The sequence below is a fragment of the Rhinopithecus roxellana genome, chromosome 13 (genome assembly GCF_007565055.1).
Source record: "Rhinopithecus roxellana isolate Shanxi Qingling chromosome 13, ASM756505v1, whole genome shotgun sequence".
Lineage (NCBI taxonomy): Eukaryota > Metazoa > Chordata > Mammalia > Primates > Cercopithecidae > Rhinopithecus > Rhinopithecus roxellana.
Window position 1 is genome coordinate 119,538,107 of NC_044561.1, and position 286,140 is coordinate 119,824,246.

General features: G+C 49.0%; 3 protein-coding genes and 2 long non-coding RNA genes across 16 annotated transcripts; 2 read left to right on the forward strand and 3 right to left on the reverse strand.

Moving 5' to 3' along the window:
- Positions 1 to 4,611: 4,611 nt before the first annotated feature.
- Positions 4,612 to 141,356, reverse strand: CDH22 (cadherin 22). Its single transcript, XM_010384183.2, has 12 exons — positions 141,121 to 141,356; positions 82,627 to 83,292; positions 71,920 to 72,214; positions 58,243 to 58,362; positions 47,608 to 47,775; positions 43,763 to 43,956; positions 41,095 to 41,348; positions 30,566 to 30,702; positions 18,028 to 18,149; positions 17,790 to 17,907; positions 8,829 to 9,080; positions 4,612 to 5,953 (listed from the first exon to the last, which is right to left on the reverse strand). The coding sequence occupies exons 2-12, from the start codon at positions 82,891 to 82,893 to the stop codon at positions 5,382 to 5,384; spliced, it is 2,499 nt and encodes an 832-aa protein (XP_010382485.2). The 5' UTR covers positions 82,894 to 83,292; positions 141,121 to 141,356; the 3' UTR covers positions 4,612 to 5,381.
- On the forward strand, positions 103,736 to 178,434 carry LOC115892819. Its single transcript, XR_004052737.1, has 3 exons — positions 103,736 to 103,858; positions 151,840 to 151,902; positions 178,347 to 178,434. It is a non-coding gene; the product is annotated as an uncharacterized LOC115892819 (long non-coding RNA).
- A 3,878-nt stretch (positions 178,435 to 182,312) lies between these two features.
- On the reverse strand, positions 182,313 to 195,832 carry SLC35C2 (solute carrier family 35 member C2). Of its 6 annotated transcripts, none has more exons than XR_004052733.1 (10): positions 195,745 to 195,832; positions 190,775 to 191,151; positions 190,012 to 190,162; positions 188,964 to 189,027; positions 188,166 to 188,238; positions 187,436 to 187,642; positions 187,245 to 187,328; positions 184,556 to 184,731; positions 183,347 to 183,476; positions 182,313 to 183,110 (listed from the first exon to the last, which is right to left on the reverse strand). XR_004052733.1 is itself a non-coding variant. In XM_010384182.2 (10 exons), the coding sequence occupies exons 2-10, from the start codon at positions 190,892 to 190,894 to the stop codon at positions 182,980 to 182,982; spliced, it is 1,035 nt and encodes a 344-aa protein (XP_010382484.1). In that variant the 5' UTR covers positions 190,895 to 191,151; positions 195,745 to 195,832; the 3' UTR covers positions 182,313 to 182,979. The 6 variants fall into 6 exon arrangements, 5 of the variants coding, with proteins under 5 accessions (XP_010382484.1, XP_010382482.1, XP_010382483.1 ...); XM_010384182.2 differs by having other exon boundaries at positions 187,436 to 187,541; XM_010384180.2 differs by having other exon boundaries at positions 187,436 to 187,604.
- Positions 195,833 to 195,938: 106 nt separating this feature from the next.
- On the forward strand, positions 195,939 to 217,217 carry LOC115892818. 3 transcript variants are annotated; one of them, XR_004052735.1, is made up of 6 exons: positions 195,939 to 196,722; positions 202,556 to 202,675; positions 205,490 to 205,586; positions 205,977 to 206,087; positions 211,730 to 212,001; positions 216,563 to 217,217. It is a non-coding gene; the product is annotated as an uncharacterized LOC115892818 (long non-coding RNA). The 3 variants fall into 3 exon arrangements; XR_004052734.1 differs by having other exon boundaries at positions 211,774 to 212,001; XR_004052736.1 differs by lacking the exon at positions 205,490 to 205,586 and having other exon boundaries at positions 211,774 to 212,001.
- On the reverse strand, positions 197,431 to 238,716 carry ELMO2 (engulfment and cell motility 2). Of its 5 annotated transcripts, none has more exons than XM_010384177.2 (21): positions 238,211 to 238,716; positions 226,042 to 226,140; positions 225,684 to 225,724; positions 225,153 to 225,225; positions 224,720 to 224,770; positions 220,162 to 220,343; positions 218,443 to 218,542; positions 217,211 to 217,362; positions 214,534 to 214,612; positions 211,458 to 211,508; positions 206,882 to 207,004; positions 206,450 to 206,584; positions 205,750 to 205,854; positions 205,549 to 205,657; positions 204,619 to 204,755; positions 202,997 to 203,160; positions 202,770 to 202,882; positions 202,543 to 202,650; positions 201,646 to 201,728; positions 200,140 to 200,217; positions 197,431 to 198,943 (listed from the first exon to the last, which is right to left on the reverse strand). In XM_010384177.2, the coding sequence occupies exons 2-21, from the start codon at positions 226,117 to 226,119 to the stop codon at positions 198,743 to 198,745; spliced, it is 2,163 nt and encodes a 720-aa protein (XP_010382479.1). In that variant the 5' UTR covers positions 226,120 to 226,140; positions 238,211 to 238,716; the 3' UTR covers positions 197,431 to 198,742. The 5 variants fall into 5 exon arrangements, with proteins under 5 accessions (XP_010382479.1, XP_010382478.1, XP_010382480.1 ...); XM_010384176.1 differs by having other exon boundaries at positions 226,042 to 226,167; positions 238,211 to 238,292; XM_010384178.2 differs by lacking the exon at positions 225,153 to 225,225 and having other exon boundaries at positions 197,435 to 198,943; positions 226,042 to 226,167; positions 238,211 to 238,288.
- Positions 238,717 to 286,140: the final 47,424 nt, after the last annotated feature.

The window sequence follows — 286,140 nt, forward strand, 5'->3', positions numbered from 1 at the left end:
TACATGCATGTAAGAGAACTTATCTATGGCAGGCATGTGTATGCTCTGAATACAAACATGAGTACACACGAGAGCTTGCCTCCCGTGCATGCATAGCATGCTGGCATGTGTCCACATTTGCAGACCTGCAGGGATATGCTCTGTGTGTATCGCTGTGAACATGTCTGCATTGTGCCCACAGGTGTGAACGTGTCTGTGGGTACGACGTGTGCATTCATGTACTGGCATGCTCATGCACACACTGGAACATGAGCCATCTCGCGTCAGAGTGAGGGCTGACAGGGTTGCATTTTCCAAAGGCTCAGCGACCAGTGACAGAGCTGGCCTGGGAGTGCTTGCTGGCAGGAGGTGAGTGGAGCTGCTGATTTGTGACCTGGGGGTGGGCTGTGATGACGGCTGGCTGACAAATGCAGGCGCTTAGACGCCCTCTATGACAGCAGCCGGCTCTCTGAGCTGCCTGAATCAGGAGGTGGGAGGTTAGTTCTTGACCTGTGCTGCTCAATACTGGCTTCCCACCTCCCTGGTGCTTGTCTACAGCCACGTGAGGACACACACACATTGGTACACACCAGAGACACAGACCCTGGCTTGGACAGTGGTCAGCCAGCCAGGCCCCTCTGTCCCTCTTGCTCCCAGCTCTACCATCCCCCTGGAGTGCCTCTCCTTCTCACCAACATGCTTCTCTGTCCTCCCAGAAACTCGACTCAGAATCAGAGTCATCTAGGCCCTGTGCAGAGCTGTGGCGGGTGGGAGTGTAAAATGATTTCAGGCCTTTAAAGGCTTCGTGCCCTTGGGCAAAGCGTGGTTCATCTGTGAGCCCTGGGTTCCTCATCTCATCCTCATCAAACAGGCCTAATGAAAGCACCTGCTTGAAATCAAACAAGGCAAATTATGTAAAAGCACTAAACACAGTAAACACGGCATCCATTCTCCATGAGATTTACCTATCTTAGTATTAATTACGTACGGTGCTGAGAACAGGGCCTGGCATGCTGCAATGCTATATAAGTGTGCTGTCACCGTCATCACTACTATCATCATTGTTGTCATTAATATCCCTGGTTCTGAAATCCTTGGCCAATTGCACATCAATTCTTGCTCAAGACCCTGAATACTCTTTTATCCCATGATAATGATGGCGACGATGATGATGACAATAAAAGGGGAATATTTTTATTTTCATCTTCCTAGATGCCTTGTAAGGAGGGCAGGCACGGTAAGTGGAAGGCTCTTTATTTTCTAAGCTCCTCGATAGAGCTGGGTTTGCTCATTTGGAGCCTGGAGCTGGCATGGTTGTATTTTCTGCCTAACACAGGGAGAGGATTTGGAACTCTTGGGGAACCTGGTGGGAACCAATGAGACAGATGACCAAAAGCTGTGTGTTCCATAAAACCCTCCTCTGTGACCCCAAGTCATCAGAAAAGCTCACAAATGCTTGGCATGAGTAGACACCTTGTGCAACCCAGTGAAAGGGCAGGATTCACTGGATTTCACTGTGGGCTGGCTCAGCACCCAGTGGAGACAGCAAGCGTGGATGCACGAGCTAGAAGCAAAGGGGATTGAGGGAATGTTACCTTTTCCTCTACACCCCACTCTGGAACTAGCAGAGATCATGGGGAGGCTTGAGGACTTCTACAGGCTGTGGAATGCGGTGGTGGGTAGAGGAACGAGCTCTCCCAGAGCACAGACAGGGACTTTTGGATACACCCAAGACATATGTTTGGGGCTTCCTGTGTGCCGGACACTGTGTATGCCGCTGACGGGGTAGGTTCTGGGGACCAGAGCACCCAGGTGTAAATCTCAGCGTCTCCACTTATTAGTCATTTGATCTTGCACAAGTTACTTAACCTCCTTGTGCTTCAGTTTTCTCACCTGTAAAATGGGGATGCCTCATTGCATTGTTGTGGGATTAAATGCATTGATTTATGTAAAATGCTCAGTAAGTGTTAGCTGTTGCTATTGCATTTTATCCTTATTGCAACCCTATGAAGTAGGTGGTCTGAGCATATGCACTTTATGGATAAGAAAACGGAGGCACACAGAGGATAAATAACTTGTCTGAAGTCACACAATGGCTGGGCGTGATGCCTCATGCTTGTAATCCCAGCACTTTGGGAGGCCAAAGAGGGAGGATCACTTGAGCCTAGGAGTTTGAGACCAGCCTAGGCAGCATAGCAAGACTCCATCGTTACAAAAAATTAGCTAGGTGTGGTGGTGCATGTCTGCAGTCCCAACTACTTGGGGAGCTGAGGTGAGAGGATCGGTTGAGCCCGGTATATTGAGGCTACAGTGAGCCATGATCGTGCCACTGCACTCCAGCTGGGTGACAGAGCAAGACCCTGGAAAGAAGAAAGAAAGAGAGAAAGAAAGAAAGGAAGGAAGGAAGGGAGGGAGGGAGGGAGGGAGGGAAAGAAAGAGAGAGAGAGAGAGAGAGAGAGAGAGACAGAAAGAAAGAAAGAAAGAAAGAAAAGGGGAGGAGGGAGGGAGGGAAAGAGAGAGAGAAAGACAGAGAGAGAAAGAAGAAAGAAAGGAAGGAGAAAGAAAAAGAGAAACAGAGAGAGAGAGAAAGAAAAGAAAGAAAGAAAAAGAAAGAAAGAAGGAAAGAAGGAAGGAAGGAAGGAAGGAAGGAAGGAAGGAAATCATACGGTGGGTAAACAGAGCCAAAGGCTCAGAAGGCAAATCTGGATAAATAATGTTCTTTATTTCTGGCAAGATCTTTGACTCTGTGCAACCTTGGGTAAGTCATTCTCCATGTGTGAGGTTTAGACAGGATGTTCAAGGGACCTATGACTTCATGTCCATGTGTCCCTCTGGACATATACTCTGCCTGTGACCTCCTTCTTGGTGGGGTCAGTATCTGCTAAGGCAACCAGTGCATGTGGAAGGGACAGGCTTGGAGCCAGGGGGACCTGTGCCATCTCTGCTGTGTCCTATACTAGCTGGGAGACCTTGAACCAGCCACTTTATTTCCCTGGGTTTCAGTTTCCCCCCTTCTACAATGGAGCTGGCAACCAACCTCAGAAATGCTGTTGGGCTTCTGTATGTGAGAGCTGGGCACACAGCGGTGAGAGAGGCGGCTGCAGCTCTCCTCAGGGGTCCCCAAGTTAACATGCCCATTTGTAGTATGAGCTATAGGAACCATGGGTTAAGGGTCCCACATGGGATGATTTGGGGGTTCCCAGATTTCCCTCCACTTGGGCTTACCATGCTAGCCCCACATCCCTGCCACTGGCCACTCTCAATGGACTTTAGAAGACATGTTCAAGTTGAGCAAGTTATCAAGTTCCTTAACCTGACCTTCAAGTTCTTTTCACAACTACCTCCAACCAGCCTTCCCTGCCTCATGTCCCACCACTCCTCCACCCTGTGATTCAGTCCCAAGGGCCACACACCCTTCCCGAAGCTGCCACATCCTCTTGCCTTCTCCCCACCCCAGCCTTTGCAGATGCTCTTCGTTCCTCTTGGAACACTCTTGCTCACTTGGCCACCTCACATCCCATACTCATTCTTCAAGACCCAGTTGACGTTACTTCCTTTGGGAAGCCTTCCAGGATTACTCAGTCTTTCTTTAGTGCTTCCAGGATCTTATTCTGTCAATTCGACTACTCTTACCAAACACATTATTTTTGGCTGCTTCAGCTCCCTGATCCACTTCCTTCCTCCAACTTAGGTCTTGAGCTACTGGAAGGGAGGAACTACCTATCATCTGTGTAACCCTCGGCAGTTTACTACTCTCTTAGCCTCAGATTCCTCATCTGTGAACTGGGGCTGACAGTACCTAAATGAGAGAAAATAATGCAGGTAAGGCACTGGGACATACGGGCCATCTCTAGATCTATCACAGTGGACCTTGGCAAATGTGGGAATGAATGAGAGCCCTCTGGGAGGGTAAGAAAAATAAGGCTAATAAGCATTTATTGGGAACTTTCCACATGTCAGGAAGGCACTGAGTTCAGAGTTTAACATCCACTATCTCATTTAAGACTTTTAATAATCCTTTAAGGAAGAGACTATCATTACCCCCATTTTACAGATAAGGCAACTGAGGCTTCATCAGTGGAGGACCTTGATGAAGGATGCCCAGCTAGCAGGAGCTGGAATTCATGTTGGATCAATGTGGAATGAATGAATCACTTGGGTGTGGGGGGAGGTGGGAGGACAGATAACCTGTATCTTATAACCATATGGTTTTAGAGCTGGAAACTCTTCAGGTGACTTAGTCCAGGGGTTCTTAATTTGGGATCCATGAGTGGGGAGACTGATGGGTTCCAAAGCCAGACAGATAAGGCTCTTACCCAGTGGTTTCTGACCCCTCCCAGTGGTTTCTGACCCCTCTGTCTCCTGTCAATCCTTGCATCCACTCAAGTCCTGGAGTCACCCAGCTTGTTCTTGCTTGGCTCCGCTGGTGTTTCAGTGTGGTCTGAGACTCCTGAAGGCTCCACAGTTGCTGGGGGTGTCCTTATCCCCCACGCAGGGCAGGATCAGGAGCTGACAGTTGCAACCTTTTCCTCTCCCCTTGGAGATGTAGGGAAAAGGGGAAGGGCATCTGGAGCAAGGGAGAGAGCTCAGACCTTGGAGGCAGACACACTGGGCTTCTAAGAACCACAAAGATAAGAATAGTAACAAAGGCTAGCATTTATTGAACACCTACTATGTGCCAGGCACTGTCCTAACCACTTGACACATATGAACCCTTTTCAGCCTCACAACTCTTCGAGGTAGGTTCTGTTATTAACCCCATTTGACAGATGAGGAAACTGAGGCCCAGAGAAGTGAAGTGACTTGCCCGAGGCCAGGCAGCTGGCCAGTGCCAGAGGCTCTGCCATTCACTGGCCAGGTGCCTTTGGACGGGTCACAACCACTTCTCTGGGGTCCTTTCCCCTTCTATTCCGTGCAGGACACCACCTCATGGTTTCTCTGACGACTGAGCTGGTTTCTGTACAGCGTCCCAGCACACAGTAGGTGCTTAGTAAATGAACAGCCTTCTTTCCTCTTAACTCTGATGGGGGAAACCTGGGGTGGGGGCATCTCAGCGGCGTGCTCCCTCCAGCATTCTCCCCCAGGCCAGGATTGAGTGACCCGTCCCTTCCCGACTCTGCAACGCCACCCCCATCTCCCATTCTAACCCCAGAGCCACGCAGCGCCCGGTCTCGCCTCAGTTTTAATGCCGTTGGTCAGAATCCCGCACCTCTGGGCTCCCAAGTTGTACCCCTATAGGAGGAGGAGCGGGAGAATCCGCTCCTAGCAAGTCCTCCTCCGTCCGGCCGCCGAGGGAGGGTTGGGGAGGGCAGGGAAGGGGGTCCGCGGGGAAACGCGTTGCCTGGGGGCCCCGGCGTGTGCTGGGCTGGTGAGCAGCCGCGCCCCGACGGCAGGGCGCGGGGCTAGGAGGCCTGAGCCTCGTCGTCCCCGCGGTGGCCGGCGTAGAGCGCGGCCAGGGGCCGGAAGCGCGGACCCCAGCTGCTGAGATAGGCGAAGTCCTGCTCGGAGCCCGACGAGCCGCTGTGCAGCGAGCTGAGCGAGCCGGCCGGTGAGTCCGCGCCCTCGAAGGCGTAGGTCTGGAAGGCGTCGTAGGGCGGCACCGATAGGTCCCCGTCCGCCAACGCCACCTTGCGGCTGATGAAGTCCCTGAACACTGAGAAGTCCGGCTCGGGGCTCGGCGGCCCCTGCGGCAGCGAGTGGCGCTCGGAGGGTAGGTGGGCCTGCGGGGGGCTGCCCGCGCCCCCGCCCGAGCCCCCGCCCGCGCCCCCGCCCGCGCCGCCGCCCCCGTCGCCGCCCTTGAGCTCGCCGAAGTCGTAGAGGCTCCGCAGCGCCGACATGTCGTAGGCTTCGGTGTCCTGCTCGCCGCCGCCTTCGTCGTTGTATTTGATGACGTTGTCCCGCATGTCCTCATCCTCGTCCGAGCTCAGGTGGCTCTTGTGGTGGCGCCTGAGGGTGAGGATCAGCAGCACCAGCACTGCCAGGGGGACAGAGGGGGCGACTGAGGGCCAAGCCCCGCCCACGGCATTAGGAGGACCCTCTACCCCATCTCCTCCCGCTTCCCGCCAGCAGAGTGGGCCCAGTCTCAACGTTGCTACAGATTTCCTGGATTTCTGTTCAAAAAGCCATTCTTACAATCAAAACTGAACTGAGTGTCTGGAGAGGTAGTGAGCTACCCATCTCGGGAGGTATGCAAATCGAGGCTAGATTACTCTGGGGTGGAGGTGGCCAATGGGAGAACAGTGTTAAAGGTTTTCCCGGGTGTTGAGGCCTGAGGTCTCCCTTCTCAGCTCTATGAAGAGATATACTCTCTGAGGACTCTAGGTGCTGGGGGTGTATAGCAGGCAGCTGAGAAACAGATGGAACTGGGGGAGTGGAAGATGTCCTTCACCCTGACCTCTCTTTCACCCTCACCCTCCTCTGCCACACCAGAAGTCTTGAGCTCCTACTCAACCCTTTGGTTCTCAGGTCAAGGCCTGCAGGAACCCTTCCCTGAGAGTTGCAGGCCAGGTTCCGTGCCTTCCCCTCCAAGATTCCCCAGGACGGGGCTCCTTCCTCTATCATACTGATTCTCAAAGTGCAGCCCCTGGGCAACAGCAGCATCCCCCTGGGAGCTTGTTAGAAATGCAGACCCTTGGATCCTGGCACAGATCTTGTGGCAGTGGAGGGGGATCTGTGTTTTAACAAGACCTGCAGACATGAAGAGGCAGCTCAAGTTTGAAAGCCACAGCTCTGTCATAGACCAGACCCTGCTGTTTTACCATGTCTGTCTCCTCCCCAAAACACACACCCTAAGCTACCCTTGAGGACCTAGGAAATGTTCCTCTATCTTGGTGGCTGGCATGCAGTGAGCGCCTGAAGCATGCTTGTTGAATGAATGAATGACTGAAGGAAGAGTTGGATGGAGACATGGGTAAGTGAATGAATGCTTGTCCCCTCTTGGCTTTCTTCACTTGATTTCCAAGACTCCACATTCTCCTCCTCCTCCTCCCACTTCACTGATCACTCATTCTCAATATTCTAAGCAGGCTTCTCCTCGCCTCTCTTAACTCAGATGTCCTAGGATTCAGACCTCAGGTCTGTATCCATGCTTCCTCTCTTGGAGCTCTCCTTTGGTCTCAACGGCTTTAAAAGTTCCATTTAGAAACTGACAATCCCCATATCTCAGCCTCCAGCCTGAACCTCTCCCCTGAAATCTAGATTGTACATTCAATTTCCTACTCAACATGTCCTCTTGTTGACCAAGTGAATCTCAAACTTAACAGGTCCAAAGGTGAAATACTAATCTTTCCCCCTTCCCCACCCCGAGTCTCCCCCACCTCAGTGTTAGCAACCCCGACTTTTCAATTACTCAGGGCTTTTAAGTCTCTTTTGCTGACTGCTAAATCTCAGTGTCTGGCACGTGGGAGGGACTCACTGGTTGGATGTATAGGTAAATGATGATGGGTGGATGGACAGAGAGATGGACAGACATGTACCAGGTACTGTGCTGGGCACTGGACTCTTCTTGCTCCTCCAAACAGCTCCAGTGGCCAGAGCTGGCTGTGAGGGCTATGGGGCAGGGCACCTGCTCACCACCTAACAAGGTGGCCTGTGACAGGGAAGAGCATGAGAGCTGGGGACAGGCCCAGAAGGAGGGCACAGGGAAGGAAGGTGTCAGGAGAGAAGTGGGAAAGATGGATGGATGGCTTTCGGAGCCGAGGCTGGGAGCTATGGAGGGGGATGCCCACGGGAGCAGATGGTGAGGTTTGCGGGCGGCGGGCGACAGATGTGCCAGGCCTGATCAGCGATTCCGCCCGTCACCTTTAGAGCACTGATGTGCACTGTCTTCGTTTGTGGGCAATTAGGCAGAAATTTGTTTGCACTGCCTCGGAAAATGAAACTGCTGTAAAGTGCACCCTCTGGAAAAAGGGTTTCTGAGCCATGGGCTGGGGTGGGGGGAGAAGGGGGGCCTCTCAACTAGAAGAAGCCTGCCCAGGGCCTCTGCTGGGACCTGAGGAGGTACAGCCTGGCCTTGGGCAGGTCCTCAGAGGGTGGACAGAGGCCATGCCAGTGCTCGGCAGCGAAGGCAGGGGGAGGCAGCTGACATCTCCCAGGAAGCACAGCAAGGCTAGAATCTGCACTTGGACCTCCCTTGAGCTCCTCTAGCTTTGGCCTCAGTGCCCTTCTGTACTTGGGTGGCTACAGCTGTGACAGGTGGCATATGGCCACTCAAATCCAGGTTAGCTTCTGAAACTTGACCTCTTCATTGGGGACACTTTGGGGTTCAAATGGCTGCTAGTGGGCTGGAACCAGTGTAGACTTTGCCCCCCTCCCCACCACCAATGACTTGAGATTTTGCTCTCAGTTTAGATTCATAGCAGGTGGTGTAGTTAGAGGAGTAGAGGACACAGGGTGAGAAGACGTAATATCAAATCCGAAGACTATCCGGTACCCTTACGCCAGCCACTTAACCTCTCTGACCCTCAGCGCTTTCATCTGAAAAATGGGATAATACATGCCTGGCCATGTGGTTGTGAGGTTCACAAGAGCCCTTCTTACTAAAAGTCCTACATAGAGACTAAAAAAGGACCATTCACATAAGAGAATTAAAAAAAAAAATGCTAGGGTGAGGTTTAGGCTGTGTAGGGGGTGGGCCATAGTGAGCTCATCCATGGAGTTGGTGGCGGGGCTGCTCTGCACTTAGAAGACTCCTCATGGGGGCTGCATGTTAGAGCTTGGAGATCGTTTGGCCAGCCCATCCTCATGTGGACAGGGAAGCTGAGGCCCCATGGGGGCTGGTTAGGAAGGAAACCCAGGACCCCAGGATGGGGGTCAATCAGGCAGGGCTGGGTGGCTCTCGATGGACTCACCGACCAGTATGAGAACGCAGACCAAGAGGGCAATGAGGGCGCCGGGGCTGAGGGAGGCCGCCATGACAAAGGCCGTGGTGTTGCAGGACTGGATGGTGCCGGAGCTGTCGCAGCCACAGATGCGGATGGTGAGTGTGCCCGTGCTGCTCAGTGTGGGTGGCCCGCTGTCCACTACCAGGATGGGCAGGAAGAACACGTCCTGCTCCTGCCGGTTGAAGCCCACGTGCTGCGTGTGCACTGCAGCAGTGTTGTCTGTTCCAGAAGAAGGGGGTGCGGGGTGACTTGGAGCCGGGGGTCAGCATCCTTGTCCTAGCCACCTCCTGACTGCACTGTGAGATTTGCCTCCCTATGCCCCAAACTACAGCCTTCCAATGGACTCATGGGTCTCTTCCCTGATCTCCCAAAATTCTGTTACAAGATGCCTCCAAATTCTGCCCCATGCTGCCCAAAGATTCTGTCCCCCAAAGTCTGCCCTCAGCTGCCCAAAGATCCTGTCCCCATGTAGCCCACAATTCTGTCTTCAACCATCCCAAGATTCTGTTTTCAGCTATCCTAAGATTTTGTCCTCAGCTTGCCAAGGTCCCCAGCTATTCTAAGATTCTGTCCCCAGCTAGGCCAAGGTCCTCTCCCGGCTATGTCTTTTTTTTTTTTTTTTTTTTTTCCATTTGTCTCAACAGTTTGTTTTTGCTCTAGATTCCACCCCAACTTCCCAGTGTATTCTGACCCTAGGAGTCCTATAGGGTCCTTGAGTTGTGGTTTGTTGGGCCCTGACAAGTCCTGGGTCATCAGAAGGGACCAGGTCATCAGAAGGCAGAAGGCCAGCCAGCATCTGCCTTTGGCTGTGGGATCCTTCTGTCTTTCATACCCCAAGGCTAGTTGAGAGTCCTGGAGCCTGACAAGGAGTCTCTGCCTAAGAGGCTGAGCCTAGAGGGCTGGGGGCGTGGTGAGGGGCCTGATGAGGGCCCCTGGAGCGTCGAGGTCTTCTTCTTCACATCTTTCTTTTTCACACAGGCGGCCAGAGAGGACAGTGAACAAACACAAATGGAACTCATGGCACTGGTTCAGCCTGTCACTGGGGAAGCCAGGCAGGACGCAGGGGGATGGTGGCTGGCCTTGGATCACAGACTGAGGTGACAGGTGGCACCCCCTTCTCCGCCCTTCCTGCCTTCTTCACACCTGTTCTGTAGGAGTCAGGCCACCTGACCCTCTGTCATTTTGATGGCCCCTCTCAGTTCTGCACACGCAGGGGGACGAAGTGCCCAGAGCTCTGAAGGCTGCTGCCCCGCCCTTCACAGCCAACTCTGCCAAAGGGGGCCCTGCCTTCCTGCTGGGGGCCTTCAGTCCTCCTTCTCCCTGCGGACTTCAGTCTGCTCTTTCTAATCTGAGAGCCAGATCTGGGAGCTCTGTTGGCAGCTTGGCAGCCTGGGTTCCTTGCCCTGCTTTGTGGCCCCAGTTAACCCAGCCCCTTCCCCAGACGCCCCCAATTCAGCACCCTAGATCTGGCCTTTCTCATCATGGATGCTATGCAGGAGAAGGAGCCCTGGGAAGATCTGACTTGTGGCCTTTGGCACATCTCAGAATTGGACTGCAGGTCCAGATGCAGCGCAACTGGCCGTGAGTTGGAAGCTGCCCACGAGGTGCCGGGAACATGAGGGTTCATGCCATTAGCCTATCTGCTTTTACACATATTTGAGAATTTCCATTAAAATGTTGAAAAATAATGCAAGTCTATCATTTACTAGCTGGGGAAACCCACTGAGCTTCTCTAGGCTTCAGTTTACCCATCTGTAAACTCAGAAAGGGTATCATGCAGGTGTGAGGATTAAATGGTGTAATTCACACATAACCCTTAGAAAAGTTCCCAGCCCATAGAAAGGCTCAATAATGCTGGTTAATATTTTTTCAGATCCCGCCCCCATCTTCCCTGTGCTGCACCCACTGCTGGCTCCCTGTCTAGGCCGCCCTGCCTTTGCTCATAAAGTTCCCGCTATCTGGAACACCCTTTCACCTTCTTGCCTGGGCAAATTCCTCATCCGTCATGCTCCAGCTAAATGTCACCTCCTTTCTTGTGGCCTCCTTTCTCCGCTTCCCTGGGAAGGAAGGATTTATGGCTCCCCCTCTCCCTGCTCTGACTACACAGGTGCCATGCACAGTTCTGTTACAGCACTTGTCACGTTGTGTTAAGTTAGTGTGTGCCTGTTTCTTCACTGCATGGCCAGCCAGGGCTGGCACGGAGCCAGTCTTGAAGAGCAATCCTTGAATGAACCACAGCTTTTGGGGGAACTGGTGGTCTCCGGTCAGCCCCTCAGGTCACTGCTGCCACCCCGTCCCTGGAGCTTACATGGGGTGGTCACACTGGATGGCAGCTCTGGTGGCCACCTCAGCCAAACAGAAGCAATTAAGGCAGAATCGCAGGCCCCTTGGGTTGGAAAGCCTTGTCAACTTGGCAAGGTTGAGTCAAGTTCGACAGTTCAAACTGGCTACACTCGGGCTTGAACTCTAGCTCTCCCACCAAAGGGTGCATCAACCCCAGCTGGGAAAAATCTGCCTTCTGCAGGGGAAGAAAGGGGGCTGAAGGGCAAGATGGGAGAAAGAGGGAATGGCATCGGACCCATTTGCACTGAATGGATATTTTTTATGCATCAAGGACTGTCTGCATATTTGAAATACATAGTAATGTTTAATCCTCACAACCTATTAAGAGTTGTGGCATTATTCCCATTTTGTATATACAGAAATTGTGGCTCAGAGACAAGTGACTTGCCTGAATTTTTCCAGTGAAAGCACTCTTCCTTCCTTCCATTCATCCAACAAATCTTTTTTTTTTTTTTCTTGAGACAGGGTCTCACTCTGTCACCCAGGCTGGAGTGCAGTGGTGTGACCTCAGCTCACTGTGACCTTGTCCTCCCAGGCTCAAGCAATCCTCCCACCTTAGCTTCCTGAGTACCTAGGGCTTACAGGTGTGCACCACCATGCTCAGCTAATTTTTTTTTTTTAATTTTTAAAGTTTTTTTTGTGTGTGTGTGTACAGATGAGGTCTCATTATATCGTCTGTCTAGGCTGGTCTCGAACTCCTGGGCTCCTCTTGCCTCACCCTCCCAAAGTGGTGGGATTACAGGCATGAGCCACCATGCCTGGCCTCCATCCAACAAATCTTTATTAACTACTATGTGCTAGGTACCACGCTAGTCACTGTGAGAAAACAATAGAGAGCTAAGCCAGCTCACTGCTGGTCCTGGATCAGAGCTCATATTTTCATGTGAGAAACAATGCTAATCAAACAAACCCACAATTTAGTCAACAATTATAAACCATGGTGAGTGCTGTGAAGGAAGAATATAGGAAGAGCACATGACAGAGGACCTGAGCCAGTCTAGGAGGTCGGGGAGAGCTTCTTGGAAGAAGTGATATGATTCCTGAGCCTGAACAATGAGTTTAGGGAGAGGGAACAGCGCATGCAAAGGTCCTGAGGTTGGAAGAAGCGTAACACACTCAGGGACCTGGGACACTGAGAGGACACTCAGTCCTTTGTGGAGGAATGAGGGTAATAGCTACAATGAGTCAAAACGAGGCTGGAGGAGGAGGCAGGCGCTCATTGTGGAAAGCCTGGGAGGCTGTGGTAAGGAATGTGGGTAATTTTCCCTTCCTTCCTTCCTTCCTTCCTTCCTTCCTTCCTTCCTTCCTTCCTCCCTCCGACTGCCCGCCCTACCCCCTCAAGCCCGCCCGCCCCTCGCCCGCCCGCCCCTCCTGGGGGCCGGTTTCTTTCTCTCTGCTCGCGTGTCGTCTTCGGTCTTCTTGCTTCTTCTTGCTTTCTTCGTGGGGCGTCTTTCTTTCCCTTCTTGCCCGTTCTTCCTTTCACTATTCCGGGCTTCCTTCTCCTGGGCTTTCTTGAGTTCTTCTTCTGGCTTTCTTTCTTTCTTTCTCTTTCTGCCGGTCTCCTTCGCCTTCCTTCCTCCTTCCTTCCTCCTTCCCCTTCCTCTCCTTCCTTCTTTCCTCCTTCTTTCTTCCTTTTTCTTCCGTTCCTTCCTCCTTCTTCCTTCTCTCCTTCCTTCCTTCCTTTCCTTCCTTCCTTCCGTCCTCCTTCCTTCCTTCCTCTTCTTCTTCCTCTTCCTTCTTCTCCTTCCTTTTCCTCCTCTTCCTTTCTTCTTTCTCTCTTCTCTCTCTCGCTATTTTTCATTTACTTGATTCCTTCCCTTCCTTCCTTCTTCCTTCCTTACTTCCTTCCTTCCCTTCCTTCCTTCCTTCTTCCTTCCTTCCTTCCTTCTTTCTTTCTTCCTTTCACAGAATCTTGCTCTGTCACCCAAATTGGAGTGCAATGGCGCAATGTTGGCTCAGGGCAACCTCCACCTCCTGGTTCAAGCAATTCTCCTGCTTCAGCCTCCTGAGGAGCTGGGATTACAGGCATCTGCCATCACGCCTGGCTAGTTTTTGTACTTTTTAGTAGAGACGGGGTTTCATGATGTTAGCCAGGCTGGTCTCGAACTCTTGGCCTCAAGTGATCTGCCTGCCTCAGCCTCCCAAAGTGCTGGGATTACAGGCATGAGCCACCACTCCTGGCCAGAATCTGGATAATTTTCTTAAACGCAACAGGAGGCCATTGATTGGTGGGCTTTAAGCAAAGAAGTGACCTAGTGACAAACCCATTCATTCAACAGCAAGTGGGAATTGAGCACTACCTGTCTGTCAGGACTATTGTATCTGTCCTCCCTGGGAATACTGCAATGGACAGGATGGATGCGGTCCCTGTCTTTGCTGGGCCTGTGTTCTAGTTGAAGGAGCTTATCATCTAAAATGCAGGAGTCAATGTGGAAGAACAGCCAGGAAGCTCTCGCGTGTTTTAGGTGTGAGATAATAGTAGTAGTGGAGGCACAGAGAAGTAGGCAGATTTGAGAAATGAGTGGCTGGCTCTGGCTCAGCCTCAGGTTGCCAAGCAAGAACAGGGATGTTTGTCTCTCAGGGTTGCTGTCTTGGGCCACGGGACCATATGTTCTGGGAACTCTGGTCCCCACCACTCCTCCACCCCATGAAGGGGAATCCCCAGGCATCATCCCTGAACGCATCAAGTTTGCCCTCCTGGGCAGCAGCTGGCTTCAGCTGGGGAAGCCACTGGCCACCCCACCCCTACCCCACCCTTCTAGGTGGGATCTGTGCCCAGCGCTGCATGCATCCATCTGGCCTGACATACATCAGTGTCAATCCCTGGCTGCAAAGGCAATATTTATAAATCACGTTTCCAAACTGGCTACACATTTGTACAAAGAAACAGATGGATTGGGGTAGCCGTTTGTCACCTAGGATATTTATACAGTGAGGAGGAGGGGGCTTGGCAAGTAGTGAGAAGGGGCTGAGGGACTGGAGGAGGAGGCCTTCCACGGCTGCTATGACCTCAGCGTGCTGCTGCCACCCAGTCCCCGGAGCTTACACCAGGTGGCACTCTGGATGGCAGCTCTGGTGCCCCCACCCTCCCTCCGCAGCTAAACAAAAGCAATTGAGGCAGAATATCTCGGGCCCCTTGGGTTGTAAAGCCTGGTGAACTTGGCAGAGTTGAGCCAAGGCTAGCTGTGTTTCCTGTGACCAGCTCGGGATACTACTGGAATAATGAGTAGGCAGGGCTGTACTCGTTGTTAAAATATTGAAATACTTCCAAAAAAGGTTTAAATAGCTGTTGACACTGCGCCCCCCAAGTCCCTCCCTGCTGCCTCAGCCTTTTCCCCAGGCAGCCTCCCAACTTTGATACCATCAAGCCACGAAGGAGTTAATGCCTGGCATGGTAGGGTTTCTAGGGTCCTGCTCCAGGTTTTGGTCAGCATCCTTTCTGATTGGTCATCTGAGCTGCACTGGTTGTTAAATCTGTTTATTATTTTTCATTATTTATTTTTAATTATTGATTGACTGAGATAAGGTCTCACTCTGTCTCCCAGGCTGGAGTGCAGTGGTGCGATCATGGCTCAATGGAGCCTCAAACTCCTAGGCTCAAGTGATTCTCCTGCCTTAGCCTCCCGAGTAGTTGGGACTACAGGTATGCACCACCACACCCAACTAATTATTATTATTTTTTTAAAGGATGGGTTTTCACTGTGTTGCCCAGGCTATTCTGAAACTCCTGGTCTCAAGGGATCCTCCTGCCTTGGCCTCCCAGAGTGCTGGGGTTATAAGCATGAGCCTTACATATTTTTAACAGGACTCCCAGAGGTACAGACGGGTCTGGCTTCAGAGACCACTAAGGCCTCTCACATTGGGTGTAAGTGTGTAAAGGCCTTGAGAAGGATCCAAGACCTATTCCAAGGCCAGAAGGAAACCACATGATCTGGCCCCCTTGCCGACCACATCTCCTCCCAGTCCTGTCTCTTACTCACTCTAATCACTCAGGTCTCCTCCATTCCTAATTCACCCCTGTCCTACTCACCGCAGGGCCTTGCTGTTTCTACCACTGGGGTGGTCGCTTTCTCTCATATCCTTTAGGTCCCTTCTCACTATGGATCCCCTTGGAGAGGCATTCCCAGGCCACCCTGTTTAAGAAGATAGCTTCTCCTCTTACCCTGCTTTCCTTTTTTTTTTTTTTTTTTTTGAGGTGGAGTGTTGCTCTTGTTGCCCAGGCTGGAGGGCAATGGTGCCATCTCACCTCACTGTAACCTCCGCCTCCTGGGTTCAAGCAATTCTCCTGCCTCAGCCTCTGGAGTAGCTGGGATTACAGGCGTGCACCACCACACCCTGCTACTTTTTGTATTTTTAGTGAAGATGGAGTTTCACCATGTTGGCCAAGCTGGTCTCGAACTTCTGACCTCAAGTAATCCGCCCACTTCGGCCTCCCAAAGTGCTGAGATTACAGGTGTGAGCCAACATGCCCGGTCCCTGCTTTACTTTTCACTGTTTCATTGAACACATTTTATCAGACACCTGCTATGTGCCAAGCACTGCTCCAGGCACCCAGGGTTGAACAAAGACAAGTCCACACCCTTGTGGAGACTGCATTATTCCTCCACCCCAGCCACTTGTCACCCCCAACATACTTTTTTATTTGTGTAATTTCTGTCTCACCTCACTAGAATATAAACTAGGTTTTGTTGTGTTTGCTATTGCGTTTCCAGGACCCAGAGCAGACCCTGACACAGAGGCTTTGTGTCTCAATAAACGCTCAATAAATAATTGCTGGACACAGGAACTGATATTTCTAGGTATTAACACTATATCTTGGTGGCCCTTATTTTACTGGGGCCACCTAGCCACCCGAGGCAGTAGGCGTTATCTTCCCCATTTTAGACAATGAAACTGAGGCTTAGGAACAGGTGTCCCAGCAGTTTGGGAGGTGGGTGGATCACCTGAGGTCAGGAGTTCGAGACCAGTCTGGCCAACACGATGAAACCTTGTCTCTACTAAAAATACAAAAATTAGCCAGGAGTGGTGGTGCACTCCTGTAACCCCAGCTACTTGGGAGGCTGAGGCAGGAGAATCTTTTGGCCCTGGGAGATGGAGGTTGCAGTAAGCTGAGATCGCACCACTGCACTCCAGCCTGGGCAACAGAATGAGAAGCTATCTCAAACAAACAAACAAAACATACACACACACACACAAAACAACAACAACCACAAAAAACTAGAGAGGAACAGGAGCTTGCCAGGGTGGTATAGCTAAGCCTGGTCCCTTATTTCCAGTTTGGTGACTACTCCCTTCCCCTCAGTCTATTCCTTAAAGGTTCAAACTTCAACATCATGAGGAACTTGTGAGAGCCAGAGGGGAGGAATCTCACAGTGGACTCAGGCAGGGCAGGGCAGTTTGCTTTCCCGGTGGTGTGCTAAGGCAGGAAGCACACTGGACTGGGGATGGGGGTGGGTTGAATCCTACCCACACCACCGACTCCCTATATGACCCTGGGCGGGGCTCTTTCTCTCTTACAGTCTCAGTTTCATCACCTGTAAAATGGGGAGAGGAGTCAGAAAACTACCTCACAAGATAGCTGTGAGGATGCAGAAAGAAATGTGAGTGAGTCTGGCATGGTGTCTTATGCCTGTAATCCCAGCTTTTTGGGAGGCCAAGGTAGGAGAACTGTTTGAGCCTAGGAGCTGGATACCAGCCTGGGCAACACAGCAAGACCCCATTTCTACAAAAAATAAAAAAAAAAATTAGCCAGGGGTGATGGTGTGCACCTGTAGTGCCAGCTACTCGGGAGGCTGACGCAGGACTGCTTGAGCCTAGGAACTCGAGGCTGCAGTGAGCTATGATTGCACCACTGCACTGCTGCCCGGGTGACAAAGCGAGACCTTGTTTCAAGAACAATTCCAAAAACCAAAAAGGGAATGTGAGTGGAACAAAGCAGTTTTTAAACTGCAGGGTGGGCTGGGCACAGTGGCTCACACCTGTAATCCTAGCACTTTGGGAGGCTGAGGCAGGCCGATAGCTTGAGCCTGGGAGGTCAAGACTAGTCTGGGCAATATGGCAAAAATCCCGTCTCTACAAAAAATACGAAAATTAACTGGGCATGGTGGCACACATCTATAGTCCCAGCTACTTGGGAGGCTGAGGTAGGAGGATTGCTTGTGCCTGGAAGGTGGAGGTTGCAACGAGCCACTGCACTCTAGCCTGGCTGACAGAGAGAGACCCTGTCTAAAAAAAAAAAAAATCAAATAAAAAACCAGAAACCTGCAGGGTGGGGAATTTGTGCACGTGGCTTACTTCAGTCTTCACTCAGAACGGGGGCTCTTTCCACCCCGGACTCTGGCACAACCATTCCTCATTTATTCCCTGTCTATATCTTCCCATCTGCCATTTCTTATCCTTGGGACGCCCTCCTCCACTCCACCAACCCACACCCTGCTTGTGTTTGGCCAGTGGGCCCAGACTTTCCATGTGATCTTAGATCCAACATAGGCCCTGTGGGCGCCTCCGTCCCTCTGTCTATAATATGGGAACAGGGCAGAGAGACTGTGCCTCTCCCTTCTTGCATCCTAGGGTTTGGAGGCTCACCTTGGATGTCAAGCAGAGAGAAATGAGGGTTGCTGGGAGCTTCAGGCACCAGGCGGAAATAGAAGCGGTGCCCGCCTTGGGGCTCGTCTCTGTCCACCACGCTGATGGTCTGGATGAGCTGAAGGGTGAGGAGGGGATAGGGGGCTAGTGGTGAGGCTGAGACCACTCTGGGTCCAGGCAGAAGGTGCTGCTGGCCAGTCCTGGAAGCAACCCCCAGTCCCCAACCCCTCAGGGGTACCTGGCCTGGCTTGGCATCCTCGCATACAGCTGCCTCGTAGGGTGTGGCCAGTTCTGGGGGATTGTCGTTCACATCCAGGATTCGGATCCTTAGGGATGCCCGGGATAGCTGGGCATGATTGTCTGTAATGAGAGCACAGGAGCAGGGGAGAGGCAGCAAGTGTGAGATCTAGATAGCCTCCTCTCTACTACAAGGACAACAGTAGGCAGTGGGGTCATGCTGAGAGATTTGTGGGTTAACCAAGCTGGTACAAGGACCAGAATTGGGAACATTTGGGCATAAGTTGAGTAATCATCGCTGTAACCATCACCACCATTACCATCAGCCTTGGCACCAGTGGCATTATCACTACAACCCTCAGCACCACAATCACCAGTAGTACCCACTGGCATCACCAACACCGTCACCACTGTTAGCATCAACACCACTATCACCATCTCCACCATGGCCACCTTTGCCATCACCACCGCTATTACTATTACCATTGTCATCATTAAGCCATTACCAATACCACTATTTGCATTATTATCAGTGCGTCTACCAACATAACTATCAGTACCACCATCACCATCCTTACACTGTTACCATCACCACTGCCATCACCACCACCACCGTCAGGTCATCACCATCACTATCATCACCATTAGAATGAACCACATCCTCTAGTACTACACCCATCATCTCTACCATAAATAATACTAAAGCCATCACCATTACCACCCTCACCACCACCACCAACCCCAACACCATCACCAATACCACCACCATCTCTTCCATAGTCACCACAACCACCACCACCAGCCCACCTATTACTACTATTACCCCCATCATAATCACCAATATCACCATCACATCCCTGATCCCCAACAACACTGCCATCACCACTGCCACCCCTCCCCACACCACAGAGCACACAACATGCACCTGGAGCATCTACATTCATTATTTTAAGTATCCCTGCAGAAATCCTGTGGTTTGGTACAATTTCTATCCCTATATTGCAAAGGGGAAACTAAAACATGGGACACTTTCTACACATGGGTCAGGGGCAACTAAACTCCAAGACTTCTGCTTTCTCAAGACCTGATCCTAAACGGGCCAGACAAGTCCAGGGAGGAAAATCTTGGCCAGCAAAACCATGATGTCCCCACCCCTCCAAGTTGGGATGTCTTCAAGGTCATGGTCCCTGTCTTATTTATCTCTGGGCTACCAGCATTGTGGGATATGGTACAGGTAAATTCTAACATATTAATATTTGCTGAATGAATGAATGAATGAATGAATGAAGCCTGGAAAGACTGAGACTGCAGGAGGCTTGAATTCCAGGCATGGCTATGTCCCTGACCCAGTGTTTGGTCTTGGGTAAGACCCTGCCTTCTCTGACATCAGTTTCCACACCTGGAAAATAAACAGAGCATAGTGATTATGAGCAATGCTGGGTAGTTCTGATTCCAGCTCTGCAGCTTCATGTCTGTGTAATCCGAGCCATGTCACGTGACCTCCCTGTGCCTCAATTTTCTCACCTGCAAAATGGGTCCAATATTGACCCACTTATGCCTAGCGTTCCATTATTGGAATGCTAAGCATGTGAGAGTTATTTATTATCCTAGGTCATCGCCAAGGTCTGATTGCAAAAATTCAAAAAATTACAACCTCAGGCACAAATGGGTTAATAGGTAGGTGAAGAGACAGATTGAGTTAATATCTGCAGGGCATTTAAAACTGTGTGTACTACACATAGCAAGTGCTATATAAGCATTTGTAAATAAACAGACATCCTCGAAGGGTCCTATTAGCAATGACATTAAATAATTCTAGGATGTGGAATACTTTATCCCAGCCTGTCCTGTCTGAGCAGTGCCCTGAGTGTTGGTGCTTTCTAACCCCTCACCAGCCCAGACCTCTGAGTGCTCTCTGGTGCCCCATCCTCTGCTATCTTGGTTACATATTCATTACTGGCATGTTCATTACTGACATGTTCCACCTGCCAGTGACCTCAGGAACATCTCCTGGAGGAGGAAACCACACCTCACTTCCAAGCAGTGACTTGGAAGATGGGGCTTTCTGGCTGGGCTGGCAGGGAGCTCTTTTAGGGGCAGCCTGAAAGCTTCCAGGCATCCAGGCTCCCCATGAGTTTCGGGGGGAGTGGGACTGGTCGGCTGCCTCCTGCTGTGAACTCAGGATCCACTATGTGCTGATGGCAGCTGCTCATGTGTTGATAAAGAGAGAAATAGAGATAGGAAGGCAGGTGCAGCCACCTCCTGCGGGGGGCAGTCAGGAAAAGGAGGGGGCTGAGTTCTTAATTAACTCAGACCCCGGCTTCTCTCTGGAGTTCCCCTTAGCCAGGGGCACATTATCTTCTAAGCTCACCAGATCTGTCATTCCGGTGATTACAGGGGGCTTTTCCAGGGTGAGAGATGGGAGTCGTGACTGGGGATGCCGGGTGAACCGTTATTTTTAAGAGTGCATTGCCGGTGAATTTCAATAGACAGACGGTGGGTGCTTTTGGGAAGAAGGGGGCGAGGCCCACAGCCAGGAACAGGCGCCTCTCTCCCAGCAGAGGCAGGGGAGAGTAGAGGGGGTGGCCAGGGCCTGAGTGCCCTTACAGGGCACTTTCCCCTGCAGTGGAGGGTGGTGGGGGTGTATGGGCTGGAGGGAGAGACAGGGTCCTTGGGCCATGTCGAAGGTAGAGCAGGATGGACTGCTGAGTGGGTGATCCCCTCCTAGATCCTCACTGCGGATGAGACCCCCATTATAGCACCTTTGCTTTGGCTCGGCCTCTCTTATCTCTTCTTTTAAAATGTCATAGGTCACCTTGTGAGAAAGCCCTAATGCCCTTGGCATGAGTTAGAGTCTCAGACCTAAGAGGCGGGGCAGCTGAGTGACCTCTAAATTGCCAAAGTTGCCACCTGCATTTCTTTTTCTAGGAATTCCTGAATTTAGGGCTGGCCTGGAATCCCAGAGCTCATGGACTGGCCCCAGGTCAGCACCCATTGCCACTGTCATTGCCATTGTGGCAGTGGGTCTCCAGCACGGCTGTACATTACAATCACCTGGGAAGCCTTTAGAAAACGCCGATGCCCAAGGCTTGGTCATTTACTTATTTATTTATTTTAACAGCTCCAGAGGATCAGCCTGTAGCAAGGTTTGCAAACCACTACCCTAGGGTGACTGGGAGGTGGGGGAATCCAGCCTGACTGGCTTCCTCCAAACCCCTCCTATCACAATTAGAATCATTTGTAAGAATGGAAAATAATCCTATTTTTGCCACCTTAAATGTTTCTGGGATAAAACAAGGAATCTGTTGATTAATCTTGACCTCTGTGTAGGATTTTCCAGTTCATAACACTCTCTTATTATGACCTCATGTGATCCTTGAAATAACTCTTGAAGAAGGCCTTGTTAAACCCACCTTCTGGATGAGGAAACAGAGGTCCATGGAGGGGCAGGATTTTCCCCACAGCCCTAGGGGAGTCAGCAGCAGACCTGGAGTTGGGTCCGAAGCCTCCCGACTCCAAGTTCAGTGCTTGGTCCTGATACAATATCAGGGTCCCTCCTGATGCATGGGCATTTGTCCACTCAGCGGCAGCTACGGCTTACACCCAGGCCCAAGTGGATCTCACCCAATGGCCAGTGGCAGGTGCCCCCTTCAAGGACTAGGTCCCCCACAGCCCTCCCCTCTTGGCTTTTCAGTTCAGCTGACTGACATGCAAATTAGTTTAATTATTTCTTCTTCTAAAATAAATTATATTTTGCAGTAGCTGCAATATGTTGTGTCAGGCAAAATTACATTCAATATTTTTAAACTAATTGATGCAGCCTTGAGGAAGGCTGATTGACAGCCCGGGGCTGAGCAGGCCTGCAGCCTTAACCGATTCCTAAATTAAAATTAAACGTGCTTTGGCCCGGTGCTTCCTCCTTGAGCTGCCTCACCATTAATCCGGGGAGGTGGCAGGTGAAGCCCCGGGGGTCTGAGGGACCTGAGGAGGCTGGGCAGCTCAGGGTGCCTCGGGGAGAGAACACACTCGGAGCAGGAGAATTGCTGTGCAGTGGGGCAGGTCTGTCACCTTCGCTGGGCCTCAGAGTTTCTTCTGTATAATGGATGGGGGATTGGACTGGACAATCTGGAACTGAAACCTGTGGTTTTTGCTGACAGTTGTGGATCAAGCATCTCCTTTGTACCAAGGACACAGCATGAACAAGACAGCACGGTCTCAGTCTAGTGGCAGGGACAGACATTACTCCAGACTGATAAGAGCTGAGGGAAAAAGTTCAGGAGCTGTGAGAGCTTGGAGCAGGGGGTCTTGCCTGGTGGGATGCAGGATGTTTTTCCTGGAAAAACATGATATTTCTGTTGAGTCCTGGCGAGTCGTGACTGGGAAGTAATTGCATGAGGGGGAAGGGGAAGGAAAGATTGTCTCAGGCAGTGGGATCAGCACATGCAAAGGCCCTGGGGTAGGAGGGGAGGATGTGGATCTCTTCCAAGCAGGATCCCAGCCCCTACTAGAATTCCTCATTTGACATCTGGACCAACCTGAGTGGGCATGGGAATGGGGCTGGGGGCCAATGGGAAGGGCAAAGGAGACGGGGCCTGGCCTGGTGCCCCTGTTAGGGCACTCCTATGAATGTGCTCCTCCCTGGAAGAATGGCAACAAACACATATTAAGCACGTGGCAAGACCAGGGTCTGGACTGCCCCATTTCATCCTGTCAACCACAGTGGGAGGCAGGGACTGAGACTGTTGCTGTTTTACTGATGAGGAAACGGGCTCAGAGGGGTGAGGTGACTTGCCCAAGGTCTCATAGGAGCTGGTACTAGAAACTGGGTCTGGTTTTAAAGGGGAGTTTTTAACCACCACAAGGTGTTGCCTTTCTTGTCTTTAGCTGTCAGAATGTATCTTGCCTTCAAGGCCCTGAACAAATTTCCCTGCTTCCTCCAGGAAGCTTTCCTTGATTGCTCTCGGTTCTGGGCAATCCAAGGATAAGCCCAAGTCTCCCATGCCCACAGGGTCCCCCATGAGCATCCTGCTGTGGCCTTTCCAGCCTCGTCGCTACCCCGCCCTCCCTCTTTCACTCTGCTCCGAGTTTGCTTCTTTACCTCCTTCAGGTCTTGGCCCAGATTTCTTCTCGGAGAGGCCTCCCCTAAAGACCTTATTTCCATGCGTCCTTTGCCATCCTACCAGACACCACTTCCCTGCCTTATTCTTTGTAGCATTTACCCAGCACCCTCTGTTTTTATTGAACTTTCTCATCCTTTCTCTCCTCCCCTAGAATGTAAGCAGAATTTGTGTATATTTTCTTTACTGCTGTATCCCCAGTAACTGTGTGCATGCTACATAGTAGGTGCTTAATAAAGGTGTGTCAGAGGAATCCATTCCACTGTCTGTGGCATCTCTGACCATGGCCACGCTCCAGGAGGGATGCTGAGGAGGTGCAGGGGAGAAACTGAGACCTTCTTGAATGAACTGACTCTGTTGTATTAGGGGTTGCGTCCCCTCCATTTCAGAAGCAGTCTAGTGCTGGGACCCTCTTCCTGCCTCTCCCTTTCTCTGTCTCTTGACCAAGGTTTTCTCATCAGTAAAACAAATGGAGTTGGATTCTGTGGCTCTCCTTGGCTGTCACAGAGAAAGACAGAAGCCTAGACAGAAACAGAGAAGTGAAGCTGCAAGAGTGGGAGTGGGAAGGAGAGTGGGGGGTGGGGTGGGAGGGGGAGAGAGAGAGGAGAGAGATCAGCTCAAAGAAAGCGCCTTCCCTCTCGCTTGCAGTGTTGGGGACTGAGCAGAACTTGGTCCCTCTTCTCCACTGTCCCTCCAGCCCCTCCCTCCTCCTCGAGGGAGTTAAATTGCATCCAAACACCAGGCTCTGATTAGAGCTGGCCAGCTGGGCAGGAAGATTTATCATCCCAATTACAAACCCGCCAAGACAAGCAGGCAGGACAGTGAGGCGTGCGGGGCGAGAAGATGGGAGTGCTCCAGGGAAGGGGTGTCAGGGTAGCCGGCAGCAAACTCCCTGCACTCCCTGCCCTGTCCCCACGCCCCCACAATGGGAGCAGGAGGCTCAGGTGCCCTTCTCTGTCCCTTGGAGGGACTTCGATGATCTATTTGTTTTCCACATTGAGACTGGAAGCTTTGACCTTACTGGGGGGAAGTTTGTTCCTCCAAGGAAAGGGTGGGGGAGGACTTCTGGGTGAAGCAGGGACCCTGAAATCATAACATCCCTGAAACTCAAAGAGGAGATCGGGGAACTTTCCTTCCCCAGGAGCTGAGCTGGTCCCTAATGATCTGGGCTGTCCTACACTCCATGGATATCACAAAATCTTTGTTCCTGTTGGGGTCTGTTAGGTATTCAAGGTGGTACAGGATCCCAGGAGTCATCCAGTCCAAGAGGAGCCCAGGCCTGATTTGCATACCTGTAGTGACAGGGAGCTCACTGTCTCTTGAAGCAGCCCCTTCCATGTACAGCTGTGACATGTCTCTTTCCCCGGGCAGCCTCCCTGGAACTCCCAACCACCTGCCCTGGTCCTGCCCTGGACCCTCCAGCCCAAAGCTGAGCCTGACAGCCTCCCATATGTTCCCCCGACTCCACGTTTGCCCCCTCCAAGCCATCCTTCCCACGAACCCGAGGGAACATTGGGGACCAAACATCTGATCATGCCACTCTTCTGCTCAAAGACCTGCACTGGCTCCCTGTCACCTCCAGGAGATGTCTGGTTCCTCATGAGACACCAAGGCCCTTTCTGTACAGGCCCAGTGAGCTTCTTCACTCACCCCTTGCATCATCTGCTCCGGACACCCTCCAGCCCCAGAGACTGGCCACACCCAGCCTCTCTGTTTTCAAAATGGGCCTCGGACATCCAAGCTCCTAGGCCTTTGCACACAGGGGGCTTTCTGCCGGGAGCACCTGAATCTCCTTTCTGCCCATGGAAAAACTTCCCTGGCCTTTGAAACCCAACTCAGATGTCCTCTCAGCCAGGTGCTGATGCTCATGCCTGTAATCCCAGTGCTTTGGGAGGGCAAGGTGGGAGGATTGCTTGAGCCCAGGAGTTGGACACAAGCCTGGGTAACATAGTGAGAGCCCCCTCTCTACCAAAAACAAAAACCACACACACACACACACACACACACACACACACACACACACACACACACAAAAGAACAAAAAATAGACGTCCCCTCCTCTGAGAAAGGTTTTCTGGCCCTCGCTGGGCGGGCCAGTCTCTCCCTGCTCCTCAGGAATCGCCATGACCCCATGACTTTCACTCTGTATTGTCACTGACTGTCAGTGGGTCTCTCCCCGCCCACCTGTGAACTCTCGGGTCAGTGGCCAAGCCTTGTTCATCACCCGGTCCCAGAGCCCAGTCCAGGCTGGGGTGGGGGATAAGAGGCCCCAGAAAACACTGGCTGCGGGTACATGGCTTGTGGGTGTGTGTGGGGGTCCCTGCAGGAGAAACTAAGCACTCTCTGCTGCTCAGACCCCACTGCGACCTTCACTCCCCATCCCTGCCCCTTCCTCCAGCCTCTTTAGGCCTCCTCTATGGTCCTTCTGAGAGGCACAGACTGGGAGTCAGAAAGCCTCATGGGAGGACTCCCTTTCTTGGCCTCCATCTCTTCAGGTACAAAACAGGATGGGTACAGGGCTGGAGCCCATGATCTCTGACATTCCCTCTCCTCTCAGATTCTCTCTCTGACTTAATAGAGGACCTACTGAGTGTTAGGCACACAGTAGGAACCTGTGCTGGGCACTTGAGGCACATTATTTCTAATCCTTGGGGGATTTATGTTTTACAGAAAGCACTCAGCACAATGCCTGGCATATTGTAAGCTTTAAGTAAATAGAAGCTGCTATTACTATTATTAACTATTTTTTGAGATGGAGTCTTGGTCTGTGTCCTAGACTGGAGTGCAGTGGTGCAATCTCGGCCCACTACAATCTCCACCTCCCAGGTTCAAGCAATTATCCTGCCTCAGGCTCCCACGTAGTTGGAATTACAGGTGCCCACCACCACACCCGGCTAATTTTTGTACTTTTAGTAGAGCTGGGGTTTCACCGTGTTGGCCAGGTTGGTCTTGAACTCCTGACCTCAGGTGATCCACCCGCCTTGGCCTCTCAAAGTGCTAGGATTACAGGTGTGAATCACTGTGCCCAGCTGGAAGCTGCTATTATTAATAGTTACCATTGTCATAGCCATCCAATAAAGTAAGTATGATTATCACCATTTTATAGATGAGAAAACCAAGGTAACAAGATGGGGAGTGGCATATCCAGGCCTATGCAACTGGGAGCCATGCGACTAGAAGCATTTCTTCTCCATCCTGCATTCCTGTTTTTCCAACTGGGCACGCAAGCCCATTCATTCATCCCTTCAGTAAACACACATGCCTACTGTGTGCCTGGCCTATGTGAGTGCTGCAGGTACAGACTGGGCCCTGCCCTCATGGAAGGTACAGTTTCCTGGGGAAGAGTGATCTTCACTGAATACTCACACAGATGCATCTAAAAATCATAACACGTGCTCTGTGGCATGAAGGGAAAAGCAGGGTTCTGTGAGACGTGACTTGGCCAGGGGTGACCCAGATGGGGAAGTTTCTGGTGAGTCTGGTTAACCCTTTGCTGTCCTGGACATCTAGCTATTACTCCTCCAGATCAGCTTAGGGCTGGATGACTCCTGAGAGGGTGACTGGGCACCCCCCTTGGCACTCCCCGCTCCCAGTGTTGGCTTTCCAAGTCTCCCCTAGATCCCCCCAGCCAGTCTCTTTGAAGACTGTCCCTTTACAACTGCCCTTTCCACCGAAGGATTCAGACACAAATTGTACTTTAAATTCAATATCGGTCATTAATATTTCATGATTACAAAACGTTAAAGATAATGTCAGTGGAAGGAGCGTCTGCATGGGCAGAATGGATGACTCAGAAGTTCGGGGAGAGGGGAGCCGGCATACTAAGTGGCTCGGGAGTCTTTGAGGTAATCCAGTATGACAGGCGGCGGCTCCCGGCTGAGTGCAACATTCTCCGAGGTGCTCACCAAGCGCCGCCGCTGTGTGTAAATATTTCCCCTCTGATTCTTGTCACCTCATGTTTGTTATGACTGGGAGCAGGTGGGGCCGCCATGACCCTCTGAGTTTCTCTTCTGTTTTTGAGGAAGCCAAATGGACGCTTTGGCAGAGGGCATGGGGCTGGGTGGGCAGACCCGATGGCCATGCACCTGGGGCTCTGGCTGGCTCCTGTGAGGCGGGAGGTCTTGGGTTGAGCCTGCCTCTGCCTGGACTTGCTCGTGATCTTGGGGCTATCCCTGTTCTTCCCTGAGCCTCTGTTTCCTCATCTGTAAAATGGGGGTAATAAGTTCGTTCTCATCTCATGGAGATGGTGAAAAGGAAGAGTGGGTCAGTTATTTGTGATAGCTTTTTTTTTTTTTTTTTTTGAGACAGAGTCTTGCTCTGTTGCCCAGGCTGGAGCGCAGGGGCATGATCTCAGCTTACTGCAACCTCTGCCTTTGGGTTCAAGTGATTCTAGTGCCTCAGCCTCCCCAGTAGCTGGGATTATAGGCGCACGCCACCACGCCCAGTTAATTTTTGTATTTTTAGTAGACACGGGGTTTCGCCATGCTGGCCAGGCTGGTCTCGAACTCTTGAACTCAAGTGATCCAACCCCCTTGGACTCCCAAAGTACTGGGATTACAGGCGTTAGCTACTGTGCCTGACCTGTGAGAGCTCTTGATTTTGTGCCAGCACCAGGGAAACAGGATTGGAGGGGCAGCTGAGGAGAGCCGAGCTCTGGAGTCAGGCAGGCTGGGGTTGGGAATCTGGACAAATGACTTCGCCTTGCTGAGTCAGTTTCCTCATCCCCACAGTGAAGATGGCAGTAGAATGGACACCCCTTAGGGGTGAAGATTTCATGAGCTCATCACAAGAAAGGGCCTGGAACAGAGTCAAGACTGACAGATACCATCAACTGAGCACTTACTAAGCACCAACCACTAGGCTAAGTTCTTCCCATGAGCTATGCTGTTTGATCCTCCCACCAGTTCTCTGAAGCAAAACAATTCCTTTTCCCATTAATTAATATCCTGGGTGAGGAGTGGGCAGGGACTGGGGATCGCAGCTCAGAGAAGGGGAGTCTCAAGCCCAGTGGCTAGTCTTCTCCTTTCAGAGATACATCTCCTTCCCCACGATCAGTTACTGGGGTGGATGGATGAGATGGGGGTGGGGCTCAGAGAGCGGAGAGTGCCCAGAAAAGGGAGGCCATGCAGCAATGCTGTGGGGACCAAGCACTCCTGGTCCAAATCCCAGCTTTGCCAGTGCACATCTTTGGCAAGCAAGTTTCCTAACTCTCCAAGCCTCAATTTTCCCATCAGGAAAATGGGTGCTAATCATGCTACAGATCATAATTCAATAAAATATGTGCTAGACAGCATCTAGGCCAGGTTATATTTATATATATATATATATATTAAGTAAAAATTGTAAAATGTTTGTGGAGGAGTACCCCTCCCCCGATTCTCTCTCCTGTGAAATGGCAGCCTTACAGGCTTTGTATGCTATTCTAGCTGCTTTCTGAAAGAGACCCACTGGGTAGAAACACAATGCTGAACCCAGGAGGAGACTATTGCTGATGGTGGGACATTGGGCTGGTGATAGGCTGGTGGCGGGGGGTGAGAGGGCGTGTATCTGTGGGTAGGGAGAGGAGGCATCCCTGCCCAGCATCCAGGCCAGTCCTCCCTGGCTCCGTCTGCAGCCCAGAGCCTCAGTTGCTACCCAGGGAGCAGGTTTGAGGAGGCAAGGAGGGGGAGCTCTCTTCCCCCAAGTCCAGCCGCCACTTCCTCTCCAGCCACCTTTGTTATCTCCCTTTCATGCGGTGGAGGAGTGGATTCAAAGGCTCCAGAGCAGCAGGCACTGAGGTCTGAGCCAGCTTTGTATTTCCTTTTAAACTGCAGTTGAAAGAGACGAAGGGAACTTCAGCCTAGGGACTTCCTCGGCCCTAGAATGGGCCAGTGGGGCCTGGGAAATGGGGGGATGGCAGCTAGGGGAGGAGGAAGAGGGCTGGCAGGAGGAGCTTGGGGCAGGAGAGGCCTGGGGGAGAGGGGCCTGGGGTCCTGATGGGCAGAGGCAAGTTTGAATGTTGCCTACCCACCTGCAGCTCAGAGACTCAACCATATTCTTGTTGTCATGATTGCTTACTGGTGGCTCTGTTGATGCCTGAGACCTTTAGGGCTGAGGAGTAGAGAAGCTGGGAGATCAGGTGGAGGCCACGGCAGTGGCAATGTTGCTCTGGGCATGGAGGAAGCCTGAAGGCACTTCCCCTGGCCCCTCTCCCGGTGCTCTCAGCTCCTCACCTCCACAGCCTTACTTACCTGGATGCCATATCTCAGGGTTCTTTCTCTTTCTCTCCCAACTCACATTTCTCCCTAGCTGCACCAAACAGACACACACACACACACACACACACGCAGACACACGCACACACACACACACGCACACGTACTCTTCCAGAAACTCAGGGCAAGCACCCTGGAGTCATCCTTGATACGTCTTCATCTCTCCCCAGGACATCAGCCCATGAGCAGGTCCCACTGGCTCTATCTTCAGCCTGTATCCCAAAGCCAGCCACTTCTCCCCTCCTCCTCACCTCTTCTGTAGCTACTGCCCTGGGCCAGGCCATGGTGCTATCTCCTAAGCACTATTGCTTTCAGCTTCTAGTTAAGCCCCCGTTTTCCCCTCAGGCTCCAGGCTCTTCTCAATGCAGCTGCCAGAGGTACCCTGACCGAGAACATCCCTTCTCTCTCCAAACGCCTCCAATGACTCCAAATTCATTTGGAGTAAAGTCCAAAGACCCTCCAGTGACTCTGGCTGACCATGCTGCCCCTCATCAACCACACTGGCCTCTTTGCTGTTCCTCCAACATGCTTGGCAAATTACACCACAGGGCCTTTGCACTGGCTGTTACCCCTGCTTGGAATGTTCTTCCTCCAGATATCAGCATGACTTTCCCACCTTTTGAGGTCTTTGTTGAAATGTCTTTTCCTCATCTCTTAGATGTCCCCCTAAGAGAAGCAATGCCCCTCCTCCTCCCAGTTCCATTTCCCAGCCTCCTTCTCTCCTTGTTTCTTCTTAGCACTTAGCAACACTTGACATAATATGTCCGTGCTTTCTGCCTGTTTGTTGATAGTCTCGTTCTCCCTATGAGGACAGGACCTTTTCTGTCTTGTTCAAGGCTGGATCCCCAGCCCCTAAAACAGGGCTTGGCATGTAGCAGGTGCTCAATAAATGATGAGAGAAGAAAGCCTAGCTTGAGACTAGCCCTATCCGCTTGACTTGGAACCCCGCTGGATCTTTGCTCTCACCCATCAGCTTTTGCCCTCACCTTCACCCCTGTGAGATCTTTGTCTAGTTTCTCTTTGCCCCGCCCCCAATCCTTGGCCCCTCCCCCGTGGGCTTTGACTGACAGTGCTGCCTCGGCTCTGCCCCCAGCCCTTGGCCCCTCCCCTCAGCTTTTGCTGCTCGGCCCCATATTTGCCCTTGGAGGGGGCGCGGCGCCCAGCTCACCCGCCTCCATGGCCAGCACCGTGATGTTGTGCCAGCCGGCTGTCTCGCGGTCCAGCCCCTTGCCAGTCACGATGGCGCCTGTGTCCGCATCGATATCGAAGATCTGGTCCAAATCTGATTCGCGGTCAATGGCGTACCTGCGGGGGGCAGGGCGGGGCTGATTGAAGGTGCCCCAGTACCAAATGGAGTCCATGCCCTTGTCCCCACACCCAACTCCAAGAGAGGTACCGCCTGCCTGGGACACACACAAGGGGCAGAGAAGCCCCTTGCGACCGAGGAGGAGCGGGAAGCAACTGGGTTTGCATCTTAGTTGCACGGGGAACTGCTGTGACCATGGGCAGCCCTCAACCTTTCTGAGCCTAAGTTTCTTCAATTGGAATAGAGCTAATTGTACCCACAGTTGTCGTGAGGGCTGGAAGCTGGCAAAGTGCCTGGCACAGACTCACTGATGTTTCTTCCTTCCTTCCTTCCTTCCTTCCTTCCTTCCTTCCTTCCTTCCTTCCTTCCTTCCTTTTTTTCCTTCCTTCCTTCTTTCTTTATTTCTTTCCTCTCTTTCCTTATTTTATTTTATTTGAGACGGAGTCTCGCTCTGTCACCCAGGCTGGAGTGCAGTGGCGCGACCTCGGCTCACTGCAAGCTCCGACTCCTGGGTTCACGCCATTCTCCTGCCTCAGCCTCCCGAGAAGCTGGGACTATAGGCGCCTGCCACCTCGCCCAGCTAATTTTTTGTATTTTTAGTAGAGACGGGGTTTCACTGTGTTAGCCAGAATGGTCTCGATCTCCTGACCTCGTGATCCGCCCGCCTCGGCCTCCCAAGGCGCCAGGATTACAGGCATGAGCCACTGCGCCCGGCCCTTTTTCTTTCGTTCTTTAGCCAGGGTCTCACTCTGTTACCCAAGCTGGAGTGCAATGGCGCTATCCTGGCTCACTGCGGCCTCGATCTCCTGGGCTCAAGCCATCCTCCTGACTCACTGAGCCTCCCGAGTAGCTGGGACTGCAGATGCATGCCACCACGCATGGCTAATTTTTTTTTTGTTGTTGTTCAGAGGCAGGGTTTCGCTATGTTGCCCACGCTGGTCTCGAACTCCTGAGGTCAAGTGATCCGCTCGCCTCGGCCTCCCAAAGTGTTGGGTTACAGGCGTGAACCACTGCATCCGGTCAATTCTTATCTTTCCCTAAGAGGTGCCCCTAGAATTGAGCTTGAAGGCAGAGACGGAGAGTGGGGGTGGCATTCTGGGCAGGGGAAACAGAAGGTGCAAAGGCGCTGCGGCTGAGCGTTATCCCAGAAATGGCAAACACTGCAAAATGGCTCGAACCGGGTAGCCGTAAGAGTTCGGCACCAGAACACACCGGTACAGCACGCAGTTGGCGTGTACTGAGGAGCCAACGGGAAATTTTGAGCAGGGGAGAGGGTGTCATTTGTGGCATCAGGGGGCTTCTCGGGAGGCCGCGGCATGGACAAGCCCAGGGACACGCGCTGGGCGAGTGCCGTGGGAGGGGGCCTGTGGACACGGCCGCCGGCTCCTCTCGCGGCTCCTAGCGCGCGAGCTAATCTGCAGCTTTTCAGTTACCGCGTGAAAAAGCCCTTTGTTCCGCCTTCTTCCCGGGCCTTTGTGTGGCGGCTCCAGGCCTTAAAGGCCCGTGTCCAACACATGTCTCGGGCAGCGGCGGCCCAAAGAGGCCCCGCCAGCTCCGACCGCCGCTGCCCCATGCTGATAACGCTGATGGGGGCGCCGCGAGGCTGCGCGCGGACAAAGGCCTCGAATGCCAAGCGAGCGCTCATTGTGCGCCAGGACAAAGCAGCCTGGTAAGGAGGGGGGCCTGCGCAGCCACCCGGCCCCTCCCACAGGCAGGAGGAAAGGGGCCTTTTTGTAGTCTCCCAGAGTGGGGAGGGGAGGACCCCAGAAGCATTGCCTGCTGGGGGCCCAGAGCCCCGAGATGACCCGTCAGTGAGACCTTGGCTGCACTGCCAAACCTCTCTGGGCCTCAACTACCCCATCTCTGAAATGGGGCTATTGACACCCAGTGGAACTTCGTGGCTCTGAAAGCAGTCAGAGCTGGGTTTGAATCCTCTGCCACTGATTCTATCTGTATGACCTTGGGCAAGTCACTCCTTGGCTTCTGTTTGCTCACCTGAAAAAGGGGATGACTCCTACTCACCTCACATTGTGGTGTTAGGGGAGGGGTGGGGCATACAGGACAGCCCTTACGCTTTTCATGTTTACTGTCCTGGAGGTGAATGCCTATGGCAAACTGTAAAGGGCTGTGCCTATGGGTGTAGTGGGCATTATAAGCCAATCTCCCGAATCCCCAATTTAATGCTCCATCCTGTTCCTAAGCTGGTAAACCCGTATTCTTCTTGCCCCTGGTCACCTTGAGTCCCATTGGCCTGGGTGAAAGTACATGGGGAGGTTCAGACCCATGATTATAATTCCTCCCTAGCATGCATTTAACAGTTTGGAGCCTGCTTCTCCCCCGACCATCCCTCCATTCATTCGTTTATGCCCTAAACACTAATTGAGTGCCTTCTCTGTGCTGGTCTGTGCTAGACTCTGGGGATAAAGTGGCAAGTGAGATAGAGAGGCCTCTGCCAGGGATCTTATGAGGCTGACGTGGTCTCCATTTTACAGATGAAGACACTGAGGTCCAGAGAGGAAACTTGCCAAGCTTAGAGCTGCCAAGTAAGGTTGTGCAGGTTGTGTCATGCACAAAGATACCAGGCCGAAGTGGGGAAGCGGGGATGAATTCCAGCGAGCCTTCTGCTTGCCCAGCCACGTGTCCTAGACCAGGAAGTATCAAAGGGGGGCCTGTTTCTTATTTACATAAAGGTGACATGAGCTAGTGATGCCGATGCCCTGCTCAAGGGTACACAGCGACTCTGTCACAGAACTGAAAGTTGAAACCAGATCGGGGATTCCCTCCCAGAGTTCTTTTTAGCCTGACTGACAGTCCATCCAAAGTTGAACCAGCCAAAGCCTGGATGCATGAAGCTTCAGGTCACCTTTGCCCCAGCCTGGCCCTGTCAGATATCTGAGTCCAAAGGAGGTTGAAGGAGGCTCTTGAGCATCAGCTCAGCTGGAAAGAACCTTGGCGACCTCCTCCCATTCTACAGGTGGGAGGATAGAGGCCGGGAGAGGACCAGAGACATGACACAGCCTCGGCTCCTGATCCCTTGTCAGGGCTGGGCGGGAGGCCGGGTTGATGGGAGAATGCCAACTGCTTCTTGTTGTTTCTCCTCCCTTCTGGGCTCACAGCTCTCTCATCTCTCCTCCCTCGATGCTGCTGCTGCTTCTCCTCCTCCTCTTCCTCCTTCTCCTTTTCCCTGTTTTTCTCTTTTGTTCTTTCCTCGAGGGGAAGGGAGGGGCTAGAATCTAAGTGGAGGCAGCTGTTCCCAAGGCCATAGGGCGGGGGCAGCGGGCATCCGCCATTAGCCAGCTAAAGACATGGGGCTGGGGGTCAGTGCAGCTGGCTGAGCCCAGGTGTTTTTGTTCCAGCTCAGGGAGCCAGAGAGTGAGTGGGAGGGAGGGAAGCAGTGAGGGGTGGGAGGAAGCAGTGTGTGGCAGGGACTGTGGCCTGGCAAATGTAGGGGTGGAGGGGTGGGGTGGGGGCGAAGCTTGTGCAGCTCATGTGTAGTGCTCGCATGGGTGGTGTGTTTGGTCTGTGTTGTGGCTGGACAGTGTGTGTTTTGTGTGGCGTCAATATGTGAGTGGTGTTCCTGTGTGTGTGAGATTGTGCATTATATTTGAGCAGCAGCTCAAGAGGCAGCAGCTCAGCCCCGGATCTGGATCCAGGTCTGCGTTGGCCCCAGGCAAGTCACTTCCATCTTTAATTCCTAGCAAAATAGAGATGATAATCCTACTTTGTAAGTTGTCGGGAGAATGAAACGCATGTAAGGTGCCTAGCTGAGTTCCAGGAAAATTACTCCATGAATGGGAACTATTGTCACTCTAATTATTATTCAGAGATGTCTGGCGGGGAGTACACAGGAGTCCCCCGAACCCAGTGTGTGGCTTGCATACCTGGGGGCGGGGAGGTACCATGTAGGGACACAGTAGCCTGAGAAGGACAGGAGACAGCTGTGGGTCTAGAAGGTTCTTAATTTTGCAGTCCTACTTCTCATTTGGTGACAACAACCTGAAGGGCAGCAAGGGGAACTAGAACAGGTGAGGCTGGAGGAACAGGGAGAGAATATGAGTTTGTGGCAGCTCGTGTGTGTGTGTACACCCACATGTGCAAGGGAGACCTGGGAATGGTGCTTAGGGGTGCAGATCTGATGCCCATCTGCCTAGGTTTGAAACCTAGCTGTGTGACCTTGGGCAAGTCACCTAATCTCTCTGTTCTTCAGTTCCCTCCTCTTAAAAATGGAGATAGTAGGCCGGGCATGATGGCTCACACCTGTAATCCTAGCACTTTGGGAGGCTGAGGCGGGAGGATCACGAGGTCAGGAGTTTGAGGCCAGCCTGGCCAACATATTGAAACCCTGTCTCTACTAAAAATACAAAAAATTAGCTGGGTGTGGTGGCACACGCCTGTAATCCCAGCTACTCATGAGACTGAGGCAGGAGAACCGCGTGAATCCAGGAGGCGGAGATTGCAGTGAGCCAAGATCATGCCACTGCACTCCGGCCCAGGTGAGAGTGTGAGACTCTGTCTCAAAAAAGAAAAAAATAAAAGGGGGGATAGTAATACCTACCTCAGAGGCTGGTTGTGAGGTTTGGACAAGTGACTACCAATAAATCAATTAAGATGGTTCTTGGTGTACAGATTAGCTCTTACTTTTATTTGTTGAGCAAGACTTTGTGTCATGAGCTCTTTGAATCCTTTCAGATACTGTCATCACTCTCATTTTACAGAGGAGGAAACTGAGGCTTGGAGAAGCAGCCAGGTATCTTGCCCTAGGTCACACAGGGCTAGTTAGTGGCAGAGCCAAGCTCCCATGTCTGTTCAGAGCCAGATGTCTAAGAGCATCCTCTTAAGGAGCCAGCCAGGTACACCTGCTGGCATTTCCATGTGTTAGCAACAGCACAAAATGCTGCTGTTGTCAAGGTTAGGGTGGAGAAAATGGGGAGGGTGCTGCTTCCTGGCTGGGGGTACACATGTGGTTTTCCTCTACATAAACATGTGCGTATATAATGCATGCAGGCATAATAAATAGAGAAGGCTGCAGGCTTATGCACATACAGGCTTTCTGGTGTGCCTGTGTGTGGGCGCATGAACATACATGCAGCCGACTGAATGATGCAGCTGCCACCCAAGCTGCTTGTGTGTGTGTGTGTGTCGGGGTGTAGTGGGGGAGCCTCTATCCAAAACAAAGCAAACTGCCTCCTGCTCCACTGTCCCAACCAAGGGATTCCTTTCTGCTCACTCTACCCTATCTGTGACTGTTTTCCCCTACTCCCTTTAGGCATATACTGAAAAGCCCACACATGATGCCTGGAAAATTATATGTGGTTAATACTGGTTGCAGAATGAAAGGGAAAAAACAGGTATGCAGACTATCAAGAAAAATGGTAATGACCATTTCCTGAGGGCCTGCTATATCTAAGCACTTAATCTTTCTTCCAACCCTGAGAGCACCAGGCACAGAACTTGGTATGTGGTAGACATTTGATACCTATGAATGAGGCACATACTATTATGATGCCTATTTTAGAGATGGGGAAACCAAGGCTCAGAGGAGGTGCATTGACTTGCCCAAGACTCCACAACTGAGCTGGGATTTGAACCCAGATCTTCTCTGATTCCAAAGCCCTTGCACTTTCTGCTGCACCACACTGCAGAGTGCTGGGTGGAGAAATGAAGTGTTCGCTTCCTCTGCTGTAGTGTGGACTAGCTGTTTTTGATGTTCAAAGGAAACTCACGATGGGGCTAGGTGGTAACATGGCTGGGCTGATAAATGGTCGGTCTGTCTGCAAACCTGCCTAATTGAGAAGTGGGCCCATCTGAGCACTTTTCTCCCTCCTTCTAAAGCCTTCTAAGGCTTCCCACTGCCTACACGATAAAGTCCCACTTCTTCATGTGGCATTCAAGGTCCTTCGCAGCCTATCTCCAAGTGCCCTCTTGGCCCTATCATGAGCTTGTCCAGCTGGTCTCCCTGCTCCCAAACTTAACCTCCTGGCTTCATGATTCTGTCCCTGCCACCTCCCCTCCCCATCACTCCAACCTGGGGCACACTCTCCCCATTCCAAGCCTTGTCCCCTTCGTCCCCCTGCAGGGGCCTCTTGGGGCAAACCTCTGTCACTCCCCTTCCTGGTGCATAAATACTCACCCCTCCTTGGAGCTCCTGAAGCCCCTGCCTCAGCCCAAGCCCACGTGTACCTGGACCTGTCACTGGATTCGTTCACACAGGCCTAGCCTTCCCATTGGCCCATGTCTGAGGCCATCATCTCTGTGGCCAGTGCACAGTGGAGAGCACTGCACAAGTTTAGGAACTGCAGTAACCACAAGGAGATTACGAAGCAGGAGTGAAATGGCAAAAGGCTGGATTCAGGAAGTGGTCAGACATGGGTCAAACCTTGGTGCTTCCCCTTTTGAGCTGGGTGGCCTTGGGAAGTCATTTTCCCTCTCAGTTTCTTCATCTGTCAAATGAGTACAATACCCTCTGAAGGGAAGTGAAGTAACATGAGGCACCTTCTACTATCTCCAGTGCAAAGGCTCAGAAAAATCTCTCTGTACCGTCTGCTTTCCTGTAATTTCCAGGCACTCATTGTGTCCTGCAAACCATGCTAGGCAGAGTCTCCCAGGATGCCACTTCATGTCTTCATTTCCAGGGACGCACCAAGCTTGTTCCTGCCTCAGGGTCATTCTACTTGCTGTTCCCTCTACCTGGAATGATTTCTCTCACATTTTTGCATGGATGACGCCCCATCATTCTGATCTCAGCTCATGTGGCACATCCCTGACCACTCAATTCAAAGTGGCCCTCTGTGGTCCCAATCCCTCCTTATCCTATCACTCTATTTTCTTCATAGTGCTTTCAGCAATTACTCCATTTAATCACTTGCTGTCTGTCTTCCTGCAGGAGAAGGCAAACTCCATGTGGGCAGGGATCCTGTTTTATCATCTCTGCTTCCTCACTGCACAGAACAGTGCCGGGCGTAACTCAATGCCGAGTTGCTGCCTGAGCCTGTGACCCTGAGAACGCAGGTGCTGCCAGAATGGAACCCTTAGAGCAAGCTGGGCTCTGGCAGCACACATGGCCTGCGAGGACCCCTTCTCTGTCTCCCATAGTCCCTCACTGGCCTCCCGTTTCCATTTTTGTACCCCACAGTCTGGAAGCTCCACCCCGGTTCTGTCCTTGGCTGAGTCATATTGGTGTCCTCAGGCCTGGCTCAGGGCCTGGCACGGAGGAGGAGCTGGGTAAATGTTTGTGGTGTTAAATTGGACCAGTCTCAAGCTCCTCACTGCCTCCACATCTGAGGAGCCCCAGGGAAGGGGCCAACAAAGAGAGATGAAAGAAGGTGAGAAGCAGGTTTCAAAGTTGGCCCTTTCAGTGCAGATAAAAGCAGGAGGGAAGGGAGCCAAAGCAGGGAGGAGGGAGAGGACTGAGAGGGGGTGTGGAGAGTGGAATTGGAGAGGAGGGGAGCTGGCAGACGGGAGGACTGACCTGGGGCCAAGGACTCGCCTCCCGCTCCGTGTTCTTACCTCTCTGGGAAAGCCTGCAGAATCCTCCTCCCCTCCCTGGGCCTCAGCTCCCTGACAAACGGGGGTGACAATGCCCTTCCTGGAGAAGTCTGGGCCCAGGCCAGAGGCCAAGGGGGATGTTCACAGACTGTGCCACCAGCCCAGGTGGAAGGGAGTAGAGGAGTTCAGAGGCAGTGGCAGGATGGCATTGGCAGTGAGTGTAGTGAAAGCAGCGTGGGCATTCTTGGCTTCAGGACAGAGTCTGCGCTCCTCGGCCTGCCTCTGAGGCCCTGTTAGACTTCACTTTTGTGCCTCATCTCCCCCAGCCCCCTATAACGATCAAGGTCTGCTCTTCTCTAGGCACACCTACCACTCCTCTGCCTGTATATCTCTGCACAAGCTGTTCCTCTGTCTGGAATGTGCCTCTCCTCATATTTACCCCGTACCCAGATACCTAGCTCAGGTCAATTCCCGCCTCCTTCAGAAGTCTTCCCAGACCCCTGGGGCTATCTCCCAGTCTGAGAGTCCATGAACAGTTAAGCGGGATAGCATCTGTGTGTTTCACCTAGGGCTGCCATGTAAGGTTGCACGGGCTGTGCACTGCACAATCCTGCTAGCACCATTCAGACAGACAATGATGGGGACGTTGCCCTCTGGAGTTACACAATGCAGAAGTCCTCAAATAAACTTTCCCTCCTCCTCTCCTCAATGCCCAGCACAGGGCTAGGCTCATAGTCAGCTCAGGGGTTACTCACTGACTAGGTACAGGGGTTTTGGGAATGAGTCAGGGAGCCCCAATGCCTCCTTCCCATCCCTCTCACACTAGCCATCCCCCCAGCCCCTAACCTCCTCCTCTGGATCAGTTTCTTCTACAGCCTTTCCTCCCTCCTATCTGAACATCTTCCAACCTAGGCTACTGTCAGAGACTCCCCATCGCCTGCAGCTTCAAGACCCTTCCAGGGACCCCAGCTGCCCCATCCCAGCTCCGCCTCTGTCTTGCCTGTGTCTGTGTCTATTTCTTCCCTTTTCCGGCTTCCTCTCCAGGGTGCCCTTCTCTATTTACACATTGCCGGGTCAGTCCCTCTTGTCCTCTTTTTATGGGCTTTTCTTTCTCTCTAGTCTCTTCCTCTCATTGTTGGTCTCTCTACATCTCTGAGTCTGTTTTTCTGCCTCTTTTCTCAGTCATTAGTTTTATTTTTTAGTTTATTGTAATTAATTAATTGATTAATTTATTTTGAGACGGAGTTTTGCTCTTGTCGCCCAGGCTGGAGTGCAATGGCACAATCTTGGCTCACTGCAACCTTTGCCTCCGGGTTCAAGCGATTCTCCTGCCTCAGCCTCCAGAGTAGCTGGGACTACAGGCGTGCGCTACCACACCCTGCTAATTTTGTATTTTTAGTAGAGACGGGGTTTCACCGTGTTGGTCAGGCTGGTCTCAAACTCCTGACCTCGTGTGATCTGCCCACCTCAGCCTCCCAAAGTGCTGAGATTACAGGCATGAGCCACCATGCCTGGCCTCTATTTTTACATATCATTAATTCACCACATATTCTGCATGTATCCACTGAGTATTGAGGCCTGGGCTAGGCCCTGCGGGTACAGCAGTGAACAAATAGATGTAAATCCCTACCCTCAGACAGCTTACCTTTCAGTAGGAGAGACAAACAAGGTAATCAGAAAGGCAGCGTGTCAGATGATGATGAAAGGTAATAAGGAAGCAGCAGAGGAAGACAGGGGATAGGGAGTATCAGGGCTAGGGGTTGGGGTGGAGTTGAAATTTTAGGAAGAGCAGTCAGAGAAGGTCTCACTGAGAAGATGACTTTTGAGCAAAGACCTGGAGGAAGTGAGAGAGCAAACTATGGGGGCTATTAGGGCGAGAACATTCTAGGCCGAGGGATCCGCTGTAGCACAGGCCCAGAGTGCAGGTGAGCTTGGTGTGTTTGCAAGGCTGTGAGGGGGCCAGTGTGGCTGCAGCGGAGTGGACTGGAAAGGAGTGGGAGGTGTGGTCTGAGAGGTTCAGGGAGGCCAGAGCTGTCATTGTCAGGGCTTAGGCTTTTATTCTGAGCCTAGTAGGTGTCTTTGGAGGGCCTGGGCAGAGCAGGGCCAGGCTCTGGCTTGCCTTTGAGCAGGATCAGGCTGGCTCCTGCAACAATTCTAGGTTAAAGAGGGGTGAGGACAGAATCAGGGACACCAGCGAGGAGGCAACTGCAATACTCCAGGCGAGAGAAATGGTGGCCTGGACCGAGGTGGTAGCAGCAGAGGTGGTGAGAAGTGGTCAGATTCTGGATCAATTTTTAAGGTAGAGACAGCAGAATTCGCTAATGGATTGAAGGGAGGCATGAGAGAATGAGAGGAGGCAAGGATGTCTCCAACATTTTTGACCTGAACAACTGGAAGGATAGAGCTGTCATTCCCAAGATGGAGATGATGGCAGGCAAACTGGTGTTTGGGTTTTTTATTTATTTTGGTGGAGAGACCAGGAACCCAGTTCTGAACTTAAGTTTGAGGTGTCTAGCAGAACACCAAGGGAGATGATGAGAGGCAAGTGGGGTGCAGGGAGAAGACTGGGGGAGTCCTGGGCACAGGGATGGCCCAGTCGAGAGACCAGGGAGTAGTGTGGCTGCAGCCAGTCCCGCCAGTGCAGTGCCCGCCTCTGTGTCTGTCCCTCCTCGTTCTCTGCCTCATTGGCTTGGCTCCCCTGCCTCTCTCATTGACTGTTCTCACATCTGCTTCCTTGGCCCTTTCGCTCCGTGCCTGTTTCTCTCCATCCCTGTGCGCCTCTCTCCGCGCCTCCCTCCCCCACGCAGCCCCCTCCTTTGGCCCTCCCCCCCTCTGCCCGCAGTCTGTCTGCGGGGGCGATGGCGGGATAGCAGGCAGCAGGCGTCGGCCCCGGGCGGGGGTCTCACCGGACGGGCCGGTTGGCGGCGTCGGGGTCCCGCGCCGTCACCACGCCGACCAGGGAGCCCACCTGCGCGTCCTCCTGCACCTCCAGGAGGCGGGAGGGTGGCCGGAACTCGGGGGGCTCGTCCACGTCGGTCACGGCCACGCGCACGATCGCCTGGTCGCGGAACGTGCCCAGGTCGGCGAAGCGGGGGTCCACGAACTTGTTGAGGGCCTCCAGGATCACGGTGTGCACGGGCTGGGATTCGAAGTCCAGGCGCTGGGGGAGGGAGCAGAGGGCCGGTTAGTGGGTGGGGTCTGGTGGATACTGAGGCCTTCACGAGGGAGGCCAAGGTCACACGTTGTCTCAGCAGGGGCGGCAGGGATGTTTGGGCTGCATTGCAGAACTGACCCAGACCCACTCGGTGGGTTACAGGTGGAGAAACTGAGGCTCCTGGAGGACAGTCTTGCCTCGGGACGCAGCCACTCCAGGCTACCGCGCTGAGCACCCAAGCTTCCTGCCTTCCAGCGCAGTGTTGGCATATTGCATTAGTTTATTTCACCAACACAAAGCACCTACTGTGTGCCAGTGCTTTAAATATATTAACTCAACTTGACATCAACCCTAAGAGGCTTGTATTCTTATGATCGGATTTAACCATGAGGAAATCCAGGCCCAGAAAGGCTCAGTAACTTGCCCGAGTTACTGAGCAGTGAGTCACTAGCAGAGCCAGGATTCCCTGGTATGCGGGAATTAGGAACTAATGTGAGTTGAGCCCGATAAGCCGGGCTGCCTTAGAGCTTTCCTCTGAGATCTGGTTAAATCCATGCTGAGCCTGTGCTTCTTATCGGGGGGTGCTAATGGGTGACCCTCTGATGAATGAGCTCCGTGGCTGTGTGTTAGCTCTGGCCTTCTACAGACACTGCCTATAGCAAAGAGAAATAGCCATGGTGGAGCTGCAGGGACCTCAGTTGCATGGTGGGGGAGCGATCTGATTGGCAAGAGTGACCTTCCAGGAGACCCACAGCAGGTGCCTGCCCCGTGTATGGGGTCCACTCATTGCTCTCAGAATCCCCCACCCCCAACTTCTCCAGCAGCAAAAACATCCATGTCCTGCCTCCAGCCTGTTGCCTGGGAAATCAGGATGCAGAGAGGCAGGCGGTGGCCTGGCCTAGGAGTGAGTGATGGACTCTGGAGCCAGGCCATCAGTCTGCTCCCTGAGCCATCACTGACTCCGCAGAGACACCCTAGGCGCCACTGATGGAGCAGGCAGCGGGAGGGGGCCTAAGAGCTGGGGGTGGGGGAGATTAAGCAGCCCAGGGGATGAGAGCAAATGCTGTGCTGGAGTCCCCAGGCTAAGTTTGAAGCCTGATTCTGCCGCTCTGTGAAGCTGGGTTTCTCTGGGCCTCTAATTCTCCATCTGTAAAATGGCTTATCTAACAGTTAAGGACAAACGGAGATCAAAAGACTGAAAATCACCAGTGCTTAAAAAAGGGAGATTCTAGAGCTGACCCCCTGGGCCTGTATCCCTACTGAACGATGCTAGATGCGTGGCCTTGGGAAAGTTACCGAACTTCTCGGGGCCTTGGTTTCTCATCTATAAAATGAACGATAACAGTATCTCAGAGGGTTGATGAAGGGATCAAATAAGTTAATATGCGGAAAGTAGTTGAAGGGCGCCTGGCACGTGGCAAGCACGTTATCACAAGTAGTAGCTATTATATTATTATCCTCTGAGAGGGAGTTGAAGGAACTGGGTGTTTTCTCTATCCTCAAGCCCTGAATGCCAGGTAAAGAGTGGGTCATTATGTGCTTGCTGAGTGAAAGAAGGACTGTTGAGGGCAGATATTTCTGGAGGTCCTGGAAGGCAGAGCTCAGGCTGATAGGCACAGATTTAAGGAGACCGATGCTGGCTGAATGGGAGGAAGAAGAGCTGGACAGTGGCAGAAAGTGAGCATTCTGTCCCTGGAGATATACAAACAAAGGCCTATGACCACTTTTGGGCTAGTGCAGGGGACTTAGACCTCCCATGGGAGAGTGGGGTCGGAGTGGGTGGTCTTAATGGACTTTGCAGCCCTGAGTTGCCAAGCCCCTGACCAAGTCCTGGAAGACGGATTTTTGCCTCTTTATTTGACCTCCCTAGGGATTGCTGAGTTTGCAGTTTTAGTTTCTGGTTCCTGGGCCAGCCAGTGGGCAAGGAAGGCTGTTAGACTCAGGAAGGAAAGAGCTTTGGAGTCACCAGACCTGGGTTCAAATCTCTACTATGTACCTTACAGGTGTCACCTTGGGCAAGCCCCTTTAGCTCTCTGAGCCTCTATTTTCTTAGTTGTAAAAATGAGGATAGTGACCTCAGATTCAGAGGGAAACATGAGATTAAAGGGAATGAGGAGTGTGAAGAGCCTGGCAAGGATGTGAAGCACACATCAGAGTGTTTGAGAGTGTGGATTCCCATCTGGATTGAACCCCGGCTCTGACAACCAGCTGTGCAACCTCAGACAGGTCACTTCACCTCTCTGTGCCTGGTTTGCAAAAGGGGAATGATACCATCAGTGTTTTTCCAGGTTGGTCCTGGGCCTCTAGAGAGAACTAATCCATTGAGTGGAGTGAGATGGGTGTATTTGGCTGCCCAGAGGCCTCCCTGATCCTCCCGCCCCTGAGGTCTGCCTCCCCCATCACTCCTGAGGCAGCTGCACCTTCTGCACTACGATGATGGCCTCCTGAGTGTCGCTGTCTGTGGTGACCTTGAACACATCGCCGCCGCTGCCGCTCTCCTCCTTAAGGTGGTAAGTCATGTCCGTGTTCTCTCCCACGTCTGAGTCCTCAGCCTTCACACGTCCCACGGCCGTTCCGATGGGGGCTGACTCCTGGATGCTGAACTGGTACATCTCTGTGGGGGACACGGCCATGAGCAGGGATGAAGGCAGCCCCTACCCCAGCCTCTGCCAGCGGTGGGGGAGGGGACAAGGGGGCCCAGGTGAGCCTCTATGGAGGACAGTGCTTGAAAGGGGCTCTCAGCTTGGCCAAAATGGGGGCTGGGTGAGGCATGTCCCCTGCAGGAGTTTGGGTGGCAGTGCAAAGGGAGGTTTTTAATTCTGACCTTTGGTTTTATTCACTGGTTGATTTGGGAAAATGCCTGCAGTTCTTTGGGCCTCAGTTTCCCTACCTAGCCAGTGACAGGGACAGAGGAGCACAGTGATAAAGGCTAAGGCTCTGGAGTCAGTCCTAGCTGTGTAACCTTGAGCCTCAGTTTCCTCATCTGTAAAATGGAAATAAATAATGATGGTGCCTTCCTAACAGCTGTGTGGTTATGACAACTAACTTAGATGATGACGCCTGTAACATGCTTAGTGCAGTGCCTGGCACTTGGTAGCTACTCAAGAAATAGAATAAATTGTGTTAAAATGATGGGGCTTCATACTGATTTTGCTGTTGATGTTAACAGTAGTTACTCCTTCGTTTCAACGTATACATTGAGCACCTATGATGTCCCCAGACATCATGCAGTTCTAGGGACTATGGTTACAGCAGCAAATAAAATGGACCAAAATTTCAGCTCTTATGTTGCTTTCCTCTTAATAGAAAGGGAAAGACACTAAACAGTCACATCAGTGAAACATACGGTATGTCCAACGGTGATAGGTACTTAGGAGAGAGAGAAAGCAGGGAAGGTGCAGGAGTGCTGATGAGGGTGTCACGCAGTTTTAAATAGGCTGATCGAGAAAGGCCTCTCAGAGAAGATGACATTTCTGCAAAAGTCAGAAGGAGGGGAGGGAGCGAGCCAAGCAGATATTTGGGAAAGAGCTTTCTAGACAGAGGGAGCAGCAGGTGCAAAGGCCCTGAGGTGGGTGCTGTGCCTGGCATGTTGGAAGAATGGCAAGATGGCCGTGTGGCTGGAGGGGAGGAGCAGAGGGGAAACCAGAAGGAATGAGATCAGATGGGATGGAGGCTGCTGCCTGCTCTCCAGCCAGAGCTGAGGTCGAGGGGAGGATGACTTGCTAAGTGATGGGCCAGCCTAGCTGAAGCAGGGACTGTGGGGATGTGTCTCTTGGGGGCTTCACAGGTCTTGGTAACCCTTGCATGGAGTGGCTGCCTCTGATTCATCCTCATACAGCAGCCGAGGTGGGACACTTTCTGAAACACAAGCTGAACATGCCACTCCCCTGCTTTAATCCATTCCATAGCTCCCCATTGCCCTTGGGATGGAGTTATGCAAGCCCCTTGGCCTGCCGTACAAAACGCTGCCTGGCCCCTGCTGGCTTATCCAGCTTCATCCTCCAATCCCCACTCTGTCTCTAGCTTCAGCCTTGCTGAAGTTCTTGTGATTCTGCAACTCTGATTCACTCTCTCTCACCTCCAGGCATCCCCTCTCCCTGTCCTCCTCTCTGCCTTTGCCTTCCCAATTCCCGCTCTGCCTTCTAGTCTCACCAAATGTTACCTCCTCCAGGGAACCCTCCCAGACCTCCAGGCTCTGCTCCTGTGCTCCCTTGGCCTCCAAGCTTATCCTATTGTTAGAATTACTGCTTTTTTACTCTCATTTTCTGTTTATTCTGTCTCTCGGGTATGAGCTCTTGGAAGAAAGGGACCACATCTCTTATTCATCAGGCATTCCCAGTGCCTGGCAGAATGCCAGGCTGTCGCATAAATGAAATGTGTGAGGGACTAGTGAGTGTATGAATGAAAACCAGCATGAGTTACCAGTAGACACCCACCAGATTAACACAAATCAAAGAACGTGACAGTACCAAGAGTCAGTGAGGATGTGGTACAATGGACATGTGCGTTTCCTCATGGGGGAAAAGAGTTTGGCTTTATTTGGTAAAGTTGAAGATGAGTACATCCCATGACCCAGCAATTTCACTCCTCTATATCCATAGAGAACAAGTGCAAATGGGCACCTGGAGACCTGGGGCAACAAGGTTCAAAGCAGTCTCCCTCTCCATAGCCCCAAACTGGAAATAATGCCTGCGTCCACCACCACCAGAATAGACAATTATGGAATACTATACAGCAAAGAAAATGAATAAATTATAGCTACCAGCAACGTAAGTTCATAAACATAATTTTGAGAGGTAAAAAGCAAGACAAAAACAATTCGTATTGTATGGTTCATCCCATTTACATAAGATTAAAAAATGGATGAAATTAGACTTCTGTCTGGTGATGCCTACGTAGATGAACAGACTCAAAAGATGACCATCACAAAAGCAGGTGGTGGGTAACTGGAGGGAGGAGTTGGGGAAGAGGCTCTGATCAGGAAAGGGTATATTAGGGCTTCTGGGATCCTGGCTGGTGGTCACAGGAGTGTCTGCTTTATAATTATTTGCTGAACTGAACATTTATATTTTATGTTCTTTTTGTGTGCCATAGTTCGTGATAAGAAAGACAGAAAGAAAAAGAAAGGAAGGAGGAAAGGAAGGACGAGCAGGAAAGCAAACCTCTGGGGACCCTGGCCTCCTCCTCTCTGCTCTGCCCCACCCCTTCCAGCTCAGAGCTCATTCAAAGCCTGGCACAAACGGGCAGAAGACTGGGTGGGGGTGCGTCCCACCCATCCCACCTATCTGCATGGGCCTTCAAGGTCTGGGGCTGGGCTGGGAGATTGGGCAGTGGGATGGCTTCCATGCCAGGCTCCCTGGCACCGGGAAGCCAGTTGGTGAGCTCAGCCCACTCCGCTCTCTGTCTGAGCTGAGGCTGTAGGCCGCACTGATGCTGCGCTCTCAGCTAAGGGATTGGATTCCCTTATCTCTCGGGGGTCAGTCCCCTGTGGCAGGGCCTAATGTGAGAGCAGCAGACCTTAAGTAATGACTCACCCGATAGGAATCAGCCCAGCTCCCTGCGGCATTTAGTCTCTGCCAGCTTTGGTGGCTTCCCTGTCGTGGCTCTCGGCCTGAGCCTGGGACAGAGGGGCTGGCTGGGCTGATAGGGAGCTGGGAGGCTGGGCCAGAGACATCCTCCAATCCCCGCTGTGCCAGCAGAGGCAGGGGGTGGAAAGGCCTCCTAATTCAGAAGCACAGAGTCCCGCTACCCAGGCTCAGGGGAGGAGGGAAATGCCTGTCACTCAGACTTAGTTTTTCTCTGCACAACCTCCATCTGTCTGGGGGCTGAGCTGCCTCTGCCTAGATCCCTGGGCACCCCCTTTCTCCCCAATACCTTCCCTTTGCAAGCCTAGGTCAGCGGCATGGGATTGTCCAACAAGTGGCTAGGGGAGTGGGCAGGGGCCAGTGAGGGGTTGGAGGATGGACAGAAGGGTGGATGGGTGGGGCTCCCCCTCTGCCGGAAGCAAGAGGAGGTCTGGGAAGGTGATGGCATGTTACTTGGCTCTGTGGGGCATCAACCAGCCCCAGGGTCTTCCTTGGTATGAGGCATGGTTGGAGGAGGGCTGGGGGATAGCTGGTGTCTTGGGAGGACAGACAGACAGACAGACAGGGGGAAGCCCTTCTTTTGGTGGGAAGTCTAAAGGGAAGCTGGGGTTGGCAGTTGGCTTGGATGGGCTAACAGACAGACACACAGACGCTCCTTCCTCTGGGAAGGCCTCACTCACTCTGCGGGAAACGGGGTGGGTTGTCATTGACGTCGGTGACTACGATGGTGACGGTAGTGGAGCCCGAGAGGCCACCCAGCTGACCCGCCATGTCTGTGGCCTGGATCACCACCTCGTAGCGCTCCTGGCTCTCGCGGTCAAGGTCAGGCACAGCCGTCCGGATTACACCTGTAAGTGAGTGAGAGTGAGGCCAGGATGCCCCACACCAGCTGCCCACTGATGTAGAGACCCCTGTACAGGTGGGATTCAGACCCCGTGACTCCTGGGGAAATTCAAGTTCAGGAGGAGAGTGGGCCACACAAGGACATCTATGTGGCCACCATGTGGGACAGGGTTCAGCAGCTTCCACACACTCACACACGTTCATACAGATACAGATACACATGCCCACACAGATATACTCACACATGCTCACACACACGGTCACACAGATAGACTCACACACTTGCTCATACAGATGCAGATACTCACACATGCACACATGCTCACACAGATGCACACACATGCTCATATACTCACATACACTCCTGCAGATACATTCACACAGGCTCACACAGAATAACACACACAGGCTTATGCAGATACATTCACAAACTCATACACACTCCTATAGATACACTCACAAACACTCACAAACACACACTCATATACCCTACAGATCCAGTCACATGCTCACACACACTCACAGACGCATACAGAATTACATACAGGCCTATACAGATAACCCACACACTTACCTGCCCATGCAGAAACACACACGGGCTCAGATACACTCCCACATCCATACAGAAACACGTATACTCACACCTGGACATACAGATGTGTTCTCATAAATAACTCGTACTCACATACACACAAACACACAGATACCCTCTCAAATACACACTCAACGATCCACACACACTCACACATACTCTCAAATACATATCCTCCCACACACACACACACTTTAACATATACACATACACTCTCATACACACTTTAACACATACACACACTGAAATACATATGCTTTTTTTTTTCTTTTTCTTTTTTCTTTCCTTTTTTTTTTTTAAACAGACTCTCACTTTGTTGCCCAGGCTAGAATGAAGTCATGCGATCTCAGCTCACTGCAACCTCTTCCTGGGTTCAAGCAACTCTCCTGCCTCAGCCTCCTGAGTAGCTGGGACTACAGGCATGCACCACTATGACTGGCTAATTCTTGTATTTTTAGTAGAGATAGGGTTTTGCCATGTTGGCCAAGCAGGTCTCGAACTCCTGGCCTCAAGTGATCTGCCTGCCTCGGTCTCCCAAAGTGCTGGGATTACAGGCGTGAGCCACTGCACCTGGCCTCAAATACATACAATTTCAAACATACTTGCTTATATACATTGCACATGCATTGTCTCTCACACAGACACAACACAAAAGCAACAGAATGGACTATTTGGTTTACTAAAAAGAGGACTGCAAGCTAGAACCTGCCATTGTGTGACTCCCCTGGGCAACTAATCCCACTTTTGGGGCCTCAGTTTCCCCACTTGACATTCTATGCATGAACCAGGTCTGTGTCAGTAACGCACAGCCCAGAGCCAGGCATGGAGCAGCAGCTTGGCTGGTGTGAACTGGACTCATGTCCACACTCATGTACACTCACTGTGCTGTCACACTGACCTGTATACACACACGCAATGTAGTTCACACATTTGTAGAGTATGGACATAAGAACACATACAAAGTCCCTTACACACGTGCACACTCACAGCTACCGTCACATACTCTTATTCACACCCTCCTCCCACAACCAAATTATCCCCCAGCCCTAGAGGCCCACCCCCACCCTCTCCAGGCCCTAGATCCTCTGTCCAGGCATCAGCTAATTGCTGAGCAGACAGTCTTTCAAGCTGCTATTGGAAGCGGGGAGGGGAGCAGGCGTGGGGGTGACCGCAAGATTAATTCTGCTGTGGGGAAGACTGGGCTTCTTGTCTCCCTGCCAGTAGAAGAGACAAGGGTAGGGCGGGGGAGTCGATGAGACATTCAGAGCCTCTCCCACCACCCACTCCAACCTGCTGAGCACAGGTGGTGACAGGTGGTGCCTGGGGCCTGTGTGCCAGGTGGAGTCATGCACCAGCAGCCCCATGCTGCGCCCCATAAAACCCAAGCTCCAACACCTGATGTCCCCCAACAGTCCCCAGATTCCCATACAGGCAACAGAACGGAAGGAGAGGCTGTATGTAGTGTGTGTGTGTATGTCTGGTGTTTATGTGTGTATTTCTGCGTGTACCTGTGGTAGGGTAGCCAGAGGTGGGGCGCCTAAGGGGTGGTCCCACTTTCATGGGATCACATGCAGATACGGAATGGGTATTCTATCTAATCAAGGGTCACACAAACCCTCTATCAGTGGCCTTCTCAACGCCTCAGTAGACCCCCTCCTAACCCCTTCTCTGGCACCATTGGTCTTCCCAGGAACAGGGGAGTCTTGGCAGTGGATTGCCTTGGGATAAATTCCAGATCTACCATTTCTTTGGTCATGTGATTTTGAGCAAATCCCTTCACCTCTTTGAACCTCAGTGTCCTTATCTGTAAAATGTGACAACCACCATACTGACTTAAACAACAGGATTTCTCAAACTTGGCACTGCAGACATTTTGAGCAGAATAATTCTCTGTAGTGTGTGTGTGTGTGTGTATGTGTGTGTGTGTGTGTGTGACCTGCACGTTGTAGGATATTTAGTAGCATCCTTGGCCTCCCACCACTAAATGCCAGCAGCACTAACTGTTGCCTTAGTTCCAAAACTGTCTCCAGACATTGTCAAATGGACCCTGGGGCAAGATTGGTTGAGAACCACTCATACAGGATTTCATCTCATGAGACTTACATGTAATAAAAATTATTATTATTATTATTCTAAGCACCTTAGGTGAATTGCCTCATTTAATCCTTTCAATATTCATATGTGGAAGGTGCTGTGATTATACCCATTTTATAGATGAGGAGACAGAGGCACGGAAAGGCTAAGTACCTTGTTGAAGGTCACATGTGTAGAAAGTGCATAGCCAGGACGCTGAGGCTTTGCAGCCCTGGACAGCAGGGGCTGTACAGGGAAGGTGGGGTGTTATATTCTCCACCCTGGGGTGTTGGAAAGAGAGAACAGAAGGCAGACAGAGGGGAGGAAGACAGTGAAGGTGACGGACAGGGAAGAGGAGAGAGAGAAGAAAAGGAGTCCCAGGGAAAGAGAGGCAGGAAGAAACCTAGTGAGAGACAAGAGGAAAGAGACAAAGAAGAAGGGAAGAAAGGAAGGTAGGGGAGGGGAACAGAGAGAGAGGGAGGCTGAAAGAGACAGAAAAAGAGAGAAGAGAAGATGGGGGGGGTTAGATAAACCAGAGAGAAAGTCAGAGATACCCAGAAAGAGACAGTAAGAGAGAAACAGAGACCTGGAGAGAAACAAAGAGGAAGAGAAAGAAAGGAGGGAAGAAAAATGGGCAAAGAACAACTAAGAGAGCGGGAGCAGACATACAGAAAACCGAGAAAGAGACGCAGGAAGGGTGAAGAAAGATGGTGGGGGGTGGGGAGGGGAGGGCAGGCAGGCTTACAGTGCAGCAGCCGCCAGGCCAGGGAGCAGGGGGTCCCAGGTGGAAAGGTGGAGAGGGAGTGACTTTAGCTGAGCACCTGCTGTGTGCTAAGCTTTGTGCTGGTCACTTGCCATCCAGGACCTCAGTGAATGTAGAGGATTCATGGTAGGATCTGGGGTCACTGTGCATCTATGGGCTTGGGCACCAAAGGCTCAGTGTCCCAGATCTGAGTAGGGGTTGGAGCTGGGGTCTGGCTCCACTTCTGTGAGTGAGAGAGGCTCCATGTGGCTGCCCTCTTTGCTGTCCCTGTCACTTCCAGCTCCTGAGGAACTGGGGACACGACACTCTTCTCACTTGGAAAGGTCCTGAAGCCTTATAGCGTGTAGGATACAGGTGCCATCTCTGAGTGTGTATGAGTTGGGTCCCCAGAGGCCACACTGCCCCTGGGCCTTGTTCTCGGGATCCAGGGAACAGGGTTGGTTGCTATGGTGACAGTGCCCAGTGAACCACACCTTCCGGTATCCATGCTCTTGGGTCATTCCCTCCCACATTGACTCTGGCCAATGGGACATCAGCAAGTGTGCGCTGGCCAATAGGACATCAGCAAGTGTGACAAAAGCAGAGGTTTGATAAACTCCTGTATGCTGCGGCTTGTCCTCTTGGAATCCTGAGACCACTGTACTGTGAAGAAGCCCAGGATAAAAGGCCACATGGAGAGGGAGGCCTAGTCATACCAGCTGTCCCAGCGAAGTCACTCCCAGCGACCCGACAGCTGACTGTTGCTGCATGAGTGACCCCAGCAAAAGAACTGCCCAGCTGACACACCAAATTGTGACAAATAATAAATTATCGTTGCTTTAAGCAACCACGCTTTGGGGGTGGGTTTTTTTTTTTTTTTTAACATAGCTCTAGATGACTGATACAGAAATCCAGTTGGCTGGGCCATTCCTCTGCTGATTTTGTCTGGGCTCACTCACACAGCTGAGCCTAAACGGGAGGAGCAGCTGACTGGAAGGTCCAAGATGGCTCATTTACATGTCTGGCAGTTGGTCTTGGCTGTCGGTGGGGACACATTGGTTCTTTCATCCTCCAGTAGGCTGGCTTCCTTACATAGCAGTCTCAGGACTGTGTTCCAGGACAGTAAAAGTGAAAGCTGCGAGGTCTCTTAAGGCCTAATGTCAGAATTTGCATAACATTACTTCTGCCACATTCTATTGGCCAAAGTAGTCCCAGGTGAACCCAGGTTCAAGGGGTGGGGAAACAGACTCCACCTCTTGCCTGGAACAGTGGCAAAGTCACATTACTAAGAGGCTGTGTGCAGGGCAGGGAGGAATTGATAACATATTTTTCTGTCTACTATGTTCTACTCCACTCTCTTCCTCCTGATGCTGGGAGAAGCACGGTGGAGACTATTGCCCTCTGGAAGATCTAGGGGTACAACAATTCCAAATCAGTCCATGAAGTTGCTCTTGAAGCCTTCCAGCTCTTTGACTTCATCCATTCACTCATTCATTTGTTACAGTCTTGCTGAGGGCCTACTACAAATGCCAGGGCTGCACAGAATCAGATAGGCTGCAGTTTTGAAAAGGAGGACTCTGGGGCCAGACAGATATAGGCTCGAGTCTTCTTTCCACCATTTACATGCTAGCTGACCATGGTCGAGTTCCTGGGCCTCTCTTAGCCTCTGTTTCCTCCTATGTAAAATGGGGACACGCACCTGGTAGGGCTGTTGAGAGTACTGAATGAGAGGAAGCTTCCAGCAGCAGGCGTCACATTTTGGAGATGCCTTGCTGATCTCTTTCCTCAAGTTCTGGATTGGATACCTCCATAAGTAAGTTTCACAGAGGCAGAGATCTATGCTGGTCTTGTTCATCTCGTATCTATAGGGCCTGGCACTCAGCAAGTGCTCAAACGACATTTTGACTGGCTGACTCCCAGTGCCCCTCCACTGCCCCTCTCACAACCTGGGTGTCGCTATCTATTTGCTTCTCTGCTAGAGCAGAAGCTCCGTGAAGGCAGAAACCAGGTCTAGTTCCTTATCCTGACCCCAGGATCTGGCATTTAGAAGGTGCTCAACAAATGTTAGTTTCATTCCCTCCCTGTAAAATGGACGACTCTGGCTCAGTTGAGAATTTTCAGCAGAGATCTTGAAATCTCATAGAATATTTCTATTCCTGCTGGGGTGGTGGTGGGCGGGGGCTGGTAATTATAACCTGGCCTCAGCTCCCGCAGCCTTGTCTTCACCCATCGTCCCCAGTTCCAGCTGTTGTCCTGGCCGCCCCTGCCGTCCCCTCCAAATGCTGCAAAAGGGGCCCTGGAGCCCGTGTGATGCCTCATTAGCCCGCAAATGCCATCCCTGTCGGCCCTGTGGGGGGCCTGCTGGCAGGCCTGGCCTTTAAAACACACAAGTTAATTCCTCCTCTGGCATTGGGGCCTCGCGGCGCCCCGCCTCCTCCCTTCCCTCACACCTTCCTCCCAGGCCCCGTTCCGGTTCTGCTCCCTGCTATCTGCACAGCGAGAACAGACTGTACCTCGCAGCAGCTGCTATATATAGACCCGCATCAGCGGAATATTCCTGGCTGGGGAAATGGAGCTGGGGCTGGGAATGGCACCAGGGCAGCTCTTGCCGTGGGGCTGTGGGCAAGGGGAGGCAAAACCTGGTTCTTCCTGGGACGTGCCAGAAAGGACCCTTTCAGACTGAAGAGTTGAGGGACTCTGGAGCAGGGATCCCATTTGAACTCCTTCACCTGCCTTGCCTGCTCCTCACTTTCTGACCTCTTGGGAACTGTTCCTGCTCCCCAGGCCCTGTGGCCTCCCAGTTGTCACCATCTTCTGGGCCCTCTGCAGCGGGGGATGCTGTTTCTTAGAAATTGGCTGTCCTTCTCACTCTCATGTCCTCCCCACTCTCTGGGTCCTTCATCTGCCCAGCCTTGCTACCTCCCAAGACTCAGTCTTGGTCCTTCTCTTATTTCTATGTTCTTTCTTCCCCCCATCTCCCCAAGGTTTATCAACCATAAGGTCCCCACCGCCTCAGGCTGAATGCATGAAGCCTTCCTCATCACCATCACTATCCTTTTGTGCCGGGGCTCAGGCTGAGCACTTTATACACTTCCTGTTCCTTTGGCCTGCATTGTTGGTCCCCAGAAATCTGCATGGCTCATACCTTCACTGCACTTGGTCTCTGCCCCAAGGTCACTTCCCCAGAAAGGCCTGTTGTGATTTCTTTCTTTCTTTCTCTCTTTCTCTCTCTCTTTCTTTTTTTCTTTCTTTCTTTTTTTCTTTTTCTTTCTTTCTTTCTTTCTTTCTTTCTTTCTTTCTTTCTTTCTTTCTTTCTTTCTTTCTTTCTTTCTTTTTCTTTCTCTTCCTTTCTTTTTTTTTTAGATGGAGTCTTGCTCTGTCACTCAGACTGGAGTGCAATGGCATGATCTCAGCTCACTGCAACCTCTGCCTCCTGGGTTCGGGCAATTCTCCTGCCTCAACCTCCCGAGTAGCTGGGATTACAGGCACATGCCACCAAGCCCGGCTAATTTTTGTATTTTAGTAGAGATGGGGTTTCACCATGTTGACCAGGCTGGTGTCGAACTCCTGACCTCAAGTGGTCCACCTGCTTTGGCCTCCCAAAGTGTTGGAATTACAGGCGTGAGCCACGGTGCCCGGCTGTGATGTCTTAATCTAAGTCCTTCCTCTACATTAGGTTTCGTTCTCACACTCGTCACTGCTTGACATTATGTTACATGTGTACATGCTCATCTTCTATATTCTCTACTTCAATAAAAGTGCCATGAATGCAGAGCCTTAGATTTGCCTACTGCTGCATCCCTAGTGCCTAGAACAGAACCAGGCACATAATAGGCACTCAATAAATTGTCGAATGAATGAGTGAACTGTCCCATTGAATTCTCACAACCATCACATGAGATGGGTATGACTCTCCCCTGTGCACATGGGGAAACTGAAGCTTTAAGAGCCCCAACCATTCTTGGAGCTCCACACCTGTATTTCACATGGCCTGCTAGAAATTCTAGATGTTTCTTTCCCTGTTTTCTCTCATCTTAAAGCCAATATGGTTAAAGCTGAATTATTTAGCTCCGCATCAGATTCCAGGGCACATTCACTCATTCCTCTGCTCTAGTAGCTTTCTTAATTTACACTCCTCCTGTTTCTGTTGGTGGTACCCCTTGCCTAGATGAATAAATCCTACTACATGGAAAGAAACTCTGCCTCCTCCCTCAACCTAGTCCTGCAGATTCGTGTTGGCCCCCAAGGTTTGTCCTTTGCAGGATCTTACTGCCACCCCCATTCTCTCTTCTTGGCATCTCAATCAATCCTCCTACGAATTCTTCATCATCCCTGGCCTCCTAGCTAGACAGGTAGGTTAAGGAGTCTGAGTGAGTGTCAAGAAAGGGCACAGGCTTTTGGTTTTTGCCCTTTGGGACTCTATGCTGGGCATCCTGGGCTCTAGGGCCTCCCTGCCTCCAATTCCTGCCTCTGAGATAAGCTCTGTAGCAGCAACCCGAGGGATCTTGTTAAAATGAAAACCAGAGCATGTCATTTCCTTGCTTAGAAGTCATCAATGAACCTGCACTGTCAGTGACGAGGAGGGGAAACTGGCACTCTCACACGTGGCTCGTGGGAGTGTCGTCTGGTACATTTCGGCATTATCTATCGAGATTCCAAATGCATGTGCCCTTTGACCCAGCTTCTCCACTTCCTGAAAATTATCCTGCAGATATACTCACACAAGCACAAAATGATGTATGTGTGAGGTTATTCACTGTAGCATTGTTCGTTGTAGCAAAAGATTGGAAACAGCATAAGTGTCCACCGGTAGGGGACTGGTGAAATAAATTTTAGTGTATCCATAACACCCATTAAATAAGAGAATGAGGAAGCTCTTTATGTACTGATATGGAATAATCTTCAAGATGTACTGTCAAGTGAAAAAGGCAAGCCGTGTGTATAGTGTGTTTATAGCTACCATTCATGTAAAAAAATAAAACAAATACACGTACCTTATTCTCTTGTACATGTACAGAATAGCTCTGGAAGATGCATGAGAAAATTACATTGGCTGCCTTGGGGATACAGACTGGGTGGCTGGGGGACTGGATGGGGTGAAGAATTGCTACTAAATGCCTGTTTGGACTTTTTTGAATTTTGAACCTTGAGATGTATTATCTATTAAACATGACTTAATATTTTTGAGTGAATGAGTCTAAGATCTCATAGGATATATACACCAAGTGGCTACCTTTGGGGCTGCAATTACTGGGGATAGGGAGTGGGAAGCACTTTCTTTTCCTTTCTTTTTAGCATTTCTTTAATGTTTGAATGTTTTCTAAAATGTATTTTGTGGGGAGAAAAAAAATAACGAAGATACTTTGTGTGAGAAAATACAATTATAACTGTGCTCATGGATTGGAATCCTCCCCCTTCTCCCCCTGACAAAAGAAACACACAAAGAAAAACCCAAAACCCAAATCCATCAACTCCCCCCAACCCTACTTCCCAGCTTTGCCCTTAGAATGAAATGCAAGCTCCTTAGCCTGGCTCATACCAGCACAGTCAGGCCCCTGCCACCCTCTCGATGTCACCTCTCAACAAACCTGATTGCCCAAGCCTGAGCTGCTTACAATTCCCCCATGCCCCCAGGCTGTTCTGCTTCTCCCAACTTTGGCCTGCACCATACCCTCTACCTGGAATGCTCTTCTCTGAAATCTTGCTCTGGCAACACCTTCTTACTCCTCCTCCTCCTCCTCCTCCTCCTCCTCCTCCTCCTCCTCCTCCTCTACCTGGAATGCCCTTCTCTGAAATCTTGCTCTGGCAACACCTTCCTCCTCCTCCTCCTCCTCCTCCTCCTCCTCCTCCTTCTTCTTCTTGACAGGATCTTGCTCTGTTGCTCAGGCTGGAGTGTGATGGTGCCATCATAGCTCATTGCAGCATCAACCTCCTGTGCTCAAGCAATCATTCCACCTCAGCCTCCTGAGTAGCTGGGACTATAGGCACCTGTCACTATGCCTAGCTAATTTTTTCTTTTTGTAGAGATGGGGTCTTCTCTGTGTTACCCAGGCTGGTCTCAAACTCCTGAACTCAAGCGATCCTTCCTCCTTGGCCTCCCAAAGTCTTGGGATCACAGGGGTGAGCCACTGCACCCCGCAGACACTTTCTTATCCTTTTTAGATTGCTGCTACTGCATCCAAGAAGTCTTGCATCCAAATCCCCATATATCTGCCTGTCTTCCTGCCCCACAGGGCTGTGAGCCTCACAATGGCATTTGATAAACATTCTGTGCTGTCTGACATCTCATTCCCTGCCTTCACCCAAGCCAGGCCCCTCCTATCCCAGAAGCAGTGAGAGCACCCCGCTGGAATCGGCAGCCACTCCCAGCTGTGTGACCTCAAGTGAGTCATTTCACCTCTCTGGTCTTCAGTCTTCTCATCCTGTCCTCCTCGCACTCCCCCAAGGCTTCTCAGAGATTAGTCAGGTTCTAATGTCACAGTGAGTAAAGTGGGGGACAGCGGGTGGCCGTGCTGCACCATCGTTTGATGATGTTGGGGGGATAAGCAAGAAAGAAGCCACTCTTCCTTAAAGGTCTCTGTGTCTTAAACACCCTTCCTTAAAGATGCCTGTGTTTTTCCATCAGGTCCTTAACAACTGCCACGGGGGCAGAGCTCTTAAAACTGCTGAAACCAGCCATCCTCCCTCCCCTAAACTACACTTGTGACCCCGGAAGAGCTCACACGTCTGCTTCAACTTAGCTCCAAGGACAAGCCGCTTAGTTCGGACCTTTGAGGTCCTTTTAGGACACCCACAGCGGCTGCCTCCTGCCTTTCTGTTGCTCTTCCAGTTTTGGAAGAAACCCCCCATCCCATTCCTTTTCTGTTCCTCAGTCCTTCCCTCTTCCCGCCTGGCTGCCCTTCCCTCTCTGCGACCCTGGACTCCTGCTGTGCACAAGGTGCCCCCTGTTCTCTCCGCAGAGCTGCTGGGACAGAAGGCTCAGAGCAGACGTCTGGGATGGTCCTCGCCCCGCCCCGCCCCGACCCCGCCCCACGGCCCCGCCTCTGGCCCCGCCCCGCCCCTCACCGGTCTTGGGGTCCACGGTGAAGTGGTGCTCGCCGTCCAGCACGCTGTACACCAGCCGAGCGCTGCTGCCGTACGTGGGGTCATCCGCATCCGAGGCCATCACCTGCATCACCGACGTGCCTGGGCCCGGGGGACCAAGCGAGACAGGGGTCATCTGGGGCTGCCGAGCTCGTTCCCCCACTTCGCCTCACCCCAGGGAAGCTGGGAAAGGAGACCTGCGGGAGGCCATCGAAGACAGCCCCTCACGGTCCCCATCCCCACTCTGAGCCCCAACCCTCTTCCTGTTTTGAGCCCTTTCTAGTGGCGCAAATGTGACCATGGAGTCAGATCTGGATTCAAGTCCCCTTGGGGTGGTTCCCAGCTGTAGGACTCTGGCAACGAAAGGCAGCCTCTCTGAGTCTGTTACCTCTTCAGCAAAGCGAGTTGAATCCTAGTGCTTGGTTCATTAGGTTGAGGGGAAGAATTCTAAACTCCCAGCACAGAGCAGTTCAGAGAAGTTTCTCAATATGACAACAATCATTATTGCCAGTTACAGTCATCACAGTCAGTTGGAGCCAGGACTGGAAACCAGGACCTGACTCCCAATGCAGGGGCCATTCTACCCACTCCAGCTCCTACTGATTCTTCAAGGGACTTCTGCGTCCTCTCCCCGCATCATGGTGGTAGGGGACAGCCCAGAGGGACAGACCAGTTCATCGGGGGTCAGAGGCCAGTGTCTCTTGGCCCCTGGCAGGAGAGGGCAGTACCCAGCCTTCCCTTTGGAAAGTCGTTGGCTGCGGGCCCTGGTGCCCTCTTCGCCCCTCCCCCTGGGTGCCCAGACAGCCCACCCACAGACACACACACTTCTCCTCATGCTCTGCACGTAGACTGCTGGGGAGAGTATAAATTGGATAAAAGTCCATCAAACAGCAGCAATTAAGTTATTGATTTTCGACGCTGCCTCATTAAACTGCGAGCTTCTTTCGGTCTGTCCCAGAGATGGCTCTAATTTGACATCATGTTCAATTTGACGAAAGCAGGGCTTGGGACGTGAGGCTAGACCAGGTGGGGGTGGGGGTAAGGGTGGGGGAGGGTCAGGTGGAGGGGCCAATGAAGCCATTGAGTCCACCCAAACCTTTCCAGAAAGAACAGGGTGAGGTGGAAGACTCAAGAGTGAGTCTTGGGGGTTCAGGATATGACCCAAAGGGGAGGAGATGGAGACCCCCACCTCAGGGAGATGCCCTCTGCTGGGTGCCTGCCGGTGGGGCCAGGCAGGCCCCTCTTGGGGCTGGGCTGGGCTCCCTGGGCCAGGAGGGCTGCATGCTGGGAGGTGAGGCCAGTTCACTGCCTGGTTAATGAGTGAGAATCTGGAAGTGCTACTGCAGCAATTCTGCTAAGCCCAGCCCGCCGCCCGCCTCTCCCGCCTCCAGCCCGGGGCCCTCTATCATTCCAGACAGACACATGTATTTATTTTTCACTCTTTTGCATTTCTCATTTCCCTCTGCAGGTTCCCCCTCCCAGCCACAGTCTCCTAAAACGTCCCTGCAATGCGCCTGTCTCTTTGGCCACTCCAGCTCCATGTCAACCATGTCAGAGTTACCCAGAGAAGCTGAGGAAGAGGGGTGGGCAAGTCCTTCCCTCTGGATGCTGGTGCCCAGGGGTCTCCTACTCAGAGAGGACACAGCCCCAGGTGCCTCTTGCTGGTACAGAGAGAAGGGAAAGGAATTATGTCCTATTGAGCACTCATGACACACTGGCTTCACCAGCCACTTAAATCCATCATCTCTAATCCTCATAGCATCTCAGAGATGCAGAGTGGTCCCCCCATCTAATATTATAAAGGAGGAATCAAGTCAGACAGGCGAAAAGATTTCACTGAAGGCACAGAGTAAGGAAGTGGTGGGATTTGAACCCGGGACTCTGGGATGCCAAGTCCCTTCTGGGTGCTGACACCAGTATAGTGACTTTGGGGACAGTGGTCTGGTGCACTGAGTCACAACCAGCGATGGCACTGCCACTTATTAGAAGTTTGACCTTGGATCTGTCATGAACCCATTTGTGCTTCAATCTCCTCATTTTGCGAAACGAGGGTGGTAGTATTACAAATCTCCTGAGATCATTTTGAGAATTCAGTTTCCACGTCCAGCACTGAGGACAGTGCCTGGACCATGCCAAGAGCCCAGTAAGTGCAGGTTACTATTGTCGTCTCAAGAGGCACAGCACGCCAGTACACAATGGCACAATTATGACTCCCTCACAGAGGTGCTGAAATGGGAGAAGATACATAACGCATCAGGCTCATGGTGGGTGCACAATAACTAGTGGCTGTTGTAATTGTTATGAGAGAGGGTCTCCCTGTCACTCCCCCCGCATGTCCCTCCCACTCCCTGGGCAAAGCACAATGCAGGGCTGAGTGACTCCCCAGAGACATAGCTGAGCTCTCTCTCTCCCTGGTTGCATCCCAGAGACTCCCGAGGGGATGATGGAATCATTTCCCCAATCCAGGATTCTTTATTGTAGCCATTACAGTTAATGCCGACACAAGGGAATGGTAAAGGGTCAGTGATTCACCACTGGTTTCCCAGGCCCCAGGGGAATGGCTTCCTTGGGCCACACACGCCCTCCCACCTTCTTTAGAAGTCAGCAGCTCCCCAGAATTGGCCAACAAAAGGGTGCCAGGCTTGTAGCTACTGTGGGACCACCTCGAGGGGGGGTTCCACAGGTTCAGCAGTTTATATTTCACAGTGCCCCATCATGTCCATTCTCTCCTGCAGACTTCACACCAGCTCTGTGATATAGATGCAATGGTTTGTTGGTGAGTCAGCTCTGAGGGGTGAAGGGGTGGGGAGGAGTGCCCTGCTTTGTAATGTTTGCTGATTTCCGTGGTGTAAATATTCTCACCATGGCCCAGTTTCAAGCTACCAACATGATATGAACTGGCCCACAAAACTCCTGAAAATCAAAGTGTGGCTCTCATGAGCTGGTACGAGCTGACTCCAGCACACCCCTGCCCCATTCCTATTTCACAGCTGAGGAGACTGCTATGCACAGTGAAGGGTGCAAACATGAATTAATAATGAAAACCATTATGAATTATGTATCATTATTCAATAACTGATAAAGATAGTTTCCATTTATTAAATAACAACTTTGTACTAGATACTATGATATAAACCTTTTTTGTATATGATAGAATTTACAAAACAAGGCCTTCAGATAAGCTTTTAATATTTTCACTTTAAAGAGGAGGAAATGGAGGCTGAGTGAAGTTAAGTAATGAACCTCTTAGTGTTTCCATTTCCTCATTAGTGAGACGGGTAAGAATACTACCAAACTCGTGGATCACTGTGAGAACTCAGATTTCTATGCTCAGCACCAAGGACAGTACCTTGACAAGTTCACCTGGCGCAGAAGAGAGGCAGGTTTCAAACCCACGTGGATCTGATGTCAAAGCCCACATATATCCTGCCTTAGAGGTAGGAGGAGGGGCTGCTTGGAGTAGAAGTAGATAGGTGGGAGAGAGAGAGAGGGAAGACTCAGACACAGGAGCAGGGGAGGGCAGAGGAGGGGAAGGACAGGAACTGGGTTTAGATTCTCCCTCCCCTACAGCTGGTTCAAGCCCAGACTTCCAGAAGTAGAGCTGGGACTGGTTGACGGGAGCAGGCTGCTGTCCGTGGTGCTGCCGCCCAGCCCTTCTGCTAAGTGGTGGTTAGGGGCCTAGGTCCAGGCTGGAATGGGAAGGGTTGCCCAACTGATTCTTGGCTAAACAGGATCTCAGGGCCCATGGACCCATGTGGAATGTTAGATATAGAAAGGCTGGTCCTTGAGCTTCTCAACTTGGCAGCACATTAGAATCTCTTGAGAACTTTACATAACATTGATGCAGAGCCCCATCCCTGACCAAGTAAATAGGACTCTTGGGGAGGAGCGCAGGCAAAGGTATTTTCACAATCTTCAGAGTGCAACTAAAGTGCTTCTCGGTCTAAAAACTGATGCCCTAGACCCAACCCCTCACTGAACTGATGAGGAAACTGAGTCACAGAGGGGCTCAATGACTTCCCCAGGGACACATCATTAAGTAAGCAGTAGGGAAAGATTCAAACTCAGGTCTGCCTAGCCAGCATGCTGCCCTCCTGGACTGACTGAGCCTGTTCTGAGACTGACACCTGGAAGGAAGCAGGTAGGATGATGTTGCACCAAGTCATCAGAGCTTTTCCCAGCTGAAGTCAGCATGAGAAGTCGGACACTCTTGAGAGGAGATGCCCCTCACATCTCCATGGAGACTGGGTGGGTTTTGGCATCACAGAGTCCTGGTTTCAAGTCCCACCACTTCCTCACTCTACACCCTCAGTCAGATCTTTTACCTTTTCTGATCCATTTCCTCACCTGTAACATTAAGGGGTGCCCATTCTGAGTCTCTGAGCTGCTATGAGGACTAGAGATGATGGATTTAAGGACCCAGTGTGTCGTGGGTGCCTAACAGAAGTTCATTCCTTTCCCTTCTCTCCATATTATCAGAAGGCACCTAGAGCTGTGCCTCCCTGAGTAGGAGACCCCTGGACACCAGCATCAGGAGGGAGGGGGCTTGCCTACTCTTCATCTCTGGGTTGTTCTGACTTGGTTTGTTGTGGAACAAGAATTGGAATGTGTGTCCTGGATCCCAGGCCAGAATTCTTTCTTTTCCTATCCCTTAATCCTTGCTATCTGTGAGGTGCAGTTGAGGCTCCAGATTCAAGTTCCAGAGCCCTCAGGAGGAGCCCCCCAGCTGGTTCTGGGAGCGGATGGTGCTGCATGGAGTGGAGCTCAGGGATTACAGACATAAATTCTCATTCCAGCCCTGTCCTTGGCTTTGTGTGGCTGTGGGAAAATCTTCCCAATCTGATTGGGCCTCAGTTCCCCTTCTGTAAAAATGGAGATAACACTTTATCATTCGTGCCTCCCTGGGTGTGGGAGACCCCTTAATGAGAGAAAGAGATGAAGCACTTTGGAAAAGAACAGAGTTCTCAGCCGAGGTGACCACGTGTCATTATTATGAAGATGTTTGTAATTATTACCATCCTGCCTCTTCCCTACCTCCCTTCGCCACCCCACTGGGCCTGGGGAAACCCTAGGCTCACATTTAGCTTCTCAAACATTTATAAAAAATGAATCCCACCCCTGCTGCTGCCAGCACTGTGCAGAATGCTTTCTATTAAAAATTAAAAACCACTTGTCGAGTCTCTGGGAACGCTCAGATTACACAGGAAACAAGCCCCCTCTCAACATCCACCCCTGCTGCCCTCCTCCCAACTCCCTCTTCTATCATCACTTAGAATACCGGCTGGCTGGGCTGGCCTTGACCCTGCTTCCACCCTCCCAGCCAGGGCAGCCTAATGCAGATGAATGACACACAGGAGATGCAGGAAAGTGGCTGCATGGGAGGAGGCAGGTCCAGAGACAGGTGACAGAGAAAGCGGCACAGAGAGGGGGGGTCAAGAAAGTGGGTAAGAGACAGAGAAAGGAGGGTCAGAGGGACAGAAGTCTGTGGGGCAGAGACAGAGAGAAAGCAGTAGAAACACAGAGGTTAAGTAGGAAACCAGAGGAATCTAGAAACAGACAGAGCAAATAGAACAGAGAGCGGTACATACGGAGCAGGAAGAGGGGGCAGAGCAGGTGGAAGAACTAGGAGAGGAAGGTGAGGTTTGGCCTGGTGGGGTGAGGGACCTCCTGCATTGCAAGCACCTTCCTCTAGAGTCTCCAGGGAACGCGAAACACCCTCCCCTCCTCACCCTTTCTTTCCTTATGGATCCTGGCCATGGACTTGCCCATCCAGGCAACCCCTGAGTGTGTGTGTGTGTGTATCTGCTATGTCCTCCTGAGAGAGAGCACTCTCTTACATCCCAAACTGAGACCCACAAGCTCTTCTGTCCTCTCAACATTTACCAGGCCCTCTGTTAGGCAGTCCCGTGACTTTGCTTGTTTCGGACTGCAACATTTTCAGTATCTGTGATAGCATCCTTCTACCCATGGCAGAAAGCAAACATTTTTGCTTATGATTCAGTTCCATTCATTCTCTCAACATCTACAGAGCACCTGCTATGTGCTAGACCCCGGAGGGCAGGATGGTAGCTCTATCACCTTTGCACCCTAATGCCATGTGGCCACAGGGCCTGGCATACAGAGAGTGCTCATATTTGTTGAATGATTTGTTGATGGAAAAGACGAAAAGAGACAGGGATATATTCCTCCCTGTCCAGATTACCTGGACCACGGGGCCAACTCCTGAGGGCCAGGGCCTCTGCTCCTGTCTGCTGCTTCTCCCCACCAGAAGCCTCCTGTCCCGTTCCCCCCAGCCCGGGTGGTGAAAGCCAGTGCTGTTGCTAGGCAAGGAGATATTGCACATATAGATCTTCCTGGACTTTAATTAAAAACATCTTTAGAAGTTGTCTCTGCAGAGACCAGCGATTGATTCCTGGCTTGGGCCTGCGGGCTGCTGAGCTACACTCTCTCCAGCTATAGATGGGACAATTGGAGGCTCCCAGCCTGCTGCTGCCCTCTCTAAATGATATCCTTGGGGAACACACTCCTTCCTGCCTTCCTCCTTTCCTCTCTGTTCCCCCAAGCACTGAATTTAAGAATCAGATAGTGTGCTCTCGCAGTTTTACTTTCCTTCCCCTCTTGAGCCTCAGTTTCCATAGCTGTAAAATGGGGATGTCAGTACTTAACCCAAGAGAGTCCCTAGGAGGCTGAAATGAGATTAGGGATGTGAAAGTGATTTTCAAGCTGCAAAGTTTTGTGCAAGAAATGGTTGCGACTCTTTCCTCAAAGAAAGCTATGGATGCTGAGCCAAGGAACTCAGGTTCTGGTTTCCGCTTCTGGGTCTAGTTCTGACTTCAGCTCTTACTGTGGAACCTCAGAAAAATCACTGCATTTATTTCTGTATCAGTAACATGAAGACACTAATACCGATCCTGCTTATTCCCCAGGATTGTGAGAATAAAGAGAAATAGCTCTGTGAAAGCAGGGCTTGCTGATAGCTATTATTTAGTAAATATCCAAATAAACGCAGGCTGTACTACCAAACAGTCTTTTCCCATCTATTAAAGATGCTGCTCACAGAGGAATTGAAATACATGGAAAAGTGCCCATTTCCACATTCTGTTGAGCCCTAATCCCATGGTCTGGCAATGTCAATTCTATGGCATGTGCGCTATGACATTCTCCTTCCTTTGCCCATGGCAGACATCACCAATCCATCATGGCATTCTTTTCTGCCAAGGCTGAATGAGATCTTAGACTCCTTCGCAATACAGCCCAATAGTCACTACCAATTGATCTGAGTTAGCACAAGAGATGAAACTGATCTGCTACCACTTTGAGGTGAGGGGTGGTGTCTTGCTCATCTGTGATCTCCACATACCTAGCAAGGTGCTATGTACATAGTAGGCCTAATATGTATTTACTGAATTAAAAGCAACTACTTCTCTATCCTCTGTGGGGCTATGTATAAAATAGGTGCTAATAAATGTTTGCTAAGTTGGGTGACTCATCTTTGCAAGCCCTACAGAACCAAGTACATTGGAGGCCTTGTGTATAATGGGTGCTAATAAACATTTGTGGATTTAATTCAATTACTTATCTTTATATCCCCTGCAGTGCCCAGAATAAAGTAGTGGTTAGTAAATGCACATTGAATTGAATTTATCATTTCTGTCTTTGGTATCTTCAATAGTGCCAGGCATAGTATCTTGCACAAGGTTGACGTGAATAACTAGGAGGAGTTGAGCTGGGTGTGGGAGACCTGTGAAATCCTCTTGCCATCCCATGGTCAGGTTGTGACAGCCTAGGGAAGGGGTGTGGCTCCCTGACACTGAAGGAATGTCTAGTCTAGTTCTTCTCTATTAAAACTTACTCCCTGTTGACATATTCAGCCTCAAGCTGTAAATTCCCTCTCTCTGCTGCTGACTTCCAAAGTTGTATCTTTAGCCTCATCTCTCTCCTGACATCCAGACTCATAGATCCAACTGTCACCTTGACATCTGAACTTGGACATCCAATAGACACCTCAATCTTAACTTGCCCAAGAATGAATTCTTAATTTATTCTGCAAACTTGCTCTTCCTGGAGTAGTCCCCATCTCAGCCACAGTAGCTCCATCCATTCAGTTGCTCAGGCCCAAAACTTCAGCATCATCCTTGTCTCCTCTGCCTTTTACTCCCCACATCCAATCCCTCACAAACCCTGTTGGCTCTACCTTCAATGTACATCCAGAATTCCATCTCGTCTCACCATCCACACTGGTCCAAGTCACTATCACCTCTTGCTGCACCATTGCAATTGCTTTCTCATTGGCCTCCCTACTTCCAACCTTGCCTCCTACAGTGTTTTCAACATGGCGGCCAACAAGTCATTCTTTTAAAATATAAGCTGGATTTGATTACTCCTCTGCTCTCCGTCTCACTCAGAGTACAACCAAAAACCTTTCAATGGCTACTAAGTCCTGCGTGATCCATTGTCTGAGGTATTCAGACTCCAGATATTCTCCCACTTACTTCTCCTCAGCCACAGACCTCCTTGCTATTCCTCAAACATGACAAACATGCTATGCCTCAGGACCCTTGCACTTGTAGTTCTCTCTGTCTGGAACATTCTTCTTGTAGCTTAGTGGTTGTCCAAGTATGGCCTCCACACCAGCAGCATTAGGGAGTTTGTTAGAAATGCAGACATTTCTAACAGCCCAGACCTCCTGAGTCAGAAAGGCTGGGGGAACAAGGGCAACAATTTGTGTTTTAACAAACCCTCCAGGTAATGTGGATGCACAAAAAAGCTTGAAAACCACTTTTTGACCGAGCTCCTTGGTTCCCTTCCTTCAGATCTTTATTCAGAAATGTCCTCTTTCAGAAAGAGAGGCCTTCCCTGACCCCTCTGTCTAAAATAGCACTCCCCCAAATTGCTCCTAACTCCTTTACTCCTTTATTCTGCACAGCACACCATCAGGCATATTAATATTCATTATATATATATATATATATATATATAGAGAGAGAGAGAGAGAGAGAGAGAGAGAGAGAGAGAGACTCGCGCTGTCACTCAGGCTTGAGTGCAGTGGCATGATCTCTGCTATCGGCAACCTCTGCCTCCCTGGCTCAAGAAATTCTCCTGCCTCAGCCTCCCAAGTAGCTGGGACTACAGATGTATGCCACCATGCCTGGCTAATTTTTTTTATATTTTAGTAGAGATGGGGTTTCACCGTGTTGCCCAACTGGTCTTGAACTCCTGAGATCAGGCAATTTGCCTGCCTTGGCCTCCCAAAGTGTGAGGATTACAGGCGTGGGCCACTGCACCTGGCCTATTTTATATTTTTAATTATTTATTTGCATATTACACATTTGCTTATCTCTGTCCTGACTCTCTCCTGCTATAGTGTGTAGGTTTCCTAAGAATCCCCAATGCCTGGAACAGTGCCTGGCACATAGCAGGCGCTCAATAAACATCTGATGCTTAAATGAACCCTCTCTATGCTCAGAAGGGAACTTGGGGTCCAGAGGGGACAGGAAGTCGACCAAGGTCATGCAGGGAGTCAGGCGTCCTGACTATCAACTCAGGACCCACTTGGCTGCATCAGGCTTAACATGACTGGTGTGCCCCCTGCTCAGAAGCGTGGCTCATTGGAGGCCCCCGGCACACTTCCCTTCCCTTTTAAGCTGTGAGTGGTTTAATTTGCAAGCGCTGCTGCCTTTCATGTCCCAAGCTGCGTCCCTGCTCCCTCTGATCTCCGAAGCTGCCTGGACCCTGGTGCTGCTTGTTGGCCCCGCCCTCCGCAGCCGGATCAGGAGGTTGAGTAATTGTGACTGATTTTCAAAGCTGCCTGGAGTCTCTGCAAGCACCCTGGTGTCAGATTTGCTTCCCCTTCAAATAGTTGCTCAAATGAAATAAACTAATTTAATTTCTGCTTCTCCTTTCCCCCTCCTGGGTTCCCAGCTGGTCCAAATTGAGTCCCCCTCCCTCTCGACCTTTTTCCTGAGTGGACTGTGAGAGTCAGTGGGCTGGGAGAGGGAGTCAAGACAGGGCTGGTTCTCCATAGGCTGGTGCTCATAAACTGGGGGCTGCCTCTGCCTCCTACTCTCTGCATGACCTTGCCCTTCTCTTGATTTCAGTTTCCCCACCTGTGAAACAAGGACCCTTGCCATTCCAACAACCTGGGAGCCATGCCCAGCAACTTGCTCTGTCGCTGACTTGCTATGTGACTGTAGATACTTTCTTCTCTCTGAGCCTCAGTGTTCCCATCTGTTCAATGGGGATGCTACCATCAGTCCTGCCACCTCTCAGAGTCGCAGTGAAAGTGAAGTGATCATGGAGGAGCCACCATGGTGGAGATGAGGCTGCTCTTCCCCCAGCACCTCCCCATCCTCAGCCCTTCTCCACAGTGCAGCAGAGGGAATTTTCTAAAATGCAAGTCTTCCCACGTCACTCCCTCGCTCAAGCCTTTCCCAGGCTACCTGCTTTCCTCTAGTCCTTCAGATGGGGCTCCTGCTTCCTTCTCTAGCATCAGCTCTCCCCATCTTTCTGGTCTTTTTTTATGCAGAAATGTGCAGGTCAGTTTTAGGTGAAGGGGGACAGGGCTGTGAGTTTAAGTCAGTAGGTGGGGGCTGCAGGACCTAGAAAGTCAGGGACTTGTTGCATGACCTTGGACATGTCACTGCCTCTCTGAGCCCCAATTTCCCCATTTGCAAGATTAATTGCTAAGTTCTTGCCAGGCTCTGAAATTTCATATGTCTTTGCCATTGATAATATGCAAATTTATCTCTCCAGCCCAGACCTTCTCTGAACCTGGATATTCAACTGTCTTGTTCAAGATCTCCACTCAGCAGCCTAATACGTTTTTCTAACTTAACATACTTCACACCAAACTTCTAATTTCCTCTCATCCCCCAAATCTGTTCCTTCTATCTCAGTAAAGGGAAATCCATCTATTTAATTGCTCAGGTTACAATCCTAAGAGTCATCCTTGAGTTTTCTTTCTCTCACACTCCGTATCCAATCCATTAGCAATTTCCATTATCCAATCCATTATGCTTTCAGAATATATCCAAAAGGAGACCTCTTTTCCACACCTCCACTGGTACCATCTTGTTCCAAGCCACCATCACTTCCTGTTCACAGGCCACCTGCTTCTGCTCTTGCCCTCTTTTCTGCCCATCTATTCTTCATGGAAGAGCTGTGGGGTCCTGATCATGTCATTCTTCTGAGCAAGACCTTCCACTGACTTCTCAGTTTGCTCAGCATAAAAGGCAATGCCCTGGCTATGGTCTACATGGCTGCATGATCTGGTCATCTTGTTTTTTCTTGGCAGAATTCAACCCCAGGACCTTTGCATGTGACATTCCCTCTGCCTGGAATGCTCTTCCCCCAGGGCCATGCTCTCACTTCCTCCAGGTCTTCAGAGAAGCCTTACTGGACCAATGATCTAGTTGTTCACTTGCTTATTGTCTGTCTTCCTTAGGAAGAATGGGCCCTCCATGAGAGTAGGGAATCTTCTGCCTTTTCACTGCCATGTTCCCAGGGCCTAGCACATAGTAGGTACTCAATAAATATTTGTTGAATGAATGAATATACTCATCTAGACACAGCATGTCACATGCACACACAGGCCTTAAAGTGCTTCTTGGCTAGGTGTGTGTGTGTGCACATCTGCATATATATGTGGAACACACATGTACATCAGGCGTGCATGCCTGTGTGTGTACACCAGTCTGCACCCACATCCACAGCCTCACTGTTGCCTATTTCCCCCTCATCCCTTGCCCACCATTCTCTCTGGTTCACCTTCTCCTCTTCCCCTACTGGCTGCTTGCTCATTATCCCAGCAAGCTGCCAGATTTGGCTCAACCTGGGGAAGCTGGGCTGACAGCACTCTCTCCCAAAAGCCCAAGTACTCCTGGCCTCTGACATGCAGCCATACAGCTGGGAGGTCCAGGGAGGCACAGCGTCCAACCTTTGGCCACAGCGAGTCAGCAACGGAGTGTGGCTTAAGACCTAGGGCAGTAGCTTCTTGTCTAGCCTGGCTTGCAGATAACTTCGAGCAACATGGTGGGAAGGAGATGGCGGCTACTGGCTTGTGCCCCTCACCCCATGACCCCAGTTTCTACCAGAGCCCCAGAAGCCCTGAGCTAAGTGATGCCTTGATGGTCAGAAACGGTCTGGGGGTTTCATGATCATGCAGAGTCATGCAGCTTTAGCCTCAGTGTCCTGCTCCTGTGTGCATGGCCCTTTCTGAGTATGGCTGTGTCTGATGTCTACACGGAGATGTATATTGTGTGTGTGCACTTCACTTTCCATGGGCATAATCATGTGTGCAGTGCTCCTGCGTGTGTGCAGTCATACCCAGGTAAGTGCAACTGAATCTGTGTCTAGGGGCTCAGCCATCTCTGTATGAGGCTCTGCCCCTAGCTGGCTGGGATTTTGGTGAGCTGTGGCTTTCTCTGAGCTATAGACAGAGCTGCCTGTCTCATTCATCTGCCTGTGCCCACGCCTGTCTACAGCTGCACACCAGGGAAGCTGGACCCCAGGATGCTCATGTCTGCTTGTGGCTTTTGCCTCTGTGTACATGGCTGAGTCTGTGCAGAAGCGCTATGTGCATAAGGGCCCGTTTCCTGCCTGGTGTTGTGTGTGGCTATATCAGGGTGTGCAGTCGTGGGTCTGAGTGTGTGGTTGGGCCCTGTTTCAGCTGTGTCCCAATCTAGCTGTTCCCAGTGGTGGGTGTGCCTGAAGATGGGACTATGTCTGTGTGGAGGTTGTTGTCAAGGGTGTGCTGTGTCTGTTTATGTGCAGTTGAACTTTTGTGAAGGGCTCTGTCAAGGTGTCCAGGCATGCCTGTGTGTGTGACTCTGTCCAGCTGTGCCTGTGTGTGATTCTGTCCAGCTGTGCCTGTGTGTGTGACTCTGTCCAGCTGTGCCTGTGTGTATGACTCTGTCCAGCTGTGCCTGTGTGTGTGATTCTGTCCAGCTGTGCCTGTGTGTGATTCTGTCCAGCTGTGCCTGTGTGTGTGACTCTGTCCAGCTGTGCCTGTGTGTGTGATTCTGTCCAGCTGTGCCTGTGTGTGATTCTGTCCAGCTGTGCCTGTGTGTGTGACTCTGTCCAGCTGTGCCTGTGTGTGTGACTCCGTCCAGCTGTGCCTGTGTGTGTGACTCTGTCCAGCTGTGCCTGTGTGTGTGACTCTGTCCAGCTGTGCCTGTGTGACTCCGTCCAGCTGTGCCTGTGTGTGTGACTCTGTCCAGCTGTGCCTGTGTGTGTGACTCTGTCCAGCTGTGCCTGTGTTGGGGACTGGATCTATGAATGGGGTTGTATATCACTGTAGTGGTGAGTTGTATGCGGGGCTGGACTTGTGCATGTGGCGTGTCCAGATCTGTGGCTGTGTCTACATATGTGACTGGGTGTGGCTGTATGAGCACGTCTGAGGGCATCACTGTGTCCACATGCAGGTCCACATTCATGGGGGGGCTCTGTCCGTGGAAGTGGCTGAGGTCATGTGTGTGGTTTTGTCCAGGACTATGCTTGACCCCAGGGGGCACTTGAGCTCACATCTGTACCCTGTATCCTGGGTCAGCAGGCTCTTTCCTGTCCCTCCCCAGAGGATCAGCTACTCCCCTTCCCAGCAGGCTCGACTCCCCTTAGGGATCACCTTGATCCCACTCCCCACTCCCAGGGCCCACAGCCCACCTGTGGGTGAGAGTTCGGCCACGCTGCCAATATAGGGGCCGTGCAGGAAGCGGGGCTCACTGTCATTGATGTCCTGCACCTTGATGATGAACTCCGACTCGGGCTCCAGCAGGCGGTTGGTGGCGCGATCCCGAGCCTGGGCCCGCAGCGTGTAGAAGGTTTTCTGCTCGCGGTCCAGGCGCTCCATGGCATGAATGTCGCCTGTCAGCTCGTCGATCAGGAAAATGGTCCCAGCACCCTCGCCTGAGATGGTGTACTTGATGGCCCCGTCACCCTCGTCAGAGTCAGAGTGGATCTGGGGAGGCAGAGAGGAAGGCAAGGTGGAGGCTGAGGAGCAAGTTCCTCGTGGCTTCACTGTCCCATGCCTATTCCTGGGTGCCTATTCCTAAGCCCATCTCTTCTCCAACACATACACATCTTTAGTGAGGACACTGAGGCCCAGCAGCCATGCTCACTTACATCCCGGGCCTGGAGTGTTTCCTCAGTCCTCTGGGGCCCTCCCTGTCCCTGGACTCTACTTTCCCCTCTGCATTCAGAATTATCAGCCTTGGAGGCAGATCTGAACATGGCCTCCCTGCTTACGACCCTCCAGTGGCTTCCCATTGCCTTCACAAAGAAGTCCAGCACCACTTCCACACCTCTCTCCCCTTTAGCAGCACAGCCCTGACGATCCTGCCTTGAGTCCTGTCCTTGTTTCTCTGCCCTTGGAAAGTCTACTCATCTTGCAAAGTGCAATAAAAATGCCACCTCTTTCAGAAAGCTTTTCTGGATCCTCAGTCTCTCCCCACCTCTGGGATCTCTCAGTACATCAAGCCATCGTGATCATGTTCAGCCTTGTAGGATGGCTGTAGCCAACACTTCTCAAACTCTAATGTGCATGCAGTTCACCTGGGGATCTTGTTAAAATGCAGATTCTGACTCAGTAGGTCTGGGGCCAGGCCTCAGACTTTGCATTTCTAACAAACTTCCAGGCTGCTGGTCCATGAGCTCACTGTGAATTACAGGTCCAGCACTCCCTAGACTCTGCACCACAGGAGGTTGGGGTGGCATCTTCCTCATCTTGGTATATGGAGAACCAGGCTCAAGACATGGCACATGGCAGGGAGTGAAGGGAGAGAGGAGGAAGGGATGTCAATTGAAAGAGCACCTTCTATGTGCTAGGCACTGGCTAAGCAATTTATGTACTTTTCTAGTTCAAGATACTTTTTTAAAAAACCTGCTAGAGTAGGTTTTGCTATCTTTATTTTACAGATTTTTTCCCCCATTTCCTAATGAAGATTGGAGAAGTGGGATGGGTTCTTCAAGGTCAGGCCACTGGAAGAGCTGGTCTGACTCCACACTGGGCTTTCCCATTCCATCTAAAGCCTCCGGAGAGGAGTCCAGGGGAGGGGAGAGACAGTGCAACCTGGCCCAGCCTTGGCTCTGACATCTCCCTGTGCGTCCTCACCCATCACTTTGCCTCTCTGGCTCTCAGTTGCTTCATCTGTAACACGGGAATCATATTAGCATCTTCCTCCCAGAGGTACTGGGGGTTTGCTGAGTTGAGAATCCACACAAGGCCCTTAGCAGGTGTTACCAGGTGACATTTACAATATTTAACAGCCAGCATGGTGGGTGCACTGCCCAGGCAGTGGTACTGTAGCAGGATCCCTGCTAGGCCAGGCAGGAACCCTTTGGTTGCTGGATCACAGAGAGGCCCAAGGGGCTGAGAGAGTTGGGGCGAGGGAGAGGAAAGGGACTATTTACTACAAGTATGGAGGTTTTTCATGGTTTTAACAACCAGTACAACTACACCAGTTTGTACTAGCTGAAAATCAGCCCTGTCTGAGACATAATGAGTGCCCAATAAATGGTAGCTATCGTTATTATTATATTATTACTAAATGTTAGCTATATATAACCAGGATTTAATCTAGGCACTATTAGGCTCCAGATTCCAGGCTGTTTTCACTGCCCTGAGATCTCTTGGGTGAGGACCCAGCAAGAAGTCTGTTTTCTTGCAATCAGAAACACCTAAGTCCTTATCTTCCAATGCCCAAATCTCCCAGGCAGCTTCGCACAGAGGAAAATCCATTCCGATGAAGCTAATGGCTTTGGGCAGGTGCCTGCTCCTTTCTAAGCTTCCATGGAGATGGAGTGTGAATGAGAGAATCTCTAAAGTTCCTTTCAGGCTGGGGTGCTGTGAACCCCAGCCCACTCAGCAGAAGAACAGGTGCCCATGAAGTCATCACGAAGGGGGACAAAAGCCCATCCCCTGCCACGCAGGAGGAGCCGGGGTATAAATTCTGCTGGTAGAACTTTGTGTCTGAAAGGTGGATTATAGAAGTGCCATTTGGAAGATTGAATGGCCCATAAACATTTTCATATTTCATTAGCCGATTAATGGGCATCTCTCTCTTTTTGGCGAGTCTGCTGATTCTCAGCAGAAATTGCGGGGACTAAATGGAGGCGTCTGGTGGAACCTTTCCGGGTCCCCATCCTGTTATAGATTGCCCCAATTAATGCCCATCCTGGGCTCCACTGAGAAGCCTTCTTCCTGTCCAGTTACTGTTAATAGATTTCTCATAAGTGGCTGGATTGTAAAAACCTCATAACTCAGTTTAATGCCCCCAATAAAATTATTTCAGGACATCGGCCCTGAATCATTGGCAGTGCTGAGGATGAGGAGACCTGTCTCTCCTGTTTGCTGTTTATACATTTTTTCTACCATTGCCCCAAGGGAGATGGGATGAGAGGGGGTGATTCTGTTCCCTTTTGGGGTGCCTCTACCTGCTTCCCAGTCTGATCTGTTGTCAGCTTATTTCATCAGCAAACACTTCTGAGCAGTGTGATAGAATAAACAGCATTCGAAGAGATGCTTAACAGCTATAATCTTATTAGTCTTCATCATTGCCCTGTGAAACATTATCATTCCCATTTCTCAGGTTAGAAAACTGAGGCACAGAGAGGGGAAGTCATGTGCTGTGTCACGTGGCTAACTGCGGGAAGCACGCTCCTGACTCTACTACTCACTAATGTTGGGACCATGGGTTTGTCAATTTTACCTCTCTGAGCCCCTGTGTTTCCACCTGAGAAATCAGACCGAGCCCTACTTGGCACAGGTGTGGGGAGGATTAGATGAGAGCATGTTTACATTGACCTAAGCACTCTGCTAATGGTTGTTTCCTTCCCTTTCCATCTCCTGGCTCTCCATCACATCTCTGCAGCCCTTGATGTTTTAACTCAGACCCCAGGCAGGGCTCACTTATGAGTGAGGAATGGAGAGGAGGGCGTAGAGCCTAGTGGTGATGTCATCCTCTGTGGAATATGATGCAGAGCTCACCCTGGGGCCTACTGGCTGCTCTCTGGGGACTGCAGAGTCAGACAGGGGCAATCAGCCTGGGCAGGAGCTAAGATCTGGGAGTTACGAATTCAGGCCCAGCTGGGGCTGCCTGCCCTGCCTGCCTGGGTCCCAGCTCCAGAGTGAAGGGGGAATGCCTCTGGCTCTGCCCTAAGAAGATATTTCTCAGGACTCTCAGCTGTGAGTGGAGGATGGAAGATGGTGCTCTCATTTACTGAGCACCCACTATGTGTCAGACATGTGTTGCAGGCCATCTGCAGAAATTGAGCTTGACTTTGTGGGGTTTGCAAATGTATCCCTATTTTCCAGGTGAAGATACTGAGATGGCCGCAGGTCTGTTTGACTCCAAAGTCCAGTTTGGTTTCTCTGCAGTCTCTGGGAATCTGGCTAGTCTGCTTACAATGCCTGTAGCAGAGGATGAGGGAGAAAAGGGGAAGGAGTGGGCTACCGGGTGGCCACTGGGCTGCACAGCTTGGACAGTGGCCTTGACACCAGTCTTTTGCCCTGTGCCCTGCAGGCCACAGTCATCGGTGGCCTCTTCTCTGTAAGCCTCCATTTTACCATTTGGAAAAGAACCTCAAGCCACACATCAGGAAAGATTACGTGCTTTGGAGTCAGAATCAGCTCTGTACCAGCTTCAGCTTTGCCAGCGACCTGTGCACGCCCCTGGGCAAGTGGCTATCCTTCTCTGAGCCTCAGTTTTCTCATCTGTAAATGGGGCTAATATTGCTTCACCATATATATTCTGAAGATTCATAAGATAATATATGGAAGCTCCCTGCACTTAGTAGGTGCTCAATGTAAATTAGTTCCCTCTCCTTTTCCTGTGCTGGTCTCAGGAGGGGTTGAGGGGTCACCTAGTTCATCCTCTATCTCCTGATACAAGAACCACACAGACTCAAATCCTGACCCACTGGAGATCTAGGGGCCATGATCCAATCAATGCCTTCTTGTCTTTCAAACTCAGCTTGTTTCCTCCTCCAGGCAGCCCTCTCAGATGCCCTCTCATTTGGTTGAAGAGACCTCACCTGCTCCGTTCCTGTCCCGTACACAAACCCCTCCACTCCACACCCTCCTGTAACTTCTAGTGTTGCACATCTGTGTCCCCAGCTGTCATGGGCCTCAAGGTATGGACTAAGTTAGGTTTGTCTATGTCAGAACTCTCTGTGCCTGGCACACACTAGGTACCCTGACAATGCCTGCAGAGAAAATACAGGGAGTGGGAAAGTTGAATGTGTGTGTGTGTGTGTGTATGTGTGTGTGTGCACGTGAGTGTGAGTTTGCAAGCTCCTTGAGGGTCAAGCATCTGGCTGTTTATTCCAATTCCCCAGCACCCAGCACGGGGCACAGCATCAAACGTATTGAATACATGAATAATAAAGTATACAACTGTCATCAGACTCCCCCAGTTGTCTTCTGGGATTTCTGGAGAATTCAGCCACTCTTAAATCCCAGGTACACATGGACAATCGCTGGGAACTTAAAACACTCCAGGCACAGTTCTAGACCCTTTACTGCTATCTCATTGATGTCTCGTCTTGTGCATCAGAACTTACTCTCTCCCCATTGTGTAGGTGGGCAAACTGAGGCCCAGAGAGGGTCTAAACCCCACCTAAAGTCACACAGGTAATGACAGACGGCCCCAAAGCCTGACACCACATTCAGAGTTCTTTCTTTTTTTTTTTGAGACGGAGTCTTGCTCTGTCGCCCGGGCTGGAGTGCAGTGGCCGGATCTCAGCTCACTGCAAGCTCCGCCTCCCGGGTTCACGCCATTCTCCTGCCTCAGCCTCCCGAGTAGCTGGGACTACAGGCGCCCGCCACCTCGCCCGGCTAGTTTTTTGTATTTTTTAGTAGAGACGGGGTTTCACCGTGTTAGCCAGGATGGTCTTGATCTCCTGACCTCGTGATCCGCCTGTCTCGGCCTCCCAAAGTGCTGGGATTACAGGCTTGAGCCACCGCGCCCGGCCCAGAGTTCTTTCTACCACATCAAGTGTGGCCAGCCTTGGAGGAGAAATCCCCCTCAAGCCCCATCCCTTGATCATAAACAACACGAAAAACACAAGAGTGATGGTTTCTCATCCCAGGGGGCTGAAAAATGGGATTTATGAAGCCATTAATTACTTCCTCCTAATTAAATCAAAATTAAATGCGAGCAGAGGTACGTTTTCCTTATTAAAGACAATTAAACGGACAGTGCAGCTACGCAAATAAAATGAGTCCAGGATTTAAATGGAAAGCAAATCAAATAAAAAGCCTCCCCGGAATGAGGGGTCTGTTCACAACCGTGCTACTCGTAAACCAGGAGTTCATCAATTTTCTTTAAATATTAGCAACTTAATTAAATCTGCTCTCCTCCCCACTTTAATCCTGCCGTATATCTAAAATAGATCTCACCGCCTACAGGCGTTGGTCATAAGTGCTGACCCCATAATTCTATCTTTTTTTAAAAAAATTAAAAATCCTACAAAATCCACATCCAGCTGACAGAAGCCTCGGGGGAAATTACAGTTCGGAAAAGGGATTAGTCAGAGTACCCAGATTTTATGGAAATGCTGGGAGGTTGCTTTGAGGGTGGGTGTCGTGAGAAGGTCGGGGAGAGGTGCGCCAGGGTTGCCAATGGGGGCAGGGCCGCAGAAGGAGCTGTTCGTGTGGGGCCTGGGTGACAACCGCGGGGCCCAGCAGTTCCTGTGGGTGCTGACAGAAGCCTGGCGGCGAGTGATGGAGGAGGTGGTTGTAAAATAGGTTACCGTTGGGCACCTGGGGTTCACTCTGCGGATGGTGCTGTTGCTAAGCTACCTTTAGAACTCGACAAGGACGGATGCTCCGAGCGGCTCCCTGGGGTGGGGGGAACCAGGAAGCAGTGAATTAACTGAAATCGTGGTGAAGTCCTTTCTTCCTGAAGAGTGAGAGAGCGTGGTATGAGAGTGTGTGTTTGCATTCACGTGCGTGCCCACACAAGCACTCGTACATAAGGGGACAGGTGGCTTTTAAAAGCCCAAGCTCATATTCCTAGGGTGGGGAGCAGTGGGCTAATGACAAACTTCCCCCCACTTAGTGGTAAGAAGCTATAATGTTAAGTTGCCAAAAAGACTTTTTGGGATTTGGGGTGGGAGTTTGTAGTTAGATGGTACACTCAAGATGGTGGAACTCTCAATAATAGTGAGACTTACAAGGTGAGACTTAACAATAATAAAAGTGAATACTTACTGAGCACGTGCCAGGACCCAGCAAGTATTCTAGGTTCTTGATAAATACTAACTCATTGACTCCCCAAGGCCAGCCTTTGAGCTGGGTCCTAGTAATAGCCTCACTTAACAGATAAGGAAACTGAGGCACAGAGAGGGTGAATACAGTCAGCCCTCTGTATCCGTGGGTTCCACATCAGTGAATGCAACCGACCAAGGATCAAAACAAAACACTCAGAAACAAAATTGGGTCTGTACCGAATATGTACAGACGTTTTTCTTGTCCTTCTCTAAACAATATAGTATAACAACTATTTGCATAGTATTTACACTGTATTAGGTATTATCAATACTCTAGAGATGATTTAAAGTGTACGGGAGGATGTGCATAGGTTATGTGCAAATGCTCTGCTATTTTATATTGGGTTTTGGTATTCACGGGAGGTCCTGGAACCAATCCCCCATCGAGAGATACCGAGAGACAACTGTAAAGTGCCCAAAGTTAGAAAGATCATAAGCAGCCGAGCTGGGAATTGAGCCCAGGCAGTACAGCTCCAGGTGGCCCTTTAACCACACACAATGCCACCTCTCATAAGAAAGTGCACATTGGGCAAATATTTGCAAAGAGATGAAACCTCTCCCTCCCTGGATGGAGTGCTTTTCTGGAGATGGCCTTGAGAGTAAGAGAGCAGGGCAGGGGCTCTGGGTGAAGGTGATAGAGGAGGAGGGTGACAAGTCCCAACAGCAGTGGCAATTGTGGAGAGAGGTTGCTGGGGGAAACAGAAAGGGCCCTGGGCCCAGCACAGTGCTTGACTCCTGGCAGTTGCTTAATATGAAGCTCTTGAAGTGAGCATGGAGATTGTGTTAGGAGACCTAGTTTCTTGGGTTAGTTCTGCAGCTATGTTGCTGTATAGCCTTGGCATGATATTCTCTGTCTCTGGGCCTCAGTTTCCCCTCCTTCTAATGAAGGGAGCTACAGGCCCCTCCCCTGCTTACAGACTGTGGTTCCCTGAGATGGGGGTGGGGTCAGTTCATGCTGTTGAGGTGATAAAGGCTAGGTAGGGGCAGATGAAAGCGTGAGTCAGAAGCTGGTTTTCTCATCTTTTCAGGATGTGGGTGGCTGGGGAGGCTTTTGCAGAGCCCTAGCTGCTGGGCGGACAGCGGGGCTGAAGTGCCTGAGATGACCACTTCCTCTTACATTTAGGCAGATGCATCAGTCCTTTCTTGTGTCTCCGAGGTTTTCCTGGACCAAAGGCCTTTTCCCAGGTCTGGGAGTCTCAGAGGGGTCTGGAAAATCAGGCTGGGATTGGCCTCTTCTCTTTCTCTGTTGGGGGCTTAAAAGCTTCAACTCAGGGAGCCAGGCTCGGTGGCTCACGCCTGTACTCCCAGCACTTTGTGAGGCCAAGGCAGGTGGATCACTTGAGGTCAGGAGTTCAAGGCCAGACTGGCCAACATGGTGAAGCCTCATCTCTACTAAAAATACAAACATTAGCTGGGCATGGTATAATCCCAGCTACTTGGGAAGCTGAGGCAGGAGAATCGCTTGAACCCGGCCGTGGAGGTTGCTGTGAACTGAGATCGTGTCACTGCACTCCAGCCTAGGCAACAGAGCAAGTTTCTGTCTCAAAAAACAAAAACAAAAACAAAAACAAAACCACCGCCACCACCACCAGCAACAAACACTTTGACTCACACAGATTCAAATCTTGGCCATGCCAGTCACCCATGACTATGACTTTGCCCTCTGTTACTTCAGTTTCTTTACCTACCAAAGGGAATGATGATTTCTACCTTGCAGTTTAAGGGTTAAGTACTTTATATGGGAATAATAAAAAACAGCAACAACAAACAAGCCACAGGCTGAACACTTTATGTGCTCTGTTTTCTTCTTTAATCTTCAACAACCGACCAGGCGCGGTGGCTCAAGCCTGTAATCCCAGCACTTTGGGAGGCCGAGATGGGCGGATCACGAGGTCAGGAGATCGAGACCATCCTGGCTAACATGGTGAAACCCCGTCTCTACTAAAAAATACAAAAAACTAGCTGGGCGAGGTGGCGGGCGCCTGTAGTCCCAGCTGCTCGGGAGGCTGAGGCAGGAGAATGGCGTGAACCCGGGAGGCAGAGCTTGCAGTGAGCTGAGATCTGGCCACTGCACTCCAGCCTGGGTGACAGAGCGAGACTCCGTCTCAAAAAAAAAAAAAAAAAAAAAAAAAAATCTTCAACAACCTTAGGAAGCCGGCTCTCTGAGCCCCTATTTTTACAGATGAAGAGACTGAGTGTTGGGGCGGCAAAAGAACTTGTTCAAGGTCACACAGTGAAGGGGTTGGCAGAACCAGGCCTCAAACTCAGGTTTGTCTGTCTCCAAAGCCTTCATTCTTAGCGATTTCACCTTTGGCTACTACCTATCATATAGCAGCCTTGGTCACTCCATCCCCAGCCCTCACCCCATTCTACCAGCGCCACCATCTCCCACACCTGACTGGGAGTCAGGAGTCCTAAGCTCTGCCACTAGGTTGCTGGATGATCTTGAGCAAGGCCTTGAACCTATCTGAGCTCTGTCTGTCAAATCCTTGCTCAGCTTAATTCGTGGGAATCATTCATTCATTCATTCAGCCACATGTATGGAAGGGAAAGTAGCTTTGGGCCAGGGATTACTGTGTCTAGACCAGAGAAAATATGAGCTTCCTGCAAGGCAAACCCAAAGGTTTACATCTAGACTTTCCTTCTCTCCTTGTCAAGGATCCTGATCTCTGAGCCTCAGAACTGCCTCCTAGTTCTCAGACTCATTTAAGCACACAGGAAGCTCTGGAGTTGTCTTTACCCACCCACATTGCTGACCAAGACTTCCTGGAAAGCTAATTGGCCTTAACAAAAGCCAGATATTGTCCCGGGGCACCACCCCACTTTCATGCCCTACAATCACCCTCCACTTCAACACCTCAACTGCTGACAAGGCTCTGAGCAAACCAGCTATTTTCAGGCCTCCAAGTCTTTGCATAGGTTACGTCCTCTTTCCCACCAGCCTGATGAACTCCTACACCTACGTCAAAACCCAGTTCAGGTGTTTTCTCCTCCATGAAGCCAGACAAAATATACTATTTAATGATTGCCTACTCAGTGCCCAGTGCTGACTCGTGAAGCTTTTTATGCACCAGGGTGCCTCTGCCACTCTGGGGATCCCCAAACTGGCAGAGGCTGGATCTCACTCGCCTTTTCTCCCCAGCATCACACCCGGGCCCCACAAGGGGCTCAGGAATGGAATGGATGAATAAAAGTCCTTCTCAGCTCCTTATACTCTTGTGGCACAGATCTTCAGCCAGATTTACTAGCATTTACTCAGAGAGTTTGAGAAAGTAGTTTCATTCATTCATTCATTTATTCACTTAATGAACCATTTGCAAGCAATGTCTGTGCTAGGCACTGGGGATTTCATGGCCAGCAAAACAAACATGGTCTAATAGGAAAGACACATTAATTGTACAATCAAATAAACACATGCATAATTAAAGTGTTATGAAGGAAAGATGCTGGGACCTCAATGGGGATGTGACAGCAGATCTGTCCTAGTCTGGTGTGGGCAGGAAGGGTTTCTCTGAGAAAGTGGCATTGGAGCTGTAGTGTGAGTGTCAGGTCATCACTGGAAGGAGCGGGAAAGAGCAGTTCAGCGGGAGAAACAACTTAGGCAAAGGGGCAGTGGCAGGAGTGTGCATGGGGCATTGACTGACTTTCAGAAGCGCAACAGAAGGGCAGTGAGGCTGAAACTCAGAGAGTGTGGCAGGAGATGAGGCTGGAGGAGGAGCCAGATCTTTCTAGTCAATGGATAGAATTTGGGCTAGACCCCAAGTGCATCGGGAGCTGCTGAAGAATTTTAAGCAGAGTGGCTAGAGTATGTGTGTGAGAGGACCAGATTTGCAAACTCGTTCCTAAATCCCGCAAGCATCTAGCTACAGGATGGGATGGGATTGCCTGCTGGGCTCTCTCTAAAATGAGGGGGAGGAGAGGAGGCCATGGGGCAGAGTGGGAGTGGGGCTGTGGACTCCCCTTATCAGTCTTTGGCCAGGGAGCAGAAGGAGGCACATGAAACGTGGATTTAAAAGGAAAGGTGAACTAAGGTTTCTTGTATCTACCAGTGGGTGTCCTCAGGGTCCTGGGATCTGGAGTTGGAGTGGGGCCCCACTTTACCTTGCCCACGTACAGGGGCTCCGTGCCCGTGTACTCCTCCACCACGAAGAACTGGTTCCACACCCAGCCGCGTTTGACGCGGCCGGCTCCCAGCGCGCCCTCCTGCCGAGCTCCAGGCGCTGACGGCGCGGGCGTGCCCGCTGCCCACAGGCGCCCCAGCAGCGTCTGCGGCGGCGGCAGCAGCAGCAGCAGCAGCAGCAGCAGCAGTAGCGCGGGGGACAACGCGGCTCCCGCCCGGAGCCCCCTACCTTCGGGCCTCGGCCTCATGCTTGGCCTGCGCGGGGCCGGGGCCCAGGAGCATGGACGGGAGGCACCAGGGCGCCGGTGCTCGGTCGCACAACGATGCGGCGCCGTGTCACATGGTGGCCTCAGCGCGGCCGCCGGGATGTCGACCCCGACGGGGCACGCGGACAGGCCCGCGGCCCTGAACGCCGCCCAGCCTCGGGGGTGCCCGGCTGGAGGGGGAGGGGGCGCGGCCGCATCCGGGGCATGGACAGCCCCCGGGGTCTCCGCCCGCGCCCCCCTCGCCGCGTCGCGTGCGGATCACCAGGCAGCGCCTGGACAGCTCCAGAGTCGGGGAAGCGCCATGGTTCCTGCGCAGAGAGGATGCGGGTTGAGGCAGGTGGATCCCGCCAGGATTAGGGGCCTTCCCCTTCCATCAGGAGCCTGCAAGAGAAACAAGAAATCATCAGATGGGGCTTCTGTGTAGGGGGGCTGGGCAAGTTGAGTCTATCTTTCCTCTTGTAGGTACTAACTAAACACCTTCTGTATGCCTGGTACTGTGCAGGGTGGGACAGGCACCATAGCGACTCACAGTGGTCCCCTCTTCTTGGAGCCCATAGTCTAGTAGGCGCCCTCTCCCGCACACCGCAGCCTCTCCTTTCACCTGGCATCACACGCCCCTGCTCTCCCAACCTCCTGCGCCTTTCTCACAGCCCCTCCCCAGCTCAGCCTTCATGCCCACACAAGCAGAGACCCTAGTAGGTGGCGCCCCTGACCTGGCTGACAATGTCTCCAGCCCTACTTAGCCCCCCAGAATCCCCCACCCCAGGTGCTTCTAGAAGACATCTTCAAGAGCCCCCAAGACCCAGGCCTCCTCGGTGCACAGAAGTCCAGCACCCAGCCCACTACCCAATACGCCTGCCTTCCTATCCGTCGCGGCAGACAGGTCATTCCATCTGAAACAAGCACCAAGGGAAGGCCCTCTGATGTGCTCCTACCCCCGCACCAGCTTCTAGGGATAGAGCACATGAGTCCCAGAGGGCCTGGCTTGGAGACACCCCCAGTGACTCCAGGCAGGGTCACAACCCCTCTGAGGTTGCCTCTGGTGCCTCCACATTCCCCCAGAAAACATTTCTTTCCCACAGTCCGAGAGACACCTTTCCTCCCCACTCCTGGGCCAGCCTGCCGTCCCCAGATCCATCCATCTCTCCTCCCCTCTCTCCATCAGATCCTGCTTTCAGCAGGAAAGGATCTGAGGGACTAACGCCTACTCAAGCCATAATGATGAATAATGGCTTAATGTGGGTGTTTACAGGGGACAGCGATGCTGCTTAATGGAGGAATTTCAGGCACAGAGAGGAGTGCATGGAGGTGAGGGGCTCAATCCCCACTTGTCCTTCCCCTGAGTCCAGTTCAGCTCAGTGCCACAGCTCAGTTCCACCAAGTTTCAACTTCGTGCCAGGTTAGGCCGGTTGCCAGGGGCAAGGTAAATAAGCTCACAGTTGAGTGGGGTGGAAGGTGAAACCCTTCTTATAACAACCTAAATGCCAGGTGGCATTTGTGTGATCAGGGCTATAAAAGTGTCTGTGTGTGGACAACCTGAGACCTGTGGGGCTCAGGGAAGGGACTGAGCTCGGGTGTTTGGAAAGGGAAGGTAGGTGGGAGACAATCAGGGCTACTTCTTGGAGGAGGTGGCGTCTGAGCAGATGGGAAGAAAAGGGTGGGCATTTCAGGCAGAGGAGCGTGCATGATGGCTGAGTGGTCTGGCCAGTTTGGGGAGTTAGATTGTGAACAGGGGTGTGTGTTTGGGCAGATGGTGTGTAGCGGGGTCAGGGTCGGGGGCTGACCTGGCCCTAGCCAGATCTTCCTGAGAACAAAGGAAGTGGCCTAACTCTAGTGAGGAAGAAATGCAGACCACCTTCTTTAACCCAGCATCACAGTGGGCAATGCCCATCCCTTTAACTCATGGGAATCACAACTCTGAAAGTTGTTTTATGCCTCTTTTGCAGATGCCTAATTCCCCAGTGCTTTTTTTCTAGAATCTGCTCCAGAAAATCTTTATGGAAGGAGTTTCAGGGTGGGGAGTCATTGCTGGAAAGTGAGGGTGATAGTGAGGGGGTTAAACTGTAGTTCTGGGCTATGACAGTGGGAAAATGTCCACACTCCATAGGTAGGAATGGAGGGAGGGGTCTGGAACATGCTGTTCCCTCTTTCCCTATAGGCACAGCCTGAACTCACAGTGGTCCCCTCTTCTTGGAGCCCATAGTCTAGTAGGCGCCCTCTCCCGCACACCGCAGCCTCTCCTTTCACCTGGCATCACACGCCCCTGCCCTCCCAACCTCCTGCGCCTTTCTCACAGCCCCTCCCCAGCTCAGCCTTCATGCCCACACAAGCAGAGACCCTAGTAGGTGGCGCCCCTGACCTGGCTGACAATGTCTCCAGCCCTACTTAGCCCCCAGAATCCCCCACCCCAGGTGCTTCTAGAAGACATCTTCAAGAGCCCCCAAGACCCAGGCCTCCTGGGGTCAGGAGGACCCATGATCCTGCTGTGAACATACCCTGCCTGGGTGTAGAATGACTTCTATGGACCTGGGCACAAGGCTCCCCAACCCTGACAGCTCTGCTCTGCAAGCCCTGCTCTGTGCTGCCGCCTCCAGGGATCTGGCTTTGATTCCCCGCATTATGACCTGGGCTGGTCGTAATGAGGGTGGAGTTGTGGGTGAGAAGGAGGTGCCGCTCCGAAGTCTTCATTTCCTGGAGCGTAAGGCTTCCCTGGGTGCACCATGGGAACTCTTCCCCCAACTCCAACAAGCAGCTCCAGGGCCCATCACAGCCCTGTAGGGATGCAGAGGAGGGGAGAGGCTGAAGGGAGAGAGAATTTGGAGGGAGGTTGCTGCCACTTCTAGAGAGGGCTGTGGAGGTCGATGGAGCGGCATGTCACGGGGAAATCTGCCAGTGTTTGCAGGCACCCAGCTGTTGCTCTCCTTCCCTCCTTTCCTTTATTTCTTTGTTTCTAACATCTTTTACAAGGATGGGAGGCTCTGAGATTCATTCAGTCACCAAACATGAGGGTCTGCTACAAGCAGGGAGACAGAACAGTGTTTTATCTTTTCACTCATTCATTTATTGAACATAAGTTCACAATCGTTTTCTGTTTAAGACAGCAAGATGCAATCAGTTATTCAGCGATCTATCAGCAAAGAGATGCATTTCTTCTGGTTATTCCTTCACTCTTTCCACATATACTTACCAGCACTTCTCTAATACCAGTCCATGTACTGGGCACTGGGGACATAGCAATAAAAAAATGAAGTACTGGCCGAGAGTGGTGGCTTGAGCCTGTAATCCCAGCATGTTGGGAGGCCGAGGCGGGTGGATCACTTTAGGTCAGGAGTTCGAGACCAGCCAGGTCAGCATGGTGAAACCCCATCTCTACTAAAAATACAAAAATTAGCCAGGCATGGCGGTGGGCATCTGTAATCCCAGCTACTCGGGAGGCTCAGACAGGAAAATCACTTGAACCTGGGAGGTGGAGGTTGTAGTGAGCCGAGACCGCGCCACTGCCCTCCAGCTTGGGCGACAAAGTGAAACTCCATCTCAAAAAAAAAAAAAAAAAAAAAAAAAAGAAGTCCTGGCCTTCGTGAACTGACCTTCTGGTGGGGGACACAGATAATAGAGGAATTAATCTACAGTATAATTTCAGGGAGTGGTAAACATTGAGAAGAAAAGTAAAGAAGGAGGAAGTGGAGAGAGAATGATGGAAGGAATGGAGTGAGTGCGTTGTTAAAGATACGATATCAGGGAAGGAGGGCCTCTCAGAGGAGGTGGCATTGGGCCAAGTCTGGAAGGATGAGAAGGAGCTGTGCACAAAATAGTTCCACACAGAGGGAACAGCCTGTGCAAAGGTCCAGAGGGTGGAACGAGCTGAGATGGCATTTGCAGCTAAAGTGCAGGACGCATCTGGACATGTGGAATTTGGGGTGTTGGGGAGGAGAAGGCACTCTTGGTAGAAGGGCTGTCCAAGGCAAAGGCCTGGAGTCAGATCCCCACTTTATATATTTTAAAAATTTTATTTATTTATTTTTGAGATAGAATTTCTTTCTGTCACCCAGGCTGGAGTGCAGTGGCGTGATTTCGGCTCACTGCAACCTCTGCCTCCCCGGCTCAAGCAATTCTCCTGCCTCAGCCTCCCAAGTAGCTGAGATTACAGGGTACATGCCACCACACCTGGCTAATTTTTAAATTTTTAGTAGAGATGGGGTTTCACAGGCTGTTCTTGAACTCCTGACCTCAGGTGATCCACCCACCTCGGCCTCCCAAAGTGCTGGGATTACAGGTGTAAGCCACCGTGCCTGGCCAAGATCCCCACTTTGGAGAGGGGGAAAGTAGAGTCCAGGAGGACTCTATCAAGCCTACTTCGTGACAAAGCGGTGCCTCAAACCTGGCACTTGGACTCCCCAGGCATAAGGCATCTCTGGGGAATGGGAAAAAATGCACCTCTAGGTGACTGAAACCCAGTGTCGGAGTCACAACTGGCAGGGCAAGGCTGCCCCCACTCGTGAGGGCAGTCTGCACTATTATTTGAGGGTGGAGCCCTGGCCCTCCCATCCTCACCTCTCCCTCCCGCTCCTGGCCCTTCATACCTCAGCCTACAGGTCCTCCCTCAGGCATCTTGGCTAGGTGCCCTGGCAGCCTGCCAACTCTTCACTGCTCTGCACAGCCCTGCTAGGGCTGCCACAGACATGTTGGCCTCCTCCCTCCCTTCCTCCTTTCCTCCTTTTCTTGCTCCAGCTGCTTTTCCTGAATGGATGGTGACTACAGGACCCTGTCCTGGCATTCAAAATCGGTCCAGGGAGGCAGCTGTGGAGTCCTGCAGCCGCATTCAGCTCTCCTGGGAACCCCTCCCATGAGACCTGGGGCATGTTGATGGCCTTCCCTGGTCCTCAGGTCTCAGCCTACTGCACAGAGCTGTTTAATCCCAAATGAAATTAAAAACTGAGCCCAGGCCTGGCTCAATTAATTTTGGCTCTGCCCTGTCCACACTTCAGCCTCACCTCCTATAATCTGTCCGTCTGCCCAAGGGTCTACATATATGCCTATGGCTTCTATGTGCATGCGAACATGTGTCTGCAGTCACTTATGTGACTGAGTGTGCATGAGGATTTGATGTATATTCCTTCATTTCACAAATATTTATGAGTTTCCACTCTGTGTTGTTCTAGGCACAGCAAAAAGAAACAGGTACAGTCCTTGCCAGGTGGGGACACGGACAATAAACAAATAACGTGTCAGACAATGGCAAGTGCAGTGGAGAAAGCAAAGCAGAGTAAAGGGCAGGAAGTTCTGGGGATGGTGGGTTTGCTGTTTATCCATCTATCATCATTATTACAAATGATCATTTATGCAGGCTAGCCAGGGAAGGCCTTGTCATTAAGATGAGATTTAAACAGAGATCTGAAGTGAGGGGCAGAGGGGTTGTGCACAAAACTGGGAGAAGAGGGTTTCAAGCTGAGGCAAAAGCAAGTGCAAAGACCCTGAGGTCAGTAGCACGTGTCTAGTGGGAAGGAGGAACATGAGGGGGTCCAGTGTTGCTGAAGTGGAGTGAGTGCAGGGGAAGCAGCAGCCGACGAGGTCAGAGAGGGTGGAGGTGTAGTCAGAGCCTACAGGCTCTCTTGGGTTTTTACTGTGAGTGAGATGAGACCCCTAAGAGGGTTTGAGCAGAGGAGTGACATGATCTGACTTACGTTTTAAAAGATCATTCTGGGCTGGGTGCAGTGGTTCATGCATGTAATCTCAGCACTTTGGGAGGCTGAGGCAGGAAGATTCCTTGGGGCCAGGGGTTCAAGAGCAGCCTGGGCAACATATCAAGATCCTGTCTCTACAAAAAACTATTAAAAATATTAGCCAGGAATGGTGGCATGTGCCTATAGTCCCAGCTACTTGGGAGACTGAGGCAGAAATATTGCTTGAGCCCAGGAATTCAAGGCTGCCGTGAGCTGTGATCACACCACTAACACTCCAGCCTGGGCGACAGAGTGAGACCCTGTCTCTAGAAGAAAAAAGAAAAAAAAAAAAAAGTCCAGGCATGCTGACTCATACCTATAATCCTAGCACTTTGGGAGGCTGAGGCAGCTGGATCATTTGAGCCCAGAAGTTCGAGACCAGCCTGGGCAACATGGCAAAACCCTGTCTCTAAAAAAAAAAAAAAAAAGAAAGAAAAATTAGCTGGGTGTGCTGGCATGTGCCTGTAGTCCCAGCTACTCAAGAGTCTGAGGTGGAAGGATCACCTGAGCCTGGGGAAGTCAAGGCTGCTGTGAGACATGATCACGCCAGGCTAGGTGACAGTGAGGCCTTGTCTCAAGAAAAAACAAATCACGCTGGCTGGCTATTGCGTTAGGATAGGCAGGTGCTGGGATTGGGAGGGGCCCATGGGAATATTTCAATAATCCGGCAGAGGACTAGTTGGGGGCTTTGATCAAGGGGGAGCAGTGGAGATGCTGGGCCACAGAATATGTTGACGGGTCAGAAATGGGGTTCATGGGAAGACAGCAACTGAGTGTGACCATGCCCTCAGCCTGGGTAGAGGCAATGATGGTGTTTCCTTTCATTCAGAGTTGAAGATGGCAGGAAGAGCAGATTTGGGAGGTGGTCAGGAACTGACCTTGATGTGTTACAATCAGTTTTTGGACAGGTTACACCCCAAATCTCTGTTAGACATAAAGCAGAGATGCAGAGCAGGCTTCTGTGCCTATGGCCAGGAGTTCAGGGTGAGGTCCTGCTGCAGGTAGCAATTTGGGAATTTGAGTGGCATGTAAAGTTGAGACTGGGTGAGAGCACCAGGGAGTGACTGTTGATGGAGAAGAGATCTGGGGACTAAATGCTGGGGGACCACAGCTATAGTGATCCAGGAGATGAGGAGGAAACAGCAAGAGACTGACAGAGAGAAGGGGAGGAAAAGGGAGACATCCTGGGAGCCAACAGAAGAAAGTGCTATAGGGAGGGAGTGGTGAACTGTGCCTAATGCTGCCATTGCAGGGTGAGCGTCTGTCCAACTGTGCCTGGGACAGCTCCACGGCATAACTGTTAACAATGTCCCCCAGTTTGGATGATAAATCATGTGATCCTACTGACAGGTCAGATGTGGACTTTGACTTAACCATTGGAGTTAGTGGGGCAGAGGTCATTAGTGACCTTACTGGCAGCAATTTGGTGGAGTGGTGGGTGCACACGCTTGACTGGAACAGGTTCAAGAGAACCGGGAGGAGGGAAGGTGGGGACATGTGTGGGTGGGCGATGGCCCCTCTTGGGATTTGTGAAGGTTCATTTGCCTGCCGCCGCCCCCCAACCTCATCCCAATAGAGATGGCTCAAGACAGAGGCTCAGGACACAAATCAGCATACACATAATGCAACCAGGCAGCTTCAGCTGTGTGGGGAGGGCCAGAAGAGCCCCCTTCTCCCTGCATCCCCTCCTGTACTCTTCCCATCTCTCCTGCCACAGGGCCCAGCCAGACAGGTGAGTCTCTGTCCTTGCCCAGGCTCCCGTGACTTGGCAGATCCTCACTGCTCCTGCCTTGGGCTGGGTTCCTCTAGCAGGTATGGGAAGAGGAGAGCAGCCCCAACCCTGGGTGTGCTCCCTCTCTCCCAGCTCCCCAACAGCCTCGGGGAGAGTCCCACAGCTCCAGTCTCTGGCAGTCACCGAGTACCTGTTGTGCTCTGGGTCCTGTCACTCTGGGGGACACACAGAGGAGGCAGGCACGATGCGAGAAATATTAACAACTTGAGGCAGCATAGACATCAACCACCCCGACTGCAGAGTCCCAAGAGCCAAGGAGAGGGGAGGTCCAGGAGATCCCTGTGGTAGGGGCTAGAATGACAGGGTGAGGTGGTCTTCAGGGGGTTTGGGACAGCGTCTATTTACCAATAGTGATGAAGCATTTCTATACACATTACAGCCATACTACGTGTACTTGACTCCTTTCAGCCCTGGAAATAGGCCAGACGTGATCCCTGCTCTCAAGGCAGTCACAGCCTACGGTAGAGACATCCATTCCTTAATTCATTCATTCCACAAACTCTTACAGAACATTCCCTAGTGAGACAGACAGACCGTTAGGTACTCTTGGGATGATGGAAACCTAGAGACATAATTCTCCCAAAGAGCTCACCATCTAGAGGGTGGCAACAGCCATTCAGCATTTATAGTGCACCTCACGTGTACCATTTTCTCATTTATCCATTCAATGAACACTTATTGAACTATAGGGTACCAGATTCTGTGCTGGGTCCTTGGCAAGTTTCACAAATGAGCCTTAACAGGTTTGTGGCCAAGTTACCAGATTCTAATGAGAGAAATCCCTGGCAGTTGCTCATTTATCAGTGAACTAAAATCTAGTGAAGACCTACTATGTGCCACACCACGTGTAAGTGCTCTGCAAATTAAATGCACGTGCTCGAAGATGAGCAGGAGAGACCAATATTTTTTTAAACCCAAACAAAAAATCCCACAACAAAAAATACAACCAGGAAAATGGAAAGTATAGAAAACTCATGCACAGATGTGAAGGCTCAGAGGAACAGCTCCTATCTCCTTGGGTAACCATGGAGGGCTGCCTGGACGAGGGGGGCATTGGAGCTGATCCTTGAAAGGTGAAGAGGATTTGGACACAGGGAGATGAAGTAGGAAATTACCAGAAGAACGAGCATGAGCAGAGGAAACCTAGGACATGAATGGGATACAGTGAATAGTGTAGTCTGGCTGGGTTTTATGGTGTATAAAAAGAGTAATGATTGGTACCAAAGTTATTAAAAGAAAAAAGAACAAAAATGAAATGAGAAAAAAAGAGTTATGTGAAATACAAAAGACATGGCTGGCTGCAAACAGCCAATTCATCCCTCATCCTTCTTTCTTGTTTCACTTTCATTTCAATATTCGCCCTCAACTCAGCCATGTGCTCAGTCCCTCCTCTGTTAATAGTGACTAGTCTAAACCAACAGGACCCAGACCCCTCTCCCCACCAGCAATTGATTTAGAAAGTATTATGTGACACAATTCTGGTCAGTGAAATATAAAAGTATATCTTCTGTGGGCATCTGGAAAATTTTTATTATTCTTAAAAAAGAGATGCCTTAAGGAGGACCTTTTTGTTTTTTGCATGTGGAAATAGGTGATGGCTGGTGCAATAGCAGCCACTTTTGGATGATGCAGGGAACCACACCAAGAGGCCAAAGAGGCCTACTAAGAAAAGACAGAACAATCTGTGTCCTTGAAGATGTTTTTGAACTACTGAATTAAGCCACCCGGGGTCTTGAATCCACTTCCAGCCTCCACTTCCTCCAGACTCTCTTTCTCTTTTCCCTGAGCACAGCCTGTCTGGCTGTGTCTCCCTTTGGGGTTTGCTGCCAGCTGCAATGGCAAACTTCCGAAAGACAAAGACCACTGCTACTCCTCTTCCATCCCTTCCCCCATTCCCACACACATATCTGGCAGAGCTAAGCACAGAACTGGGGCCTGGGAGGGAGTCAGGAGAGGCTTGCTCCAGACAGACTTCAGAGGCTGGTCGGGTAATATGACTTTCCCTGTCACTGGGGAGTTGCCAGCTGTGGGCATCACTGCTGCTGCCTGTACTTCCGGAGTCTGGCTGGATGGCCAGCATGTCCTTTCTTTATTTCTCAATGCCCTGGCATCGTCACTGCCAAGGCTGTATGACTGCCAGCTTGGTGGCTCCAGGCTCTCCCTTGTCATCTGTCTTTCCCCCTGGGACAGGGGAAGGTATTCTTATCCTACTTGTCATGGGATTTGTGTCCCCTCACTCTGCCAAGACCAAGACGAGGGGCTGCACAGAGCAACCCCCAGACAGAACAAAGTAGAACAGATTTTGTGGTGCTGCCTGGGGCTTTGGCACCCCTGCCTCCTCCCCCAAATTCCTGATAATCTCTTAACATTCAGGGGACCTAAGACCACGAGATCCAAAGTCAGACCACAGTTTGAGTTCCAGTTCCATTATTTTACTCTATGTGTGACCTTGGTAATTTGCTTCATTTCTCTGAGTCTCAGTTTTCTCATCTGAAAAATGGGGATAATAGTACTTACCTCCCAGGGCCAACATAAGGAGTAAGCGAGATGAGGCATGTGAAGGAATCTGTGGTGTTTGGCAATAAATGTTAGTGAATGTCGTCAGAATGACTAGTGTTATTACTATTTCCGGTCCCTGGACAAATACTACTGGACCCTATTATGCACAAAGTATCCTGGCCAGGTAAGGAGAGTTTAGAGAACTTCATCCTCTCAGCCATTTATTTATTCACTCATGTATTTATTTAACAACTGTGCTAATCAGGCTTATAGCGCAGCCTGAGTCAAGAAGAGTGAAGAGTTGCAGAGGGTGTGGGAGTTGCCTCCTGCTCCAGCACCAGACTCAGGCTGGGGGAAAGGGTAGTTCAGGAAGAGGCAGCTCATTCATCTGTTCATTCCTTCACTCACTCAATCCTCGCAGCACACCTGGCTTGTATGTGTCCTCTCTCTACGCCTGCCTGGCTTCCAGGGCTGCCAGTGGGAGCGATGCCTGACAGTCTGGCTCCTGTCTGCCCCCACTGAGTCCCAAGGGCACTGTGCCTGCTGGATCCTGAGCCCAGAGCTCTCTGTGCTTGGCTGCCGTCTTCTCCCTGGGGGAAAATTATTTCTACCAGCTCAGTGCTCTCCTTTTGGGCCAGGATAGCTCCTGGTGTAATGCAGGAGCTACTGAGGCATGGAGGGGTGCTGGGAAGGTCCACTTTGTCTCTGCTCACTCTCAATGCCTCCTACCCCAAGGTATAAGGCACGATGGAGCCACAAATGAAGGAGGCAAACAGTTACTGCCTCAGCGTGCCTGCAATTCACATGAGCATGTGTGTGGCTGAACACACGCATGCATGTGCATCACTGACGTGTGCAGGGGCGGCATGCACATGCACCACATCCCGGCACCAAGGACAGCTCCCTACACACACTAGGTGCTCAGTAAGTGTGGAGCAAGAGACTAAATGGGGGTCTGCTCTTAGTGTGCTGAGCCCAAGGGCTATTTCTGAGGCCTGTGAGTGATGCACGTGTAGTGTTGGGACGGAGGGTGTTTGCATCTCTGAATGTATTTGTGTGTGTGGCAGGGGGGTGTTGGAGTGGGAGCAGGATATGCCAAAGTTTCTGGGCTTGGTAGCTGAACATCACCCAGGGAGGCAAAGGTGGAAGGTCAGGGGAGAGGGGATGGTCAGAGCTGGGGTCTTATGCACCCCATATACACGGTCACCTCATCTGCAAAGGCTGACCCTGGGCCCCTAGTCTTGCCCCTGCCCCAGGCTATATGCCGAACACGCTGCCATACACGTCTTCATGAAGCCCAGCTCAGTCTGGATGGTTCTCCTGTTCCAAACCTTCCTTGCTCCCTTTCCCCTTTAAGATAAAGCCCAGACTCAGGCCTAGCGTTCATTCATTACTGTTTAGATTAACAAAGGTTTTTCATGCTCAATGACTCCACACACAGCCTTTTGAGGTGGATATTGTTATTTGCATCCATTTTTCAGATAAGGAAACTGAGACACAAAGAGTTTATGTGATGGGCCCAAGGTCACACAACTGCTATGTTGTGGAGTCTGGATTTGAACTCTGATCTGCCAGCTCCAAAGCCTGTACCTTTACCCACTACCCACATGGCCCACTCAATGCTCTGCCTGATTGGGACCTGCCTACTCTACATCTTGCCTCTGCCTCTTTTCTCCCTGGGCAGATGGAACCACCTGCTGTTCATGACATTCATGCCTCTGGGCCTTTGCTCCTGCTGTCACCTCTGCCAACAATGCCCCTCTCTCTTGCTGTCCCATGTCCAGCTCTGACTCAACGTTCGGCTCCCAGCCCCACTGCCCTCTTCTCCATGTGATCTCTCAGCCTCCTCCCCCGACTCTGGAGAGCTCACACTTATCTGAGCCTGCGTCTCAGAATCAGGCTTTTCTTTGTCCTGGCCTCAGCACTCTGCCCACTGGCTGTGGATGCTTCATTATTGCTCTCTGTCCTCCAGCTCACACTTCAGTGCTGTGCTCAGAGTTTGCACTACTGAATGTATGAGTGAATCCATGAAGGGATGAGTGGATGGATGGATGAATGGAAGAACACATGGTGGGGTTGCCTGGTTACTGCTGCACCTATCCCTCAGACTGCTCTTCTATGCTTGTTCCACTTACGGATTCATCAAATATTTATTGAGCACCTACTATGTGCCAGGCTAAGGATGCAGCAGTTAGAAAGTCACACAAAGTCCCTGTCCCCATGGCCTTCCATTCTCTGTGTGTGTGTGTGTGTGTGTGTGCGCGCACGCGCGCATGTGTGTGTGTGGGGAGATACATTTATTCATCCAACAACCTCACAAATAAATGCACAATTACCAACTGTGCTAAGATCTGCAAAGAGAAAGTACAAGGAACCCCCACATTTATAGGGGACACTACCTCATTTGGGATGGGTGGGGCAAGTTAGGGAACAGTTCCCTGAGAAGGGGTTTTTTAGCTGAAACCCAAAAGATGAGTGAGATGTACTGAGGCACAGGTGGCAGAATGTGTAGAGCCATATTTAGGGGACTGAAAGGCCATGGGCAAAGCAGAGTATGAGGGGAGAGGCTAGGGAAACAGCTGAAGACGGGCCTGGAGGAGTTGAGATTTTGACTCAACCAGAAGGCACTGAAGAGCTTTTGGCAGAGGAGATGTGTTCAAGGTTGTGTTTTAAAAGAGGTCACTGTGCTTGCTGCTGGAAGAACAACCGCGGATGTACAAGGCTGGAAGTGGGGGACTCGTGAGAAGGTGGTGGTAGCACCTGAGGAAGAGGGTGGTGGTGGCCCGGACCAGGGAGGCCGGCGTGGGTTGGAGAAAAGGTGACAGACTTGGAGTATTTAAAAAGCAAAATGGACCAGAGCTGGTGATGAATCAGACGTAGTGGACGAGGGAGGGAGAGACATCAAGAGTGACTCCCCGGATTTTATTTTTGTTTTAGCTGACGTTTATTGATCACCTACTAAGAGCCAGGCACTGTTCTGGCACTTTATATGCATTAACTTATTTATTCCTCACAATAACCCCATAAAGTCAGTTATCATTATCCCCTTCACAATCTCATTTCACTCCATCAGAAAGCTAGCCAATGGGACACAGTGGGATGTGTCCCAAGCTTTGTTCCTTTGGGGAACAACCTTGGCAGATCAAAGGCACAGGGAAGGAAGAAAGAGAGGCCAGTTGCATACATTGAACTGATTCTGAGTCAGTAAGAATAATGCTAGATAACATTTATAGCACTTTTACTATGTGCCAGGCACGGTGCCATCCAATTAGCTAATAATAAGAGGTAACACTTAGTTTCATGCAGAGCACTTTGTATCAATGATCTGATTGAATCCTCACAATAGCTCTCTTTAAAATTTCTTTTCTTTTTTTTTTTTTGAGACGGAGTCTCGCTCTGTCGCCCAGGCGGGAGTGCAGTGGCCGGATCTCAGCTCACTGCAAGCTCCGTCTCCCGGGTTTACGCCATTCTCCTGCCTCAGCCTCCCGAGTAGCTGGGACTACAGGCACCCGCCACCTCGCCCGGCTAGTTTTTTGTATTTTTTAGTAGAGACGGGGTTTCACCGTGTTAGCCAGCATGGTCTCGATCTCCTGACCTCGTGATCCACCCGTCTCGGCCTCCCAAAGTGCTGGGATTACAGGCTTGAGCCACCGCGCCCGGCCGGCTCTCTTTAAAATTTCTATTACAGAAGCAGGAACAGTGGCTCAGAGAGGTTGAGGGACTTGCCCAAGGTCACACAGCTATTAGTGGAGGATCTGGAATTCAAACAGGCACTGGCTGTGGGAGGGAAATGAGGATGGGCCAGGAGGTGCTCAGTGGCTGCTGGAAAGGACAGGCCTGCATTTGGCTCTCAGCATGAACCATGTCCTTCCCCCACGCTACTTGAGGTGACTTAACCCAGGCCTGCGTCCCTCCTTAAGCCCTTACCTCCTGTGCAAATTATGAACATGTATGAGTGTGCGCGCACACACACACCATGCACACACATGCATACCGTGTGCACACACATACCATACACACACCGTGCACACACACACCATACACACACACCATGCACACACACACCGTGCGCACACACACACACCGTGCACACACACACATACCATGTGCACACACACACCATGCACACACACACACCGTACACACACACACTGTGCACACACACACCCTGCGCGCACACACACACCGTGCACACACACGCACACCATGCACACACACGCACTGCACGCACACACACACACCGTGTACACATGCAGACTCCTTGGCTAGTACTGCTCGCCTGCCCAGGGGCAACCTGTTGGGACCCTCCACCCAGTGCCCCTGGCCTGCACCTGTCTCCCTGCCCTGCCCCCGCCTTGCCCGCGTGCGGGTGCCTCAGGCAGAGCCGCGCTGTACATCATGTTGACAGTAGAAATTACATCCCGAGCTGCTGTTTTACACCGCGCCCTGTCAGAACTCACCGCAGCCCAGTGATCAGGACAAATTGAATACCATCCTGGCCGTGTCAATATTTATTCCATTTTACAAACGCGTCCGGATGGGGGCAGGGCCCTGCTGTGGTGCCAGCCAAGCAGAGTCCCAGGAGGCCCTTCTCCCTCCAAACCGCCTCCTCCTGGCTCTTTCCCCCTCTTCCTCCTCCTCTTTCTCTACTTCTCATAATCAGTTAAAATTGTAAAATTCAGCCTTGATAATGAAAGCTGCACAAATCATAAATGCATAGTTTAATGAAAAGTCATAAAATGAACCCATGAATTCACACTTTGAGCAAAATACTGAAAATAGTCCCCTCCTCAGAAGCTCCTACTGTGTGTCCCTTCTTGACCATAACCCACTGGTTCCTTCCGTCCTGGCTTTTATGATGACTAGTTCCTTGCATTTCCTTATTGTCCCCCGACTATGCATTTCTGACCACCTTAGTTTAGTCTTGCTTGTTTTTGAGCTTGTATGTCATACTGAACGGTCTTTTGCATCTTGCTTCTTTTTCTCAGCGTTATGTTCGTAAGATTTGTCTTTGTTCTTGTATGTGTTCCTTTTCACTGCTGCATAGTACTCCATTGCATGAATACACCATGACTTAGAAATCCATTCATCCATTCTCCTTTTTTTTCTTCTTTCCCCTTTTCTCCCACTTTTCCTTCCCTTCTACCTTCTTCTCTTCTTCTTCTTACTTCTTTTCCTGTTCCACATCCTGGTTGCCTGCCCACTGCTGTTCTATTGTTTCGTCTGCTACATCTGGGGGCTATGCACACATTCACACAGATGCACAGAAACATACATACACACACACATACACACACACACACACACATACACACACACACACATACACACACACATACACACACACACACACACACACACACTCTTGATCCCAGCTCCTCCATCCTACTGAATTACTGGGGAGCCCAGATGAACCCTCTGGGTCTCTCTCTCTCTCCCTACCCAGATTTTGGGTATGTGGCTCCAGCCAGAGGGAGGTTCTCCATGGACCTGAGTCTATTAAAGTTTATCTGTTAAACTGGATTCCTGGGGCAGAGACTGGGGAAATGGTACAGCAGGGTCCTTTGTCCTCACACATCCTGCCTCTACTCTAGCAGCCTTGGGGAGAAGGCCTCTCTTCCCACTCTCACCCACTCTGGGCTGGGATGGGGACTGAGGTGGCCCCAATTGGCCTTGTGTGTAGGATGCACAGCTGTGTGGGGAGAGAGGACTGGAACCTGGGCCATTCAGGGGTCAAGCCTCAACCTCAGCTCTGCTCAATGAAGTTCTCGCAGAGCAACCACCCTGTGCCTGGCATTGTGTCTCACCAAGGCAGAGAAGGACCTGCAGGCTGGTGCAGGGCGGGGGGGGGGGGGGGGGCTCCTAGGAGCCATTACAGAGCAGGTTTGGAGACCCCAGGAGCACGTGTGACACATTTCATCCCAGTCTCTCTTAGTCCCTTCTCTGTCTTGGAGCTGCTTTGATGATGCACATATTCGGGATAGTTAATTTTTATTGCAACCTGAGCAGATGACATTAAAGAATCTGTCCCTTTGTGGTACAGGAGAAAGCTCTCTAGGCTGGAAGGCAAGTGGAGTAGGTTGGAGCTTGGCTTTGATCCCATAACACTGGGTGACCTTGGGCAAGTCCCTGCTCTCGCTGGACTTCTGTACAATGTAAGGTCAAACTGCAGTTCTCAGGGCTCATCAGAGGACTAGGGTCATGCTGGTGTATAACAAGGTGGGGCTTGTTCAAAATCACATTCCCAGGCCTCTGGAGCCTCTGATTCAGTAAGGATAATAATAGTACTAACAGGAATGTCTATAGGGTGCTTTTTTTTTCCTGCCATTTTCCACATGTTCTAATAGGGTGCTTTCTATGTGCCAGAGACCGTGCCTTTGATGAGCAAAAAGAAGAGGCTGTACTTTTTGACCACTCTGCTAAGCACCCTCCATGGGTTACCTTGCTTCATCTGTGCCACATCTGTTTTATTATAATTGTTATGTTACAGATGAAGAAACCGGGTCACAGAGAGGTAAAGCCACTTGTCCAAGATTACAGCCAGAAAGTGGGAGAAGCCAGGACTTGAACTAGGAAAGTCTGGTGCCAGAGACTGTCCTTGGTCTGGGATAGCTTCTAGCAGATTCTGATGTTGGCCTGAGATCCTCTGCAGGTGGTCAGCAAGTTGTGGAACAGAGATCAAGCATTGTACACTAACTGTGTGCCCAGCCGCAAGCCAACTGCTACATGTTTTCACAGTGATTCAACAAGGTATGTGTGAAGGGCTCATTCCCACACACAACCAGTGTGAGCTCTTATTGCTATTATTTTAGGCAATTGTCACACCATCCTCCTGAGATGGGCTTTAGTCTCTCCAGTTACCGATGAACAAAGAGAAGTGTCAAGAAGAGAGGTGGCTTGCTGAGAACCACATGGCTACAGGCCAACTCCAAAGCAGTAGCTTCTGCCCCAGCATGCTCTGCTTCCATTCCCTGACTCAGCTCTGCAGCTGAATGGTCTCCCAACCTCAGTCTTTCCATCTGTGAAATGGAGGAGTTGGACTAGTGGGCTGAGTCCGGAATCCCAGCTTCTGCCCCTGACACCATGTGGGACCTTGGATGAGTTTCTTCCCTTCCTGGACCTCAGTCTTTCCATCTGTAAAATAAGTTGCCAGTATCCTACTCCAATGCTACTTATAAACACTGCTTTGAAACAAATCTCCTGGTGAGGGAAGGCCCTAAGTCCAGCTCTCTGGAAACAGGCCTTGAGCCAGAGCTTTACCTGCGGGAGGTTCACTGCGGGAGAGTTCTCAGGAACACCGTGGCAGGGGTGAGGGAAGCAGGACCACGTGGAGAGAGAAGTTGAACTGCGATGCTGTCTCAGCAGGGGCCTCAGCTTCTCCCACAGGGAACTCTGGAGCTGGGGTGCTCCAAATTGAGCAAGGGGCCAGGCCTTTGAATCCATGTATCTACCACATATTGGACATGGGTTTCTGCCCCCCAACCCGCCTAAAGGCATGACTTGGGGTGAGGCAACTCATTTTGGCTGAGGGCTGTCAGCAGCTACAGGGTCAAAACTGTCCTGGGTGGTGCGATCCACTACATAAAATCTGCTAAAAACTGGGGGCGGACCTCAGCCCTGGAGACAACAGCAGGCAAGACGCGGCCTGAGCCTGGGCTTATCCAGATGGTCCTGGCCCGGCTCTGAGGGTCTGTCGCCTGCTGTGATCACAGCAGGATCAGCGCCCCAGATCTTGCTTAAAGCCTGGCGGCCACCTCCTGCCTCGCAGCTCATCTCCCGCAGCTCCCCGAGGTCCCAGCGATTATGCCACTGAAAATTCTGCTTTCATCTTGTCAACCTCGCAGTAAATTACAGGCCCGGGGAGGCGTGGGCCTCCTCCTTAAACAAGATTCAATTCCACTTAGCTGCCCCCATTCCCACCCCACACACGGGTTCCCTCCCTCCCACCACCCCGGGCTCGGGATTTATGGCCTCTCTTTGCAGGCAGCTGGTAACCATGGCAAGCTCCTTAGGGAGGCTTCAGACTGGAGCCTCCTCAGCCCCAGACTCCAGCACGGCCAGCTGCCTTCTCCTAGAATGGGAGAGCAGAGAGGCCCGAGATGGCAGGAGTGGGCTTCAGAGGCCAAGGCCGAGAGGTCATAGTAACCCCAGCAATCATGAGCACTTCAACACTACCACATCTGACCCTCACAATAGCCATCATCTCCTCCAGTTTATAGACGGATAAACTGGGGCCAGGCAGCATGAGGTCACTGCCAAGGTCACACACCAAGGAAGCAGTTGACTCCGGGGCTGAGGTAGCTGAAGCGCTCTGGCACACTCCTTCTTTCCCCAGCTGCTGCTTTTGGATGTTCAAATCTCTCTTAGATCTCAGCCCCTGCTTACATTCCCCTAGTGATGGGGAAATCACTCCTCTCTGGTGGGCCTGTTATCTCTCTAACGATTAGACATAGTTGCCAAATAATTGATCAGGCCCCTGTGACCCCTCAGAGGGGTTATTTTGACACTGAATGCCCTATGTGATCTGGCTGCTAACTCTCTTCTGCAGACTGATCTTTCATGGTTCACCACCACAGCAGGCTGCCTGTGGTCTCCTTGCTGCTCAGCGTCCCGCTCTGCCCCGGGTCTTTCTTATTCATTCCCATCCTGCTCCAATTACCGGCCCTGTCTCCGTTCCTATCACAGAATATCAAAGCTGGAAATCCATGACTCCGCATTTTGCTGATGGAGACAGGCCCAGAGAGGGGGTGCACTTCTCCAGTGCACAGGGTGAACTGACAGTGTGGGTCCCAAATCTTCTGCCAATAAAATAATAAATAGTACTAAGCATAGCTAACTTTCGTCAAGTGCTGGATAACCACCATTCTAAGCATTCAAGAATGTAATCCATTTACTTCTCACATAACCCTATGAGGCAGATCCTATTTCTATTGCCATGTTGCCATGGAGACAAAATGTAGAGAGGTGACTTGTCCAAGATCACACAGGCAGTCTGACGTCAGAGCCATGCTCCGAGCCTGGGGCTCCCCACATCGTGCACCCTCTCTCCATTCCACGTGGCCTATTGTGGGTGGTTGTGCAGACAGAAGATGCCAAGAGGAGCCAGCCTGCCAGGGACAAGTAAGGGTGCCTGCTGCACCAGTGAAACTGGCCTGTTGCTTTTTTTTTTTTTTTTTTTTTTTTTTGAGACGGAGTCTTGCTCTGCCGCCCAGGCTGGAGTGCAGTGGCCGGCTCTCAGCTCACTGCAAGCTCCGCCTCCCGGGTTCACGCCATTCTCCTGTCTCAGCCTCCCGAGTAGCTGGGACTACAGGCGCCCGCCTCGTCGCCCGGCTAGTTTTTTGTATTTTTTAGTAGAGACGGGGTTTCACCGTATTAGCCAGGATGGTCTCGATCTCCTGACCTCATGATCCGCCCGTCTCGGCCTCCCAAAGTGCTGGGATTACAGGCTTGAGCCACCGCGCCCGGCCTAGGCCTGTTGCTTTTATTCTTGGGCCAGGGGCCTGAGGTCACCATTCTCCCTGCGCCAAGCCTACCCCCTGCGGATTATCACTTCCCATTTCCCCATCCACCTCCTCAGGGACTTCCAGCCTTGTGACTTCTTCCTGCTGGATTGCAACCCTGGACCTCTGGAGGCAGGGGCCGAGGTCTGATTCATCTCCATACCCCAGAGCCTCACCCAGGAACCAGTATGTAGTAGGTGCTCAAAAAAGACTTGCTTTTATCCAAGGGAGTCAGGTAGGCTTGCTGCAGCAGGAGACCTTTGAACCGATCCTTGAAGGATAAGTAGGGGTTCGCCATATAGAGCAAAGGGGAAAGGAATTCCAGGCAGACGGAAGAACCTGAACAAAGTCTTGGAGGAAGGGCTATTCAGAGAGCCTAGGGGAAGAGAGTAGAAAGGGAAGGCACAGCCAGCCTGAGCACCTTGCTACAGGGCTGGATCTTAACTTGGAGATGGGAGCACTCATTCTGACCTGGTGGTGCAGGGAACAGATGGGGAAGGAGAGAGGGAGAGAATATTTCTCACAGGTCCTACATCTCCAGGTCAGGCCTGTTGGGGCTGCAGACTGCAGTGCAGTTTGGCCAAATCATTCACCCCAGACTGTGAGCAGGGCCCCATCTGGGGTGACAGATAGGCAGCACTGAGCCAGGCCTGAGGGGGCTTTTACTTTATCCCCTCTCCTGACAAGCGATAGAACTGGTAGATAAGGCACCTTCTTTCTTAATCTCCAGTCTCGGGCTGGAACAAGAAAGGGGGGTGAGACTGGCACCTTGTTCAAACCTGAATCCTCTTCTTCCTGAGTTTAAAGCTATGGATTCTAGTCATGGATTCTTCATGGGAATCCTTTCTCCCGGAGACACTGCAGGTGTTGAAAGAAATGGAGCTCCCATACAGGGCTATACTGCAGGGGCTACGTGCAGGGGTGGTGAGACCCTAAGTCTGTGTCCATCTTTACCCTGTGGATGGAACAGTCTGGAACTCCAAGGAGAAGTTCAGGCTGGAGATATAAATCTGCAATTCATCATGTAGATGATATTTAATGTCGATGATATTTAAGGCAGGAGCTGGGTTGATTTGGCAGTGGAACCTGGGCTGGACTTCCAGCTTTGTTGCTACCAAATGTGTGACCTTAGGCAGGTCACCTCATCCCTCGGAGCCTCAGTGCCCTGTTCTGTAAAACAGGGAACAGGAATCCCAGGTTCGTTGTGAAGCTCGAATAGATGATGAATATAAAAGTAATCCTCTGGAAAGAGTCAAGTGCTGTAACCAAGTGAGGTTTGATTATTATTCCCTACAGGCAAGAGTGGAGCAGTCATGAGAGTGGAAGATAATGAATAGCAGCTGCTGTTTGTGGAGCCTGTACCACCTGCTGGGACCACCCTGGGCTGAACCCATTGTAAACATCCATTCATCAAAGCCCCATCACAGCCCTCCAAGGTAGGCACTGTTATTATCCCATTTTACAGATGAGGAAACACATCCATGTCCATCCTCTTTTCTTCCTCTTTGCAACAGAGGAAATGGCCCTTTTCTTGTCTGAGCCTATGCAAACCTTCCTGGAATCTGAGAAACCTTATACTATGGATTGTCCCTTCTCCTGCCTTATTACCTTCAACCCTCTCTAAGGGGTTTGTAGGCATCAGCATTTAAACGTGCTCAAGTAGATTCCATCTTTAAAAAACAAAAGCAAGCACATACCTCCCTATACTCCCCAACCCCTTCCCTTAATAGCAAAACCTCTCGGAAAACTGCCTGATCATACTCACTATCTCCTTTACTCACTTCCTACTCTTCTCAACCCACTGCCATCTGGCTTCTACTCCCAACATGCACCGAGATGGCTTACTAAGGTCACCTTGACTGCCATGTTGCTAAATCCAATGGATGTTCTCCAATCTTTATTTTACTTGACTCTCAGCAGCATTTAGAATATAAAACTAAACAACTGGGTTCCCTACTACCTCTCTAATAATGCCTTCTGTATCTCCTTTGCAGGTGTGTCCTTCTCTACCCCACCTGCAAACTCCTCACTCTTTCCCTGGGCAATCTCATCCATGCTGATGGTTTCCATTACTATCAATACTATAATGGCTCCCAAGCTTAGTATCCTCAGTCCTAACCTCTCCTCTGAAGCCCAAGGATAAACATACAGCGGCCCTCTCATGCCTCCACTTAGAGATCTCCAAAAAACTTCAAACTCAACATGTTCCTCCTCCCTAAAACCAACTCTTCTCTGGGGTTTTCCATCTTGGTGAATGATACCCTCATCTGTCAAGTGTTCCAGGCCAGAAGACTGGAAGTCATGCTTGGCATCTCTCATCCCTGCACCCTCAATGGGCAATCTATTAAGTCTGGTCCACTTTTCCTTCTAAATTACTCTCTAAATTGACCATTTCACATCATCCCCATCCCCATTCTAATTCCATCCAGAATTTTAAGATGACTCTTAGGTTTTTGGTTTAACACTGGATGGTGGTGTGATACTTACCACCATAGAGCAAATTTGGGAAGGGAGAGTTGGGGAGGCAGCAAGAGTTCCTTTTTGGATGTGTTATGTTTGAGATGTTCCTGAGACATACATGTTGAGATGTGTCACAGGCAGTGGATGAAACAGTCTGGAACTCCAAGGAGAAATCCAGGCTGGAGATATAAATCTGTAATTCATCAGCAAATAGATGATATTTAATGCTGAGGAAATGAATGAGATCACCTGGAGAAAGAGAACAGGTCCAGAAGTGAGCCCTGGGGCACACCACCATCAGAGATGAAATAAGGGAGGAGAAGGAAGCACGATGACTGAGAAGAAGCTGCCAGCGAGGTTGGAAGCCATCCAAGAGTCTGTCATGGAAACCAAGAGCGGAACTAGAGGTCAGCATGACGAAAGCTGTTGAGTAGCAAAGTAAACTGAGGACACAGAAATGCCTCTACTAGCAGAGATTGTTAGTATCCTTGCTAAGAGTGTTGATGTCTGTCTTCCCTGCTGGGCTGTAAGTCCCATGAAACAAGGGATGTCATTTGTTTGCTCACATTTACTGCCAGTGCTTAGCTCATTATGCATTGTTTTCTGGTGTGTCTGGTTATCTTCGACTGCATGTTGGCCATTGTACTTGAATTTTATTTTAAGGAATAATTTAAAGCCCAGGATAAAGGTATTTGTTTCTAGTGAGCATTTGCATATGGCTGTGGGTGTTACCATTCTGTGATTAAATAAAATTAAAGGCTTGAGGTTCCCTGGCATACCCAAATTGTGTGGATGAGGCTTCCAATCCATGATTTAAGGCTGGGTCATCTCCGGTTCACCCTTACCCCAAGGGTGAATCCTTTGGAGTTCCAGTTTATTTTGGTGACAGTCTCTCATCTGATTTTCCACCTTGTTCAGGCCATGAACTTGGATTTCAATTCTCTTTATGCCATGAGATCATCAAAAAACAAATGCAGATTTTCTAGGATCAGCAAATGCCCTCTGGACAAAAGCAGTTTCTATGCTCTCTAACTTCTCTGGGTTTCTGTTTTTCCCTCAGTTTTGACCTAATAATTCCTGGTAATTCCTTACAAAGAGTTTACTTGTCAGCTCTTTGATGCTTTAATAAGATACCTTTTATATTTTATTTAGCATTCTTAGCCCTTTTTAGCTGAAGGGTTGGCCCCAAAAACCTAGCCTCCTGTTTCTAAACACAGAAATGGCTGATCCCTAGGACTTTAGCACAGTGCATGGCACATCATTAGGGCTCAATAAATATTTGCTGATTAAATGAATGAAGGAAACCCAGGTGTCCAATGTCCCTACTCTTTCTGATGCATTGAACATCACACTCACAGGCCAAGACGCTTACAGAGCACTGTGCTCAGAGCTCCGTGAGCTGTCCAGAGAGGCAGGGCTGTGAGCTCAGAGGAGGGAAAGACCCACGTGGAATGGGGGAGGGACACCAGCAGGGGGTATCAGACAGGTGAGTGCAAGGATGGAACTGCATCTTGGCAGATAAGCCACTGGGTTGGGAAAGGACTTACAGGAAGTGGACATGGTAGTAAAGGCCTGAACTCAAGGCTGGAATGTGTGAGGAATCCAAGAGCTAGGAGTGGGCAGAGAAGCAGGGACCAGCCAGGGAAAGGGGCCAAGGAAGGCCCCAGGGCCCAGTGTGAATGCAGAAGCCAAGCTGGACCGGGGCAGTTCCCTGCAGCCACTAGGAGGAGGGAAGAGCGGGGAGAGAGGAGGCAACAGCTTTTGTTGAAATGCACACATGGTAATTGCTACAGAAGAGTATTTCCCTTAGTTTAAAACGCTTTCTCCTCTGCATTTTCCTTGGTCCTAGTTTCAAAGGAATTTTAATTGCAAAGAAAATTTTGTCATCTCCCTGGGGGGAGAGGGCTCCGCAGTTTCGAACAGTCATGCCTGATGCTGATTCTTCTTTAAACTGGGAATTTTCACGCTTTGGCTGCGTGGAAGCTTTCTGGGGATTGGGCAGCATGGAGGGAGGGGTGGGAATATGACAGGGCTCTCTGCTCCTTTCTGGGGCTGGGAAGGCTGGGTTTGCAGCCAGGGTTTCCCTGGCCTAGGTCCTCAACAAGGGTCTTTGGTGCCGACCCGGACACCATGTACCCAGGTTACAGATGATGGTTCTAACGCCTTTCTCCTTAAACCCAGTGGATTTATTTAATTAATCATATTAATGAAACAATTGGGCCCTTAGCTTCCATCCTTTTTCCACTCTAGATTATTCTCCACATGGCAGTCATTTGGAAAACAGTTTGGTAGTTTCTTTAAAAGTTAAACATAAATTTACTATACGATCCAGCAATTTCATTCCTAGGTATCTACACAAAAGAAATGAAAACATATGTCCACATAAAGGCTCATACGAAAATGTTCATAGCAGCATGATTCAACATAGCCAAAAAGCAGAAAACCCCAAAGCCTCTCAACCAGTGAATGGATAAGCAAATGTGGTATATCCACACAGAGGAGTACTATTAAGCAATAAAAAGGAATGAGCTGCTGACACCTGCTATAACACGGCTGTAGCTCAGAAACATTACACTCAATGAAAGGAGCCAAATGCAGAAAACAAAACAGAAAGCATACATTGTATGCCTTTGTTTATGGGAAATGTCCCGAAAAGGCAAATCTATAGAGACAGAAAGCAAAAGAAATGGTTGCCTAGGGCTGGCAGTGGGGATGGAGATTGACTGCAGATGGGCACAGAGGCTCTTTCTAGGGTGAAAGGAATGTTCTGCAACTGCGTGGTGGTTGCACGACTCTGTAATTTATGAAAACCCATTGAATTGTGTGCTTACAATAGGTGAATTTTAGAGCATGTAAATTATACTTCAATAAATCTTTTGGAAAAAGTGGCCCCCATTTTTCTCAGTACAAAGGCCAGTGTTTCTATAAGGCTCTACATGATCTGCCCCTGTGGCCCCTCTAACCCTGTCTGCTCCCCTCTCCCTGTTCCTCTGCTCCAGCCTTGCTGGCCTGCTGGGTTTTCCTTTCTTGGCAGGCATTCTCCCACCTGATTGCTTTTGCAGTAGCTGTTCCCCAAGTCTCAATGTTCCTTTCCCCATAGCTGTGGGCCTCCCTCCCTTCCATCTGACTATCTTTGTTCAATGAAAAGCAACCCAACCACTCCACCTAAAATCACAGCCCCTCTCCAAGGCTCTGCCAACTCCCCTTTCTCTATTCTCTACTTTCCATGGCTCTTATCACCTTCTAACATATTATGTGATTTACTTATTTATGATGTTTATTTTTGGCCACCCTCTCTCCTCCATAGCACGTACACTTCAAGGGGATAGGAATCTTTGTTGGTTCAATTCACTGATGTATCCTTAGGGCATAGAATAGTACCTGGCACAGAAAGGTGCTCAACAAATATTTGTTGAGTGGTTGAATTAATAAGCGATTCAACAAACGTTGTCTGAACGCCCTCTCTGTGCCAGGAGCTGAGCGTTCAGAAGCACACTGAATGAGCAAGTCTCTCACCCCTAGATGTCTTGCATTTTAGCGGTAGAGACCATAGGTGAAAAACAATTTTAAACCAGTAATAGAGGGAAACCCTCTTAGCCCCATTAGTAAGAAATCACGAGTGAAAGAACTTTACAAAAGGCTGCTATGGGAGCAGGATGAGGGAGGGTCTTCCTGGAGCGTGATCTACTAGATAAGTAGAAATTAGCCAGGTGGGGGTGGGGAGAAGGGGGGGTTCAGGCCAAGGCAACAGCATATATGATGGCCCACAGGTCCGGGAGAAAGTGTGTCATACTGTTTAGGGAAATAGATGTTTGTTCCAGCTGAAATACGAACTGTGAGGGGGACAGAGGAGAGATGCTGGTGAGGTGGCTGCTGGTGTCAGGCTGCAGAAGACCTTGGGCATGTCCAAATATGTAGCAGTGAGCTCAGTGGGGCACCCACCAATCAGAGAAGATGCTGGCCACACACAGCTGGAACTCTTTGACTGAATCTCTGCAGAGCCTGAAGCCAAAGGAGAGACCCTGGACTTGAGACATGTGGTGATCCCTGAAGCGTTTAAACAAGGGAGTGACAGTGATTAGATTCACCTTTTAAAGGATCACTTTAGCTGTCAAGAGCAGAACAGACTGGAGGGGCTGGAGTTGCTTCAGGGAGGCTGGATAGGAGACTGTTTAGCCACTCTGGTTGGGAGAATTGACAGTCGTGGGCAATTGATTGGATGTAGGTGGTCAGCAAAGGGAGGGATAGGGAGGGATCATGGACATTAATAACCATGGCCAGCATTTAGTGAGCAGATACTTGTGCCAGGAAGGGCTACCCGGAGCACCTTCCAGGTTCTATCTCCTTTAATCCACACATCAGCAACTATATCGGGAGGAAGGAACTGCTGTCATCCCCATCTTACAGATGAGGTTCCACAAACATAAGTGGTGTATCCAGCGTGCAGACACAGTCTAATGATGACGTTGGACTTTCAGGGGTGACTCCCAGGTTGCTGGCTGGGGTGAGCAGTGGAGCTATTTGGGGAGATGGGGGTGGGTGGAACCAGATAAAGTGAGACAGTTTTCTGTTTTCCAGGGAAGATGCCAGATCCACAAAGAGTGTGAGCTTCTCCACCTAAGTGGAAATGTCAAATGGACAGTTGATTTTGTGGGTCTGGAATCCAGAGAAGAAATTAAAGCTGGCAAGAAGTGAATCAGGTCTTATCACCACAAAGACCCTACAGGGTGGCTGAGATGGCTGGCTCAAGGCAGTGTGAAGAATAAGAAAAGGCCCAGTGCAATGGCCCACATCTGTAATCCCAGCACTTTAGGAGGCTGAGGGGAGAGGACTGCGTGAGCCCGGGAGTTTGAGAACAGCCTAGGCGACATAGCGAGATCCTGTCTCTAGTGAGACTCCACCTCTAAAGAAAAAAAAAAAAAAAGAAAAGGCCCAGGACAGCACCAAGATTTAAAGAGGGGCACAAGTCCAAATCAGGCTGTTAGAATGGTCCCTTTGGGGTAAATAAACATAATATCAAGACATATATGGTGGTGTATGAACAAAACATCTTTCTAGAAGGCATTAGAAGATAGGGTTTGCAGGGTTTACCTCGGGAGAGCAACAGGCCAGGTGGGGAGGGCACTGTCACTGCCTTGTTCTCTCTGTGTTCTCTCTGTGGACACAGCATGGGCTTATGCAGGTGGCACACACACCACATCTATTTTTGCAAAAAATGAATAAGGGAGTAACTAATAGGTAAGATTTTAAGTCATTTTTGTTTGGCTTTTTTCTCTATAGTTCTTCGTTTTAACTAATAAATGTTGTTAACCAATGAAGGGGTAGGTGGGGGAGGAGATGAAGGTGAGTGAAAATGAGTGGTCAGAGAGGTGGGAGGAATAGCAGAAGAGAGTGGGGTGGAGGAAATCAGAGCGGGGGTGAGTTTGGAAGAGGGCCTGCCCCCCACCGGTCCAGTGCTGATAAGAGACCAAGGGGGAAGGGCCCCTTGAGGTGAGGATCAGGGCATCCTCAGTGACAGCACCAGGAAGGCCGCCAGTGACCTGGTGATGGTTGTAACGAGGAGGGGGCGGGCACCAGATTGGCGTGGGCTGAGCAGTGAGTGGGAGAGTGAAGCGAAGACAATTTGATAAGTTGGGCTTTGAAGGGAAGGAGGGAGGGGGCGGTAGCTGGAGAGGAAGGCAGGGCTGAGGGAGGGCTTTCTTAAAGGAGAGAGTTGGGTGTGCTCAGTGCTAATGAGAGGGGGCGAAAGTGTAGATCCAGGCAGAAGGTAGGGGGCAGGAGGCGTTGGCGGAGGAAGGAAGGATCCTCCGTGATGACAGGTGATGAGGAGGAGGAGGAGGAAAAGGAGGAGGAGCGAAAGGGTGGTCAAGGGGTGGGGGTCCCAGGGAGCTGGGAACAAAAGCCAGGCCTTATTCCCTGGGCTCCTAGGCACTCCCTCTGGGGGACCACCCTCCAATTCTACACTTCTGGGGGCAGTCCCCAGCTTTGCTTCTCGTGCTGGTCACCAGCCCCGGCCTGGGCTTTCAGGTCCTTCAGCTGGCCTCGGGGCCCAGGCAGTCTCCTGGTCCTGAACATCTCTGGTGCGTTGCATGACCTTCAGTGAGTCCTCCCCACCTCTGCCCTAGGCCTCAGTTTCTCCTTAAAGGTTGTTTCAGCTCCAGGAGACTAGAACTCCATGGTTCAATGCCCCTTCCAGTCCTGCCTCTGCCACCCCAGCCGCCAATGTCTGGATTAAGGAAAACTCAGGATGGACCTTCTGACCTAGAGATGGCCTAGATAGACACACCTTTCATATCATCAGAAGGGACCTGCCACTTGGAATTTTGTGGACTTTTTGTTTTGTTTTTATTGTTATTATTATTATTATCTATTTTTTTTTGAGACAGGATCTCACTCTGGCACCCAGGCTGGAGTTCAGTGGCACAATCACAGCTCACTGCAGCCCTGACCTCCCAGGCTGAAGCAATCGTCCCACCTCAGCCTCCCGAGTAGCTGGGACTACAGGTGTGTGCCACCACACCTGGCTAATTTCAACAAATGTTGTGGGGGATAGAGACGGGGTCCCACTATGTTGCTCAGGCTGGTCTTGAACTCCTAGACTCAAGCAGTCCTCTCACCTTGGCCTTCCAAAGTGTTGGGATTACAGTTGTCAGCCCTTGCACCCTGCCATTTTGTGGGTTTCTGGCTCTAGGTCCAGAATGGCCCAGTTAGTTTTTTAAGAGATTCTTGCCCTAAATCTTCAAGAGCAGCAGGAAAGACTGCTGCTGGGGGGAGGGGCTGATCGGGGCTTAGGAAGGCCAAGTTCTGGTCCAGACACTGTTTCAACCCAGCTATGTGGCTCTAAGTGAATCCTGTATCTCTCTGGGTGGGCCTCAGCAGTGTCTTCTGAAAACTGGAGAGAATCTTGACTCCCACGTGGTTTTACTGCAAGGGCTAAATGAGATAATGCCCATACGCTCTTCTAGAACATCGCGAAAGCTCAGTACATGATAACTATTATCATTATTAATAAGCCCCACCCTGGTCCCTTAACGCTGAAAACGCAAAAAAAAACTCATGACTCAGGAGTCGGTGTGAGAGAAATATCAACATATGTAGCAGGAGGTGTGTACACAGATGGTCACATGGCATGGCTGATGGTAAGGGGAAAAGGGAAAACATCTTACGGGTCTATCGCTAAGGGAGTGGACAAATAAAATGGAGTGTATTCATCCGATGGAACACAGCCACTTAAATGGAGTGAACCAGAGCTAAATATGACAACATTGATAGCTTTCAAAAACGTTGTTGGAGAGAAAAAAGCAAATTGCAGAGTGATACATCAGTATGAATCCATTTACATTAAAAATACCACAAAACAATGCTAGTTATTTTCTGTGGGTGCATATAATGTATGCTAAAGTCTAAAAATGGTCTGCAGTGATACATACTAAGCTCATCCTAGGAGCGGGCGCTGAGGAAGTGGGAGGGACCAGATTGGAGGTGGTGGGGAAGGGACCTCGGCTTCATCGACAGTGCCCTGATTTCTAAGAGAATGGATTCAGGTATTTCTTATACAATTAAAATTATTTTTAAAAGAAATTAATCACTTTATTTAAATAATTTCTGCCCTGCCTATTTCACTAAACTGTTTGGAGGATCAAATTATACGTGCAGAGAGAATGTATAATTCATTTTCTAGTTGACAGAGCATTTTTTTTTACCCACGTGACCTTACTCCATCCTCTCAACAAGACTTTGAGGGATGGATTATAATTTCTGTGCTATTGAGGAGGAAACTGGGGCACGGAGGGCTGCAGTGATTTGTCCCAGGTCACATACGTGTCATGGGGACGAGTTGGGAGTCACACCTGGGGCTGTCTGGTTCCATAGGCTGAGCCTCTCTGCTGCTTCAAGCTCTGGGGTAAAAACAACAGCCCGGGTGCGGAAGCTCACACCTGTAATCCCAGCACTTTGAGAGGCCGAGGCGGGTAGATCACTTGAGCTCAGGTGTTTGAGACCAGCCTGATCAATACAGTGAAACCCCATCTCTACTAAAAACACAAGAATTAGCTGGGTATGGTGGCCCGTGCCTGTAATCCCAGCTACTCAGGAGGCTGAGGCAGGAGAATTGCTTGAACCTGGGAGGTGGAGGTTGCAGTGAGCTGAGATCGTGCCACTGCACTCCAGCCTGGGTGACAGAGTGAGGCTCTGAGGACAACAACAATATCTTTTAAACTGCCTGCTGGCCATTGTTGTCATTAGGATAATGATGGTGGGGGCAGGGTCCTCTGAGCAACTTCTCAGGGGGCCTGGTAGTCTCCAGGCAGAAGTACCACAGTCCCATCTGAACTGGCCCTAAAGACCTCAGCATATGGTCTGGGGGCTGCCTTCTCTCTTGAGACCCTCACTCACTATTCCCTGGGAGGCAGTGTGGTGCTGAGGATAGACCTTGGCTATTGGACTCAGGGAGATCTGGATTTGAATCTCAATTCTGTCACATAAGGTGACCTTGAGCAAGCCACTTCCTCACTCTGTAAGATAAGACCTAGTTTGCAGTTTGCTGTGGGCAAAATGTATGTGGTGGGCACTCAATGAATGTTGTATCCTGTTCTCTTTTCCTCTTCCAACAGTTTCTCCAACTCTGAGCAGGAGACTGGATAGTCCTAGGCAGTGTCTGGCTTAACCCTGAATGCTGTGTGAGCCACGGTGTCCGGCACAAAGCAGATTCTCAGGAAAGTTTGTGATTTGACTTCAGGAAGTTTGTGGGGTTAAAGGACCAATGACAACAGGAAAAGTCACCACAATCTAACTGGGGTGGCAGACCTACTCACAAGCAAAGGTCTTCCCAATCTCAATTGATTTCTGGGGTCAGCTCACTGGGGCCATCTTGAACTCTACCTTTAGGGCAGTAAGGGGCCATTGAAGGTTTGATCAAGGGAGTGAAATGGCTAAATAGACTTCTGAAAGGACATGTTGTCTGTGCGGAGTGTGACTTTGGAAGGGAAGCCCAGAGGTAGAGAGACCGCCTGGAGGCAGGGAGGCCTTGAGGAGGCTGTGGTGAACAATTTAGGTGACAGATGGAGCCCTGAGATCTCTTCTAATCCCGTGAGATGCCTGGAGGATTGGAGGAGGCCAGGGAAGAGTAGGGTGGCTGGACTGCCTTTTGAAAGATGCTAGGATTTTCTTGGAGATTGAAAGAAAACCTGTGATGTATATGAGGACGCATTTTGTAAACGGAAAAAAATCACATACACCTACCCTGATACTCTCTTGTCCTTGTCAACAGCTTTTCTTGGGCGTATAACATCCTGCCTTTGTATTCAGGGAGCATTGACACAGGTCTCAAGGAAATTCCCAGCTCACCTGAATCACTTGGCAGAAACAAGTTTTTATGTCAACTCACAAACCGACCCATGTAAGCCCTCCAACAAACACAGAGTGCATTATTGTGAAGGCAGGTAGCCAACAAAGGGAAATGGTCAGTTTTTCTTTTTCCTTGTTTGTCACAGACACATCTGTCGACCCACACCTGGCATTCAGCATAATATCACAGATGCCCAGACCTTCAGATTCAAGGGAAAGGCAGGAAGGACAGGTGGAATATGGACAGGATGTGAGAGAAGGAGCTTACAGTTCATCATAAAAGTCACAGCTTCTGGCTTTTGAATGCTTACTATGTGCGGGGCACACGCATTAATTCTTATATCAATGTCTGACGCGGGTGCTGTTATTACAGATGCTTTTACAGATGACGGAATGCAGAGCTTAGGGAATAGAAGTATCTTACCGAAATTCACGCAGCTGGCAGAGCAGGAGCTGGATCTAAGGTCCACTATGACAGCTTTCTCCTATCACTAGACTTGAATACCAATACCTTCCTTTTTGTCCCCAAAGATACCAATACTGATGAATCTGATGATTGTGCTTCATTTATTCATTAAAAAAATAATTATTGAGTGCCTACACCATGCTTGGCAAAGAGGGAAGAGAATGGTAGTAGAACAGGATAGACAAAGATCCAGAGACAGAAATGAATACAACATGCCCAGGATACCCTGAGTTTGGCAGGTTAGATTTCACAGTAGATTTACCCGGGGGGTGGGAGCAGGGGTGGGAGTAGATTTACCCAGGGGGTGGGAGAAAGGGGTCTTTACACACAATGGGTGGAGATGGGTGGGGCCAAGTGCCCTGAGAGAGCAGGAAGGAGTCTCACTTCCTTATTTATTACCTCTGGGCTCTCAAATGCATGACTACTAGGCAGAAGTGACAAAATAAAAAGGGAAAGGAAAAAATGCCAGCTATAGCCAGAATAAAATCAGGGCAAATAGAATAAAACCTGACAGCCAAGTATAAATAAATATTCGTAAAAGAGTTAAAGGACAGATTAAAATAAAAACACCAAATGCAATTCTTACCCCTTGACAAATGCAGTGCGAATTGGGTTCTTTTAATCAAATGTTTGGCAGGTGTATGAATTATTTATAATTCAATATCGGGTGGTTAAATGGAAAATGGAAGATGTTCCTGTCGTCTTCTCAGAGCTTATCCGCCTTCCCCAGTAAGTTCTTCCCGGGGGAGGGAAGGGTGGGTGGGTGATTGCCCCTCCCCCATACCAGGTCCTGGGCTGGACGCCGGAACCTGTAATCCCTGCCTAGTTCTGGGCATCCCCATTTGTCAACTTGCTCCCTCGTCACAAGCCTTCTTGCTGTTCAGAGCTTTGTTCAGGAAGGCGGGTTCCTCAAAGCTAGGGACAGGAGTGGGAGCAGCTGGCCAGGTCTAGGGGAGCCTGGAGTCCACAGACCCGGGTTCATGCCCTGGGGCTTCCAGAGACTGTGCAGCTCTTGTCTCTTCCTGGCCCTCCTCCACTGCCATCCGTTACCTTCCATATCCTTTCATTTTTGTTTACAGCATGCAGTATGGCACGGGGTGCGCCCCACATCCAATTATGGCAAGAAGCATAACTGTCTCCATTTTACAGAGGAGAAAACTGAGGCTCAGGGAGATGCCTGGATGTACCTCAGGTCACACGAGTAGTGTGAGCTCAAGTTGGGGGTTGGAACCTATGTCTTCAGCCTCCAAGTGTACTGGGAATGCATTCTGGGTGCAGGGGGAGGTCTGGAGTCTGAGCAAAGTGGACAGGACATGAGCTCCAGAATTACACAGACTCAGATTCCGATTCCAGCTGCGTGACCTAGGGCACGTTCCCTAACACCTCTGGTTTTCCACTTTCCCATCTGTACACTGCACTAATGATAGGAGCTGCCCCTGGGGGTGTGGTAAGGATGAAGAGGGAGTGGAATCACCGTGCGGTGCCTGCCCTCCATGAAAGCTGGATATCACTGTCATTACTGTAGTTACAAGAAATGACCCTCGTTTTACAGATGAGAAAACTGAGGCCTGAAGTCACAGAGACTTCTCCATAGTCATTCAGTGAGTCAGCGGCAGGGAATCCAGGCCTCTAGGAGCTTGGCAGACCGTGTGTGGCTGGCTCATTCTAGCACCTCCCCAGGTACCCACCCACCCTTGATTCTGAGTTGTATGTCTACCCTCCCCACCCCCACCGCCATCACCAAAGAGTCCCAGGGAGCAGCTGCACATGGAGTCCTGGGCCCCACTCTTTTCTGCCCCCCAATCCATTTCTCTATGTTTCTATCTCACACACACACATATATGCACACACATATGCATACACACACCCAGTGAGCCAAAGCAGGAGCAGAGGATCCCACCACAGCCAAATGTTGCCTGACTTCCCTGAGCAGCAGATGAATGAGTCCTCACAGCTAACAAACGGCTGTCGGAAAGGTGGGAGAATGAAGGTAATTAGTCCCCTTAATGCCGATTTCAGACTAATCTTTCACACTTAAGGAAATTGTTCCAATGATTTTCTTATTTTCAGGGGAGCTCGTTAAGTAAGAATTAGAAAAATAGATATGGCAGGAGATAAGAAAATGGATTTCATAGTGACAAGCTGCCTATACACACTCAGACGGGGCTGGCTGGCCCGGTTCCGATGCACAGACCCAGATCTTCCTGGAGTGCATGACAGGAAGGTGTGCCACAGTCCCCGGGCAGGACGGAGACCTCCAGGGGGAAAAAGGTGATCAGTGAACCCTGATTGCAGTTGACGTCTTTGCACCCAGACCAGCTTTCTCAGCCTCCCTGCTCCTAAGCCCCGGCTGGAAGAAGCGATTCACAACTTTCCTCAACATCTGGAAAGAATGATGTCTTTCAGGGACCCACTGCAGGGAATTCAGACCTCAACACCTTCTGGGATCTTTGGGGGAAGCCAAGGAACATTTATTGAATGCCTGCTGTATGCAAGCTGCTGTGCTGGGTGCTTTCTCTCCATTTCACCTGACGACCCCAGGAGGTAGATGTACAGAGGTGGAGGTGCAGACTCAGAGGCGGGGCCGATGTCCAGCTAGCCCTGTCGGTTGTTTTCAACTGTCCCCTGTTCTGATGGATCAGTGACTATGCTGGTCCAGTGGCTCAGTGTCTTTAATATTGCCCTTTGTCATGTGAGCCAAGGCCACAGGGCTGTAGATTCCCATCTGAAACTAGAACCCCTGGTGTCTGACACCAAAGCTCACACCATTTCTGTCTCTCCAGGCCACCTCTGTGTAAGGAGTCCCCGTGGGAAGGAGGCATGGCGGGGATGACTTAGAGCCAGGAGAAACTGTGTCTCCTGCCGAGATAGTGCAGCTTTACTAGGTGGGAAAATCGGAGGGAAAGTCTGAAAAGTGTTTGTCCTTCTGGGATGGGCACAGATAATTTTTCCCTCACTCCTCATCAGCACTTATTCCTGCCTCTCCATCTTTGCTCAGGCTTTCCCCCGACCCCCAACCTGACCACTGTACCCAGTGCTGATCACTCCTGTCTTTACCCATCCCTAACAGCTCCAGACTTCTCTTTCGCCCCTGTGCCTGGTGGGGACTCATTGGTTCTCATGTTTAGCTGCATTCTGGGAAACTTGCCTTTGCGTGCGCCATGACCATCCGTTCTGTGGACCAGGTTGCAGCGTTGTTAGCAGAACTGCCTGGTGATTGGCTCCGCCAAAGGAGAATTGTTCTCGCACAGGCCAAATGGGAAAACGAGACTTTGTGAAAATGTCAACATGACATTTTTCCTGGGTCACAGGCCAAGTCTCCCCCTCTCCCCCAACCACAATGTAGACCTCTGCTGTGCAGAATTTGTGCATTTGGAGAAAGCTCCTAGTGCAGTGGTTCTCAACCAGGGGGGACTTTGCCACCCTTGGGACATTTGCAATGTCTGGAGACATCTTTGCTTGTCACAGCTGAGAGGCTGCTACTGGCATCTAGTGGGTGGAGGGCAGGGATATTACTAAACATCCCAAAGAGCCCAGGACTCCTTCCCCTCAAACACCTATACACAAAATAATTATCAAACCTAAGGTATCAGTAGTGCTGATGTTAAGAAACTCTGCCCTACGGTCATCTGATCCAATGTCCCCTTTCAGCAACTTACCTGAGTTGGGGATAGAATCCAGGTCTCCTGACTGTTTCTACCACTGAGATTAAATGATGGAAAGGGAATTGGACCTCTGAGGGAAGATTCAGGGTTCAGACACTTTTTGTTTTCCATTTGACACATATACATTGTGCTCCTGTGACATACCAGGCATTGGGTACTCAGTGGTGGATAAAATATATACAATCTCTGCCTGTTTGGGACTCCCATGTAGTGGATTTTGAACTGGGTGACCTTAGGCTTATCTCTTCCTCCTCTGAGCCTTAGTTTCCTAATCTCTAAAATGGGCACGATGTGATGTCTCTCCCAGTATTGTTGTGAGGCCTTCAGGAATTTAAATGTCAAATACAATTGTAGATTCTCGATAAACATTTAAGTAGATTGAATGCTTCTCCTTCCTGGAGAGGGCTGGCAGGTGGTGGGGAGAGTCTTTCTACAAGGAAAAGAGGAAGGGGAGAAAACTAAGACATTATGGAGCACTTACTGTATGCTTTTCATGGGATCCTCCTGTCAAGACTGTAAGGCAGGTGTTCTTTTACTCAAAGAGAAGATGAGGAAACAGGGGCTCAGAGAGGGAAAGAGACATGCTCAAGCTGGATTTGAACCCAGCTCCCTGGCTCTTTCAGCTCTCCCACTCTGATGCTGGGCAGGGAGTCAAGGCCCAAATCTGACCACGTCTGGCCCTCGAGCCTTATTCCCCAGCATCCCCCAGGGTCTCAGTCTCACCCCATTAGTGCTGCTTTAAAAAGTGTGGACCGACCAGGGTGCGTTATTGCCCATATAAATCAGGCAGCTCCAAGAATGGAACACCTTTAAACAAACAGCTGATGGGAGTGAAGTTCCAGGATCATTATTAATAGCTTTTCATTTCGGTGGCCGCTGTGCTGTGACATGCCTTCCCAGCAGAAGCCCTGCGCAGCCAGTCCCCGATTCGCTGATCCCCCGAGTCCACCAGTCAGAATGAATGACTGTACCTTTGTGTTAATTGTGGAGCCCAGCCACACATAGAATGCTAATAGGGCTGAGTGGGAGGGGGTGGGTGCCAGCCGTGCCTGGTTGCTGGGCAGGGAAGGACCCCACCTCTGGTCTTCCTCCGTGGCAGCCAGCTGCTAGATCTGTCTAACATCCTTATCTGAGCTCTGCCCTCCTCTGCTCAAGAAAGCCCCATGGCTCCTGTGGCCCAGACCCAAGTCCAGACTCATCTGTCTGCCATTCAGGGTCCTTCATGTCTCATCCCTTCTGTGGCTCCAGCCTCCTTGCTTGCATTCCAATACCATGGCGCCCTGTGCTGCTCAAACTCTTATTCATTTATTCATCCGTTCAATCAATCATCCATTCATTCAATAAACATTTACTAAGCCCTCTGAGGGATGGAGGGGATGAAGCTGTGAACAAGACAGGCATGGTCCGTCACCCCATGGAGTTTAATATCAAGCAGAAAAGACAGACATTGGGTCTGTATCACAGTTTAGCTCTTTATCATCTGTGTAACCTTGCATGAATAACCTCTTCTGGGCCTCAGTTTTCTCCTGTGTAGAATGGGAATAATAACAGTAGCTACCTCACAGGGTGTGTCAGGACTTAAACAACTAAAAAGATATGTGAATCACTCAATATTCCTTCGATCTTTTACTATGGAGCAAGAAGTACTCCGTAAGCATTAGCTGTTATTATCATTATTAACTCACGACTTCATTAAAACATGCGATGATGACTATAAAAGAAAGGTACAAGGAGAGCATGTGACAGGGAGCTCGGACTAGTCTGGGGCTCTTGGGAAGGGGTCCCTGAGAAAGTGATTTGTTCTCAGATTGGAGGGTGGGGATGGCAAGGGCAAGGACAGTCAGGTGGAGGGAACAGCCTGGGTAGAGGCCTTGAGGCTGGATGGATTTTGCCAAGCTGAGAACCTGAAAGGCAGCGGGGAGGCTGGCACGTCAGGAGCTATGGGGAAAGAAGGTCGAAATGAGACAGGAGAAGCAGGCAGGAGGCCACACTGTGCAGGATCTCGTGGGCCTTGTTAAATTTTAGATTTTATTCTAAGAGCAATGGGAAGCTGTTTAAAGCTTCTGAAGCAGAGGATTGGCATGAACCTTATTCTGTTTGGAACTCACCCAGGCCACTGTGGGTGTGAAACAGACTGGTCCCCACCTCTTCACCTGCTGGGGTCCCCCATCGGGTGGCTGAGAATGAAACAGGGACATGGGAGAGGAGGGTGTTGTCCAGGTGAACAGTAATGGTGGCTTGAAGTAGGTGGGGGCAGTGAGGTTGGAGAGGAGTGGGCTATTTCTAGAGACATACAGAAGGCAGAATCCTCTGTACAAGTAGGAATGCTATGGGGAGGTGCAAGATGAGGACCTGTTCGGTAAGATATTGATGTGGCCCCATTCACTGATTTGGGGAAGAGAGGGAAGTAGCAAGTTTGGAGGATGAGGAACCATGCATGTAGCTTACCATGCCCCAGTGGCTGGAGGCCTCTGAGCCTTTGTATATACTGTTGCAGGGAGAATGTCCTTCCCCAATCTTGTCTGTTGGGGCATTTTGTATGAATCACTCAAAGCCAGTCTCCAATGTCCCCTCTAATATTTGAAGTCCTCCCTGGTACCCCAGATTTGGTCTCTTTCCCGCGTCCACACCTCTCCCAGCACCCTGTACCTCAGAGAGCTCTTGGCTCCTTCAGTTTCCTCTGCTGTTTCCATCTCATTTCCCTCCAAATTTTGGAAGGCCCCAGAGTGTAGTCCTTGGGCTACTCCTCCTCAGATGACCACATGCAACCCTGCAGCTTGAAACCCCATGGATTTGCTGGTGACACCCAAATGTGTGTGTCCAACTCAGATGTCTGCCCAAAACCCAACATACAGCCTCTTGCCTGTCCAGTGTGACGTCTAAAAGGCACTTCAAACCCTCATGTGTGAATCCGGACTCCTGAGTGCTACCCACCACCACACACAAATAATGAGAAAATAAATTCAAAAACTACTCTTCCAGCTTTCCCCAGTTCGGTAACTGGCAACTCCATGCTTCCAGCTGCTTCTGCCAAGAGCCTTGAAGTCAGTCTTGACTTCACACCCCACATCCAATCCATCAGCAAATCCTGCCAGCTCTACCTTAAAATAGATCTAGAATCTTGCCGATCTTGCCACCTTCATTGTTAGCAGCCTGGTCCTGGCCACCATCATCTCTCACCTGGATGATTGCAACAGCCTTCTAACTGGTCTCCCTGCTTCTGCCCTGGCCCCCTGCAGACTGTTCTCAGTTATGGTGTTAAAACATAAATCAGGCCATAACACTCCTTCTCTCAAAATTCTTTTGGCTTCTTGTCTTACTCAGAGTAAAATGGCTCATAAGACCCAACATGAGTCAGCTTCTTGTTGCTTCTCTGACCTTTTCCTACCTCCCCTCTCCCTCCATTCCAGCCACACTGGCCCTCTGGCTCTTCTCTGAATAGATCAGGTATGATCCCACCTTTGGGCCTTTGTACTTGCTGGTCCTCTTGCCTGGAACACCCTTGCCCCTGATGTCTGCCTGGCTCACTCTCTCCCTTCCTTCGAGGGTCCGCTCAATGGCTGACCCCATGCATCTTTCCCTGACAACCTGCAATAAAACAGCTCCTCAGTTCCCCAGGCCATTCATATCCCCTCACTCTGCTTTATTCACCTTCTCCATAGAACTTATCACCTTCTGATATGTTATAAATGGATGCCTCCTTTCTCTATAATGTGAGTGCCATGATTTTAGGGCTATTGTCTTTTTTTGCTTAATGCTGAATTCCCAGCAATTAGAACAGTGCATGGCACATAATAGGTGCTCAGTGGATATTTCTTGAATGACTCCCAGAGTTTTTATCTATCTGTCTTCCTGTTTGTCTGCTTGTCTGTCTCCCCTGCAGACAGCGGGAAGTCACTGGATCCAGTTCTCCACTGCTTTCCTGGTGTCCAACACAGAGTCTGTAGAGTGGGTGCTCATCAAATGTTTGAATAAACAAATGAATAATAATAGAATTTCCAGATGGATTGCATGGGGTGATAGGAGGGAGGGGTTATGGCTAGACAGAGCTGCCTACTGGAACTTTTCCTGCCATTCCTGAAGAACCTGGGGTCACCTGGGAGGGGAGGAAGCTAGAACCATGAGCCAAGGAATCTCTAGAGACCAGAAGGAATAGGGATTAAATTTTAGGAGCTGGTGATGGAAGGATCTGAAAGTGTAGGTTTCCAACTGGGCTTCATGTCTGAGGCTAACCTGTGGATTTAGAATTCTGTTGGAAGTTCAGGAAACTAAAGTTTTAGAACGGGCCAAGAGTTTAGGGTTAGGGTCTGAATTAAGGTTTGGAGTTTGGAAAATAGGTTGAAGTTTTGGATTTAACGTTAATATTCAGAATTCTAGTTAGGGCTGAGTGGGAGCTAAGCCTAATGTTTGTGGTCAACTGGTTTTGAGAATGGGTCAAGAAACGAAAACTGGTGAGAAAACTGGACAAAGTTGAAGGTGGCATCAACTTGAGGGGCTCAACTTGAGGATATTTGGTAGATTTTCAAAGCTTCTTTGCCAGGACAGTATGAGACAGATGCTCACGTTATACAGTCAAGTTCTTGAACAGTTTGTCTCCACTAGGGGCAATTTTGCCACCCAGGGGACATTTAGCAATGACTAGAGATGTTTTTGGTTGTCACAACTGGGTAGGAGGGTGCTGCTGGCATCTGGTGGGTAGAGGCCTGGAATGCTGCTAAACATTCTACAATGTCCAGGACAGCCCTCCATGACAAAGAATTATTCAGCCCCAAATGTCAATAGTGCTGAGGCTGAGAAACCCCATGCTGGAGGATTTATTCATTCTCTAAAGGGTTAGCCAAGGCTAATCCAAGTGGGCCAGGAGTCAGAATATGAGTGTTTAGGGGGAGGGCTGGTGTGATGTAGGCCTGAGCTATAGAGTCAGGTGCGGGCACCCTTGTGTCCCCCTCCCCTGGATGGAGCTGCCGACAGCTATCTCTGGCTCTGGCAGACTCTAAGGGAGAGGAAGGGGGTTAGGGTGGAGATGGGGAGGGAGAAGGAGGAGAGGGCCAGCCCAATGTGTCAGGAAATTCATGAAGCTACAGACAAGCAGGGTGGGAGCTGGTGAGAGACATAAACAGAGAGAGACTAATAGTTTTGCAGAGTTGCAGAGAGCCTGAGCAGATTCTATGGGGGGTGTGTTAGGGAGGAAGGTTGGGGGTGCGGCATGGATAGTCAGAGAGCTGCAGAGAGTTGGCATCTGGAGGGCCTGGTGTTGGATGCACCCTCTGCAACTTACATGATTGCCTTGTTCAAGACAGAATTCAAATAATAATAGCTGGCTGGGCAGGGTGGCTCACTCCTGTAGTCCCGGCACTGTGAGAAGAGAGGCAGGTGGATCACCTGAGGTCAGGAGTTCGATACCAGCCTGGCCAACATGGTGTAACACTGTCTCTACTAAAAATACAAAAATTAGCTGGATTTGGTGGTGCGTGCCTATAATCCCAGCTACTCAGGAGGCTGAGGTAGGGGAATCACTTGAACCTGGGAGGCAGAGGTTGCAGTAAGCCGAGATCGCACCACTGCACTCCAGCCTGGGAGACAGAGTGAGACTCCATCTCACAAATAAATAAATAAATAAAACAAAAAACAAACAAAACCAAATAATAATAGCTAACACTTGCATCACATTTACTCTGTGTCACTCTAAATGCTTTACATCTGTTAACTCATTTTTAATCCTCCATCAGGCCTGTGTGGTGGATACTACTATAATCTCCATTTTACAGATTGGATATGGAGGCAGAGGGGTTAGGTAAGTTGCCTAAAATCCCATAGCCCTAAGCAGCCCTGCTGGCTCCAGAGCTGGCTCCAGGCTTCTGTTTTCCATTTGCTTCCTCTACCATCGGCATTGACCATCTCATCACACCCTCTCAGTAGTCTCCCGAGATAGGTGCTCTTGTTACTGCCCCTGCTGCACTGATGAAGTAACCAAGGCGCAGAGAGGTGAAGCACCTCTCAACACAGCCAGGTCTGCCTGACAGCGAGGCCACTTCTGCTCCTCTGCGTTGCAGCCTGGGGTGCACCGCTGCACAGCCCTATGTGTCCACTCTTGTGGCCATATCTGACCTTCACAAATGGCCTCAGGCTTCAGGGTTTCTCAGCCTCATCAGCAGTGACATTTTGGCTGGATAACCCTTTGATGCTGGGGCCTGTCCTGCTCAGGGTAAGATGTCTAGCCTTACCCCTGGCCTCTACCCATTGAATACCAGTAGCACTCTTTATTTCCAGTTGTGACAACCAAAATTGTTGTCTAGACAATGCCAAATGTTCCCTGGAGGCCAAAATCAACTGTTCTCCCACCCCAAAGGAGAATGACTGCTCCAGATAGTCGGCAAAGGAAGATCCTCCCATGACATCGCGGATCACGGAAAAAAGGGCCAGAGAGGGTCACACCTTGCCCAAGGTCACTCAGAGAGTTGGTGGTAGGATTCAGGTCCCTCTAGCCAAGAGGAAGGCATGCCTGCTGAGCTTTCCCACTGGAGTCTCCCTCCCCCAGGGTGAGTGTTGAGTGCCAGCAATGTGGCAGGAGTGGGCTGCCTGTCCTAGTAAATGCACAGGTCCCATGAGCAACCTGTCCTTGCCAGAGCCCTCTGCTCTGCAGCTGAGCCGAGGTGGGGCTCGCTCTGCTTCTAGCTGTGGCACTAGGAAAACAGCTGTGGCTTTGATGCCAAACAGACTAGATTTCAAATCCCAGCTCTGCTACACCCATACCGTGGGACCCCAGGCACAGCATTGAACATCTCTCACCCTCTGTTTACCCATCCGAAAAATGGGCAGTTTGGATCAGAGAATCACAAACACCCAACTAGCTCTGATGTTCTGATTTTCTGACAACGTAGGGTATCCAGTGTCTTAGTCCTGGCTGTGCCTGCAACTCAAAGTGGCACCTTGGGCAAGTCACTGCCCCTCTCCAGAACCCACTCTCCTCAATCCGCCATTCACCTTCAAGCAGCCAACACTCCAGTCACACAGAACTTCTCATTGTGATATAAACCATGAATTCTTCCCTGCGTCGGTTCATGCTGCCCCTCTGAAATGCTCTCCTGCCCATTATCCGCCTGGAGAACTGTTCATCTTTTTAAGACTGAGCCCAAGTCATTTGCTCCAGGGGGTCTTTCTGATTCCTGCAGGCAGAGTTAATCACTCCCTCTTTTGTTCTGTTCTGGTGCTTCTAGAAGAGCACCAGCCACTGGTTTTGTGTGTGTTTGTGTGTGCACATGCGCGTGTGTTTTCTCCACTAGACCGAAAGAGTCCTTGCAGACAGACCCTGGGTCTTCCTAATCCTAATGTTTTTGTGGTCCACACAGTGCCTGGCACAGAGTAGATGCTCAGTACATGCTGAGTAAGTAAGAATGAATGAAGCGGGAGAGGAAACTGCCAAGACCCCTTAGTGGTTACAACCTTCTAGAATCCAGGGAAGGAGGCCAACCTCTTGCTGTCATCTGGTCTGAAGCTGCCCCCGTGCCCAGTCCCAGCAATGGCCTGTCGTCTCAGCCACCCACACATTCTGCGGACTCAGAGAGTACCTTGGACAGCAACCAGACACTTGATAAAAAATGCTTTTATCCTCCATGAAGCTGCTGCTACAGGGAGCTGTCTGTGCAGACCTGCATCTCCGTGTGTGCATGGAGACATGTGCTTGTAGAAGAGGCCTTGCTTCCTCCATTTTTCAATCCATCCCAGGACTTTCTGAGGATCAGGCAGGGAATCTATGTTTTTCATGTTTATGTTTCTGAATGTGCAGTCTCTGAGCCAAGATAGGGGTGGCTGGGGTTAGGGGGAGCACTTTGGAATTCCCTCCCTCTAATAGTCCCTCGAGGAATCCACCCTTCTCTTCATCTGAGCCACATGTACCCAAATTGTCCACAACCCCTCTTCCAAGAAGTCCTCTGACTAAACAAATCAGATCTCAGTTCCTGGTTTTGGGGGTAGGGAGGAGAGAGGTGGTCTGTGTTCTTTGAGATCCATCCATTCAACAGGTATTTTCTGAGAAGTTACAAACACACGGAGGCCGGGTGCAGTGGCTCATACCTATAATCCCAGCACTTTGGGAGGCCAAGGTGGGCGTATCACCAGGTCAGGAGTTTGAGAACAGCCCGGCCAACATGGTGAAACCCCCTCTCTACTAAAATACAAAAAATTAACCAGCCTTGGTGGCACATGCCTATAATCCCAGCTACTCAGGAGGCTGAGGCAGGAGAATTGCTTGAACCTGGGAGGCGGAGGTTGCAGTGAGCCGAGATTGCACCATTGCACTCCAGCCTGGGCGGCAGAGCGAGACTGTCTCAAAACAAAACAAAACAAAACAAAACAAAAAAACGCTTACATTATGTTTAACTTATTGGAGTCTCAGTTTGTTTACTTGTAAAATGGGGGTAGGGGTAGGTAGATATGCCTGCAACATCAAATCCTTAAAAGGGGGCAGCTTTATGGTTTATGTATCGACCCTCAGGGCAACACATCAGCTTCAACCTTCACCTAAAAGCAGGACTGGATGTCTTCATTCAGCTGTGTCCTTCCTGTGGGGCCCTAGTTAAGCTCCTTCCCTTCCTTGAGTCTCTGGTTGCAAAAGAAGTGGGTTCTCTTCTCTAAGTTCTGGTTCAGCTGTGGGGTCCTGAGTTTCTAGGATTCTATACTGATGCTGCGGAGCCATGCAACCTCCTCTTTCTTCCTCCTGCCCCAAGGAAGGGGCTGGGGGCTCAGACAGGAGACGGGGACACACCAGAGCTTCCCGGGGATGGTAGGAGGGTGCAAAAAGAGGAAGATCTGTCCTAGCTGGGGTGTGAGAGACAAGTTAACAGCTCAATTGTTATTTCAATTACACGGATTATTTGAAAACAATGTTATGAGTTTCATCACTGACAACCCCGGGAAATGGCTGCTATGGCAACCAGGGAAAAGAATGGCCCTGACCAACCAATCAGAAGTTCCAGCTGTGCCCCAGTTTGTACAAACTCTCCCTCCTCCACAGGCCTCCCCTCATTCTCTGCTGGGGTGGGAGGGTGGGGGCTTGGGAGGAAGAGGAAAAGAAAGGGGCAAGAAAAGGCCACTCTGGAGAAGGGAAGAGGACAACTGAAGAAACTGAGGCACAAGGAGAAGTGGGATTCCTGGCATTGGCTGTTCATCCCACATTCTTCAAGTGTGAGAATATATCTGACCCACTGCATCTTCCCAGTGCCCAGCACAGGCCTGGCACCCAGCAGATAGTAACAGGGTTTGTTCCACAGCTGCCTGGGCTGAGGAGGGGTTTCCCCTTCACACCCTTCATTCTCTGCTCACCATCCGGTGGGAGGGAGTTCTCTGAGACCTTTTCCACGAAGGCCACACACAATTGGCCTTGTCTTTCACTGCCAGGAAGAGAGCAGGCATGCGAAGAGCCTCTCACTGGCAGGTGAGATCTGTGAGGTTCTGGGGTGTCTCTGAGAGCCCTGGATGTCTTTCCCTGCTGCCCTCTGCAGAGGCCACCTCTCCCTGCAACGTCCTTTGGCCCAGCCTTCTCCAAATGAGGCACCCCAGTGGTCTCCAGAAAAAGTGTTTTTGCTTTGAGAATATCCTGTGCTCTCCCTATTCAGAAAGAGGCCAACTTGATGGGAAGCTGGTTGGACTCTAGCTCTGCAAAATCTCCCTCCTGAAAGCCCATTTCCCACCTAGCCTGAGCTCCCTGCTGTCCACTCCTGTGTTCCTGAATCCCTCATCACATTCACTTTTAAAGAAACCCTTACATAGGGCTTACAAACGCTAGGCACTGTTCTAAGTACTTTACAAACATTAGCTTGTTTCATTCTCACCACAAGCCTGTAACGCAACTACTGTGATTATCGTCTCCACTTTACAGATGGGGAAACTGAGGTGGTTAAGTTACTTGTATAAGGACAGGCAGCTAGGAAGGGGGGCAGCTCAGGGAGCAGAACCCAGGCAGTCCAGCTTCCAGAATCCAAGTGCAGCTTCCAGAATCCAAGCTCTGGGCTGCCATTCTCATTCCTCCTGATAGATGATGATCCAGCTTGAGTCTTGCCTGATAGTCAAAAGACTCATAAAGTTCAACTTTTGTTGCCTCATCTATTTATTTGTAGAGGCAGGGTCTCGCTGTGTTGCCCAGGCTGGAGTGCAGTGGCATGATCATAGCTCACTGCAGCCTCAAACTCCTGGGCTCAAGTGATCCTCCTATCTCAGCCTCTGAAGTAGCTAGGACTACAGTCGTGTGCCACCACGCTTGGCTAATTTTTTAATTTTTGTAGAGATCGGGGTCTTGCTATGTTGCCCAGGCTTGTCTCAAACTCCTGGCCTCAAGTGATCCTCCTGCCTCAGCCTCTCAAAGTGCTCAAAGTGCTGGGATCACAGGTGTGAGCCAGCATGCCTGGCCTGTTGCCTCATCTTTTTATATCAGGAGCCTCCCAAGTGCTTGTCCTGAAACTTCTGTGCTCTCTTTTTGTATCTTTGCAGTCAGGGAGTGGTAGACAGATACAAAGAGAGGAGGCACCTGAGGACGTTATCAATAAGTGGACGTCTGTAGATCAATGCTGGTTCTCACAGCCCAAAGTCCTGAGCTGGCTGTAAGGCAGGGAGGGGCATACTCATTAATTTGGTACCTACTATGAGGACACTATGTGCGCATTATCTCATTCATTCCAGCAAGGGAGGTCTTACACTCCTCATTTTACAGGTGAGTAAACAGAGGCTCGGAAAGTCGAACACCTGCCCAAAGCCATTCAGCTAAAATGTATCCAATAAGGATTGGTGCCCAGATCTGTCTGTCTCTGACTGCCATTAGCAAAAGACATGATTCCTGTCCTCCAGGGACCAGGTAGAGAAGCAAGACAGGTAACAATGGTTCACAAAGGACTGAAAGGGGGTGCTGAGATTGAATAGATGTAAGGGCACAGCCCAGGTGAGCAAAGGTTTGGGGGTGGGAATGGGCCCTGGAGCAATGGCCTAGCAGGTCTGTGTCTGAGCTCATCAGGTGATCATGTCAGATGACGAGATGGGGCTTTGAACGCCAAGCAGATGGTTTGGCGCTGACAGGCGAGGCCACAGGGAGCCATTGCTGTCTTAGGAGCCTCTTTCCCTCCCTCCTGAGGCAGCCTCCCCCTCACGCAGCAGAGCAATTTCCCAAAGCATTTTCTCTAATTTGTGATTGTTTTTCTAACCAGAAGCAGCAAGAGTCTCCAGCTTCTCCCAGCCCATAAGCCAAGCCTACTGGAGCTGCCAAAGCTGCAGGTCTCCTCCCCCAGCCCAACCCACTTGGGGACTTACAAGTCCCTCTGTCCCAAAAGCCCCCCACGGTACTAGGCAGGCTGCGGGGAGGGTCTTATGGTCCCAAATCCAGGGGCTTCTTTCCCAGCCTGAAGCTGGCTGAGTTGATGCAGAGACCTGGGAATGACTTTAAGCTGGGGCCACCCACTGCTGGCTGATGGTGCCTCACGGACCTCAAGGGCTGGTACCCCGGGACAGAGTGGCATGAGGGCTCTGGGAGGAAGCCAGGGGCTGGTCAAGGGCTCTAGGAGGGGCAGGGGCTGAGTGAGGAGGCCAGGGCTCTGTGAGTAGGGATGAGGGCTCCTTGAGGGAATGCAGGCTCAGAGAGGAGATGAGTCTTCAGTTCGGAGGACAAAAATTCTGTGAGAGAACAGGGGCTCTGGAAGGGGCAGGCACGCCAGAAGGTGACCAGGAGCTAAGTGACAGGAGGTGCTCAGGGACGGAATAGGGGCTCAGGGACGGGATGGGTTTCCAGGAGGGGTGGGGGTTCTGTGGAGGGTTAGAGCTTTCAGAGGGGGTGCAGGAGCTCTGTGGAGATTCTGGGGAATTGGGGGCTCTATCATGTGAGAGGACCAGACCTCCACAAGGAGACGGGGACTCCAAGAAGAGACGGGCACTCTGTGGGAGGTGGGGATCTGGCCAGGGGCTCGGCTGCAGGGCTGGGGTTTGTGAGCATAAAGGCTCAGAAAAGAGAGCACGGGCTCAGGGAGGGGATGGGGGCTAACCTGCAGGGGACAGAGGCTCTGGAAGGGGCTTGGGGCTTTCCAAGAGGATGAGGGCTTGGAGAGAAATGGTGGCTTATGAAGGGACAGGGGCAGTGAGAGAGTGGGAAGGCCCTTCATCCAAGTTTGTTTTGGGGATTAAATGCAGCCATCTCCTCCCTGACCCACTACCCGGGTGCCCTACCTCGGCTGACCCATCCTAGCCACAGGGTTGTCTCCTTGGCTTACAAAGCCCTGTGCCCCTGATGGTCCCCTCACCTTGGTCCTCTGCTCCACCACTCCCCCTACCCACCTTTCCTCAAGGCAAGATCCTGATGCCCTCTCTACTAACTCCTCCACAAATGCCCCACTCTGCACCCATTTCCTTAAAGTCACCTCTATAGATTTTGATATCCTCCTACAGCCCGAATGCATTATCAGGTCGGTACTTCAGACACCTGTAATCATCAATAAGGTAGTCCTCCCTCACAGCCAACCTCAATCTGTCTAGCTGCAAATGCAGCCCATTTCCTCTGTTCTGTCCTGGAAATAGAAAAAAAAGGCTGATCTACAGGCCACTGTTCATTCCATTCTTCATCGCTTTGGATACATAAAGTCTCCTCTCAAACTTCTCTCTTCTGGGTAAAATCATTCTGGTCCTTTTTGTTGGCTTTTCTAATCATTATCTTTAGGATCAGGTATCTTCAAATGCTGTGTTAAGATTTTATCAGAGCCTGGCACATAGTAGGCTCACAAGAAATGTATCTTGGATGGATGGAGAAGTTGGTAGACTTTGAGGGTGAATGAGGGTGGAGAGATGAGTAGTAAGAAGATGGAAAGAAAGGTGGTGATATGACTGTAAATGATAGGTGGGTGGATAATGGGTGGAGGTGGGTGAGGGGTGAACTGCAGGCAGATGGATGTTTAAATGGAGGTGGGTGGGCTGGAGGATGATGGATTGGATAAATGGATGGATTGATGAATGGGTGGATGGATGGATGGATGGGTGGGTGGGTGGATGGATGAGTGGATGGATGGCTGGCTTAGATGGGATGCTGGCTGGGTGAATAATCTCAACTGGCATCTCAATTTTCCCCTATATATCCCAAGTATAGGCTCCCCTAATTTGGTTAATGGACCCCAGTTCTCCCAGACACCAGGCCTGAGACTTTGTCATATTTCATTCCTCCATCTCCCTTATCTCCCACAAGCAAACAGCTCTGAGTCCTGTTGATCCTATTTCCTTGGGGCCTTTCTCCCTGGCCCCTGTTCTCTATAACTTCATTAGGCCCCCCACCCCACTTATCTCCTGGACAATTTCCGCTGCCCCTGTCTGTTGCCTCCTTTCTCTTTCCTTCAAGTCCATTCTCAAACACTGCCAACAGGAAATTCTTTCTACAGCTTAATTCCAGCCAGCAACCTTCAATATCTTCCTATTGCCTACATTCCTCAGCCTGGAGCTCCACATCTGAATTCAGCTACAACTTCCCTTTCTGGTCCTCTCTGTCTTTCCTCCCCTCCATGTCCTCTGTGCCCTGGTCAACGGGGCAACCGGCTGGCACCCAAGCCTTTGCCAAGCTCCTCCTCTTTGCTCACGTTCTTCCCACCTGCTGGAAAGCACCCCTGCCCTCCACCCATACCCTCCACTTGCGGCAGCATCATCCTGTGTGTGGAAACACACAGCTCAAATGCTGCCTCCCCACGAAGCCTCCCCTGGTGCCCGTGACCAGATAGAGCCAAGTGTGCCACTTCCTCAAGAGCATTTATGGAGCACCTACTATGTGCCCAGCTGGCAAACAGGATCCTGATGGCAGGAGGGCCAAGACACAGGAGAGACACAACCTTTGCCTTCCAAGGTACACAGCCTGCTCATGTAGTCATGTGTGTGTGAGCATGCAGGTGCATACAAACATATACAGAATTCAAGGGGAAAAATAAGGGCATGGCCAGGTGCGGTGGCTCACGCCTACGTGAGACTCTGTCTCAATAAATAAATAAATAAATAAACAATAAAAAAATAAAAAATAAGGGCAAAATAGCACAGTATTAGTAGCTAAGGCTTATGGAACACTGAATATGGGCCTAAGTGCACTGTTCTAAGTGCTTTACTTCTAATAATTCATTTCGCCTTCTCAGTAATCCTATGAGGTAGGTATAGATGAGGAAACTGAGGCAGAAGGTCACTCAGCTAGTAAGCGGCAGGGCGAAGATGGGAACCCTGGAAGTCTGGCTCCCAGGCAGTTCTCTCAACAGCGCACAGTAGTGTGTCATGAATAGTGCTGTTGGAGTGAGGAGGACAGAGAAAAGCCATGACAAGGCTCATTCTGACCTCCCAGCCCCCCTCCCACCCTGCCAACCCATCTCCCTTCTCTTCAAGCCATTTGAATAAATGGACACTGAAATAAGCTCAGCTAGGGGCAAAGGATTCAGTCTGCTCTGAGACACCATAGGGCCCTGGGCAAGTTCCAGCCTCTCCCTGGGCCTCAGTTTCCCTTCTGTATCACGGGCTTGGATTGGTCAGTCCCTAAAGGCCCTTTCAACTCAAAAATGCATAACCCTAAACACAGTCACTTGGATCCTAGAAGACGCAAGCCTTGGCAGCCTCCTGGCCTGGGGGTTGGGCTGCCTGTCCTGAGAATTCTCTCTTGTTCCTGAATACACAATTTTAGCCTCTGGTCCCTGTGGGCCCCACTGTGAGGCCACAGTCCTGTGTCTAGTTACCTGAGTCTGTCTGGCTTGTCACCTACCCATCATCTTGTCTACCCGCTGACCTGGATCCACCTGCTTCTGCTACCCATCCATCAGTCTGCCTGGGCCCATCCACCTTGTGTCCCCCGCCTGCCTGGTGCCTGTCACTCTGCCCATCACACACACACACACGCACACACACGCACACACTCCACCTCCCCAGCTCCCCTCCCCTATTCTGCAAGCACTACGGTGACAACAAAGAAACGGGGCGGGGCCTTCTGCTTTTTTCACTCCCAGAGGGGTCTGTGGTGTTAACATCTGGACCTACTTTCCAGAAGCCAAAACAGTTCTCTGCCATCCAGCATCCTTCTCTTCCCCAGGGACTCCCCAGCCTCCTCTTTGCTGGCCCCAAGGGCTTCTACTTGAGGAATCTGGTCAGGGCCACATGCCTCCTGCCAAAAATGTCCAAGTGGTCCCTGAAGAAATCATCGGACAAGAGCGTGTAGATGTGTGTACAAGGATGTTCATGGCAGAATTGTTTGTAATAGCGAAGGATTGGAAACAACCCAAAAGTCCAACAGTGGGGGCTGGTTAAATGAATTATAGGCCAGCCACACAATGGAGAACCATGCAGCTCTTAAAAAATGATGATGTAGATGTATATTTATCGAAATGGCAAGACATTCACAATATATTATAGGGTGAAGAAAAGCAGGTTATGGAGGCATATGTATAAAGCAAGATGCCATTTTTATTTTTTAAAAATCTATATATGTCAAGAAGGATATGCACTGAAATGGTAGCCAAGTGGTGGTAAAATTATGGCTAATTAAAAATGCTTTCATATATAAAAAGATACATACATATATACATATATATAAATGTACACACGCACACACATAGAGAATCACTCTGTATTAAATACTTCCTGTGAGCCCAGTGCAGTGCTAAGCACTTTGTCTGTATTACTTCATTGCTCCAGAGTCCTTGGAGGCAGGTTTTATTAAAACCATTTTCTAGGCTGGGCGCGGTGGCTCAAGCCTGTAATCCCAGCACTTTGGGAGGCCGAGACGGGCGGATCAAGAGCTCAGGAGATCGAGACCATCCTGGCTAACACGGTGAAACCCCGTCTCTACTAAAAAATACAAAAAAACTAGCCGGCCGAGGTGGCGGGCGCCTGTAGTCCCAGCTACTTGGGAGGCTGAGGCAGGAGAATGGCGTGAACCTGGGAGGTGGGGCTTGCAGCGAGCTGAGATCCGGCCACTGCACTCCAGCCTGGGCGACAGAGCGAGACTCCGTCTCAAAAACAAACAAACAAACAAACAAAAAAAAACAAAAAACCATTTTCTAGATGAGGAAACAGAGGCTCACTCAGCTATTAAGTGGCAGAGTCGGAACTTCAACTCTGCCCTGTCTGCCTCCAGAGCCTGTGCACCTAATCAGTAGGTTGTCATGTTTCTCATTTTGTTTATCTGTAACTTGCCTATTAAATATATATATATGGCCGGGTGTGGTGGCTCATGCCTGTAATCCCAGCACTTTAGGAAGCCAAGGCGGGTGGACCACCAGAGGTCAGGAGTTCAAGACCAGCCTGGTCAACATGGTGAAACCCCGTCTCTACTAAAAATACAAAAATTGGTCAGGCGTTGGGGCAGGTGACTGTAATCCCAGCTACTCGGGAGGCTGAGGGAGGAGAGTTGCTTGAACCCAGGAGGCAGAAGTTGCAGTGAGCTAAGATTGTGCCATTGCTCTCCAGCTTGGGCAACAAGAGTAAAACTCCGTCTCAAAAAAAAAAAAAAAAAAGTATATATGTGTATGTATATATATATATATATATGATATCTGTGGATCCAGGAGCTCCCCACCAGCCAGTGCATCCTTTTCTCCTCTCTAAGTGCCTGTGTATTAGCATGGTCCAGCTCTCTGGGGAGGGGCCAGGCAACCCTGGTTAGAGTTGGGCCTAACTCTAACTCAGACTTCAAGGCTACATGGCCTCAGGCCCCCTCTCCTCACACCCAAATTTAATTCAGAGAATGGAGTGAGTGCAGCTTTGCACCATATGCCACGCTAGACCCTAGGGAGGAAAAAATGAAAAAGCCCAGCGCCTGCCTTCAAGATCTTCTCATCCAGGGCTTGGTTTCTCAGCCTCCACACTATCAACAGTTTGAGCTACATGAGTCTTTGCAGTGGGGTGGGGGGACTGTCTTGTGCGTTGTAGGCGGTTTAGCAGCATCCCTGGCCTCTACCCATCAGATGACAGCAGCAGCCTTCTACGCAGTAGTGACAGCCAAAAATGTCTCGAGACATTGCCAAGAGTCCTCTGGGGGGCAAAATTGCCCCCAGTTGAAAAACACTGATCTAATGTGCTGCAGATGACACAAGGCAGGCAGTGAGAAAAGAAAACTAAACTAATTGCTACAGAGGTTCAAAATATAGACAGGAGTCACGTGTGCCTGGCTGGGTCCAAGAAGGCTTCTGGGGATGAACCTGTCCCCGAACCTTGAGAGTGCCTCAAGCTTCTTTCCATTCTACAGACTCATCCTGGATGGTGAGCTCCTCCTTCCTCATGGCCTCAAAACTCTGTTTCCAGCCCAGAACTCTCTGAGTGGGCCTAGATGTTTTTGCATGACTATCCATCGGACATCCCCACTCATGTATCCCACTAGGATCTCACCTCGACCTGTCCACAGCTGGTCCCCACCTCTTCTTGAAAGCCCTTCTCCTCTTCATGTAGCATCTTCACGACCCACACAGCCTCCTGAGCCAGGAATGGGGACTCCTTCTGTCCCCCATGCCCATGCAGTTACTCAGCTCTATCCATTCCACTCCCACAACCCTCACGAGTGAGTGCCCCTCCATGACTCAGAACCAGACACCAGCAGCCCAGGACCTGGTCTTCCCCACTCAGCAGCAGGATGAGGCTTCTAATGGTGAATTTCCATGTGCCACTCCCATGCTGAAAACCTGTGTGTGGCTCCCCACTGCTCTCAGGATGAAGGCCAAGCTCCTTGTGTGGCTTTCAAGACCCACAGGACCTGGCTGCTGCCCACCTTGCTGGCCTGGTTTCCCGTGACTCCCACTCCCTGAACCCCACTTCAGCCAACTGAACTCGCAGTTCCTCTGCTATTCTCCCTCCTCTTAGGGCCTTGGTACCCCTTGGCTTGGAGGCTGCCTTCCCTGCTCTTGTTCCTCCCTACCCCCCTTTATCCCATAGATAACCGCGAGACAGCCTGCAGGTGTGCTTCAACATCATTTCCTCCTAGAAGCCTCTGCTGCCCCGCCCATTGGCTGTCACAGTTAGGAGAATTGTTCGTCTTCCTCCCTGGACCACCAGACTCCTGTTGGCTGGGATTCAGGCTGCTTGCTCACCATTGTGTCTCCACCGTGCAGCACAATGCTTAACACATAGTAAATGCTTTAGGTATATATGTAAATGTATATATTTTAAAATGGATAATGAATGGATGGTCAGACAGGCAGATGGGTGATGCAAGGAAAAGGTGCTATTTGGGTTGGGTCCTTAATGCTTTGGAATATCTTCAGGGAAGGGCGTTCAGGTGGAAGGGCAGGTGGGGCTGGATGCAGGAGTGTCAGATTGGAAGCACAGTGGGAGATAAAGGAGGATGCAGACGGATTACAAGGACCTTGAATGTCATGGTGCCGAGTCTGGACTTAATTCAGTAGGCAATGGGGAGCCATGGAAGGGTTTTAATCAAGCCAGTGACACGATCCCACCTGCGTTAGAGAAAACACGCTCTGGTTGCCACAGGGGTTGCAGCGGGAGGGTATCAGAGGCTGGGAGGCCAGGCAGGAGGCTGCCACAACAGGTTAGGCATGAGCCAGTGAGGTCTGAGCTGGAGCAGGGATCGCGAGATGGATGAGAGGGGAGAAAAGGTAGAGATTAGGATGAAATGAATCTGTGGGACTCTGGAACATGTTCCTACACTGACGGCTGCATGCAGGGACTCCACCTTCCTCAAGGCAAAGGAAGAAGGATCCTGAAGTCAGAGACAGATCCTGGTAGTCCTAACTCAATTCCCCTCCTGCAGGGGTGCAGGCAGCCAAAATCATGTGCAAAACCAAACAGGGAGGAACCACTGCCTTTACCCCATGGGAACCAAGGAATACAAATGGAGGGATATGAATAATAATGATACTGCTTTATGTATCCTATGTGTCAGGCATCGTGCTCAGAACCACACATGCTCATGCACATTTAATCTTCACAACAACCCAATGAGATAGGTATTATATTTTCCTCCATTTCACAGAGCAAGAGACTGAGGCTCAGAGAGGCAAAGTAACTTGCCAGCAAGTCACAAACTCAGGCTGGTTGGACTCCAATGCCTACGCGCTTAATCATCTATTTATATTATGCACAGGAAAGAGCTGGTAACAAGTGGATGGCTGAAGGCTTGTGGGTCTGACGACAAAGCAAGAAGTTCCCAGCCTAATCCCAATGTGACAGCAGGAAGGAGCCTGCTGATGGGGCGTGGAGGGAAACGTGGGGGGAGAAGGGAATTCCTCCAGGTTTCTGCACCTCATGTGTTTGAAATCAGATCCACATATTCAGAAAGGTGTGTGCCCACTGTAAGAGAACCGAGGTAAGGAGTGAGCAGTGAACATATCCTTAACCCCCAGATGGGCCACCTTTGGAGTAGTTAAAGAAAGGGATCCTTCTCTGGGGGTAAGCAGCTCCATAGGCCATGGCTGGTAAGTATATGAAGCCTTTTTGCAAATTAGAGAAAGATGCCCCCCTCCTCCAGGCAGGCACCTGACTTGGACAGTGGAGCTTAAAATAGATTTCAGTCCCCACTCTCCTCCTGCATTAAATGTCCTTGGACAGTCAACAACCTGCTCAACTGCATATAATAGCCATGCCTCCAGCCTTCCTGTCCTGCACCTCTGTTTCCAAGTAGCCACTCTGTACCATCAACAATGAGAAAACGTCCCTCCTGCCAGATACACAGAGCTCAAATCACTCCACAGACAACTTTCTTGTTAGGCCTTGTCTCCTCCATGAGGGGAAAGACAGTCCTACCATGCCCGCCTGCCCTGATGAAAAGTTGAGGTCAGAGCCTGTCCTGGTGGTGAAATATCTAGGGCTTTCTCTAGAGGGGCCAGAATCAAAACACAAGGTTCTAGGAAGGAGAGGCCCTGACTTGAGAGCTCCATCTTAAAGGTGCTCTGAGGAACCCGGGGTGGAGGGTGTGCCCACTCTTGCTGGGAGCATGAGGCTTTTCTCTCTGAGCCTGGCCTGAGGCCTGGGTTTCCTTTCAGCCTGATTCCCCACCTGGTCCCCAGCCCCAGTACCCTTCCTGGCTCAGCTATGGGGAGGAATGAGGAAGTCCTCGGCCCTGAGGCCTCAGCCCACCCACCACCATAGGGTCTTCTATTCCCCCACTCTCTCCCAGGCCGTGCAGCGCCAGCTGCTGCCCGTGTTATATAAACAGAAATCATTCACTCTCTCTCCCTCTACCTGAGGCTGCATTTCAGACTGGAGCTTCTTGACGGAAGAAAAAGGGGAGGGGGAATAACAGAGAGAGAGGAGAGGAAGTTTAATTGGCTGACTCTTATCACCCATGTGGTACATAAACTGGCTGCTCCGAACTTTGCCAACTCGGGAAGAGACGGGCCCTCCTGGGCTCCCTGCCCCAGCTATGGCCTGGCCCCCTGTCAGAGGGCTTCAGAATGCAGCGCTCCTGCAAAGCCATCAGAAAGACCAATGCCTGGGGAAGCAGCAGGGGCACTGGGGGTTCCAGCCTCTAGGTATGATTATTCCAGAGCACGACCAGAAACATCCTGAGATCACAGCCACCCTTTTGACAGAAAGGCTGTGACTCACCCGGAGGTCACAATTACTTTTAGGGACCAAACTTTGTCCTCTGCTTCTGCTACTCGGCTTCTCTGCTAAAGGCATTCAACAGCTTTCTTCCTGCACTGGACTGGGAGCACTGGGGTCTAACTTGAACACTTCATGCTGAATTTAAGCAAATGTCTTCTTGTCCTGCCTGCAGCATGAAGCCAAGAAATGGCTCTGTTTTGCCCCAGGCCTACCCAACACATAAGGAGCGTTGGTGAGGCCTGGAAGTCAAGATGCCTGGGTTCCTATTCTGGCTCTGGGTATAGCTTACCATGTGACCTCGGGCCACTGTTGCCAATCCTTGAAAATGGAAAAGAGGGCAGCCCAGGTGGTCTCCAATGTGCTGATCACAGTTAGGAATAGGGAAAGGGGTTCTCATCTCCAGGGGCCCCCTGATGGGGACACACAAGAGGTACAGGTGTCTCTTAGCTGAGAGAGACCTGGCTGGCTTTATAAAGTACCTGTCCCCGAGACACTGGCAGTGGTGGTCCCAGAAGGGCACATGGACATCTCCAGGAAGCAGTGTTTAAATGTTGGCAATGCCCTTCCCTTCCAGGAGGAATGGAAGAGGAGAGTCCCAGACACTGGGACAAGGAGGGAAATAAGGGTGAAGAAGAGAAATGATTGGGGCAGGGAACAGGTGAGTGCTACAGAAAAACTGAGGCAGACAGGGCAGAAGATGGGTCCTGGAGGATGGGGAAATGGTCACTGATGGGCAAAGACCAAAGGATGTCACTATGGGTGTAGAGGCCAAATTTCAACAAGGGCTGTAGACTAGAGGCAACTGAGGGGGACGGAGTGGGCACTGAAGGACACATACACGGGATACTAATGAAGGACAAAGAGTCATGGTCGTTAGGGTGGAGCCTCTGGGCCCCAGGGCAGTGGTGATGCTGATATAGGGTAGTGGCGCTGACCAGTGGGAGAAGAGGATGAGATCCTGAACCTGAGTGGAGGGGCCACAGAGAGCTGGCAACAGCCAAAGCCCTCGAATGAGCCGCTGCCTGTGCTGGGGGCACCTTGGCCAGCCCCAGAAAGCTGGGGAGTGCTGGAATCAGCCCCACGGAAAAAGAAGCTGGCATGCGCAACCCTGGCGACGCCCGAAAGGGTGGCAGAGAAGAGGTTCCCAGGAGCGAGCGCCTTGGAAGCCCTGAGCGGCCTCAAACAGCAGTTTCTCTGCCCGCCACAAGGGGGTGCCCTGCACCTCGGGGAGACCTCGGGGGACCCTGGATCAGCTCCGCCCGCTGCAGCCACGCCTGGGACAGGGCCCTACAGTGCCAGAGAAGAGGCAGCCGGGAGGCGCGAGTGAGACGGGTCCACATGGTGCCCACCCAGGGCTGCCCAGCACCCTGCGCGCCCACGCAGTCCACTCTTCCCAGTAAACGCCGCGGCCCCCGAGGGTTAGCCCTAAGTGGCGCTCTCTTTGGACGTTAGGCGGTCGGGGGCCCCGTCCTTCTTCCGAATCGGGGACGTTGTCTCCGGAGTCGAGTCCTGAGGAAGAGGGCAGCGCTGGCCCTCGCTCACCGCCAGCCCGCCCGACGGCCAGAGGGCATCAGGGTCGCGCCGGTGGGGCCGGCAGGGGTCCCTGTGGGCCGGTTCCCCGGCTCTGAGGTGGCCAGAGCCGTGCGTGTCGCCGCGGCTGGAGTCAGCCTCCGGGTGCCCCCGGACGCGGCACGACCTCGCACACACACACCGCGCGCACACGCTCGCGCCGTGCGTTATTTCCCGGCCCCGGACCCCGCCTCTGGGAGGGGCCGGGGAGCCGAGCCCCGCTAGCAGGGTTGGGGGACCGGGAACGCCTGGGTCCCAGCCTTTGCGTCAGGGCTGTGCACCACCTTCCCAGCTCCTTTTGGCGCGCCGGCTCGGCCCCTAGCGTTGCCACCCCTCGGCCCGCTGGGGTCCCGGAGGCTCCCGGGCGCGCGGCGTACGAGGTTGTGGGGACGGGTGGGGGCTGCGGGCTTTGGGCCGAGAGGCGGCTCGGCTCCGCGCCGGGGAAAGTTTGGACGTGGGAAACTCCCTCCCCGCCCGCCCCGCCGAGAGGAGGGGGCGCGCAGGGCCGGGCGCAGGCACCCCAGCTCCTCCTGCGGCTGGAGGCTCGCCCCCCGCGCCGCCTGCCCGGCCGCTCCCGCCGGCCAGGGGGCTCCCTCCCCGCCAGGCAGCCTCCCCTCGGCGGCGATCCGGCCGCCCCTCCCGCAGCACTCCGCGCTCTTACCTCGGGGAGCGGCCCGGGGCTCCCCCAAGTCCTGCCGCCTCGGGACGCTGCGTGGGGCGGAAGCCCCGGCGCGGGCAGCGGGCGAGTCCGGAGCCCCGCGGCCGCCCGGAGGAGCCGGAGGGAGAGCGGGAGCGAGAAGGGGAGCCGCGGCGGCGTGTGCGCGCGTGTGTGTGAGCGAGAGAGCGAGAGAGCGAGGGAGTGAGCGAGCGAGCGGGAGCGAGGGAGTGTGCGTGTCTGACTAGGGGGGAAGTGTGCAAGGGACGGATCCCTTCCTTCCTCCCGCAGCCTCTGGTGGAGACTCGGAGAATGCAGCGCCCGCTGGGCAGGAGCGCCGCACAGTGCCGAGCCGCAGGCGGCCGCGGGGCCCGGACCCCCGCAGCCGGGGAGCCCCGGCCCCCGCCCCCAGGATTGCGCCCCTCCTACGCCAGGAGGGGACGGCCTTTCCCTCTCTCGGGCGACCCAGTCCCAGGGAACCCCACAGGGGACAGTCCCCTCCCTCCTCCAACCCTAGATCCGCGCGGAGGGAGCGCCCCCAGGAGGGGGACCATCTACCTCCCCGCCTGGCAGCTCCCCCGGTGGCCGCAGCTTGAGACCGGAGCCTATTCCCCCACCTGATTTTACTGCGACTAGGGCTTCCTATTTCCGCCCCCCGAACCACTGGAGGCCGCCTTCAGAGGAGCGGGGCCTCAGGCGAGGGTAGGAGCAGTCTTCTCCAGTGGCCATCCCTGGCTTGCTGCCCAGAAAGGTCCCTTGCACAGACCAGATCAGCCAGTTCAGAAACAGTCACTGTGCATTGAGGTGGACAGAGACCAGGTGCCTAGGGCTGAGTCCCCAGGCAGGTGGGAGGTCGGGTGTACCCGGGAGAGAACCTTGTGGGCTTTTCCTCTGGAGGGTTCTGCTGGACATTCCTGTAACCAACAAAGTAAGCAGGCAAAACAAGACGCCTCCATCCTTAACTTGGTGCCACCTTGACCTGGAGAAGTCTCCCAATAAAATCTTCCCACTGCCCAGAAATTCCTTGCTAGTCGGGTTTTCCGTTCTTTAAAAAATCCAGCTGGTCTGCTCCCTGATGTTTTTTCCACCTGGTCCTGTTTCTTTCTGCTGGCTGCCTGGCTCTCCTTACTGCCTCATCTCTCTGGGATAAGGCCTAATGGAGAAGACCCTCCCACCCCCACTCCTGAGTTCTCAATATGAGGTTGTTGATGGTAGGATAGGACCAGTGACTCCCATCGACCCACACTTTATCTTGGGTTGTGGGTCCCCTTAGGAGTTACCCGCCCCCCTACTCCCCACGGCTTCCAGATAGGTGGGTGAAGGGTAACAGGAGACTGGACAGCTGCAGACCTCTGTCCTGCCAAGCTGCCAATGACCAGCCATTTAATCACCCACAATCAGCTGCTGAAGTTCATGGCAAAGAAGGGGCAGGGCCCTCCAGGAACCCTCGCTCTACCTCATCCCTATCCTTCTCTCCTCCTCGCCTCCTTTCCCAATTTCCCTCTCCATCTCCACACCCTAGTCCTTCTCCCTGATTATTAGAATCACCTCTCCTGCTGGCTGCCCCTCCGGCCCCTCCTACTAAACTCCATCATTCATTTATTTATTTTGAGATGTATTCTCCACTGTGCCAGGCTGTTCCCTCCCCTAAGTCCTTCTCTTGGTTTATTTCCCTTCATTGATCTCTTCCAGCCTTGCCTTTCTATTGTCTTTCTTTTCCCCATCTCCCTCCTCTCTATTCTTAGCCTCCACTCTTTCATGCTTTCGGAGACCAGAGGCCAGCCTTCCAGATGCATCTCTTCACTTTTCTTTCTCTCCTCCCGCTCTGACTCACTTTTGCTGTTTGCTCCAGTTCCCACTCCCTCTTCGCCTCTTCCTCCAGGCCCCAGTGTGTGCTGTTCATCTCCAGAGTCAGACCTACTTAGTTGTCCACAGGTTGTTTTGACCTGGGACACTGTTGCTCTCACATCTACATGCACAGAGTAGGTGCTCAATAAATGTTATTGAATGAACTGCTGTCACATCTCTCTCTTTTGCTCTGGTCTCTCTCTTCTCTCTTTTTTATGAGATGGGTCTCACTATGTTGTCCAGGCTCGATTCCTGGACTCAGGTGATCGTTCTGCCTCAGCCTCTCAAGTAACTGGGACACCAGGCATGTGCTACTGCATCCAGTTCCCCATGACTCTTTATTAGGCCCTCAGGTTTTCCTATCCCAATGTTTCCTAATTTCAGGCTCATTCTACCATTATTTCCAATTCTTCCTTCAACAGACTTTCTCTGAGCGTCCACTCTGTTGTGAGCACTATGGCTAAGCTCTGAGAACACACTGAATGTTTACTGAGCACTTGTTGTGTGCCGTTTCAGATGGCAAGTAGGGAGATCAGGTTGATGTATTGGGCCTGGGTCAGATCTCTTACTCTGGTCTGGGAGAAGGTAAGCTGGGACTTCTGCTGCAGTGTGGAAGGTGCAGCAAAAGGCAGTGTGGTGTGACAGAGGAAGAACTGGGCAAACCTGGGCTCTGAGAGCAGCTCTGCCACATGCAGACTGTGTGGGCCATGGGCAAGCCACTTCCCCCAGCGTTGATGTGAAGAGAGAATGAGATGATAGTAAGAATAGTTAGCATTTAGTGAACCTGTGCCATGTGTCAAGCCTTCTCCTAAACGTTTTACACAGACTATTTCCTTTTGCTCTCAACAAATTTGTAAATTTAAAATGGGGAAACCGAGCATAGAGCAACTATGAAACGTGCCCAAGGTCACACAATTAGTTTGTGGCAGAGCTGGGATTCAAACCAAGGCAGGCTGGGGCCAAAGCCTGCACACTGAACTAGTGTGCAATACTGCCTCTGGGCAAATAAAATACCAAGTGCTTTGTAGTTAGAGCTTGAACCTGTGCTTTTTTATATCGTGTGGTGAGTCTACAAACAAGAGAGACACCACTCCTCCAGGGATTGGGTAGGGTAAGGAAGGACTTGGGGAGAGAAGCATGGCTAGGGAAGGATTCCAGGAGGAGGCGCTTGTGAGCATTCTCCTTCCCAATCCATCAGAAGGGCACACAGCCCTGTCTTGGCACATGGGACATGTTTTTCCCTGGAGTAGTCATCTGGGTGCATGGCCATTTCTCTGTCTCTAGCCCAGGGTCACTCCACTTTGGCCCAATTGACATTTGGGCCAGATAATTCTCTGTCATTGGGCATGTCCCGTGTAGGATGCTTAGCAGTATCCCCAGCTTCTACCCACTAGATGCCAGCAGCACACCCCCTCCCCAGTTGTGACAACTAAAAATGTGTCCTGACATTGCCAAATGTCTCCTGAAGGGCAAAGTCACCCCCAGTTGAGAGCCCCTGCTCTAGTCTGAGCGCCCTAACAGCAGGGTCTGCTCCAGGGAGCCTGTCAGTTTGAGCAGGTGTCAGTGAAGGGTGTGTGTGTGTGTATGCGTGTGTGTTGGGGGTGGGGAGGCTGCTCTTAGCTCCAGGCTCTGCTATTCTCTCTGGCTCTTTTCCTTTTCTTCTCTACACTTCTCTGTCATCTCTTTATCTGTCTGTCACCTTCTCATTCACTGTCCATCTATCCTCCCTTCTCTGACTCCCTCCACTCCTGTCTCTGTCTCCTCCCCCTCAGTGCCTCTGGTCTCTCTGACTGTTTCTGAATGGGTGTCAGTCTCTTGCTACCTGCCCCTACATCTTCTCTAGCACCCTTCTCCCCTCCCCCATCTGCTTATCTCCTAGCTGTGTCCCTGCATCTGTCTTTCTCTTTCCGTTTCCCCACTCTCTGTCCTGTTCTCTCTGCCCCCCGTGTCTGTCTCCCTCTCTCTGTTTTTCTGTCTCTTCTCATCTCTGTTTCTTCGGGGCACCCAGTCTCCCTCTGTCTCCTCTTGCCTGTCCTACTCTGGTTCTCTCTGTTCTCATCCCGCCCCGTCCCCCGCCCCCCGCCCCTTTTCCCTTTATCTCTTCTCCCCATACTTCCTTCTCCTCTTCCTCCTTCCCTCCTTCCTTCCCACTCCCCTCCTCCCCCTCCCTTCCTCTACTCTCCCTACTCTGTGCTTCCCCTCCCTTCCCTCCCTTCCTTCCCCTCCTCCCGCTTTGTCTGTGGGAGCTGGAAGTTAAAAGCTTTTCCGAACTTGCTCTCCAGTCGCTGTTCCCGGCGCCTTTCATCTCGCCAGCACATTTGTAAAACTGCGCAGACTGAAGGGCCGTGACATGAACAACCAAAGAAATGTCAGCGCGGGGACGGGGCCGTCAGCCCGCCGGGGGGCATGGGGAGCAGCCGGGGCACACCCCAGCCCCTCCCCAGAGGGACCCGGGACCCGAACGAGAGCGCCCCACCGGGGACTCCCGGCGCTCTACGCCTCTTCGGAGCCGGCTTCCTCCGCCGGGGCCGGCGGGAGCGCAGGGAGGGGGAGGGGACTCCGTGGGGACAGGGAGGCCGCCTATGGCTGGGGGCTCCAGGAGGGGGAGGGGCGAGCCTGCGGGAGCCACAGGGGCCGAGGCCACTGCGCCCTTAAACCCCTCTACCTCATCGCGTTAATCCTCGCAGACCCCGGAGCCAGACTGCCTGGGTTCAAATCCCATCACCGCCCCTTGCCACTGTGCCACCCTGGGCAAGTGACTTCACCTCTCCACGTCTCAGTTTCCTTATAGTAAAATAGAGATGGTGAAGATTGGACGAGCAAATCCTTGTAAGACACTTAGGATAAGTGTTTGATGTAATTAATAAGAAGAACAGCAGCAACAACTCACAAAACAGGGTTATCATCCCTGTGCTACCGCTGGGGAAACCAGCGGTAGAAAGTGGACTTGCTGGACGGGAGAGAAAGTGCCTTGCTGGACGACTCAGACCAAGTCAGGGGATAAACGGGAATTTAAGGCCAGCTCCTTCCTCTCCTTTCCCCTCTTTCTCCTGAAGGAAGTGGGTGCAGGGATGGAACACAAGTTCTAGGAGCTTAAGAACTGAGTCTATTTTGTTCACTGCACTGTCCTCCCAATGCAGCACATAGTAGATGCTCAATAAATACTTGTTAAACGTATGCGTGAATAAAGGAATGCAAATGCTGGAAAGGTGCCGAGGTTAGAAAATGGGAAGGCTACTTTGTCTGTGGTGGGCTGGGGTGGGGCCAGGTGGGAAAAGTAGGAGGCCAGCGCCTACCAAGTTCCAAGCCTTGTGAACTTGGCACTCCATCCAGGGCCTGAGCACAACGGCAGCACCATGGACAGTGGCTATGGCCCAGGCCAGGATCCAGCTTTACACCAGGAGCTCTTCTGGGCATGCACATCTCAGCCCACATCCCAGGTCCCTAACCCCACTCCTGTCACCTCTGTTTGGGGCTAGGTCCCAACCTTCTGCCTCCTATACACCCTCTGTCTCTTTTCTGTCTCTCTTTGGACCCAGATCCAAAGCCACTGGGAAAGATGCGCCTCCCCCCTTTCCCTCTCCCTTCCTGTCAGCCCTAGACAGCTTCTGCAGCCTTGAGGCCTGACACTGCAGGTGGCTGCGTGGAGATGGGAATAAGAGTCCCCTGAGCTTCCCTGAAAGGCCCTAAAGACAGAGCAGAGTAGAGCAGAAACTGAGCACTTGGACCTTCCCTCCTGAACCCCCTTCCCTGGGGTGGTGGGGTGAGACAGCCCTGCCACACTCCCCACACACACTTCAAACACCGACTCTCCCTGAATTATTCACCTGCCTCTCCTCAGGGCTGCTGCAGAGCGCCCAGCCCAGGTGCTGAGGAAGAAAAAAGCAGAAAGGCCCATTAAATTTAAACACCGCTGAGGATTGTCAGATGTGAGGTTCTATTCCTGGCCTGGAGAAGACCCGCCAGTGGGAAGGGAAAGGGGATCTGCAAGGGGATGAGGATGAGGGACCCACCCCGGGCCGAGTGACCTGCTGAGCACCAGAAAGGCTGGGGCCAACATGCCACGGAACCCAGGCCTTTCCTTACCTGCAGGTTCTCACCCATGAGGAAGTGGACTTTGCCATACGATTTCATTCATCTGGTTCTGGCAAGAGGGGAGTACCCATCTAAAAATAGCTTTGGCCGGGCACGGTGGCTCAAGCCTGTAATCCCAGCACTTTGGGAGGCCGAGACGGGCGGATCACGAGGTCAGGAGTTCGAGACTATCCTGGCTAACACGGTGAAACCCCGTCTCTACTAAAAAATACAAAAAACTAGCCAGGCGAGGTGGCTGGCGCCTGTAGTCCCAGCTACTCGGGAGGCTGAGGCAGGAGAATGGTGTAAACCCGGGAGGCAGAGCTTGCAGTGAGCTGAGATCCGGCCACTGCAGTCCAGCCGGGCGACAGAGTGAGACTCCGTCTCAAAAAAAATAAATAAATAAAAAATAAAAAATAAAAATAAAAATAGCTTCTCTGCAGCTACCTGAAAGCCCACCATTATGGCTTCAGCATGAGGAACAGGGCATTGCCTCTCCAGCTTCCTCTCCCACTGTTTCCTTCTTGCACCTTATATTCTGGTAGTGCCAAACTCTTTTAGCTTTTATCTACTCTGAGCTTTTTTAATGTTGTCCCTGCCACTTGGAGCTCCCTCTCCTCCTTTGTTTTGCTGGAAAACTCCTATTTATCTTTTGAAATCCAGCTTAAGTATTAAACCAGCCGGTGGCATGAAGTTCTCCCACCTCTGCACTCCATTGGGCTTACAACACATGTCCCTGTTTGCTTCCCTGCTCCCGCCTCTCATGGGTAGCAGATTCCTTGACTCTCAGGCCTGATGGGGCCATCACAGATGATGACTTCTTAGGAACAGGCAGTTGGATGCCACAGAGAAAGTGCTAGATATCCTGAGAAGCCTAAGATCTTCCGGCTGTGGCTCCGACCTCAACTCTGTCTGTGTTTTGGGCACGTCTCTAGTTCTTTCTTTTCTTGGCCTTGGTTTTCTGTTGCATAAAATAAAGGAGGAGCGGTGGGGGAAAATGTCATGATGACCAAGAGCCCTTCCGGGATCCAGGACTCTCTGCTCCACACGTACTTTTCCAAACCATGTCTTGCTTCTTCCCTGTGTGGATGCTGCCTGGCCACCCTCTTATTGACACCTGAAGCAGTGGTGTGCTGGAACTGGTATGTGTTGGCTTATCAAAGCCAATTGTTAGAGTCTTTTTCCAGGAATTTTGCAAGCCAGGTTGGCAAGGCCTTGAAATTGGCCAGGTTGAGAATATTTACACCACAAAAAAGAAATGATAAACAATACAAATCAGGGCTTGCTCCCTGCTTCCCCTAGAGCCAGCTCACCTCTGCCTGAAGGTCTCATTCCTACCTCCAGGCCTTTCACCTCCAGGCCTCTGCCCCTGTGGTCCCTGGCTGAGCCGACTCTGCTCCATCCCTTGCTGTCTGTTCTCTCTCACCGAGGTTTCAGACTTCAACTCATACCTCACCCACTCAGAGCTGAGTGCTTCTTCCTTCACCCGATAGTGCTCCTTACTGCCAGGAATGCTCATTTTTAGTGGGGAAAAATGCACGCTTTGGAGCAGACAGATCCAAGTGGAAATCCCGGTCCTGATCTGTGCTCACAAGGTTGTCTCCTTCTTGTCAGTGGCGCTCCTGCTCAGCTGTTACCTGTTTACAGAAAACATCCCTGACCAACCCACGGCAAATGGCACTTCACCTCTATTCCATCTTGCCGTGACATCACATGATCTTTTCACCCTGTTTTAAATTCTGAACTCTTACCACTTCCTAACATTTACATTTATTTATTAACTCACCCGATGCCAGTTTCTCTCTCTAGGATGGGAGTTCTGGGAGGGCAGAGATCTTTTCTGTCCTGATTGCTGCTACATCCTCATCTCCTAGAACCTTGCCTGGCACATAGTAGGTACTCAATCATTTTGGTGATTAAATGAGTGTGACCTTGGGCAAGTCACGTCACCTCCCTGAGTTTCAGTTGCCTCAACACCCCACCTGGAAGGATGTTTGGGAGGTGTATTCCTGGCCTAAGCTGCCTTAGAGAAGGGCCAAGGACTGGGATCCTAGTACCAGCCCTGCCACGAACTCGCCGTGTCATCTTGGGCAAGTCTCGCCTCCCCTAGCCTCAGTTTTGCCATCTCTCAGGGGTCAGATGAGATGACGAGAAGTAAGGTGTCATTTCAATCTGTGGCTCCCATCTACTGCTCCCTCCCATTCCCTCGCCACCTCATTCATTCATTCAACAAATATTAATGAGCATCTACTACATGCCAAGCACTGAGAATATAGCACCAAATGTGAGGATGACCTCAGAGGCTCTTGCATTCCAGTTGGAGAGGAAAATAGACAAGATAAATTCACAAAATACATATAATGTCAGAGGGTGATGGTACCAAGGAAAAATTAAAAGCTGGAAAGGAGTATGGGGAGAGTTGAAGAGGGAGTGTCAGTTTTAGGAAGGTGGAGGGGGTGGTCAGGGAAATATCTCACTGGGAAGGTGAAACATGAAGAAAGATGCAAAGAATGCCAGGCGCGGTGGCTCACACTTGTAATCCCAGCACTTTGGGAGGCCAAAGCAGGCGAGTCACTTTGAGGTTAGGAGTTCAAGACCAGCTTGGCCAACAAGGTGAAACCCTGTCTCTACTAAAAATACAAAATTAGCCAGGCATGGTGGCGTGTGTCTGTGATCCCAGCTACTTGGGACACTATGGCGGGAGAATCGCTTGAACCTGAGAGGCAGAGATTGCACCACTGCACTCCAGCCTGGGTGACAGAGTGAGACTCAGAAATTTTAAAAATGACATAAAGGAGGTGACTCCCTGGGGTAGAGGGAATGGCAAATGCAAAAGCTTGAAGCAGAGTGGGCCTGGTGTGTCTGGAACCCAGCGGGCTGAGGCTACAGATGGGACAAAGCATCTTATGCCTCCCTCCGTCCCTCATTAGGAAGATGGTCCCAAAGAGTGTGACATAGGAGTCTCAAAAGGAGGATGGAGGCACTCCCCTGTGCCTCCCTCCCTCCCTTGCCGCCTGGGCGTCTCCTGAGTGGGGAGCCTGGGCTTGCTGCGGGTGTTGGCAGCTTTTGGATCAGCAATTTATCTCCTGGTGCCTCGAGTTTCCTGGAGCTGGGCACTTCCTCCCCACTCAGCCCTGCTCCCCTGAGCGGCAAAGACAGGTGTGAGGAATTAGCTGTGGGGACTAATGCCATGACAGGAACCGGCACAAAAGAAGGGGACAGAGTGTAATGTTTATTACGTTTGAAGCAAAGCAAACATGCAGCCTATTTATGTATCTATAGAGAATTAATTGGCGAGCGGCAGCAAGAAGCAGATTATAAATTAGAATCATTTTCGCCAACTGAAACCCATTCATCTTGCTTCAGAATGGGCCTGTCACCTCCTCCTGACTAATTCTTTTTAAATTCGCTGCTTTTTCTCACCAGCCCCCTGCAGCTCTCACCTTGAGACCTGAACCCCACGAGGTTGCCAGCACCTCCGGGAAGGGCCGTGGTCAAGCTCTGTGCTTTTCAGAGCCCACGTTCTTCCCCCTCCAGCCTCCTGGAACTCTCCCCCACCCCCCACAACTGGTCCTGGGCCTGAACCCACGCTTTGCACTGCTGTCCCTCCTTCCCCTCTGCCCCTGAGCATCCCTCAGCCTCTCTCTGGCTCTGGCCTGTCCCCTGAGAATCTCGCAGGTTGGGCCCCCCACCAGCCTCACCTTGCAGAGGCTCAGGCCAGGCTGGTGGTTAAGGGAAAAGGGCAGCATGGGGCTGCCATCCGGGGGATGCTGGAGCACTGGCCACTGCCGCCTGCTTTTGATTCTGGGCTCCATGGGAATCAAAGGGAAGCCACGCTGCTGGGTCCCTGGCAGGTCTGACTCTGGCTTCTCTCACCTGGAGCCTGTGGAGATGAAAGGCCAGGGCAGGTGCCAGAGGCTGCCAGGCCCGAGAGTGGTGCTGTGCCTGCCCTGGGCTGTGGTCCAATTAACCCTTCCCTTCCTCTTGCCTGAGCTACCATTGGCACTTTGAGTCTGGAAGCTGCAGGGAAACCTTTGGGGAGAAGAGAAAGTAGCCAGAATGTGAGTGCCTGGGCCTGGGAGAAGGTAGCTAAACATTAGAAGCTTAATGGTTCAAGGTGTAGACCCTGGAGTGAACCCTCCCTAGGTCTGAATTCCCCACTAGAGGTGGCATCTCTCTGAGCCTCAGTTTCCTTGACTGTAAAATGGAACAGATGGTAGTAGTGCCTATGACCTGAACCAATATTCAGCCGGGCTTGTTAAAATATTGCAATATGGGGCCGGGCATGGTGGCTCATGCCTGTAAACCCAGCACTTTGGGAGGCCAAGATGGGCAGATCATTTGAGGTCAGGATTTTGAGACCAGCCCGACCAACATGGTGAAACCCCGTCTCTACTAATAATTAAAAAAAAAAAAAATTAACCAGGCATTGTGGTGGGCATCTGTAATCCCAGCTACTCAGGATGCTGAGGCAGGAGAATCTCTTGAACCCAGCAGATGGAGGCTGCAGTGAACCGAGATCATGCCACCGCACTCCAGCCTGGGTGACAGAGCGAGACTCTGTCACACACACACGCACAAATTGCAATATGTTTGTCCTGGCCAACCCATGGACCAAATGTTCTCTACTGCTCCCATTTTAACTAGGGACACCTCCTCTTGCCAAGGTCCAAAAACTAAAGGTTGGCTCCTCTGGGGGCCATGAGGACCTGCTGCAGCCTCAGTGGTGAATGTTCTGATTGATCCTACGTGCTATACTGATGGTTAAATATTTTGTTTATCTGCCCCGCTTGAATCCCACAGATGTCATGAAGATTAAACAAGATAAGAGTATGGTGCTTGGCATCCAGTAGGTGCTTAACAGAGGTAGGTATCATTGGCGTCATTTTTAATTTGGACCAAGGCTCTAAGCCTGGAATCCTGGCATTTCAGGTCCCCACTTTCCCCCACCTCCCCACCTTTTAAAAAGATTCACCAATAACTTCCAGCCTCCCCCCATGAATGCAGTGTTCCCACCCCCTGTTGGGCCTGAGACTCTCTCTGTGCTAAGCTCCTGAAACCTGCCACAGCACCGACCTCCTGCGTTGGGGAACCTTCTTCTTTGGGGATGTTGAGTCTCAGAGGCAGACCTGGAGTTCTTAAGGGGAGCACCTCAGCTAACTGATCTCTGTGCTCCCTTCACAGATTGGCCACAGCCTGAGGGTCTCCAAAAGTCCCAAGACTGAGACAGAGAGATAGAACTTGGCCCTGTACCACAGGCAGCATTCAAGCAGTTGTCAAGGGCCTATGGAAAAGTTCGAGATGTGAAAAGGAAAAAAGAAAAGATAAACTCCAAAATACAAAAAGAAAACTGCAAAATCAAAATTAATGGGTATTTAATTAAATGTCTACAAAATCTAGCATTGTGCCAACTAGTCAGCACCAATTCTGTTCACCTCTCCTCTACTCATGCATAGGAGAGGTCTGAAGCGGGAGTTGGTGCATTTTACTGCGTGTGGTGTGGTGTGGGGACCTTCAAAGCAGGAGTGTGTTGGGGTTCACCTTGGTCTTCAATCTCTTGGGTCACAGCTCTGTTCCTTGCTCACTGTGTGACCTTGGGCGAGTCACCTCCACTCTCTGGGCCTGTTTCTTCTTTCTTCATCTGTCAAATGAGGAGAACCACTTCCCAGCTCCCAGAGTGGCTAAGAGGCTGTGGAAGCATGTTTCAGGAAAGTCTGGCAAGTGCCGATCTCGCGTTGTAGGAATCTAGCAAGGGGACAAGGCTTGCCAAGGCTGGCTGAAGAGGACTTGAATCTCAACCTCTGAGTCCCTCTCTGCCTCATTCCCCTGCACAGGGTTATGGATAAGGACGATACTCGAAATGTGTAACAGTTAATAATGGCCATTGGAGCAAGACCCTGGGGGCCCTGCTGGGCAACTTGTAACCCGTTAGTTGCTGGATCCTGGGAAGAGTCAGGTGTTCTGGGGTAGAGCTGGGTGTCAAGGAGATGGGCTGAGCCCTTGGGAAACTCTACACAGGCAAGTACCTGTTTGTCCACCAGACTGGAAAGATGTCAATATTTAAACACCTGGCATAGCCCTAGTGGCATGTGCTGGCTCCACCTAGCCTGTTATGGGTCATCTTCCAAGATGGGCCAGGACACTCTCGTGAGTGACACGGCATTTAGAGATCATTATTTATATGATGCCCCCATGGCCCAGAGAGTCTGCTCCTGGTGTAAATCTCAGTGAAATTATCAGCATGACTGGGAGGAAGAAGTCTGAGGATTCTTGTGCCCACATTGTGGTGAGGGGAGTTGGAGGCAACCCACCTCTCTTCCCTGGGGGAGGGGAGAGGAAGACATCGGAGACACACCCTGCAGAGGTCCTGGCAACTATTAGACAAGTGCAGAGATGGCCATAGATGGATCTTTAAAACATGAGATGAAAGGAGTGAGGAACCAACTGGGATCTATAGCATAATACCATCTATGTGAATTAAATGTGCATTCAGATGGTGGTTTATGAATTTATATGTGTTGAAATTTATAGAGCTATACACCCAAAGAAAGTCAATGTTACTTTATGATAATTGAAATAAAATAAAACAATATAAAGTAAGACAAGTGACCACTTTCAGAGGGCTCATAAGCTAGGAGGGGAGATACATACGAAAAACTGAATTTATACAAAATCATGCTCATCTGCAAGAACACATACAAAACAAAGGATCTCTTGTGATCTTGCTCTATTATCTTGCTCCAGGAGCTCCCAGGTTAATGCAGAAGACAGACAGAAAAATCCTTACTCCAGTATCATCAGGGCTGTGCATCCATATGAGGCACTCTGGGGCCACAGAGGAAGGAACAATTTATTCTGTCTGGGGGAACCCCAGAAAGCTGCCCCTGAAAACAATGATATGTAATTTGAGTCCTCAGTGCTGTCTACAAAGAGTTCATGGCATGATACGATCTCCCTACCAGAGAACAGGCAATGCTTAATCCAAGGGAATGAAATTGAAATGGTGGGTGTTAGGTGCCACGGGAGAAGATACAGTTGGCCAGGTGGCCTTTCAGGCTGGGGGCACTTCCTGCCTTATCAGCTCCTGGTGTCTGGGCTCCCTGCAGCTCAAGCTGGGATTTAATAGGCAGGCTGTGTCCCCACCCCGAGGTGCCTAGCATGTTTCCCTGAGGAGGAGAAGAAAGGTGGCCCTCCTCGTATCTTCCTAGGAGCCTTCCTGGTCTCCTCCATCCTGCTTCCACTTTCAATCCATCACCTTTTGCTTGCTCCCCTTCCATCCCAGTAGCACACAGCCCAAGTGCAATCCCTGGCCAGCCCTTCCCTGCTTTATCACCAGTCTCCCTTGTCTGTCTCTCTCACAATTTCCTTCATCCTGTAGTCCAGAGGGAGCCTCCTGAAGTCAGGTCTTCTCTGCTGCTCTCCTTGTATGGATCTTCATGGCCCTCGATGCGGTTCCAGCCCCTCTCCCGGGCTCCCCAGAGCACTCTCTCCCCATTCTCACTGTATTCCTTACCCTCAGATGTCGCTAGACCACCTGAGCGCCGCCCTGCTTTGCTCACAATGCCCCATCTTTTGGAATTCCTTTCTACTTCCCCCAGCTAACTCCTATGCACTCCTCAAGAACCAGAACTCACCCCCTCCTGGAAGTCTCACTCATCACCCAGGATTACAACCCCCAAACCTCTCCTATTCCAGACTGGTGCACACTGAATGAAAATCGTCGTCTTCTCTGTTAAAGGGCTTGGGTTCAAAGAGCTGGCTTTAGATCCAGGTGCCTGAGTTCACATACTGATTCTGCTGTATTGCGCTCTTGGATCAGTTATTTGACCTTTCTGTGCCTTCTATTTCCCATCCGTACAATGGAAAAAAAAAAAAGAGTACCTATCAGAAGAATAAAAACAAACAAAAACGCTCCAAACCACACAAGTACCCACCTCATGGGGATTTGGGGAGGAATAAGTGAAGCAGTGGGCATAAATTCTTGGCTCAGTGCCCAGCACATAGTAAGTGATCGATAAATGTTGGCCGTTATTGTCTGTCTCCTTGCACCAAGCTAGGCGTTCCTGAAGACCAAGGCAGAGTCTGATCTGCGTTTGGGGACCCAGCATCTCCCCAGGGTCTACTTGTTGAACAGTTGTCTGCCAGACCCTCCGCTACTGTGTACTAAGAGGTTCCACATAGGTGCACCATTCGCATATTTGAGCCCTGGGTCTTAGAACTGGCACTCAGGTTGGAGTTGTTCCATGCTTTTGATCTGGGGCCTGGCAGTGTCTATGATGGGGCTGAAGAGACCACCACTAGCCAGATCTCTTTCCCTGGCCTCCACTCACCTGCCCCCTGCCCAGGTTCCAGCCTCCCACTCAAGTCATCCTCTCTGGGTGATGTAGCACGTGAGGCAGAGGACAGGGTCCAGGGTAGGAGCCATCACCGGCCAGACTGCCCTTGGTCCTGCCAGGGGCCTCCTTGGTGCCCGCCTGCCTGGCTCCCGCCTGGCTCCCAGCTGAGTTGCAACCTTTTCCAACTAGGCTTTCCTGCCTGGGTGGCCCTTGGCCTCATTAACAAAGAAGTTTTCCTTGGCAGCATTACTAATTAGCAGCAAAAGACGATTAGTGTCATTAACTGACTCAAAACATTTGTATTATGAGCTCCTTGGTGGTTTGGGGGTTGCCTGAACCGAGGTAGGGGTGGGAGCCTCCAGGGCAGACAGCGGACTTGAGAGGGAGCTGGCAGGAGAGGCAGTGAGACAGAGGTGGCAGGAAGGGAGCTGGTGAGAGAAAAAAAAAATGAAATTTAAAGTGAATGAATTATTTACTGCAGGAAACAATCCCAGACTCACTCACTCTCACTCAGAACATCCCAAACTGTAATCTGTGCCATTTTTCACATCTCCCTAGTGTGCTGAGTGATTTTCTTTACGATTGGATACCAGAGGCCGGGGGAATCTTGTAAGAGATTGGCTTAGTATTGATCATGTGTGTCTTCCTGGGTCCCCGGCTCCCACTCACCCTCGAGGCTGGCATCTCCAGCTTGGATGACACCCCAAGGCTGGCCAGGGCCAGAGTCAGCCCCAGGTGGCAGCTGATGAGGGAGCCATGATCCTGGTGAGCATTTGGAGTCATGAGGATAGGCCCCTTGCCCAAAAATGAGCTGAATGTCCCTGTTTCAGAGTCATCTCGCCCCAGTGTGGTCACTAAAGGAGCCCCTGCCATGTTGCCATATGTTTCAGATGCATTATGTCATTATCTCTTCCAAGAATCCTAGGCTAGATATTATTAATCCCATTTTTCAGATAACAATAAGAGCTAATCTTTATCGACCTCTGCCTAGGTCCTAGGCACTGTGCTAATACCTTTCATTTATTATCTAATTGTTTCCGTACAACAGCCCTGGTTATGGAGAGACTCAGAGAGGTGACGTGGCTTGCCTAGAGTCACACAGTAAGTGGCAGAATTGGCCCCAAATCCTGATCTCCCCATTGCCATCACGGGCCACACACTGACCCCCCTCCCCCCAGGAGCAATGGAAGGAGGGTCGAAAGATAAGAGACATAAAACACATGGAAAGGAAAGACAGCAGGTGCTCCCTGCTACTCGGCTACCCCTCCCGGTGACTTCCTGACAGGACCATGCTTCACCTGGAAGGCCGTGTCTCCAACAGCGAGCATCAGGGGGCGTGGAGCACATGGAGCACGTGGAGCACAGCATTGCTCACTCAGGGCCACAGGCTGTCTTCAGAGCAGAGATGAGGAGTCTGGCTGACTGGGAGGACCAGGAGGACCCCGCTGGGCTGACAAGGTTCTCCTGCTGCAAGGTGCTTCTGGCCCTGAGGGTGGGGGATCTCCATGGAGTCAAGGAGGAGGAGAGAGGCAGCGCTGAGTGCAAGGAGCGGATAAAGCTTCCCAGCAACTGCAAAATCCAGGCTCTGGATCTGCCTCTGGCCTCTCTGCTTCCCTTCCAAGGAGGAAGGGAAGGAACCTGAGCCCTAGGCTCCGGTCCTGACGAGGCTAGGCAACTTTAAGTGGGTGCCTGCTCTTCTCTGGGCTTTTGACTTTTCATCTGTAAGTTGAAATCTTTGTTGCTTAAAAGGGCTCCTTACTTGAGTTCCAGTTAATGAGGTCAGCAGTTGCCCTATGGTGTAAAGGTGGGGACAGGAGAGACAGTAGGTGCCAAATCTCCTCCCACCACTCCCTACACCCCCACCCTCACCCCAGGATGCTAGCCTGTCGGTGTGGCAGTGACCTCCAATACCATTGGTGCCAACCCACCCATTTTATAAATGGGGAAACTGATTTATAGAGATGGGAGTGGAGGTCACACAGGGGCAGAGCCAGGATCCGAGCCTATGCATTCTGACCACTGGCCAGACTCCTCTTTAGTCAGCCTTACCCAAGCTACAGGGGCAATTTGGCTCTAAGGCCACTTTGGGACTGGGGCACTAAAGGCACGGAACTGGCAGAGGGAGCAAGAAGTGGATCCCACAACAGGGTTGTGGCTCTGGCATTCAGCCACTTTTCTCTGTCATTGTAACTGTAAATAAGGCATCTGGGAGGACTCCCAGCACTTTAACAGATTTAACAAGCAGTAGCATGCGACCCACAGTCCAAATGGATTTTTTAATAATGAATAAGCATTTATTTAACAAGTAATACCACCCTCAGGATCCTCCGAAGTCCAAAGCTCTCGCATTAACTCCTTACACTGGCATCTTCTGCTGGTATCTTTTGTCGCTTTTTCTGGTTGTTTTTCTCTTATTGATTGGCAAAAGCTCTTTGTATATTAAGGCTATTAACCCTTTACCTGTGATATGCAAATATTTTCTCTTAAGTCTGTATAATTATTAATTTTTCCTTAGTTCATATAGAAGTTTAAATATTTTATGTTGCAAGATTTTTTTGTTGTTTGTTTTTGTTTGAATTTAGAGACTTCTGAGTTTTCAGAATGCTTGTGAGCCTGAGGAATTCTGTGGCCCTGTTGGAGAAATCTTTGGCTGAGTTCAAACACAAGAGCCCTGGCCATGGAGTGAACAGTGGGTGAATGCCTCTCTTGAGGCCTCGGTGGCCTCCATATAATAATGTGTTGAAATAGACAACCTCTCAGCTGCCCCCCTGCATGAATGTCCTATGATTGTAAGATGGGATTTTGCAGGGAAGAGGCTGCAATGCACTCTGGGAGAGGTGTCAGCCATACAGTCTTTCACAGATCTATCTCCCCTACCACTTCCAGCCCCTTTGAGAACAGGAACTGTGTCTTTTCATTACGCTGTCCTAAGCACCTTGCAGAAGGCTGCCTGCCTCATAGTATGCCCTCAGGAGAAATTTACCCAACTGCACTGCTTATTGTACCTAGAAGTGAGCCCTGGCTCCATTTCATGCCCCTATCTGAGGCAGTAGAATGGAGTGGATAAGGCAGTGTGCTTCCTGGGTTTGGATATTGACTCTTTTGTTTGCTGACTGTGTGGCCTTGGGTAAGTCGCTTCACCTCTCTGAGCATGTCTCTTCATCTGTAAAACTGGGACAAGTCCTCCCAGAGCTGTCTGGCAGCATGAATGAAAAATTGATCTAGGAGCCAAAACACGGGATTCCTGCCATGTAGTGGGCAATCAATACATGTCAGGCCTCTTGTATCTCCACTACTTAGTAGAGTGCATTCCATCTTGAGATGCTAAAAAATCTTCGGTGTTCCCACAGTTTGGGTTCCCACAGTAGACCCTGAGAAATGGATTCAAGGGCAAGTAATTTATTTAGGAAATGATCTCAGGAAGCACCAGTAGGACAGTGGGAAAGTGAGACAGGAAAGGCAGGCAGCCAATACCGGGTGCTTTATCAAGCCTGTTACTACTGTGGGCAACTGGAGCTCAACTCTGCTGGGGAATTCTGGGAGGGAGAAGAGAACTCACATCACAGAGTAATCCACTCCCACTCCCCAGCAAAGGGTAAGGGATCTGGGGTACTTATACTCTGGCTTCAAAGAGTCATCAGTTAAGAGCTGGACATTAATTTCCTGACTCTTTCAGTCTGCCCACTGGGCAGCAAAGTGGCTCTGGAGGCCTGAGAAAGTAACTCAGCCAGGCATGCCCTGAAAGGCTAAAGACGAGGTCCTGACACCTTTTTGGAAGGGCAGGTGAAGCAGACATCTCAAGTGGGCGGGCCCCAAAAGGTTTAAAGGAAGGATTTGGTGGCAGAAGGGGAGTTAATGGGGCCTGATTCTTCGTTGCTCTCCACTCTGATGGCCACCTGAAATTGATAGCTGGTACCAAAGGGCAGAAGTGTCACCTTTCAATAAGATGAAATCTATGTCTCGAGCGGATGGAGACGACAGGAAGATTTATCAAGACAAAATTAACATTTGGATGGGGGACACGGCAAGAGCAGCCTCCAGAGGGGGTCTCTTTGCATTTATTCCGCCTGGTTCCTGCCAGCGGCTGGACTAGAAAGGGCTGCAGGGGTCAGCCATCCAGCTGGCCTCTCAGGGAGGGATGCCTGGACAGACAGATGCAGACACCCAGGGCAAAAGGAGACTGGAAGGAGAACTGTCACCCTTGCTGAGCAGGGAGGCCACCAGGGCACTTGGAGCTGCGTCCTTGTCCTGCCACTCACTTGTTGCAACCCTGTGCCTCGGTTTCCCCATTTGAAAGGCAAGGGCATTGTGCTCAATGCTTCTAGCTCTGGCAGTCTCTGAGACCATGACAAAGAGCAAAGCTCTGCCTAGGTGCTACTTTGGGAGGTGAGCATGAATACGTGCACAGAATGATGGCTAGCCTGGGTTGAGTACCTATGATGTGTCAGGCACTGTGATAAGTGCTTTGCTTGTACTTCCTGTAACACTTACAATAGCGCCATAAGTTAGGCACTGTGGTTTCTGCACTTTGCCCTTGAGCTCAGAGAAGCCAAGTGATTCACCCAGGACTACACAGTGAGTTTGGGGCCAGGTGGAGATCGAAACCCAGGTCTACCAGTTCCCAGTGCGGGACTCCTTCCACTGTAGTCATCCTGGGCTCCAGTTCCAGGACCTCTGACACTGAACTTCCAGAGGAGTCTCAGCTTCTCTCTTGCACAGGAGGATGTATCCAGAGCTCAGGTTCTGGATCAAGATAAACCTGGGTTTGAATCTCAGCTCAATCAGGTCCTTGCCGTGTGGCCTGGCCTGAAACGTTCCACGGGAGCCTCTGTTTCTTTGTAAAATGGGCATTGGAGCTGCACTGGCTTGTGGGTCTATCATGAAGATGACATGAGGCAACATGTGTAAAGGGCCTGGCTCTAGGGTCACTGGGGAACAGGCTCCCATGGACGGCCTCCTCCTGTCTCCATTATTCCACTGTGGACCTGCAGAGCTGTGTGGTTTGCATCTGGGGTACATCCGGGAATTAATTTGTGCTAAGGAGGTGAGGTTCTCCCTCCAGATGAGCAGTGTAGGACAAGGGACCCCAGCAGGGCTGGAGGATGCTGGGACAGAGGCCTCGGCTCAGAGAAGGAGAAAGGCGGGGCCTATGGAGGAAAGGCAGGTGTTGGGAGCAAGTTCCCCTGCCCCACCTCAGACTCTTGCACTGAACGCACCCTGGAAATGCCCTGGGCCCTGGGGTGGAGGAGAGGGAAGGGAGTCCTTGGTGGGAGTCACAGAAAATTAAAGCTAAAAATACTTATGGGTCAGACCTCAGTTTCCCCATCTGTGAAATGGGTGCAGGCAGTAATACCGCCACCTCAGGTCTATTTGAGCATAACTGAGTTCTAAAAGTTGGGATTCTAGACCTCTCACAAACCTGAAAGACATTCACCGTGGGGGCTGTCTGTACTCTGAGCAACTTACTTAACCCCTCCATGCCTCAGTTTACTCGTCTGTGCAATGAACGTAATCATACTTAATGCACTGGGCTGTTGTTAGGATGAGGGGGTGAGGAGTGTTGTCCTGAATAGCACTAAGAACAGTGTCTACATCTAGGAAATGCTATGCAAATCATGGTGGTTGTTTTTTATTATTAATAATATTAACATCATTATCATCATCTCAGATGAGGGAATACAGGGACCGGAGAGGGGCAGAGGCTTGGGAAGGCCACGTGGTGGTCAGGACTGTAGCCCAGGAGTCTGGCCTTGGACCACAGCCTCAGCCCAAGTCCTCAAACATCCCCTCCCCCATCAAGGCTGCCACATCCCCCTCCCTCACCAGGGAGTGAGAGGAGGCCCAAATCCAATTAGCCTGGGAGCCAACTGCAGAGCGTCGCCCCTTTAATATCACAGGAGAAGCTGCAGAGATAAATGAGAAATTAGAATTCTGCTGGGGTCCCTGAGACCCGCCTGCCGGCCTGCCCTGAGCTGGGGCTGCAGCAATTCTCCTAGGGACCCATGGAGCTGTCTGAGCCCCAGTGGAGGAGATGCCCCTGAGGGGCCCTGGGCCAGTGCCTGGGTTTCTCCTTAGGCCTGCCAGCCTCCCATCGCCCACCCACCTTCCCTGCTGTCGCCGTCCCACTCCCCTCCCCCCTCAACCATAGAATTCGCCTTTCCTCTCAAGAGACCCCTTCCTCTTCTCCTTCCACAACCCCTGCCTCCCAGTATCTGAGGGCATCAGGCCAAGATCTGACCCCATTCTTGGCGCTCCCCTTTCCACTTCCCACTCCCCTCCTCTCAGTCCTGACAAAACCCAGGATCCTTCCCTCCTTGGGCTAGGACTGACTCTGTAACTGAGGCCTCTCTCGGGCCTGGGGGATTCGGGGGAGGACATCACTAGTCCCCCGCAAGGAAGAGGAGGCTCAGGGTCTGCAATAGGAGCTCCTCCTGAGCGTACCAGAGCAGGTGTGCAAATAAGGCATCTGCGGCCCCCTCTTCTAGAGGGTAATGGGCTGTCACACAAAGCCCCCAGGTCACCACCACAGCCCTGCTGTGGCCTTCCATAGCTCCCTGTCTTGCACAGGACTCAGTTTCCCCTTCTGTACAATGGGGAGGGGCTGACATAGGTGCAGGCCTAAGATCTTGGCTTGGACACTTGGCCCAACCCTGGGAGGCAGGCAGGCCCCCCTATCATCAGCCCAGCCCACCTGCCTCCCTCCCTCCCTCCCTCCCTCGGGGGACATATTTGCTGCTGGGAAAGTTAATCCATTACAGTTTAAAGGCTCCGTTCCTCGCTGGCAGTAAATTACCTGCTTTGCATTTTGCAGCAACAACTTAACGGTATTAATTTATTGTGCTCTGTCTTTAACAAACATCATTATCATATTGCCAGCCAGGATTATGCAAATGGGAGGGACAAGGGAGAAAGAGGCCGATTCTTGTCCCCAAAGTCACCTTGATTTATTCACTTTGGGGCCCTGCCATTGGCCAGGTCTGGGAGGCGCAGGTGAGTGCAGAGGCCAGGAGAACCCACAAAGTCTGGGCAGAGAGAGTCCTGAGGCCAGAGGGGGGACTCCCAGGGGAGGGTACCCTTGGAGGGAAGGGCTGGCCGGGGTTTAGAGGGATTCCCTTGTCACGTGACTTTGGACAAGTCCATTCTGTCTTGGGCTTCAGCTTCCCCACCTGTAAACGGAGGCTGAATTAAGAGGTCCCTGGAGCTGATAACATGTGAACTTGAGATTCAGCAATACATTGTGAATGAATGAGAGACAGAGAGAGTTTATGTGTTTGGGCAGGGTGGACTGAGTAGAGAAGAAGCCACGTGGTCCTGGGGCTGTGGTCCCCCATGCTGGGCTCCCTGGCTGCTGCAGCTCCTGTGCACCAGGCTAGTCACAGGTGGGCACATGGCGGGAGTTGGGTGAGCTGGGGCTGAGAAGAGAGGGCTTTGAGGGAAGGGGCTACTTCTGAACTGAGGGTCTAAAGGCTGAAGCAGGGGTCAGTTCATGAGAGGGTCTGAGATTTTAGGCTATACACCAAGATGCTGGGTTGGGAAGGGGAGGCAGGACCATGCCAGGCTGGGAGGCAGCAGCCTTTAGCTCCTGATTTTGCATCTGGCCTGGGGGCTGGGCTGACTGGAGGTCTACTCATGGGGTCCTAGCCCCCCGCACAGCCTCCGGCAGCTCAGCCTGAGCCTCCTGGACTCTGAGGTCCCCTCCGAGAGACTCCAGGTTGGGCTGCCAGGGGAGCTGGAGGCAGGTGGGCCAGGTCCCCCTCTTCCCCTCCCTGTGCACCTCCTCCCTTGGGCTGGCTGTGGTGAGAACCCGCCTGATTACACAGCTGGCTGCCCCTGGCCACTGGGCCTGCTCCCCACCACCTGCAGACTGGCTCTGCCAGGAACTCACTGGGACTACATCCAAGCACCTGTGGGCGCCAGCCCAGGGTTCTGCCCTGGCCATCAGGGCCCTTCCTGGGCCCTGCAGAGGCGCCAAGGCGGGAGCTGGAGAGGGGCCAACAGAGAGGAGATGATACCAACCTGGCTGGCCAAAGCTCGGGTCTGGCGGGTGTAGGATGGCACAAGAGTCCACGGGGAGGGTGGCACCCCCGTCTACTGAATTCCTGAGTGGCCCCCTCTGTGGCCCCATCCCTGCCTTGCCTCTGGCTCATTGCCAACCCTGCCCTTGCCTCCTGGTCCCCCAATCTCTGCCCCCATCCCTGAGCACCCCCACTGCCCCCTCTACTTGCTCTGTCCTACATCTCTGTCTCTGGGTTTCTCCCTGTCATGGGGGATAGGGCTAGGGAGGGAGCAGGAAACAGAGGGAAGAGGTATGGAGGGGGCATGGAGTGGGGGAGCAATTCAATTTCCAGAGTTGGCCCTGGCAATCCTGGTTGTGTCGTGATAAGAAAGCCACTTCCCGAGATGGCTCCTAATCCACACCCTCCTGCCTTTGCATGCAGCAGCTCCCTTCATCTGCCTGTGGCCAGAGGCTGGAAGGGATCCCTGTCCACTATGGAAGGGGCCATGTTTGCTCCAAATGGACCATACTGAGCAGCATCCGTGTGGCCATGACAAAGACCCATGCGGAAATCTACAAGCCCGGGAGAAACCGTCATCCCCGATGAATAACCCCTCGGACTGTTCTAAATGCACATGGGCAGGCACAGCTGTGATCTAATTTGAGCCATACATCCACCCTTGAGAGAAGTAGGGATCACTCCCATTTTGCAGATGGGGAAAGCGAGGCTCAAAATGGTTCAGTGATTTGCCCGAAGCTACACAGCAAGCGCGTGTAGAGAGAAGCGCAATTGATATGTGCAGGGCTGAAGTGTGAGGTGAGGGTGCAGTGTGGGAGCCAGCAGCCTGGGCTTCGAAGGTCAGGGGAATAGGGGAAGAAGGGGAGAGATACAGGCAGGGAGTACAAGGAGAGGTGAGGAGAGGTACATGCTGGGCAGCGGCTTGGTGGGAGCTCAGCTAGGAAGGGAGCCTCGGGGTGGCCTTGAGAGCATTTTAGTGCTGGCTGGGCAGGGGGTCTGTGGGATAGAGGCCTGGGAAGGATGGGGGCATGGCGGTCAGAGAGAGAAGCAGGCAACACAGGCGCACACAGGCAAGCCAGGACCACAGCCGGGGAGGCATCGGTGGCTGTCAGCAGGAACAGGGGAATCCTCTACGAGACACCCGCACCTCAGTTCTGACATCAAAGGGGTTTCTCGCCTCTCTGGTGGCCTGGGTGGGAGCTCAGCTTTCCTGAAAACTTTCTTCCTGCCGGTCTCCTGCACAGACCCTGGACACTTCCTCGGGCTGTACTGGGCCCCTTTTCCTGCCACACCCTTCACTGACTGGGAGGGCTGCAGGGAGGCCTGGGGCTGAGCCAGGCCCCTCTGCTGGCTCCCCTGTGGCCCATGGGGGCAGAGGAGGGAGAGCAGCTGGGCCGGGGGTGCAACAGGAGGGGCAGTCTAGATGAAGCCAGCCAGGCCCTTCTTCTGATTTGTTCCCCACCAGGAAGTTTTCTTCGTTTGTTTTATTGAGACAAGGTCTTGCTCTGTCGCCCTGGCTGGAGTGCAGTGGTGCCATCATAGCTCACTGCAGCCTTGACCTCCCAGGCTCAAGCAATCCTCCGGCCTCAGCCTTCTGAGTAGCTGGAACTACATGCATGTGCCACCCCGCCTGGCTAATTTTTAAACTTTGTAGAGACGAGGTCCCACTATGTTGCCCAGGCTGATCTCAGACTCCTGGCCTCAAGATCAAAGTTTTGGCTTCAAGTGATCCTCCTGCCTGCGCCTCCCAAAGTGCTGGGATTATAGGCATGAGGAGGAGAACTGGCCAGGAATACAAGCAAGGACGGATCCTGAATCCTGTTTGTCTCCCTCTGCGTCCCCACCCCCAACTGCTGACTCCAGAAGGCCTGGAAGGGAGTGGTGGTGGGTCTGGGGGCTACAAAGTCGGCAGGATTGTTTACCCTCTCCCCACCTTCCCCTCACTGGCCCAATTGTGATGGGGGTGAGATGGCAGGCTGGGGCTGTGGGAGGCTCCCAGAACAGCTGGCGGCTGCGCAGGGCCGTGGGTGGTGGCAAGTGGGGACCTGCTGGAGCAGGCAAGCTAATCTCATTTGGTTGCTGCAGTCGCACAACCAGGGCTGCATGCTAAGTGGCCAGAGGCAGCAGTGGGACTCAGGGCCGACCCAGAGAGGGGACAGGCCCTATGCATACCCAGGAGCACCCAGAGCCCAGCCCTGGTTTGGATGAGGAGCCACATTGGGCAGGGGCTGGGGAATAGGGAGGGGGAGGGTGTGTCCTGTGGGAGTAAGAGGTTACTCCCTAGGGAATACCTGCTGGGAGATAGGGCACCAGGGTCAGCCAGCTCCTCCCAATCCTCTGGCCTCTCCCCCTCTAGCCCTCCTCCTGTGGGGTCCTGAATCAGATGCTGCTGGGCAGAAGGCATCTGGAGAGCAAGCTTCATCCCCTTTGCTGGCAGAGTTGTGATTGGAGAGATGGACCCACCTATTCACAGCAGAGCATGAGGGAGGCATCGGGGAAGGTGCTGGAAGAGGGGAGGGGAGGGGGCTAGGGGAGACTTGAGCCTTGAGCCTTGAGGCCCTGCCCAGTCACCCCACTCCTCTGAGCCACTAGGAGCTTGTTTAGAGGCAGGGCCAGGGAGGTCCAAGAAGGTGCCCTGGCTGTAAAAAGGTGACTGGGCTTGGGACTCTTGTGAAATGGTCTGAAACTATCTTTAGCTTAGATGGGAGTGCCAGACTTGCAGGGCCTGGGTTTGGCAGATGAGCCAGGCCAGAAGCCAGTGCCCTGAGGGCCTCCTGACTGCCACCCACACTCCCCGCCCGGCTACCACCTCTTGGAGCAGCTGGTACCGTCAGCTCCCAGAATCTGAAATCACACAGGTAGCTCTGGTCTTTGGGCAAAGGCTTGTGCTCTAGACGGGGGTGGTCTGAACTTGGGGCTGCATCACGGTGACAGATGGAGTTGAAGCCAGAGATTGCAAGTGAGTCCAGATGGCCACAGCCACCATCCAGGTCTGTTTTTGGTACTTGCTGGGCCCCTGTGGGCAGCTCAATTTGCAACCCCTTTGGAGCTCCTTAGTTCAGGGCTTGCTGATAAAAATAAGCCCTGCCAATCACAGGGGGCTTGAATCACTCTGTGACTCAGCTTCCCCATCTTCCCTGAGGGGCTGCTAATGAAATGAAATGAGGCATCTCAAGTGTCCTGCGCAGGAGCCAGTGCAAAGGAAGTTCTGTTTTCGTTTTGCAGCATCTCAGCCCAGTGTACCACCATTTTCTATCATTAGAGTCTGATGGGCCTTTAGAAAAATGGCTCTGCCTCACTTGCTGTGTGACTGTGGGCAAATATCTTTACCTCTCTGAACCTCAGATTTTCCATCTGTAAAGTGGGAACAATAATACGTACTTTATAGGAATGTCGTGAGGAGCTAAAGAAGAATATAAGCAAACATGAATAAGGCAATAAATACAAACATAGAACAGTATCCAGTTGGCAGTAGGTGCTTGATCAGTATCTGTTGCCTGCACAACACTTTGTTTTTCAGGGCATACACTGAGGTCCAGAGAGGGGAAAGGGTTCATCCAGGATCCCAGCTGGACCAAAGGTCTCCTGATGTCTGCTGGAAGAACGAGAGAGAGGAAATCCCTGGCCTTTTCCTTCACCAACTGTAAAACAAGAGGGCTCCACCGATCTATGGTTTCCAGCTGGGATCTGGGCTCTCAGGGGCCACCACTGGAGTCAACACCAAGCCCGCGGAGCTCCGGGACCACCTTTTCTGGTTCTCAGCCCACGTCTCTTTCACTGGTGGAGGGCTGCGGCAGGCTCACTGGTGGAGGGCTGCGGCAGGCTCACTGGTGGAGGGCTGCGGAAGGCTCCACGTGAGCAAAGCTTCCTGCTGCTCAGCCTTGAATGTGTGAAAGCCCCTACTTGTTTATTTTCAGGGGTCCTGGCAGCGAAGACTCTCTGGGATGGGGATTCCTCCCGAGACCCCTGCCCATGTAGACCCCCTGTGTCCGGGCCTGGGTCAGGGTTGGCACAGCTGCCTGGAGTGGGTGAGCAGACCAGAAGCGTGACCCTGCCCTACCCCCAGCCAGCTGCAGCCTGGGCCTGGGATGCTGGTTCTGCCAGCAGTTAAAGTCCCCCTGGTTGTCTAATTTAATCACAGCTGTGTGCACGGTGACTCTATAAATAATTTTTAGTGCGACATAACCATTATTTCACTAATTGCTTCACGCGCACCCCTGGCCTGTGAGATAAATTAAGGTTTGCTGAGTCAGCACCTTTGGCTGATGCCACTTTGGGGCTTGGAAGTGCAGCCCCAACAACTGGGCTGTTTCCACACCAGCCTCAGCCCAGCACTGAGGGGAGGGCGCCCCTCATATGAAGTGGCCAAGGGTGGAATGAGTGAGGAGGAACGAGGAGAAAGGGTCTAATAAGGTTGGCCATGTACAGTTGCACAGGTTGTGTCCTGCACCAGGGTGCTTGGCCAAGGGTTAGGGGGCTGAAATCCAGCCCATACTACACTTTTGCAATCCACGTGCCCTGACATGGGATTTTGTTGGCCCAGAAGAAGGTGGTACCTTCTTGTAATTTGTACAAAGGCTAGGAATGAATCAGCTGCTCCAGAACGAACTCTCACATAGCAGGTTGTTAGGGCCACTCCTCTCAGAGAGGAGGCCAGGCAGAATATGCTTTAAGGATCCTTCTCATGAGAGCAACAGTATGGAGACCCAGGCTCTAGATCTGATGCTGAGTAACCTTGGGCAAGTGACCTTCCCTCCTCTGGGTTTTAATATCTTGACAGTTTGATCCCATCCAGAGCCTATCATACTCCAAATGCAGTAGGTGTGGCTGGAAAAAAAGGTTCACATGGTCAAGTACGTTTAGGAAACGTCGAGTTAAGTGGTTTCTCTCTGTAGAAATTTCCAGAGAGCCTACAGTGTGTTCAGGAGCAGCAGACTTGCAGGGAGGGGTGGAGATGGTGTAGCTTTTCCCAATGCATTTGGCTATGGAATCCTTCATTTTAGGACTCTCATCCATCCTGGGATCCAGTGTCTATCTCTGGGCTTATCAGTGAGTGGATGTCATCTCCAAGGACAGAGAACGCTCCTATTCATGGCCATAACTCCAGACTCAAGGCACTTCCCTATCTGTCATCTAGATTTGATGCTGAGTGACCTTGGGCAAGTGACGCAAGATTGCAAGTGGGCAAGATTGTTAGATTTTGGCTTCCTTCTTTGAAGGAAAATCTAGCAAATATAGATCTTCCTTCAAATCGGTGAAGTGTGGAGGGAGCATCCTGAGTCCATAGGACTCGAAGTTCCTTGAGGGCAGGTGCTATGTCTGCCTTATTTATTGCTAGTTCCCTGGGGCTTAGCTTGGGACCATCTCTTGAGTGAATGAATGAGTGTCTATTTTGAAAAGAGACAGGAAAGGAGATAACTGGCTTCACATCCTGCCCCAAACCTTACTGACTGAGTGACCTTTGAGCAGATTGCTTCTGAGAGTCCATCGCCACCACAGCTCTGTGTCTCTTTTGTCAAATGTAGATCAAGGGCCAGACATGGTGGTTCACACCTGTAATCCCAGCACTTTGGGAGGCCGAGGCAGGTGAATCACCTGAGGTCAGGAGTTCGAAACTAGCCTGGCCAACACGGTGAAACTCTGTCTCTACTAAAAATACAAAAAATTAGCGGGGCATGGTGGTGCACATTTGTAATCCCAGCTACTTGGGAGGCTGAGGCAGGAAAATTGCTTGAACCCGGGAGGTGGACATTGCAGTGAGCCAAGATCACTCCACTGCACTCCAGCCTGGGCAGCAGAGTTGGGACTCCATCTCAAAAAAAAAAAAAAAAAGTAAATTAAACTCTCTATCCTTCAGCCATAAAAAAGGAACAAGATCATATCCTTTGCAGGGATATGAATGGAACTGAAGGCCATCATCCTTAGCAGAATAACTAACACAGGACCAGAAAACCAAATACTGCATGTTCTCACTTACAAGTGGGAGCTAAATGATGAGAACACATGGACACAAAGGGGGAACAATACACACTGGGGCCTGTTGGAGGGTGGAGGGTGGAAGGAGGGACAGGACCAGGGGAAAATAACTAATGGGTACTAGGCTTAGTATCTGGGTGATGAAATAATCTGCACATCAAACCCTCACGACATGGGTTTACCTGTATAACAGATCCGCACTTGTAACTCCTGAACTTAAAAGTTAAAAACTCTCCATCCTCTCATTCCTAAAGTGCTGAAATTAGGCTCAGATGCAATGATGGTTGTGAGTGAGTGCTCTTTCTACAGGGTGAAATGCTTGACAAATGCAAGGCATTCATCCTATGGCTGTATCCTCCTTGGCTCCCTCTCTGGGCTGGGCTGTGATCACCTATTCCAGGCTGCTGTTGACTGAGTGCTGACCTCGGGTCAGGGCTTGTCCCAGGGGTCTTTCACACATCCTGTGCACACTTGTCCAGTAACCCTCACAGCACTATGAGAAGAAGGGATTATCTTTGTTTTATGAAAAAGAAAAGTGAGGTTCAGAGAAGCGATGTGGGTTACCTGAGGTCACACAGCTGTAAACTGTAGAGCTTGGGATTTGAATCCAGACATGGTTCCAAAACATGTCTTTTCTCTTCACTCTCAGCTTATTGGCTCCCAGGTTACCACCTTATTCTCCCCCTACTCCTTTGTGGACAGGGTGTTGAGGCCGGTTATGAAGGGATGCTGGCTTCAGAGGGACTACTGGTCTCCTTGTCAAGTCATTTTGCTATTTTCACAAGGACAAGGGCAACCATTTGTTGAGCATCGACCATGCATCTGGCATTGCTGGCTGCTTTAGATCTGTTATTTTCCCACATTAAATCCTCACTCAACATCTATGATGTGGAAAAAAACCACTCTCATTTTAGAAAGGGAGATTGAGGCTGGGCGCGGTGGCTCACACCTGTCCCAGTGCTTTGGAAAGCCCAGGTAGGAAGATCACTTGAGTCCAGGAGTTATAGACCAGCCTGGGTAACATAGGGAGACCCTGGCTGTACAAAAAGCTAAAAAATTAGGCAGGCCTGGTGGTGCATGCCTGTAGTCCCAGCTACTTGGGAGGCTGAGTGGAAGGATCGCTTAAGCCCTGGAGGTTGAGCCTGCAGTGGACCAAGATTGCACTACTGCACTCCAGCCTGGGAGACAGAGTGAGACCCTGTCTCAAGGAAAAAAAAATGGAGACCGAGGCTTGGAGCAGTTATGTGACCTGCTCAACCGCACACAATTAGGAAACAAGCAGCCAAGCTGAAATTCCACCCAAGTGGGTCTGATCCCAGAAGCTGGTTATTTCCCTGGCTTCTCATTCATGACCCTGAATACCCAGCCCCAGTCGGGGAGGGTTGACCTGTGGCTCCTGGGTCCAACACACCAGGTCTGTCTGCAATAGCTGCCATGGAGACGTCCCCTCGGTGCATCATGACCTCTGGGGTTGTCCTTTCCCAAAGGGGTTCCAAAGCCCCATGGGCCCTGCCCTTGGTGCCTGACACACTATTACTGCCTGGGAAAGGCTGAAGAATGATGACAGGGCTTTGAGTCTGGCTTCTTCAAGGTTCCTGCTTAACCTCCAGGGGACCAGAGGAGGAGCTGGGAGACGGGGGAGTGGAGAGGATGCCAACATCCACAGCTGAGGCAGGGACTCGTGTGTGCCTGGGCCTCCCTCTGAAAGCTGCCTCTGGAACGTGGTAACAGCCAGTCTGCTCATGCCCGCAGTCACCCCACCTATTAGCCTGGCTGCCCTGGGCACAGTGACCTCTTCCAGGCTGGTGTCCCCTCCCAGGGTGAGTCCAGTCGAGCTCCCTGTGCGTGGCTTTCAAGGCCCCTCGCACCTGCCTCCAACCTCCCTGCCTTTCCAACCTCCTCTATTGCTTATTCCTTTATTTAAAAAATATTTGTTGATCAACTATGTGCCTGGCAGGTGTTCTAGGTCCTGAAAATACAGCAGAGAACAGAACTGATAAAATCTCTGCTCTTCTGGGAAAAATTGACAGAAAGCAAGTTGACGAATAAATGTATGATGTCGGGCAGTGACAGAGACTTATAAAAAAAAAAAGAAAGAAGCAGACCCTCCCCCTGTCCCAAGGGTTCTAGAGATAGAATTCAGGGGGTCAGTGAAGTTAGATGAAGAAAAAATTACATTTTTATTTCTCTAACCCGTAACTAAAATATTGCATTTTTCTTCAATTATAAATGTTGACAACATACCACGGTAGTATTAGCAGTGCCTGTGACTTTGTCACCAATAGAAATCAGATATTTCCTATCACATTACAGTTGTTGCATACATTGTGAAATATCATTGACATTCATCACTGCTTCAAAATTGTGGTGGTTAATAGAACTGCCACTAGATCTTGTTATTTAATGCATTAATAAAGAAGTGCATCTGGTACTGTATCACTCATTTGTTTTGTACATATTTTGAAAACGATTTCTATATAATTGGCTGCCTTTGTAAATCTATGTATTTTCATCTATGCCTTTAAAATCACTATCCTGAGAAAGACTCTGTAGGCTTCACCAGGGCCAAAGGGTACATGGCCCCAGATGCATTAACTCCTGGAGTGGAGATGGGTGGGGAGGAGGGGTGGGTTTTAACTGGAGTGGCCAAGGAAGCCTCTCTGGGGAGGCGGTATTTGATCAGCAACCTAAAGTGGGCAAAGGAGCTGCTATGTGAAGATTTGAGTCAAATTCATTGCAGGCAGAGGGAACAGTAAGTTCAAGGGCTCCGGGGTAAGAAGGAACGATGAGGTCAAGGTGGCTGGAGCAAAGTGACCAGCAATGGGAGAGAACAGAGAGGCGCAGGGACCACACATGATGTAAGACCTGGCTTTGGTGAGGACTTGGGATTGTATTCCCATTGAGGTGGGATGCTACGGAAGGGTTCTGAGGCTGGGAGTGATGCATTCAGATTTATCGATTAGAAGGATCCCTTTGGCTGTGGGGCAGAGAATGAGGCACTGAGCAGTGGGTAGGAGGGGAAGCAGGGAGACCAGTAGCTAGGGGTCTGCAACCATCCAGTGAAAGATCACGTGGCTTGGAGCAGGGTGAGACTGGAGAAGTGGCCCCATTCGGGATGCATCTTGAGACTGGAGCCTGCAGAGCTTATGAGGGACTAGAAGAACCATTAACTTTCATCCTTCTGCTTCGGCTTATGCCACTCCTGGAACTCGCTTTCCTGCCATCTCCATCCTCCAGCCAGCTCTCTCCCCAGATTCTTCACCCATGTGGCAAAGACTGCTAGTAGCCTCCTCTTTTTCCATTTCCTTACTAATAATCCCCCCATATTACCTGAGGGAGCAATGTGCCCAGCTCAGAGGCCAATTCTCCCAGCCTCCTTTGAAGTGAGGGGTTGCTTTGGAGACACCGGAGCTGTCATCTGGTGAACAGGCTTTTTATAGGAAGCTGACTCCTCCTTTTGCTCCTCTTTTTCCTCCCTGGAACATGAACAGGATGGCTGAAGGCCACTTTCCCCAAAAGCATTTTGGGATGATGAGGGAATCACAGTGACCTTGACCCTGATATTCTTGATATCAAGGAGGGGCTTTATGGATTCAAGAAATTCTAATTCGGTTTTGTTATTAGCAGTAAAATAAAATTTCCACTGGGTACAACTACAAATTCAACTGCTCATTGGACATCTCCCTCCAAATCACATAGCCCCCCAGACTCCATGTGTCTAATTCTGGGTCTGCCGTCTTTGTCTCAAGTAATTTCTTTTCGGGGAACCCAGATATCTGTACGAAAAGATAACTAATAGTGTAAGAGCTGCAACTATTTACCCATCCACCACCCACCCACCCATCCCTCCTTCATCCACCTCTGTTCATCTGGGCATCAAGCCACTCAACATGCTTTTATTGAGCACCTACTATGCACTGGGCCCTGTGCTAGATAGAGGGGCTGGAGGTATGAATAACATGAATAACGTATCTTTTTTTTTTTTTTTTTTTTTTTTTTTTTAGACAGAGTCTCACTCTGTCGCCAAGGCTGGAGTGCAATGGTTTGATCTTGGCTCACTGCAGCCTCTGCCTCCCAGGTTCAAGCAATTCGCATGCCTCAGCCTCCTCAGTAACTGGGTTACAGGCATGTGCCACCACAACCAGCTAATTTTTGTATTTTTAGTAGAGATGGGGGTTTTGCCATATTGGCCAGGCTGGTCTTGAACTCCTGACCTCAAGTGATCCACCTGCCTCGGCCTCCCAAACTGCTGGGATTACAGGCGTGGGCCACCGCACCAGCCAACATATCTTATTTGATGCCCATTTGTGTCTATATGAGCAGAATATCTCTAGAAGAATCCACCAGATGCTGGGAACCAGGAGTGCCCCCACGGAGGGAAACTGGGCACATGGGTTTTTATTTCTTTCGAATCTTCTGAATTCTGTATTATGTGTATGTTTTCACCGTCTAAACGTTTTTAATTAAAAATATATGTACATCTCATTCGGCTCTTCAGAATTTGCCTTGCTCCTGAAAGGATTTGAGGTAGCTTGTAAGAATACACAGAGATGAATAGACGCAGTGCTGCTGTCAGGGAGCTGACAGTCTCGTGGGGGAGAGAGAAGAATAAACAATTCCAATAGAGCATTGCAGGAGGGGCAGGGGGCGCAGACACCAGGCCACTTGGCATGCTCTTGAGTGATCATGGGGCTGCATTCAGCCACTGCCCCTGAGTAATGACCTGACACGGCCACCTTCTCCTTATCCCTGTCTGGGCTTGAAAACCAAGATGCCCACATTTGGAACATACGTGATGGAGACACCTCCGTCCCTTCCTGCCTGCTCCCAAGTTCAGGCACTTGTGCTGAGCTGAACCCTAAGTCACCAGGCACCACAGTGCCCCTGTACCCACATGTCCAGGTTGCGGGTGGCTGCAGTAGCATGGCGTGTTGTCTCTGTGTTTCTGCTTGCCCTGGGGATGAACGCACAGAGTGCATGAGGGAGTCTGTCTCTAGCACCCTGATGTCCAGCACAGCTACAACTCCTTCTGCAGCCTCAGGCTGGGAAGTGGGGATGGGGGCTGAGGGAGGGCAGGAGCTGGGATGGCATGGCGGGGACGGCAGAGAGGACCAGCCATGCTGCTTGAAGAATGTGGTCTTTTCAGAGCAGCCCTTTGAAATCGAGCAAGAATAACTTTAAACAATAAGATGCTTCTCTCTCCCCCTCAGCTGTTGCCCAGGCAACGCCAGAGTGCTCAACAACTGTTTAGTTTTTTAAGAAACCAAATCTCCCTCCCTTTGGTCAGCTACCGCCAGGAAGATGAAGAGGCGGTGACGCTGCCCCTTGCGGCCCATTGTGTGGGACCCGGGTCAGCCGCCTGCAGCAGTGACATTTAAATCTGACGCTACATATTATATATGAACCCCGAGCCGCACTCCTTCACTACTTGTGCTCCCTAACCATGGAGGCTTCAATCTCCCGCCCCAGACTTCTTGCCTGCCTGTGGTTCTGGCAGTCCTGGGGAGTCACAGCTGAGAGACTGATCTCTGCCTGGCAAAGCAGTTGGGAGCTGAGGAGGGCACTAGGTGGTGATCTGTCCCCAGCCCTCTGCATCACGGATCCATGAGAGACCTCATCAAGCCAGCAGTCACCTCATCCACCTGGGCAGTGCTTAACCCCCAGCAGCTCTGCTAAACTGTTTTTGAGGGGCCTTGACCTCTGCACCAGCAGCTCACCTGTTTTACATTTGCCTGCTCGAAAGGCAGTTTGGTGCCCTTTATCTCTGTGGGGTCTTCCACAACCCAGCAAGGGACGTTTTTTGTTATCTCCAGTTACAGATAAAGCAGCCCAGGTGCAGAGAGCTCTGAAAGCTGACTACGAGATGTCAGGCACTTGCAAACGGAAGCCCTGATGGCCACTCAAGGAGCCAGGTGCTACCTTGAGCCCATTCTTCCAGAAGTGGAAACTGAGGCTCCAGGGGTTAAAGTGATGGCTAGTGGGTATGGCAGGATTTGCACCTGGGCCAGCCCAACTGCAGGGCGTTGCGTCTCATCCTACACTACCTTGGTGAGACCCTGTGACTCAAGGACAGATGGGCGTATCTCTCCTGGCTCCTGGGCTTGGCCAATGTGCCCTCCTAGAGTGGGGATCGGTGCTCCACTTTGCCTCTAAGGAAGGAACATGATAAACTTTGGCAACAGGAAGTTCTGGGTTGTGTGTCCTTAGGCAAGTTCAAAGAAGGTATTTAAATCCTCACTTTGCTTATCTGTAGAATGGGGACGGTCTCCAACTGGCAGCATGCTTGTGAAGAAGCAAGTAATGACAGCTGCCCCATAGAGAGAGAGAGCTGACGTGTTTTGAGCAGTGTCTAACCACTCCATTTAATCATCACAGCGACTCCAGACTCAGGTCCTATGATCATCTCCATTTTCAGATGAAGAAACGGACACCCCAGGAGGTGGAGTCACACGGCTAGAAATTAAAGCAAGTGAACAGAACCCACAGGGACAGGTCCTGGCACATAGTAGGTTCAAAGCGGACATTGGCTGCCTTCTCCTAGGAAGATAAATAGAGGGCATTCTGTCTCCTGGGAAACAAAACCTGGGAGAAAGTTAAATTTAGAAAAACCAAACCAGGTTAGCGCAAGCCCCTTGTCCAGCTCAGCAGCAAAATCAGGATGGGAAATTGGCTTCAGACACAACAAAAACTAGAAGGGGAAGTCTCTACATTTGTGAAATGAGAGAGCAGGGGTGGGTGAGGCAGGGGCCTGGATTCTGAGGAGGGAGGGCCTGGGATCTGCTCTTCACCACCCAAGGCTTGATGGGCGGCACGATGGGGGACACCACCAGCCGAGGCTGGGGCAGGGCCAGTTCCAGGTCCAGATGGGGTGAGGGAGTCCCACACCTGAGACAGACGGCTTTGCCCTGTCTTGGAATCCCTGGAGGCTGTGAGTCCCTAGCAGTGACAGGGAACACAGGCAGATGACAAACTGCCAAGGTGCAGGGATCACATTTCCTAGCTGACGCTTCCGTCCCATCTCCTAGGGCCCTTTCTCTCCTAGGAAACCGGGGGACACTCATCCTCCAGTTCCCGCCTCCCCTTGCAGAGGGTCCCTGTCCCCGCGTGTCTCCCCTTCCCGCCCCCGCCAGCACATCTCGTTTAGCACTGCTAAATGGCAAACCCAGAGGTACAATGTCGGAAGGGGCTGGGGTAATGAACTCCCATTGGCCTCCTTCACGAGATCACTGCCTTAATTTACGAGGCCTGAGTGAGTCTCATTTCCCCAGTGCGCGTTGAGTAATTAACTATTAATAAAAGCATTACTGAGTTAACCACGGGGGCATGTTTAATTCATGGGGCAGCCCAGGAACAGGATGGGAGGCTTGAGCTCAGTGGGGGATTCCTCACAGAGCAAAATATTGTCAGCAGGATGCCGCCAGGCCCTGGGCCCCCCGCAGTGGGTCATCTTTTCTGTCCCTAGCCAGAGTAACCTAATCCCAGGAAGGTAGTGAGGCTGCCTGCCATCCCAACCGTAGGGCTGCTGAGCTCTGGGAGGTGTAAGCCCCTGCTGGGCTAGAGGGCTGTCTGCTTGGTGGCTAACGAGCTGAGTGACCTTGGGCAAGTCATTTAGCCTCTCTGAGCCTGTTTCATATCTGGAAAGCAGGGCTGCTCACAACCAGCGGCTTCCCAGGGTGGACTGCAGGACTAAGGAACTCAAGCATGGAGAAAGATGTGATAAATGACCTAATGCTCTTCACTTGCATGAAACTATTTTAGGACCTCCCTCTTCCCCCTCGCCATGCTAGAGATACCACTGTTGAGTGTTGTGGGGCGGGGAGGGGATCTACTTACTTGTTCAAAATAATGTGATGGAACAATCCTATCAGGATACCTCCTCTTTTCAAAGGTGGGTCACTAGCTCCCCTCCCCCTCCTCTTTCCAGCCACCTGGCCAGCCACGGTGAACAAATTCTCACAGCACCCAAACACACCATCCTGAAGCTCATGCACATCTCTGCACCTTCACATCTGCTTTCCCCTTGCAGGGTACGCCTTTCTTCTTTTGCCTGCTTAGCAAACTTCTATTTAGTCTTCAAGACTCAATTCAAAACGGCCAGCTCTTCCTGGAGCTCTGCTCTTCTCCTGACCCAGACGGTTGCTCCCTTTCCTGCGGCCCCCATACATTCAACTATTATGGCATCTGTCCATCCACCCGCCCATTCATCCATCCATCATCCTTCTACCCATCCATCCACCCATCCATCTATACATCCATTATCCATCCATCCTTCCATCCATCATCCATCTACCCCTCCATTCATCCACCCATCTGTCCATCCACCCACCCATCCATCGATTATCCATCCATCTGTCCTTTTAGATTTATTGAGCAACTACTGTGTGCATCTCTGATCACATGGTTTTAAATGAGTCTGGCTTTCCATAGACCAATGATTCTTAATCTTTTGGGGGTCAAGGTCAATGTCTCCCAGAAAAACACGTATATGCACACACATGCTGGATGTTGCTTTCCTCTTCAAAGATTCTTGGGTCATCCCTGAAGCCAGACTGTGGACCCTGGTTGTGGTAGACACTGTGATGTGGTATTGAGATCTCCAGTTGGGAGTGAAGGACTTATCTCCTCAGTTGCTGGGAGTTCAGCTCACAGCCCTTAGCAGGTAGCCTTCTTTGGGGGTTGTCTTGAAGAAACTGCCTTACCCAAAGTCACATCTCCTTCCAGGGGCAGGCTCACTCCCAATGACAGGTCAATGCTGTGGTGTAAGGCCATGAGCCTCTCACCCCAAATCGGGACAACTCTGAAAGGCATCTTAGCTTTAGAGCTCCCTGTGGGGTTGGCTGAGGCTTCTGGCAGGACTGCTGTGAAGCTTAATGTCCCCTCTGCCCTAACCTGCCACCTTCTCCTTCCCACAGGTAATTTTTCCAAGATCACTTTCTAATAAATGTCCTGCACAATAATCTCCATCTCTGAATCTACTTCCCAGGGAATCCACTGGATTAAAAAGCCCTGCAGAAGCCAGACATGGTGGCACAAGCCTGCAGTCCCAGCAACTCAGGAGGCTAAGGTGGGAGGATCACTTGACTTGAGCCCAGGAGGTCAAGGTTGCAGTGAGCTATGATTGTACCACTGCACTCCAGCCTGGAAGACACAGGAAGACCCCATCTCTAATAAATAAAATAAAAAGCCCTAAAATAAAAGTTCCTTGAGGACAGAGACTGTGTTTCAATGGCTTCTATATCTCCAGCAGTGATCACTGGGCAGGGCACATTGTAGATGGTCCAGAAACACTGACGGAATGCATTTGAATGCATTTTCTTCTGGTTCTGTGTTCTGTCCTTCTGTTGTTCCCCAGCAGGAGAGTTCTCATCCGACATCCAGAAGAAAACGGCCCCACCAGCAGGATGGTGGTGGGACTGGGGGCTGCTGGCTTGTTTCTCGGAAGTATGTTAGTTGCCAACGAAACTAAATAACCATGGGAACAGACGTCAAGCTAATTGGTTACTACAAAGCAGGGGTGAAGGGACCTGGTTGATGTCAGGGCTGTGCAGTTAGGGTGAAGACTCCATGGGATGGCTGGGAGACTGGAGACTGGCAGGAATGGGTGGCAGTGGGAGGGAGCAGCTCCTTCTTACAGGGCAAGTCATTTGGAAGTTAGAACCTGTAAAATCCCCCACTTTAAGTTCCCACTAGTGGAAATTCCTACGAAAAACAAGCATCTGGGCCAGGCGCGATGGCTCACACCTGTAATCCCAGCACTTTGGGAGGCTGAGGCAGGTGAATTACCTGAGGTCAGGAGTTCAAGACAAGCCTGGCCAACATGTACTAAAATACAAAAATACAAAATACTAAAAATACAAAAAATGCTGTGGTGTAAAGCCATGAACCTCTCACCCCAACTTGGGAAAACTCTGAAAGGCATCTCAGCTTTAGAGCTCCCTGTACTAAAAATACAAAAAATTAGCCAGGCATTGTGGTGGGTGCCTGTAATACCAGCTACTTGGGAAGCTGAGGCAGGAGAATCGCTTGAACCCGGGAGGCGGAGGTTGCAGCGAGCCAAGATGGCGCCATTAGACTCCAGCCTGGGCAATAAGAGCAAAACTCCATCTCAAAAAAAAAAAAAAAAAAAAAAAGCATCTGTTAAGTGCGTGCGCAGTACCAGACATTGCAGCAGAGATGGGGATCTCGGAAGGCCAGAGCGCCAACACTGGCTCCTCCTCTCATCTGGGCGAGTTATGTGACATTCTTCCCGCTCCATTTCCTGAGTGGTGATGACTATGAGCCCAGCACTGTGTGCTTTACCTACATTATTTTATTTCACCTTCACAGTAGCTTCCTTCAGGTATATATATTATTATTCCTTCTGTAGAGACAAGGAAACAGCCTCAGAGAAGATCAGCGACGTGTCAAAAAGCACACAGCTAATCACAGCAGAGAGACATGTCTCTCAGTCTACAGCATCTGGAGGCTGTATCTTCAGCCATTGTTATGCTTACCCACTTGGAGCTTAGTTGCCACAGCTAGGATAGAAATACAATCAGTCCTTACTGCACCGGGCTGTTACAGATTAAATAACCTATGGCAAAGGCCTAGATGGTGCCCAGTGAACAGTCTGTTCTGTTCTTTCTTCCCCATTCCCCAGCCCACTGCCTCATCATTTCCCTGGGCTGGGAGGAAGGCTGACTCCAAAAACGAATGTCTCTGTCCCCAAGTCCAGCAGTGTCTGCCATGTGGCCAGCACTCACTGAATGCTGTCGACCTAAATGGATGGCCTGGGAGTCCCCACCCTCAGTCCATCACTAGTGTGTGATGCAGGAAGCTGCAGCAAGTACCATAAGAATTCTCTTGGTGCCATATTAACTACTCTTAAGCCACTGGGATTTTCAGTTTTTTCACAGCAGGATAGAGTAGAAACAGATGGAGACAATCCCTTGAGCCCTCAAGGCAGAAAAGGGTACTGGAGTGAAGATGAAGGTACACCGGGCCCTGCCTGACGACTCAGGTCCCTCCCACAGGCAAACTGCAGCCTGTTCTCACTGCCACCACAGCACCAACTGTGGACGTCCTCACATATTGGGGGCATTAACCTTCCTTCCACTGTGCGCTCCTGGAGAGGCGGTGGGCTTGTAAGCACTTAAAACTCGAATCTGCAGGTCAGCCCTCCTCTCTCCGCCCCCTTCTGCAGAAGCCTCGGAGCTGGGGGGCTGTGTGGGGACAGACACCACAGCCTTGGAGAGACAAGTCACATCCTCAGATTCCCTCAACCTGTGCAAGCACCGCGTTGCCATGGTGATGCTGCAGCCCTGAGATGCAATGACTGCAGACAGCATGGGTGGTTCTAGGGCTCAATACCGAGGTGGACGCTGTCTGGCCTGGGAGGCCAGGTGATTGGGTGGGCCAGGTGCGGGAGGAGAAGGAGCCCTCCTTTAGGTTTGGCTGGTAATTGCTGCTAAATGAAGGGCTGTCATTGAACCCAACATGTGCGAGGTAAGGGCCCCAGCTCTGCACCTTGTAATTACTGCACCAGACAGCAGCGCTTTCTCCATGTGCCGGGAGGCGGGCAGTGGGGGAGCAGACGGGAAGCTCTTATCCACCTCAGCCAGAGGGGCTCCGGCAGGCTCCCCCCACTGCCCAAGCGGCCTGCATCCCAAGCAGCCTCTCAGACGGAGGAGGCCCTGGCCCCCTTCCTTGTCTGGCTCTCCCCACGTCATCCAGCTGGAGCACGAGCCTCCTTTAATCTTGGCCTCTGAGCTTGTGGAATCCAAGGGGGGCAGAGGTGCAGAAGCCAGATAACGGGCCGCTTCCGAGCGCCCTTGGTGCTCCACCTCCGCCTGCTGAGTCTGTGCTGGGAATCTGAATTAGAGGCAGATTTTGGTCTGACTCCTCCTGAGCATGGAAGCTCTGAGGGCCTCGGGCTAGTCACCGCCCCCTCCTGGCTTTAGCCTCCTGCTGCAGAAGTAGAAGTTGGACTAGAGAATTCTTGAGGGCTCTCCGGCTGGCAAACTTCAGCCGGCAAGCTGGATCCTACTTTGGTAAATGAGGTTTCACTGGGACAGCCACACCCTGGGTCTGTGTCATCTATGGCTGCTTTTGTGCTACAATAGCAGAGCAGCTCCAACAGATGCCATATGCTATGCTCCCCAAACCCCAAATACTAACTGGCCCTTTACAGGAAGTTTGCAGACCCATTTTTAAAGTATTAAAGTTCTCCTGCGCTTAACCGAGTGAGCTTTAGTGACTCCAACCTGTGGAAACAATTTTAGAACAAGTCCCATCCTTGTCCCCACCCATGGACACCCACTGTCCTCTTCCAAGCACCCCTTTTCTGCCTGTGTCTGGAGAGCAGTGGCAGGGTGGCTGGGCTCTGGGAGCCAGTGTGGTGCAATGGCGCCACCTGCTGTGAGTGCCTAGGAGCACTTCGCCTGAAAAGCTGTCTCCAATGGCTGGTGGGGTCTCCCAAGGCCCAGGAACCAGCTTACAGCAGACTCAGTCCACAGCACATCACAGTCCGGGTCTTGCCCCCTCCCTTCCTCATTTGAGAGAGGCCTGTAGTCTAGACAAGAGGTGGGACTTGGCCAAGGAGGAGTGGAAGGCCCAGGCTCCGGGGTCCATAAACCCTTCCAGGAGGCAGTGTGGATGTCACGTGCGGCACGTGCACGCAGAGGTACATAGACCTGGATGTGAATCCCAACCCAGCCACTTAGGCAGCTCTTTATCTTTTCCAGGCTTTAGTCTCTTAGTTGTTAAAAGGATTAAAAGAAATGCTTATATAGCATTTAATCTGTTACTAATAATGACTCAATCTTCAAAAGGACTCTGAGATAGATATTATTATCCCCACTTCACAGATTAAGAAACTACGGCACAGACAGGTTAGGTCATTTGCTTAGGGTCACACAGCTAGTGGTAGCCAGGATTCACAATAGGCTGTGAAAACACGTAGTCTCCAGAATGCAGTGCTCAGTAAATATTCATTTATTTCCCGCCAGCAGGTGCAGTGGGGCCCCATGCGGAGGGCACTGGTGTTCCAACATAAGCAAGAAACGAAGGAGGCCTGGCTTAAGACCAGTCATTTGAAGAAGGCCCCAGGCAGCGAAAGAAAAGGAGAGGCCAGGCCCACACTGTCCCCTCCCTGCCCCGTCTCCAGCAACACGAGGTGGCCAGTGGACCATGAACCATTTATTTCCAAACTATAAAGAAACCTGCTCTCTGAGAAAAGATGCTACCCAGGTGATGAGGCTCCAGCCCCTCGAGATCCAAAACTCAGTCCAAACCCAGTCCCCTTAGAAAGCTGCTGTGCCTTGGAAATGAGTCTTGGCTCTCAGAGCCTGGGAAGTAGTTGGGAAGAACCAGCCCACTCCCCTCTCCGGCAGTGACTCCAACTCCAGCGCAGCTTGGGCCCAGCTCTGACCAGGTTCCAGGCTGGCCTGCTGCTCGCCCCTTGTGTGACCAAGCTCTGAAGGGAGGGACAAGAGTCAGGAGTCCCTGGCTTGGCCCCGCCACCTTTGACTTTCGTCCACAGCTCCCAGCTACCATGAAGAGCCCCGGGGGCTTGAGCACAGTGAGTGCTGGCAGCAGGCTGGAGAGCGGCCTGCTTCTAAGCCATTTGCCCTGGCCGGTCACTGCTGCCCCTGGGCCACAAAGTACTCCTCCTCCTCATTGTCACCTTCCTCCCGCTGGCTGCTCCGGAGCAGCAGCTCCAGGTCGGGGCTGGAGCCCAGCCCCTTCAAGGCCTGGGGTCCACCATCACCTTGGGATAGAGAGAGACCACAGTTACAGGCCCAGTCGTTGTTTTCTTGGTTTGCTCTGATTTGCATGTGTGCTGAGTCACCCAGGCCCCACCCACCCACTCTGGAGATGACCCCCATATCTTCCTAGAGAAGTGACGGCAGCAGAGCCACCGTGCACACTTCCTGCATCAGAATCACTAAGAGTCACAAGGAGAAGAACACAAAACAGAGGCTTCTGGAAGGGGCTCCGGGTTACCTCTGGAATGCAAGGCTTTGAGGGCAACATGGAGGGATATTCCCGAGAGGCAGAGGGCAAAGCCCAGCCAGTTCAGGAGGCTGATCTGATCGCCCAGCAGATGAGCTGCCAACAGCAAAGTGCAGACTTCCTGGGGGCAGAGAAGCAGGAGGGAGCATGATCAACAGAAGGATCTGGCCACTTGGCCAGGAGGGTGGAAGGTGGGGGTACTGGGTACACTCAGGTGGGTAGATCAAGATCTGTCTGAAATCCTGGGCCCAGGCAGGCAGAGAGGTCAGGGGACCCTGCCGGCTTGCGGCGTGTCCCACCAGCCTCCCTCTGTGAGATGCAACAAAGGAGGTGCTTGTCACGGAATTCTGTCAGGAATAAAAAGAGGCAAACCGGATCCCACGTTGGGGACCAGGGTATCCAGATCGTGCTGTATCCACAAGGATAAAGGACGGCTGCCCCAGAAGGCAGTTACAGAAGGGAGCCCTGAGTCTCTGCGTGAGAATGCTGCATTATCCTGGGCTGAAGACACACACTGGTCCCAGGGCTCTCTATAAACAGAGACTGCAAAATGGACTGGCGAGGCCGTTCATCCAAGAACCACAGCCATGCCTCAGCATGCAGCTGGCTCCCAGAAGACACTGACAGAAGCCTGCATTTCTGGGTTTAGGCAACAGTTTCGGTATTGGTGTGTGCCTGACCAAAGAGAAAATTAAATGTGTGGGAGGGAAAGGCAGAAGTAAGACGAGGTGTGAGAGGGAAGGACAGGCCTGTGAGGCGGAGGTACAGCGAGGTTGGCCACAGGGGTGCTTGCTGAGGGTCTCACTAGCCCTGGCTGTGGCCCTGGAGGACACCGCCAGTCAATCATGGAACTCTTTCCTGATGAGTCTGGATAGGAGCTGTTCAACCTGTGGCTCCAGGCCACTGCCCAATGCCAGAGTTGGCAGTCAAGGTAAAATGTGAATGCGCCCCAGGCCTAGGGCAGTCAGAGCTGGCTCTCCATCTGTGTCCCTGTCTGTGGGGTGCAGGTGATCACACCCTCTCAAAGGGCTGTGGTCAAGGCGGAAGGAGGGGCCAACACAGCAGTCAGCAAAGTGCCCGGCACCTAATGGGGCACTTCCGTCTCTTCTCTGCAGGGCCCTGAGGTGCAGGAGCTGCTAGTGAGAAATCCCTGGGGGCTCCCCCTCTAAGACAGGAATGGCATCACCCCCGAGTCTGTACCTTAAAAATGCCAGCAATGGAGAGAGTGAGGCTGGAGGTTCTGGAGACCAGGAGGAACTCAGAGAAGCCCAAACCAAAGGCGAGAATCCCGCCAAGGAAGAGGCTCCCAAGTACCCGCAGGAGCAGCCCTGTGTCCTGGAAACGGAAGATTTTCTCAGATGTGGACAAATGGAGACCTGAAATCAATGGGGAGAGACAGTGGGAGGCTGGGCCCTGGGCTGCCTCAGCCAGCCCAACGCCAACCACATGGGATCTTCCATTGTCATAGTGAGTCCTTACTGAGACCTGCTGTCTGCAGCCCAGAGAAAAAGCATGGGAGGTATAAAGTGATCCCACACAGATGGCCTGAGACCTGGAGAAACCAGGGAAGCAGTGATGGCTGCCAGAGAGCTCCGGGGGCATTACAAGCCAGATCCTAGCAGGATGATGGGTTCCTAGTGGGATGATGAGGATCCTAGCGGGATGATGGGGATCCTAGCGGGATGATGGGGATCCTAGCGGGATGATGGGATCCTAGCGGGATGATGGAGATCCTAGTGGGATGATGGGATCCAAGCGGGATGACAGGGATCCTAACAGAATGACGGGGAGGGCTCGTCTGAGCCTCTGGGGTAAAGTAGAGGGGGGTGGCACTGCATGGAAAGACGGACGGAAGTGCCCTCAGCCTTTGGACGGTATTTACTTGCTGGTCTGGGGGAAGGGGCGCAAGGCTGCTAACTTCTTGGGGTGTTTGGAGCTGTGGTAACCAATGGGCTAAAGAAGGGAGGGCAGCCACCAAGTGAGGAAGGACCAATAGTGCCCCGGCCCACTCAGGGAGCTCCTTGGTCTACAATTCAGCCAGGTTACCTACAAACAGGGACAAAATTCTATCCCTATAAACGTTCATTTTAATGTAGGTCTTGCTAGTACAAAGCTGAGGAACTTGGGCTGAGATGTGTCCCCTTTCTGGACCTCAGTTTCTCTACTGATAAAATGAGAGCCCTGGGACCAGACTGGTATTTCTCCAACCTGCGGTACCACTTGATGAACATTTCCCAAAAAGAAAACGCAAACACATATAGCCATGGCCCCTTGCTCCAGAAACACAGGCATGCACACCCCCTACCCCAAATTTGGCTCAGACTTTCGGAGTTGTCATGGTCCTTCCAACACTGTCCATCTGGGAGAATGACTCCCGGCGGGACCACAGGAAAGTCCTTGTGGTGTATTAGCACAGAGTGAAGGGGGGCCCAGAACTGGGCACAGGAGACACCTGTGGTAGCTGGAAGTTGGTCGAGTATTTTGAGATTTTTGGAGGGAAGCACCAAAGAAATGCTGAGTGACAGTCCCCCCCAGGCAAAACAGCCTCACATTGTAGGACATCTTGTTTGGTGCTGGGCTCAGCAGTACTGCAAAGGCGTCGGCAAATTGAAGGGAATTTGGGGAAAAGCAACATAAGTAATGAAGGCGCTTGGGGGATTAATTTACCAGAAAAGATTAAAGGAGCTAAATCCATGCAGCTTTGCTAAGTGACGACTACCAGGGGCTTTCAGATGAGGTTTTGCAGAGATGGGGCATGGTGTAAACACCCGGGAGGGGAGAGTGTGGCGTTTGATACGAGGGGGCATAATGAAGGAATGGGGAGAGATTTTAAAGAGGGAAAAAAATGAGGCCCTGAACAGAAGTTTCCTGGACAACGGGGCTTCAAAATAATTTTCTTAGGGAGGTTCAAGATGCTTCACCGCTTGAAACTTAAACGGATGTGGGACAGAATTTTCTGTAATGACCCTGAAGGTATTACAGAGGGGACTCTGGGAGGAAGGATAAACAGAAAGGGGACAAAGGCTAATCCCAAAACATCAAAGAAAGGAAGGGGGCGCCACACCTCCCAGCCTACACAACTCTCCAGGGCTCTCCTCTTACTTGGACAACGACAGTGGAGGAACAACTGACCATGTCCCCAGGCTCCTGTGTGCTGGCTCCTGGCCTTCAGCCCCCAGCTCTGGAAGCCCACCCTCTGCCGATCCTGCACGGTCCACACTCCCTGAACACACATCCCAATGTTATATGCTTGGACATGGCTGAACCTCCTATTCCCACTTCCCAGATACCTTGCTCCCTGCAACCTGCCAAAATCCCACCCACCCTCCAAAACCACAGCCAGGAAAGTCTTTCTGACTTGCTTGATTACTCCAGCATCTTGGAACAATCCCTGATTCCCCACTCCTTAGAGGCAGGATAGGGTGGTTAAGAGGAGGGCTGGAACACTTGGAGCCAGGCTGCTGGCTTCAAATTCTGGCTCATTTATGAGCTATGGGACCCTGGGCAAGTTATCTTTACTTCTCTGTGCCTCACTTTGTTCTACCTGCAAAATGGGGAATAACAGTACTGCCACACAGGGTTTTTGGAAGGATGAAATAAATTCGCATGTTTAAAAAGATCAGAACAGCCCTGGTGCACTTTCAGGGCTCTGTACACACTTACTGTTGTTACTGTTTCCTGGATTTTATATGCGCTTTCTCTGCAGCATTTATCATGCTGGACTCCAGCCATTTTGTTTACGTCTGGCCGTCCCCCAGACCATGTGCTTCCGGGGAGGGGCTGCATCTTTGATCTCAATAATCTCTGCAGCTACCACTGTGTTGGGCTCAGGGCAGGGATCTGTGGTCTGCTGCACTGAGGTGCCCTCGAGAGGGAAGGCCCAACGTACCTTCAAATACAGCAAAGAGAGGGAAGAGCCCCAGGAACATGAGTGGCTGCAGGTGGAACATGGTGTCGATGGGATTCTGGAGGCCTGCAGGGCGGGGGACGGGCACCATCAGGTCTGGCCCGGCCCTGCCCTGCCTCCGCCCTGCCTGTGCCGCAGTTCCTCTCTCTGGAGGGTGAGTGGCACGTGCTCACCAAGTTCAGCCTTCTGCAGGAGCATCTGGGTGAGGGTCCAGCGAATGCCACCGATGAATGAGGCCCCCAGCACCAAGGCAAAGCCCTCCACGTTGAACTGTGTGGACTTGTAGGTGAACATGAAGAGACCCCCGGCGATGAGGAGGACCACCAGGACCAGTGCCGCGCGCTGGTAGGATGGGGAGCAGTGGCAGCTAACTTGGGGGTCTTGAGGGTCAAGGGTTCGTCACATTTGGAGCCTGGGGTCAGCAGCCATCTTGGCTGCCCCTGGGGCAAGAAATCCTCCCACCCTCCAGCTCTACCCCAGGGGGTCCTGGACAGTCCTTGCCCACTAATGTCAGCATGCAGGGCTGACAGTCAGCTGGTATGCCAACAGCCCTGCCTGCTCTGCCACACTGACGGCTGTCCTAGGCCCCCAAGAGGTCCCACCTCCCCCTCGGGGCCTAACACACAGGGCTATTGCCTCCCACAGCAGGGAGCTTCCTAGACCAGGCTCTGCTGGGACCCGCATCCTGCTGTGCTTTCACCTTTGGTCATTACCCTGCCACACTGGTTTCTAAATATTCCGAATATTGCCCATGTCTAGGTCCCTTCTCAGAAAGGGATGTACTGCCACCTGGACTGGGCTTATCTCCTCTGTCACACAGCGGGACAAGTCACTGCTCGGACTCCTGCTTTATTCTTAGCATCTGTGGGGGCAGGAGGGACAAAAGAAACACTGGGCCCTCACCAGCTCCTCCAGCTTGAAGATCAGAGAGAAGATCAAGATGAAGAGGACAGCTGAGGATTTGGTCATTGTGTACCTGGAAGCAAAATTACCCACAATGCACTGATGGAGCCCAGGGCTCAGACCCATCATCGAGAAAGGAGGAGCACAAATCACTGAGCAAAATGACCAAACGGAGCTGGGCTAAGTCATCTGAGCTGATAAGCGACCTTTAACCAGAAGCAATCTCTGACTAAGAGGCCTCTGGTTATCACCAGGGAAAAGAGGTTGCAGGTCTGACGCTGAGCTCCCTGAGTCCTGTTCTTTACCTGACCCTCAGCGGAGCAGGAGCGGGAAGGAAGGATGAGAAGTGGGAGGATGAGGAGTGGGAGGATGAGGAGTGGGAGGATGAGGAGGCAGGAACTGTGCTCTCTGAAGCGAAACATCAGAGGGAAGAAGAAACTCTTGTGCAGCCCCCAGGACACACAGGGCTCTGCTGCGACTGCGTGTACCACCCGCCAGTGGCTGTCTGTGGCCTTGCGGCCCGCCCTCCCCTATTCTGATGATGGGGTTCTGGGTGAGCTCCCTGGCTTCCCCATGCTGCCTGGCAGGTGGGCACAGCACCCTCTCTGCGCTGGGCTTACAGAAGAGGCTGGTGAATTCCCGGAGAGCTGCTGGGTGCCAGAGAGAGGCTGAGAGAGCAAGGGCTGGTCGCAGAGAGTAGTGGAGTGGCTGGCCTGGCAGCCGGGTGTGCAGACAGCCCGCTGGACAGACAGACAGCTTGAGCCTGAAGGGAGGCAGCAGGGCATGGCCGGTACTCACAGAGAGACGGTGACATAGAGGAAGCTCCAGTTGGACAAGCCCACGTCAAGCGCCGTGGCCAGAGCTGTGGAGACAAAGGCACCCACAGGACGGTGTGGGAGGTCCCCACTCTGCTGGGGTGGGCTGGCACCCTGAGCACCTGAGTGTCTCCCATTTCTGAACCATCCCGGGGCCTCCTCTGGGGCCCTCAGGCCTTTTTTTCCACCAGCAACTAAAGGGCTCATACCCAGCCCCAAAGCGGTGGGGGGCTGCTCTAGCACTAGGGCTGGGCCCATTCCAACTGGCTGGGCCAGTGTGGTTTCCACAAACACTCCGGTTGGCCCCTGAGCAGAGGTATTAACCCGATCTGGTTGATCCCTTACTGGAAACCCTTTTTTCCTCAGGATGGAACACCAACTCCTCCAAGGGGAACCCAGCCTCCAGCATGTGAGCCCCACCCACCCACTCAGTTCTCATTTCTCCCACTTCCTCTGACCAGCACCGGGTTCTCAGCATCCTGAAACACTTTGAGTTCCCTTCCAGACCCCACAGCTGGCACTAAATCTCCCTCTGGCCACAAGGGCCCCTCCTCCCACGGCCAATCAGTCCCATGCATCCTTCAGCTCTCGGCCTACTTGGCACCTGGCCTAGGAAATCTTCCTCTACCAGCCATGGGCCCCGGCCTTGGGTCGGTCCCCCTCCCTGGGCTCCGTAGTGTCCTCCACGTCCGTGTCACAGCCCTGCGAGGGCAGGGACCCTAACTGCTCACCACTCATCTCCAGGCCCGAGGCCACACTCCAGGCTCGGTGTCTGCTGCCAGGTGAGGGAGCTGTGGGGCCGTGGGTGCAGCAGGGGTTTTGTGGGTGTGTGGTGGGGCAGTGGGAAGGCACGCAGTGTGCAAGAGGCAGCAGCGTGGGTGGAGGGAGGCCAGGTCAAGAGGGCAGAGGAGGAACAGTGCAGGAAGAGGGGACGGACTCGGCTTCCAGACATGCAGGTGTCTCTCTTGTTCTCATCCTATGGTTCCCCAGCCCCTCTTCCTGTCCTGCCCTCACCGAGGTACCCCACCTACCTGTGGGAGCCACTCTTCTGAGGTAGTCGGCCCAGCTCAGCACCACACGGGCCCTGTGGCTGGAGCACTGAACCAGCGCCCTGGACAGGGCGGAGAAGAGGAAGATCACGGCCAGGTGCAGCATCGTCATGAAGAGGGGGAAATGGAAGCTCTGTATGGAGCCCAAAGCAGACACCCCGGCTCGGTTTAGACAGCCTGTCCCCCAACAGCTCCCTCTTCCTCTTCGCCCCTCTGCTGGAGTGGGGTTCATTTGGTGGTTCATGAGGACCTTGCTATGTGTGAAGGGCCCTTAGGTATCGTATCATCGCTTGGAATGACAGACTCCTAGGTCACAAACACAAGTGGCAGCCAAGGGGCTCAATTCTAGCCTGGTGCTGTCTCCACCAGTTCAACACACTGTGAGCTACCTGCCCAGCCCTCCTCACAACCCATTCCCAGGTGAGAGCCACTGCGGCCCACTACGTTGTATCACTTGTTAAAATATTGAAATACTTCTCTAGTGGGGTAAATAGTTGCTGCTTGAGCCCCAGTTTCCCCAGCTCATCCCTTCACACCTCCCACTCTCCTTGGTTTCCCTGGATCCAAACACTGAAGGGGAACCCCGGCATGGCGGGCTTGGAGGGCCCTGTTCCAGCCCAGCTGTAACTGGCTTCCAGTTAGACTGGCTGAAGCTTGTGCCTTCCTGTTAAATGTGAAGGGCACCATAGCCATGGCTCCAGCCACCTTCATCCCAGCGCCCTGCCCCAGCAAGGCCTCCCGGTACCTTTGTCAGCCATTTGTTGTAGAAGGTGATGCCGATGGAGAAACAGTAGTAGAGAAGCACCAGCCCCAGGGTCAATACCGCCTTCCACACAAAGGCCACATCGAGGGCCCACCTCCCCATTCGTGGCGGCTGCAGCACCCGAGCTCCTGAGTCAGCGGGGGCAGGCACACCTCTTGAAGACAATGTGCAGGAAGAGCCGGTGGAGCTGGACCACAGCTTTCACCAAGAACGTCTCCTGGCTGGAGGAGCTCTCTGCAGCTCCATGATTTGGAACCATCAGCGGAGCCCCAGGCAGAGTTCTCACCTAAGGGGCTGGTGGCTGGTGCTAACCCTTCCCATGGTTAACTGGATGCAACGCTCACAGGTCCCGAGGTCTGCTGCTGGGGAAAAAGGGCAGCTTTGGAGCCTCAGGCAGAGACTGCGCTTCTCGTAGCCATGGGTGCCTCTGAAGGCTGCGTGACTCAGGGCTCCGGAGGGGCTGCCCACAATGGCACAAGGCACTCCCAGAGACCCATGTCATGTCTGCTCTCTTGTCACCTCAAGTCATTCTCCATGAATTGCCACCAAAGTGACCTTTTAAAACACAAATCTGATTATGTCGGGCCACTGCTTAAAACCCTTCAGCAGTTTCCAGTGCTTTTCTCATAAAGACCGGGACCCTTCTTTGGGCTCCCATGGCCTGATTTGGCCCTGCTGGTCTTCCCAGTCTCAGCCACAGGCTCTCCAGGACCTGGCCCCACTGCGCGCCTTTCAGCTTCTCAAACACACCAGCTTTCTTCCCGTTGTCCAAAGGAACTGAACGAACACTGCACCCACCCTTCAGTCCTTCATTCATCCTACCTATCTTCAGCTCAGAGGTCACTTCTTCAGGGACCCCCACCCCATCCCCTTCAGTCCCCTGAGATACAGGTGGCTTTCATGGCTCTCCTCCTCCTCCTTCATAGCACTTGTGTAGGGTGTGATGTGAGTAATGTCTGTGTCCACTGAAAGACTACGAGAGGCACAAAGATAGGGAACAGTGTGTCCACACTGGCCTTATGCACACCTGGCGTACTTTAAGTTCTCCGTTTGGTTTGATGACTGACTGACAGCAGGCATGCGATTTTCAGGGGACTGGTCTGGTCTTTAGGGGTTAAAAGTGGAGAAGGAAACTACTCTAACAGTTGGAACACTCTAAGACCAGGCTCTAACCACTACTGCCTGGAAGCAGTGCCTGCCTTAGGGTCTTGCCAAATGAAACCACTCCCAGCCTCCCTGTCAATCCAGCCAACCCGGATAACTGCCCGGAGCATGCCAGGTAGACCTGTCTGCGCCTGGAGGGGCCTCAGGTCCAGCGTTATGTGATACCTCCTGCTTCATCTGTGTGCCCCCAACCATAGCTCCTCCTTTGAGACATCCCCATCCTATTGAAACGCCACCTTCTTCTCGAAGCCTTCCTAGGCTTCAAGATCAGAAACACTCTCCATCTCCCACCCCACTACTTCCGGAGGGAGCCATTACATTCTGTTCTGCACTCTGGAACCCATGTTACTATTTCCCCTCTCCGGGGCAAACAGGGAGCTGGCCGTGTCCAAATCAATCTCCAGGGCTACAGTTGTCCTCAGAGTAGCTTTGGAAACCTGTGGTGGTATTTTGGGGATATGCTCCTGGCATTCAGTGAGCAGGGATAAAGAAGGGGCAGTCCACATAGCCAATTACTGCTCTGCATCCCGCATGACTTTGACATTCATATAGGTGAAAGATTAGCTTATAATCAGCTGAACCTAGAATGTAACTGTTTACATGTAAACACAGGGCAGTGTTTCCATGGTTCTGTTGTGAACTAACATTTCCAAGAATACGATGCCTATGTACAATGAAGGGAGACTGGAAATGGTCAAAATTGGTCTCAAAATGGCACCAAAGTTCCCATTCTGGAAAAACCACATCATCTACGGCAATGGCACTAGTGGTTTTTGAGTTGTGACACAACACGGCTGTGTCAGTCTGCGTCTGTGGAAATCACACTCCTAGAGGGTCCACACAGAAGGGACAGCTTCACTGCGACTTCCAGCATTGCTGTGCCCAGGAACTTACATATTGAAACATACTTTGTTTTACTATCAATTACTCTCCTTTTTTATAGGCCTTTGTTGATTTATTTATTTTTATTTTATTTTACTATTTTTTTTCTTTGAGATGAAGTTTTGCTCTTGAAGCCCAGGCTGGAGTGCAATGGTGTAATCTCGGCTCACCACAATCTCCGCCTCCCAGGTTCAAGACATTCTCCTGCCTCAGGCTCCCAAGTAGCTGGGATTACAGGCATGCGCCACCACGCCCAGCTAATTTTTTATATTTTTAGTAGAGACGGGGTTTCCCCATGTTGGTCAGGCTGGTCTCGAACTCCCAACCTCAGGTGATCCGCCCACCTTGGCCTCCCAAAGTGCTGAGATTACAGGCGTGAGCCACCATGCCGGGTCGCATTGTTGATTTTTCAAAAATTATGTGTAGGCTGTTTTTATTAATCATATGTTTCATTTTAGGGTAATAAAAGGGACTGTTACAAAATATTTGTAATAAAAAAGAGGTTCAATGCTGACCTTCCTTCACAGACCTGGCCCAGGTTCCTTGTCTCCAAGAAGTCCCTATGGCTACCCTGCCTACAAGAAGCACTGTCTCAAAGTTAACTCATTTTCTTATTGGGATTCAGAAGGTCACCTATGCACAAACACAAAGCCAAATCTCAGCTGGAAGGGTCCTTGGAGATCATCTAGGCACTTAATGGGCATTTATTAAGCGCTCCTGTAGGCCTACCACTGGATACACAGACATGAAACTGAAAAGGTCCCCACCCTTATTTTATAAGGGAAATAAGATTTAAAGGAGTAAATACTCTTTTTGAAATCTCATTTGCTCAGGAAGGAAAGTCCATATTCTGCCCCACTTTCCACAGAGAGCAGCTTAGCTGGGGGCAGCAGTCACATCAAGGTAAGGCTGGCTGGTGCATCACTGTCGCACCTGCTTCCCTCAATCTTCCTTAACTGTAACTTAGGCAGCATGGTTTAGCGCTTAAGAGTGTGGGCTTTGGAGTCAGAGACTGATAATCAAATCCTGGTGTCCCTATTCACTACTGGGTGACCCTAAGTTACTTGACCACTGGACTCAGTTTCTCCAACTGTAAAGTGGCATCAGGTACAGCATTAAATGCTGGCTCATGATAGAGGCTTACTCCCCTCCTGGTCCCCTTAACAGTGAAACTTTCCCAGAGGGCCTCGCACTGCCCGCCCCACTCATGCACTCCCTGCCCTCACTTCAGCTCATCTCTACTGCTCCACTGAGTCACCACATCCTCCTCTCTGCTGCCCCTTCAAAGGCTTAGTCTCTATTCTTTTTTTTTTTTTTTGGAGTTTCGTTCTTTGTTGCCCAGGCTGGAGTGCAATGGCACGATCTCAGCTCACCACAACCTCCACCTCCCAGGTTCAAGTGATTCTCCTGCCTCAGTCTCCTGAGTAGCTGGGATTACAGGCATGTGCCACCACGCCTGGCTAATTTTGTATTTTTAATGGAGACGGGGTTTCTCCATGTTGGTCAGGCTGGTCTTGAACTCCCGACCTCAGGTGATCCACTCACCTTGGTCTCCCAAAGTGCTGCAATTACAGGCGTGAGCCACCACGCCCGCCGGCTGAGTCTCTATTCTCATCTTACACAATGGATCACTTCCTTCTCCGAGAAAAAATCTTCTCTTAGGTGCCACGATACCACACTCTCCTGGTTTTTCTTCTGCTTTTCTGGACTCTTTCTTGGCCTTTTTTGCTGGCACCTTCTTGTCAACTCAATCTATAAAAATTGGGTGCCTAAAGCTTGGAACCTGGCTTCTCTTCTCTCTTAAATCTTACCCTACATAATCTCATCCTACCCAATCCACTTGCCAATAATTTCTAAATTCTTTACATCAGCCCTGACCTTTTCTGCATCAGACTAGTATTATCTAACTGCCTATTTGGTAGCTGCACTCCAAATATCTAAAACTTAAGATGCCCTAAGAAGATTTCATAATTATTTCTCACGCTCCCAATCTATCCCAGAGTCATTTAGTAAATGCCAGCATAATACACTCGGTTACTTAAGCAAAAACCAAAAATCTATGACGAAGTCATCTTTGGCCACTTATTTCCGTCATTTCTCAAATCCTGCCCTCTCAGTTCCACCTTCAATATACTTCTTGACCCCTCTACTTCTCTTCCTCTCCATTCCCACTACCATAGTCTAAGCCACAATTATCTTTCACCTGCTGACTGCCACTCGTCTAGCTGGTCTCCCTGTTTCCACTTTCGCCTCTAAGGCCTGGAAACTATAAAGCAGCTAGAGAGATGGCCTAAGCACACAGAATAGACCATGTCCTAAGGCTAAGCCCAGCTCCTCAGCCTGGTCCACAAGGAAGGCCTCTGCAACCTCATTCTTCTGCCACTGGCCCCAGCACCCGCCACAGCGGCCCCCTGCCACGTGTCAACACATCAAGCCTGCGTATTTCTTTACTTGCTGCTTTTTGTCTTCAGCACCCTTCCGCAGACCTCCGCTGGGCTGAATACTTTCCCCAATGCCCCACCCCTCCCAATCCTCGTGGCACATCCCACCTCTGACGTTTCCTTGTTTGCTCACGTGTTTACTGCCCGCCCCAATCCCACCGCGGGAAGCAGCCTCTCAAGAGGGCAGAGCCGTGTCCGATTCCGGCCCGGGTCCCGCACCCAGCACGTCGCACGTGCTCAAGAAATACCAGATGAGCCGGCGTCGGACAGAAGCACGGCAGGAGGGCGCTTGGAGACCCCTGCTCCCTCCACAGACGGCGAAACTAAGGCCCGGGGAGGGGCAGGGGCGTGGCGTGCCCCATGCCAACCCGCGCAGAGCCCGGGCGCGGAGCCCGCTTCCCGTCTCCAGCCCCGGCCCCCTAGCCCCTGGGAGCGCACCGGGAGTCCTGCCGCGCACCCACTCACCTCCGCCTGGTGAGCTCCCGGCCGGAATCTTCCCACCGGAAGTGCGAGGCCGGATGCCACCGCCGAACCGCGGCAGGGGCAGTAACTTCCGCCGGAAGCTACCCAGGGGCTGGGCGGAGCCGGGGCGAAAAGGCAGCCCGGGGGCGGAGCGGGGCAGCACGGGGGCGGGGCGTCTGCTGTGGTCCGGTTCTGAGGTGGTCGGGTCCTTCCGGGGTACAGCGCAGTTTTGTCCTCCGCGGAGTCCCTCGGGCTCAGAGCACAGCAGTGTGATTGCGTCTCTCCTGCGCTCAATCAGGGGCTTGCTTTGGAACCCCGGTACCTGCTAGTGTTCTGCATACAGTGGGCATCCAAAAAATGGTCACTTGTTTACTTTTACTGAACAAATTGTTTTTCTTATGTCCAGTCTAGTGCTAGGCAACCATGGAATGAACCACGAAGATAAGTATCTCATGGGCTTTTTCTTCTGGGAGCTGAGGCCGGCTGGGGTCGTTACAACTTAAAACTTAGGCGATCCAGAAGTAATACGAAACATTTGTGAAATATTTTCTGTATGAAACTTTCTAAGAATTACCTCAACTTCAATAGGTTGTGTAGGGGGAGAGCATGCCAGATAGAGGAAATGGCAGAATCCTAAAAGATGGTGAGAAGCCTCCAGCCGTGCCTGGGGCTCAGGTTGTTTATAACTGTGGTGGTTAAAGTAGTGAAGAGGCAGGTTGCAGTGGCCCCAAAATGCCAGCCTAGGGAGTTCATATTTTCTTCATCTTGCGGGATGGATTAAAAGGGCAGCATTTGCAGTCAAGGAGAACACTGGGCCAGGGCAAGCTAGGGTTGCACATTCAGACCCAGTTTTGTGCCTTTTGCCGTCCTCTAGCCTCCTCCTGGGCTCTCCGGCAGCAAGACCAGCTGCAAACATGGATCCTTACAAGTGACTCAGCTGGGATCCCTGGCCCCTCTGAACAGAAGGCTCAAGGCCAGAGTGTAAGTGTTTTGTGCAAACTGCTGCTGTCACCGCCGCCAGCTGGCATCATGCAGGCATTAGTTCATTCAGTGCTTACTAAGCACCTACAATGGTACCCATCACTGCCCAAGGTCTTGGCTTTATTCAGTCCTCAAGGCTTGTATTGCATACACTTTCTATGCCTTTTGAAATAGCTTGTCCTCACACCCTTCTCTCTTAGGGACAAGAGAAAGTATCTATTTTCATCACCACCCTCATTCAAGTCTCCCAGCTACCAAGGCCAAGGTTTGGAGCAACAGCCTAAAACACCAGCTGGAAGGCTGGGCACTAAGCACAGGCAACACACAGGGTAAAGACCGTGTCTTCTTTGTAAGGCACAAGTACTCGAGCTGTTCCCTGGCTGTGTCCCTGGCAGGGAGAAGAGGGAGGATGTGTTCATGGGGGTGTACAGTATGCCTTACCCTGCTGTACCCGGCAGGGTTGAGCAGAAAACGCTTTGTCCCAGTGCAGCAATCTGTGAACACTGTTAACCAGCAGGTGTGTGTCTGTGTGTATGTGTGGGAGGAGCGAATGATGAGGAGGAAGGGACTCTTGGAAGGTGACTAAGGGCTCCAGCTGGAGCTCTCCAGAGTCTCCTGGACACACTGAGATCAAGTCTTGTCAAGGTGAAATCTTCACCACTGGGCAGGGGGCACGTACAGACAAACAGCTGTTAACAGGAACCACAGTTTGTACATGAAAGAGTATTTATTGAAAACATGGTTACTGACAGGAAGCTCCTGGCTGCTCTCTGGTTACAATCTTGGCTCACAACTGGAAGCATTACATACTTTTTACTTCCCCTCAATTTTATTTTTCCCCAAGGTTCCATCCTAAGATAGGTAGATCTTATATAAATATATATACATGTCTGTATAAGTATGGCCTATAGTAATGAAAATATATGGTACACTCTTCATTGGGTAGTACCTACCATGCCAGGCCACCAATACTGAATGCCAATGTGCTAACGTATGTCCAGGGAGAGAGGCTGTATGTGTGGTTTACAAGTGCTTCAGCACCAGGGAAGCCCCACTGGCACAGGTGTGGCCTCAGCCGGCCTCAGTCAGCTCCCTGAAATCATGGCCAATGGCAGAAACCACAGCTCTAAGAAGGAAAGGCAAACTTCCTGGGGTCTGGAAGGCCAAAGGAAAGCAAACTGGAGGGGGCTACAATTCAGGTTAGGTGGGAGATTTCTCTCTGAGGAAGGAAAAGGTGTTAATGTGGGGGGAGTGGGGTAGAATCTAGTGACCTAACCACAGTCTAGGCCCAGGCCTCAGCTGGGTTTTCCCTGCAGCGTTCCTGGAGACTTAAGAGGGCAGGACTTGGCCTGGAGGTCTTTGACTTGCCAGGATGAGACTGAGCGCTTGTAGGGAGAAATTTCCGTCTGCTCTGATATCTGTATGGGCCAGAGAGATCTGGTGGCTCTAAAGACCAGAGATGTTAGAGCCAACCTCAGAAGCAGCAACATCTTGGCACCATATGAAGCTGGAGTGAGCCCTCATCAAAAAAGACAAAAGCAAAGGCCCCAGGCCTGTACTCAAATCTGAGATACAGGCAGTCACTCCAAGGCTCTCAACACACCCAGCACACCTGTCCTCTGCAGGCAGCCTTTCTTGGGCCAGCTCTTGCTCACGTGGGGATCCAGCTGATCAGAGAGCAGGTTCAGGAGGAAAAGGTGAGTGGCTGTTGTTAAATCCATTTCAAGAAGCAATTTCTTGGACTGGAAGGCAAGGGCATCTGCTGTTTGTTCCTCGTGGCCCAATCCCAGGCTTCATGGTGATGGAGTGGGCAGAGCACCCTGCCTTCATGACTCTTAGTAGACGGGGACCAAGAGGAAACTCTGGGTGGTCCGAGGTGGGTTTGAGAAATGGCTGGCGTTTACTGGCCACCAAAATCACTACAGATTCTGTACAAGCAAAAGACAAGGCACCAGACTTTAAGCGTTTCTCCTGGGCCCAAAATCCCTTCTCCTGGGTACCGTCGTTTCTGGCTCCAGGCTCAGCCATAGTGATAGACAAAGTCATAGCTGCTGGGCTCCTTGGGGATGGGGGGTGGGGCTTCAGGAATCTGGATGTTCTCCAGGTCCAGGAGCCGCAGCTTCATCTCCATGCTCAGCAGGGTGTCCAGGTCACTCTTGGTCAGCTCGCTGGACATGTCCTTCCCCAGAAGGGCACTGAGGCCATCAATCCAGATGCAGTACTGTGGGGAGCAAGTTGCAAAATGTCACATCGTGACCCCCGGACAGCAGGAGATCCTGCCAAGGTCTCTATTCTGATGGGGCTCACAACAGTTCCTTTTGGAACTAATCAGTATAGGCAAAACTGATTTGGAATGATAGCAAAGATAAATCGGGAGGTGATCCTTCACTTTCTCAAGATATCTGGTTTTTATAAGGGGTTTTATATTACAACTCCTTATAATAATATGAAATAGAACCTAAAAATGCAATGAATGAATACAGCAAAATGAGATCTGAGTCCTGGGGCATCATCTACCTGAAGTTACCCCAAAATCAGAAGCGAGAGAAGGGAAATATGTATTAGGTGAAAAGAAGCAAGACACAAACAGGAGTCATTGTAGGATCTCAATTTTGTTTCCCCTGCCACCAAAAAAAAAGTAAATTAAAATCAATCAAGTCAATACATATTAAAGAGTAAATACTAAAGAAATGAACTGGTGGGTCTCATGCTAAGAGGGGGTAACCAGGAAGCCTTCTGATCCCACTGCTCCCTAACTCTTTCTGCTTCCTCTGCTGCCATTTTCCTTTTTCCACACCGTTGCTCGCCTGGTTCCCCACTTGCTTGTTCTTCATGTCCTCCCAATAAAATTCCACTAGCAGCAGCTCAGGCCCTGCCCAAGTGTCTCCTCTTTCAGAAGCCCTACTTCTAATTCCCAGTGATGGCTCTCAGAGCTCACCCGGCACGTAGGGTCTCAAATGCAATCACTCATTTAATATCTAGTATCTTCCAGTGCTGCAGATGGAACTACAGGGCCCTTGTCAGAAGGACCAATTCCATCTGGCTTCAAAGTCCACACTGGATCCACTACAACATGTGACCAGGAGCCCCTAGGAGGAAGGATCTGTCAAGTTCTCTTGGGTAGTTGACCACAGAGAAACTGAAAAGGGGAGAATTTTCCTAGTCCCAAGTAAATGAGTCATTCCTAGTTGACCTTGTCTTTGTAATGACAACCTACGGCTGCTGCTGAAGAGTAATGTGGAGAGCCCAGCTCACGGATAAACAATCCAGAGTGTGACAGATCCTTGGCATTCTACAGCCTTCATGATACACTGCAGCCACCCACCACAGGGGACGTTCCTGATCTGTTCATTCCTGGCACCAACGAAAGAGTTACAGAAATGGTTCTGTTGTCCAAGGCAGCACCACACTGCTCACCTCATATTTATTAGGTGCAATGAAGTTTAAGGTCTCATCAGGGTCATACAGGATGGAGAAGGCCAATTCCAACACCTCCTGAAGGAGAAAGTGTTTAAATTAGAGCGATGGAACAGCCTGGGGTCTGCACATCAAGATCTTGGCCAAAGTCCTAGTGACTCGGCATCATCACCAAACATGCTGATTCAAATGAATGTCATCAATGCTCCTAGGCAGCCACAAGTGTGGCTGGAGATTAGGCCCAGCATAAATCAACCTTAACTTACCCACTCCCTGCCCAAGTCACCTCAAAGATGTTGTGATATTTTTAAGATTGGAAAAAAGTCATTTTCAACACTCAGAACCCTGGAAGGTCACAATCCATGACTGTAAGTTATCCTAAAAGTTTTTAATTACCAAGATGACTAACAACTTCTATCATGATGTATTTGGCATAGGCATGTCTTAACAATTAAAAAACAAAACAAAACATACACACACAAAATTGGTCACTGTTGCATGATACCAGGGAACTAACTCATTATTTTGAAAGTAAGTACATAAAAGAAGAATCAGCATTTATTCTTGTTTCCTATATAAACTGTACCACTGGGAAACCAATAGTAGATAAGGGCAAGTTTCGTGGTTCAGCTCATAAATGAAAAGCAGTGACTGCATCAAAATATCATGAGTTTGCAAACCTTAGTTGACTAATGGAATGAGGCACTGAGCTTCAACAGTCTGCTAATATCACAAAAGGAGAGACCACCAGACATTATGTGCCTCTTGATAGAACATAATACCACTGATGACACTGGCCAGAAAAAAAGTTAAACCTGAACTGGATCAAACCTCTAGATCCCTCTGCTGATTTACAGATCTGGGACAGAGGAACAAGTTAAACTGTACCATGGGGAAACAATCAGCAAAATTCAGATGCTAGGAAACTACCAAACAAGCGATCTGGTTCTTCAACTAATAAACTGCAAAGGAAAAGATGGTGGGGGGTGGGGGGAACTTAGGAATTAAGAAACTTAAAAGACCAGTCTTAGATTCTGGTTTAAACAAGATGGGGGTGTGTGTGTGTGTGTATGCATATAAAGATTTATATATCTGTAGAGAAATTATGACATTTATAAGACAATTGGTAGAAAGTCAACATCAGTGGAATATTTGATCTGAAATAACTACTTTCATTTCCTGTTATGTGTGCTAATGGACTGGTGGTAATATTATATACTATATGATGTACACTAAATATTTACAGATGAAACAGTGTGATACTTGGACTTTCTTCAAAGTGATAAAGGAGAGAAACAAGTGGATGGGCAGAATTGGCCATGGTTGCTGAGCCTGGGTGATGCATATACAGAGGTTCCATCTATTTTTGTGTATGTTCAAAATTCTTAATAAAACATTCAGGAATAGAGAGGGGAAGACGGTAAGAATGCACCTGGAAAAAAACATCACCAATGGCACTCTCCAAGTATCATTGGGCTAGCTACTCAAACTGGCCTCTCCACTCACCTTGTTCTGTTTCAGAGCACTTTTCTCTTTCATGTGGGGACAATCTTTCCCAGTGACAATGGCCTTAATGTCTGCAACAGGAACTGATAAATGATGGGAGTTAGTCTCTGGAAGTTCATGCTGCAAGCTGGTCAGTGCCTGCATCAGTACTGGAATGGAGGTACTGGGGCAGATGCACAGGAAGCCTCAGCCCCAAACTCCAAGGGCTGCTGTATGAGCTCAGTGAGGGTGGTGGGGAGGGTGGCCTTGTACCGTTCCCTCCTTCTTGTAGACCATGGCCCAGTGAGGCTGTGTCAAAGCTAACTGAGGGTCACTTCAGGGTTCTTAGATTTATATCCCCAAGGAATGGGACCTTGGTGACTCCCCTCTTCCCCGCTTCACAGTAATGGCAGTGATGATGCTATCATCGCCAACAGCAGTGGCAGCTGCTAACAGTTATGCTGACTACCGGCCAACCACTCTTCTAAGTGCTTTGCATACATTACTCATGCAATCCTCTTAGGAGGAAAGTGTGGCTATTATTCCCACTTTACAGGAGAAGAAACCAAGGCAGAGGGGAGAACTAACTTGCAATTAATTATGATTCAAGTTAATTAGGAGCAAAGCCAGGATTTGAATGTGGGCAGTCTGGCTTCACAGCTTCTCCTCTTAACTGCTGCCTTTTGACTTAGTCATGTACCACCCTTTACACAACACATTCACACCTGTGAACTCATTATTTCTCCAAACCACCCCACCGAGTAGGCCAGGTAGAGGCGATCGCTGACAGATAAGGAAACAGGTCCAGAAAGGTGACAGGTACAAGCCCAGATGATCAGCTAGAAACAGCCCGTACTAGAACTCCTGTCTCCTGACAAGTCCACTGACCATGACGCATCAACAGAGAAGTGAACCTACTTTTCTCTTGCAGGGATTCGAATGTCACCTCCCCTTGTGGGTTGTCATCCAAGTCACCATAGTGAAGGACCTTGTGGTTCAGTGCCAACCGGCAGTACCAGAACCGTTCTGGAACACAAGGGAAACCAAACAGGTGAGCAACAACAGTACTGGGAAAGGCCTGGGCACAAAAGGGGCCATCCAGGCAGGCTCTTTCTGGCAGCAAGGATTGCCCCGTCTCCTCTCACCTTGCCTTCGGCGGTTCCCAATCTTTCGGAAGCTGCTGCCCTCACAGAGCCGGTTCAGGCGCTGTTGCTTGATCAGCTCAAGGATCTCGGGCTGGATCTTCTCCCTCAGCTCCCTGGGGCAGACACACACTGGAGTGAGCGGAAGGTCATGGGGACAGTGGAGGTCTGGAAGGAAAGCAGAGCTGGCAGCCACCTCCCCCGCCAGCCTCCCCTGAGATGGAGCTTACACAATTGGTGGGGACTGGAAGTCATCCTGACTCATCCTCTCAGACTGGCGCAGTCGTAGAATCTCCGAGTAACTCAGGCTACGCAGTTTGCTCTTGAACTGATCCAAAGAGTTGGGTTTGGAGGGCAAAGCTCGAGTGATTTGCTCTCGGACGACCTGCATAACCTAAGAGGAGAAGAACCCAGCCAACTCACACCATTATTCTTGAGAAATGGACAGGCCTATTATGGAGCACCAAGGCTCTTTCCTACCCCAGGGTCTTAAGCAGGGCAGGCACTACAGACATCTGCTGGGTGAAATAGGTGTACCTTCATCTAAGAATGAATAACCATCTAAGGTTATTCAGGTCACATGACTGACACCGATAGATGCTTTATTTCCCATATATTTCAGTTGGTCAATGGTGTGGGGAAATGAGCATGGATTTTTGTAGTCAGAAAGAAATGGGTTCGCATCTTGACTCTGTCCCTTCAGCAAGTCACTTAACATCCTCAGGTGTGATCTACTCATTTCTAAACCAAGAGAAAGGAAGACACATCTCCTGATAGGTGTTGTCATAAAGAATATGAGATACTAGCTGGTTGCAGTAGCTCATGCCTGTAATCCCAGCACTTTGGGAGGCAGAGGTAGGCAAATCACCTGAGGTCAGGAGTTTGAGACCAGCCTGGCCAACATGTTGAAACCACGTCTCTACTAAAAATACAAAAATTAGCCAAGTGTGGTGGCTCACGCCTATAGTCCCAGCTACTCGGGAGGCTGAGGTAGGAGGATCACTTGAACCTTGAAGGTGGAGATTGCAGTGAGCCGAGATAGTGCCACTGCACTCCAGCCTGGGTGACAAGAGTGAAACTAGGTCTTGGAAAAAAAAAAAAAAGAATATGAAACGCCACATGAAAGGCAGACACAGTGCCTGGCACGCTGTGGTGATTTTTAAAAATGCACTGGTCCCCTTAAAACAACTGTTAAAGAAAACAACAGGATACCACACTGCATGTGCCGTATGATCTCAGTAATGAAGGAAAAACCCGTAGGCAAAAAAAAGACTAGAGGAAAACAAAAATGTTTGTCACTGGATGGTGTGAATACAGGTAATTTTTTATTCTTTATACTTTCCACATTTTTTATAATGAGATGATCAACTTCAAAACACTCAACCCCTAAATGATCAGCTTTTGAGGGCCTGGCACAACAGTGCTCTGCATAGAGTGGGAACTGAAAGCACCGAGGGATAACAATCGATTAAGTACCCAGGGTGTCCACTCTTCTCTCTGCTAACATTCCCAGTTCACAAAACTACAGCAGTGCCTGCAGAGTAAGCACTCAATAAACCACAGTGAGTCTTCTGTGCTTATCCTCCTGACCTCTATGGAGGACCGGAGGGACAGGTGCTAACTTCAATGGACAAATGAGGGCCTAAGGCACCAAGTGGAAGACAAGCTCAAGATCACAGAGGGAGCAACAAGCAGATGGGGCTGAACTCTCCAGTGCCTCAGTCTTATGACTCAGCTCTGCAGACCAAGCTGCTTTTCCAGCTCAGGGATTCTCCAGGTGCCAGCCAGCTGTCAGAGGTTGTCGTGTGATGGTCTCCTCCCGTGGGCCTCAGAGCAGCCTGGAGACACTGACCTTGTTGAAGTCCTCTGCTGTTGCCCTCATCTCCTTCCAGGTCTTGTTCAACAGCTGGATGCAGATTCCAAAGAGCTCTTCAAAGGCTCGGTCATGGGTAAAGAACATCGGGTGGTAGTCGTTGCGTCCTTCATTTGCTGTGGAAGTGAAAAAACAGGGAGAAGATGAAGCCTCTGTCCACAAGGACCTGGGAGCTCACGTCCGGAAACTTTGCACCAAAGTCCCGAGGAACAACAGCACACCAAGGAGCCCAGCTAATGGGGAGTGTGGGATGGGCGTTTCTCACTTCCTTAGCTTTCTTCTCCAGGGTGCATTTTCTTGCCCTCCCTCTACCCTGTTACAGACTCAGCCAGCCCTCACCTACAGGCTTGGGGTAGCTTTGGAATATGATTCAAATTGCCAGCTCAAACAGAGCAACAACCATGATTCCCAGAAACAAGGATAAGATGGAATTATCAGCTGATGCAGTGATTTAAAACAAAAAAACAAAATTAAAAACCCACCTAAGGTTGTCTAGTCCCACTGACATTTTTTTTTTTTTTTTTTTAGATAGAGTCTCACTCTGTCACCCAGGCTGGAATGCAGTAGCACGACTATGCTCACTATAGCCTTGACCTCCTGACACAAGCGATCCTCCTGCCTCAGTTTCCCGAGTAGTTGGGACTAGAGGCATGCACTACCAGCTGGCTAATTTTTTGATTTTTTTTTTTTTTTTTTTTAGAGACGGGGGTCTCACTATGTTGCCCAGGCTGGTTTTGGACTCCTGGGCTCAAGTGATCCTCCTGCCTCAGCCTCCCAGAGTGCTGAGATTACAGGTGTGAACCACCATGCCCGGCCCCACTGACATTTAACTGTTTATGATAATTTCCAGTCTCACTGAGCTCTTGATGACAAGGAATGACTGAAGAAGAGGGAGCTGTAGAGACTTACGTAGTTCCCCAACCTGCAGGATTTCACAGAGCATTTTGGTGAGCTCAATGGCACTGCGGCCAAAGGGGCATTCATGTTTGTCTTCCCGGCTGCTGTTCTCCAAGACAATCTGTCAGGGGAAGGGAAAGGGAGGATTAGGGAGATGAGGGAGGAAGGCAGGAGATGTGGCACCAGGACTGAGGCCAGCTCCCCTGCCTTTACCCGGATGTAGGTGTCCTGGTGGACTTTAGCCAAGTACAGCATGTTGTCCAAGGCCAGCATTCCAGGAGGAGTCTGGGTAAAGTCCATGGCTGGATTGATGTGGTTCTAGAGAAATAAAGACACACAATTTGAGATGTAGTAGTCTCCCTGTGTGCAGGGACCTGAGGGGATGCCCTCTCGCCTCTCCTCTTGATGCTGCTACCATTTAACACCCACCTCTGTCCTAGCTCTTTTCACAGCCATCACCACCACTGAACTGTGATCTCTTGGTTGCTGGATGGTGGCCGCCTCACCACGCATCCTAGAACCTACTTCGCATGATGCTGCACACCGAGTAGGTATGCAAGAAATACTTCTTCCAGTTAACTCCATCCTCAAGCCCTTACTCTATCACAAAATATTCACACTAGCTTTGCAAAGAACCTAGCAGTTTGGGTAGGAGGACAGGTCCCCTCTCTACCCACTCTAGCTGACCCCAACCCCCCTACAGATGGATTCGTTTCATAGGGCCAAACTTTGCACACAAACTCACAGACTCACCATCAACAAAACAAAGCAAACGTTAAAGTCCCACCAGCTTCCTAACTGTCATCTATTCCAGGGTCACCATGGGGTTGCTTGTCAGGGCTCTGGCTGGGTGGCACCATTGACTTCCCATCAGGGGGAGGGCCTACCACCGTCTATGCTCTGAGGTTCTTACAGTAAATCCCAGCATTTTGTAGTCCTTGGTGTACATGGCTTTGCGTTTTTCTGTCCCACTCCCAGGGACATTGCTAGGATCAGACTCTGCGTCAAATGCAATCCTCCTCAGTTCAAATATGATGTCTCTTTGAGCCTGTGAGGCGAAACAGACAGTCAGCAGGTAAATCAGCTAACCAAAGGAGCAAGGAAAAGAAACAGTGGGTCAGGCTTTTCCGGGCCAAACTCTGGCCCCAATCAGTCCCTTAGGAGGCATCACCTCTACCACAGCGGGACAGAAATGGGCTTGGCTCATGGTACAGATCATGCTAGATTTTCTAGGGCAGATGCAAACTACTTCTGCAGACAAAGACCAAGCACAGTGCCTGGCACACAGACTAAGGCTGGACTGCACCACAGCCATGAGAAAACAGCTGCCCCACTTAGCACCTACCTGGTCATTGGGGTCCATCTTGGTCATCATCCTTTCTTCCAGAAGGTTAAAGGTTAGGACTTGAAGGACATACAGCTGATGGGCCATCTCAGTTTTGATGGGGCGGTTCCCTCGGATCACATGCTAGAAAAAGCACAGGCAGGGAGTAGGGGACTGAACTGATCTCTTTTAATGAAGGGTCACATCCATGCTAAGGAAAAGGAATGAATGCTGGGAAGGGAACAGAACTTTCCTCTGACACATGAGGACTTAATATTCTAGAAGGTGATAGGAGCATGAATGGGCTTGGTTCAGGCAGAGATGACTCACTGCAGGTCTGAAAGGCACCATCCCTTCCTCTGCATTCCCCTGGGCAGGGGAAGTAGAGTGAAGGCAGGGGCTATACCCAGCCACACCAGAAATGGGGGAGGCTATGATACAGAACATTGGCGGCTGGACCTTCCTCCAATCAGGCACTTCACAGGCCTACTAAAAGCAAAACAATAGATGGTGTGCATGGTGGCAGAGTTGTTTTTCCCTTAGAAAAATAAAATGCTTTGGATGGCTTCACCAAGCAGAGAGGCTTTGGGAAAGGCCATTTTCTTTCAATGATACTGAGATAGCTACACAAAGGAGGAACAGTTCACTCTCCCACCAGCTCTCTCCCACAGCCCTCTCTCCTTCGTTCCTTCCTTCGTCTCGCTTGTCCTCTCCTCTCTCCTATCACTCTGTCCCTGCTCCCTGTGCCGCCCACACCATGTCCCTCTCCCTCCTGACTCTCCCTCCCCACTGTCTCTGTGCCCCCACGTTCCCCTAAGGGTTCATCACCTCCTCCTTTGTCCCTCTGATGCCCACCCCCCACTTTAGGTCCCCTGGTCCTGTCTCATGTTCTGTCTCTGTCTTTCTTTCGCATGCTGTGTCTCCCTCTGTCTGTCCTAGCTGATCAACCCTTGATTATGTTCCTGTCTCTCACCATCCTGTTCTCACTCCCACAATATCATGCTTCCCTTCTTGCTCCCTTGTATTTCTCACTCCCCGTCTCACCCACCATCCTGAATCCTGTCCCTCTTGGTTCTTTCTTGCCCAAATGAGATTCTCCCCCATTTCCCACATGTACCACCACTATGTCCTTCAATTTCCCTACTCAGTAGCTCTGTCTTTAGGGCTGTGCTGTCCAGTATAGCAGCCACTAGCCATATGCAGCTATTTGCATTTAAATCAGTTAAAACAAATGTAAGTTGAAAATTTGGCTCCTTAGTTGCACCAGCCACATCTTAAGTGCTCAGTAGTCACCGTGGCTGCGGCTACAGCAATTCAGATGTGGAACACTTCCATTAACAGAGTTCTACTGAATAGCAATGCTCTGGAGCGCTCTGACTTTAGGCAGGTATCTGACTCAGTATCTTTTTAAAGCTCCCTCTAACTTTGGATCAGCTCTCCCTAGAGTTTGCTCTGACTCTAGATCAATCTCTTTAGACCTGTGAGGTCCAGTTTGGTAGCCACCAGGCCCATGAAATGTGGTTAGGCCAAATTGAGAGGTGCTATGAGTATAAATGCATACCAGATCTTGAAGCCTTAGTAGGAAAAAAATGTCTTATTAGTAATATTTCACATTTATTAGTTGTTGAAATGGTAACGTTTTGGATATCATGGGTTCAATAAAATATATTATTGAACTGAATTTCCCTATTCCTTTTTCATGCTGCTACTAAAACGTTTAAAATCATGTGCATGGTTTGGGTTCTATGTCCACTGGATGGTCCTGCTCTAGACCTCTTCCCCTACTGTGACTCCAGTGGTCTCTCCTTTTTCTAGCTGTTTCTCTAGATCTACACTTCCTAATACAGCAGCCATGAGCACATATGGATATTTAAATTAAAATGAAATTAAAATTACAAATTAGGTCCTCAGTCACAACAGACTTATTTAAAGTACCACACATGACTAGTGGCCACCACTGTGGACAGCACTTCCATAGCATGTGCTAACATGCTGGAGTTAGGCCTCTGCCTGCATCCCTCCCTCCCTCTGAATCAGTGACCATGTCCAGTCCTCTAGCTCCCGCCCTGTCACAGGCACGCCCTCTGTCTCTTAAGCGTGAGATCGCTCTTCTTAGCTAAGTCTCATTGTTTCTTTCATCTCCCCAGCCTTACTCTCTTGTTCTCTGCTCTGTGCCCCCTGCCCCGTAACTTCCCTTCCTTCCCACTCCCCCCAGTTTCTTTTATGGCCAGGGGTTCTTCACTGCCATCGCCACTTCTTTTCCCCTCCATACCTCTTCCTTTGCCTCACTCTGAGGCTTTTCTTCTCTGCTGTTCCCTCTGTCTCCCTGTCTATCCTATTCCTCTCTCTTCACTTTTCTCCCTAATTTATAAAACAGCTTTGAATAGAGGTGGAAGTTAATGTGATTCTGATTTTCATTCTCTTTAATCCTCTTTCTCAAACTTAAGAAACATCAGAGCAGGAAGGTAATTAATTATCCTAACGCCAATGGCTTAAAGAAGTACAGCTCCAGTCTGATGAGTGACAGTTTGAGGTTTTACTTGAAGTCTCACTTGACTGTCAAGTATCTCAGTGTCTTAGTTCTCTGGCTTTACTCAGTGAAGTCCCTGGACTGCAGTGACCATGCATTAGACCACGCATTAGCCATTTCCTGCCAGGCCACTTAAGTCCTGAGTCCTGATGCTGAACTGCCTTCTATAGTGAAATCTTTACTTGTTCAGAGTTTGTCCAGAAATGAACTTCTAACACGATTAAACAGTAAGTCTCAAATATAATTAAATTTCCCTCAGAAGGGCACTCTCATCCCTACACATGCAGAAGAGGGTGACCAGGACAGCTGCTGAGGAGTGTAGACAGGAATGTGTGGGAACCTGTGTACTCCTGTGGGCTTGGGGCCCCTCCTGCCAGGTTGGTAGCTGGGTGTGACCAGGGAAGCAGCCAGCAGGGAGAAGCTGGTTCTGCAAGGTGAAGTCTGGCAGACTCTGCATGTTTAGAGCAGCTGACTGCTCAGCTTCACAAGTGCTCAGAGCTTACTTCTTCAATCCTATCACCTCTGCATCCTGTTCTGCCAATATGAGCAGAGTGCTTACTGAGTGCCAGACACCCTGCTAGGCATGGTATGTACATTACCTCACTTAGTCCTCATATCCAGATGAGCAAACTGAAGTCCAGAGAAGTTACGTGAAATGCTCAAGATCAAAGATTGGAAAATGGCAGACTCCAAAGTCCATGTTTAGCTTAAGTCTTACACTTGACTTCTAATGTTTCATTTTATTTCCTTCACTGTGGTCTCCCAGGTTTCCCTTGTTTCTGACAATTGATAAAGTTGCCTACTTGTTTTTTGAGATGGAGTTTCGCTCATTTCCCAGGCTAGAGCATAAGGGCCCCGTCTCGGCTCACTGCAACCTCCATCTCCCGGGTTCAAGCGATTCTCCTGCCTTAGCCTCCTGAGTAGCTGGGATTACAGGCACCTGCCACCATGCCCAGCTAATTTTTGTATTTTTAGTAGAGATGAGGTTTCACCATGTTGGTCAGGCTGGTCTTGAACTCCTGACCTCAGGCAATCCACCTGCCTCGGCCTCCCAAAGTGCTGGGATTACAGGTGTGAGCCACTGCACCTGGCCAAAGTTGCCTCCTTTTAATTCAGATCCTTGGCTCTCCTCCTCCACTCCCACCAGCCTCACCTCCCAACATCGGCCCTACTCCACCCCACAGGTGGTAACAGGGATTTACACTTCTTTCCAGATCCCCCTGCCAACTCCTGCTCTGCTCTCCTCCCTCAGGCACCCCTTAGCAAATACAAGTCTTTCATGTGCTCTTTCTAAAATGCAAATCTGGTCTGGTTATTTCACCAGCCTAATTAAATGCCCTCAGCTGTCCTTAGGAATGAGACGAACCTTTCCTGATCTGGTCCTTGCTACCTCTCTAGCCTCCTCACCCACTTGCTCCTTGCTGTGTGCCTAATCACACACTCCTTCTGGGTTCTGGCTACCCTCTGGCTGAAATTCCTGTTATTCCCGGTCTGCCTACTCATCCTCCAAGGCTCACCTGAAGACATTCCTCTAAAAGTTTCCGGAAACACTCTTCTTCAAGGCAGAACTCACTGCTCCTCCTCCATCCTTTCCTAGACCTCAGACCGGGATCACACCGCACTATGATCACCATTTTTTCCTATCGGGCCAGAAGGTCTTTGAGAGCAAATACATTTGTTTACTTAGTCCTGTCAGTGCCCTACACAATTCAGGTTTTTAATCAGTGTCAGCTGGATGAGTTATTTTCCCTGTTTGTGCCTATTTTAACATATTCCCTCTGGACAAAAATTCTGGAGTTGCAGGGCAACAAACAGTAGAGCTGGCCTTGGTCCCTCTCTGGAGTCACTGCAATTGCTGGTGAGATGGCCGCCTAGAGCCAACTCTGCTCACAGAGGATCACAGGAAAAAGCTCTTCGGTTCGAGAGGTATTTCTTATTGATAAGGTTCCTCTGTGTGTCCTCCTCACTCATTAATAATTTCAATAATAATATAATAACAGTAACAGTAATAATTGCAATTAATAGTAACAAAATAGTAGCAAAATACACCATGTTCCAGGAACTCACATTCAGGATTATAGACCGGAGATGCTTCTGTGCAAATGCATTGGCCATATCCTATGGAGGAAAATAAGCAAATATAAGGCAGGGTGGCAGGCACACACCTGTGACTACTTCGAGAGGAAGGTGATGTCATAATTCTGAGCCTTTTTGGCTTTCTTAAATTTTTTTCCTCCCAAATGAAAAGTGGGTGAATAAACGAAAATCCACTGACCATCAAATGTATTTCACACTCTGAAACATTCCCTATTTCTGTGAGTGCAAATTAATTCAAATAGGATTTCCTTTTCTAATGGCACAATCAACTGCACTGTCTTCAAAGAGAGATGTGGACTGCTTGAAGATGAGACACTTGTGTCACAAGGACATTGCACGTGGACACACAGCAGCGTGATGGTTTCCAAGCCACATGCATCGTGCCAGGCAGACCCCACCGCTAAGGCTAGAAGGAACTCTAGTGAAGCACTGACTCCAAACTTTGGAAGAGCTTTGGTCCAGCAACCCCCTCCCACCCTACAGCAGACGGCTGGGGCCTGGACACTCTACAACAGTAAGTAGTCTAGGATTCAGTTCTAACTGGCTTAGAGAACAATAGGTCCAGTGTTTTGGGTAATTTTTTATAACAGGCTCACCTTTTTTATAATATTTGATCCAGATTTGATCCAGATTTTGATAGTCATGCTTTATTTATTCATTTAGATATATATATTATATATATATATATCTTTATTTCTGAAGTGACTACAGTGATAATTTAATCACTGCTAAGGAGTCAGCTTCATCAAAAAGAACATCAGTGATTATTCTGTATTGTATTTGTGATACAGTGATACCCTGAGGAGCTATTGAGACGTGAAGCTATTTTCCCATAAACAAAATGGTCCCAGATTACAATGCCTTTAATTTTTCTGGCAGCTTTTCATAATTCTTGTCTCCTCCTTCCAGTGTCTACCGTCACTTCTTACTAATGTTAATTACTATGACTTCATTTTCTAAACTGCTGCTTTCATTTAATTTTATAGAGAATCCTAAATCAGTGGGCCTGAGGGAGCTGTCACATCTCTCCTATGGAGTAGTATCTGTGAGCTCTGTGTCATTTTTCTCAGAGCTGAAAGGCCCATCTCTCATACTTCTGGATTTCTAGCCATATTCCAAATGGCTGATGCTGCCAGGAACATTAAATTTTACTTTGCATTCACTGAATACATACTGGCTAGCAGAGGAGGACAGTGGCCTAGGAACTTCTTTGGTAACTATAGGAAGTCGACTGAGATTAAATCTTGCTGTGGATAACTCACAAAGTGGGTAATTGACAGTGGTCTGCAGCTAGAATATAAAGGTCTTAGACCGAAAGCTTCTCTGTGGTGTCAGGGGGAGGCATTTATCCCCTTTCATCTCCTCGCAAAGCTGACCTCTCTAAAGCTCCCTATAACGAAGAAATGAGCATCCAAATTCCCTTTTGTCGATTGTCTAAACCTTTTCAGATTCCTACGGTCTAGTAAGAGTCCAAAAAGGGCATGGATACCTTTTCTCTTCCACTAAAGCAAGAAAGAAGGTATGACGCATCCATGATATTGTCTAGATCAAAGTCGCAAGCTGTTTCTAAGTCTGGTCTTCCCTAGTTGAACCACAGACCCATGCAAAGGCAAGTTATAAAGGAAGGCTGGGACCACACTCCCTGGGGCAGGTACCCCCTTAATCCTTTCTGTGACTCTAATCTGCAGTACTTCCCTAAGTGTCCTGACAAAGGAGATTCACGGCACACAACCTTTCCCTGGGTCTTGGCATGCCCTGAACATCTAGATCAGACTATGAGCTTCTTGCCTAGCTTTGACTTCCCCACCTGGAAGAGCTGGGGCCCTTTCCACATGGCGGTGCTACTTACAGTGACAGGCAGGTCTAGAGGATTAAGGTGCTTGTCCTGCCGGCAGAAAGCAAAAGCACAGAGAGAAGCAGACAGAATGAGCTTTCAGCTTACATTCAAACAAGGACCGGGAAGGCAGATTAACAGAGCCAAGCCATCCAAGAAAGACAAGGACAGACAGAACCACAGATGCTTCTGGTCTTCCCTCTAGAATCTACCAAGAGCTGGGTACATACATGATCCCACTTGGATTTCATCTTACTGAGCCCATGAGATTGTCAGAAAACGAAAACGTCTTACTTTTAACACCACTTGGGCTTTTCTCAGTGAAATCTAGAATGTTAGTGTTGGCAGGGCTGTCAGAGATCATTTAAACTGGCCCTTTCATTTTACGGAAAGAGAAACCGAGACCCAAAGAAGTTACAAACACTTGCCCAGCCAGCAGCAGGGAGAATACTTGGTCCCAGGCCCCTCCACTCTTAGGTCAGTGCTTGTTCCACCACCCAGCTGATTCTTAGTTTCCTCACTTGTGAAACAGGGATCTTGTTTTTCCTCAGACATCCTTGTGAGGTAAACAAGGCAGACGTTGTTGCTCCCATGTGACAGGTGAGGAAACTAAAGTTCACAGAGGCAGAGCTATCTGCATAATGTCAGTCAATGAACAGGGGAAGGAAGATGTTTAGAATCTGCATCCAGAGAACCTTTAAACATAAAACTTAGTGCAAAGTCCCATTCATATTGGATCCCTTTACCCACAGGGTCTCCTCTTCCTTATTCTTGATCCTGTAACCCAAGAGTTGGCAAACTATGGCCATATTAGGCTTGTTGCCTGTTTTTGTAAATAAGATTTTATTGGAAGACAGCCATACCCATTCATTTACCTACTGGCTGAGGCTGCTTTTGGCTACAATGGCAAGGTTGAGTAGCTATCACATAGACCATATGGCCCATAAAGTCAAACATATTTATTCTCTGGCCCTTTAGAGGAAAAAGTTTGAAGGGCCCTGCTCTCATTTAAGACCCAGCTGGTTTCCCCTCATAGTTCTTTCCTGGGTCTTCCTTAGCAAAGCCACCCTGCTGGGCTCCAGACCAGATGGCTAGGAAGAAGGACTCTTGGGAAAATGGCTGGATTTGTGCTTTCTGCACAGCAAGGAGTATATGGGGTGAGAATTCTCTCAGAAAAGCCCAGATGAAATATATGAAAAGGCAGCCACAGACCTGTCTCTTGTCCTCAGGAGCCTTCAGAAAAAGTGCATTGATCAGTGCAATGGCGTAGGTCTGAATCTCCTGATTGGAGCTGTGTCAATGGAGAAAGAAGGCAGAGGGAGATTAGAAGACTGAACAGCAAGATGATGCTTAGAGATGGTTTAAAACAATCACTCATAGATTATAAGCAAAGTGACCATGCTCTTGACCCAGCAATTTCACTAATAGGAATTTATCCTAGGACAGTAATCAGAGAGCTGTGCAAGATTTACTGATAAGGCGTTTCATTAAAGTACTACTTAAAAAACAATGGGAAGTAATCCAAATGATCACATTAGCTAACTGTTTATACATATGAGAATCTTAAGTAGTTATTAAAAGTCATGTTTTAGGGTCAAGATTCTCAACCTGGGATTCAGGGATAGGCTTAGAGTGTTTGTGAACCCCAGGAATGATACAGAAATTGTTCTATGTAGTTTGCTAACTAAGTGGTATTTTTTCCAAACTGGTGAGAGTACATACTTGTTACCAGATTTTCAAAGGTGTCTAGGTTGCAAAAAAGACTTAGAATTACCCTTTCAGAAAAATCTTTGACATGGAGAAATGTTCAAGATATATTATTCAGCTAAAAAAAATCAAGGTCCACATAGTATATATAATGAGATCCTGATTTTGTTAAAAATATGCATAAAAATACTGAAGGGACATTCAATTTAATGTTTAACAGTGGGTATGTCTGGAGGTGAGATAACAGGCAAAGAATTTACTTTTTGGGTTTTTCTGTATTTTTAAAGTCTTTGACTATAAACTTATTTTATTATGAACAAACAAAATAACTACAATCATTCTCTGGAATCTTACAATCCTGGTACTTGACATTTCCACCTGCCATGTCTTGGGTGCATTCTGTGGCTGTCTTTCCAGAGGGTCTGACAGGCTTCCTGGTTAGTCACATGGTACCCAGGGAGTCTAACAGAGGGCACTAAGTGTTCCTCAGCCGAAATATAAATTCTGATGACAGCTGTGGGCTGAAAGTATTCATGATTGGCCCCTATGAAACGCCATGTTCCCCTATCATCCCTCGGGAGGCAACTGGGGCCACTTGAATTCAGAGACAAAAAAAAACAGTGAGGTAGATGTGAGGTTACAGGAAGATCAGAATTCTCTATCTGGAGTTTATAATGTCCCTCTCACCTTAATCAACCTTGGTGGCTCACTGGGTATGAAAGCTGAGGCTAGACCAGGCATGGTGGCTCACACCTGTAGTCCCAGCTACTCAGGAAGCTGGGGTGGGAGGACTGCTTGAGCCTAACAGTTTGAGACCAGTCTGGACAACACGGCAAGACCTTGTCTCTACAAAAATGAAAAAAAAAAAAAAAACTAGCCAGGTGTGGTGGAGTGTGCCTGTGATTCCAGCTACTCGGGAGGCTGAGATGGGGAGGATCGCCTGAGCCTGCAGTGAGTTATGATCATGCCACTGTGCTCCAGCCTGGGCGACAGAGTGAGAGCCTGTCTCAAAAAAGAAAAGCAAAGAAAGCTGAGGCTGAAAATTCCTTAAAAGTGACAAGGAGAAATCAGAGTTGCAAAGAAATAATTGTGCTTTCTGTTTACTTGGATTAGTGGGGAGAAACAAGTTGGGAGCATAGCTGAGTGAAGACAGGGCCACTATAAACTCCCAAATCTGGGAGCTATGACTTCCCCTTGAACTGGTGGGGGATTCTGGCAACATTCTGACAATGTCCAAAAAGACAGAAGTGAGCAACAGTCAGAAGAGAATCAACAGGAGTGCCACCGCTGTTTTGCAAAGTCCAGCTTCCTTACACGGTGTAGGTTGGTTGGAAGTGAAGTAAAAACAACGGAGATGGGAGAAACATTACTCCAATGGGTTCATTTGTCATATAGTCTCATTACCTGGTAAAATGTTTTAGGATGTGATAAGAGTCTTAACAAACAAAGGAAAAAAGTCCCTGAATTTACTGAATACCTAACCCATACTGGCCACTATGCTGGACCTTTTAAAAATCTCCTTTGATCTTCACAGGGTGAGAGGTGAAGATGATTAACCTATTCTAGAGATGAAGAAACTGAGGCCAGAAGAGACTAGGTTACTTGCTGATGGCAGTGACCTAGTAGGCACAAGAGCCTGGATTTGAACTGATATTCCAAACTCACGCCCTGTGTGATACTTCTTACAAATCACCCACAGCGCATCATCAATTCAGTGAGCATTCATTCAACAAGTACTAATTGAGCCTCTACTTAAATCAAAACAGGGGATACAATGATTGGTCTGTTTCCAGGGGGCTCTATGTTCAAAATGGGCAACAGATAATAAAAATCCAGTATTTTATACAATTATCATAGGTACAAACAGAGACTGTTGGGCCCATGTGGGAGAAAGCATCTAATTTTGCCTGGTACCAGGGTAGTATGGGAAGACTGGGAAAATCTTCATTTTAACCTAAGGGGCAGAGAGAGTTACAGAGGATGTTAGGCAGGAGCATGACATGATCAGGTCTGAATGATGGGAGAAATTCTGGCAGGAGTGTGGAAGAGGTGACGAATGAATGTAGAAGCCAACCAGCAGCTTGGAATATAAGCAAAGCAGAGTAGGATTGGAAGACTTAAAATAAGAGGAGAGAAGAAGACATACAAGTGAAGGGAGGGAGGTGTAGGGTCTTTTACTCACACCTGGAGGTGTGAGATGAGCTGTCCCACGGTGATTTCCTCGGCTATCTTCTGGTACAGACTCTGGCTGTTCAAGACCATGCTCTCCAGAATGGCCAGGGACCTCTGAAGGATTGACACATCCACCATGGGCTGGCTCACATACCCTGCAATCTAGACCCAGAGATGGTACATCAACTGAGAAGCTCAGGGCCCAAGAAAGATAGAAGATAAGCATCTGATGCTAGCCCTTAAAGCTCTCTCTGCTTCACATTTGGGCAGCTGTTGCTAGGTGGATAGTGGTATCTGGTTTATAGCTACCCTGGCCAATGTGCCAGGGATTCCCTTGGCATGGATACCTTAATCTCAGATTATAGTATCCACTTAATCATGATTCTTCAGAATTTAAAAGCTTAATTCTTTTTATCAAAATAAAGGTTCCAGCTTGAGAAAGTGGTATACAAAAGCAGAGAATTTTACTGATACTGGGATCTCATTTTATCTCCATGTACCTCCACTGACACACATTCTCCCTAAACACACTTAGACTTCTGAGAAGTAGAAAGGACCTTGAAGCCTTTTCCTCTAATCCTTCTTCTCAGTCCTCATTATAATATCCTTGACACGTGGTCATTTCACTTGTGTCCAGTGTTGGGGAGTCCCAATGTCCTAAGCCAATGATAGGTGAAGTTCTAGGGCAGCAGATAGAATATTATTCATTGGTTTTAGTTCAGTTTTCTGAATTGACACTGCTCCTTTGTGTAAAAGAAATGAGGGTAAAACCAGAAGTCACCCCTCTTACCCACTGAGCTTAGTCTGACAATCCAAACAGGCTACCTTGCAGATTTGTAAATAGGAGGCAGAATTACAAATGAAATGTACTTTTTTTTTTTTTTTTTTTTTTTTTTTTTTTTTAATACAAAGAGAAGAGAGAGCTCAGGAAGTCGGTCAAAAGACTCAGGGCTAGTACTGGTTGACTGGCTGGCTTTATCCCCAGTCTCACTGATGATCTAATTCTACTCTGATCATATTTAGTTCTGACAGTTCAGTTCCATCTCAGTGCAGGCCCTGAGAGTATAACAAAATGCAAATCTTTCAGAAGCCACAGAAGACCAGAGCTTGAGGATGAAAAATCTGGCCCCAGGGAATATAAAGCTGATCTCACCAGAATGGCGATATTGCCTGTATCTCCCCTTAAGCCCTGTGAACTGGCAGCTGAGGGAGGAAAGAAAGACAGAATGTTGGAGGCCTCACCTGCTTAATAAAGGTGATTGAAACCATGTCCCAGGAGACAATGCCATGGTCCATGAGCTCTAGGAAGGCAGTCAGGGTGAATGCCAGCATTTCACTGTAGCTGAGACACATGCAACACACACACAAAATAGACAAGGATTCAGATCGGGAAACACAGGTGTGAGGGCAGCCACAAAAAAGATGAATTTTAATGTGAACACCTCATGGGAAATCAGTCGATGCAACTGTAACTGTGAGTGCCTGTGTGCATACCTAGCCAGATGTAGAGCAGATTCAGCCCAGGTATCTATTGCTGCAAAAAAAAAAAAAAAAAAAAAGAAAGAAAAAAAATGCTGCTGGGTAATTAGATCTTCCATCTCCATATGCTTCATCCCAGGGACACAGAATCCCTTATCTATTTCCCAAGACCAAAGAAGACATTGGACCTTTGTCAAACTCCAACACCTGTCGGGGGAACCTAAGGAAGCGTACATGCCATGTTAACCTTTGGGCCAAGAGGCAGTAGAGTGCAAGAGATGAGTTCAGTTCCTGTCCACCTTACTAGCCAAGCAAACTTTATCTTTTCAAAATTCAATTTCTTCCTCTGTAAAATCAGATTAGTCTCACAGCGTTAACCTCACAGGGTTGTAGAGAGGGCAAGATGATGATATATGCAAAGCTCTTATTCTAGTGCTGGTAGAGAATAAGGATTAAAATGTTTTCTCCTTATACATTTAATTCTTTATATATGTGTACGGTGCTCTAGAATTAACAGATGATATTCCTATTTACAAAGCATGTTCAGACACATTCTCATTAACAATACTTCTCACAATAATACTGCAAGGTATTATCCTCAGGCTAAAGAGAGGGAAACTAAGGCCAGTCTAACCCTGTACTCTCGGGAGACTGTAGAACTATGTCAGTGCTGATGGCAGCTGAAGGCTTCAGGACTTCAGTACACCTGGAAGATCCAATATGTAAAACAAATATCTCTGATTAGTTACTAGATTTGGCTGAAAATTTCAATAGTTGATCTATGGGCTGAGAAGATTTCTGATTCCCTCTTTGGCAAGTTAGGCTCCAAGCACCAGTTTACTGACTGCTGCTCATAAGGCACAGCTGCCCACCACATGCACGTCAACTCTGGGGTATGATGAAGATGCTTGTGGGTATCACAAAGTTCTGGTCTCCTCCTCCCTGTGCAAAAGTGTGGCAGGGTGATGGTGAATGGGTAGGTTGAAACCTATGGTAAACACGAAGGCCTCTGTGTGTGTGTGTCTGTGTGTGTGTGTGTGTGTGTGTGTGTGTGTGTGTGTGTGTGTATGGGATGGGAGGTGACTGGAGAGGGAAGAGCAGGGGATGATTACAAACAGGTACCTGGGAGATACTGGAGCATCTGCTCGCTAACCCTCATCGGACCAATCATTTCCAGCAATTAACAGGTCTGTCACGACCTCACCACTCTCCTCCTGACTTCTCTAGCCCCTATTTTTACTGCTCACTTGGCACAGTACTGTTTTGTACTATTATTTGTGAGAGCCCAAATAGACTACACGATTTAGAACCACAATATGGAATTCTGTCTCTCGGTATAGACTCTAGTGCTTGGCACACTGCTCTGTATGCAGGTGATATTCAATAAACTCCTTATTTGACTCAAGGGAAATGAGACTAGGATGCCCTGCGGGATGTAGTAAATTATCAAAGTCCTTGGAACGAGACCTTAGTCATACTCACTGGGACAAGAGCTTGGTTCCACTTTCCACGAGCCTTGTCAGCACAATGATGCCATCCATGTTGATGAACTCAGTAGCGAAAGTCACGTCGGCAGAGAGCTTGGCCAGCTCCTTCATGGCATCCAGCCGGGTCTCCATGTTGGATGACTGGGTCCTCTCCATCAGCTGGCGTGCAGCCCGGGACTAGGAGGCCAGGGACAACATATGTGCCATCTGCTCCTTGGAGAAGGTTACTACTCTGTGAATAGCTCACAGAGGCCCTTCTGTGGACATCCAAACCTGAGGCAGAACTAGTTTTCTCACACTGCTTAGGAGTTGCTAAATAAATGTTTGTGGGATCAATCAGGGAGTTATTAGTATGCCAAAACCAATCTATAGTTATCTGTATCTTTTCTGTACCACTTTGGTCTGTGGATTTAAAAAATTCCTACCAAGGGAAGACCAGAGACATCTGGGAGGCCCACTAACGATGGTAAATCACAGAGAAACAGATATTGGTTTAATAGAAGAAGGTTTTCTATTAACTAAAGCTGTCTGGCTGGGTGCAGTGGCTCATGCCTGTAATCCCATGACTCTGAAAGGTCAAGGCAGGATTGATTGAGGCCAAGAATTAGACACCAACCTGGGCAACAGAGTGACACCCTGTCTCCACAAAAAAATTTTTTAAATGAGCCAGGTGTGGTGGTGCACACCTGTAGTCCTTGCTACTCAGGAGGCTGAGATGGGAAGACTGCTTGAGCCCAGGAGTTCAAGATTGCAGTGAGCTAGGACTGCGCCACTGCACTGCAGCCTAGGTAACAAAGCAAGACTCTCTCTCAAAAATAAAAAATAGGCCGGGCGCGGTGGCTCACGCCTGTAATCCCAGCACTTTGGGAGGCCGAGGCGGGCGGATCATGAGGTCAGGAGATCGAGACTATCCTGGCTAACACTGTGAAACCCCGTCTCTACTAAAAATACAAAAAGATTAGCTGGGCGTGGTGGCGGGTGCCTATAGTCCCAGCTACTCGAGAGGCTGAGGCAGGAGAATGGCATGAACCTGGGAGGTGGAGCTTGCAGTGAGCTGAGATCGTGCCACTGCACTCCAGCCTGGGAGACAGAGGGAGACTCTGTCTCAAAAAAAATAAAATAAAATAAAAATAAAATAAATAAAAAATAAAATAAAATTGGCCAGGCACGATGGCTTAAACCTGTAATCCCAGTACTTTGGGAGGCCGAGGCGGGCAGATCACGAGGTCAGAAGTTTGAGACCAACCTGACCAACATGGTGAAACCCTGTCTCTACTAAAAATACAAAAATTAGCTGGGCATGGTGGCATGCACCTGTAATCCCAGCTACTCAGGAGGCTGAGGCAGGAGAATTGCTTGAACCCGGAGGCGGAGGCTGCAGTGAGCCGAGATCGTGCCACGGTACTCCAGCCTGGGCAACAGAGCAAGACTCCATCTCAAAAAATAAATAAATAAAATAAAATGAAATTTATAAAACTGTTAGACAGCAGAAGAGGTTTCTCTTGAAGTATTAAGCTCCCTGTCACCAGAAGCAATCAAGGAGAATCTGTCAAAGACGCTGTAGAAGGGATTCTTGCATTGGGTGAAGAATTTAATCTGATGTCCTCTAAGGTCCCTTTTAATCTGAAAATGTGAAAAGCCTGGCAATTTTTTAAAAACTTTCTCTCAAAATCCATATGATTGTTCCTCAAAGTGATAGTTCTGGGGAAACTTTAAGAACATCAAGGAGCCAGAAACAATTTCCCAATCGTTTTTTGAAAATGCAGTCTGGTGAAGACAAAACCTCCTCCTAGCACATGAACTTTTCCTAGCAGGATGCCCGCCTCCTTTTCTGCAAGCTGCGGCTAAAATCCCTCCTCTAGCATTCACTGGGCTTTCCTTCTGCTGAGCTTGTTACTATATAGTGCCTTACAATTTATTGTTTCATCATTCTCTGTTTTTTGGGTGTTAATTTGATGTTCTCCACTAGAAAGCAAGAGACTTAAGAGCAAAAACACTCCTGTCTTCGTTCCTTTTTCTCAGTGTTAAGCAAATGACTGGAGCCCAATTCCTGCTACCGCCAAGGAGTCAGGCCTGCTGGCCCTCTCCGCTTTCTTTGCCTCTCCCCTTTCTTTGCCTCTCCCCTTTCTTTGCCTCTCCCCTTTCTTTGCCTCTCCCCTTTCTTTGCCTCTCCCCTTTCTTTGCCTCTCCCCTTTCTTTGCCTCTCCCCTTTCTTTGCCTCTCCCCTTTCTTTGCCTCTCCCCTTTCTTTGCCTCTCCCCTTTCTTTGCCTCTCCCCTTTCTTTGCCTCTCCTCTTTTACTATTACAGAGATGGCCCTTCAAAGCACAATGCTCTCTGTGATACAGAAGCCCTCACTATCTCTACAGTGGACAAAATGTGCGCCACGGGAAAAGGGCACAGCATAGAACAATCTGAAGAGCACTGGTCTGCATCCCACTTAGAAACTTCCAACTCCAAATGTCAATTTTCCTCCTGAGACAGCATTTCTGGGCTGCTGCCTCCCGCTCCAGAGAGATGTGCTTCTGGGAAAGTCAACTACACTGTGCAAGAGGTCTGTGAAATGTGTTGGCACTTCCTTAAAAGTGAGTAACTCCCAGGCTGTCGTGTTAAATTACCAGAGCTTAGGAGGGAAGAATGAAGTCCTTAAGATGAGAAGAGTTCAGGAGATGAGGGGGAGGCATAAGAACATGATGGGAGGAATATGGGCCTAGTAGTCAGACAGACCTGTGTCTGAGAGCAAGCTTGGCTACTTTATTAGCTATGTGACAAGTGCCAAGTAATTTAACCTCTGTAAGCCTCAGTTTCCTTGTCTACAGAATGCAGACAAGAGTACCTATCTCATGGGATGTTTGTAAAGATTAGATGATTTAATTACACAAAGTATTTAGCAAAATACAGGCATTCAGTAAACGTTGGCTGATATCACTTCATATCTCCCCTCCTCTCAGATGAACCAGTCTCTCTGCACCAAGAAAAGAGGTGACACCATGCCCTTAATTTTCTGGCTGCCCTTCTACAAATGTAACCAAAGGTGCAACCACATTGGCTGTCTTCCTCATGGGCCTAGCAGTCAAGGTGATTCCCTCTACCTGGGCTTTGAGTCCTTCCTCTCCTGGTCCACTAAGGTCCTGTTCTATTGATTACCTGCTTTCCTGCACTTTCAACCTTCCTCTCTTCCATCTGAACACATTCTTAAGGGCACATAAAAAATTGCAACAGAAACAAGAACCATGAAGGGTCAGAAAGGTGGGGAACTGGGCAGATGGGGGCAGGAGTTGGGGGGAGACCTTTTGCTACATCTCTGTGAAAATTTTTGATTTGTGAAACACATGAATGCTTTACCTGCTTTTTAAAAGCACATCTTTTTGACTCCACGTCCCCTTTGTGTTATCACCTTCTCTGTGTTTTCTTTTAAAATCAAGCTTCTTGATACAGCAGTAGACTCAAAGTCCTTACTGTTTTACCTTTCTTTTACTTGACCCGCTTCAGTCTGGCCACCTGGCCTCCCCACATAACTTTTTTGTGAATATCATGTGTCCTCTTCACCTCCCAAGTCATTAGACAGCTTTTTTGTTCTCAGTTTACTAAATCTCTCTGCCCAATAAAAACTGCAGACCATACTTTCCTCAGTCTTGACACTCTCCCTGCCCAAAGCTCCTCAGTCACTTCACATTCTTGGTGTTCTTTCTATCCTTCTGGTTGCTTCCTTAGTGATCTTTAAGGGCTGCTCTTGCAGAAACCAGGCTCATCCTCCATTCTCCCCTTTCCTTCCACATCCAGCATATCACCATACTCATAAAGCTTACCTCCTAGATACTCTTCAAATCCATCCTTTCATCTCCATTACCATTTGCCTTCACTAGGCTTTTAACATTCCTCCTTAGCCTTTTCAAAGGTTCCTACTACCACCAACCTTCTTCTTAAGGCCCGTCTTCCACACGGTCACTCAAGTGATCTTTCTAAAACTTAAAATCTAAACATAAAATATCTTCCTGCTTAAAATCCTTCAAAGTCCCTAGTTTCCCTCTGGACAGAGTTCAAAGCTATGAGCAGGCCATCAAGGAACCTTGAATATCTGGCTTCTCAATGTTTGCTAAAAGCCTCCAGCCACCCAGCACTCCTGCTTTTCCCAAACACAGCACACCTCTGTGCCTTGGCATATGCTGATTTCTCTGATTGGAATACTTTTCCTTTTCTTATTTCTCTAGCTAATTCTTGCTCATCCTTTAACATCTGAGCTAAGTGACCCCTTCTCTGGCAAGGCTTTCTGGAAATCTCCAGGCTGAGTTAGGTGGTCCCCTTTGTGAGTTCCCACAGCTCCCTAAGCAACTTTCTCTCAAGACCCTTGAGACGGGCCTTCTATTGCATTTGTTTACTCCCCACTAGGTGATGAGAACCAAGACAGACTTATTTTCCTGTACTATTTCCTGATACAAAAAGACTGACTTTCTAATCTCCAGAGTCCTTGTTTCTAGAACAGAACCTGGCCCATGGTAGGTGCCCATATTTGTTTGTGACATGAATAAACTCCTAAGGAAGGAAGAATACGTACCGGGGAGATAGCCAGTTGTAAGATTGTCCCATTCTTAATGTCACTGCGAGTCTAGGTAGTGAAAAACAAACAAAAAAAGTAACTAAGATAAAATGTTAAAGTGGTACAAGCAAGTTGAATCAACAATAATGTTGTCTTTTTTACAGTAGATGTAACTGAGGCTCTTCAGTCGGGCCCTCTCCTCCTGCTTATTCCTTGGCAAAGAGCTTCTAAGATCCTCTTCTAGCACCCTGGGCCCTCAGGAAGTAAAAGTCACCTTTTTCCAGCCACTAGGGAGGAACAAAGGCTGGTGCTTCCCAGTCTGTCCAGAGAGTGACTCTTTACCCAACACATGAAAGCTACCTGGATGCTAAGTGAAGATAAACAGTGCGTCTTCTTGGGTCATTTACTTCCAAGCAAGGCCCACAGTTATTTTGCCTCTCCCTGTACTAACCTGTTCGGTGATGTACAGCTGAGGACCATCTGCGTAACGGAGGGTATAATACTCTGGGTTTGGCAACGACCACCTATGCAAGAGAAAAACAGTACATCCCACTTGGCCACTCTCTTGTCCAGAAGCTGCTCATAAATAATTTTCAATAGAGTTGCTCAAGGGATTGGGTGGCCTATTTGGAATACAGTGGAAAAAAACAAAGCTTTAGGTTGTCATGTAGAAAAAATCATGGCCTCAGCCTTTTGTAAAGATGAGCACCACAAAAGGAGGTGTGCAGAACTGAGGAGGGGTCTCAGATTCTACCAGGACCTCAAGCAGAGCAATGCTAGACTTTAAGGAAAAAATTAAGAAGTATAAACGTCTTAGGGGTATTGTTGTCAACTGTACTTCCTTCCCAAGACAATGATTCCCAAGACCCCCATGCTGGGGACCTGCCTAACTGGAGATCCTTCTCAGAACTCCCCTCAAGGTGTGGCAGTGCTCCTTCAGTCAGAGCTGCCACTGTCAAAAACGAGGTCCGTTTCAACCTACCCATCACAAACTTCCTTGATAATGGATGCCAGGGGCCGTTTCTGAAAGAGAGAGAGAGAGAAAACCTTCAACAGCAGCAACATCCTACTCATGCCAAGGTTCTGACAAGAGGGCTGCCAAGCAGGGTCAAGCTGGGGCATGAGAATGAACTTCTTTCCTAATAGCTTTTGTTGAAGAGGAAGCCTCTCCCAAGCCGTGGTGACCGACCTTCCCTAGGGCAGGCCAGGCCCAAAGCTTAGCCTTCCTGTTGCTGGTTCTTATTCTTGATGCCAGTGGTCCCCATCCCTCAAGATGTCCTCTGCCATGCACTCCCCAGGTGCCTTTCCTTGAACCACTGCTTCTCACTTCAGGAGCGTACCTGGTCGATTTCAAGGAGCTGGGCGTTAGCACCTGGCCACTCAATGGCCACTTTGACAATGTCTGATGGTGGTGGCATCGTTCCCAATGGGCTCTAATTCTGCGAGACAAAAACAGACACAGCTGCCTGGGGAGAAGGAATCAGAAAGGTAGAAAAAGTCAGAATATTTCTTCATTTTTCACTCTTGTTACATGTTTGGAAGAGTCTGAAGACAGACACTGCATAAAGTAACACATGAAACTACTTGGTTTGAATTTTTCTAGATCATACCACAACCTCTCCTTGGGGTTTTGTTTCTTGAGATTTTATCAGCAAGAAGAAATGGGACAAACAATCTATCATCCATAGATCAGCCAGCAGCAGGATGTGCCAGCGTGGCGCTTCAGTTTAAGAGTCAAGAGGACTCAGTGGTAGAAGAACGTATTTACTGCAAATTCCTGTCTTGAGACCTTGGGAGAAGAGAAGCATATGCTCCGAAACAGATAAGAATAGACAGCCTTTCTTGGTTGAGTGGTTAGCTGGAGGAGCCAGGCTACTTCTTTCTGCAGTCACCCTAGGAAGATCCCAGCGTCAGCGGGGCCCAGCCTCATGCTCTCTTGCTTCCCCCACACTCATCGATGCCACTCCTTTCCCCTCAAAGGACACAATGCAAAGCCTCCTCTGTGTGGGACGACATCAGAAAATGGGGAAGAGAACTGGGACAGGAAATGCTATTTTTGTCCCTATTGCCAAGGGCAAGGGCGGCTGACAACTCAAGTGGAGGGAGGTACGCATATTCTCACATAAGGGCCCCTCTTACAAGGACAAGGCTTTGCAAGTACCTCTGACCCCCTCCCCCACTTCTCTCCAAAATAAAGGAAAATAAATCATCTTGAGCAAGTCTGGAAGATGGGCCCATGTGACTGGTATCCTAGGCAACTCTGATAGCTTACTGGTATTCCAAGCAGTAACTAAAGCACTCTCTCTCCAAGGTCTGACGAAGGGAAGTCACTTGGCTGATGGATTATTTCAATGTATATTTATACTCCTTGCCTACAGGTTCAGGAGAGGCCTCTCTCTGAATGAAAAAGACCTTTCTGCATCCTCCAGGTTTAGCCATTCACCCGCAATTCACGACTCGCTAATGGGGACCACCTGCCTCTCCTGGCGTACAAAGCATAGCTGTCGCGAGGCTATTATGCATGTATGCTATCAATTTTTCAGCCCAAACACAGATGTCAGTTCTCACAGCCTGGTAAGTATAAACCTCTTTGATGAAAAGGAGTAAAAGTCCTGCCCCTGACAAGCCCACTGGCCTCAGAAAGAGGGATGCTTTCATGACCATTTCCTAGTCAGGATGGGATGCTTCAGAAGTCTGCTGTCATAAAAAGCCAACATTTCCAGACCATGACAATGTAAAGGGACTAGCTTTCCAAGTGCTTTCACTTATTTTATTGTGTCCTCCCAGCAGCCCCATGGATTAGGCAGAAGAGGATTATCACCTCCATTGGAAGATGGCACAACTAGAGCTCAGTGTTTTGTTAAGTGCCCAAGGTCACCCAGCTAGTAAGTCATAATGGGGGGACAGAACTTGGACTGGCTTCGGCCAATGCTTCCCCCTTTTCCTCTGAGCCAGCCTCAACTTCTGTCCACTGCAATTAAACGCGGCCTAAAGGGACTGAAGTGGGTTGGTCTTACGGCTCCCAAAGGTTCCATAACTTCTGCAGCTCATGGCAGAATTTTTCACATGCAATTTTTATGTGCCTAGACGCAAAACAAACCTCAGAAAAGAAACTGGCCCTATCTGCATAATTTCTGGGGAAAATGCTCTGCTCCAGTTACAGGAAGGCAGGGAGTTCTCGTTCCAGGGGTGGCGCCATCAATCTCTGGATGCCTAGAGATGCCTCCTTATCCTTATCGGCAAAACTCCTGCAATTAGCAGACAAGACCGCACAGCTGTGAGGTCAATTTTAAAAACTGAGGTATAATTTACATACAATAAGTATGTTTGTATATATAATATACATCATATAAATATACACATGCATCTCCTTGTAACCACCACTCAAAACGAGACACTGAACATTTTCATCACCCTAGAAAATTACTTCATACTTCCTCTTCCCGTCAATCCTTCCAGTCCTTTAAAGGGGAATTTCTGACTTCTTAACATCATCCATGAGTTTTGCCTGTTTTTGTACTCCATATAAATGGAACTATACAATATGACTTTTTAGATCATTTGTTTAGTTTGGCTTCTTCTTATTTTTAAAATAAGCAGGCACAGAAGGTACAACAGAAAGAGCACTGGGCTGGAATGATTGCCCCTGCTGAAAAAAGTGACTGGATTTACAGCCAAAGGCCTCAGGACCCAATCCTAGGTCTTTCACAATGTATACCCCATGCCCGTTTAACCAAATCTCAGTTTTCTTCTATTGAAAGATGTGAGTATAGAACTAAAGCATGTCTCAGGTGCCTTCTAAGTCTAAAAGTCCATGATTTGTAAGTGGAATTTAAAAAATCCAAGTGAGGATGCCCATTTTAAAGTCCTTACCAAATGAAGTTACACCCTTCCTTAATTTCGACGGTGCTGCTAAGAAACAAACCACATGATTTTTAACTCCTTTCTGAACACCATCTTTGGAGATAAATAAGCTAAAGCTCGTTAGGTTATAGCTATTATTTTCTCTTGACCCCATATGACATATCCCAGATTGACTCTCTTTATTAAAGTTAGCCCTGAATGATTCTCAGCTGTTCAAAAATTCATACACATTTTAAAACATAGAGATTTGCAACCACCAAACTATTTGAAATATATTAATAAGCCCCCATTCTCAGTGACTCTGTCCTTCCCAGAAAGCCCAGGAAGCCTTTTTGAATTGAATGACACTCTCCACAACCGTGCCATAGCTGATGGGACCAAAGTGAATACCCAACTTTAGCAAAACTATTCCAATTCTTTCTCTTGAATTTAAAAGACACAGACTGGCCAAAAGACACAGACACCACATGGGCATGGTGGCTCATGTCTGTAATCCCAGCACTTTGGGAGGCCAAGGCAGGTGGATCACCTGAGGTCAGGAGTTTGAGACCAGCCTGGCCAACATGGCAAAACCCCGTCTCTACTAAAAATACAAAAAGTAGCCGGGCGTGGTGGCAGGCACCTGTAATCCCAACTATTCGGGAGGCTGAGGCAGGGAGGATTGCTTGAACCTGGGAGGTGGAAGTTGCAGTGAGCATAGATTGTACCATTACACTCCAGCCTGGGTGACAGAATGAGACTCCATCATAAATAAATAAATACATACATACATACAAAAGACACAGACTAAGGGAACTGGGTGATAATGGCCCTGGAGAAGTAAGATCATAGTAAGCTTCAGAGTGAATACCATGGCAAGCCAAAGATTCTCATGAGCCAAAGATATGGAGGAAAAAAAACCAAGAGCCTTTCAGAGGAAGTGATTCTGCAGGAGGAATCCAGAAATACCTAAATGAGCTGAGGCCAGAAATCAGAAAGAGATGGGAAAAGCCATTACCTGCTAACTTTCCAGATTACGTGGCTATACTTCTATGCTTGGGGTACCTGAAAGTCCACTTGTATCCTGCCAATAAAACTCCTATAAATGAAGCTAGTCTATGTTTCTACACGTTGCAACTAATAAGCCTAAGGCCAAAACTGCCCCCAAGCTCTGCAGGAACTCTAAAATGGAGGTCCAAGCAGACAGCAACATCACTGGCATACGATGATGGTACTGGGTAAGCACTTAATTAACGATGGCTGAATTAATGAGAGCAAAACCCATGGGTTTCCTCTGGTTTGCTCTTACCCACTACATAAGTCTGATTTGTTTGAAACAGATCAGTTATATGGTAACTTCATAGTAATCATATATCTAATAGTAACGTACAGGTAGCCTCTTTATTTTTATTTATTTATTTATTTATTTATTTTTAAGATGGAGTCTTGCTCTTGTCACCCAGGCTGAAGTGCATGGTGTGATTTTGACTCACTGCAACCTCTGCCTCCTGGGTTCAAGCGATTCTCCTGCCTCAGCCTCCCGAGTAGCTGGGATTACAGACACTCACTACCACGCCCAGCTAATTTTTGTATTTTTAGTAGAGACGGGGTTTCACCATGTTGGCCAGGCTGGTCTTGAACTCCTGACCTCAGGTGATCCACCTGCCTCGGCCTCCCAAAGTGCTGGGATTACAGGCGTGAGCCACTGCCCAGGCCAGGTAGTCTCTTTATAGTTGATTGCTCACTTCTATATCATTATTATAGTTGATGTTCATAAGAACTCTGAAAAACATTCCTATCTTACAGGTAAGGCAACTGAAGTTCAAATGGATTGACAAACTTGTTCTCCATGTACCTCTTTCTACATCTCCCTCCCAAAAGAAGGAAGGAAGAAAAAAAAGGAAGGGAGGGATAAGAAATAAAACAATAAATCAACCCAACACATCAGAACTGGGTCTCAAGCTTAGGTCTTAGGACTCCAAAGCTAGTTCTCATCCCTCTACCTAATACTTCCTTAGAGATGATGACATTAGCTAGCGATTACATAATGCTAAGGCACTATTTTAAGGCTTTACATATATTAACTCATTTAATCCACACAGTAATGCTGTGTGGTATGTTATTATCCCCACTTTAGAGATAAGAAAATAGAGGCACAGAAGAGTTAAGTAGAAGGCTCAGTGTCACACAGCTAGCAAGTGGCACAGCTAGAATCTGATACCAGGTTGTCTGATGTTGCTGGAAAGCCATGAGAAAGCAGGTGGCTCTGCACCTGACCTGCAGCAGGTGTTTTGTAGAGATTTCTGGTTTGTGTATCTGAAACCAGAGCACACTGAGGCTCAGAAACCTTCACAACAAGAACTCACCATTGTAACAGAAGACAGCACTCCACTGTCTACAGGTGGGCCACACTCCCTCATGTGCTATTTGGTCCTTTACATTCTAGCCACTCTTCCCTGGACTACCTGCTATTTCTATAAGGCAGGCCATGTTCTTTCAATTCTTCTGTACTTCTGCACATTCTCTTCCTCCTACTGACTGTCAGAAGAGCTCCTATTCAAGCATCAAAGCCTAGTTCAGATATTACCTCCTCCTTGTACTAGTCTTAGCTTTCTCTACTTTCCCTGGCAAAAGTAAATAAGATAGGGGCCTCTGTGTTCTCACCGCATCCTGTTCATACTTCCATTAACAAGTATGATTTTGTCAAACTCTATTAGTTACATATTTACATATCTCCACTAGCTCCTCCTCCAGGACAGGTATAACTCTGCAGTCTCATAACCTAGCACAGCACTTAGTGTCCAGTGAAGGCTCAGTAAGCACCTGTGTCTGCTTAAACCCAATGGCTCTGACTTCTTCCACTCCTGTGAACCAGGCTGGCTCCAAACAGACAGGGACAGACATGAACTGTGCAGGTTGTCTGGTGTTCCCTCTGTGTCCCAATACCCTTTAACTACAAAGTATTTCCATTGTTTAACAGTTTGTTTTGGCTGGGCACAGTGGCTCACACCTGTAATCCCAATGCTTTGGGAGGTCAAGGCAGGAGGATCACTTCAGGCCAGGAGTTCGAGACCTGTCTCTACAAAAAATAAAAAATTAGCTGGGCATGGTGGCATGTGCCTGTAGTCCCTAGCTACGCAGGAGGCTGAGGCAGGAGAGTTGCTTGAGTCCAGGAGTTTGAGGCTGCAGTGAACTATGATCATGTCACTGAACTCTAGCCTGAGTGATAGAGTGAGATCCTGTCTCTATTAAGAAATAAAAATAAAATAAAAACCTGTTGTTTTCATCTCAAACATCAGAATAAGTCTTACTGAAAAATCAGGGCTAGCACCCCTAACTCTAGTTAAAAGAAAGAGGAAAACATCCCTCTGCTTTTCTCCCTATGGAAAAGAAATATCAGGAGACAGGAGACTAGAAATAATTCTGTTCTCCAGATAATATTCCCAGGATAAAGGATCTCCTTATAGGGAACCCTTCCAGCACGTGTTTGCTTACTCCCTTCATTTTCATTCTAGAAAGGAAGTGGAAATTAGGTCAAAGGAATTCAATAACATTGCAAAATTCTCAGGGTTATAAATAGCCTCTTGCTCCGCCACTCAGCAGTACTGTAGCTCAATTGCAAACCACCAGCATAAGGGAGCTGTAGTTCCACATCCAGGCCCAGAGGGCCCCTTCTGGATTAAAGAACCCCCCACCCTTCTCCCTTCCACTCCTCTTTAAGCATTACAGTTATAAGGATGATTTGGAAAACTCAAAATGCTACAAAACAGGAGACAGGCACACACTGACCTGAAGACAATTTTACTGTAAGTCATAAGAATGAAAGGCCAGGTTTTCAAACATAGAGCTGGGAAAAGTAGAGAAAAATAGGAACACTAGTGTCTCCAATGGAGCAGTCTCTAAGTGGCTTCTAGAAGGTGTGATTATAAAATCAGCACTGTTACAGAAGCCCCATGGAGCTTATCAATCACCCATGCAGTGACTGCTGCTTCACAGAGCTAGATTCTGACACCAGGGTTGGAAAACCCATCTTAAGGAAGGAAGTGAAAGATGATCCCCTCCTATTAGGAAGGAATTTGGGATGAAGAATGCCAGGTTTCCAGTTCCCCTCCTTCCCCCTATTCGTTTAAGGATAAGAATGGATGCGTGCTTTTTGTTCAGTTATTTTGCTTTTGATTTGGTGAAGGAGGCATGGGTTAAGTTTGGTTTATGTTTCCTGCAACAGAATGCAACCTCATCAGGAAGGCAAGTTGGAGTCATGCCCTCTTTCTAATCGAGAACACAATCTCTATAAAGGCTTCCCCCTCTGCAATCTTCTCATCTGAGAAGTGACTCAATTTCCCTTAGTTCAGTCCACTGAATGAGGATGAGACTCTGAGGTACAGAAAAGGGAGGATTTGACTGGCAGAGATTAAGGTTCTTATGTTTACTGCTGGAAACCCTGGGAAGGACCACCGTACTAACAGCAGCTGAAGTGTCCCCTTTCCGTTGAAGTGTGTTAGACACAGGACTCATTCAAACATGGTTAAAAGCCACAAACTTACATAGAGGGAAAAGTGTGCTGAGAAGGGGTGTGGGGGCAGGGGAACTGTTTGGGTTTCCTCATCTTGATTCCTGCTGTGAGAACGGCCTGGGTCTTCTCTTATCCTGCATAGACACCTTCTGTAGTGTTCCTATATTTAAAGAATAGTGCTTAAGTAAGCTCCTTAGCAGAGCATTCAACTTACTCCAGTTCCACCATGGATCTGTGGTGGAACTGGCTTTCAGACTCGCTTTTGCAGATGCCATGTTCTTGCCAGACCACCTGTTCCCTGAAAAACCATGCTCTTCTGAGTCCGTATGTTTGCTTGTGCTATTATTTCCTCTTCCTTGTCCAGCTGGCAAACTTCTACTCAACCTTCAAGGCCCAGCTAAGATAATCACTCTTCTATGTGGCTTTCCTAATCCTCTTACCTCAGGGAAATTTAATTGCAGCCTCATCTGTGATCCCAGTCTTTTATACATACCTTCATGATCCTACTGATTTACAATTCTCTATGTGCAGTCTCTTCCCTGGCTACCACAGGTGTGATGTGCACACCAGCAGCGGCAGTATCCCTGGGAGCCTGTAGTAATGGGGAAGCACCTCTCAAGCCTAGACCCACCCAATCAGAATCTGCCTTCACACAAGATCCTGGGGGTGGTTCCAGCCTAACGTAGGCTCTAGATCAGATAAAGTCCGAGAAACAGTGGTTCTCAACTCTGGCTGTGAATGCACACCCCAGGTCACTTATAAACTCCAGATGATGTTAACAGGTGGCCAGGTCGACCCACAGCTCCAGGAGAGCTGACAACCTGAGGGCAAGGACTCAAGAAGCCTGAGTCTATTCCCCCATCTACTCTTCCCCCAGTTTGCAGCACACTGCCTGCCACATAGCTGCGTCCATAGAATTCTACAGGAAAATTCCCTCCAGGGTGCTTCCAGACCTAACTAAATGCCTTTAAAAGAAATTGCCTAGAACGTTCCAAATCCCTAACTACAATGACTGAGGAGATGAATTTACAGAAAGTCAGTGTTTACAAACCACTTGCCTCGGTTTTTGGAAATGAGAGGAAACAGAAACTGAGATGGAAAATACAGATGAACTTCAGAATTAAACTTCAGAAAACGGTGGCTACACAAGGAGATGGACCTTGGGTAGGGAGGGAGTGTGGTGTGCTGGGAGGAGTCCTGGGTTATGACTAAAACCTCAGGCTGTGAACTCCTTCAATACCAACCATAACAGCACAGCATTGTTCTCAGCGTAAAATCAGGCCAAGCCCTTTCATTATATAAATAAGGGAACTGAAGTCCAGAGAAGCTGGCAAGGCCATGCCACCAGTTAGGGACAAAAGAAGGCCTAGGTCCTCCACTTCTGGTTTAGTCCTCCTCCTGCAGCACAGCTTTGCCACAAGCACAAGCCTTTCTGGACCTCAGGTCCTGATCTACATGGGGGACTGGACTAGATGTTTTTGAGCTCTCTTCCAACTCTGGCCTTCTAGTGAGGCAGTGTAGCTTAACAGTTAGGAGCTGTGTTCTGGAGTGGGAAAGGCCTGAACTTGGATCCTAGCACTAACAATTTCCTTACCTATAAAACGGGGATTAGCATCAACCCTACCCTGTAAAGCTGTTGTGAGCATCAAGTGGGATAATAAAGCACTAAGCATAATAGCAGAATTCTAACTGTGTGAACCTGAAGAAACTGCAAAAGCTCTGAAACCACATTTCCCCAACACAGAAAGCCCTACCTGCTAGGCAGGTATATTGTGTATTGTTGACAAAATGAGAGAGCATATGTGAAGGCAGTCCAGGAGGAAAGTCAATACAAAAGGCAAAGCATTTGTTGGTGTTCCACTATTATTATTATTGTTTCCCAGTGGAAGAACTTTGGAAAATGTTATGATCAGTTCCAAAGCAGCAGCCAATACAATACCTGGCAAATAATAAGTGCTTAACAAATATTTTCTAGTGACTCACATTAAACCAGCATAGCATGCCTAATAGGGTTAAAAATTCCAATGTCTTAGGCAGCCAAGCAGGTAAGTAAATAAACCAAGCAGCCTCCATGTAGGGTCTGTAACACTGCAAAGTACCACCTTGCCTAGAGGAGTGTAAATCCAACATTTTTAAAAACACATCATGCAGCTTGGCCAAGACAGCCCCTTTGCAGCCTCTAGCCCATACTGATTCTGGCTCTTCATTACACCACATGATGCCGTGCATGCCATCTAGTCATTTTATGTGATCCAGTCTTGTCTTTCCAAGTATACCTGAAGCATCCTGAAGATGAAGGCTATGACATACGCCGCCCAATCACCAAAAATGGCCTAGAGCAGTGCTGGTCACATGGTGGATACTCAGTGAACAACTGCTGAACTGGGGCTGTAGGCCGGGTGTGCTGGCTCATGCCTGTAATCTCAGAACTTTGGGAGGCCAAGGTGGGTGGGTCACTTGAGATCAGGAGTTCAATACCAGTCTGGCCAAAATGGTGAAACCCTGTCTCTACTAAAAATACAAAAATCAGCCGGGCACGGTGGCGTACGCCTGTAATCCCAGCTACTCAGGAGGATGAGGCACAAGAATCACTTGAACTCGGGGGGTGGAGGTTGCAATGAGCCGAGATGGCACCACGGCACTCCAGCCTGGGCAACAAGAGTGAAACTCCATCTCAAAAAAAAAAAAAAAAAAAAAAAAGGAGAGAAAAGCCAGGCTGTAAACTCAAGCCTAGTATTCCCAGCACCTCTGAGATGCTGTATGGTATGTACGTTTTTCTGTCCAGGTCCTGGGACCAGACTTAGTCCAGGCTGGGCAGAGGTATGGTGACTCAGGTCAAAGAAAGACTTGCCTGCAGGGTTTTCTTCAACTGCACCAAATACGCTTCTTGCTGAGCCACCTTGGCAGGTGATACTGCTACATCTGGACACATTATCTCAGCATAGAATAAGCTAGAATATGCTGTACACTGAAGTTTTTAAAGAAGTTTGGTCCCTACTTCCTGTACCCTCAAACTTCCTTTGCACCTCCTAGAGTAAGCATGAGGTATACAGAAAGACCAGATGGAAGATAACAGATAGAGGTCCTAATCCCACCTCCTCCACTTACAAACTCTAGAATTATCCCTGGCAGGCAACTTCTTTTAGAAACTTCACTATTGATAGCAGTAAAGTGCAGATAACAATAGTTATCTTAGAATATGCTAGAGGGTATATAAAGTGTGTGACACTGTACAGCCCAATACCACAATCCCTGGCCATAGGTGGCTACTATGCACTTGAAAAGTGGCACAGGCTGCCCTCAGTGTAAAATACAAACCAGGTTTCAAAAACAGTACAAAAAACAAGAACGCAAAATATCCCATTAATAATTTTATATTGATTATGTTATAATTTTGGAATATATTGTGTTAAATATATTACTAAAATAATTTCAGCTGTTTCATTTTTTAATGTGGCTACTATAAAATTTAAAATTATATCTATAACTCACATTACATTTCTATTAGACAGCAGCATCACTCCAGCATAGGGCCTGGCACACAAAAAGCATTCCAATTGTCAGTTTCATTCCCCTACAGGTAGGACATCAGTGACCACCATTCACATCCCCTTCCTCTTGCCAAATTCAAACCCTGCCTTTATTTATTTGGTAAATATTTATAGTGCCTGGCCCTGTGTGAGATGCTAGAGATACAACATGAAGCAAAACCAGACACTATCTTCTTCGTGGACCTTACAATCTGGTGGGATGGACAAAGAAATATCAATACTTTTGTAAATAAATGTAAAACTGCAGTTGTACAAGTGTTGTTAAGGACAAGTACCCAGGGTGATAAAAGTGGGGTACTGGTCGAAGAGTCAGGGACAGGGATGCCTCCCCTGCAGAAGTGATGCTTAAGTGGAGATTTGAAGGATGAAGAAGAATTTACAAGACTAAGCCGGGTGAGGAAGAGCAGACCAGGGAGGAGAAATACTCAATAAAAGGCCCCAGGGAAGGCAGGAGCTTGCGATGTAGAAGGAACAGAAAGAGGCCAGTGTGTGGAGAGCACTGAGCAAGCAGACGGACGAATAGACAGACTTGGGAGAGGTCAGCGGGACCAGATATCAAGGGCCTGGGTGAGGTTCTGGATCTGACCCTACAAAGGGGTGGGACGCCGGGCCAGTTTCATGCCCTAAGTATCCAGATTTGCTCTGCATTTCTCGGCTGGGCGCGGTGGCTCACGCCTGTAATCCCAGCACTCTGGGAGGCCGAGACGGGCGGATCACTTGAGGTCAGGAGTTTGAGACCAGCCTAACACGGTGAAACCTCGTCTCTACTGAAAATACAAAAATTAGCTGGGCGTGGTGGCAGGCGCCCGTAATCCCAGCTACTTGGGAGGCTGAGGCAGGAGAATAGCTGGAACCTGGGAGGCTGAGGTTGCAGTGAGCCGAGATCGCGCCATTGCACTCCAGCCTGGGTGGCAGAGCGAGACTCCGTCTCAAAAAGGTTTCCAAAAAAAAAAAAAAAAAAAGGACAGGTTTCTCTGGGCACGGTGCGAGGCCGACAGGAGAGGGGCCCCTGTGCCTGCGGGCAGACCACTTAGGACACTGCAACTGTCCAGGTAGGAAGCGAGAAGGGCCTGAACTGAAGCGAGTGAGCGCAGGAGGTGGAAAGTACATGCACTGTGGGGGCTACTGAGCCGGCAGGATCCACAGGGCGAACTGGTGGACGCGGGCAGCGGAATCCAGGCCGAGAATGACCTCGGGCTTTCAAGTCGTGCGGGTCCGCCCCGAGCGCTCTCCGGCTTCTTCCAAACCTTCTCCTTGCCCTCCTTCCCCGATCTTCCCACCCAACGCCTCCCTCCTTCTCCCTCCGCTGCCCGGCCCAGCCCCCGCGCCTGACTGCCTGGCCCGCCCTCTTCCGCCACGCGACGCCCCTTCTGGGTCCAGGACCCGGTCTCTCCTCCCTTCCTAAGGCCCCGGCAGGGCCGCCACCCCTCATGGACCTGACGAACCGGCGCGGTCCAGCCCAAGCCCAACCTCTCAGCCCCTCAGCCTCCGGGGCAGACGCAGGCCGCAACGCTCGGCCCGGCCTCTCTTCCCTGCGTCTTTCGGGCCGGGCTCCTCTCCACCGCCTGCCGCGCCCCGGCCCCCAGCGCGCCCCTCACTCACCAGGGCGCCGACCTAGGCCCAGCTCCCGCTCCCGGGTCTCCCCTCGGCTGCTCCTCCAGCCTCCGCCCGCCCCGCCTTCTTGGGACCCCGCCCCGCACAGGCCGGGCCGGGCTCCTATTGCTCCGACTCGCCGTCACGCTGAACTCTCTTTCTTCAATTGGGTTGCTTGTCTGTCACTCAAGGAGGGCTGGCACAGTTGCCGGTGGAAGGGAAAAACGCCGGCCGTCCCCGCCCCCCAGTGGAGGCCTCTTAAAGAAACAGGACGCCTTTCCCCCGCGGGCTACAGGGTCTGAAGTAACGTAATTTCCCAACAAACCCAAGAGGCAGCTTTCTTTTTGCCCCAAACTTTTATTTTTTCTTTTTGGTATGCAGTCCTAGAGTGAAGGAAAAGGCTTTTGTTCCCTGTGTCAAATCATAGGTTGTGAGCTCTAAGCGGGCCTCTGGTGGCATTCCGCCCTGTGCCCAGCGGGCACTTAACCGCACACTCAACAGTGGGGATAGCTGTGGTTTGGGGAACTGAGTGGGAGGTGACAGTCGTGTCAGAGGCTGTGAGCAGCCGCGCTGCTCACCACCGAGTTGGAGCTAATTATACCGGCACCCAGGGCTGACCGTGGGCGCTGAGCAGAGGCAGAAGGGTACAACTCAGCTGTGCTGTTGGAAGGGATCCGTGGGAGGTGGCATTCGTCACTGCACCTGCGGATCGGAACAAGGCCAGGCACCGCGCCAAGGACTCACTTCTGCTGTCTCTCTTCATGCTCACAGCAGCCCTGTGGTGGAGGGAGCATCGTGATCCCTTCGCTGCAGATGAGGAAACTGAGGCGCAGAGAAGATCCGAGATCTTACAGTTGGTGAGGGGCAGAGCAAGATGCCAACCTATGCCTGTTGGATTCCAAAGTTTATGCTTTAATCGTTCGTTTAGCAGATTCTTACAACAATCCTGGGAGGTGCGTATTCAGTTGTCCGTTTACAGATAAAGAAACTGATACTCAGCAAAGAGACGATGTAATGACTACCACTCATAGGGCACTGCGCAGTCTGCAAAGCAGTTTTATATATGTTGTTTCCTTTGATCCTCAAAACATCTTGGAATTAAATATGATTTTTGTTTTTTTGTTAGTCCTATTTTACAGGTGAATAAAGTAAGGCTTGGGGAGGCTGAGGCTTAGCTATAACTAACATTGCTAAAGCTCTGGCAGGAGTTACTCTTTCTCCTTCTCACTGGCTGGACCCAGCCTTGACCTTGTGATGATGATGATGATGTGCTAGGGGACAGAGCCACAGCACAGAAGGTGCCAAATGCTACCTGCCTACTTGGGACACTCACTTCATATTCTTATGGAAAGAGAAATGATCTTCTCCGTTTCTTTTATTATTAACTTTGATAGCAGAGAGGGCTTTTAGAGTCAATCTTGCACTCACACAACACTGAAGATGAAAGCCTTAAATTTGTACCCTGGGTGCCTCACTTTGCTTCATCCTAGTCCTGGCCCTGCGTAATACACATTTATCTAAGGAATGAATCACTCACTTTAGCTTTACAAGACTGTGTCATTTTTTTTTTTCTCCTGATATTGCCAGTGTAGGTTCTTTGATTGCTAGTCTTAGGAATCAATTCTGGCTAACTTTACCCAAAAAAGATTTTATTGGCAGGCTAGTGTTTAACTCACAGAGGTAACAGGAAGCTGGAGAATCAGGCTTAGAAAAGGACAGAAAGTGGAGATGCTTTGAGAGTTTAGGCAGGCAAGTGAATCAATTCTATGTTTTTCTTCCCTTTCTTGACCATAGTTTTCTTTGATGAGTCAAAGTCCCTGGAGCAAGGGTTCGATTGGCTGAGCTCAGGTAACACATCCACACTTTAGCTAAGGAGGGCAGGCACCTTGATGGACAGCTCCACCAAGACGGCACCGAAGTGCAGAGTTCTAGATCCCTCTTCCTCCATCCACCTCAGCTGCTCCCAGTGGGCAACTAGGTTCAGGTGCCCTGTTTTCAGGCTGGGATCAAATAGGAGGAGTACCTGCAACTGAAAGTCATGATTACACAAATGCAATTGTGTCTGGCATGTGGGAGAGGATAGCAGAGATTCTGAGCTTTGGAACCTTATAGACCTTTGTGCTATTTACCAGCTGTTTGTCCCTGGGTAAGTTACTAGATCTCTCTGAGCCTGTCTCCTCATGTGTACAATGGGGAGAATAACAGTACCAGCCTTAATGGATTGTTGTGAGAAGTGAGATCACTATAAATGTACAACAGTTAGCAAAATGTCTGCATTTAAGTGCTCAATAAATTGTAAATTATAAAATTGTAAAATTATAGTAGGTCTTCCATAAGTACGTATTGTGTGAGTGAATTATCTACCCCTCTCAGTTCTCTAATACATTTGAATTTTGTTTATTTTTTATTTTTGAGGCAGAGTCTCCCTCTGTCACTTGGGCTGGAGTACAGCGGCATGATCTTGGTTCACTGAAACCTCCGCCTCCCAGTTTCAAGAGATTCTCCTGCCTCAGCCTCCCAAGTAGCTGGGACTACAGGTGTGCACCACCACGCCTGGCTAATTTTTGTATTTTTAGTAGAGATGGGGTTTCCCCATGTTGACCAGGCTGGTCTCAAACTCCTGACCTCAAGTGATCTGCCTGCCTCAGCCTCCCAAAGTGCTGGGATTACAGGCATGAGCCACCACACCCGGCCTATATGGCCCATCTTTAGAGTGGTGGGGAGCTTAGAGACAAAATCTTTGCTATGGTCTATAAGACCCTAGATGATCTGGCACTTTACTTCTCAGACTTAATCTATTCCTACTCTCCTGCTAACTTACTGTTTGAGTCTTACATACTAATTTCCCATTCTCTGAACACACAGTTTCTTTTCATCTCTGTGCCTTTGCACTTGCCGTTCCCTCTCCCAGAATGCTTTTCCCCCAGCTCATCACATGGCTTCCATCTTCACTTTATTCAGGCTATGCTCTGTTATCTCCTCTTTCAAGTGTTCCCTGACAACTCTGTCTCCTATCATCCAGCCGCTCCACCCCTCTCTTGCCTTAACCTGCTCTAGCCTTCTCCCTAGCACTGTATGTCATATTACTTTGTTTTGTTTTCTGACTTCTCCATTAGTTGTAAGCTCCATGATGGCAGAGATCTTGACTGTCTTGTTCATAGCTGTATCTCTACTACCTAGAACATATCTATTACAGTACATAATATGGGATCAATATCTTATTTTGACCTTGTAAAATAATGGTTGCATCATTGAATAAACAAAAATGACCTGTGGGTAAATGGAAGGTTTCTATGAACTTGACTTATACTTAAATCTCTCTAAACACTTACAGATTAATCATGGCCCTTCTCACATAGAATTATTGTCAAATACAATCCCTGCCACTACACCAAAAGGCTCTTTTTTTTTTTTGAGATGGAAGCTTGCTCTGTTGCCTAGGTTGAAGTGCAGTGGCATGATGTTGGCTCACTGCAACTTCCACCCGCTAGGTTCAAGCAATTCTTCCGCCTCAGCCTCCCAAGTAGCTGGGATTACAGGTACCTGCTGCCACGCCCAGCTAATTTTTTTTTTTTTTGTATGTTTATTAGAGACAGGTCTTCACCATGTTGGCCAGACTGGTCTCAAACTCCTGACCTCAAGTGATCTGCTCACCTTGGCCTCCCAAAGTGCTGGAATTACAGGCGTGAACCACTGTGCCTATCCCAAAAGGATTTTTACATGGTAGCTCATACATGTCAAAACCTTCATTTATCTGCTAAAGGAAATAGAACTAGCATTTATCATGGGTTTACTATGTGCCAAGGGTTATACTGGAGGCTGTTATACACATTATCACACTTAAAACTGTCAATTTTCTATGGCATATTAGTGTGCCCATTTTGCAAATGAGAAAGATTGAAGATTAGAGATGTGAAAAACTTGCTAAGGCACCTCAGCCTGGCTGGTACCCAGTCAGTCTGACTTTCTCTTTATACCACTCAGTGGAAACAGCATTCCACTGTGCATGTAATTCTTCATTTTTTTCACACTTATTAATCCTGGATATAGATGACACTGTGTATTAAGGTCTTTACATGATTTATCTAATTTGATCCTCATGTTTCTAGAAAACACATACTGCTGTCACCTTTACTTTACAAACAAGGAAACTGAGGCACAGAGACTTTAGACATTTGCCCACGGTTACCTAGTTGAGTGGTGAAGCCAGTATTTAAACCTGGCTCTGTTTAATTTCAAGGCCTCTGTCCTTTCTGCAATAGCGCGCTGTCTCCCTTAAGACCACTCTCTGTCTCAGATAGAAAGAGAAGAAAAGTGGCTAAAACAGGAGAATAAAAGTATCATTAAGAAAATTCATGGTGACTTGGTTCTTGAAACGGGAAGCCAAAGGGCAGGAGGCAGACAGCCGGTCTAGCACCAGCGCTTGCAGGCTAGGGGTTCACATAACTCACAATAACTTAATTTGCGAAGATCGTTCTTCCAGGAACTGGGTGGCGGAGGGGTGGGTGTGGGGGGGTGTGGCGGGTGGTGGTGGTTATGGTGTATTTGTGTGAGTGGAGCCCAGGAAGGGGCCGGACTTTCTTGGTGAGCGGTGGCTGTCAGCTCCGGGAGGGCGTGCTCAAGCAGCCTGCGGGAGACCAGCGCCCTCTGCTGGCATCGGAAGCCACCTTCCAACATCAAGCAAGCCGGTTGTGTGTGTTGGGTGTGCGTGTGTGTGTGTGTGTGTGTGGCATTGGAGAAGCAATGAGATTTGAAAATTTTCATTTTTTTTTTCTTTCTGATACAGGGTCTCATTCTGTCGCCCAGGCTGGAGTGCAGTGGTGCGATCATGGCTCACTGTAGCTTCGACCTCCTGGGCAGCGATCCTCCTGCCTCAGCCTCCCGAGTAGCTGTGACTACAGGCATGCGCCACCATTCCTGGGTAATTTTAAAGATTTTTGTAGAGATGGGGGCCTCACTATGTTGTCCAGGCTGGTCTCGAACTCCTGGGCTCAAGTGATCCTCCTGCCTTAGCCTCCCAAAATTTTGGGATTACAGGCATGAGCCACTGCAGCTGGCTGAGATTTGCAAAATTTCTAATGCACACAGTAAATAAAAATAATAGCTGCCACTTAGCAATATAACATTGGGGTGGGGATCAGGGGCTGTTTTAAGGATTTTGCATTAATTTATTTACTCCTAGGGACTTTACATACTGCACCTAATTTAACCTTTACCCCGACCCTGTGAATTAGGAATTATTGTTATGACTTTGATTTTTCACACAAGGAAGCTGACGGAGAGATTAGGTCATTTGCTGTACCGCTATTAAGTGGCAGATCTGGGGCTTGAACAAGTGGACTCTGACCTTCCAGGTCTGTGCCCTGGAAATGACCCTTCTTTGGGTCTGGAGTGCCCCCTGGCAAGTCTCCTTGTACAGAGCCTCACTCAGAGCAGACACACAGCAAGGGCTCAGTGCTTCTGAAAATGGTAACCAGGCTGGGACTTGGTTGTGAGTTTGCTGCTTTTGGTATTCAAGCTCAGGGAGGCTGTAGACTCGCTGGGTGGCTGGCCTTAGAATCCCCTGCATCTGTCTGAACCAGAGATAAGCCTCCAGCCACTGCTCAGCTTGGACCCCCGGAATCTGCTTGTCCAGTAGTAACCACATTACAATAGTACAACATTTTGTTTGGCTACAACAAAGCAGACAGTCCTAATGAACAATGCAAAACATTTAGCACCCAGGGAGGTACCAGTACTGACAGATCAGAACAGACAACCCCTCCCCCCAGGATCCCAGGAGACAGTCCCTCTGCCTCCCCCACAGTATGGCCAAGGCTTTCACCCTTTTACTTACTGGAATGTGGGCCATTGGAGGTGGAAGATGAGGTCAGGGTTGCTGGGGAAGAGTGGTTTGAGGCAGCTACTATTTACCAAGGAATATGGAAGAATTTCAATATTTTAACAGTTGGCGTGGCTATGCTGGCTGAATACTGCCATTCTTACTGTGGGTCCTGGGGTAATAGTAGGAACTCACTCATGGGTCTGGTGCAGGGGTTACACAAACAAAAGCAAGTAAAGGTCCTGCTTCTACTTCAGAGAGGTATTCAGTCGATAAGAGTTGGTGTTAACGGCCTGAACAGATATGTGTGTGTGTTGGGGTGGGGGGCGGGGGGCGGGGGGCGTTGTTGGGGTGGGGAGAATGAGCTAGTCTTGCTGACTCCAGACCCCATCTCGCCATCCATTGCTTTCATTCTCTTCAATTGTAGCTGAGTCCTGGAACCCAGAGCCTGGGGTGGGTTGGGGGTTCCTTAACTGGTCTGTGGTCACTTTGCTTCACTAGACACCTCCCTGAGTTTTACAGAACTGGCTCAGTTTGTCCAGAGCCAGCTGCCCATTTGTTGAAAAACGAGGCAGCCATGATACAAGAAGTGAAGGCCTGGCTGTGGAGGGTTGGTTGCCGGAAGTGACCATGAGGCGAGGCTCTGGTTAATCTAGGAAGACCTCTACATATGATCATCTGTCTATTCTTTCCAGAAACATCTGTTGAGTGTTCCGTGTCTGCTAGCTCTAGTGGCTGTATGTTAGTGATCAAAACAAACATGGTCCCTGTCCTCCTGGCATTCACAGTGACACAGGGAGACAGACAGCATATAAAGAAGTAAACAAGCATATCAGTGTGATTATAAACTGTGATAAATGTAATAGGAAAATGATTAGGCTTACCTCCCCACATTCCAGCAATCAAAGCAGGAGGAGAGTGTAGTCATGGAGGTCCTCCCTGTGGAGGTGATGATTCTTTTGAGACCTGGTGGATGAATAGGAGTTTTCCAAGTAAGAAGTGAAGGGTAGGGTGTTCCAGGTAGAAGGAGCAGCAAAAAAAAAAAAAAAAAAAAAAAAAAAATCATGACTTCACCTGGGTGGTTGGATTACAAAAGCAGAGAGAAGAGAAGAGAAGGGTTAAGGAGAAGGCAGCTACTACTAAGGGCCTTGTTGGCCCTGCTGTGGTGAGGGTTAGTTTTATTCTATGTATAATAGGAATCCACTGGAAGGTTGCAAACAGGGGAATGACAAAATCTGATTTAAGTTTTGAAAAATATCTAGTTGGTTGCTGTGACCAGATTGTGTTGAGACTAGCTTGTAGAATACGAAGATGGAAGCAAGAAGTCCGAGTGGGATGCGAATATTAAAAGCCCCCACCCTCATAGGAAAAGACTGATTGTTCTATGGCCTTAGTAATAAGTAACCACCAGAACTGGTCTTAAACCTAATAGGTTAATGGCAACTCATCTCACTGAATCTGCATCTGAAACCAACCAATCAGTGATAGTCTGTGCTTTGAGAATCAGCCAAGCTGCCCCAGATTCACTGCAGTGAGTAGGTTTCTCAGGCTGGTGTCACTCCTCTCTCTGCTTGGAAACCAACCTCATCCCCAAACGAATTCTTCCCCAAACCTATATAAGATTAACAGTTTGTTTTGCTCATCCAGACTATACCTGACCATCAAAGGGCTCCTGTGATTAAAGAAGCAAGGAATGCATCTGGTTGCAGACACTAAGGGGTGGTTTTATCCTCCAGTAGAGGTTGCCTTAGACTGGTCAGGCTGCTACAACAAAATACCATAGGCTGGGTGGCTTATAAACAGCAACTATTTATTTCTTACAGTTCTAGGGGCTGCGAAGTCCAAGATCAAAATGTCATCAGATTTGATGTCTAATGAGGGCTGCCTTATTGGTTCACAGAGAGCCATCTTCTCACTGTGTCCTCACATGGCAGAAGGGGAAAGGAGCTCTCTGAAGTCTCTTTTATGAGGGCACCAATCCCATTCGTGATGGCTCCACACTCATGACCTAATCACCCCCTAAAGGCCCCACTCTAAATACAATCACATTGAGCATTAGTTTCCAACATATGAATGGATGGTGAGGCGGAGGGTAGGGGGCACATGGAGCAGCTATTCAGTCTGTAGCAGGGGTCTTTACAGTCATCCAGGCTATCCATGGTGATGGTCTGTTCTCTTGTCACTGCTGAGGATGTCATCCTGGGGTTTATTCTCTGACCCTCCCTGGGCCAGGTGCCTATGGCTGACAAACCCTTTGCTGAAGGACATTATCTTTCTTTTGAAGATTTTATGTCTTTATTTAGGTGTACGGTTGCATCTTGTCTCAGGGGATGTTCTGCCCCTTCAAGGGAATGTGTCAATCGGGGTTGAGTCAGGAGACAGAAACAATACCAGTTATTTGAACAGACGTAAGTCAATATAAAGAATTGTTAACGGGGTATAAAGTTGTTAAGTAGGTCCCCCGGAAAGGATCAAAAGAACTCTAAGCTCTCATGGGGGTAGTGACTGCAGAAAGCATCTACCACCTCTAGGGCTGAAAGGAACGAACGAAAGACATTGGAATTATCAAGACTTAGAATCTGGTCTTCAAGTTTTGAAGAAACTTGCAAACTGGAGTCAGCTGGTGCTACGAGAAGACACTGCACCGCTGTTGCTGCAGTGAATAAGTGATGCTCAAAACAATTCCACAAAAAGCAAACAGGAAAGAGCAAAGCCTTTTCCTCTTCCAGACTTGTAGCTCCCTTGAGCACCCGCATTAGTAGAGACTAAGAGAGCTGCTGGTGAAGCAAAAGTGCAGTTTTTCAGAATTCCAGCCAGCACCACAGAGCAGGGTATGGAAAGGTGGGTTTGGAGCTGAGAGCCAGCAGCTTAATAACTGGAACAGGGGACATTATATTTCTCTGTTTCTATCCTGCTTTTACAAAACGTTTAATGATCAGAGGTCAGCCTCATTTCTAAGATTTAGGGAAGTCATCTCATTGTCATCTCAAGTGCCTCTCTTAAGTTGCTTTCTGTTTGGTTGTGGGGGCAGATGCATGTACAATCAGCTGATTCTTAGCAACATGTGATGCTTTGGTGAATGAAGGGCCAGAGGAAGTGGCAGAATGTGGGGACATGTGGGAGCAGTTCAGCCTGAATGGTTCTAATCCTTAGAAGTGGCACAATGCATTTGTACTAGGCATTAAAGGATGAGTGATGAGTGGAATTCCAACTGAGTTGACAAAAGAGTCACTGTAAGATCCATTTTACAGAAGAAGAAACTGAGGCCCAGAGAGTTCGTTTCTGGAGTCACAAACTACCCCATCCATCTATCCAACTGCTTAGCCTGGAGTCCTAAACCACTGCCCTGTGACCATAGCTTGCAATTTCTTCAGGTTTATCATCCTATAAAACTGGAATAATGACACTTGCCTTTTGGGGTAGTGGTGATGGTTAACTGGTGTCATATATTAAAAACATAAAGCCATTTTGGAAGACAGATGCTGGGCACATTTCCACTCCCACTCACCAGCCTTGCTACTTGTAGTTCAAATTGGTACCTCAGCAAAGTTATAAATCAGTCCATGTCATAGATCTGGAGGTGGGAGGGGTGGTGGCGTTCTTACACAGTTGAAACCAAGAACATAAAATCCTTGAATGTCATTATCTCAGTGAATGCTAATAATAAGGATAATGATAAGAATGGTAATATGATTCCACTTAATGAATACCTACTATGTATGTGCCAGGTATTTTACATATATTATATCACTTTTGCCTATTCAGCAAATAGGTATTTAGTGTGCAACACATGCCTGGCATTATGTTAACGCCAATTGCCATAATGAAACTGAGTGGTAGGTCTTATCATTCCTGTTTAACAGATGATGAAGTTGACCCCTCTGGCCTCTTTTCTCATTTGTGCAACAGGGACAATAATAATCCTGCCTCTAGGATGCATCAGGGATTACAGTTCATATAGCATATTGCCTGGGACATAGCAGATACTCAATATATGCTTGTTACTTAATAGATTAACACTACTGTTGCTACTAGTGCAACCTCTGCTCAGGGTCACAGAGCTAGCAAATGGCCTATCTGACTCCACAGCCTCTGCTCTGTCCTCTCTGTCATGCTCTTGATGCTAAGTTAGTCTTTCTACTGTGGCTGCCTTCCCACAAAGGCAGGCCTGGCTTTACTGTAAATTCTATTGGAAGAAAAGGAGGAGCAGCCAGAGGGCACCAAGTCACAGCAGAAACAGCTGTTTTGAAACAGAGGCGGGTCCCAGGAGTAGCTATTATCATTTTTTTCTCATAAAAGTGATCTATGGATGATTGGGTCAAGATGGCAGATGGGACACTTAGCAGCCTCGCCCCACCCCTAAATATCTAGAAATAACAGAAATGTGTGTGTGTGTGTGTTCCAAAACCATATGGAAAATCAGGAAGGCAGGCCTCCAGTGGTTTAGAAACTACAAAAGATGAGATTAAAGAGAAAACAGCCTCAAACACACCAATGCAGTAAATAATGGGTGTCATTCCAAGGGTGGTAGATACCTAGAGCCAAGAGGCTGGGGACATTGGGGATTGATTTGGAGCGATGCAATAGAAGCCATCAGGCATGGTGACCAGCTCCCTCCCATCCATCCTGCTTTGGCTAAATAGTAAGTTACATAGGTGTTTCCCCACAGATGGCAGCAGTAAGTCTCAATGTAAAACTGTATCCTGGGTGGGTGGGTTGAGAAACAGAGGTCTCCAAGTCCAGAAAACAAATTTATATTCTATCCCTGGAGTTAGAATGTGGTGAACAGAGAAAGCACTTTCAGATAGGCTGACAAGAAATTTTAAACTTCAAAATAAAAACATAGCCAAGAGTCACCAGATATTTGGAAAATCCAACACATGAAACAGTAACATCAAAAACATAACAAACCAAAGAACTTACACCTGAGGAAATAGAGTAAAGAGAGCAAATAGAACCAGGCTATGGAATAAGTATCATTATATACCTTGGACAAATGGCAGAGCCTACTGTATTCATTTTTAAAAAAAATTAAAAATTGCATCGAGGTTTTAGAAATTAAAAAATTATTCTTGAAATAAAAATCTCAATAGATGAGTTGAATAGCAAAATGGATTGAACAGTATATCAGTGAACCAGAATATCATGCTAAGGAATTCTCCCAGAATGCAGTGCAAAACAATAAATAGATGGGTAGGATGAACAAAATGTTATGAGATATGAATGACAGACGTAAAAGTTCCGCTCTCTACTTAATGTGAATTAGAGGAGAGAAGAAAATTCAGGAAGGAGAGTACCTAAAACAAGGCAAAAATTTAAGACAATTTCTTAGAAATTGGAAATACTCATATTGAGAGGAACCAGTGAATATTTACAGGAAGAATGTAAAAAGACTGACATGTAAGTAAATCGTGATGAAATTTCAGGACACTAAGGATAAGGAGGAAACTCTGAATGTTTTCAGAGTGAAAAAAATTATGCAGGATGGAATAAGAATAAGATTGATATCAGACATTTGCAACATAGTAAGAAAACAGAATAACATCTTTAAAGTTTTCTGGTGAAAATACTTGTGAAGTTATGATTCTTGTTAAAGTGAACTAAATATAGCCTGAGAAGGACTCCATACTTGTGACTAACCATAACCTAACTTAATAGACAAGATTGAAAACCTAGCTTAGGAGTATGCATCTGTAACAGTAGCTGAGTCTTGGCCAATCCCAGCAGCCATACTCCAATCACTCATACACTGCTGAGTGTTCAAACTGTGTTCAAATAAGTCAAATGCCAACCTGTAACCAGTCCAGCTGTTTCTTTACCTCACTTCCAATTTCTGTGTGTCAGTTTCCTTTTTTTGTCTATAAATTTGTTCTGATCATGAGGCATCCCTGAAGTATCTCTGAATCTACAGTGGTTCTGGAGGCTGCCCGACTTGTGAATTGTTTTTTCTTCTTGCTCAATTAAACTCCATTAAGTTTAATTTGAAGTGTTCTTTTAACATTCTTTAACTAGCCAAACTGCAAGTGAATGTGAGGACATCATAAAGACATTTTAAGATACACAAACAGATTCAAAGAGTTTATAATTCACTGTCCACGTAGAGTAACCTTTCTCAACAGGGTACCACTGGCATTTGGGGTGGAACAATTCTTCATTGTGTAAGACTGATCCACACGTTGCAGGTTGCTTAGTGTCCTTGACCATCATCCATTAAATGCCAGTAGCATTTCTCCTCCCCGTGACAATATACAACAGCCCCACATTTGGAGGGGGTGCTGTATCACCTCTGGTTGAGAAACCACTGTCTAGAAAATATATTCAAAGAGAAAATAAATCTAGAAAGAAAAAAAGGGATATAAGAAGCACAGGTGAGCAAGATAATCGGTAAAGTTTACTTTTAAATCTAAATAAATTATAACAATAAACCTATAATAATAAACTAAAATCTGAGATAACTCAGGACGGAGAGTTATGAAGTCTGCAAAGGAGGTAGGAGAGAGAAGTAAAAGCATGCTAGGAGCCTCATTTTATTTATACAATTAGCTCTGGATGTCAATTAATAATATGCATAACTATGTGCATAAAAATATAAAGATGCAGGAACTAAACATATACTTTTCAAGTCATTAGAAGAAAAATTAGTTGGGAAGAAGTAAAATGCCAGCAGCTAACCAAAGATCAGGGATGAAAAAGAAACACAAGAACAGCATATAAAATAGAAAGCACAAGGTAAATTGGTAGAAAATGTGTAAATATATCAGTAACCACAATAAATATGACTATGTCAAATTCGCTGCTAAAAGACAGAGACCTTTGAATTGAGTTTTAAAAGAGTCAAACCATGTATTGTTGTATAAGACACAGTAAAACAGAGTAATACAGAAAGATTGAAAATAAAGAGATGGAAAAGGTAACTGCGAAAATGCCAGGAAAAGGAAAGCAAGTGGTACAAGCAATCTTACCATTTGACAAAATGGATTTTAAGGCAAAAATAATCATTGTTACTCAAAAAGACAAAAAATAATATTTCATAGTGGTAAAATACTCAATCTACTAATCAGTTTAGCCTTATGCTTATGTGTGCCTAGTAACATAGGAATGAAATGTGTAATAGAAAAACTGAGAATTATAAGGAGAAAACAAATCCATGGCTTCGTGGGAAACTTTGCCTTTAGAAATCTACCGAACAAGTAGTCAAAAATCAAGTAAGAAACATAAAGATCTAGTACCACAATCAACAAGGTTTTATTATTATTATTACTATTTATTTATTTATTACTATTTTATTTCTTTTATTTACTATTTTATTTATTACTATTGTTCTATCACCCAGGCTGGAGTGCAGTGGTGCCATCTCAGCTCACTGCAGCCTCAACTTCCCAGGCTCCAGCGATCCTCCCATCACAGCCTCCCAAGTAACTGGGACCACAAGTGTACACCACCATGCCTGGCTAATTTTTGTATTTTTGGTAGAAATGGGGTTTCACCATGTTGCCCGGGCTGGTCTCAAACTCCTCAACTCAAGCGATTTACCCAGCTCGGCGTCCCAAAGTGCTGAAATCACAAACATGAGCCACTGCAGCCAGCACACCAAGTTTAACCAAATAAATTTATATAGAGATAAATGTTTGCCCTTTTCTTTCCTTTTTTTTTTTTTTTGAGACGGAGTCTCGCTCCGTCGCCCAGGCTGGAGTGCAGTGGCGCGATCTCGGCTCACTGCAAGCTCCGCCTCCCGGGTTCACGCCATTCTCCCGCCTCAGCCTCCGAGTAGCTGGGACTACAGGCGCCTGCCACCACGCCCGGCTAGTTTTTTGTATTTTTAGTAGAGACGGGGTTTCACCATGTTAGCCAGGATGGTCTTGATCTCCTGACCTCGTGATCCACCCGCCTCGGCCTCCCAAAGTGGTGGGATTACAGGCTTGAGCCACCGCGCCCGGCCATGTTTGCCCTTTTCAAACACACATGATAACTTTACAAGAATTTTCCTGACTTGAAATAATAGCTTTTTTTCTTTTTAGCCTTTTCTTTCCCCTTTTCTCTCCAATTATACAACCTGCTTCTCCTCTTCCCAGGTAACGCTGCTAGCAGACTGACTGTATCCATCTATATCTTTCTCCATGCTCATAAAATCGTATCTAAACGTATACATATATGTAAATTTCTCTTCCTATAGCTTACAAAAATAGAACCATAGTTTGTAAATTTCTCTGCATCTTTCAGAAATGGAAGATGGAAGTGCTCTCAAGTCAGTCGACAGAGGTTTAAGTTATTCTTGTTAAACGGCTGCATTATGTCATGATATAAATGTATTGCAATTTACTCAATAATTCTTCTATCTATGGGCATTCACATTGTTTTCAGGTTTTTTTCCCCCAATTGCAATCATGATCACTGTTGTTGGGAACATCCATATACACATATATTCTGGTGTTTTTATTTCTATGGGATGAATTCCCATGTGTGGGATTGCCGGGTAAAAGAATGTGTGGAGTTGTTTTCTTTTGATATATGCTGCCAGATTGCTCTCCAACAAGGTCACAGCTGCCGGCGATGTGGTGAAGAGCATCCCTTTCCAGCCTGTGTAGTAGGTGTTATCATGTTCCCAATTTGCTAGTCTGATGTGAGTAAAGTGATAACTGATTGTTGTATAATTTACATTTCCTTAACTCTTAGGGAGACTGAACATCTTTTTACATTTAGTTGACATTTGGACTTGTTCTTCCGGGAATTGCCTAAGACAGCTTTTGATCATTTTTATTCTGATACCATTTTTATTCTGATATGCACATAGGTATTAACCCTTTATCTGCCATCTGATTTGCAGATAGATGGAAAGATCTCATCAAGTACTAGGTTGATATAATGTCATGTTTTCTTCTAAAATTATAATGGTTTCATTTTTTAGATTTAAGTCTTTAATTCATCTGGATGCATTAGAGTAAATAAAATGTTATGTAAATTAACTTTGTATATTTATTTTTACTTCTTAATGTGTCTACTAGAAAAATTTTAGGCCAGGCATGGTGCCTCATGCCTGTAATCTCAGCACTTTGTGAGGCTGAGGTGGGAGGATTGCTTGAGCCCAGGAGTTGGAGACAAGCCTGGACAACATAGTGAGACCCCATCTTTAAAAAAAATTTTTTTTTAAATTAACCAGGCATGGCGATGTATGCCTGTGGTCCCAGCTACATGGGAGGCCGAGGCAGGAGGATCGCTTGATACTGGAAGGTTGAAGCTACAGTGAGCCATGTTAGAGACACAGCACTCTAACTTGGGTGACAGAATAAGAGCCTGTCTAAAAAAAAAGACATTTTAATTACATGCATAGCTTACATTATATTTCTATTGGACAGCCCTATTTCAGATTATCAGTTGTGCCAGAGCTATTTCTTAAACATTTTTGCTGTCTTTCACTTATCTTTTATCTGCCTCGTGAGAGGTATATCTATTTTATTTCTCATAGTAGACATCTGTCTTATTCATCACTTCCCATCATCTTTGAATAGCCCTTTTCTCTTAGGGGAAATTCACAATCATGAGTTTCACCTCTCCAGGGTAGGAGTTAGACCTCAAATTCCCAGTCTCTCTCACAGTTAAGATGTGCATATTTGACGTTTGTGGAAAGAATTGGAAGTTAGTCACATGAGGGATCAGGTTCTGCATGGAGTGTTTATTTCCATAGGCCCAGGTGGCACATGCAACCAGCTTTGATGGTGGCAGTTCCAGAAGAGGTTGCAAGGTCAAGGCCCTGCCTTTGGTGGATGGTGACAGCAGTGGCAGTTTCTTTATCAGGCCAGCACTGGGTATGCTTTGGGCATTGCTTAACCTTGAATCTGACTTTTCAGCCCTCCCAATAATACTGTGAGCTACTTGGCCAGGCGTGGCAGTTCACTCCTATAATCCCAGCATTTTGGGAGGCTGAGGTGGGTGGATCACTTGAGGTCAGGAGTTTGAGACCAGCCTGACCAACATGGTGAAGCCCACAAAAATTAGCCAGGCATGGTAATGTGTGCCTGTAGTCCCAGCTACTCGGGTGGCTGAAGCAGGAGAATCACTTGAACCTGGGAGGCAGAGGCTTGCAGTGAGCTGAAATCAGGCCACTGTACTCTAGCCTGGGCAACAGAGCAAAACTCCTTCTCAAAAAAAAAAAAAAAAAAAAAAAAAAATACTGTGAGCTACTCAGTATCTTTTTAATAAACTTGCTTTCTGCTTAATCATCCAAATCAGCTTCTGTTGCTTGCAATATAGAATCCTGACTGATACACTGGGATTTTTTTTCCTTAAAGACATAAATTTTGGATTTATTTTTTCCTGCTATTTCCCCCTACTATTTCTAAAATATTATCTTCCATCTTAATGAGTTTTCTCTTCCCCTAGCTTATTTTCTTGTCTTTTTTCTATTTCTCAAGAATATTGTTTTAGCCTGGATTCTCCAGAAAACAGAGCCTTTGGCAAGTTTGTATGCTAACACCTTGCTGGGGAGTGCAACCTTGGAGAAACCAGATTGAGAGAAAAATGAGGCAAGAAGAAGAAGTGCAAAGATAAGAGGCATTACTGAGAGGACCCAAGTTTTGTAATTAATGGAGCTAACTGCTTGGACTCACAGTACATCTTCAGATCTTCAGAGAAGTTGTATGAACTCCCTGTCTTCGAACATCCTCAGGAGGAGAAAGTGAGTAGAATTTAACCATGGCTCCTTCCTGTCTCTTGTCTCATCCCCTGTGGCTCAAAGTCTCCCCCACAGGGCATTAACCCTCCAGCACATTCAGGCTATATTACCTGATCTCTCCAGACAGCAGCTGGGGAAGCCAGAGCCTTCAAGACCAATCTAGCTAGTGCAGGTAGTAGCTTGTCTCTCCTTTTCTGACAGTGCCACTGTGGGGATCCTCCATCTATAGTGTAGTCAATGGCAGAGGCATTGACCTGGCTCCATGACCAGGTACTAGCTTGCTGTCCCCTGTAGATCTCTTCTATCTAGGATTGAAGGCAAGGGGTTTAGGCCTGAGGTTGGTGAGTATGGGGCTTAGGGAGAAGATACCACAGAGAGATCTACGGCAGTGCATACCAAATCTGGTACATTCCGCTTTGCACTATTCAGACCTACTTTCACCCTCTTATAATATCTTGAGCACATACAAGAACGATGCCTTCATTTTGTCCCCTAGGGGAGAGATGCAAGTCAGTCCTCCAAGGTGGTGACTTGTTGCAGTTCCTGGCAATTTTAGAGGGCTGGCAAACCAAGTGCAGATGAATGGATAAAGAAAATGTGGTTGATTTATACAATGGAGTACTATTCAGTCATAAAAATGAACGAGATCCTGTCATTTGCAATGACATAGATGGAACTGGCAGTCAGTACGTTAAGTGAAATAAGCCAGGAACAGAAAGACAAACTTGGCATGTTCTCACTTATTTGCAGGAGCTAAAAATTAAAACAATTGAACTCATGGAGATAGAAAGTCGAATGATGGTTACCAGAGGCTGGGAAGGGTAATTGGGAGAGGGATAGGGGAGTGAGGATGGTTAATGGGTCAAAAAAAAAAAAAAAAAAATAGAAAGAATGAGTAACACCTAATATTTGACAGCACAACAGGGTGACGAAAGTCAATAATAATTTAATTATACATTTAAAAGTAACTAAAAGAGTATAATTGGGTTGTTTATAACACAAAGGAAAAGTGCTTGAGGTGATGGATACCTGGTTTACCCTGATGTGATTATTACACATTGTTTGCTGGTATAAAAATATCTTATGCAGCCCATAAATATACACAACTACTATGTCTCCACAAAAATTAAAAATTAAAATTAAAAAAAGAGAAGTGATTAAGCTTAGTGAGGGAGGCATGTTGAAAGCCAAGATAGGTCAAAAGCTAGACGTCTTGTGCCAAACAGCCAAGTGGTGAATGCAAAGAAAAACTTCTTGAAGGAAATTCAAAGTGCTACTTCAGAACACATGAATGATAAGAAAACAAAAGAGCCTTATTGCTGATTTGAGTGGTCTGGATAGAAGATCAAACCAGCTGCAATATTCCCATAAACCAAAACCGAATCCAGAGCAAGCCCCTAACTCTCTTCAATTCTATGAAGATAGAGAGGTGAAGAAGCTGCAGAAGAGAAGTCTGAAGATACCAGAGGTTGGTTTATGAGGGTTAAGGAAAGAAGGCATCTCTATAACATGAAAATGCAAGGTGAAGCAGCAAGTGCTGATGGAGAAGCTGCAGCAAGTTCTCCAGAAGATCTAGCTAAGATCATTGATGAAGGTGGCTACACCAAAAAACAGATCTTCAATGTAGGCGAAATACCCTTCTATTGGGAGATGATGCCATTAAGGACTTTCACAGATAGAAGTCAATGCTTGGCTTCAAAGCTTCAAATGACAGGCTGACTCTTGTTAGGAGCTAAGGTAGTTGGTGACTTTAAGTTGAAGCCAATGCATATTTCCCATTCCTCAAGTCTTAGAGTCCTTTAGAATTATATTACATCCATTTGGCCTGTGCTCCATAAATGTAACAACAAAGTCTGGATGAAGCACATCTGTTTATAGCAAGGTTTACTGATTATTTTAAGCCCACTGTTGAGAACTCTGCTCAGAATAAAAAAGATTCCTTTCAAAATATTACTGCTCATCGACAAAGCACCAGGTTACCCAGAAACTCTGATGAAGATGTACAAGGTGACAAATGTTTCCATGCCTGCTAACACAATATCCATTCTGTAACCCACGGATCAAAGAGTAACTTTGACTTTCAAATCTTATTATTTAAGAAATACATTTTGTAAGGCTATAGCTGCCATAAATAGTAATTACTCTGATGAGTCTGGGAAAAATACATTGAAAACCTCCTAGAAAGAACTTACTATTCTAGATTACATCAAGAATGCTTGTGATTCAGGAGAAGAGGTCAAAATATCAACATTAATAAGAGTTTGGAAGAAGTTGATTCCAACTTCTTTGGATAACTTTGAGAGACTCAAGGCTTCAGTGGAGGAAGTAACTGCAGATGTGATAGAAATAGCAAGAAAACTAGAATTAGAAGTGGAACCTGAAGGTGTGTCTGAATTGCTGCAATCTCATGAGAAAACTTTAATGAGTGTGGAATTAGTTCTTATGAATGCTCAAAGAAAGCAATTTATTGAGATGGCAACTATTTCTGGTGAAGAGTCTATGAATATCATTAAAGTGACAACAAAGGATTTAGAATATTACATACATTTAGTTGACAAAGCAACTGCAGAGTTTGAGAGGACTGACTCCAATTCTGAAAGTTCTACTGTGGGATAAATGCTATCAAACAGCATCACATGCTACAAAGAAAACTTTCGTGAAAGGAAGAGTTGATTGATGCAGCCAACTTTATTGTTGTTTTATTTTAAGAAATTGCCACAGCCATCCCAAACTTCAGCAAACTACCACTCGGATGAGTCAGTAGCCATCAACACTGAGGTTAAGATCCTCTGCCAGCAAAAAGATTATGACTCACTGAAAGCTCAGATGATCATCAACATTTTTTAGCAATAAAGTATTTTAAAATTAAGGTATGTACATTTATAGACAGAATGCTATTGCACACTTAATAGATGACAGTATAAAGGAAATATAACTTTCATATGCACTGGGAAACCAAAAAATTCATATGACTCACTTTATTGCAATATTAGCTTTATGGTAGTGGTCTGATACTGAAGTTGCATTATCTCTGAGATATGTCTGTATATCTTGCTTTGAATTCTTCTTCTGTTACAGTTCATAGATTTTTTATTTTTTGTGCCCTCATTGTTATTCATTAGAAATAATTTATAATTTCTACTTTAATTTTTCTTTTGAACCCAATAGATAGTTAAAAGAGTAGGTTTTGAATATTCATGTCTATAGGGGTTTTGCTGGTAATGAGGTTTTTGTTTGCTTGGTTATTCTTTGGCGATTTCTAGTTTTATTGCATTGTGGTCTGTGAACATATTTCTGCCATTTAGAATATAGTGAAATTTCCTCTGAGAATTCTGTGGAGATGGTTGTTGAATACATCTGTGCTGCCTTCATCCTTCAACTTAAAACCAGCTACTGAACCTTTTGTGAGCCAAGCAGTTTCTGGGGTTTAGAGATGTAGTGCATCTCTGGGATCCAGAAGAAGGGAGTTGGCAGAGCACCTTTCTGCTTCTGAGCCCCAGGACAGCCCGGGGACTGGAGGTGCAGAGTCCAGGAGTAATGGCCAAAAGAAAAGTGAAATCGGGAACACTTGACCTACGAAAATCCAAGGACCTCCCAAGGGAGAGGCTGCAGCTGCCCCCGTGAGCATTCTTTGGGCTCATTGCTCCAGCTCACACAAAGCTGTAGGGGAAAACAAAAGTGCTAAATCCTCTCCTCACTGGGAAAATGCCAGTCTTTGCAGCTGAAGAGACTAGAGGGCAGAGGGAGACCTTTTGGGACCGACCACTTGCCAGCGGACCCAGCAAGTCAAAGACTGCTGCACCATCCATTACTCGAGAGACTGGCCTTGCTCTAGATCCCCAGCAGCTGAACATGGGCCCCAGTGGGTCAGCAAAGGAAAATACCAACCCATCCTGGGGGATCCAGAAGTAAGAAAGTGAAAAAACCAGCATATTGCAGAGAACAACAGCTACAAACCTACTGGGGGAGAGAGAGGATAGCCTGAACCAAAAACAATGATGACAACAACACGTAAGGAACCACAAATACAGTGTGCATAAACGTACGCACATATACACACACATGCATGCCCACACATGCGCACACACGCGCGCACACATGCATGCACACACATGCACATGCGCATGCCCACACGCGCACACACATGCACACACATGCTTCGCACACACGCATGGCACACACGGACACACATGCACACGCAGACGCACACACATGTACACACAAGCACACACACGTGCATGCACACACACGCACACACACGCACACACACACGTTCTGGATCTAAAGAATCTCATTTTCAGACAAAAAATTTCAAGAGAGGAATCAAAGGATTGCAGAGTCACTGTTGAAACCTGACCTAGAATGCCAAATGGAGAAATGAAACAAAACACAAATCAAAAATGCAGAGAGAGGAAAATTATGAGGTGAAATAAACAGAGTTTGAGGAAATGCTGCAGGCAATCAAATACTTGCGTATTTGGATTATTCTATGTTGGAATTATTATTATTAGGATAATGGAAATTTGTAAAATGAAGCAGATGGAAGACAGGCAATAATTAAACAAATAATAGAGGAAATTGTCCTTGAAAATTTTCCAATAAAGACTTGATCTGCTGATTTGAAGGACCCAGTGAATTCCAAACAGAACTTACACAAAATAATACTCATCTTTAGCCATGTCCTGAAAACAATGACTGAAATCTCAAGTGTTAATATAAAAGCTTATTCATTTCTAGAGAGGGAAAATAAGTAACTTACAAAGAAACAATGAGATGGCATTTGACTTCTCATCTGCATCCCTGGAAGCAAACTATGCTGTAAGTATATCTACAGATTTCTGAGAGAAGAGGAATCCTAAGAGAAAGACTAATGGTAATGTCAGACCGTAAGTCCTGAAGGACTCAGCCTAGTATTTAGGGAAGGGGCAGAAGAAGATGGAGAATAAAAGTGTTTCAATATCTTTGCGGGCTGAGGAGATATAAAAATATTACAAATAGGTAACTTTAATGTGGGGAAATAGATGCTTTTCTCACATAATGGAGGATTATATAATTGCACTTGTGTATTTTATTCTGAATGTGAAAAAAAATAAAAATAACCACTCATGGCCTGGAAAAGTATAGGGCTTCTCTAAGAAACCTGTAAGAATCTATAAGAAAATCTAAAAGAAAAAGATCTACAAGAAAATAAAAATTGAATAAATGGCCATGTTACCAAGCCATCAAAAACAAGAAAAGACAGAACGGACAAAGTAAAATAACTAACGAACCTGAGTTAAAAAGGAAGAAATAAAATAAATTATATCCAGGTTTACACAAACCTCAAATGAGCTGAATTCTCACATTAAAACTCAAAGTTCGTTAAACAGGATTGAAGAACAAAAACCAGCCATATGCTATTGTTAGAAATACTGTATCAGTCAGAATTGGTGTAACAGAAACCTAACTTACAGTGTTTTAAATATGTAAGAAATTTAATTTTCCTTGCAGCAGAGAGCTGCTGATATAGGCAGCTGCTCAGAAAACCTCTACCCTCTTCCAGCTTCCCTCACCCTCAGCACCTCTGCTGGGCTTGGTAGCTTACCTGGTGGTGTGACCCCAACCTTCATTCCTAAGCGATCTGAGCCCTTCTTGGTCACCATGCCTCTCACGTATGAAGCCATGTACGTGTCCATTTACCATCAAAACTGGGCACCTGATCTATATACCAAGCTCAGGCTCCTTCCTCTTCTGTGGGCTGGTCATAAAGGACCCATCTCTCCGCCCCATGCCTATGATGGCCCTTCTTGGCCATCAGTATGAGCCGAGAGCAAAGGCAACAGGTGGATGAGATGGGGGTCTGGTTACCTGCTCACGCAGCTCGCTTATGCCATCTGGTCCTCCTTCTGCTCAATCCTCCATGTCCCACTTCTATCCTGGCATGCTGCTGGGCCCACCTGATCTTACGACTTGGTTGATCTGACAAATATCTGACTCATTGTGTAAAGTTCTGCCTGTACAATCGTTTGCTCTCCCGTGATCTGGTGTTCCCTCCCTCTGGGGCCAAGTAACCCTTAGGAGCTTGTGATGGTTAATTTTAGGTGTCAACTGGACTGGATTAAGGAATAGCTAGATAATTTGTAAAGCATCACTTCTGGGTGTGTCTGTGAGGGTGTTTCCAGAGGACATTGGTCTGGGACTTGGCAGACTGAGAGGAGGAGATCTGCCCTCATTGTGAGCAGGCACCATCCAATCAACTGGCACCCAGATAGAACAAAAAAAGGCAGAAAAACAAAACAATTCTCTCTCCCCCCACCCCTTCCTCTTTCTTCTGGAGCTGGAACACACTTTTTTCTCCTGCCTTTGGACGTCGGAACTCTAGGCTCTCCAGGCTTTCCAGCCTCTGGACTTAACACCACCAGCCTCTGGACTTAACACCAGTCTCTGGACTTACAACAGAAGGCCCTGGATTCTGAAGCCTTTGGCCTCAGACTGAGAATTATAGCAGCAATTTCCTGGTTCTGAGGTTTTTGGGCAGCCATGCTACCAGCATCCCAGTGTTTCCAGGAGAAGGCCTGTTGTGGGACTTCTCAGCTTCCATGAGCATGTGAGCCAATTCTCCTAATACATCTATCTCTTTCTAGATTGATTTATTGATCTAGAAAGACTGAACCTATTGATTCTGTCTCTCTGGAGAACTCTAATACACAGCTATTTATCAAAGAGTGTGTAATTCTCTGATGCAGATGACATGACTTGCTCCAGAACGCTGGGGATCTGAATTGTGATTTTCCCAGTGAGACTTGCCATATATTTTATTCAATGTCTTTTCTGGCCACCAATATCTCTAATACTATAGGGCCTGCTAGGTCGTGTGGCCAAAGCTTCAAAGATACTTGCTTTGCAGCCTGGACCTGCTGCAGAGCTCTTGTCTGCTCTTGGTGTCTCTCAAAAGCAGCAGCCTTTCCTTTTACCAGATACTTGGATCAGAACAGTATTCTCATGTTTGGAATATGCTGCCTCTAGAACCCAAAGAAGTCTATAGGTATGGCACTTTCTTCTTGGTGGTGGTGGGAGATGAAAGATAAACAAGTTTTGCCCTTACTTTTGAGGGAATGTTCTAGCATGCTTCAGAACATTGGAACTCAACTTTGTAACCTATTTGGAAGTCCTTGCACTTTTGAAGGGTTTAGTCTTGTACCCTCTGAAGTGCTTGTGTTGTACCAAGGCCTCCATGTTCTATTCACTTCGCCTAGTCCAATTAGCATATGTCATCGATAGAGGGGACCAGTGTGATGTTCTGTGGATGTCCAGCCAGTTCAGGTCTCTTCATATTGTGTCATGATAGCACCAAAGAGTTGAGATAACCCTTGGGAAAGATTGTACATGTGTACTGTTGTCCACTCCACCAAATGTGAACTGCTTCTGATACTGTTTTTTGATAGGGATGGAAAAGAACACATTAGCTGCATTGACGGCTGCATGCCAGGTGCCCAAGGCTGTGCTCATCTGCTCTAGCAAAGGTACCACACCTGGCACAGAAGCTGCATTGAGGCTACTGTTTAGCAGAGTTTGCAGTAGTCCACTGTCATCCTCCAGAATTATCTGGGTTTTGCAGGGGCCAGACTGGTAAATTACACAAGCTATGAGGTGACTAGCACCTCAGCATCATTTAGGTTTTTAAGGATAGCTCCAATCTCTAATATTCCTCTTTGGATGGATGTGACATTTTAAAAACTTTACTCTCTTGGTTGAGTTGAGGTGTTAGGGGGCTATTTCAGGGGCTTCCACTAATCTTTATTCTGATAGCTCTTACCCCATGGGCCAAGGGACCAGTATGGGAGCTGTGCCAACTGCCAACATGTCTATTCCAATTGAGGACTGGAGAGATGGCCATGGGATTGTCCCATGAGTCTAGTGAACCCACTGTAACCCAGACTTGGGCCAGGATCCCATTTATTTCCTGCCCTTCATGTGCCCTCAATTTAATAGGGAGGCTATGATGATGCTTTGGGTTCCTGGGTAAATGTCAATTTGGATCCTGTGCCAATAGTTCTTGATGTTTGAGTGTTCCTCTTTCTCCAGCGTGTGGCCATCTCTCATGGTATTGCAGGGTTCTCCTAGGAAGCCAGCCTCTCCTTCAATTGATGTGTTTTAAACACTAAAACTGGTTCACATCTGGAAACTGAGTGAAGGATTGTGACTTTTTTTTTGAAGAGTGATCACCCTCAACTACCTGACCAAGAATGTTAAATTGTAGAAAATGTGTATCTTAGTGGTCAGACATTTCTATGTATAATATGCACAAGAGAAAGACTCGCTAGGCACACAGCTGACTGTCATACATACCTACCTCTCTATGGCAGTATTATGGGCCATTTAACTTTATCCTTCTTTGTTTATTTTTTAAGACAGAGTCTCACTCTGTTGCCCAGGCCAGACTGCAGTGGCATGATCCTAACTCACTGCAACCTCTGCCTCCGGGGTTCAAGTGATTCTCCTGCCTAAGCCTCCCAAGTAGCTGGGACTTCAGGTGCACACCACCATGCTTGGCTAATTTTTATATTTTTAGTGGAGGTGGCATTTCACCATGTTGGTCAGGCTGGTCTCAAACTCCTGACCTCAATGGATCTACCTGCCTCAGCCTTCCAAAGTGCTGGGATTACAGGCATGAGCCACTGTGCCCAGCCTAACTTTATGCTTTATACTGAAGGAGTTAAAAATAAGCCACTTTGGCATAGTGACTATTTTGAGTTAAAGGCACTTGAAAAACGGCAGGTACGAGAAGATTGCCTTGATCTTCCTTCTGTTTCTTAAAAGCAGGAGATAAAATTCCCATGTGAAAGATGCCCTCCCTATAGCAGAAAGAAACATTCTTATCATCAAGGACAGGAAGGTGAGACCTTGGGAAACCTTCACACACAGATCCGGTTCGACTAATTCCTATCTTCCTAGTCACTTCTCCACCTGATCAACCACGCTAGCCGCAGCCCCTTTGCCTCGTCTCATTTTCATGACTTACAATACTTTGTCTATTTCAGTTTATAAGCATTCTTCTCTAACAGCATCTTTGGGCCTTTGTTTCCTTATGAAGGCTCCTGTGCAGGTAAAACTTGCATTAAATAACTGTGTGTGCTTTTCTCCTGTTGATCTGTCTTATGTCAATTTCATTCTCAGGCCCAGTTAGAAAAAAAACTCTAAAAGGGTAAGGTAAAATTTTGCATCTCCTACAATACTTTAATGTATTTTTCATATTTTTATATTATAGCAAATGTATTCTGTCATGCCAGAGATTACATGTGTAATATGTGTTTTCTGTCCTCTGGAGAGAGGTTCCAGAAAATCGTCTTGGCATAACTGGATGTGGTTGTCAACTCCCTGCTCTCTGAAGGATGGATATGAATATGTGACATCTCTTAAGAAGTCTTCCTAGGAAAGAATCCTTTTGAATTACAGAAGGTGGCTCCCTCCCCCAGGGGGGCCCCACTGCCTGGGGAAAGAGACTTTAATCAGCCCCTTTGTTAAAAAGTCAAACACACACTTGTCATAAAACCCAGTGATTCTATTCCCAGGTACTTACTCAAGAGAAATAATTTTAAAAAATTATTCAGGTTTGGTGATCTATACCTGTAGTTCCAGCTACTTGGGAGGCTGAGGTGGGAAGATTGTTTGAGTCCGGGAGGTTGAGGCTGCAGTAAGCTGTGACCCCATCACTGCGTTCCTGCCTGGGCAACAGAGTGAGATCCTGTCTCTAAAAAATCAATAATAAAAAAAGAGAAGTGAGCACATATGTCCACACAAAAACTTATACATTCATAGTCATAGCAGCTTTATTCACAATAGCCCCAAGCTGGACACAACCCAAATATCCACCAAGTGAATGAAAGAATAAATTGGGCTATGATTCCACTTATAAAACACCCTCTAGAAAATGCTCACTAATCTAGAGTGACACAAAATAGATCAGTGGTTCCTTGGGGATGGGGGATGGGGGGATGAGAGGGAGGGAGTATGAAGGAGCAAGAGGAAACTTTGGGGTTGATGAGAGCAGAGCACTGGAACTTGAGTTCTCCCAGGGGTGGGGGTGAGGTGCGTGGGAGGTTTTAAACAATGACAGGATCTCCAGTTAGAACTACTGAGGTTGGACAGTGTCATGTGTACCCCACGTTCTGGGAAAGGCTTGTCTTATGTATCCCTAACTCCAAGTGTGTGACAATGATGGTATCTTCTCTTGATTCATCTTCCCTCATTCCAGTATTGCTCAACCCTTATTTTTAAACTTACAGCTCCTCCAAGGAACCATTTTACATTTGCTTTTCTAATTGTCCATGTCCCCATGAAAATATAATACTGCAGATATACCGTGTGTCTGTTTACATACTGTGGTATTCTGGAGGGCCACAAATAGACGTAACAGCTAAGATGCTGGGGGCATCCTAAGAAGCAATATTCATTGCTTTGGGGGCTCTCTTGCCCTGTTGAGAAATCATGACTTATTCCCACCAGAAAAAAATCCAAGTAGGCAGGGTAAAAGCAGTATTGTAATGAAAATGTAAAGCTATCTGATTTGACTCTTTGATGGAAGCGTAGTGACACACATAACTGCAAAAAAGTGTTTCCCCAGAGCTATGCATTAATGTAGGTTCATGAAAATGGGGGCCCGAAATGAGGCAAAGGGGTTTGGCAGGCAGAGAGCTTTCAACCCAGGCAGAGCAGTGGATGAGTCTTTTCTGCGCAACCAGAGCCCTCTGCTGGGTATTTCAGGAACATCCTCCAATAAATTGAACGCAGCCCATTCATTTAGCAGCTGTTTGCCCAGCATTCATCACAGGCCGTGCACTGAGAGCTAGACTTGGGTTTGCGGCCCAGCATGGTTTAATAACTGAGTCAGAACCACACAGTGGTGAGGAGTCACAATGGCATTCAGAGTCAGTTTTCTCTGACTCCAAAGCCCACAGTCCCCTCCTCTGGAGTTCCCAAGCCAGGTTCTTACTGGCTTTAGAGGGGAGTCCCCTCCCTGGCCTCCGAGACAGAAAGGAAGATGAGGGGCAGGTAGAGGTAGGGTAGAAGTTTGGGATATTTAGGGCACTATTACCTGATGATTTCCCTTTTCTTCTAGAAGTTGGAGCAGAAGAGGAGTGAGGATGACTTGGGTTAAGTCTTGCAGTGCCAGCTTTCTGCAAAGGGCTGTTCCACAAAGACTGAGAAAAAAAAAACTCAGGTTCTGTAAAACACAGGAAGAAGTGGCAGAAGAAAATCCTGATGCTTCCCCAGTAAATTCCCATCAATGATAGAGGTTAAAGAAAATGTGGTACATACCATGGAATATTAGGTAGCCATAAAAAGGAGCAAGATCCTGTTCTTTGCAGGGACATGGATGGAGCTGGAGGCCATTATCCTTAGCAAACTAACACAGGAAGAGAAAACCAAATACTGCATGTTCTCACTTATAAGTGGAAGCTAAGTGATGAGAACACATGGGCGAATGGAGGGGAAAAACACACACTGGGGTGGGGGTCAAAGGGCGGCGGTGGGAAGAAGAAGAGCATCAGGAAGAATAGCTAATGGATGATGGACGGGCTTAATACCTGGGTGATGGGATGCTCTGTGCAGCAAACCACCATGGCATGTTTACCTATGTAACAAACCTGCACATCTTGCACGTGTACCCCTGAACTTAAGATAAAAGTTGGAAATAAAAGAAAGAGATACTCAGGTAAGACTAAACCACACATGAGGAATTGGAACCAGGGTCCTGTGAGTCTAACACGCACGGCTCAGGAGGGTTGGTTCCCCTAGGGAGCTGCTCTTTCCCTTTGGTGTGGTGTAGACAGGGTGTTAGGGAAAAGTCCCAGGCTCACTGAGGATAGCCAGGAATAAACCTTCCATGGCTCTAGAGGTGCCCAAAGCAGGCAACGACAGTTTCTCACTCCAAGTGCAGCAAGCAGCATGTGTATCTGCAGAGCTGTGCTGGTTTCCCTGCCCTCAGGTCCCACGGGTGACACCATGGGCTCGGATGGATGCTACCCACTCCATGGGCTGCCGTGAAGCTGTGGAACTCAAGGCCAAAGGTTCAGCATACTTTGAGAAAGCAGCAAACACTGTGGTAAGCAGAAAATAAGCCAGTCTCTCCCCTAGGGAGCAAGTGGTGACACAGGAATCACACAGAGGTAGTGTACAGGGGCCTGCATGACTAGCTGCTAGTTGTTTATTACCTATGAGCAACCAGAGACATTATGAAGACTGCCTGAGGTCTCATCCAAGGGCAATGGAAGAACTAGCCCTATAGAATAGATTTAAAGGGATAGTGGAAAATAAAAATAAAGCTGCTTTATGATTTTGTACCTTGAGTCATGTTTGGTCAGGACAAGGCTGGGACAGCCTTGCTGGGAAGCAATGGATGATGTGGTTCCACACCATGGATGAGCACCCTAGTGGGCTAAGATGCACTGAGTCAATACCTGGGGTCCATGCAAGCACTATCCACGGAACCCATGCAACACCAGTGCCAAGGACCAGCTTCTCCCAGGAGCAGGAGGCCAGATAAAGATGGAGATAATCTCTACCAAGATGGGATGGAGAAACAGCACCCCATCTCTCCCCACCACTGCCTCAGCAGTGCCTCTGTGCACCCCTCTGTCCCCCAAGTTCAGCATTCATTCTAAAGAGGAGGAGGTGAAAGGAGAAAAAACAATTCTGACTGTGTCTGAGTTCTCCATATGAAAGGACTCAGAAGTCTCTGAATTTGATTTAGTTTATCAGCATGGGACTAGATTAAGTCTTCTTCATCAAGCAGAATGGGGATGCAGAGTCAGACATGCAGCTGCTTGCATAACTAGCTACTAGTTGTTTATTACCTAAGAGCAATCAGAGAGGTTATGGGGGCTGCCTGGCTGAGGTCCCATCCAGGTGCAGGGCGAGGGCTAGCCCTATTGTACAGATTTAAAGGGATGATGGAAAATACCACACCAATCGCACTCCTGGACATGTATCCCAGAGAAATGAAGATGTATGTTCACTCCAAAAGATGGACATGAATGTCCATAGCAGCTTTATTTGTAATAGCCAAAACCAAAACAACCTAGATGTGCTTCACTGGGCAAATGGTTGGTTAAACAAATGGTAGTGCACACGTACCGGGGAATACAACTCAGTGATAAAAAGGAAAGTTATGTGGTGGAAAGTCATTTTTGGGGGGGCATGCTTTTGAAAATCTGTATTCACTACAAACATAAGGTAGATGCCTCAGTTCCTTAGGTGATTTATTTCTTTTCTTTTCTTTTCCTCTTCCCTTCTCCACCCCAGTAGTAACAGCTAACCTACACTGTGTGTGGATCACTGCTAAGATCCTTTTTAATAAATTAAATTTCACTTTTAGATAATTGTAGATTCACGCCCACTTGTATGAAATGATACAGGGAGATCCTGTGTACCCTTAACCCAGTATGCTCCAGTGGTAACATCTTGCAAAACAATATCACAGCCAAGATATTGACAATGATACAGTCAGGATACAGAACATATCAATCAGCACCAGCATCCCCCATGGTGCCCTGTTGTAGCCACCCTCCCTTCCTTCCAATCACACCCCCTCTTTAGCTCCTGCAACAACTTATCTGTTCTCCATTTGTAAAATTTTGTCATTTCAAGAATGCTATACCAACAGAATGATACTGAGATGGGAACAGCACTGGGTGGTCACAGGAGGATGGAAAAACTCAAATAAGAACTAGCCAAAGGCCGGGTGCGGTGGCTTATGCCTGTAATCCCAGCACTTTAGGAGGCTGAGGCGGACAGATCACTTGAGGTCAGGAGTTTGAGACCAGCCTGGCCAACATGATGAAACCCCCGCCCCTACTAAAAATACAAAAATTAGCCGAGCGTGGTGGTGGGTACCTGTAGTCTCAGCTACTCAGGAGGCTGAGGCAGGAGAATCACTTGAACCTGGGAGGCGGCAGTTGCAGTGAGCTGAGATCATGCTACTGTACTCCACTCTGGGCAACAGAGTGAGACTGTTTTTAAAAAAAAAAAGGAAAGAGAGAGAGAGAAAGAAGGAAAGAAAGAGAAAGAAAGAAAGAGAGAGAGAGAGAGAGAAAGAAGGAAGGAAGGAAGGAAGGAAGGAAGGAAGGAAAGAAAGAAAAAGAAAGAAAGAAAGAAAGAAAGAAAGAAAGAAAGAAAGAAAGAAAGAAAGAAAGAAAGAAAGAAAGAAAGAAAGAAAGAAAGAGAGAACAGAAAGAAGAACCAGTCAAATAAATAAGAACTAGGTAAAGAAACCATAGCATAACAGAAAACCCAAAATAAGGGAAAGAAAATGGCTAAAACTCTGGTCAGGGCGACAATGTCCATGACTCTTCCAGGCAAATCCAAATAAGGCAGAAACGGGGTAATAACTGGAGTGGAGGGGGGATGTCCCTGAAATCCCCTCCTTTTCCAGGATATTCCACCCCTTAATTAAAGAAACACTCATAAAATTAGACACCCAAGCTCCATTATGTGTGACTTATTCTCTCAAGCAGGCTCATACTTCTCTCTTAAGTGTGTGCTTCCAATTTGCAATAAAAGCTTCTTGCCTTTGGCTTTATTCTGACTCATCCCTGAACTCTTTCTTGTGATGGTGCCAAGAATCTGGACACCAGCTGGAAATGGGGCCTTAGTGGCATCTGGAGACCCTCCTGAGCCCTCAAGCACCAATACAGTATGTAACTTTTTTGACTCAGCACAATTCTCTGGCGATTCATCCAGGCTGTTGCATGTATCAGTAGCTCATTCCTTTTGATCACTGAGTGGCATTCTATGGTATCCATGCACCACAGTTTGTTTAACCACTTGCCCAGTGAAGGGCATCTAGACTGTTTTCAGTTTTTGATTATTACAAATAAAGCTGTTATGTACATCCATGTCTATTTTTCAGAATGCACACAAATTTTTATTTCTCTGGAATAAATGCCCAGGATTGCAATTGCTGGATCTTATGGTAGTTGCATATTTAGTTTTTTAAGAAATTGTCTAACTGTTTTCCAGAGTGGTGGTACCATTTTACATTTTAATTAGCAATGTACAATGGTCCTGTTTCTCCACATCCTCACCAGCATTTGGTGTTGTCACTATTTTTGATTTTAGTCATTCTGATGGGAATGCAGTGATAGCTCATTGTGTTTTTAATTGTACTTCTCTAATGGATGTTAAACATCTTTTCATGTGCTTACTTACTATCTGTATATCTTTTTTGATAAAATGTCTTTTGCTCATTTTCTAATTTGATTTTTTTTTTCTGTTAAGCTTTGAGAATTCCTTATATCAGGGGATATATAATAATATTTGCAAACCATTTATGTAACAAAATACTGGTACATTTTAGGTACTAGTTCTTTGTGGTATGAATGGTTTGCAAATATTTTCTCCCAGTGTGTAGCTTGTCTTTTCATCCTTGTAGCAAGGTCTTCTGCAGAACAAAAATTTTTAATTTCGATGAAGTCCAATGTTTCCTTTTATGGATTGTGCTTTTGTTGTCAATTACTTGCCTCACTATGTAAATCCTAAATATTTTCTTGTATGTTTTTTTCTGAAAGTTTTATCTCTTACAATTTAAGCCTGAGATTTATTTTAAGTTAATTTTAATGTAAGGTGTGAGACCTAGGGTGAGGTTCTGTTCTTTCTTTCTTTTCTTTTTTGTTCTTCCTTCTTTTTTCTTTTTTTGCTTATAGATGTCTTACTGTTCCAGCACCATTTTTTTGTTGAAAAGACTGTCCTTTGTCCACTGAATTGCTCTTGCACTTTTGTAAAATGTCAGTTGGACATATTTGTGTAGGCCTATTTCTGGATTCTTTGTTGTATTCCATTGATCTATGTGTCTATCCATCCTCCAATACCACATAGTCTTGATTACTGGAAACTGATTCCTCCCATTTTGTTATTCTTTTTCAAAATTATGTTAGCTATTCCAGTGCATTTGTCTTTCCATACAAACTTTCAAATAATGTTGCCTATATCTACAAAAAATCCTGCTGGGATTTTGATAGTGTTACTAGGGGCAGCCCTGGAGATACAGCCGAGAAAGCTCATTATTTTCTTAAACAGTAGATAACTGAAAAAACTCATTATTCTTTTCTTAAGCAGATTTTTCTATTTCTTTATCTATAGGTAAGCTTGGTTAAAAGAACTCCAGATGGCCCGGGAGCTGCAGGACTCTTTGCCAATTATCAAGAGGAAGATAAGGCCTGTGTGAAACCAGGGCAAACCTGAACCAGCGACCCCGTGTTACCTTTAGGTCATTAACATATCATCATAATGCTAAAGACTCACCCATAGAAGATAATTGCTGCCATTTTCTGAATATACATTATGTGAAGAAGCATGTTCATGATCTGCACCTGCACGTCTGGAGTTCCTCCCTACACGTGTTTACCTACCTCCCTGCCCCACATCTAACTCCTTAAAATCCCCCAGGTTCTCGTATCTCAGGGAGAAGGAGTCTTTAGAGAAAGCGCTCCCTCTGTTCCTGGCCAGGAAAAAACCTGCTTGCCCTTTTTCCCAATTAGGTGTTACAGTTACCCTGTAACAATAAGAATTGCATTAAATCCTTATATCAACTTGGGAAGAATTGACAGATTTACCATATTAAGTCTTCTAATCCATAAGTATGTTCATTCTTTTTTTAGATTTTTGAAATTTCTTGCATCAGCAATTTTGTAGTTCTTTGCCTACCTAGATCCCAAATATTTTCTCCTATGTTTTTTTTTTTTTTCTGAGTTTTATCTCTTACAATTTAAACCTGAGTAGTTCTCAGCATGCAAGCCCTGTACATGTTTTGTTGGATTTAAATTTAAGTATTTTGTTTTCTGATACATTTTAAATGCTACTGTATTTTAAATTTCAGTACCCATGTGTTCACTGCTAGTATAAAGAAATACAACATATTCCAGCAGTCTAGCTGAAGTCACTTATCAGCTCGAGGAATTTTTGTTTTTGATTCTATTTTTGGTAGATCTTTGAGTTTTCCTACTTAGATAAGCATGTTATCTGCAAATAGGGACAGTTTTATTACTACCTTTCTGATCTGTATGCCTTTTATTTCCTTTTCTTACCTTATTGCATTGGGTAGAACTTCTAACACTGTTTAACAATAATGGTAAGAGCAATCATCCTTGCCCTGTTCCTGTTCTCAGGGTACAGTCATTCACTCTTTCACTGTTAAGTATGATGCTGGCTGTGGAGTTGTCATAGATGCTCTTTAACAAGTTAGGACAAATTCCCTCTATTTCTATTTTTCTGAGCATTTTTAAACCCATGAATGGGTATTTTGTCAAATGCTTTTTCTGTATTGATTGGTAAGATCAATTTTCTTTTGTATCCAGTTAATATGTTGGATTATGTTGACTGATTTGTGAACAGTAAAACAGCCCTGCATTCCTGCAGTAAACCTCACTTTGTTACAAGATCTTTGGGGTGTTGCTTTTCTGGCCAGAAACCTCTGTGGCCAGTGGCCCCTTTGCCCAAGTTTCGTTTGGGCCCACTGGGCTCCTTCTGCCCACTTGGCCTGGCAGGCTGTGCTCAGCTCATGCTACCAGCCTGGATCCCACGTCTGCCAAAGGCAAGTCAGGCATGGAGTGGCAAGGGGTGTGTGAGCAAGCGGGGGGTCTGGTCACTGTGCAGTCAGACATGTCAGCTGCTGCAGTGGGGTGGGCAGCTCCAGGTGCTGGCACAGGCACTAGTTCTCTGTGAGGCTGTGGCTGGGCCAGGCACACTGCACGCAGCTTCCACAGCTGGAACCGGGGAACACAGTGGTGCCTGGAAGCTTAGAGATGCCAGGAACCACGGGGCTCCCAAAAAGGAGTCATAGACCGGGCTTGGGGAGCTCCAAGGTCTGAGATCCCCTAAGGGCCACAGCCGTTCTTTCTTTCTCTTCACCCTCAATGTAGTGAGCAAGGGGCATGTTTCAACCCTGTTTGTGTTACAGCCGTTTTAGCCCTGCCATTCAATGGGTCCCAAGTTCTTGTCCTATAACCAGGAAGAATGAGATATGCAGACAAGTGGAGGCTCTGAGCAAGATGAAAAGGAGCTTTATTTAGTGATAGAACAGTTCAGAGGAAACCTGCAGTGGGTAACTCCTTTCCACAGCCGGGGTGTCCTGATGAGTGTTCAGCTCCTAGCAAAGAGGAGACCCTGGAGTGGGAAGCTCCTCTTTGCTTGCAGGTGGTCCCATTGTCTCTGCAGCTCTCAGCAGAGTAGGCTCTGGAGTGGGTAGCTCCTCTCTGCTGTTGGTCATCCCAGTGTCTGCTCAGCTCTGGTTGAGCCCAGGGGTATTATGGGCTTCAGAGGGGGAAAAGTGTATGCCAGCTGGTCCATGGGTAGCCATGGGCAGGCCCAGAAAAGGCACCACAAGCTCCCACTCTGGTCTGTGGGGCTGGCAGCCCGACCCCAGCCTTCAAGCCCTCCTTGGCCTGAAGGTGGGGCCTCACTGGGGATCTGCCCCCTTCTGCCCCAGAGCCTATCGGCCTCCTACCACTGTCCATGGCACCCAGGCTGCTCACAGCAAGGGGCACCTGCAGGCCAGCGCAAGCCACCCTCAACTTGGTCATTGTGTATACTTTTTTTTACATTGTTGAATTCTACTTGCTAATTTTAAAAAATGTTGCATCTATATTCATGATATTAGTCTTTCGTTTTTTGTACTATCTATCTTTTTTTTTTTTTTTTTTTTTTTTTGGTTTGAGTATCAGATTTAGTACTAGCTTCATAAAATAAATGGGAAAGTCTACCCTCATCTTCAATTTTCTGGAAGAGATTTTGTAGAATTAGTGTTAATTCTTTTTTAAACTTTTGGTAGAATTCTCCAGTGAACTCTCCTGGTCTAGGAAATGTTTTTAAATTTTAGTTTTAAAATTACAAATTCAGTTTAAAAATTCCATTTCATATTGGGTGAGTTGTAGTTTTTGAGGAATTGGCCTGTTTAATCTAAGCTGTCAAATGTGTGTACGTAGAGTTGTTTGTAGTACTCCCTGCTATCCTTCTGATGTATACAGAGTCTGTAGTGATATCCCATTTCATCCTTGATGTTTCATTCCATTTCACCCTCTTTCTTTTCTCTCCTCACTACTGGTTGTGGGAATGGGAATTCCAGCTTCTCCATAGGCCTCTACTAAGACCTCCCTGACTTGGGGGACAATTGGGTGGGATGGCTTATGACTGCTCCCCAAGGGGCCTCCAATGACACCACAAGTGGTGGTGGCCTCATTACCACTAGTTGGTGGTGAAAGTCCTGACCCTCCTCTGGGTTTTCTGGGACACTGCCCCAGCAGAGCAGAGAGGGGCATCTCGTAACTGCTGGATGGGAGTGGAAGTCCAGGCTCCCCCACTGTCTTCACTGATACTGCAGGGAGCCCATGAGGAGAGCTGAGGTGCCTCTTTACAGCCTAGTGTGGGTGGAATTCTAGGATCTCCACTCTGCCTTTGCTTGTGTGAGTGTGGGTGGGCCACAGTCTTTTCTGTGGTGTTTGGCTGGAGTAGAGAGGTTATTGTCTCAAGGTTTTCTATCTTGTAAGGCTGCCTCTCTTCTGCTTTCTGTTTTGTTTTTGCTTTGTCTAGAGGGAGTAGGTTTTTGCTGGGACTTTTTCCCCCATCTCAAACACTACAGTTTCCAGGTCGTGAACTTCTTCAATTCAAGTCTGGGATATATGAGACAAAATGAAAGCCAGGAGAACGCACTACGATGGTCCCAAGTTTCCTAGCTGGTCTGCCTTCTTTTCTCCACTTTTCAGAATATTCTTATACTTGCTTTATGTACAAACTAAATCTACTGAAAAAATACAATAACCAAAATAAATGGATGGGCTCAATAGCCAAATAGAGGAGAGAGAGGGGAAAAAAATCACTGAATTGGGAACTATAACTAGAGAAACCACCCAGACTGAAAAACAGAGAAAATAAATGGAAAAAACTTAACGGAGCTTCAGGGACCTGTGAGACTATCACAAGACCCAATGTTTGTGTCATTGAAGTTGCAGAAGGAGAAAAGAAAGAAGACAAGGCTGAAAAGGTATTCAAAGAAATAATGGCTGAAAGTTTCCCAAATGTCCAGAGTTTTTAGTTGTCTTTACTGGGAGGAATAGGGAGAAGCGTGTCTACTCCATCTTCCTGAAAGCTGAAGAACCAAGCACTCCCGGATGGGGACCCAGGGTCTCCAAGCTGGGAAGAACACTGATAAGCTGTGCACAGAAGCAGTCCTGGGAGGACTCTGCCACAGGCACAAACACACTGGACACTCAAAGGCATACTGCTGGGCGCTGGAGTCCACTGCTTCTTCTGAGAAGAATCGCTAACTTTCCTGGGGTCTTCGTACCTTTAGCCCCTGATTCAAAGTCTTGGGAAGGCTTGGCCGGGCGCGGTGGCTCAAGTCTGCAATCCCAGCACTTTGGGAGGCCGAGACGGGTGGATCACGAGGTCAGAAGATCGAGACCATCCTGGCTAACACGGTGAAACCCCGTCTCTACTAAAAAAAAAATACAAAAAACTAGCTGGGCGAGGTGGTGGGCGCCTGTAGTCCCAGCTACTCGGGAGGCTGAGGCAGGAGAATGGCGTAAACCCAGGAGGCGGAGCTTGCAGTGAGCTGAGATCCAGCCACTGCACTCCAGCCTGGGCGACAGAGGGAGACTTCGTCTCAAAAATAAAATAAAATAAAAAATAAATAAATAAATAAATAAATAAAAACAAAGTCTTGGGAAGGCTAACCTGAGTGGCCAGTTGCAGGGAGTGGGCCCAGGCCCTGCCTGTCGGCAGGTGTGGAAAGAAAATGTACAGCATCCTGCAGCATCCCTGGTGGAAGCTGGAGCCTGTCTTCCATCAAGCCATACACACTGGGGGATTCCTCAATTTGTCCAATCAGGAGGTCAGTGCATGAGGTTGCTGTAACCCCACACCCCCGCACCACTCAGTTTTACTGAAATTCCTAATATTTGCCAATCTAATAGGTGTAAAATTATATCTCATTGTTGCATCAATTTGCATTTCCTGGATTATTAACATTTGTGAGCACCTCTCATATGAGTGTTAGTTTTTGAGAGCTGTCATTCTGCAAATTGCCTGTTTATATCCTCTGGTGCTTCACCCAGGTATATTTATGTTTACTATGCTTTTGAATGGGAGCTTATTTCCCTGAGTGTTACAGACATTTGAGACAGTTACATTATAAAAGTATATTGCTGAGTGAAGAGATAATCATAAGAGGTAGTTGTTTAATAATTCCAGATTTGAAAAACAACCACATTAAACGTTATTATTTCCGGGAAGTGAGATTATCTGACATTTGTTTCCTCCCCCTCCTCCTCCTCTTCCTCTTCTTCCTCTTCCTTCTCTTCCTCTTCTTCTTCGTTTTCTTCTTCTTTATTTTTTTTTGACGGAGTCTTACTCTGTCGCCAGGCTGGAGTACAGTGTTGTTTCTTCTTTTGAATGGATGCATTCAACTTTAACTGAGCTATTCACTCCAGGAAAATAGGAATGGATAAGAAATGCCCCACTCTTGTGTGTTTCAGGAAATGGCTAATTGCAAAAAACACGCCTTCCCTATATGACTTAGACCACCCTTCCCTTAATGACTCCCTTGTGTTATAAAACCCCAAGTCCTCTTTTTAAAACATGTTTCTAATTAATGAACTTCTCTCTATTGCAGTAGCCTACATACAACCATCTCCTTAGTTGTCAGGTGCATATGTCCTACATACATTTTCTTATGTTTTTAAATATAATTTTCATACATAATGATTGTAGTTTCTATAAACTTTTGAAAAGTACTGGTCAAGTATTTTGTAGAATGTCCCTCAATTTGGGTCTGATGTTTTCTCATGATTAGGCTAGAGTTATACATTTTGGGAAAGAGTATCATGGAGGTGATGTATCCTTTTAATCACTTCATATCAGGGAGCATATGATATCCATGAGACTTGTCACTGGTGTCGTTAACCTTATCACTTGGTTCTGGTAGTGTCGGCCAGGTCTCTTCACTATGAAGGCAATATTTTCCTCTTTTCATACTCTATTCACCAAATACAAGTCACCAAGTGCAGCTCACACTCAAGGGGAGGGAATGAAGCTCCTCCTCCTTGTATCAGAATGTGTAAAGATCTCTGAGGCTTTAAAACCTATATATTATTCAGTTGCTTTTCCTGTTCCCCTTTTTATTTGTTAAGGAACCAGATCCTTCGTCCTACTTCCCCACACCTAGGCTTGCTGATTACATCTCGGAGAAGTCATGCAACATGTTCCTTTGTTCCTGTCACTTCATGTAAATTGGTACCAGAGGCTTGATCAGATTTATTTATTTATTTATGAGGGAGTCTCGCTCTGTCACCCAGGCTGGAGTTGCAGTGGTATGACCTTGGCTCACTGCAACCTCTGCCTTCCAGATTGAAGTGATCCTCCAGCCTCAGCCTCCCAAGTAGCTGGGATTACAGGCATGTGCCACCATACCTGGCTAATTTTTGTATTTTTGGTAGAGATGGGGTTTCGCCATGTTGACCAGGCTGGTCCTGAACTCCTGACCTCAGGTGATGCGCCCACCTCAGGTGATCCCAAAGTGCTTGGATTACAGTTGTAAACCATCACACCTGGCCTTGATCAGATTTAGATGCAAGTTTTGAACATGAATATATGGTGGTACATTCTTTCATCAGAAGGTACGTAATTATTGTTGCTTCCCCCACATTTTTTGAGACAAATTGTTTTTGCGACATCTGTAGCTAGGGCTGGAGTACAGTGGCCTTGGCTTACAGCAGCCTTGACTTCCTGGGTTCAGGTGGTTCTCCCACCTCAGCCTCTCAAGCAGCTGAGACCACAGGTGTGCACCACCACGCCCAGCTAATTTTTTTTGTATTTTTAGCAGAGACAGTATTTCGCCATGTTGCCTGGGCTTGTCTTGAACTCCCGGCCTCAAGTGATTCGCCTGCCTTGGCCTCCCAAAGTGCTAGGATTACAGGTGTGAGCCACTGTGCGTGGCCTCCCGCTTTTTTTTTTTTTTTTTTTTTTAATGTTAGCAGCTGTTGATGATCATTGCCCAGCTCCACTAATGCATTAGGGATTACAAAATGGTAATATACTTATTTTAACATGATTTCTTCATTTGCTGGTTGTAATACTTCTGGCAAGAGTAACATTACCCTCACAATTATTTTGTTACCCTGAGGAACAGTTCATACAGGAAAGGCAGAATTCATGATTCTTTCCCTTTATTTTCCAGTTTTCAAAGCATCCTCCAAAGGTGACCAATGCTTTCCTTTTGAATGATTGCTTTTGTTGTTGTTTTGCATTCCCAAAAGAAATGCTACTGATTATGGTTATTATTCTTTCAGTACCTTGTTGGATTCCATTTCCTAGAGTTTTATTTAAGTGTCTCATGTATATTAATAGATGAATTGATTTATATCTTGTGGCAACTTCCTGATTTTACACACACACACACACAGAGACACACACACAGAGACTGTGTTTAAACAATTTCTAATTATAATCTCTGTGGGTACTGAAAGAATCCTGCATTTATGGGGAAGAAAAAAAAATACCTGGAGAGCAAGCATTCAGTGTACCCAATAAAGCAGAAACTCTTGCATAATCAAAAATAAAGGTGCCAGCGAAATTTATGGGAAATGGGGTCTTGTATTGCCCAGAGGAAGTCACCAGGGACAGATGTTCAGTAGCTCCTTCTGCACACATACAGTTCCATTTTAGGGAAAGAGGTTGCTTTTGCTCTGTCTATAGCCTTATGGGGGAGACTCCACATCTTCGTTCGTCAAAAGTATTGGTCCTAGGAACCAAACTGAAAGTGTCTTGAAAAGTATCTTTGCTGAGAGATTGGGGGTGGAATGGGGAGAATGTCAGGTAGAATTGACCTGTGCTCCTGTAAGGTAGAAACAAAACATTGAGGAATCTTATTAAGTGTTCCCAGGCTGTCCTAGACTTGGTCTCAAGGGAATGGCAGGCAAGAGAAGGCCTTGGCTCCCTATGTGCTGGGTCCAGGGCTGGAGACTGGGCATTTGCTTCCTTCTCTGGAATACAGTGCTGGATGGGAGGCCAGGAATGTGCATCAAAGTGCACAAGAGGTGATTCTAGAAACTCTGCTCTTGCCAAGTATAGCCTGGCCAGCATGCAGCCTGGTACTCTAAGAGGTAAGTTCCTTGAGAGCAACTAGGAAGAACATGAATATTTTGTGCTGATTTGGAAGAGGCAAGGAGAGTACAAACTCTCTATGGGATCTGGGCTTCTCTATAACTCCAGTAATTTTTTTTTTTTTTTTGAGATAGAGTCTCGCTCTGTTGCCCAGGCTGGAGTGCAATGGCACGACATCGGCTCACTGCAACCTCTGCCTCCCGGGTTCAAGTGATTCTCCTGTCTCAGCCTCCTGAGTAGCTGGGATTACAGGCATGTGCCATCACACTTGGCTAATTTTTGTATTTTTAGTAGAGCCGGGTTTCACCATGTTGGCCAGGCTGGTCTTAAACTGCTGACCTAGGTGATCCGCCCGCCTCAGTCTCCCAAAGTGCTGGGATTACAAGAGTGAGCCACCATGCCTGGTCTAACTCCAGTAATTTTAAGGAATATCTATCAGCCTTGTTATCCTCATCTTTAAGATGAGCATGGAAAGAGAACTTATCCTGTAGGCCTGTTTTGGAGATTAAATATGATATGGCATGTATACCCTTGCTTGCTGCATAACAAGATCCTAATAAAAGTCATTGCTTCTATTACACAAGATACTTTGCTAGGTTCTTTTAATTAAGTGTACCAATGAACATATTTATTGTAAGGTTAGTACTGATATCTTATTATTTTATGTCATCTTTATTTTAATAAGAAAATGGATGTTCAGAGAAGTGAAGTCAGTCATCCAACATCAACAGGTAGGTGGCAGAAGTGCTAGGGTTAAATCCCAGAATTGCTTTTCATCGCACGTTGTGCTTTGCCAATACGCCATATTGGCAAAAAACCCAGACTTGGATGCTAACTGTCTTTGAATTATTCACAACACTCAGTCCCACGAAATGACCTTAATGACTCCACAAGAAATAAATGTTAAATAAAAATGGACTCCAGCCTCCTAGGCCCAGGATTTCTTGATGTTTCTTTGGTGTTTTGGAGGACACTATATTTCTGCAGCTTCTGGATGTCTTATGTACTCTCTGGCCTGTATTTGTTCCTAGCACCCCTGGTTCGAGCTTACCAGAAGCCAGTGTGAGATTCAGGGGCCCATGGGTACCATCAGAGACAAGTATTGGTTATCAGGTGGGAGGTCCTGTTCAAAGTGAAGCTGTGCTTGGGGTTCAGATACTGACTCCATGTGAATGCAATGGATCTTGTGTGTTAGGAGGACAAAACTCCAGGAATAGAAATTCAGTGAGGCCTCACACCAGAGCTCTAGGCAGGTGTGGAAAAGCCCCAGGCAAGGAGCTGGGCTATAAGCAATTGCTGATCCTTCTGTTCAGAGTGTGCAAAATTTGCGTGGTGTTACCCCATGCACAGACCCACTTGAGTTGTGTGCCAATGGACGTTTTAGGGCAATTCTCAAAGCAGGGAGCTAAGCTGAGGGGCTTGGCAGGGGGAAGACTCCATAAGAAAAGGCTTATTGGATGTCTGTGAGGGCACACTCAAGACAGGAGCGAGTCAGCAGGTGCAGCTGAGAAAATTCAGTCTCAACCTTCTCTAAAGACATTCTCTGAAGACACATGCTTTATTTATTTTCCACTCATTCTTTCCTGACCTAAGCTGGCCCTACACTCATACTATATCCATCATTGCCTTCAGCCTCTAAGGATGTGCTGATTGCCCTACAGATTGACATACAAAGTTCAGAATGATAAAAACGGAAAGGCATTATAGTATTATCTAAATATGCCTCCTCAATTTAAGGATTAATAAAATTGGGCTAGACTAGGTCACACAGCTGGTTAGAGGCAATGTCAAGATTAGAAGTTGCCCCATGCTCAGCGCCCTGTTCATCATTCCAAATAAAATCAAAAAAAGATATCTTTAAAAGTTTCTCACTAGAAATGACAATGAAGAGAGAACCATCAATAAAAAAGACAGACGTGCCTGAAAGCCCCTTCCCTGCCCTTTTCAGTTTCCTGTGGATTCTCAGACCATGAAAGGTTAGAAATGTTAACTGCAGATAGAAAAGAAACATAACATGAACATATTTTCCTATCAGTGGATTTTCCCCTACAAGATCACTTTTGATGAGCAGTGAAGAAGCTAACGGTTAGGAGCATGGCCTGTGGTGCCAGACTTCCTAGACTCAAATCCTGGCTCCATGTCTTACTAGGTATACGCCCTTGGGCAAATGAACCTCTGTGCTTTGGTCTACCCATCTGTAAAATGGGGATAACAGTATCTACTTCATAGGTTATGAGGATTAAATAACATTTTCATCATATCAATATATCTATCTATATCTATATTCTAGAATAGTGCTTGGCACGTAGTAAACTCTGTTATAGCAGAGTTTTCTGTTATTGACATATAGCAAGATATTCTGTCCTTTGGATGTGTGATAATTCCTTTAGCCAATCCATTATTATTGTATATTTGGTGGCCTTCAGCTTTTTGTTGTTATTCAAAGGAGTATAAATTCTCAATAAATCCATTGGAAATAAATGTCTACACTCTCCAAATAATCCATGTGAGAGTTACAATGGACAGGTAGGTGCCATTTCCTTCTTATTTTTTTCTGGTAGTGAAATAGGATAGGAAATGTACAGTCTAGTTGGGTGGCCAAATGCCCTGCCAGCATTCACTAGGGAGTTCTACTATCAAAGGAAGAAGGGAACCATAGCTACTGCAGGGTGATTAGCAGGCCCTGCTACAGTTTTTAACAGCCATCCTATTCCCTAGACTACAACTCCGTGGAAGTTTGGTTAAACAAGGTAATCACAGCACTACCCTTATGTTGTCACACTTTAGCGAATAAATGTTTAAAAAAACCTGGATCTATTTTTGTCATCCCTTAAATTTCAAACTCCCTTTGTCACCTGGTTTTAGGTACATTTTTTTTTTTTTTTACAAGCCATACATAGTTGGATTTAGTTTTCCAACTCACTGTTAAACTATCTGTGGCATTGATGTAGGAATTCAATTTGTTCATATTATTTGCGGTAACTTTTATTATTGATTCTTTTTCGTTTCTACTTGTTTAAAGTCTACTGTACTTTGCTTTTCTTTTCCACTTTCCTTACTTCTTCTATCTTGGTCAGTGTTCACTTTATCATTTTAAAAAATTTAGGAGAAATTCTACTAGAAAACAAATGGAGAAAGACCATCAAGAAAATCAAGGGTAGGCCTAAATAACTAGTGGTATGGATACTTGAAAAAAGTCATTAAAGAGATTTGAACTACAGAAAAATAGACAAATGTAAAAAAAAATCTTAACTACAACTCTTACTACGAAACATCACCTCTGTTAATGTTCTAATGCATTATTTTAAGGCTTTTCTTGAAAATAAGATATTCTATTAACAGATACACATATGAATATAAATATGCATACACATGATACAAATAAAAATAAAAGAAATACCTGTGTATCCACAACCCATTTAAGAAACATGAAGGCTCTCTTTTCTCTCCATAAATGTAAGCCCCTCCTTCCTCCTAAAATGTAACTGATATTGTAGATTTTGTGTTAATCATCCATTTGCTTTCTTTTCTAATTTTACTACTTATATATGTATTCCTGAACAATGTATTCTTGGTTTGTTTTTGAACTTTACATAAATAACATAGTATCTATATTTTTCCCTTTTTTAAATTCAACATCACTTTAAGATATAACTATGCTGATGTGTTTAATAGTTTCACTTTCATTGATGTATATTATTTCTACCATATGACTGTGCCAACACTTATTTAGTTTATTGTTAATAAACATTTGGATATTTTCCTTAAATTTTTTTTTAAAAAAACGATTGCAATGTTGCAGTGAACATTCTTGTACACATTTGTGGGTGCAGATGTGCAAGAGTTTCTGTAGGGCAATTTTTTTTTTTTTTTTTTTTTTGCGGTGAAACTACTGGTATTCTGGATAAGACTATTTCCTGTCCTTTCACTGATACATTGTAGGGAAGTTAGCATCTCTGGCCTCCCATCTACCAACAGCCTGTAGCACATCAATCATGTTGACAATCAAAACAACTTATTTCCAAACACACATTAGGAAACCCAGTTGAGAATTATTGTTTTATGGTATGTATCTAGAATTGGAATTGTTGGGCCACAGGTTGTGTGACTGTTCAATTTTCACTTATAAAATATATTGTATTGTTGTGATTCAGAGACAGTGGTGGGTTCCCATGTGTAAATCTAACATACACATAATTTATGTTATACAGCACACTCATATCCTATGTAATCATATATAGCCCAATATACTTCAGGAAATCTTCACACATATTTAACGCTATTGTCAATGACTTAAATAATTCATAGTTTTATGAAAGGATCATGTTTCACATTCTATTAAGAACAAGACATTTTCTAATCTTTTCTTTAATTACTCTGATATTACATCAGAAAGATGACTTCTACTTAAATATTTTATGCACAAGAATATTTTGTATTCATATATCTTAAAATTAATTTTTCCTCCTCGGCTCTGAATACTTGCTGAAAGCTTTCACATGTTCAAAGCATTCATGTGGTTTCACTCCTATGCTAATTTTCTAATTCCTATTCATTATAACCTATAAATAAATACTTTCCTACATATATTAACACCTTAGGGTTTCTGCCCTATGATTTTGCTGATGTTTGACAAATTTGGCTTGAAGATGCAGGCTTCCGCACATGGAGGGTATTGATGGGAGTTTTCTTCTTGTGTATTTTCCTTTGATGTCTGGTGAGGGAGGACCTCTGGCTGAAGGTTTTTCTACATTTATTACACTCATAGGGGTTTTCCCCTGTGTGATTTAGCTCATATTTTGTGAGGGCTGACTTTTCATAGAAGGTTTTCCCACACTCAGGACATCTGTAGGGTTTTTCTCCTGTATGAGTTCCCTGATGCACGACAAGGTTGGATTTCCCACAGAAAGATCTCCAGCACTCATTACATTTATAGGGTTTCTCACCTGTGTGAGTCCTTCAATGTTGAGTAAGGTTTGATTTCACACAGAAGGTTTTCCCACATTCATTACTTTTATATGGTTTCGCTCCCATGTGAATTCTCTGATGTACTGAGAAGGCTGATTTTTGGCAGAAGGACTTTCCACATTCATTACATTTATATGGTTTTTCTCCTGTGTGAGTTCTCTGATGTTCAGTGCAGTTGGACTTCACAAAGAAGGATTTTTCACATTCATTACATTCATAGTGTTTTTTTTTTCCTGTGTGTGTGCTCTGATGCTGTCTGAGATCTGTTTTCTTATGGAAGCTTTCTCCACCTTTATTACAGTCACAGGTTTTCTCTTTTTTTGTGAGCTCTCTGGCTTTGTGTAAGTTGTGACTTCCTACTTGAGGCACCCCCACTTTCATTACACCCATTGGTTTTTTTCCCCGAGTGCCTTCTCTGATGTTGAGTGTGTTTCAACTTTTCAAAGAAAGGTTTCTCACATTTATTATCTTTACAGTTTTTCTCTCTTGTTTTAATTCTCTGATTGGGAGTGAGGCAAGATTCCTTCTTTAAGACTCTTTCACTATCATTACACTTGCTGGGTTTTCCTGTTGTGTGGGCTCTCTGATGTTGAGTAAGGCATGCTTTTTCATGAAAGAATTTCCCACATTTCTTACATTCATAGTTTTTTCTCTCCTGCACAAGTTCTCTCATTTTGAGTATGCTATAACTTCTTCAAGGCTTTCTCATTTTCTTTACACTAATCAGGTTTTTCTCCTGTGTACATTCTTTGATGTTGGGTAAAGTTTGATTTCATAGTGTTTTTCCCCTGTGTGAATTTCTTGAGTGCATGTTTTGACTTCATGCATGAGGATTTCCCATTTTTACCGGGCTCATGTGGCTTCCTTTCCCTAAGGGTTCTTGGACAAGAATTGAGCCTTAACTTTGAGATAAAACTTGTCCATATTTGTTTCCTTCTGAAGGTTTCTCTACCGTGAGAGCTCTTACATGTAACAAAGACTATCTTTCTGTGAAAGCCTTTCCCACGATTATTATATTCAAGAAGTTGCTCCAAAGATGAATCCTTCAAATGTTGAACAAAATCCTGATTATGACTAGGGGATTTCTTCTTTTGATCATTTTCACAGGGTTTATTCTCTGCATGAGTTTTATTATGCTTAATATCAAGGAAGTCACACCTACTTTTTTCAACTGACTTTTTTCTTACATGGTTTCTATTATTAATAATGATTTCTGAAACACTTTTCAAGCTTATTCCAAATGAGTCACATTTATGGGACATTTTTCTTGAGGGCACTGTGTTTGTGGCCATATTAAATGCTTCCCTTAAGGTTTTACTTCTCTTAGTCAGTATTTTGTTGTTGATTAATAAAGCTTGCCTCAAATATTTGTCTTTATTTTCCTGACTTCTTTCATGTTATTGGCTTTCTGGACTTCTAAACATAAGAAAAATTAACCATACATTATAAATCTTAACACATTTCCTAAGGAGGGGGTTGTACGCAAGTGCTGTATTCTGAGTTGATTCTTCAGTTTCAGGCACAATATCCTGGGATAACAGAAGTCCTAAACAAATATTTATTCTAGTCTTTGGATGGGTAATATGAAAGCAAAGATAAAACATGCAGTATAGTAAAAAAAGGAGACAAAGTCAAAAATTAATACAAATAGCTTTGGCTTATTACAATATGACCTTAAGACGGATAAATCTTGGAATAAAACAAGAAATAAGTGAACTGAGAACAAAGGAAGTCAGGAAAATGATTAATCCAATAGAGGATAATCAAAGCATGGGGTAAAGACAGGGGACACAATAGGGAGACAATGAAGACTAAAGGGTGATTAAAGGAAGTGTCAGAGCACAGATTATGTTTGGAGGCAAATCAAAGATTAGATCCTTCTCTCTCTCTCTTCCCTATACCTTAATTACTTAAGGTGAATTCTTACTTCACTCTACATGCCTCTAATCTTTCTCTTCTTTTCCATTATGCACACCAATTCTCAATTAAAAATACAAAATCATTCATTTCCTCAGGCCTAAAGCTCAGTCCTATAGTTCAGGCCCCATCTCTCCATGTAGTTTTGATATGGAAAAACAATGTCCAAAGAGAATGTTAAAATATATGAGAGGACAAGCATGCTTGCAACAGGATCCATTTCACCTCCATATCCTGATTGTCGGTGCTACCACCTGATTCTATCAGAGTTAATCAATAGTAACCTGTCCTGTTGGCCTATCGTACTTTTCCCTCTTTCAATCTGCTGATTTACTTTACCAATTGTTTGTGCCCTGTCTTAATACTGTTTTTTAATACACTATATTTAGATCAGTTTTACATTCATGACAAAATTGAGTGGGAAGTGCAGAG

Coding starts and splice junctions, on each gene's coding strand:
- CDH22 (XM_010384183.2), bottom strand. CDS start 82,893: ATGAGGCCGAGGCCCGAAGGTAGGGGGCTCCGGGCGGGAGCCGCGTTG. Junction 58,363..71,919: donor GGCCGAACTCTCACCCACAG/GTGGGCTGTGGG, acceptor CCCCGGGCCCAG/GCACGTCGGTGATGCAGGTG. Junction 17,908..18,027: donor AGGATGCCAAGCCAGGCCAG/GTACCCCTGAGG, acceptor CTCACCCTTCAG/CTCATCCAGACCATCAGCGT.
- SLC35C2 (XM_010384180.2), bottom strand. CDS start 190,894: ATGGGGAGGTGGGCCCTCGATGTGGCCTTTGTGTGGAAGGCGGTATTG. Junction 189,028..190,011: donor CAGAAGAGTGGCTCCCACAG/GTAGGTGGGGTA, acceptor TTGTCTCCACAG/CTCTGGCCACGGCGCTTGAC. Junction 183,477..184,555: donor CCATTGCTGGCATTTTTAAG/GTACAGACTCGG, acceptor CTCTGCCCCCAG/GAAGTCTGCACTTTGCTGTT.
- ELMO2 (XM_010384177.2), bottom strand. CDS start 226,119: ATGCCACCACCATCAGACATTGTCAAAGTGGCCATTGAGTGGCCAGGT. Junction 217,363..218,442: donor CAATCACCTTTATTAAGCAG/GTGAGGCCTCCA, acceptor CTCTGGGTCTAG/ATTGCAGGGTATGTGAGCCA. Junction 202,883..202,996: donor TTCCAGTCCCCACCAATTGT/GTAAGCTCCATC, acceptor TGTCTGCCCCAG/GGAGCTGAGGGAGAAGATCC.